General features: G+C 44.5%; 1 long non-coding RNA gene and 1 pseudogene across 2 annotated transcripts; both read right to left on the bottom strand.

Moving 5' to 3' along the window:
- Positions 1-2,526: 2,526 nt before the first annotated feature.
- On the bottom strand, positions 2,527-23,138 carry LOC308611137 (ubiquitin-like modifier-activating enzyme 1; annotated as a pseudogene). The gene is made up of 19 exons: positions 23,087-23,138; positions 22,398-22,495; positions 22,164-22,310; positions 21,855-22,040; positions 21,641-21,744; positions 21,470-21,550; positions 20,984-21,139; positions 18,360-18,526; positions 18,041-18,237; positions 16,335-16,399; positions 15,918-16,113; positions 15,195-15,256; positions 14,886-15,072; positions 13,138-13,224; positions 12,635-12,727; positions 12,330-12,511; positions 11,940-12,041; positions 11,638-11,835; positions 2,527-2,631 (listed from the first exon to the last, which is right to left on the bottom strand). The product of its transcript is annotated as a ubiquitin-like modifier-activating enzyme 1 (transcript).
- Positions 23,139-58,472: 35,334 nt separating this feature from the next.
- Positions 58,473-198,952, bottom strand: LOC308611138. The gene is made up of 3 exons (XR_014014779.1): positions 198,888-198,952; positions 67,226-67,247; positions 58,473-58,534 (listed from the first exon to the last, which is right to left on the bottom strand). It is a non-coding gene; the product is annotated as an uncharacterized lncRNA (long non-coding RNA).
- Between the last annotated feature and the right edge of the window lie 49,493 nt (positions 198,953-248,445).

Here is a 248,445-nt window from a genome sequence, read left to right as displayed (position 1 = left end):
CGCACACACACTGATGTTGAGGTATCACAGACTGAGAATCTGTGTTAGTAACAGTTGACCATTGTTTGAACTAGCGGTTTGTAGTGAATGCTTTGCAGCCCTAGTTAATTTGGGGGAGAAAGCATGCATTCCTGAAGACGAATGTGCACCATTTGAAACTTTTTCAGTCATCTGCTTTTTAAGCAAAAAGGGCTTTGTGTTCATCAGGAATTCTACTGAAGCAGGTTATTAAGAGCTTTCAAAAAAAAAACATTTGGTTGCCAAAGGTTTAAGCATGCTACTTCTTTGTTACCCTTGTCCCTCCCTCTGGTTTCCAGACCTCTGCTGATGGGATTGAACACTCCTGTCACTCGGGGAGCACGTGCTCTGTCCCCACAGTTAGCCCCTGCTCCCTGTTGACAGAGGCGGGCTGAGCCCCACTCTGGGTAGGGGCTTCGTAAGCTTCCTGCCTGGCCTTTGGCAAGAAAGCTCATTGTTTCTTTAAGTTTACTTTCCTGCTATCTTGGTAAAGTGCTTCATTTAGCAGACACTTGTAGTGACAATGTAGAGAATCTAAAACCTTTAAGCTTAGAGAAGAGGCATGCTGGAAAGAGCTGGGGTCAGGAACTTCTCCCACTCCGCTCACACAACACGTGAAGTAAGTGCTCCCCACCGTACGTACTTTGCTGCCCCACCCAAACGATGTTATTTCCAGTTAAGTTTGGTGCCTGTTCTCACACGTTGTGTTCACTTTTGGTCCACCTTCCACCTGGTCTGGCAACGTGAGAATTAGTGCATCATCTCTGGTAATGAGCAAGCCTGTGTCCTGACAGCCTCTCCCAGCAGGAAACAGTCATACCTGACATTGCATTGGAATCGATTGGTGGTTCCTGTTGATGTATGTATTTGCATGAAGCATTTCATATGTACAGTGTGGCCTTTCCTGATGTGGCTGTCAGTGCAGTGTTGTTGATTGGTGGTTAACCTTACTGCAGGTGAAAAATGCAGCTGTTAGTTTCGTCCTTGCCCTGGCGTTAAAGAAAGTGGCCTTCTTTCAGTCTTAGTTCTTTGAACATGCATATATTGTACTTAAAAATTTGTTTTGCTTCTTTGCATATAATTTGCTTTGGATTTACTATGCATAGTTTATTGAGTTTTTGTTTTCATGTATTATCAGGAGGAAATTTGATAAGTACATGTGATTAACCTCCTGTAAATGAGTTTTACAACAAAATTGTACTAAACTATTTTCTAAAGTTAGTTGTACAGATTGATAATTTTTCGGCTGTAGTTTTGATTTGTTCTATGCTCTGAATTCCTAGCTGGGATTTGGCAAGCAATAGCCCTGTTGTCTTTGTTAAAACCTGAACATTAAGGGAAAATGGCAGAATTAAAAGTGGAAACAAGAAAACTGACGTGGTTTAGGAGTTATGTGTTTTTGAATGAAGGTTCAAGGTACTTCCCAGATACTCGATTTAGTCTGCCATTAGATTTATTTTATGCCACAATTATCTGGTGGGGATTTGTTTTATTCAGGTTTCTCATCCAGTCCACAACCCCAGCTCTCCTTGCTTCTCAGCTGTTCTTGGAATCTTACCCGTAAGGTTGCAGGGTGCACTGTGGCTAGTTGTGGTGTCAGTTACACGTTGACGTTTGGTCCAGAAACGCACGCTCACCTCCAGGCTAAGATTGGGGAGCGGGTGAGAGAGGAGGGATGGATGAACAGTGACCCACGAAAGGAGCTCCCGGGGCGCCAATGGGGGCGCAGGGAATAGATGGCCAAGTTGGGGGTCACCACTGCTGGTTACAAAAGTACAACTCGTGTTATAAAAGCAGTGGCTTCAGGGGGTGCAGTCAGATGTGCTGTGCTCCGCCAGGACATGGGCACCATCAGCTTCGCTGTGCCTCCCACTCATTCCAGATGGAGGCACCAACCACCCACGAGCGTAAAGTGACATACGTGTTCTGGGGCGAGATCAGCTTGCCAAGTGACCTGATGGGAGGTGAGCGCTCTGCGATGGCCATTTTATTTGTGGAATTTGTTACTGCAGCAGCTGGAGCAGTGATTTTTAAAGTCCCTCCTGAGCAACACGCACTGTCACCACCATCTCCTGGGGTTCACCATTTATTTTTTGAGGAATAAATAATTCAGGGAGGAAACTAAAATTTAGCTTCAGCTTAAATAGAATTCCCAATGTTCTGCAGCACCGTGAAGGCTGGTTCTGTACACAGGGGGTCCCTCCATAACTCTGAAAGGGCCTGAGTTATCGTCACCCTGTCCTGCTGTACAGAAGGCATTTGCCAAGTCAAATGGCATAAATGGTGTCTGCAGTTGGAAGGTGCTCGGAACCACAGGAGCTGCCTTTGTGCTCTCTTCGTTAGAGCTTGGGCCCAGCCGTGCTGGTGGACACTGTTGCCTTTGGTCTAAGGAGTCTTGCTGCAAATCAAATTGTTAGTAGTTTTCAGCCTGGGAGGTGCACTTTGGAGTCACCTGGGGGAACTTCAGAAAAATTCCCACTCCCGGGCCCTACTGTAGAATTCCTGATTTCATGGGTCTGGGGGCAAGTACTTGTCGCCTTTTCCTTTTTTAAACTTAAGCTTAAACTCACTCTCAGGTGTTTCCGTCGAGTGGCCAGCCTTGCGGCCTGGCTCCTAAGGGTTCAGGAGGGAGGGGGAGCAGCCTTGGGGCCCATCGGGGTCACGTGTGCCTTCCTCAGTAATGGTCCCCCCACGGGCCCTGAGTGGGGCGAGGCCCACCACCAAAAACCATCTGGCCATCTCTGCTTTTGTTCAGAAGGAGATTCCCAAGGGCTGCAGAGTGGGGCTGGGGAAGGAGGTCTGGGAATATATCCAGAGAAAACCATAATTTGAAAAGATACGTGCACCCTGATGTTTATTGCAGCACTATTTACGATAGCCAAGCAACCTAAATGTCCATCCCCAGAGGAATGGATAAAGAAGATGTGGTACATATATACAATGGGATATTACTCGGCCATAAAAAAGAACAAAATAATGCCATTTGCAGCAACATGCGTGGACCTAGAGATGGTCATACTGAGTGAAGTAAGTCAGAGACAAATATCATATGATGTCACTTATATGTGGAATCTAAAAAAATGGTACCAATGAACTTATTTACAAAACAGAAATAGAGTCATAGATGTAGAAAACAAACATGGTTACCGGTGGGAAGGGGAGGGGGAGGGATAAATTGGGAGATTGGGATTGACATGTACACACTACTATGTATAAAATAGGTAACTAGTAAGGACCTACTGTATAGCACAGGGAACGCTTCTTGTTAGTCTGTAACGGCCTCTATGGGAAAAGAATCTAAAAAAGAATGGATATATGTGTATGTATAACTGATTTGTTTTGCTGTACAGCAAAAACTAACACAACATTTAAAATCAACTATACTCCCATAAAAATTATTAAAAAAAACACAAAACAAAAACCACACTGCCACCATTCAGGTCACAGGGACATCTTATTTGGGTTCCTCTGGTCAGAGGGATGGGTTTTCTGTGAGGATTTTCCCACAGTCCCCGCTCACACGGGCCTCTTTTCCTGGTCCTCCAGAAAACTACAAAACATTGCTGCTGCTTCCTTTACCAAATACCCACCCTGGTCATTGCAAGTATCTGAAATAGTTAATTCTGATCTTTTTTTTTATCGTCTACTGCCATAAAAAGGCATAAGGGCATCACTGTTTTTTTTAAGTGCATTTATAAATTAAATCTTTTATTTTTTTAAATTAAACTTTTTTAAAGAAAAAATTGGAAAATTTTATTTGAGCCGAATTTGAGGATTCTAACCCAGGAAGAGCATCTCAGAAAGCTCTGAGAACTGTTCCCTAATTTTCTTTTTAAGCCCTTTAATTGCCACCTCTTCTAGTATTTAACCTGATCTAGTGAATCTAATAAACTCATAAACACGGTGAATCTCTAGTTCTTTTAGAAATACCATTTACATACGGACACTAATATGTATAAAATGGATAACTAATAAGAACCTGCTGTATAAAAAAGTAAAATAAAATTCAAAATATAAAAAAAGAAACCAGAAAACCTGAGGTTTCTTTTCCTCACATCAAAAAATAATAATAAAACAAATAAATATCATTTAATACAATGTTCTTAAATTTTCCATTTAATCCTAAACTGAGTTATTTAGTAGGTTTCTAATTGAAATAACAAAACTAATCTGAGATGAATATGCCAAATTCTCTTCAATGTTAAAAACGAGCCATCAAACACACTTTAACACATACAATTTGATCTAAAAACATCACTATCGTTTTAATTTACTACATCATCTCAGGTTTAATTTTCAGTCTTTACAAAGTTAGAAAGCAGCCACTAAGGGAAGTTTTTATCTTCCTGCGTGAATTAAGGTTGGCATCCCAAGCAAGTTAAAAAACAAATATGTGACCTGGGAATGGTGTATGTCCACAGTGATTCTCAGACCACTGATTGGCACAGACCTGGCTCTTAAAACTTTTGTGAAATAAATCATACACATCAGAGTGTATATAAGTGATGTAAAAGGAAAGACATAATAAAATAGACACTCGTGTACCCCACACCCCATCGTAAGTAACGGCACTGCTGACACCTGGAAAGGTCACTCCATGTTTCTTCCAGACACTCCGCCCAACCACCCCCTTCCACCTAGTTGTAACCCGAATTCTGAATTCTGTAGTTTGTATAAAGTTTCACTGCACACCCCCAAATTATATTTACTTAATTTTGAAGTTTATGTGTTATATACAATGGGTATTCTGGAGCTGACTTTTCTCCCCCTCATCCTTATATTTCTGAGATGACTAGCCGTTATCCACTCTTTTTGGGTGGAGGGTAGTATTCCCTTTTAGGAACACACCCCAGTTAGCCCGTTCTACTCTGATGGACTTTGGGGTTGTTACTGCTTTTCCTGTCACATTCCTCTGGTACCCACGTAGAAGAGTTTTCCCAGGCAGTGCTCAGACCTTTGTCACGTAGGGACACAGGACAGGAAGGCACTCCAGAGCACCCAGACGTGGATGTTTCTGGGCTTGAGGCTGTGACATCAGAGCTCCAGACAGCAGCACGGTCAGATGCTCCCTTCCCCAGGAAGCAAGCCAGGAGGACTGCATGCCAGATGGGGACTGATTGGAGCCCCGCCCTTTGCATCATAATCCCCTTATCCCACCAGTAAACCCCTTGGTCACAGGAGCCAGACTTTGTGGGTTCCATTCTTAGTAATATAAGTGCCTTGATTGGAGTACTCCTTACCTAGCAATCTAAGGTAGTTAGGGGTCTAGAGACACATCCTGTGGTCCTAGCGATGTTGGAGTTACACCCACCTCTCTGGGGCAGAGTTTCAGCGCCAGATGTAAATAGATCCCGGTAGCTGGGAACTGTCCACAATGTTATGGTTAGGTGGGGGTTATAGTTATTTTTTCTGTATACGTGTATATATGTGTGTGTGTGCGTATATTTGAACAGAGTAAAGAGGCAATGGAACAGGAAGCATAGGAATTCTATGGAATGGGAGAAAAGATTTGCCAACTATATGACAGCTAAGGGACTAATGTCCAAACATAAAAGGACACAATTAAAAGCTGAATAATCTAATTAAAAAGTGGGCTGAACACTTTAGCAGATATATTCCTCTCATAGGAGACCTATGAATGACCAACAGACACATGAAAATTTGCTCAAGTTCTGTACTAGTAAGAGAAATGCAACATAAAACCACAAAAAGATATCGACTCACACATTTTATAGTGGTCATTATGAGAAAGACAAGACATAAAAGTGTAGTCAAGCATGTAGAAAAAAAGAGAACACTTACAGACTGTTGGTGGGAATGTAACTTAGTACAACCACTATGGAAAATAATTCGGATGTTCCTCAAAATAGTAAAAACAGTACCACCATATAACCTAGCAATTCCATTTCTGAATATACATATTTGAAGGAAATGAAATTAGTTACTTTACTGAGATATTTGCACTCCCTTGTTCACTGTATTAATATTTACCTAAAATATGCAAGGCATAGTCATTAACTATGTCATTGTTTATCAGTGGTTAAATGAATCCTTTTAATGTGCTGTTGCATTCTCTTTGCTAGTATTTTGTGGAGGATTTTTGCATCTATGTTCATCAGTGACATTGGCCTGTAGTTTTCTTTCTTTGTGACATCCTTGTCTGGTTTTGGTATCACGGTGATGTTGGCCTCCTAAAATGTGTTTGGGAGTGTTCCTCCCTCTGCTATATTTTGGAAGACTTTGAAAAGAATAGGTGTTAGCTCTTCACTAGTTGTTTGATAGAGTTCGCCTGTGAAGCCGTCTCGTCTTGGGCTTTGTTTGTTGGAAGATGTTTAATCACAGTTTCGATTTCAGTGCTTGTGATTGGTCTGTTCATATTTTCTATTTCTTCCTGATTCAGTCTTGGCAGGTTGTGCATTTCTAAGAAGTTTTCCATTTCTTCCAGATTGTCCAATTTATTGGCATAGAGTTGCTTGTAGCAATCTCTCATGATCTTTTGTATTTCTGCAGTGTCAGTTGTTACTTCTCCTTTTTCATTTCTAATTCTATTGATTTGAGTCTTCTCCCTTTTTTTCTTGATGAATCTGGCTAATGGTTTATCAATTTTGTTTATCTTCCCAAAGAACCAGCTTTTGGTTTTCTTGATATTTGCTGTTGTTTCCTTCATTTCTTTTTCATTTATTACTCATCTGATGTTTTTGATTTCTTTCCTTCTGCGAACCTTGGGGGTTTTTTGTTCTTCTTTCTCTTATGGCTTTAGGTGCAAGGTTAGGTTGTTTATTTGAGATGTTTCCTGTTCCTTAAGGTAGGATTGTATTGCTATAAACTTCCCTCTTAGAACTGCTTTTGCTACATCCCATAGGTTTTTGGTCGTCATGTCTCCATTGTCATGTGTTGCTAGGTATTTTTTGATTTCCTCTTTGATTTCTTCAGTGATCACTTCGTTATTAAGTAGTGTATTGTTTAGCCTCCTTGCGTTTGTATTTTTTACAGATCTCTTCCTGAAATTGCTATCTAGTCTCATAGCATTGTGGTCGGAAAAGATACTTGATAGAGTTTCAATTTTCTTAAATTTACCAAGGCTTGATTTGTGACCCAAGATATGATCTATCTTGGAGAACGTTCCATGTGCATTTGAGAAAAATGTGTATTCTGTTGTTTTTGGATGGAATGCCCTATAAATATCAATTAGGTCCACCTTTTTTAATGTATCACATAAAGCTTGTGTTTCCTTATTTATTTTCATTTTGGATGATCTGTCCATTGGTGAAAGTGGGGTGTTAAAGTCCCCTACTATGAATATGTTATTGTCGATTTCCCCTTTTATGGCTGTTAGTATTTGTTTTATGTACTGAGGTGCCCCTATGTTGGGTGCATAAATATTTACAATTGTCATATCTTCCTCTTGGATCGATCCCTTGATCATTATGTAGTATCCTTCTTTGTCTCTTGTAATAGTCTTTATTTTAAATTCTATTTTTTTCTGATATGAGAATTGCTACCCCAGCTTTCTTTTGAATTCCATTTGCATGGAATATCATTTTCCATCCCCTCACTTTCATTCTGTATGTGTCCCTCAGTCTGAAGTGTGTCTCTTGTACACAGCATATATATGGGTCTTGGATTTGTATCCATTCAGCTTGTCTGTGTCTTTTGGTCGGAGCATTTAACCCATTTACCTTTAAAGTAATTATCAATATGTATGTTCCCCTTCCCACTTCTTAATTATTTTGTATTTGTTTTTGTAGATCTTTTTCTTCTCTTGTGTTTCTTGCCTAGAAAAGTTCCTTTAGCATTTGCTGTAAAGTTAGTTTGGTGGTGCTGAAGTCTCTCAGCTTTTGCTTGTCGTTAAAGTTTTTAATTTCCCTATCAAATGTGAATGAGATCCTTGTTGGGTAGTGTAATCTGGGTTCTAGATTTTTCTCCTTCATCACTTTAAATATGTCCTGCCACTCCCTTCTGGCTTGCAGGGTTTCTGCTGAAAGATCCACTGTTAACCTTATGGGGAATCTCTTTTGTGTTGTTTGTTTGTTTGTTTGTTTTCCCCTGCTGCTTTTAATATGTTTTCTTTGTATTTAATTTTTGATAGTTTGATTAATATGTGTCTTGGCGTGTTTCTCCTTGGATTTATCCTGCATGGGACTCTGTGCTTCCTGGATTTGATTAAATTTTTCCTTTCCCATATTACGTATATTTTGAACTATAATCTTTTCAAATATTTTCTCAGTCCCTTTCGTTTTCTCTTCTTCTTCTGGGACACATATGATTCGAATGTGGTGCATTTAATATTGTCCAAGAGGTTTGTGAGACTGTCTGCAGATCTTTTCATTCTTTTCTCCTTATTCTGCTCTGCAGTTTTATTTCCATTATTTTACTTCCAGGTCACTTATCCATTTTGCTGCCTCAGTTATTCTGCTACTGATCCATTCTACAGTATTTTTAGTTTCATTTATTATGCTGTTCATCATTACTTGTTTCTTCTTTACTTGTTCTAGGTCTTGTCAAATGTTTCTTGCATTTTCTCTATTCTATTTCACAGATTTTGGATCATCTTCACTATCATTATTCTGAATTCTTTTTCAGGTAGACTGCCTATTTCCTCTTCATTTATTAGGTCTGGTGGGTTTTTACCTTGCTCCGTCATCTGCTGTGTGTTTTTCTGTCTTCTCATTTTGCTCATCTTTCTGTGTTTGGGGTCTCCTTTTTTCAGGCTGCAGGTCTGTAGTTCCCATTGTTTTTGGTGTCTGTCTCCAGTGGCTAAAGTTCATTCAATGGGTTGTGTAGGCTTCCTGGTGGAGGGGACTCTGGTGCCTGTGTTCTGGTGGATGCAGTTGGATCTTGTCTTTCTGGTGAAAATTTCCAGGTCTAGTGTTGTGTTCTGGGGTGTCTGTGGCCTTATTATGATTTTAGGCAGCCTCTCTGCTAAAGGGTGGTGTTGTGTTCCTGTCTTGCTAGTTGTTTGGCATATGGTGTCCAGCACCATAGCTTGTTGGTTGTTGAGTGAAGCTGGGTCTTGACATTGAGACGGAGATCTCTGTGAGATTTTCACCATTTGATATTATGTGCAGCTGGGAGGTCTCTTGTGGGCCAGTGTCCTGAATTTGGCTTCCCCACCTCAGAGGCACAGCACTGACTCCTGGCTGGAGCACCAAGAGCCTTTCATCCACATGGCTCAGAATAAAAGGGAGAAAAAGTAGAAAGAAGGAAAGTAAGAAGGAAGGAAAGAAAGCAAGAAAAAAGAAAAGATAGATAAAATTTAAAAAGTTATTAAAACAAAAATAAAAAAATAATTATTAAGGAAAGAAATATTTTATAAGTAAAAAAAAAATTGACAGACAGAACCATAGGACAAATTGTGAAAGCAAAGCTATACAAACAAAATCTCACACAGAAGCATACACATACACACTCACAAAAAGAGGAAAAGAGGAATAAATAATATATCTTGCTCACAAAGTCCACCCGTCAATATGGGATGAACCATTGTCTATTCAGGTATTCCACTGATGCAGGGTACTTGAAGTTGATTGTGGAGAATTAGTCCGCTGCTCCTGAGGCTGCTGGGAGAGATCTCCCTTTATCTTTTTTGTTTTTGTTGTCTGTGTTTTGTTGTTTGTTTTAGTTTTTGACCCTGGTGTGAAATATTTTTTAAAAATATATTTTTTAATTAAGTGTACTTTCATTTATTTATTTATTTTTAACTGTATTGAGTTTTCAGTTCTGTGTGAGGCCTTTATCTAGTTTTGGCAAGCAGTGGCCACTCTTAATTACAGTGTGCAGGCCTCTCACTGTCGTGGCCTCTCTTGTTGTGGAGCATAGGCTCCAGACGTGCAGGGTCAGTAGTTGTGGCTCACAGGCCTAGTTGCTCCACGTGGCATGTGGGATCTTCCCAGACCAGGGCTCGAACCCGTGTTACCTGCATTAGCAGGCGGATTCTCAATGATTGTGCCACCAGAGAAGCCCCCCTTTCTCTTCTTTGCTCGCACAGCTCCTGTGTTTCCGCTATGAATTTGGCCCTGCCTCTGCATGTAGCTTGCCTGAGGGTGTCTGTTCTTCGCTCAGACAGGACAGGGTTAAAGGAGCCACTGATTCAGTGGCTCTGCCTCTCTCAGGCCGGGGTGATGGAGGCATATGGATGCAAGTCTGGCCTGTGGTGTCCAAATCTGGCGTGACTTTGCAGCAGCCTGAGGTGCGCAATTAATTCTCCTGGGGAAGTTGTCCCTGGATCTCGGGACCCTGACACTGGCGGGCTGCTCTGCTTCCTGTTCACGGAGGCATGAGGAGGGACCTGTGCTTCTACACAGGATTCTAGGTGGTGGCAGCAGCAGCCTTAGCATCTCATGCCCATCTCTGGGGTCACGCTGATAGCCACAACTCATGCCCTTCTCTGGAGCTCCTTTAAGTAGCGCTCTCCTCGCGCACCAGGAATCAAAGAGGGAAGAAAATGTCTCTTGCCTCTCTGGAAGCTCCAGACTTCTTCCCGGACTCCCTCCCGGCTAGCCGTGCTGCACTACCCATTCAAGCTGTGTTCACACCGCCAACTCCAGTCCTCTCCTTGCGCTCTGACCCAAGTCTGAGTCTCAGCTCCCAGCTCCTGCATGCCCCGGCCATTGAGCAGACCAGCCTCTTGGGCTGGTGAGTGCCAGTCATCACCGATACTCTGTGTGGGAACCTCTCTGCTTTGCCCTCCGCACCCGTTGCTGTGCTCTCCTATGTGGTTGCAAAGCTACACCCCTCAACCACCAGCAGTCTCCGCCCACAAAGGGGCTCCTAGTGTATGGAAGCCTTTCCTCCTTCACAGCTCCCTCCCACTGGTGCAGGTCCCATCCCTATTCTTTTGTCTCTGTTTTTTTTTTTTTCTTTCGCCCTACACAGGTACGTGGGGAGTTTCTGGCCTTTTGAGAGGCCTGAGGCCTTCTGCCAGAGTTCAGTAGGTATTCTGTAGGAGTTGCTCCACGTGTAGATGTATTTCTGATGTATCTGTGGGGAGGAAGGTGATCTCCGTGACTTACTCTTCTGCCATCTTCCTGAACTCCCCCTCTATTTCTTTTTAAACAGAGAGGACAAAGGAAAAAATAGCAAACCAATGGTTTACCAGAACAGGTGGATTTAATCTTTTCTCATAAGCTTGGATGTGAGGCAAATTCCATGCTGGTGGGAGGGGCTGAGCCTTTCATACTATCACCTGAACCTGCAGAGCTAAAGAAAGGCTGGTCTTTCCCACAGACAACAGGGTATGGGCCTTTGACAAAAGAAGGATATGACACACTTCGATTAATAACTCTTTATTAAGAATTCCAACTCCAAACAGTAGAAAGCAGCAGCAACAACAAAAAGTCCTCAGAAGAACTTAAGGCTCAGCATTTGTGACAACTATAAGAGAAATGGAAATAGATTGATTTGACTGAGAATGAGGTAGATGGGTGTAGAGGGAATAGCGAATGGTGTATCGTACATAGGGGACATCCAAATCATTGCCGCTCTAGTTGCAGCACAGCTCAAGAAACAGTGCTTGAATGTGGTGTCCCAGCTTTTGCTTTGATACTCGTTTCACTATTGCTGACATCCTGGGGTGAGGAGAAAGAGAGTCTGTGAAGTAAACAGAGAGGAAAGACTTACAGAGACAAAGTTAGGAGAACAGTGAAGGTGAGTTGCATAGCTAGCTGATGTTTCCCACACCAGGCAGGACCTGTTTCTGTTTGCACACTGACCCAACTCAAGCCTGAGTTGATCTTTGATCTTACTTGCTGTCTTGATAAAGGAGTAGAACATAGATACACCCTGGAACAGCATGATGATCTCTAACTTGTGCTGTGTCTGAAGAGGGTGGAAAGGAGGAGGGGCAACACGGTCACTGGGATGGACATTACCAGTAACCTGGGCAACCACCACCACAGGTGCAGTGAGTGAAAGGGTCTTACCTTAAAATAGTCAAGGAACTGCTTGAGGGGCATCTCTTCACCATTAGGCTGCAGCCACTGTACCTCAAAGCAATCCCACAGTGACCACTGCTGGTTGTAGTATTATGGGACAAAGCACAGAGTAAAGCACAAAGAGTAAAATGGGAGCAAGCCCTAATCATACGCTCCTCTTTATTTCACAAACATGCCAGTTCCATTCCTACTTTGCACAGGTTCAAACAATGAACAAAGGATACACAAAATTAAAAAAGCCTCTCACCAGGTATGATGAAAACTAGAGCCTGTTCTACCGAAATAAGATACACACAACTTCTACGCATGCACACACACACACATAGCATCAATCACTGATGGGCAACACCAAAGGTTTCTATAAAAGCAAGCCCTTACCTGGTGATGGTGTGGGGCAAGAGGCTCAGAGAAACGGAAAAAAAAGGAAGGGCCAAGTTGATGAAGCTGTTCTTATAGGACTCAAGCTGTTGGTGTCCCTGAACTACCTTGTACAGCTCCAGACCTGCAAGGCCAACTATAGCTGCTATGGCTGGAATGATCTTCCCTGCAATCAGCTTGATCTGTAATACAGAAGGTGATGAGAAGACATAGTTGTTAGAGACGTTCAAGGTCTACAGAAGACTTCAAATGTGGCAGAGTTAAACTTGGAAAAGGATGCAAGGTTAGGTATAGAGTATTGTAATCTTATGCCGGTCAGCAGGGGGAATGTTATAGCTCTCTGCCCGGAGACTCAATACAGCCACAATGAAATGCATATGAAAGTTGCTGTCATCATCCTGTTGTGAGTGGAGACAGAGGAAGAACAGGAGAGACAGAGTTAAGGAGAAAAAGTTTTCCTGGATACTGGGAACTGAGGTATATTCACCTCAATTACCTGCCAGACCAGCCAAATACTAGCCAAGACCACAAAAGATACTTGGGTCATCCAATGCAGGAGAAACGGGTCCGTTTACCAGTCGTGGAAGATCCCACATGCCAGGGAGCGGCTGGGCACAGGAGCCATGTTTGCTGAGCCTTCACATCCTGCGCCTGTGCTCAGTAATGGGAGAGCCCACAACAGAGAGAAAGCCACGTACAAAAAAAAAAAAAAAAAATTAACATAATTACTGTCAGGCCTGTAATCCCCAAAAATGCTTAGGGTGGCTCAGCCATTTCTCATACACGGTTGAGGTCCCCATCACAGCACCTTCTCAAAGTTGATGGGGTAGATCTTGAACCCAGGGAGGCTTTCTGGTTGGTCAGCATGGCTTGAGCTCCTGCAGGTGATTATCCACTGCGGAAAGGGAGGAAGTACACGTTAGTCCTTAGATACATGTTAAATCCCTGTTCACGGTCTGAGGTGCCAGCAGGAATCCAGGGTGGGACAGAGATGTTCAGGCAGATAAAGGATTTGAAAAGGAGAGACATCATGGGAAAGAGAAAAGAAGGGGGAAAGATAGGGCAGAAAACATGTCAGAAAAGAAAAAGGTAGACAGGTGTGTGGGACATGGAGATCTGTAGAGACACTGAGGGCAACAGGTAAAGCCACTAAGAAAGGATATAGACAGCAGCGTTAATCATGACAGATAAGAGGTGAAAGCACAGAAGTTGTTCACTGCTGAATGAGTGGACAGAAAAATGTGATCTATCCATCCAATGAAATATTAAGCCTTAAAATCCATTCCATTAAATATTAAGCCTTCCAAACTGGAAGTCTACTATATTTAAAGATGGTAAATCCTTTGTGTTTCTTACCACAATTAAAAAAAAAAAAAAAAGGGAGTCAATGAGAACATACTTCAAGAGAAAGACATAGAGAGAGATGGGGAGACATGAAGGAAGATACGAGGGAAAACAAGAGACAGAGGGATAAGAGATACAGAAAGGAACATAGGGGGAAAGTGTACAGACAGCAAAGAAGAGAGTAATATGAAATGGGAGAGACGTGAAAAAAATCTGAAGAGGGAGACCAAGGAGGATAAATGTGAAGATTATGAGAACGTTCAGAGAATGGGAAAGTTCAAAACACCTGAAAGGGAGACACGTAGGGAGATAAATAAAGAAAATATACAAAGAGGAGCATGAGAGAGTAGTTATTTTGGAAGGGAAATGCGGGGGATACATCAGGAGGGGAGAGATATACAGATGAAGAAATTGAAGGATATATATAAAGAAGATGAAATGTAGAGGAAGACTTACAGAGCATGAGACAGAATACGGTAGAGGGGGGAAAATTTGAGTTGGGGGGTAGTTAGAGATGGAGAGATGAGGAGGGCTATCTAGAGAGGGAGATGAGGAAAGATATATGGAGGTTAAAAATAGGTTAGGCCTTCCCTGGTGGCCCAGTGGTTGAAAATATGCCTGCCAGGGCAGGGGACACGGGTTCGAGCCCTGGTCTGGGAAGATCCCACATGCCACAGAGCAAGTAGGCCCGTGAGCCACAAGAACTGAAAGCCCTCACACAGAAACGAAGACCCAACACAGCCTAAATAAATAAATAAATCAGTAAATAAATAAATAACAATAGGGTAAACAGGCATACCAAAGAAGGGGGTAGGTGGATGAGGAGATCTATAATGAAATGAATCAAGGAAGAAATCAAGGCAGAGAGCCTACTGGTAAAGATCATATCCATTTGTCCCTGCATATGGACACAAAAAGAAACAGAGAAAGAACAAAACAAAGCAAACATACACACAGAAAAGAGCTGGCCAACTGGTGCACCTGAGGGAGAAACAGTGGGAAGAACAAAGTAGTAGGGCATCAGAGAACTTGCCTCAACCAACCAACCTTATTTTAAATTGGAAGAAGCAAGGACCAAAGGACAGTGTGGATTAATCTCAGGCCTGAGATCTCAGAGCAGAGCCAGTGGCAAAACACAAGTACAAGGGACGCTTGCATAGGTAGGTGATAAGTAGGATGCTAGCTCTAGGCCAACTAGATAAACATCCTCACCAACACACGAAGTGGTCTGCAGCTCCTGGTCAGAAACATGGATCTTGACACCAGACTTCGGGGTGAACTCAAGGACCTGCACAGACTGAATGAGTATGATCACAGAAGCTCGGTCCTGAGAGCCCCTCAGCCCATAGGCCTGGGCAAACAGGTTGGAGGCAGCTATCACCTAGTCCAGATGCAAGGGCTAAGAGAAGGCAAGGTATGTTGGGGTAAGCATATCAGTACTCACCTAAGGAGCTGCAGCCTCCTTCCCATCCACGTACCCACATTTGACCCGACTGTAGGAGACCTGAGGGAGGAGACTTCATTGCTGACATCAAAGATGAGCGTCTGTGCACATACCAGAAAGGAGCTCCTGAGCTTGTAAGCTAGGAAAACAGAAAGATGTGGGAGAGTGGGACCTGAGAGGAGAGGTCTTTCTCATAATTGTGACTCCTCATTTTCAAGCCCGGAAGTCCCAAATTAGTATATCGCTGGGCACCCCCTTTGTGCCAGACACAGAGCTATTTATGAAACTTTTATGGATTGCCAGTCGTGTAGTAACATATTTAATTTATTAACTTAGTAAATAGAAATCAACCCTCATAGAACTCTCATGAAATTAGGTCACCATTATTCCAACTTCCTACATGAGGCTACTAAGGCACAGAGAGAAAATACATGATTAGTCCCAATATCAAATGCAGTTGAGATTTGAAGCCACCTAGGTCCCGTGCTCTTAACACCAAAATTTCTCTTCTACAATCTCTATAGCCCTGACAGGGAATCTGGAATGACTCATGTCATATCTAAGGGAAATAGGTACCAAGTATGTTGCTTGAGAGAACAGGGCTGGGCAGGTAGAGGAGAGAGGTTGGGAGGAACAGGTCTTTGACTTCAAAAATCACTCACTTAATCATTTAATGAGATCTCTGGGACTTGGTGGTCTTGCCACAAATGGATGAACTGCAATGAACCATGTCAAAAGCGTGTAACAAACTGCTTCCAGTAAGCCTATTCTGACAAATGGAGCCCAGAAGAGTGTAATACCTGGTTCAGAGGAAAGCTGCGCAGCAGCTGTCTGATGTTGTTGGAGCACTGGTTGTGCCAGTGCTAGTAAGCCCACGTCACACAGTCAGCCCATGTATGTGGCCGCTGAAGCACCAGGCTGAGCTGCACAGCCTGCAGCACCTCTAGGGTTTGGATGCCTGCCAGGTGCAGTGTTTGCTCCACAAACTTTGAATCCCTATCAAGAATTAGAGAGGACACAAACTCAGAGTTACACAGTGATCCCAGAGGGAGCTTAACAGCATGAAAAGTCAGTGCTGACTCCCAAATGTATAAGGCCCAAGGAATCATTAGATTATTTGAAAAGTAGACCATGTCCTAAGTGTTACACTGGTTACAGAATGCTTTGACTGACAGGCAGCAGACACGGTGAGCGAGGATTTGGACAGAATTACTCACATTACGTACTGGTTGACGTTTTCTGCTGGTTGCTTGAACAGACCTTCAAACTCATCCATGGCAGACAGAGCAAATCAACACTATGTGGGTTACGGGAAACAAATAAGTTTCTGTAGGCCTTAGGACCACCATCAGGAAATACAGCAAATAGGAAGAGCATGGCTGTTATGGGAGAACAGAGGAAGAAAACCCTCCCAATCTGTCTCGTCAAACTTGTCAAGCCCTCACCACTTCAATGTAAAAACCTATGATCTTAATCTGGGAAGAGGTTTACACACAAGTGTACATTCATGCAGAATTTATTAAGATGTACACATTACCCTAGGTATGTCATGCATCAATTCAAGAAAAAGTTCACACCAAGAATAAAACATGAACGATCTCTATGCAGGTTCTGGGGACTGGGAAGAAAGTAAGATAGAGGTTTGACCCCTGTGAATTCGGAGGTCGATAAATAGTCACTGGTGAAGTGATCTGGAGCACCTTGATGCTCGAAATCCAGGTTCAAAGGCCAGCTGTGCCACAGTCTTGTGACAATCAAGCATATCTTTACTTGTGTTTCCTCATTTTAAAGACAAACACTGTAACAGTAAAACTACACCTCATGGAGTTAATAAGAAATAAGCAAACATGTACACATTTAAAGCTTAGTTTGAAAGTCACAAGGGCATATTAAGTATACATGTTTTTCAGAATTCCTGTGAGAGTTACTACTGTCATTCCAATTTTACAGATAAGGAATCTGAAGCATGAAGTGGTTAAGTCCAAGGGCACATAGTATATTAGTTTTAAAATCCTTTTTATTGGCCTTTCTGCATACTGGGTAGAGAGAAACACAATAATAGAACCATAACCTAGGAGAGGATTTATATGTATAGAAATGAACACACACACACAAACACATCTCTTTCTCCGTCTCTCTGTATCTACACACACACACACACACACACACACACACACACACACCAACATGGGATTCATGGAAAGGGAGTAAGACACATACTGAACTGACTCCACAAGTATAAACTCTTCCCTTCTGGAAGGAAAAGTGACAGACTGAACTGTTACTGCTCATTTTCTTCCTGTTCCCATACTTCCTAAACATAGCCTCAAAGACTGGGTTAAGAATCATTTTGATAAAAGGATGGTTATTTGTGGTTTGAAAGGGGACTGTAATTAGGGCCAAGTTCTGAGGACCAGTTAATGGGGTGCTTTTACTTTGTCAATGTACATGAGAGTTATGCTCTTTTGTATGTATGTGTACTATATAAACCCAACTATGCTGACAAACTATTAAACATATTTTGGGAAACAATTAGAAAATTATTCCTAAATATGGACTTAATATTAGAGATATCTAAATAACTATCAGAGATGATATTAAGTTAATTTTGTTCAACGACAAAATAGTATCCTGTACACAAAGAAACATATCCTCACCGTTTAGATATACACTTCTCACATAAAGTATTTCACATGGTATAAATAATACTTCCCTGTATGCTTGCAAAATAAAAATTTCAAGTTAAAGAAATCATTATGAAAAGCGTTAGGCTCCTAGGTTTAAAGTGAGTGAAGGAGAGTTAAAGAAAGGGCAGATATTACATACACTGAGGCTTCATCATCGGAATAACAAGAGTTTGGCAACTGAGACACTGTCCCAGTACATATCTGTTCCACCTCTTTCTCCCTGCAAGGTTGATCACCTGCAAAGTGTGCTCGATGACATTCGGGAAGTTCTTCAGTGTGCACCTGGGGATGGACTTGTCAGGAGGGTCCTGGCTGGAGCTGTATGACTCTGTCAGGAAGGGGATAAACCCTTACACATTACCCTTGGTACCCAGTGTGCCTGACTCCAGAAGAGGCTTTCGGTACAACACACAGCAGCAGTCCATATACGTGCCTGTGAGAAAGTTGCAGCAGGTGAGGGTGGGGAAAATAACATCAGGATAGGACACGGTGACACACACTCCCTAAAACACACACATTACTCTCGCCTCGTCCTCACCCATCCCCAAAACTCACGAGCATCCACATTGTCCGAGGCATTGTCCACACCATCCAGGTTTTGGAGGAATTTATCAATCATACACATGCTCTGTGTGAGGGCCCACACAGTTCTGATGGCTCATCACACGGATGTGTGCGTTTATCTGGTTCACAGCTGCAGCATCTGTATCAGACTTCAATTTCTGGGTAGTGATGGAGAAATAGAACTGTCATTCACATAATCACCCAACAAAACTTTACAGAGCTGTTCTGAAAACTGATTTAAGTAATGATGCACAAGACCTAGGCTCTGAGGTCAGGAGGCTCTGTGGTCTATGACAAATGCCACACAGCTTGGGCTGGGACAAATGAGGAATGGCGTGAATAAAAAAGGAAAACAGTGATACAATAGGAGACAATGGGTTGAGTATCTGTTCTTTTGTCTACCGAACATCCACTGTTTTTCGTTACTAGCACCCCGAGTTGGAGTGCATTCACGCAAAGAAAACCAAGGTCCTCTGAACATACAAAAACAAAAAGGATCCTCTGAAACCAAGTCAGATCACATTCCTCTCCTCAAAGTCCTCTATTGATTCCCACTTTCACTAAGGGTGAAATGAGCTGGTCCCTATTCCTTTGACAACCTTCTCTCTTACCATGATCTATCTCTGTCTCAACTCCTTAAACATAGCAGTCATATTCCAAGCTCAGGGTTTTGCTCACACTGTTAACTTCACCTGGCATACTCTTCCCTGAGATTTCTTCCTGTTCTCGTATACCATCTTTAATTCTCTGCGGTTATACCACCTTTCCAATGAGGATTTCCTTTACCACACTGCAAAACACCCTCTCATGGCACTTCCAGTTCTATATCTTCATTTTCATTCTTGTCCCTACACATTATGTTTCACCTTGTTATGTTCTAAACACATACAGTGCTATGGTATTTATTATTTGCTCTAGCAGTTGTTCAAAATGAAGTTAAAACAAAGTTTGTGGTTTCTTTTTTATCTGATGCACTGCTATCAAGACTTCCTACGTTTGATATTTAATCTGAGAACATTTTAAAATATTATTACTCCATTTACAATTGGAGGGGCTTCCCTGGTGGCACAGTGGTTTAGAATCTCCCTGCTAATGCAGAGAAAATGGTTTTGAGCCCTGGTCTCGGAAGATCCCACATGCAACGGAGCAACTAGGCCAGATCCACAACTACTGAGCCTGCGCGTCTGGAGCCTGTGCTCCACAAAAAGAGAGGCTGCACTAGTGAGAGGCCCGCGCACTGCGATGAAGCATGGTCCCCGCTTACCACAACTAGAGAAAGACCTCACACAGAAAGGAAGCCCCAACGCAGCCAAAAATAAATAAATTAATTAATTAATTAATATGGAATAATTCCATTATATAGTACAAACACTATGAAAGAAACTCCAATACAAAGCGTTAATGACAGGAGTCAATCTGTATTTACAGTTTTTCAAATTTTACTTATATAATGTCTTAGAAGATAGCTGAATTTTCATTATTTACTGACTTTAATGTATTACATGTTTTGCTTGAAAGATGTCAGGGATATCCAGCCTCACAGAAAAAAAAAATCAATAACATTTTCAGATGACTCTTGATATTTATATATATATATATATATATATATATATATATAAACTTGACAAGCAATATTTCTTTAACGTTTAGTTGAAAGGTGAAATACTGATCCACATCATTACCCACTGTCTTTCTCTGTATTTTGAATGGCTCTTTAGTTAATGCACAGTTCTGTATCATCATGAATTGGTCTGGTCATTTGGAGAATACTGTGTTTTGGGGTTATGGACAGCCTCCTAGAACAGAGTGGAAAATTACCCTTTCACCTGATAAAATGAGGATAAAAAGGACATAATGTCTTAGTATTCTTAAAAGAGTTGTGATCTTTTGGACTTGAGGAAAGAGTGCTGCCAACCTCCGCTGCATTAGAGAATCTCTCATTTACTATGTCTTCTCACTAGACAAAAGCAGAAAACTTTCATTTGCTATCTTATATATTCTAACTACTTAAGTAGTACCTAGTATTTGCATGATAAAATGAAAGGAAAGATAAACACTGGGCAGGCAAAATAACACTGAACTTTACAGAGACGCCCCGGATAGATCCCTCTATAATCTAGCTTCCAGAGTTCCACATTAGCCGTAACCAAAAACCAAAGAAAAAAAAAAGATGGCTGGGGACAGGTTTAAACTCACAAATGAAAGATGTAATAAGTTTTCAATAAATATCTCCTGGAAGAAAGAGTGAGTGGTAGAGAAAAGAAATAAGGTAAGAACTGAAGGAAAGAGACAAACAAAAAAGTCCTAAGGTGGGCTTCCCTGGTGGCGCAGTGGTTGAGAGTCCACCTGCCGTTTCGTGGACATGGGTTCGTGCCCTTGTCCAGGAAGATCCCACATTCCATGGAGCGTCTGTGCCCATGATCCATGGCCGCTGGGCCTGAAGGTCCAGAGCCTGCGCTCCACAATGGCAGAGGCCACAACAGTGTGAGGCCCGTGTACCAAAAAATAATAATAATAATAAATAAAGTCCAAAGGCAATAAGACAGATAACCAGAAAAAGACAGGAGAAAAGTGAAAAACAAAGCTGAACCACATACCATATCCATTCCACTCACCTTGATATCACAAGGTCGGAACAGAAACTGTCGATTCAGATTGGATTTTACTATGGTGTCCATGTCTGTAATGGTGATTGCCATACCCTCCCCACAGCCTAGCCCAGTCATGGCAAAGGTCTTGAGTAGCTCACAGCCAACGGCCCCTGCACCCACCTGGGTGGTGGCCAAGAAGGGAGACACAAGATGGTTAGGGTCACTGGGTACCAAAACCACTCCGCACTCCTCACTACCCCTGCAGATGGCAAGAGAGGGTAAGAGGATCTATGACTGCATATTTAAGTCACAGTGCCATAAAAATCCATGGTCCTCTAAGGAAAGAGGCACAAGACCAGGATATAAAGGGCCTGGTGTGAAGAAAATGGAAGAGGGATGAGATGAGGGTACAAGCCAACACCATCCCTTGTACACCACGAGGAGGCTCCAGAAGAGGTGGCCAGAGCCTAGGGGACCTAAAGGTAGCTTTTGACCACAAGGTTCTCTCACCAAGAAGTATCTCTGCTTGCCCAGCTTCTCTTGCAGGCCGGAGCCAAATACAGACCCCTGCCCATCATAACGGTTCTGGCACTGAGTCATGTGAAGGGAAGAGAGGGTTAGGGAAAAGCCACCTTAAAAAGATCCACAATGATGTTTTATCTGTGGGCCCAAATCACATACTGGAAGGCATGTGTCCCCTGTAAAGGCCTCTTTTTCCTCAGGGAGACACTCAATGGCATCAAAGTACAGCTACTGTATAAAATGCATAAACTTTCCAGAGCAGACTTGAGGAGGCGGTTAGAAAGCGGATGTGATCACTGGTTAATCAGAGCTGGACAGCAAGCAGCAGGGCCGGAAAGGAACCTGGCCCACGCCCAGCACTCTCCGTCTCCACTCGCGCTGACCTTCATAAACTCCTGGGCAGCCACACAACCAGTGAAGGAATTGATGGGTGCCAGATCCCCTGGTGCCATATAAGCCGGCTTCCGGATGAGGTCTTCATCCAGGCTGTTTTGCTGCACTGTTGGCAGAGCTTGAGAATTCAAGCCTGTGCTAGTGTCACCAGTTCTGTTGCATCCTCCTGGAAGGAGAAAAAGAACAATCACACCACTGTGGGGAGAGGGAGAGGTAGAAAAACTAAATAGATGAAAAGGCATAGAGCAGATTTGGTTCAAGGACCTGGCTGGCTTGCCCACCCATCTACCTCATTGTGGGGCTGATGGGTCTGGTCATGCTGGGCACAGAACTGGTGCAGGGCCTGGAAGCCAATGTGTAGCTGAGGAGAGCGAGAATACTTGGCAAAATCTGTTATCACAAAGTCCTGCTCTGCCTGTGAAGAGGGCAAGGTTTTCTGTGGAGAGCAAGATATCAGAACCAAAAAAGTAAAAACCGTAGAGATGCCTGGAACCGTACAACACACCCTCCTGCTCATACTCACAAAGCTTATCCTCTTAGTTACTTTGACATGACTGACAATGCCTCCACAGATGTAGTCAGAGAAATTGGAGGTATCACAGATACTAAAGGTGTAGAGACCTGGGGGATGAAAAGAATGAAGGGTTATCTGCCAATTCATTCCCTCCCAAGATCAACAGCACTATCAAAACAGGGATATGAAAACCTCCCACCTTCTTCCTCACCTAACACCCTCCCCAATACATTGGGAGTTTGGTGTTAACAAATATAAGCTATTATATATACAATGGGTAAACAACAAGGTCCTACTGTAGAGCACACGGAACTCTATTCAGTTTCCTGAGATAAACCATCATGGAATAGAATATGAAAAAGAATGTATATATAGATAACTGAGTTACTTTGCTGTAAAGCAAAAAGTTACACAACATTAAATATTAAATCAACTATCCTTCAATTAAGAAATAAAAATAATGTATCGTACATCATAAAACAAAATCAAAAACACAATGCTGATTTCTTCAGACAACACAGGTATTCTATGTCTAAATGCCACTCTAGAGAAAAAGAAGTAAGCCCTGAAAGGATCAGATGGCAACTACATAATTTCTCTAGAACAGACTCAAAAATATTAAAGGAACACAAAATGCAACACCAAAACGCTAACATTCACAATTACCTTCCATCCATCAACACTTACCAGAAACTTACCAGCAACATCTGTGGCTTTAGTTTTCATCAAATTTGTAAAATTTTTGGCCATTATTTCTTCATAAACTCTTTTGGCCCACCCCTTTCTTGGGAATTTCTTTGACATGTGAAATATATTTATAATAGATGTTTTAATGTTCTTGACCTGTGATTTTACATAACGTGATTAACAAATTAACACACAAGAAAAAATTAGGAAATTTAACAAAGTAGAAGAAACTATGCAAAATACAACAAGTGGGGGGGGGAAAGTCAAACAAGTCATGTGCCTTAATATACATGTACTTGGAGTTCCGGAAAGAGATAATGGGGTGGCAATGAGCTCCGAAAGTAATATTTTCAAAAAACATGTGGGCAGAAATTTTCCCAATTTGATAAAACTATAAACCCATATTTAATATATATTTAAAAAACTGCAAAAGAGACATGGAGAAAACTATACAAATGTATAAAATGTATAATATATATATATATATATATATATATATATATATATATATATATATATATATATATATATATATATATATATATATGTCTATATTCCTCTGGGTTCTGCTTTTGCAGAATCCCATATTTTGGTATGTTGTGTTTTCATTTTCATTCACTTCAGAGTATTTTCTAATATCCCTTGGACACTGTTTGACTCTTTTTTTTACTTAGGAATGTGTTCTTTAATTTCCACATGTTTACAAGTTTTCACAAGTTCCTCCTATTATTGATGCCCATTATTCTTTCCTTTGTGGTCAGAGAACAATTTGGTGTGATTTAAATTATTGACACTTGTTTTATGGCCTAACGTGAAGTCTATCCTGGAGAACATTCCTAGTTCAAGTGAAAGGAGATTGCATTCTTCTGTTCTTGGGAGGAATGTTGTGTACATGTCTGTTAAGTCCATTCGGTTTATATCATAGTTTTGTTTAGGTCTTCTCTTCCCTTGGTGATCATACGTTTTGTCACTTATTTGGATATGCTGTTGAACCTATTTATCTCTCTCTCAAATTTTGTAAGTTTTTGATTCAGGTATCTGGAACTTTTTTGTTAGGTGAGCATTTGTTTATAATTCTTGTGTATTTCAACAGATTTACCCTTTTATCAATAATATATTATTAATCTAATATAATAATATAGTAATATATACTGTCCTTTGTCTCATAATTTTTTTTATTTAAAATCTGATGTATCCATTGTTAGTATAGTCACTATAGCTTTCTTTCGATTTTTGTTGGCATGAAACTTATCTTTGCAACATTTTACTTAAAATCTATTTGTTTCACACTAAGATTTGTCTCTTTAACAACATATAGGTGGTCATGTTTTTAAAAAATCCGTACTTCCAATCTGCTTTCTAATTGGACATCTTCTAGTGTACCACTTTTATGGTTATTTGTTATTTCTTTTACTATATACATTTTAGAGCCATTTTATTAGTGGTTGCTCTGGAGTTAGGTTGTTATAAAGTAAACTGACAGTTTCTAACAACCTAGTTCACATTAATACCAACTTAATTTCAAAATACGAATTTTTGCTTTTATCTAGTTTATCCTTTTTCTTGTGCTGTTCTTATCATAAATTACATCTTTACACACTTTATACATCAGCACCAATTATTATTTTTTTTCCTATGGAGTAATGTTTTAAATCAGGTAAGAGAAAAAAGTAACTGCATTAGTTTACTATTGTGGCTGTAACACATTTTTAGGAATTCAATTGTTTAAAACTTTACAAATTGTTCTTTTAAAATACTACATGTTACAAGTCCCAAATCCATTTTACTGGGCTAAAGTCAATATGTTGGCAGGATTGGGTCCATCTGGAGGCTCTACTGGGAGAATGTATTTCCTTGCCCTTTTTTTTGCTTAGTGGTTGCCAGTATTCCTAGGCTAGTAACCCCTTCTACTACCTTCAAATACATCAGTTCATTTTCTACTTCTGTCATCACATTAACTTGTCCTCTGTCACTGACATCTCCTTCATTCCTCTTATAAGAAACATTTTGATTAGATCCACCCAAGGTAACCCAAGAAAATTTCCCATCTGAAGACTCTAATATAATCATATATGCAAAGTTTTCTGCATAAATAACATACATGTCCTGGGGATTAAAATGTGGGCATATTGGGGGACTATTATTCAGACTACATTCATACACACAAAAAATTCGTTTAAATTATCCTCTGTATTTACCTATATAATTACTTTTACTGATGTTCTTCCTTTCTCTGCATTTGCGTTATCATCAAAGTGTCTTTCATTTTAGTTTGGACTCTCTCCAGGAATTATCTCATCTTGTAGGGCAGATAGTTAGCAATAAATCCTTTCCGTTTTGTGCTTATCTGGAATTGTCCTAATCTTGTCCTCAGTTTCAAAAGATGGTTTTGCTGCATATAAAATTCTTGGTTGACAGTATTTGTTTTATTTTTTTTTTCTTTTAGCACTATGAATGTATCCAAGTGTCTTCTGCCCTGCATGTTTTCTAATGTGCAATCTTTGTTTTTGGCTTAATTGAGAATCTCTTACATGCCATGGGTTGCTACACAGTGCTTTCACAATTCTCTCTTGGTTTTTGGCTTTCAGTAGTTTAATTATGATATGTGTTGCTATGGATCTCTTTGAGTTTACGCTGCTTTGAGTTTGTTTAGCTGGGCGAATCTGTATAATGATGTTTTGCATCAAATTTGGGGTGTTTCTTGGCATTAATTCTTACAACTTTCTTTCTGCCCCCATAATTATTTTGACAACTCCCCATGTCAAAGTACATTCGAACTGGGTGACGTCCAAATTATGTCAAATATAGCCAGTCTTGCAAACGCAGAATTCCAAGGAACATCTCAGTCACGTCAGATAATGATAAATCTTTGGAGATTAGGTTCTGAAAGAATTCTCACTTTGTTCTTCTCCTTCTGGTGGCTACTCAGATGCAAAAGGAATGCATACTCTTTCAATATGTACTATTATTAAGCTGGAAAAAAGGAGGATGGGATTGTGACCATTTAAAGTCTCTAGAGCTTGCTGATCTTACCAAGATTCAGTCATTTTTCAACACGTAAATACTTCCCTAGTACCTGTGAAATTTTGTCAATTTCCAGAGTTCTGAAAAAGTTGAGTCTGACAACTTTGTAGGTTTGTAATGTAAAGAATTTTTGGAGGGCCTTACTCTATCATCTTCTGACATAACCCATTAGCTGTCCTTTCTGAGGAAGAAACAATGATCCTTTCGTGTTTCAGCTCACAGTTGACACAAGAGTAGTGTTGGACCCTCACAGTAATTCTTTCCATGATTACCAGCTGTGTGACCTGAAGACAGGGACCTCACTTCTCTGGGCCATCTATAAAATGAGGATAATGATTGTAACTTACCCCATTGGTAGAGTTTAAAGGAATAAATATGAATAAAGTGCTTAAAAAAGAGTGTGACACACAGTAAGTACTACCTAATTAATATTAGTAGCTGGAGTACTATTAAATTACCTGGTGTATTATGACACCTGATAAAGACTTACATTCCCCACACTGTAAAGATCATGTAAGTATTTGCTATTCTTCTTATCATCACCTTCATACCATCAATGGATGCTGAAAAAAAATTGCCTGTGATCACACAGCTGGGAAAGAACAATGCTGGATTTTTCATTTAGAAACTTTGCAGGTAACTGACATACTGGACCAGAAGGCTTTCCCTTCCTCATATACAGAAGTATCTACTTCTTCGCTAGATGCAAGGCTCACAAATCTATAACCCGTTAGGGAAAATTATACATGGTTTATGTACATGAATGAGCAAAGGCCATACTCTTCATGATAGATGTACAACTGTCCTAAATAGAGCCTCTCTAAATTGGGACTATACTCTCCCTCATGAATAACCAATTCATGTAATTTTGCATGATAATATCTGTGTCCCAGCAGCACAACTGTTCTTTCTCCATTCCTGACAAGAAGGACACCATATGTTCATGAATGGTAGTAAAACTATAGCAAATGAAGTCCTAATGGTACCGTGTTCCTCCCCAGATCCTAGTTGACTAGGCCCCAGTATCCTTTCTTAGCCTGAGTTGAAGACTATCTTTACGAAAAAAGTGATCCCCTATGAATCGAATCTTATTGACACAGATCTCCAAATGCTTGGAGGAACCTATAATGGAACTTGGGTCACAAAGGCCATTCTGGAAAGATCCCAACATTTGTACTAGGACCCTTACTTAAACAATATTCCTCAAATCCTGCCTTGATTATCAATCTCCAATTTTACCCAAATCCACTTCCCTTTGGAGAACATTGCAAATACCATGTGCTATCGAAACATGGACACCAATGATCATCCGCCAAATATTCCTAAGCCCTGTTGCAAAATGCTACGCCCCCAAAGAGACATCCAAATACCTCCCCTCAGTCCCTAAACAGCACCTCCTATAGGTCCCCTCCAGAATAGACATCCCCTAAATGTCACCATGGGCCATAGATGCAAAGACATACCTCAGGGGATACCTGAAGTTTAGATCCTTTCTACAAATGACGTGTAGGCTTTTAGACAGCTTGGACTCCTCTTGACTCCCTGAACAGAGCAGAAAGTGAACTTTCTGTTGGTGATAAGAGAGAGCAGTTGAGCAGGAGCTAATGGTGTCACGCTGTCAGCAGGAAACACTCTTATTTACCATTGCAAGAAAAAGAATAGTAATAAACCTACCCAGGGAGAGAAAAGAGTTGTATGCAGAACACTATAAGACGCTGATGAAAGAAATGAAAGACGATACAGATGGAGAGATATGACATGTCCTTGGGTTGGAAGAATCAACATTGTAAAAGTGACTATATTACCCAAATAAATCTACAGATTCAATGCAATGCCTATCAAACTACCAGTCACATTTTTCAGTGAATCAGAAGAAAATATTGCACAATGTGTATGGAAATAAAAAGACACCGAATAACGAAAGCAAACGAGAAAGAAAAACGGAGCTGGATGAATCAGGCAACTGCACTTCAGACTATACTACAAAGCTACAGTCCTCAACACAGTATGTTACTGACACAAAAACAGAAATATACATCAATGTAACAGTATAGAAAGCCCAGAGATAAACCCACTCACATATAGTCATCTTATTTTTGACAAAGCAGTTAAGCATATACAATGGAGATAAGACATACTCTTCAACAAGTGGTGCTGGGAAAACTGGACGGATACATGTCCAAGAATGAAATTAAAACACTCACTAACACCATACACAAAAATAAACACAAATGGATTAAAGTCCTAAATGTAAAGTCAGACATGACCAAACAATTAGAGGAAAACTTAGGCAGAACACTCTATGACATAAATCACAGCAAGATTCTTTTTGACCCACCTCCTAGAGAAATGGAAGTAAAAACAAAAATAAACAAATGGGATCTAGTGAAATTTAAAAGCTTTAGCACAGCAAAGGAAACCATAAACAAGACCAAAAGACAACCCTGAGAATAGGAGAACATATTTGCAAATGAAGCAACTGAAAAAGGATTAGTCTCCAAATTTTACCAACAGATCATGCAGCTCCAAACCAAAATCACAAACAACAATCCAAAAATGGGCAGAAGATCTAACTATACAGTTCTCAAGGTTGATATACAGATTGCCACAAAACACATGAAAGGTTGCTCAATATCATGAATCATTAAAGAAATGTAAATCAAATCTACAATGAGATATCACTTCACATTAGTCAGAATGGCCATCAACAAAAACTGTACAAACAATAAATTCTGTAGAGGGTGTGAAGAAAAGGGAAACTTCTGGCACTGTTGTTTGGAATGTAAATTGTTACAGTCACTATGGAGAACAGTATGGAGGTCATAAGAAACTACTACTAGAAATAGCATAGGACCCAGCAATCCCACTACTGTGCTTATATCCTGAGAAAACCATAATTCAAAAGGAGTCATGGAACACAAAGTTCATTACAGGTCTATTTACAATAGCCAGGACATGCAAGCAACTTAACTGTCCATGGACAGATGAATGGATAAAGAATGTGTGGCATATATATACAATGGAATATTACTCAGACATAAATAAAATCGTTAGAACTATTAAACAAATTCAGTAATGTTGTTGGATGTGAAAAAAAATACAAAATTAGTTGCATGTCTATACACTAACAAGAAAATAGCTGCCAGAAAAATAAAGAAAACACTTCCATTTACGGCAGTACCAAAAACAATAAAATGTTAGGACTACATTTAAGCAAGGACACAAAAACATCTCTACACCTAAAAATATGACATTTTCAAAAACTGAAGAAGACACATGTAAATAGAAACCTATCCCATGTTTCTGAATTGAAAGAATGAATACTGTTCAAATGTTCACGCTACCTAAAGCCATCTATAGTCTCAATTGAAACCCAATAAATTTTCAATGGCAATTTTCCTAGAAATAGAATAACAATCCTAAAAGTTGTACAAAACAAGAAAGGACCCTGAAAATAGACAAAGCAATTTTCAGCAAGATAAACAAAACTGGATGCAACTCACTTCCTGGTTTCGAACAATTATACAAAGTTATGGTAATCAAAATAGTGTGAAATTAGCATAAAAACAGACAATAGACCAATAGAATAAGACTGAGAGCACAGAAATAAACTCAGCCATGTCCAGTCAACTAACATTTGACATGGACGACAAGAATAAACAATGGAGTAAAAATAGACTTTACACTGAGTGGTGTTGGAAAAAAGGGATATCCACACGGAAAATAATAAAATTGAACACCCATATTAGACGATTCAAAAATTAACACAACATGAACAGAAATCACAAAATCCCTAGAATTAAACAAAACAATCTCCAAAGCATTTGTCTCAGCAATGGATCTTTTGGATATGATACCAAAAGTAGAAGGAACAAAAAGAAAATTCAACATGTGTGACAAAATCAAATATAAAAGCCTCTGCACAAAAAGAATCTTGAACAGAGTGAAGAGGGAATGGAACAGGAGGCATAGGAATTCTCCTATGGAATGGGAGAAAATATTTGCCAACAACATGCCAGCTACGGGACTAATGTCCAAACATAAAAGGATTCAATTAAAAAAAAGTTGAATAATCTAATTAAAACGTTGGCTGAACACCTTATCAGATATACTACCTTCATAGGAGACCTACAAATGACCAACAGGCTCACGAATATTTGGTCAACATCTGTAATAGTAAGAGAAATACAAAATAAAACCACAAAGAGTTGTCAACTCACACATTTCATAGTGGTTATTATGAAAAAGAAAAGACATAAAAGTGTAGTCAAGCATGTAGAAAACAGGGAAAACTTACAGACTGTTGGTGGGAATATACCTTAGTACAACCACTACATAAAAAAATTAGGATGTTCCTCAAATACTAAAAATAATACCACCATATAACCTAGCAATTCCATTTCTGAATATACATATTTCAAGGAAATGAAATCAGTTACTTTACTGAGATATTTGAACTCCAATGTTCACTGTATTAATAATTACCAAAATATGCAAAGCATAGACACTAACTGTTTATTAATGAATAAACGGATTAAGAACTGTATATATTACCACAATGGATATTATACAGCCATATAAAGAAAATCCTGCAATTTGTGACCACATGAAATCAACTTGTGGGCATTATGCTTAGTGAAACAATCAGAGACATAAAGACAAACTGTGTGGTCCCACTTATTTATTAAATCTAAACGGCAGAGGTCATCAAAACAGAGAGTCGATATGTATTTAATAGGTGTGGGGTTGGGAAAAATAAGGAGATGATAGTCAAAGAGTACAAATGTCCTGGTATAAAATGTGTAGATTCTTGGGATCTAACTTACAGCATAGTGACTTAGTTACCAACACTTTATTGCATATTTCAAGGTTACTAGGAAAGTAGATCTTAAATGTTCTTACAGCACACACAAAAAAATGGTAACTATGTGAGGTGATAGAAGTATTAACTAACATTATTATCACATTATTTGACAACACAGATATAAGTCTAATCATCATGCTGTGTACCTTATAATTACCAAGGTTATATGTCAATTATATCTCAATAATGTTGGGGAAAATGTATTAAAGATAGGACCTAAATGTTTCAAAGCCTTTGAGTAAAGATAAGGAACAAACTTCTCAAGATTGGCCTTGGCAATAATTTCTTGACAATGACAGCAGGAGAGAAGGCAACAAAATCAAAAGTTAAGTGAAGTGAAATTGACCTGAAACATTCCTACATAATAAAGGAAACAATCAACAGAATTAACAGGCAATCTATAGAATAGTATAAAATATTTACAAACACGTACCTTAGAAGTGGCTAATATCCAACATACATAAGGAAAGTGCAAAACCTCAGTAGTGGGATATCACCTCATATCTGTTAGATTGGCTATTATCAAAAAAGAGAAGACAGCAGGCATGACAAAAGGGAACCACCTTACACTCTTGTTGGGAATGCTGTTTGGTGTAGCCACTCTAGAAAAGAGTTTGGAGGTTCCTCATAAAACCAAAAATTAGAACTACCAAATCATCCAGAACAAAATCTTTGGTTATTTATAAAGAGGAAGGAAAAATGCCGACTCTAAAAAACACCTGAATACCATGTACACTGCACCATCATTCTCAAATGCCATACCAGGATAACTACACACTTAGCCTGAATAGATGGATAAAGGAAAGGTGCCCCAGCAAGTTATTTTGTGTGGCAGGAAATAAAAGTGGCACAATAAAAATATATTCAGGCATACTAGAAATAAAATGGTGCCTTTTTGTAACAAAATGGGTGCACCTTAATGGCACTATGTTAAGTCAACATCTCTAATAGTAAGAGATGTTGAGAAGAAGTATGATGAAATAAGAAGTAAGAAGTACTTAAGAAGTAAATCAGACATATAAAAACAAAAATGGTGTAATCTCACTTATAGGAAAAAAAAATAATCTTCGTTGCAGGTTTTTCTCCTTCATCACTTTAAATATATCCTGCCAGTCCCTTCTGGCTTGGAGAGTTTAACAACTCTCCTTCACAATCTCTTCCAAAATATAGCAGGGGGAGGAAGACTCCAAAACTAATTCTATGGCGCCACAATCACCCTGATACCAAAACCAGGCAAAGATATAATAAAAAAAAGAAAACTACAGGCCAATATCACTGATGAATATAGATGCAAAAATCCTCAACAAAATGGTAGCAAACAGAAGCCAACAGCACCTTAAAAGGATAATACACCATGATCAAGTGGAGTTTATTCCAGGAATACAAGGATTCTTCAATATATGCAAATCAATCAACATGATACTTCATATTAACAAATTGAAGGAGAAAAGCAATATGATCATCTCAAGAGCTGCAAGGAAACTTTCGAAAAAATTCAACACCAATATATGATAAAAACCCTCCACATAGTAGGCATACAGGGGAGTTTCCTCAACATAATAAAGGCCATATATGACAAACCCACCGTAAACATCATCCTCAATGGTGAAAAACTGAAAGTATTTTCATCAAGATCAGGAACAAGACAAGGTTATCCAACCTCACAGCTCTTTTTCAACATAGATTTGGGCGTTTCAGGCACAGCAATCAGAGAAGAAAAGGAAATAAAAGGAATCCAAATCAGAAAAGAAGTAAAGCTGTCACTCTTTGCAGATGACTTGATACTACACATAGAGTATCCTAAGGATGCTACCAGAAGATGAATAGAGCTAACCAATGAATTTGGTAAAGTAACACGATACAAAATTAATGCACAGAAATCTCTGGGATTCCAATAGGCTAATGATGGAAAATCTAAAAGAGAAATTAAGGAAACACTCTTATTTACCATTGCAAAAAATAGAATAGGAACAAACATACCCAGGTAGAAAAAAGACCTGTATGTAGAAACCTATAAGATGCTGATGAAAGAAATGAAGGAGGATACAAAGAGGTGGAGATATATACCATGTTCTTGGGTTTGAAGAATCAACATAGTGAAAATGACTGTATGAAATAATGCACTCAACAGAGTCAATGCAATCCCTATCAAATTACCAATGGCATTTGCAAGGGAACTAGAAGAAAAAAATTCACAGTGTGTATGGGAACAAAAAACACGCCAAATAGCCAAAGCAATCTTGAGAAAGAAAAACATAGCTGGATGAATCAGGCTCCTGGACTTCAGATTATACTAAAAGCAACATTAATCAAGACAGTATGGTACTGGCACAAAAACAGAAATATAGAGCAATGGAACACGGTAGAAAGCCCAGAGGTAACCCCACAGATATATGGTCACCTTATTTTTGATAAAGGAGGGAAGAATATACAATGTACATGAGACATCCTCTTCAACAAGTGGTGATGGGAAAACTGAATGGCTACATGTACAAGAATGAAATTAGAACATTCCCTAACCCCATACACAAAAATAAACACAAATCGATTAAAGGACTAAATGTACAGTGAGACACTATCAAACACTTAGAGGAAAATATAGGCAGAACACTGTATGACATAAATAACAGCAAGATTCTTTTTGACCCACTTCCTAGAAAAATGGAAATAAAAACAAAATTAAAGTAATGGGACATAGTGAAACTTAAATTTTTTTCACAGGGAATGAAACCATAAACAACACCAAAAGACAACCCTCAGAATGGGAGAAAATATATGCAAATGAAGGAACTGAAAAAGAATTAATCTCCAAAATTAACCAACAGCTCATGCAACTCTAAAACAAAAAACACAAACCATCCAAAATGGGCAGAAGACCTAAATAGACATTTCTCCAAAGATGATACACAGATTGCAATAAAACACATGAAAGTTTGCTCAACCTTTCATGTTGAGCATGAATCATTATGGAAATATAAATCAAATCAACAATGAGGTATCACCTCACACTAGTCAGAGGAGCCGTCATCAAAAAATCAATATACTATAAATTCTGGAGAGAGTGTAGGGAATACAAAACCCTCCAGCACTGCTAATGGGCATGTAAATTGTTACAGCCACTATAGAGAACAGTATGTTGGTCATTAAGGAACAAAAACTAGAACTAATATATGACCCTGCAATCCCACAACTGTGCATATACCCTCAGAAAAGCACAATTCAAAAAAGTCATGGACCACACAGTTCATTACAAGTGTAATTCCAAAAGCCAGTACAGGGAAAAAGCTAAGTGTCAGTCAACACATGAATGAATAAAGAAGGTGTGGCATATATATATACAATGGAATATTACTCAGAGATAAAGAGAAATTAAATTGAGCTATTTGAAGTTAGGTGGATAGACTTAGAGTCTGTCGTACTGTGTGAAGTCAGAAAGAGAAAAAGAAAAACAATTTGCTAACACATATATATGGAATATAAAAAAAAAGGATTCTGATGAAGGTAGGAGCAGCACAGGAAAAAAGATGTAGATGTAGAGTATCGACTTAAGAACATGGGGAGTGGAAAGGGTAAGCTGGCACAAAGTGAGAGAGTCATATGTACATATATACACACGAAATGTAAAATAGATAGCTAGTGGAAAGCAACTGCATAGCACAGGGAGATACGTTCAGTGCTTTGTGACCACCTAGCTTGGTGGGATAGGGAGGGTGGGAGGGAGATGCAAGAGGGAGTGGATATGGGGATATATGTATACCTATAGCTGATTCATTTTGTTATAGAGCAGAAACTAACACAACATTGTAAGACAATTATATTACCATATAAATGATAAAAAATACAATATGTTGTCTGCAAGAGCAATTTTAACTTTAAGGACACACATAAGCTGAAGGTGAGGATATAGAAACTGATAGTCCAAACAGTTTCCAAACAAGAGCAGGAATGGCTCCCCCAATCACAGGTAATACAGACTTTCAGTCAAAATAGTTCACAATTGATAAAGAAGGTCAGTATACAATGATAATAGATCAATTTATCAAGAGGTTATAATAATTGTAAATATATATGTACTGAACGTTGCAGGATTAAACAAATATATAAATAACCCATTAACAGATCTGATAGGAGAAATCAACAGTAAAACTAATAATGGTAAGGGACTATATTATCCCACTTTATACCTTAGAAAATTGATAAAGACACTGAATGTACCCAATAAAATTATATAGAAGTTCCATCCAACAGAACCAGAATCCACATTATTCTTAACTGCAGATAGAGCATTCCCTAGGATAGAACCTGTCATGGAATATAAAGCAAGCGTTAACAAATTTGAGAAGATCAAAACCACATTAAGCAACCTTTTTGATCATAATGTTATGAAGCTAGAAATCAATAACAATAGAAAAAGTGAAAAAAACCTAATACGTAGAATTATACAGCACACACTGGAGAAATCTAAGGGTCAAGAAAGAACTCAAAAGGAAAATCTGAAACTATCTTCAGATAAATGAAAATGACAATATACCCAAACTTTGGGAATGTACAAAACTCAGTCTAAGGAATGAATTATTTTTAGCAATCATAAATTCTTATATTAAGAGAAAGGAATGATTTAAAATAAAGGACTTACCTTATGCCTGAAAGATTAGGAAAAATGAACAAATTAAGCACCAGGAATAAAAGGAAAAACTAAGAAAGATTCAAATGGAAATGAATAAAACAAATATCAGATAATTAGGAAAAAGTGAATCCAAGTGACGGCATTTGGAAAGGATAACAAAATTGACAAGCTTTAGCTAGACTAACAAAGAGAAAAAAAGAGCTTAATAAATAAAACTTTAACTAAAAGAGGAGAAATTGCAACTGATATCAAAGCACACAAATCACTATAAAGGATGATAAAAAACCGGGTCACAAAAATGGATAAATCTCCAACAACTCCTATATAAAATGAAGCAAGACAATCACGAAGAAGCAAAAAACAAACAAACAAAAATTATCATGATCATAAAAATAATGACTTAGGAAATAGAAGCAGTATTGAAAACTCTCCCAACAAAGAGAAGCCCAGGATCAGTTAGTTTCACTGGTGAATTCTACTGAACATTTAATGAAGATTTATGCCAGTCCTTCCCAAACTCTCCCAAATCACTACAAAAGAGGAAACATTTCCAAACTCATTTTATAAAACCAGCATTTTCCTGATTATCAAAGCCAGATAAGGAAATAACAAGGAAAACACAAAACAAAACAAAACAAAACAAACATACAAACAAAGGAAATTCAGAAAATTTACAGGCTAACATCCTTTTACATATAGATGCAAAAATTCTCAACAAAATTCTAGCAAACCAAATTCAATAGCACACTAAAATGTTCAACATGATAAGGTGGGATAATTCCTGGGGATGCAAGGGCAGTTAACATTTTTAAATCAATAATTTTAATTTATGACACGAATAGCATGCAGAAGAAATGCTTGAAATAATTTTCTAAATTTTCGTGATTAAAGCTTTCAACTACCTGGGAAGAGAAGAAACATTTTAAATGTAATAAAGGTCATATATTATCAAGGCCCCAGCTAACATCATATTCATGGTGAAAAGCTGAAAACCTTTCCTCTAAGAGAGGAACAAATACAAAATGCCCACTATCACCACCCCTATTCAACATAATACTAGAAACAATAGCCAGAACGATTAGGCAAGAAAAAGAAATAAAAGGGATCAAAAGTGGAATGGAAAAATTAGAAATGTCTCTGTTTGAAGATGACATATTCTGTATGCAGGAAATCCTAAAGACTCCACCAAAAACCCCATGAAACTGTTAAAACTAATAAATGAATTCAGTAATGTTGTTGGATATGAAATAAAAATACAAAATTAAAAGCATTTCTATACAATAACTAGAAAATAGCTGCCAGAAAAATAAAGAAAACACTTCCATTTACAGTAACACCAAAAAAAATAAAATCTTAGAGATATATTTAAGCAAGAAGACGAAAACATTTGTTCACCTAAAAATATGACATTTTCAAAAACTGAAGAAGAAACAAGTAAATAGAAAGCTATCCCATATTTCTAAATTGAAAGAATTAATACTGTTAAAATGTTCATGCTACCTCACGCTGTCTATAGTTTCAATGCAATCCCAATCAACTTTTCAATGGCAATTTTCCTACAAATAGAATAACAATCCTAAAAATTGTACAAAACAAGAAAGAACCCTGAAAATAGACAAAGCAATTTACAGCAAGGTAAACAAAGCTGGATGTAACGCACTTCGTGGTTTCAAACCATAATACAAAGTTACGGAAATCAAAACAGTGTGAGACTAGCATAAAAACAGACAATAGACCAATAGAATAGGACTGAGAACCCAGAAATAAACTCAGCCATGTCCAGTCATCTAACATTTGACAAGGACGACAAGAATAAATAATGGAGTAAAAATAGACTTTACACTGAGTGGTGTTGGAAAAACTGGATATCAATATGGAAAACAATAAAATTGAACACATATCTTAGACGATTCAAAAATAAACACAACATGGATTGAAATCATAAAATCCATAGAATTAAACAGAAAAAAATATTTCCAAGGCGTTTGTCTCAGCAATGGATATTTTGGATATGATACCAAAAGTAGAAGGAACAAAAAGAAAATTCAACATGTGTGACAACATCAAATTTAAAAGCCTCTGCACTAAAAGAAACTTGAACAGAGTGAAGAGGCAATGGAATAGGAGGCATTGGAATTCTCCTATGGAATGGGAGAAAATATTTGCCAACAGCATGCAAGCTACAGGAGAATGTTGAAACATAAAAAGTCTCAATTAAAAAAAAGCAAAAAATCTAATTAAAAGGTGGGCTGAAGATCTTAGCAGATATACTCCCCTCATAGGAGACGTACAAATGACTAACTGACACATGATTATTTGCTCAATATCTGTAATAGTAAGAGAAATGCAAAATAAAACCACAATGAGATATCAATTCACACATTTCATAGTGGATTTTATGAAAAAGAAAACAGAGAAAAGTGTAGTCAAGCATGTAGAACACAGGGAACACTTACAGACTTTTGGTGGGAATGTAACTTAGTACAACCACTATGGAAAATAATTTGGATGTTTCTCAAAATACTAAAAATAATACCACCATATATCATAGCAATTCCATTTCTGAATATACATATTTGAAGGAAATGAAATCAGTTAACTTACAGAGATATTTGCACTCCCATGTTTACTGTCTAAATATTTATCTATAATATTCAAGGCATCATCACTAACAGTTTATCAATGATAAAAGGATTTAGAAATGTATATATTACCACAATGGATATTATACAGTCATATAAAGAAATTACCGCGATTTGTGACCACATGAAATCAAGTTGCGGGCATTATGCTTAGTGAAACAATCAGACGTTAAGACAAACTGTGTGGTCCCACTTATTTATGAAATCTAAATGGTGAGTTCATCAAAAAGAGCGTTTATACATATTTAATAGGTGTGAGGTGGGGAGAAATAGGGAGATGATTGTCAAAGAGCAAAAATTTCCTGTTATAAAATGTGTAAATTCTTGGGATCTAAATTAAAGGATAGTGACTTAGTTACCAATACTTTATTGCATGTTTAAAAGTTACTGGGAATGTAGATCTTCAGTGTTCTTAAAGTACACACGCAAAATTGGTAACTATGTGAGGTGATAGAAGTATTAACTAACATTATTATCATATTATTTCTCAACATAGATGTAAATCTAATCATCATGCTATGTACCATAAAACTACCAACATTATACGTCAATTATATCTCAAAAATGTTTTGGAAATTGCTTTAAAGTTAAGACCAAAAAGTTTCAAATCCATTGAGAAAAGACAAGGAATAAACTTCTCGAGATTGGCCTTGGCAATTATTTCTTGGCTATGACAGCAGTAGAGCAGGCAACAAAATCAAAAGTTAAGTGAAGTAAAATTGAACTGAAACATTCCTATATAATAAAGGAAACAATCAATAGAATTAACAGGCAATCTACAGAATAGCATAAAATATTAGAAACAAATACCTCATAAGTGGTTAATGATGAACATATATTAGGAAAGCGCTAAACCTCTATAGTGGAATATCACCTCATATCTATTAGATTGTCTATTGTCAAAAAAGTGAAGATAGCAGTCATGACAAAATGGAACCCTCCTACATTCTTGTTAGGAATGCTGAATGGTATAGCCGCTCTAGAAACCAGTTTGAAGATTCCTCAAAAAGCTAAAAATTAGAACTACAAAATCATCCAGAAAAAACTCTTTGGGTATTTTTACAAAGGAAGGAAACACACAAAAACATAAAGATACCTGCATCCCATGTATACTGCACCATCACTCTCAAATGTCATAACAGGAAACAACACACTTAGGATGAATAAATGGAGAAAGAAAATGTGGCACAGAAAAGTATATTGTGTGGCAGGAAAAAAAAAGGTGTCACAATAAAAATATGTTCAGGCATAGTAGAAGGAAAATGCTGCCTTTTGTAACAAAAATGGGTGAACCTTGAGAGCACTATGTTAAATCAACATTTGTAATAGTAAGACATATTGAGAAGAAGTACAACAAGTTAAGAAGTATTTAAGAAGGAAGTCAGACATAAAAACAAACATGGTGTGATCTTACATATTTCAAAAAAAAATCATCTTCTTTGCAGGTTTTTCTCCTTCATCACTTAAAATGTCCTGCCAGTACTTTCTGGCTTGGAGAGTTTAACACCTGTCCTAAAACTCTTCCAAAATGTAGCAGAGGGAGGAAAAGTCCAAAACTAATTCTATGGAGACAACATCACTAATAACAAAAGCAGACAAAACATCAAAAAAATAAAATAAAAAATAAAACTGCAGGCCAATATTACTGATGAATATAGATACAAAAATCCTCAACAAAATAGTAGCAAACAGAATCCAACAGCACATTAAAAGGATTATACACCATGATCAAGTGGGATTTATTCCAGGAATACAAGGATCCTCCAATATATGCAGAGCAACCAACTCGATACACCATATTAACAAATTGAAGTAGAAAACACATATGATCATCTCAATAGATGCAGAGAAAGCTTTCGAAAAAAATCAACACCAATTTATGATAAAAACCCTCCACATAGTAGACATAGAGGGAAGATTCCAGAACATAATAAAGGCCATATATGACAAACCCACAGCAAACATCGTCCTCAATGTTGAACAACTGAAAGTATTTTCACTAATATCAGGAACAAGACAAGGTTGCCCACCCTCTCAACTCTTATTCAACATAGTTTTGTATATCTCAGCCACAGCAATCGAGAAGAAAAGGAAATAAAAGTAATCCAAATCTGAAAAGAAGTATTAAAGCTGTCACTCTTTGCAGATGACATGATACTACACATAGAGAATCCTAAAGATGCTACCAGAAAATGACTAGAGGTAATCAATGATTTTGGGAAAGTAGCAGGATACAAAAGTAACGCACAGAAATCTCTGGGATTCCTATAGTCTAATGATGAAAAATCTGAAGAGAAATTAAGGAAACACTCTCATTTACAATTGCAACAAATAGAATAGGAACAAACATACCAAGGTAGACAAAAGACCTGTATGCAGAAACCTATAAGATGCTGATGAAAGAAATGAAAGAGGATACAAAGAGATGGAGAGATATACTATGTTCTTGGGTTGTAGGAATCCACATAGTGAAAATGACTATATGACATAATGCAATCTACAGAGTCAATGCAATCCCTATCAAATTACCAATGACATTTTCCAGGGAACTAGGAGAAACAATTGCACAGTGTGTATGTAAACAAAAAAGACACTGAATACCAAAGGCACTCTTAAGAAAGAAAAACACAGCCGGATGAATCAGGCTCCAGGACTTCAGACTATACTACAAAGGTACAATAATCAAAAGAGTATGGTAATGGCACAAAAACCGAAATATAGATCAACAGAACAGGAATGAAAGCCTAGAGGTAAACCCATGCACATATGGTCACCTAATTTTGATAAAGGTGGTAAGAATATACAATGGAGATAAGACATCCTGTTCAACAAGTTGTGTTTGGAAAACTGAACAGCTACATATACAAGAATGAAATCAGAACACTCCCTAACACCATACACAAAAATAAACACCAAAGGATTAAAGGCCTAAATGTAAGGTTCTGCACTATCAAACACTTAGAGGAACACATAGGCAGAACACTCTATGGCATAAATCACGGCAAGATTCTTTGTGGCCCACTTCCTAAAGAAATGGAAATAAAAACAAAATTAAACAAATGGGACCTAATGAAACTTAAAACATTTTTCACAACAAAGGAAACCATAAACAGGACCAAAAGACAACTCTCAGAATCAGAAAATATTTGCAAATGAAGCAACTGACAAACGATTAATCTTCAAAATTTACCAACAGCTCATACAGCTCTAAATGAAAAAACACAAACAACAATCCAAAAGTGGGCAGAAGACCTAAATAGACGTTTCTCCAAAGATGGTACACAGATTGCAATAAAACACATAGAAGTTTGCTCAATATCATGAATCACTAAAAAATATAAATCAAACTACAATGAGGTATCACCTCACACTAGTCAGAATAGCCATTAACTTCTAAATTCTACAAACTCTAAATTCTGGAGTGGTGTATGGAAAATGGTACCCTCTGGCACTGTTAGTGGGAATGTAACTTGTTACAGCCACTATGGAGAACAATATGGAGGTCATTAAGAACCTAAAACTTGAACTAATATATGGCACCGCAAACCCACTCCTTTGTATATACCTTGAGAAAAGAATAATTCCAAAAGGGTCATGGGCCACAAATTTCATTACAGGTGTAATTACAATAGCCAGGACAGGTAAACACCTAAGTGTCAATTGACAGAAGAATGGATAAAGAATGTGTGTCATATATATACAATGGAATATCACTGAGCCATAAATAGAAATAAAATTGAACTATTTGCAGTTAGGTGGATAGATTTAGAGTCTGTCATACTGTGTGAAATGATTCAGAAAGAAAAAAAAGACAAACTTTTTGCTAATACATATATATGGAATCTAAAAAGAACATTCTGATGAATGTAGGGGCTGGAGAGGAATAAAGATGTGGATGTAGAGAATCGACATGAGAACATAGTGAGTGGAAAGAGTAAGCTGGCATGAAGTTAGAGAGTCCTATATACATATATACACTACGAAATGTAAAATAGGTAGCTAGTGGAAAGCTGCTGCATAGCACAGGGAGATACGTTCAGTGTTTTGTGACCACCTAGTTTGGTGGGATAGGGAGGGTGGGAAGGAGATGCAAGAGGGAGTGGATATGGGAATATACCTATAGCTGATTCACTTTATTATACAGCAGAAACTAACACAACAGTGTAAAACAGTTATATTGCCATATAAATGATAAAAAAAATATGCTGTCTAGAAGAACCATTTTATCATTAAGGACACACATAAGCTGAAGGTGAGGGAATAGAAACTGATAGTCCAAACAGTTTCCAAACAAGTGCAGGACTTGATCTCCCAATCTCAGGTAATACAGACTTTCAGTCAAAGTAGTTCTCAAGTGATAAAGAAGGTCAGTAAACAATGATAATGGATCAATTTATCAAGAGGAAATAATAATTGTAAACATATATGTACTGAATGTTTCAGGATTAAACAAATATTTAAATCAACTATTAAGAGATCTGATAAGGGGCTTCCCTGGTGGTGCAGTGCTTGAGGGTCCACCTGCCGTGCAGGGGACACACATTCATGCCCGGGTCCGGGACGATCCCACATGCCGTGGATCGGCTGGGCCCATGAGCCATGGCTGCTAAGCCTGCACATCCGGAGCCTGTGCTCCGCAGCGGGAGAGACCACAACAGTGAGAGACACGCATACCACCACACCCCCACCAAAAATAAACAGATCTGAGAGGATAAATCAACAATAAAACAAATAATAGTAAGTGACTATATTATCCCACTTTCTACCTTAGAAAATTAATAAAGAAACCAAATGTACCTAATAAACTTATAGAAAACTTCCATTCAACAGTAACAAAATCCATATTCTGCTTAAGTGCTGAAGGAACATTTCCCAGAATGGACACTGTCTTGAAACATAAAGCAAGCTTTAACAAATTTAAGAAGATCAGAATCACATTAAGCATCTTTTTTGATCATTATGCTATGAAGCTAGGAATCAATAACAAGAGAAAAAGAAAAATCCCTTATATGTAAAATTGTACAACACACACTGGAAATATATATGGGTCAAGGAAGAAGTCAAAAGGGAAATCTGAAACTACCTTCAGATAAACGAAAATGACAACATACCAAAACGTTTGGAATGTAGAAAAATCAGTCAATGGATGAGTTAATTTTAGCAATCATAGATTCTTCTAATAGAGAAAAGAGTGATCTAAAATATACCACTTGTGCTTATACATGAAGGACCAGGGAAAATGAACAAACTAAGCACCAGGAATAAAAGGAAAAAATAAGAAAGATTCAAATGGAAATGAATAAAACAAATATCAGATAATTAGGAAAAACTGAATCCACATGTTGGTATTTGGAAAGGATAATAAAATTGCCAAGATTTAGCTAGACTAACGATGAGAAAAAAAGAGCTTAATAAATAAAACTTTAACTGAAAGAGGAGAAATTGCAGCTGACACCATAGCATACAAAGAATTATAAAGAATGCTGAAAATCTGGGTCACAATAATGGATAAATCTCCAACAACTCCTATATAAAACGTAGCAAGACGATCAAGAAGAAGCAAAAAAAACAAACAAACAAGAAATATCCTGATCATACAAATAATGACTTAGGAAATTGAAGCAGTATTCAAAACTCTCCCAACAAAGAGAAGCACAGGATCAGTTAGTTTCACTGGTGAATTCTACTGAACCTTTAAAGAAGAATTATTGCCAGTCCTTCCCAAACTCTGCCAAATAACTAAAAAAGAGGAAACATTTCCAAACTCATTTTATAAAACCAAGATTCTCCTGATTAACAAAGCCACTTAAGGAAATAACAAGGGAACACATAACAAAACAAAACAAAACAAAAAAACAAAGAACTTACAAGCTAATATCCTTTTACATATAGATGCAAAAATTCTCAACAAAATTCTAGCAAACCAAATTCAATAACACACTAAAATGTTCAACATGCTAAGGTGAAATGATTCCTGGTGATGCAAGGGCAGTTAACATTTTTAAATAAAAAATAATAATTTACGACACGAATAGCATGCAGAAGAAATGTTTGAAAAAATTTTCTAAATTTTCGTGATTAAAGCTTTCAACTACCTGGGAAGAGAAGAAACATTTTAAATGTAATAAAGATCATATATTATCAAGCCCACAGCTAACATCATATTCATTGTGAAAAGCTGAAAACTTTTCCTCTAAGACAGGAACAAATAAAAAATGCTCACTATCACCACTCCTATTCAACATAATATTAGAATCCCTATCCAGAACCATTAGGCAAGAAAAAGAAATGAAAGGGATCCAAAGTGGAAAGGAAGAATTAAAAATGTCTCTGTTTGAAGATGACATATTCTGTATGCAGGAAATCCTAAAGACTCCACCAAAAACCCCATGAAACTGTTAGAACTAATACATGAATTCAGTAATTTTGTTGGATTTGAAATAAAAATACAAAACTACCTGCATTTCTATACACTAACAAGAAAATAGCTGACAGAAAAATATAAAAACACTTCCATTTACAGCAGCACCTAAAAAAATAAAATGTTAGGAATACATTTAAACAAGGAGAAAAAAACATCTGTACATCTAAAAATATGACATTTACAAAAACTGAAGGAGACACAAGTAAATAGTAAAGTATCCCATATTTCTAAATTGAAAGAATGAATACTATTAAAATGTTCATGCTAACTCAAGCTATCTATAGTTTCAATGGAATCCCAATCAACATTTCAATGGCAATTTTCCTAGAAATAGAATAATAATCCTAAAAATTGTATGAAACAACAAAGGACACTGAAAATAGACAAGGCAATTTTCAGCAAGATAAACAAAGCTGGATGCAACTCACTTCCTGGTTTCATAATATTATAAAAAGTTACGGTAATCAAAATAATGTGAAATTAGAATAAAATCAGACAATATACCAATAGAATAGGACTGAGAGCCCAGAAATAAACTCAACCATGTCCAGTCAACTAACATTTGACAAGGACGACAAGAATAAACAGTGGAGTAAAAATAGACTTTACACTAAGTAGTGTTGGAAAAGCTGGATATCCACATGGAAAATAATAAAATTGATCATCCATCTTAGACGACTCAAAAATTAACACCACGTAAACAGAAATCACAAAATCCTTAGAATTAAACAGAAAAATATCTCCAAGGCATTTGTGTCAGCAATGATTCTTTTGGATATGATACCAAAAGTAGAAGGAACAAAATGAAAAAATCAACATGTGTGAAAACATCAAATATAAAAGCCTCTGCACAAAAAGAATCTTGAACAGAGTGAAGAGGGAATGGAACAGGAGGCATAGGAATTCTCCTATGGAATGGGAGAAAATATTTGCCAACAACATGCCAGCTACAGGACTAATGTCGAAACATAAAAAGACTCAGTTTTTTTTTTAAAAAGTTGAATAATCTAATTAAAACGTGGCCTGAAGATCTTAGCAAATATATTCCCCTCATAGGAGACATACAAATGACCAACCAACACATGAACATTTGCTCAACATCTTTAATAGTAAGAGAAATGCAAAATAAAACTACAATGAGATATCAACTCACACATTTCATAGTGGTTATTACTAAAAAGAAAAGACATAAAAGTGTAGTCATGCATGTAGAAAACAGGGAACACTTACAGACTTTTGGTGGGAATGTAACTTAGTACAACCGCTATGGAAAATAATTTGGATGTTCCTCAAAATACTAAAAATAATACCACCATATAACCTAGAAATTCCATTTCTGAATATACATAATTGAAATCATAACATGCATGATGTTGTAAATAAGATCTATAATCAGAAGATGCATCAGGATTACTCAGTCATGCACATTTTTTTGTGGTATCCTATATGGGAATATATATTCTTGAAGAATATATACAATAATTCCATGTAGGAAATCCGATATTGGTATCTACCGCATCCCAGTTACTATGCAATTGGTCTTCCGGAGATTGTAATATAGATGATTGTACTCCTGTATGAATACCATAAGGAGGATTACAAGGAGGAAATTTTAAAGATGTGAGGAAGGTTGATTATAAGTTGGATCTTCTCCAGGTGCTAGATAAATCAAAGAACAAAAAAGTCTCTTATTAGATTGACTCAAAGGAGAAGCAGTAAGCTGTCCTTTAAGAAAAACCGGTATACATCCATCCTTACGAGAGGCTACAGAATTATTAATTGATGGAAATATAAAACATATAGGATGGAACCCTGATTTTCCATGAAAAGTAAAATTATTATTTGTTTTAAATTTATCATATGGATAGGAGCTTATGGCTCCTCTCATTAACCTGGGCATAGTAGTAGACACTGGTATACCCTCATTATCCCAGGCTAGAGTTTGTAAAATCAGTTGATCAGGGAGATAAGTCCAATAAGATTTACCCAAAGCATTTCCCCTAGTTACCTGGCAGGCCTATATAGCAAGCATAGCAACAAAAAGATTTCCAGGTGTTAAGGTAGCTCCTTGGTCTGTTACCACTTTCTCAGCGTCATCAGCAAGTCATTTAAACTGACCTCAAGTTGGTGGATTCGAAGTTCTCGTAGAGATGGCTTGTCTCTTGTGAGGTCTTGGGTGCAGACGTGGCAGACAAATAATTGGTCTCTCTCCAATAGTGAGGTTTTGTATCTGCTGCAGCAGCGGTTCTTTAGCTGATGGTGATTCATCAGCTGACGTCTCCGGCTGTGGTGGCTTGTGCCTGACTGGAAAGCGGTAAGGCGAGGTCAGAGGGCCCGACATGTCTGATGAGACGGTCAGGCACCCACAACCGTGAGTCAGTGTCCTGTGGAAATACACAAGCATAGCCTCTGCCGCTGGTTAGAATATATCCGGTCCTTTCCATTGACGATTGAGCAGATCCTTCCATTTCACCCTAGGTTTAGGTTTATTAATATCAGGATTCCAATGTCTCATCATGGCAGTATTACCTTGTGAATCAGTATTCAAATTATTTAATACAAATAGTGTGTGCTGAAGAATGTGATGTGGAGAACTGTACTTGAATTCCCCTTGCTGTAATTTTGTAATTTGAACTTTTAAAGTATGATGGGCTCTTTCCACTATTGCATGACCCTGAGGATTATAGGGGATTCCCGTAGAATAGGAAATATTAATTTTTTCACAAAAGTCTTTAAAAGCCTTAGAAACGTAGGCAGGAGCGTTACAGTTTTTAGAGCTTTTGAAATGCCTAGAAAGGCAAAACAGAAAAATAAGTGTTGCATAACATCCTTAAAAGATTCTCCGGTTCTTCCTGATGCAAGAATTACATGAGAATAGGTATCCACAGAACCATGTACATAAGATAGCTTTCCAAAAGTTGGCACAGGAGTTACATCCATTTGCCATAACATATTAGGTAATAATCCTCTAGGGTTGACCCCCATGGGCAAACTGGATGAATAAGTTGGACAAAGTGGACAATTTTTAATTATAAATCTGGCTATCTGCTGGGGCAGTTGAAATTGACATCACAGAGCTGCAGAATTATGATGATGCAAATTATGTGAAACTTGTGCCTCCTCAATACAAGGGAAAGCGTCAATTCATGTCAAAAGGTCAGCTTGGCGATTACCTTCACATATGCTTCCAGGCAAGTTAGAATGTGACATTACATGACCGACATAATAAGGTAAAGAACGTGCCCAAACTTGTTTTTGTAAACAAGCTCACAGTGATAGTGCCAATGGTGGCAGTGCCCACAGTGACACTGCCCACAGTGACAATGCCCATGATGACAGTGCACATGGAGACAGTGCCCACGGTGCCATTGCCTATGGTAACAGTGCTCACAGTGACAGTACCCATGGTAACAGTGACCACGGTGAGAGTGCTCATGGTGATAGTGTCCATGGTGACAGGGCTCATTGTGACAGCCAGCATTGTGCCAGTACCCATAGTGACAGTGCTCATGGTGACAGTGCCCATGGTAACAGTGACCACGGTGAGAGTGCTCACGGTGCTAGTGCTCACAGTAATAGTGCTCATGGTGACAGTGCTGATGGTGACAGTGTTCACGGTGACAGTTCCCATGGTGATAGTGCTCATGGTGAGAGTCCGCCCATTGATAGTGCACATAGTGGCCGTTCCCATTGTGAAAGTGCTCATGATGATATTGCCCATGTTGGTAGTTCCCATGGTGACTGTTCACGGTGATAGTGACCATGGTAACAGTGCACGTGGTGGCCGTGCCCTTAGTGACAGTGCCTATGATGACAGTACTCATGGTAACAATTCTCACAGTGATAGTGCCCATGGTGACATTGCACATGGTGGCAGTGAAAAATTGTGACAGTGCCCATGTTGACAGTGCACATGGTGACAACCCATGCAGACAGTACTCACAGTGATATTTCTCATGGTTGCAGTATCCATGGTGACAGTGCTCACAGTGATAGTGCACATGGTGGCAGTGCCCATGATAACAGAGCCCATGGTGACACTGGCCACGGCACCATCATCTATGGTGACAGTGCTCATGGTAACAGTGCAAATGGTGACAGTGACTACGGTGAGAGTGCTCACAGTGATATTGCCCATGGTGACAGGGCTCATGGTGTCAGTCCTAATTGTGCCAGTACCCAGGGCAACAGTGCTCATGGTGACAGTGACCACAGTGAGAGTGCTCACGGTGATACTGCTCACTGTAATAGTTCTCATGGTGACAGTGCAAATGGTGACAATACCCATGGTGACAGTACTCATGTTTAAAATACCCATGGTGGCAGTTCTCATCGTAACAGTTCTCCTGGTGAAGTGCTCATAATAGCAGTTCCCAAAGAGTCAGTGCTCGTGGTTACAGTGCTAATGGGGACGTTGCACTTGGTGGCAGTTCCCATGGGGACAGTACCGATGGTGACACTGTGCATTGTTACAGTGCTCACGGTAACCCTGCTCACAGTGATAGTGCACATCGTGACAGTGCCCCTGGTGGTAGTTCACCTGGTGACAGTGCTAAATAGTGACAGTGCACATGCTGACAGTGCTCATGGTGATAGTGCCCATGGTGACAGTGCACACGGTGATAATGGACATTGTTACAGTGTTCATGGTGACAGAGCACAAGGTTGCAGTGGCCATGGTGACAGTGCCCACAATGACAGTGCCCATGGTGAAAGTGCCGACAGTGACAGTGCCCATGCTGACTCTTTTCACGGTGACAGTGTCCATGGGGACAGTTACCATGGTGAGATTTGTCACGGTGATAGTGCCCGTTGTGAGAGTGCTCACAGTGACAATGCCTATGGTGCCAGGGCCCATAGAGACATTCCACACGGTCACATTTCTCATGGTGAATGTGCCTATAGTGATATTACCCATCTTGACACTGCACATGCTGGCAGTGCAAAATGGTGACAGTGCCCATGGTGACATTGCTCATGGTGAATTTGCTTACGTTGATAGTCCTTACGGTCACAGTGTGCATGGTGACACTGCACAGAGTGACAGTGTTCATGGTGACAGTGTTCACGGTGATAGCTCCCATTATGAGAGTACCCATGGTGAGAGTGCCCATAGTCACAAATCTCATGGTGTAGTGCTCACAGTGACAGTGTCCAAAGTGAAAATGCTCAGGGGGACAGTACTCATGGTGAGAGTGCCCATGGTGACAGTGCCTATGGTGACATTGCCCATGTTCACAATTCTCACAGTGATAATGCCTATGGTGAGAGTACCTAAGGTGACAATGCCCATGGTGACAGTGCCCATGGGGTCATGCCCATGGTGACAGTGCTCATGGTGACTGTGCTCATGTTGGCAGTGCCATAAATAACAGTGCTCATTGTGGCAGTGCTCATGGTAACCGTGCTCATGGTGACAGTGCCCTTGTATACAGTGTTTATGGTGATAGATGTCACGGTGTCAGTGCACACTGGGACAGTGCCCACGATGACAAAGCCCATGGTGATACTTCCTATTGTGACAGAAACCACCCTAACAGTGCCCATGGTGACAGCACCCAGTGTGACAAGGCCCGTGGTGACAGGGCAAATGGTGACCTTGCCAATGGTGACAGTGCCCATGGTGAGAGTGCCAATAGTGACAGTGCTCATGGTGAAACTGCCCATGGAGACATTGCCCATGGTGATAGTGCTCATTGTGGCAGTGTTCATGGTGACCGTGCTTATGGTGACAGTGCCCCTGGTTACAGTGCTTATGGTGATAGATGTCACAGTGGCCGTGCCTATGGTGACAGTGCCCATGCTGACAAAGCCCATGGTGATACTTCCCATTGTGACAGTGCCCACGGTGACAGAGACCATGGTGACAGTGCCCAAGATCACAGTGCCCATGGTGAGAGTGATAATGGTGACTGTGCCCATGGTGACAGTGCCCATTGTGACCACACCCATTGTGACAGTGCTCACAGTGACCATGCCGATGATGACAGTGCCGATGGTAATAGTGCCAATTCGGAGAGTGCGCACGGTGAAACTGCCCATGGAGACACTGCCAATGGTGATAGTGCTCATCGTGACAACACCTCGGAGAGAGTGCCAATGGTGAGAGTCTCCATGGTGACTGTTCTCATGGTGACAGTGCCTATGGTGATAACGCTCTTAGTGACAGTGCTCACGTGACAGTGTCCATGGTGACAGTGACCACAGTGACTGTTCTCACCGTGATAGTGCCCATGGTGACAGTGTTCATGGTTACAGCCTGCATTGAGGCTGTGCCCGTGGTGACAGTTCTCAGGGTGATAGTGCTCACAGTGATAGTATTCACGATCACATTGCCCAAGGTGACAATACCCACGGTGACAGTAATCATGGTGAAATTGCCCATGGTGGCAGTTCTCATCGTGACAGTTCTTGTGACAGAGCTCATGGTGGCAGTGCTCGTGGTGACAGTGTTCTTGGTCACAGTGCTCATGGTGGCAGTGACCATGGTGAGACTACCAATGGTGACACTGATCATGGTGACAGTGCACATGGTCATGGTGCATCTTTTGGCAGTGCAAAATAGTGACAGTGCCCATGGTGATATTGCTCATGGTGATAGTGCCCATGGTGAGATTGCCCATGGTTATCATGCTTATGGTGACAGTGTACATGGTGACAATGCCCCTGGTGACAGTGCACACCGTGAGAATGCCCATGGTGGCCGTGCCCATGGTGACAGTTCTTATCATGATAGTGCTCACGGTAGCAGTGTTCATGATAATATTGCTCACGGTGGCAGTGCCCACAATGAGAGTGTCAAAGGTGAGAATACTGACTGTGACAGTCCCCATGGTGACTTTTCTCTCCGTGATAGTGCCCTTGGGGAAAGTTAGCATGGTGAGATTTCTCACGGTGATAGTGCCCATTGTTTCAGTGCTCATAGTGACAAGACCCATGGCTCCAGTCCCCATCATGGCATTGCTCACGGTGATAGTTCTCACGGTGACAGTACCCATGGTGACATTATTCAGTGATAAAATGCTCATGGTGAAAGTGCCTAAGGTGATAGTGCACATGGTGGCAGTGCAAATGGTGACAGTGCCCATTGTGACATTGCTTAATGTGATAGTTCTTGCAGGGATAGTGCACATGGTGACACTGCCCACCATGACAGTGCTCTTGTTGACAGTGCTCACAGTGATTGTGCCACTGTTGGAAGTGCCCATCGTGAAAGTGCCCATGGTGACATATCTTATGGTAAGAGTGGTCAGAGTGGCAGTGCTCATGGTGAAAGTGCCCATGGTGACAGAGCTCATGGTGACAGTGCCCATAGTTATAGTGTCCATGGGGACAGTACCAACAGTGAAATTGCCCATGGGGACACTGCCCATGGTGACAGTGCCCATGGTCACAGCCCTCACGGTGAATGTGCTCACGGTTACAGTTCCCATTTTGACAGTGACGACGGTGACGGTTCTAACAGTGATTCTGCCCATGATGACAGTGCTCATGGTGAAAGTCCACATTGTGACACTGCCCAAAGTGACAGTGCTCACGGTGACAGTGCCCAAAGTCACAATACCCATGGTGACAGTGCCCAGGCTGACAGTTCTCATGGTGATAGTGCCCATGGTGACAGTGCTCATGGTGATACTGAGAATGGTGACAGTGCTTGTGGTGACAGTGGTCATGGTTGCAATACCCATGGTGATAGTGCTGAAACTGACAGTGCCCTTGGTGATAGTGCCCATGGTGAGAGTGCTTACGTTAATAGTGCCCATGGTGGCAGTTCCCATTGTGAAAGTGCTCATGATGACAGTGCCCATGTTGGTAGTTCTAATGGTGACAGTGATCACTGTGATAGTGACCATGGTAACTGTGCACATGGTGGTCGTGACCTTGGTGACAGTGCCCATGATGACAGTGCACATGGTGACAGTGTTCACCGTGATAGTGCCCATGTTGACAGTGCCCATGGTGGTAGTGCACATGGTTGCAGTGGCTAATGGTGACAGTGACCATGCTGACAGTTCTCATGGTGCCAGTGTACATGGTGACAGTGTTCATGATGACAGTGTTCATGGTGATTGTTCCCATGATGAGAGTGTCCATGGTGACAGTGCCCATAGTCACAATTCTCATGGTGTAGTGCTCACAGTGACAGTGCCCATGGTGAAAATACCCAGGGTGACAGTACTCATGTTGACAGTGCTCATGGTGATAGTGTCCATGGTGACAGGGCCCATGTTCACAATTCTCACAGTGATAATGCCTATGGTGAGAGTACCTAGGGTGACAATTCCCATGGTGACAGTACCCATGGTGTTATGCCCATAGTGAGAGGGCTCATGGTGACAGTGCTCATGTTGGCAGTGCCATAAATAACAGTGCTCATGGTGAGTGTGCTCATGGTGACAGTGCCCATCTTTATAGTTTTTATGGTGATAGATGTCAGGGTGTCAGTGCAAACGGGGAGAGTGCCCAGGCTGAAAAAGCCCATGGTGATACTTCCCATTGTGACAGTGCCCACAGCGACAGTGCCCATGGTGACAGCACACAGTGTGACAAGGCCTATGGTGACAGTGCTCACGGTGACCGTGCCGATGGTTACAGTGCCAATAGTGACAGGGCTCATGGGGAAACTGTCCATGGAAACATTGTCCATGGTGATAGTGCTCCTGGAGACAACCACACGGTGATAGTGCCAATGGTGATAGTCCCCATGGTGACATTTCTTACGTTGAGTGTGATCATGGTGACAGTTCTCATGGTGACAGTGCCTATGGTGAAAATTCTCATAGTGACAGTGCTCATGGTGACGGTGCCCATGGTGATATTAACCATGGTGAGAGTCCTCATGGTAAAAGTGCCCATGGTGACACTGCACATGGTGACAGTGTCCACGGTGATATTGCTCATGGTGACATTGCTTAAGGCTATAGTCCTTACGGTGATAGTGTGTATGTTGAAACTGGACACAGTGACAGTGTTCATGGTGACAGTGTTCATGGTGATAGTGCCGATGGTGAATGTGCGAATGGTGACAGTGCCCATATTCACAATTCTCACAGTGTAGTGCTCACGGTGACAGTGCCCATGGTGACAATACACTGGTTGACAGTATTCATGGTGACATTGCTCATGGTGATAGTGCCCATGGTGAGAGTGCATATGTACACAAATCTCACGGTGATAGTGCCCATGGTGACAATACCCAGGGTGACAGAGCTCATGGTAAAATAGCTCAAGGTGACAGTGCCCATGTTGACGGTAACTCAGGTGACAATTCCCATGGTGAGAGTGCTCATGGTGACAGTGTCCATGGTGACAACACCCAGGGTGTCCTGTCCATGGTGACAGTGATCATGGTGACAATGCTCATGTGGACAGTGCCATAAGTGACACTGCTCATTGTGGCACTGCTCATGGTGACAGTGTCCATGGTTACAGTGCATATGGTGATAGATGTTACGGTGGCCATACTTATGGTAAGAGTGCCCAAGCTGACAAATCCCATGGTGATACTTCCCATTATGACAGTGCCCACGGTGATAGAGCCCATAGTGACAGTGCCCAAGATCACAGTGCCCATGGTGACAGTGCTAAAGGTGACTGTGCCCATGGTGACAGCACCCAGTTTGACAACGCCCATTGTGAATAGTGTTCATGGTGACCGTGCCGATGCTGACCGTGCTGATGGTGATAGTGCCAATAGTGAGAGTGCTCACGGTTAAACTGCCGATGGAGACACTGCCCATGGTGATAGTGCTCATCGTGACAATCCCATGGAGGCAGTGACAATGGTGAGAGTTCCCATAGTGACAGTTCTCACAGTGAAAGTGACCCTGGTGAAATTGTTCATGGTGACAATGCTCATGGTGACAGTGTTCAAGGTGATAGTCTCCATGTTGACAGTGCCCATGGTGACTGTTCTCACGGTGACAGTGCCCATTGTGATAGTGCCCATTGTGAGTATCCGCACGTTGATAGTGCCCATGGTGGCAGTTCCCATTGTGAAAGTGCTATGATGACAATGCCAATGTTGGTAGTTCCCATGGTGACAGTGCTCACGATGATAGTGACCAAGGTAAGAGTGCACATGATGACCGTGCCCATGATGACAGTACTCATGGTGACAGTTCTCAAGGTGATAGTGCCCATGGTGACACTGCACATGGTGGCAGTGAAAAATGGTGACAGTGCCCATTTTGACAGTTCTCATGTTGACAGTGCACACGGTGACAACTTATGCAGACAGTACTCATGGTGACAGTTCTCATGGTTTCAGAACCCATAGTACAGTCCTCACAGTTATAGTTCCCTTGGTGCCACTGCCCATGATGACAGTGCCCATGGTGACAGTGCCCACGGTGCCATTGCCTTTGGTGACAGTGCTCATGGTAACAGTGCCCATGGTGACAGTGACCACAGTGAGAGTGCTCACAGTGATAGTGCCCATGGTGACAGGGCTCATGGTGCCAGACCGCATTGTGCAAGTACCCATGGTGACAGTGACCACAGTGACAGTGCTCATGGTGATAGTGCTCACGGTAATAGTGCTCATGGTGACAGTGCAAAGGGTGACAATACCCATGGTGACAGTACTCATGTTGAAAATACCCATGGTGGCAGTTCTCATAACGACAGTTCTCATGGTGATTGTTCTCATAATAGCAGATCCCAAGGTGGCAGTGCTCGTGGTGACAGTGCTCTTGGTGACAGTTCCCATGGGGACAGTACCGATGGTGACACTCTGCATTGTAACACTGCCAATGGTAATCTTGCTCACGGTGATAGTGCACATAGTGACAGTGCCCATGGTGGTAGTTCACCTGGTGACAGTGCTAAATAGTGACAGTGCACATGCTGACAGTGCCCATGGTGATAGTGCCCATGGTGACAGTGCACATGGTGATAATGGGCATTGTTACAGTGTTCATGGTAACAGAGCCCAAGGTGGCACTGACCATGGTGACATTCCCCACAATGACAGTGCCTATAGGGACAGTTAACATGGTGAGATTTCTCACGGTGTTAGTGCACAATGTGACAGTGCTCACAGTGACAATACCTATGGTACCAGTGCCTATAGGGACATACCGCACGGTCATATTTCTCACGGTGAAAGTGCCTATGGTGATATTACCCATGGTGACACTGCACATGGTGGCAGTGCAAAATGGTGAAAGTGCCCATGGTGACATTGCTCATGGTGACTTTGATACGGTGATAGTCCTTTTGGTGACAGTGTGCATGGTGACACCACACACAGTGACAGTGTCATGGTGACAGTGTTCACGGTGATAGTTCCCATGGTGAGAGTGTACATGGTGACAGTGTCCATAGTCACAATTACCATGGTGTAGTGCTCATAGAGACAGTGCCCATGGTGAAAATACCCAGGGTGACAGTACTCATGGTGACAGTGCTCATGGTGATAGTGCCCATGGTGACAGTGCCCATGTTCACAATTCTGACAGTGATAATGCCTATGGTGAGAGTGCCCATGGTGACATGCCAATAGTGAGAGTGCCCATGGTGTCATGCCCATGGTGACAGTGCTCATGATGGCAGAGCCATAAATAACAGTGCTCATTATGGCAGTGCTTAAGGTGACCGTGCTCATGGTGACAGCGGCCACTGTGAAAAGGCCCATGGTGACCGTGCTCACGGTGACCATGCTCATGGTGAAAGTGCCCATGTTTACAGTGCTTATGCTGATAGATGTCACGGTGTCAGTGCCAACGGGGAAAGTGCCCACGCTGATAAAGCCCGTGGTGATACTTCCCATTGTGAAAGTGCCCATGGTGAAAGCGCCCAGTGTGACAAGACCCATGGTGACACTGCTCACGGTGACCCTGCCCATGGGGACAGTGCTGAAGGTGAGAGTGCCAATAGTGACAGTGCTCATGGTGAAACTGCCCATGGAGATATTCCTCATGGTGATAGTGCTCATGGTGTCAACTCCACGGTGAGAGTGCCAATGGTGATAGTCCCCGTGGTGACAGTTCTATTGTTGCATGTGCCCATAGTGACAGTTCTCACGGTGACAGTGCCTTTGGTGAAATTTCTCATAGTAACAGTGCTTATGGTGAGAGTGTCAATGGTGATAATACCCATGGTGACAGTACTCATGGTAAAAGTGCCCATGGTGACACTGCACATGGTGGCAGAGCAAAATGGTGACAGTGCCCATGGTGATATTGATCATGGTGACATTGCTTACGGTGATTCTGATTATGGTGAAACTGCACACAGCGACAGTGCTAATGGTGAAAGTGCCCTTGGTAGCAATTCCCATGGGTACAGTACCGATGATGACACTTCACATTGTTACAGTGCCCATGGTAACCATGCTCACGGTGATAGTGCACATCGTGACAGTGACCATGGTGGTGGTTCACCCAGTGACAGTGCTAAATAGTGACAGTGCACTTGCTGAGAGTGCTCATGGTGATAGTACCCATGGTGACAGTGCACACGGTGTTAATCGGCATTGTTAAAGTGTTCATGGTGACAGAGCCCAAGGTGTCAGTGGCCATGGTGACAGTGCCCACAATGACAGTGCCCAACGTGACAGTCCCGACAGTGACAGTGCCCATGGTGACCCTTCTCACGGTGACAGTGCACATGGGGACAGTTAGCATGTAGAGATTTGTCACGGTGATAGTGCCCATTGTGACAGTGCTCTCCGTGAGAAGGCCCATGATGCCGGTGCCCATAGAGACATTCCACACGGTCACATTATTCATGGTGAAAGTGCCTATAGTAATATTACACATGGTGACACTGCACATGGTGGCAGTGCAAGAAGGTGAGAGTGCCCATACTGATATTGCTCATGGTGACTTTGCTTACAGTGATAATCCTTATAGTGACAGTGCACATGGTGACACTGCACACAGTGAGAGTGTTCATTGTGAGAGTGTTCACAGTGATAGTTCCCATGGTGAGAGTGTCCATAGGAACAGTGTCCATAGTCACAATTCTCATGGTATAGGGCTCACAGTGACAATGCCCATGGTGAAAATACCCAGGGTGACAGTACTCATGGTGACAGTGCTCATGGTGATAATGCCCATGGGACAGTGCCCATGTTCAGAATTCTCACAGTGATAATGCCTATGGTGAGAGTACCTACGGTGACAATGCCCATGGTGACAGTGCCCATGGTGTCATGCCCATGGTGACAGTGCTCATGGTGACAGTGCTCATGTTGGCAGTGCCATAAATAACAGTGCTCATTTTGGCAGTGCTCATGGTGACTGTGCCCATGGTGACAGTGCCCATGTTTAAAGTGTTTATGGTGATAGAAGTCACGGTGTCATTGCCCATGGGGACAGTGCCCAGGCTGACAAAGCCCATGCTGATACTTCCCATTGTAACAGAGACCACGGTGACAGTGCCCATGGTGACAGTGCCCAGTGAGACAAGGCCCATGGTGACAGTGCTCATGGTGGCAGTGCTCATGGTGGCAGTGCTCAAGGTGATGGTCTCCATGTTGACGGTGCCCATGGTGACATTTCTCATGGTGACAGTGCCTATGGTGAAAATTCTCATAGTGACAGTGCTCATGGTAACAGTGCCCATGGTGACAGTACTCATGGTGATAGTGCCCATGGTTACACTGCACACTGTGATAATGGGCATTGTTAGAGTGTTCATGGTGACAGAGCCCAAGGTGGCAATGGCCATGGTGACAGTGCCCACAATGACAGGACCCATGGTGACAGTGCCAACAGTGACAGTGTGCATGGTGACACTTCTCACGGTGACAGTGCCCATGGGGACAGTTAGCATGGTGAGATTTGTCACGGTGATAGTGCCTGTTGTGACAGTGCTCACAGTGACAATGCCCATGGTACCAGTGACCATAGAGACATTCTGCATGGTCACCTTTCTCATGGTGAAAGTTCCTCTAGTGATATTACCCATGGTGACACTGCACATGGTGGAAGTGTAAAATGGTGACAGTGCCCATGGTGATATTGCTCATGGTGACATGGCTTACGGTGATAGTTCTTACAGTGATAGTGTGTATGGTGAAACTGCACACAATGACAGTGCTCATGGTGACAGTGTTCACGAAAATAGGGCCAAAGGTGAATGTGCCCATGGTGACAGTGCCCATTCTCACAATTCTCACAGTGTAATGTTCATGGTGACAGTGCCCATGGTGACAATATACAAGGTGACAGTATTCATGGTGACATTGCTCATGGTGATAGTGTCCACAGTGAGAGTGCCCATGTTCACAACTCTCACAATGATAGTGCACATGGTGACAATACCCAGGGTGACAGAACTCATGGTAAAAGTGCTCATGGTGACATTCCCATGCTGACAGAACCTAAAGTGACAATTCCCATGGTGACAGTGCTCATGGTGAAACTGCCCATGGAGACATTGCCCATGGTGATAGTGCTCATGGTGACAACACCATGGTGACAGTGCCAATGGTGATAGTCCCCGAGGTGACAATTATTACGTTGAATGTGACCATGGTGACAGTTCTCATGGTGACAGTGCTTATGGTGAAAATTCTCATAGTGACAGTGCTCACGGTGACAGTGCCCATGGTGATATTACCCATGGTGACAGTACTCATGGTAAAAGTGCCCATGGTGACACTGCACATGGTGGCAGTGCAAAATGGTGACAGTTCCCATGGTGATACTGCTCATGGTGACATTGCTTATGGTGCTAGTCCTGACGGTGATAGTGTGTATGGTGAAACTGGCAGACAGTGACAGTGCTCATGGTGACAGTGTTCACGGTGATAGTGCCGATGGTGAATGTGCTGATGGTGACAGTGCCCAGAGTCGCAATTCTCATGGTGTAGTGCTCACGGTGACAGTGCCTATAGTGACAATACACAAGGTGACAGTATTCATGGTGACATTGCTCATGGTGATAGTGTCCACAGTGAGAGTGCCCATGTTCACAACTCTCACGGTGATAGTGCCCATGGTGACAATACCCAGGGTGACAGAGCTTATGGTAAAAGTGCTCACAGTGACAGTGCCCTTGGTGACAGAACTTAAGGTGAAAATTCCCATGGTGAGAGAGCTCATGGTGATATTGCACATGGTGTCAATACCCAGGGTGTCCTGCCAATGGTGACAGTGGTCATGGTGACACTGCTCATGTGGACAGTGCCATAAGTGACATTGCTCATTGTGGCAGTGCTCATGGTGACCGTGCTCATGGTGAGAGTGCCCATGGATACAGTGCTTATGGTGATAGATGTCATTTTGGCCATGCCCATAGTGAAAGTGCCCATGGTGACAAAGCCCTTGGTGATACTTCCCATTGTGACAGTGCCTATGGTGATAATGCTCTTAGTGACAGTGCTCATGGTGACAGTGCCCATGGTGACAGTGACGACGGTGACTGTTCTCACCATGATAGTGCCCATGGTGACAGTGTTCATGGTGACAGCCCGCATTGAGGCAGTGCCCGTGGTGACAGTGCTCAGAGTGATTGTGCTTACGGTGATAGTACCTACGTTGACAGTGCCCAAGGTGACAATAACCACGGTGAAAGTAATCATGGTGAAAGTGCCCATGGTGGCAGTTCTCATAGTGACAGTTCTTGTGACAGTGCTCATAGTGGCAGTGCTCGTGGTGACAGTGCTCTTGGTGACAGTGCTCATGGGGGCAGTGCCCATGGTGAGATTACCGATGGTGACACTCCCCATGGTGACAGTTCACATGGTCCTGGTTCATCTGGTGGCAGTGCAAAATAGTGACAGTGCCCGTGGTGATATTTTCCATGGTTACAGTGCTCATGGTTACATTGCTTAATGTGATAATCCTTGCAGTGATAGTTCGCATGGTGATAGTGCCCACCGTGACAGTGTTCTTGTTGACAGTGCTCACGGTGATAGAGCCAATGTTGGAAGTGCCGGTCATGAAAGTGCCCATGGTGATAGTTCTTATGGTGAGAGTGGTCACAGTGGCACTGCTTATGGTGAAAGTGCCCATGGTGACAGATCTCAGGGTGACAGTGCCCTTAGTTATAGTGTCCATGGTGACAGTACTAAGAGTGAAATTTTCCATACGGACACTGCCATGGTAACATTGCCCATGGTCACAACCTTCATGGTGATAGTGCTCACGGTGAGAGTGTCCATGGTGACAGTGACCATGGTGACATTTCTAACTGTGATAGTGCCCATGATGACAGTGCTCATGGTGACAGTCCACATTGTGCCAGTGCCCAAGGTGACACTGCTTATGGGACAGTGGCCAAAGTCACAATACTCATGGTGACAGTGCCCAGGCTGACAGTTCTCAGGGTGATAGTGCCCATGATGACAGTGCACATGGTTATACTGAGAATGGTGACAGTGCTTATGGTGACAGTGGTCATGGTTGCAGTACCCATGGTGATAGTGCTGAAACTGACAGTGCCCTTGGTGATACTGCACATGGTGAGTGTGCTCGCGTTAATAGTGCCCATGGTGGCAGTTCCCATTGTGAAAGTGCTCATGGTGACATTGCCCATGTTGGTAGTTCTAATGGTGACAGTGCTCATGCTGATAGTGACCATGGTAATAGTGCACATGGTAGCTGTGCCCTTGGTGACAGTGCCCATGATGACAGTACTCATGATGACAGTGTTCACGGTGATAGTGGCCATGGTGACAGTGCACATGGTGGCAGTGAAAATGGTGAAAGTGCCCATGCTGACAGTTCTCATGGTGACAGTGCACACAGTGACAACCCATGCTGACAGTGCTCATGGTAGCAGTACCCTTGGTGACAGTGCTCACAGTGACAGTGCTCATGGTAGCAGTACCCGTGGTGAAAGAGCTCACAGTGATTGTGCCCATGGAGGCAGTTCCCATGGTGACACTGCACATAGTGATAATGGCCATGATGGCAGTGCCCATGGTGCCATTGCCTATGGTGACAGTGCTCACACTGACAGTACCCATGGTAACAGTGACCACAGTGAGAGTGCTCATAGTGATAGTGTCCATGGTGACAGGCCTCATTGTTACAGTCCTTATTGTGCCAGTACCCATAGTGACAGTGCTCACGGGGACAGTGCCCATGGTGACAGTGACCATGGTGAGAGTGCTCACGGTGGTAGTACTAAAAGTAATAGTGCTCATGGTGACAGTGACGATGGTGAGAGTGCTCACGGTGACAGTGCCCTTGGTGATAGTGCAAATGGTGAGAGTCCGCACGTTGATAGTGCCCATGGTGGCAGTTCCCATTGTGAGAGTGCTCATGATGACATTGCCCATGTTGGTAGTTCCCATGGTGAGAGTGCTCACGGTGATAGTGACCATGGTAACATTGCAAATGGTGGCCGTGCCCTTTTTGACAGTGCCCGTGATGACAGGACTCATGGTGACAGTTCTCATGGTGATAGTGCCCACGTTGACATTTCACATGGTGGAAGTGAACAATGGTGACAGTGCCTATATTGACAGTTCTCATGGTGACAGTGCACACAGTGACAACCCATACAGAGAGTACTCACGGTGACAGTTCTCTTTGTTGCAGTCCCCATGGTGACAGGGCTCACAGTGATATTGCCCATGGTTGCTGTGCCCATGGTTACAGTTACAATGGTGACACTGCACATGATGACAGTGCCCATGGTGACAGTGCCCACGGCACCATTACCTATGGTGACAGTGCTCATGGTAACAGTGCCCATGGTGACAGTGACCATGGTGAGAGTGCTCACAGTGATAGTGCCCATGGTGACAGGGCTCATGGTGCCAGTCGCATTGTGCCAGTACCAATGGCAACAGTGCTCATGGTGACAGTGACCAGAGTGAGAGTGTTCAGAGCTGACGTTAATAGTGCTCATGGTGTCAGTGCAAATGGTGACAATACCCATGGTGACAGTACTCATGTTGAAAATACCCATGGTGACAGTTCTCATAGCTAGAGTTTTCATAGTGACAGTGCTCATAATAGCAGTGCCCAAGGTGGCAGTGCTCGTGGTGACAGTGCTAATGGTGACAGTGCTCTTGGTGGCAGTTCCCATGGGGAGAGTACCCATGGTGAAACTGCACATTGTTACAGTGCCCATTGTAACTGTGCTCATGGTGATAGTGCACATCGTGACAGTGCCCATGGTGGTAGTTCACTTGGTGACAGTGCTAAGTAGTGAAAGTGCACATGCTGACAGTGCTCATGGTGATAGTGCCCATGGTGACAGTGCACACGGTGATAATGGACATTGTTACAGTGCCCATGGTGACAGTGCCCATGGTGGCGGTACCCATCGGAAAATTACCCATAGTGACACTGCACATTGTGACAGTGCCAATTGTAACCTTGCTCTTGGTGATAGTGCACATGGTGATATTGCCCATGGTGGCAGTGGCCACGGTGCCAGTGCCCACAGTGACAGTGCACATGCTGACAATGCTCATGGTGAGAGTGCCCATGAAGACAGTGCACACGGTGATAATGGACATTGTTACAGTGTTCATGGTGACAGAGCCGAAGGTGTCAGTGGCCATGGTGACAGTGCCCACAATTACAGTGCCCATGGTGACAGTGACGACAGTGACAGTGCCATGCTGACACTTCTAATGGTGACAGTGCCCATGGGGGCAGTTAGCATGGTGAGGTTTCTCTTGGTGATAGTGCGTGTTGTGACAGTGCTCACAGTGACAATGTCCATGGTGCCAGTGCCCATAGAGACATTCTGCATGGTCACATTCTAATGGTGAAAGTGCCTATGGTGATAGTACCCATGGTGACACTGCACATGGTGGCAGTGCAAAATCGTGACATTGCTCATGGTGACTTTTCTTATGGTGATAGTCCTTACGGTGACAGTGTGCATGGTGACACTGCACAGAGTGACAGTGTTCCTGGTGACAGTGTTCACGGTGATAGTTCCCATGGTGAGAGTGTCCGTGATGACAGTGCCCATAGTCATAATTCTCATGGTGCAGTGCTCACAGTGACAGTGCCCATGGTGAAAATACCCAGGGTGACAGTACTCATGGTGACAGTGCTCATGGTGACAGTGTCCATGTTCACAATTCTCACAGTTATAATATCTATGGTGAGAGTACCTAGGGTGACAATGCCCAAGGTGTCAGTGCCCATGGTGTCATGCCTATGGAGACAGTGCTCATGGTGACAGTGCTCATGTTGGCAGAGACATAAATAACAGTGCTATTGTGGCAGTGCTTATGGTGACCGTGCTCATGGTGACAGTGCTTATGTTTACAGTGCTTATGGTGATAGATGTCACGGTGTCAGTACGCACAGGGACAGTGCCCATGTTGACAAAGTCCATGGTGATACTTCCCATTGTGACAGTGCACACGTTGACAGTGCCCATGGAGATAGCACCCAATGTGACAAGTCCCATGGTGACATTGCTTACGGTGACCTTCGTCATGGTGACAGTGCCCATGTTTACAGTGTTTATGGTGATAGATGTCAGTGGGTCAGGGCCCACGGGGACAGTGTCCAGGTTGACAAAGCCCATGGTGATACTTAGCATTGTGACAATGCCCACATTGACAGTGCCATGGTGACAGTGCCCAGTGTGACATGGCCCATGGTAACACTGCTCACGGTGAACGTGCCCATGGTGACATTCCCGATGTTGAGAGTGCCAATAGTGAAAGTGCTCATGGTGAAATTGCCCATGGAGATATTGCCCATGGTGATAGTGCTCATGGTGACAATCCAACGGTGACAGTGCCAATGGTGATAGTCCCCGTGTTGACAGTTCTTACGTTGAATGTGACCATAGTGACAGTTCTCATGGTGAGAGTGCCTATGGGGAAAATTCTCACAGTGACAGTGCTCATGGTGACAGTGCCCATGGTGATATTACTCATGGTAACATGGCTTATGGTGATAGTCCTTACGGTGATAGTGTGTATGGTGAAACTGCACACAGTGAGAGTGTTAATGGTGACAGTGCCCTTGCTGGCAGTTCCCATGGTGACAGTTGCGCTGGTGACACTTTGCATTGTTACAGTGCCCATGGTATACGTGCTCACGGTGATAGTGCACATCCTGACTGTGCCTATGGTGATAGTTCTCCTGGTAACAGTGCTAAATAGTGACAGGGCACATGCTGACAGTGCTCATGGTGATAGTGCCCATGGTGACAGTGCACACGGTGATAATGGGCATTGTTACTGTGTTCATGGTGACAGAGCCCAAGATGGCAGTGGCCATGGTGACATTGCCCATAATGACAGTGCACATGGGGACAGTGCCGACAGTGAGAGTGCCCATGGTGACACTTCTCATGGTAACAGTGCCCAAGGGGACAGTTAGCATGGTGAGATATCTCATGGTGATAGTGCCAGTTGTGCCAGTGCTCTCAGTGAGAAGACCCATGGTGCCAGTGCCCATAGAGACATTCTGCACGGGCACATTTCTCACGGTTAATGTGCCTATAGTGATATTAACCATGGTGACACTGCACATGGTGGCAGTGCAAAATGGTGACAGCGCCCACTGTGACCATGCCCATGGTGACAGTGCCAATAGTGACAGTGCTTATGGTGAAACTGCGCATGGAGACATTGCCCATGGTGATAGTGTTCATGGTGAAAACCCCACGGTGACAGTGTCAATGGTGATAATCCCCATGGTTAAAGTTCTTACGTTGAATGTGACCATGTTGACATTGCTTATGGTGACAGTGCTCAAGGTGAAGGTCTCCATGATGATAGTGTCCATGGTGACATTTCTCACGGTGACAGTGCCTATGGTGCAAATTCTAATAGTGACAGTGCTCACGGTGACAGTGCCCATGGTGATATTACCCATGGTGACAGTACTCATGGTAAAAGTTCCCATGGTGACATTGCACATGGCGTCAGTGCAAAATAGTGACAGTGCCCATGGTGATATTGCTCATGGTGACATTACTTATGTTGATAGTCCTTACGGTGATAGTGTGTATGGTGAAACTGCACACAGTGACAGTGCTCATAGTGACAGTGCCCATGTTCACAATTCTCACAGTGATAATGCCTATGGTGAGAGTACCCAGGGTTACAGTGCCCATGGTGACAGTGCTCATGGTCAGAGTGTTCATGTTGGCAGTGCCATAAATAACAGTGCTCATTGTGCCAGTGCTCATGGTGACCATGCTCATGATGACAGTGCCTATGTTTACAGTGTTTATGGTGATAGATGTCATGGTGTCAGTGCCCACAGTGACAGTGCCCATGCTGACAAAGCCCATGCTGATACTTCCCATTGTGATAGTGCCCATGGTGACTGTGCCCATGATGACCACACCCAGTGTGAGAAGGCCCATGGTAAAAGTGCTCACGGTGACTGTGCCCGTGATGATAGTGCCGACGTTGAAAGTGCCAATAGTGACAGTGCTCATGGTGAAACTGCCCATGGAGAAAATGCACATGGTGATAGTGCTTATTGTGACAACACCACAGTGACAGTGCCAATGGTGATAGTCTCCTTGGTGACAGTTCTTACATTGAATGTGACCATGGTGATATTGATCAGGGTGATAGTGCTCATGGTGACAGTGCTCAATGTGATGGTCTCCATGTTGACAGTGCCCATGGTGACATTTCTCACGGTGAGAGTGCCTATGGTGTAAATTTTCAGAGTGAGAGTGCTCACGGTGACAGTGCCCATGGTGATATTACCCATGGTGACAGTACTCATGGTAAAAGTGTCCATAGTGACATTCCACATGGTGGCAGTGCAAAATGGTGACAGTTCCCATGGAGATATTGCTCATGATGACATTGCTTATGGTGATAGTGTGTATGGCGAAACTGAACACAGTGATAGTGCTCATGGTGACTGTGTTCACGGCGATAGTGCCAATAGCGAATGTGCACATGGTGACAGTGCCCAGAGTCACAATTCTCACAGTGTAGTGCTCAGGGTGACAGGGCCCATGGTGACAAAACACAGGGTGACAGTATTCATGGTGACATTGCTCATGGTGACAGTGCCCATGTTCACAACTTTCACGGTTATAGTGACCAGGGTGACAGAGCGCATGGTAAAAGTGCTCATGGTGACAGTGCCCGTGGTGACAGTACCTAAAGTGACAATTCCCATGGTGAGAGTGCTCATGGTGACAGTGCCCATGATGACAATACCCAGGGTGTCCTGCCCATGGTGGCAGTGATCATGGTGACACTGCTCATGTGGACAGTGCAATAAGTTACAGTGCTCATGGTGACCGTGCTCTTGGTGACAGGGCCCAAGGTTACAGTGCTTATGGTGATAGATGTCACGGTGGCCATGCCCATGGTGACAGTGCCCACGTTCACAAAGCCCATGGTTATACTTCTTATTGTGACAGTGCCCATAGTGACAGAGCTCATGGTGACAGTGCCTAAGATCACAGTGCCCATGGTGAGAGTGCTAATGGTGACTATGCCCATGGTGAAAGCGACCAGTGTGACATCGCCCATTGTGACAGTGCTCACGGTGATCGTGCCGATGTTGACAGTATCAATGGTGATAGTGCCAATAGTGAGAGTGCTCATGGTGAACCTGCCCATGGAGACACTGCCCATGGTGATAGTGCTCATCGTGACAACCCCTCGGAGGCAGTGTCAATGGTGAGAGTCCCCGTGGTGACAGTTCTCACGGTGAAAGTGACCCTGTTGAAATTGCTCATGGTGACAGTGCTCATGGTGACAGTGCTCAAGGTGATAGTCTCCATGTTGACAGTGCCCATGGTGACTTTTCTCACAGTGACAGTGCCTATGGTGATAATGCTCTTAATGACAGTGCCCATGGTGACAGTGACCATGGTGACTGTTCTCACTTTGATAGTGCAGATGGTGACAATACCCATGGTGACAGTACTCATGTTGAATATACACATAGTGGCAGTTCTCATAGCGACAGTACTCATGGTGACAGTTCTCATAATAGCAGTGCCCAAGGTGGTGACAGTGCTAATGGTGACAGTGCTCTTGGTAGCAGTTCCCATAGGGTCAGTACCGATGGTGACACTGCACATTGTTACAGTGCCCATGGTAACCGTGCTCACGGTGATAGTGAACATCGTGACAGTGTCCATGGTGGTAGTTCACCTGGTGGGAGTGCTAAATAGTGATAGTGCACATTTTGACAGTGCTCATCGTGATAGTGCCCATGGTGACAGTGCACACGGTGATAATGGGCATTGTTACAGTGTTCATGATGACAGAGCCCAAGGTGGCAGTGGCCATGGTGACAGTGACAACAGTGACAGTGCCCATGCTGACACTTCTAACAGTGACAGTGCCCATGGGGACAGTTAGCATGGTGAGATTTCTCAAGGTGATAGTGCCCATTGTGACAGTGCTCACAGTGATGATGCCCATGGTGCCAGGGCCCATAGAGACATTCCGCATGGTCATATTTCTCATGGTGAATGTGCCTATGGTGATATTACACATGGTGACACTGCACATGGTGGCAGTGCAAAATGGTGACAGTGCGCATGGTGACATTGCTCATGGTGACTTTGCTAAAGGTGATAGTCCTTATGGTAACAGTGTGCATGGTGACACTGCACACAGTGACAGTGTTCATGGTGACAGTGTTCACAGTGATAGTTCCCATGGTGAGAGTGTCCATGGTGACAGTGCCCATTGTCACAATTCTCACGGTGTAGTGCTCACCCTGACAGTGCCCATGGTGAAAATACCCAGGGTGACAGTACTCATGGTGAGAGTGCTCATGGTGATAATGCCCATGGAAACACTGCCCATGTTCACAATTCTTACAGTGGTAATGCCTACGGTGAGAGTACCTAGGGTGACAATGCCCATGGTGTCATGCCCATGGTGACAGTGCTCATGGTGACAGTGCTCATGTTGGCAGTGCCATAAATAACAGTGTTCATTGTGCCAGTGCTCATGGTGACCGTGCTCATGGTAACAGTGCCTATGTTTACATTGTTTATGGTGATAGATATCACGGTGTCAGTGCCCACGGGCACAGTGCCTAGGTTGACAAAGCCCATGGTGATACTTCCCATTGGGACAGTGTCCACGGTGACAGTGCCAATGATGATAATGCCCAGTGTGACAAGGCCCATGGTGAAAGTAATCACGGTGACGGTGCCCATTGTGACAGTGTCAATTGTGAGAGTGTCAATAGTGAAAGTGCTCATGGTGAAAATGCCCATGGATACATTGCCAATGGTGATAGTGCTCATGATGACAACCCCATGGTGACAGTGCCAATGGTGATAGTCCCCGTGCTGACAGTTCTTACATTGAATGTGACCATGGTGACATTGCTCATAGTGACAGTGCTCATGGTGACAGTGCTCAAGGTGATGGTCTCCATTTTGACAGTGCCGATGGTGACAGTTCTCATGGTGACAGGTCCTATGGTGAAAATTCTCATAATGACAGTGCTTATGGTGACAGTGACAATGGTGATATTACCCATGGTGACAGTACACATAGTGAAAGTGCCCATGGTGACACTGCACATGGTGGCAGTGCAAAACAGTGACAGTGCCCATGGGGATATTGATTATGTTGACATTGCTTACGGTGATAGTCCTTACAGTGATAGTGTGTAGGGTGAAACTGCACACAGTGACAGTGCTCATGGTGACAGTGTTCACGGCGATAGTTCCAGTGGTGAATGTGCCCATGGTGACTGTGACCATAGTCACAATTCTGATGGTGTAGTGCTTACGGTCACAGTGCCCCTGGTGACAATACAGAGGGTGAGAGTATTCATGGTGACATTGCTCATGGTGAGAGTGCCCATGGTGAGAGTGCCCATGTTCACAAATCTCACGGTAATAGTGCCCATGGTGACAATACCCAGGGTGTCCTGCCCATGGTGACAGTGGTCATGGTGACACTTCTGATGAGGACAGTGCCATAAGTGACATTTCTCATTGTGGCAGTGCTCATGGTGAACGTACTCATGGTGACAGTGCCCATGGTTACAGTGCCTATGGTGATAGATGTCATGGTGGTTGTGCCCATGGTGACATTGCCCATGCTGACAAAGCCCATGGTGATACTTCCCATTGTGAGAGTGCTAACGGGGGCAGAGCCCATGGTGACAGTGCCCAAGATCACAGTGCCCATGGCGAGAGTGTTAACGGTAACTGTTCCCAAGGTGACAGCACCCAGTGTGACAATGCCCATTATGACAGTGCTCACGGTGACCGTGTCGATGCTGACAGTGCCGATGGTGATAGTGCCAATAGTGAGAGTGCTCACGGTGACACTGCCCATGGAGACAGTGCCCATGGTGATAGTGCTCATCATGACAACCCCTCGGAGGCACTGCCAATTGTGAGAGTCCCCGTGGTGACAGTTCTCACGGTGAAAGTGATCCTGTTGAAATTGCTCATGGTGACAGTCCTCATGGTGACACTTCTCAAGGTGATAGTTTCCATGTTGACGGTTCCCATGGTGACTGTTCTCATGGTGACAGTGCCTATGGTGATTATGCTCTTAGTGACATTGCTCACGGGGACAGTGCTCCTTGTGACAGTGACCATGGTGACTGTTCTCACTGTGATAGTGCCCATGGTGACAGTCCTCATTGAGGCTGTGCCTTTGGTGACAGTGCTCAGGGTGATAGTTCTCACGGTGATTGTATGCACGTTGACATTGCCCAAGGTGACAATAACCACGGTGACAGTAATCATCTGAAAGTGCCCATGGTGGTAGTTCTCATAGTGACAGGTCTTGTGACAATGCTCATGGTGGCAGTGCTCGTGGTGACAGTGCTCTTGGTGACAGTGCTCATGGTGGCAGTGCCCACAGTGAGACTACCGATGGTGACACTACCCATGTTGACAATGTACATGGTCATGGTGCATTTGGTGGCAGTGCAAATAGTGACAGTACGATGGTGATATTGCTCATGCTGATAGTGCCCATGGTGATAGTGCCCATGGTTACAGTGCTCATGGTGACAGTGCCCATGGTGACAGTGCCCCTGGTGACAGTGCACACCCGGAGAGTGCCCATGGTGGCCGAGCCCATGGTGACAGTTCTTATCATGATAGTGCTCATGGTAGCAGTGTTCATGGTAATAGTGCTCACGGAGGCATTGCCCACAATGAGAGTGCCCATGGTGAGAATACTGACTGTGACAGTGCCCATGATGACTTTTCTCTCTGTGACAGTGCCCTTGGGGACAGTTAGCATGGTGAGATTTCTCAAGGTGATAGTGCCCATTGTTTCAGTACTCATAGTGACAAAACCCATGGCGCCAGTGCCCAACATGACATTGCTCACGGTGATAGTTCTCATGGTGACAGTGCCCATGGTGATATTACCCATGGTGAGAGTACTCAGTGATAAAGTGCTCATGGTGACAGTGCCTAAGGTGATAGTGCACATGGTGGCAGTGCAAAATGGTGACAGTGACCATCGTGACATTTCTTAATGTGATAGTCCTTACGGTGATATTGTGCATGGTGACACTGCCCACTGTGACAGTGCTCTTTTTGACAGCGCTCATGGTGATAGTGCCACTGTTGGAAGTGCCCATCGTGAAAGTGCCCATGGTGACAGTTCTTATGGTGAGAGTCGTCAGAGTGACAGTGCTCATGGCGAAAGTGACCATGGTGACAGACCTCATGGTGACAGTGCCCAAAGTCACAATACCCATGGTGACAGGGCTCAGGCTGACAGTTCTCATGGTGATAGTGCCAATGGTGACAGTGCACATGGTGATACTGAGAATGGTGACAGTGCTAATGGTGACATTGGTCATGGTTGCAGTACCCATGGTGATAGTGCTGAAACTGATAGTGCCTTTGGTGATAGTGCCCATGGTGAGTGTGCTCACATGAATAGTGCCGTGGTGGCAGTTCCCATTGTGAAAGTGCTCATGATGACAGTGCCCATGTTGGTAGTTCCCATGTTGACAGTGCTCACGGTGATAGTGTCCATGGTAACAGTGCACATGGTGGCCGTGCCCTTGCTGAGAGTGCCCATGATGACAGTACTCATGGTGACAGTGCTCATGGTGATAGTGCTCATAGTGACAGTGCACATGGTGGTAGTGAAAAATGGTGACAGTGCACATGCTGACATTTCTCATGGTGACAGTGCAAACGGTGACAACCCATGCTGACATTGCTCACAGTGACAGTGCACATGGTAGTAGTACCCGTGGTGACAGTGCTCACAGTGGTAGTGCCCATGGTGGCCTTGCCCATGGTGACACTGCCCACAGTGACAATACCCATGATGACAGTGCCCATGGTGCCATTGCCTATGGTGACCATGCTCACAGTGACAGTACCCATGGTAACAGTGACCACAGTGAGAGTGCTCATGGTGATAGTGTCAATGGTTACAGTGCCCATGTTCACAATTCTCACAGTGAAAATGCCTATGGTGAGAGTGAAAATGCCCATGGTGACAGTGCCCATGGTGTCATGCTCATGGAAACAATGCTCATGGTAACAGTGCTCATGGTGGCAGTGCCATAAATAACAGTGCTCATTGTGGCAGTGCTCATGGTGACCGTGCTCATGGTGACAGTGTCCATGTTTATAGTGTTTATGGTGATAGATGTCACGTTGTCAGTGCCCACGGGGACAGTGCCCACACTGACAAAGCCCATGGTGATACTTCCCATTGTGACAGTGCCCAGGGTGACAGTGCCCATGATGACAGTGCCCCTTGTGAGAATGCCCCTGGTGACAGTGCCCACAGTGACCATGCCCGTGGTGATAGTGCCGACAGTGAGAGTGCCAATAGTGACAGTGCTCATGGTGAAACTGCCCATGGAGGCAATGCCCATGGTGATAGTGCTCATTGTGACAACCCCTCAGTGACAGTGCCAAAGGTGATACTCCCCGTGCTGACAGTTCTTACATTGAATGTGACCATGGTGATATTGCTCATGGTGACAGTGCTCATGGTGACAGTGCTCAAGGTGATGGTCTCAGTGTTGACAGTGCCCATGGTGACAGTTCTCATGGTGAGAGTGCCTATGGTGAAAATTCTCATAGTGACAGTGCTCACGGTGAAAGTGCCCATGGTGACAGTACTCATGGTAAATGTGCCCATGGTGACACTGCACATGGTGGCAGTGCAAAATAGTGGCAGTGCCTATGGAGATATTGCTCATGGTGACATTGCTTACGGTGATAGTGTATATGGTGAAACTGCACACAGTGACAGTGCTCATGGTGGCAGTGTTAACGGCGATAGTGCTGATGGTGAATGAGCCGATGGTGACAGTGCCCAGAGTCACAATTCTCACGGTGTAGTGCTCACGGTACAGTGCCCAGGGTGACAATAAACAGGAAGACCACACTCATGGTGACAGTGTTCATATGACAGTGCCCATGTTCACAATTCTCACAGTGATAATGCCTATGGTGAGAGTACTTAGGGTGACAATGCCCATGGTGACAGTGTCCATGGTGTCATGCCCATGGTGACAGTGCTCAGGGTCACAGTGCTCATGGTGGCAGTGCCATAAATAACAGTGCTCATTGTGCCAGTGCTCATGGTGACATTGTCCATGTTTACAGTGTTTATGGTGATAGATGTCACGGTTTCAGTGCCCACGGGGACAGTGCCAAGGCTGACAAAGACCATGGAGACACTTCCCATTGTGACAGTGCCTACGGTGACAGTGCCCATGGTGACAGCACCCATGTGACAAGGTCCCTGGTGGCAGTGCCCACGGTGACACTGCCCATGATGTCAGTGCCCATGGTGAGAGTGCCCATGGTTACAGTGCTCATGGTGACACTGCACATGGTGGCAGTGCCCCTGGTAACAGTGAACACCATGGGTATGCACATGGTGGTCGTGCCAATTATGACAGAGTCCTTGGTGACAGTATTTATGATGATACTGCTCACAGTAGCAGTGTTCATCGTTATAATGCTCACGGTGGCAGTGTCCACAGTGACAGTGCCCCTGGAGAGTGCCAAATGTGACAGTGCCCATGGTGACAGTTCTACGGGAGACAGTGTCCATGGTGACAGATACCACAGTGAGACTGCTCACGGTGATAGTGCCCATTGTGACAGTGCTCATAGTGACAAGGTCCATGGCGCCAGGGCCAATCATGATATTGCTCACAGTGATAGTTGTCATGGTGACAATGCCCATGGTGATATTACCCATGGTGAGAATACTCAGTGATAAAGTGCCCTTGGTGACAGTGCCTATGGTGATAGTGCACATGATGGCAGTGCAACATGGTGACAGTACCAATGGTGACATTGCTCATGGCCATATTGCTTAACGTGATAGTACTTGCTGTGATAGAGGGCATGGTAACACTTCCCACCATGACAGTGCTCTAGGTGAAAGTGCACATGGTGACAACACAAGTTGACATTGCTCATGGTGACAGTGCTCATGGTTGCATTACCCATGGTAATAGTGCTCACAGTGACAGTGCCTATGGTGGCAGTGCCCATGGAGACATTGACCCTTGTGACACTACCCTACGGTGACACTGCCCGTGATGACAGTGCCTACGGTGAAAGTCCCAATGCTGACGTTGCCTATGGTGACAGTGCTCAGGTTGATAGTGCCCTTGGTGACAGGGCTCTTGGTGAGAGTTCGAATTGTGCCAGTGCCCATGGTGAAATTGCTAACGGTGATAGTGCTCACCATAATAGTGCTCATGCTGAGAGTGCAAATGGTGACAATACCTATGGTGAGAGTACTCATGGTGGAAATACCCATGGTGACAGTTCTCATAGCGAGAGTTCTCATGGTGACAGTGCTCCTAATAGCAGTGCCCAAGGTGGCAGTGCCCGTGGTGCCATTGCTAGTGGTGACAGTACGCCTGGTGGCAGATCCCCTGGGGACATTACCGAAGGTGACTCTGCACATTGTGACATTGTCCATGGTAACCTTGCTCAAAGTGATAGTGCACATGGTGACAGCACCCATGGTGATATTGCACCTGGTGACAGTGCCCATAGTCACAATTCCCATGGTGTAGTGCTCACGGTGACAGAGCGCATGGTGACAATACCCAGGGTGACATTACTCATGGTGACAGTGCTCATGGTGATAGTGCCTATGGTGACAGTGTCCATGATCATAATTCTCACGGTGATAGTGCCCATGGGACAATACCCAGGGTGACAGAGATCATGGTCACAATGCTCACGGTGAATGTTCCCATGGTCCCAGCACTTAGGGTGTAATGCCCATGCTGAGAGTGCTCATGGTGACAGTGCCCATGGTGACAATAACCAGGGTGTCATGCCCATGGTGACACTGCTCATGTAAGCAGTGCCATAAGTGACAGTGCTCATTGTGGCATTGCTCAAGGTGACAGTGCTCACTGTGACAGTGCCCATGGTGGCAGTGCCCTGGGTAACAGTGCACACCTTGAGAGTGCCCATTTTGGCCATGCCAATCGTGACAGTACCCATGGTGGCAGTACTTATGATGATAGTTCTAACGGTTGCAGTGTTCATGGTAATAATGCTCACGGTGGCAGTGCCCACAGCGACAGTGCCCATGGTGACAGTTATCACGGTGACAGTGCCCATGGTGACATTTATCATGGTGAGACTGATCACTGTGATAATACCAATTCTTACAGTGCTCATAGTGACAAGGCCCATGGCGACAGCGCCCATTATGACATTGCTCACGGTGATAGTTCCCACGGTGACAGTTCCAATGATGATATTACCCATGTTCACAGTCCTCAATGATAACGGGCTCATGGTGACACTGCCCATGGTGACAGAGCCCATGGTGACATTGCTCACGGTGATTTTGCTTATGGTGATAGTCCTTATTTGATAGTGTGTATGGGGACACTGCACACAGTGACAGTGCTCATGGTGACACTGCTCATCATTGCAGTACCCATGGTGAAACTGCACACAGTGACAGTGCTCATGGTGCCACTATTAATGGCGATAGTGCCAATGGTGAATGTGCCGATGGTGACAGTGCCCAGAGTCACAATTCTCATGGTGTAGTGCCCCGGGTGACAATAAACAGGGAGCTCGTACTCATGGTGACAGTGCTCATATGGACAGTGCCCATGTTCACAATTCTCACAGTGATAATGCCTATGGTGAGAGTACCTAGGGTGACAATGCCCATGGTGACAGTGCCCATGGTGTCATGCCCATGGTGACAGTGCTCATGGTGACAGGGGTCATGTTGGCAGTGCCATAAATAACAGTGTTCATTGTGGCAGTGCTCATGGTGACGGTGCTCATGGTGACCGTGCCCATGTTTACAGTGTTTATGGTGATAGATGTCATGGTGTCAGTGCCCACGGAAACAGTGCCCAGGCTGACAAAGCCCATGGTGATACTTCCCTTTGTGACAGTGCCTACGGTGACAGTGCCCATGGTGACAGCACCCAGTGTGACAAGGCCCATGGTGACAGTTCTCACAGTGATGGTGCCCATGTTGACAGTGCCGATGGTGAGAGTGCCAATAGTGACAGTGCTCATGGTGAAACTGCCCAAGGAGACATCGCCAATGGTGATAGTGTTCATGGTGACAACCCCACAGTGACAGTGCCAATGTTGATAGTCCCCGTGGTGACAGGTCTTACGTTGAATGTGACCATGGTGACAGTGCTCATGGTGACAGTGCTCAAGGTGATAGTCTCCATGTTGGCAGTGCCCATGGTGACAATTCTCATGGTGACAGGGGCAATGGTGAAAATTCTCATAGTGAGAGTGCTCACCGTGACAGTGACAATGGTGATATTACCCATGGTGACAGTACTCAGAGTGAAAGTGTCCATGGTGACACTGCACATGGTGGCAGTACAAAATGGTGACAGTGATCATGGTGATATTGATCATGGTGACATTCCTTACAGTGATAGTCCTTACGGTGATAGTGTGTATGGTGAAACTGCACACAGTGACAGTGCTCATGGTGACAGTGTTAAAGGTGATAGTTCCGATGGTGAATGTGCCAGTGGTGACTATGCCCATAGTCACAATTTTCACGGTATATCGCTTACAGTGACAGTGCCTATGGTGACAATACAAAGGGTGACAGTATTCATGGTGACATTGCTCATGGTGATAGTGCCCATGGTGAGAGTGCCCATGTTCGCAATTCTCACGGTGACAGTGCCCATAGTGACAGTACCCAGGGTGACAGAGCTCATGGTAAAAGTGTTCACAGTGACCGTGCCCATGATGAAAGTACCTACGGTGACAATTTCCATGGTGAGAGTGCTCAGAGAGACAGTGCCCATGGTGACAATACCCAGGGTGTCTTGCCCATGGTGACAGTGATCATGGTGACACTTCTCATGTGGACAGTGTCATAAGTGACAGTGCTCATTGTGGCAGTGCTCATGGTGACTGTGCTCATGGTGACAGTGTCCATGGTGACAGTGCCCATGGTGAGACTGCTAATGGTGACTGTGCCCATGGTGACAGCACCCAGTGTGACAATGCCCATTGTGACAGTGCTCACGGTGACCATGCCGATGTTGATAGTGCCAATGGTGATAGTGCCAATAGTGAGGGTGCTCATTGTGAAACTGCCCATGGAGACACTGACAATGGTAATAGTGCTCATCGTGACACCCTCTCAGAGGCAGTGCCAAAGGTGTGAGTCCCGGTGATGACAGTTCTCATGGTGAAAGTGACCCTCTTGAAATTGCTCATGGTGACAATGCTCATGGTGACAGTGTTCATGGTGACAGTGCTCAAGATGATAGTCTCCATGTTGACAGTGCCCATGGTGACTGTTCTCATGGTGACAGTGCCTATAGTGATTATGCTCTTAGTGACAGTGTTCACGGTGACAGTGGCTGTGGTGACAGTGACCACAGTGACTGTTCTCACTGTGATAGTGCCCATGGTGACAGTGTTCATGGTGACACTCTGCATTGAGGCTGTGCCCGTGCTGACAGTGCTCAGGGTGATATTTCTCATGGTGATAGTACTCACGTTGACAATGCCCAAGGTGACAATACCCATAGTGACAGTAATCATGGTGAAAGTGCCCATGGTGGCAGTTATCATAGTGACAGTTCTTGTGACAGTGCTCATGGTGGCAGTACCCATGGTGAGACTACCGATGTTGACACTGCCCATGGTGACAATGCACATGGTCATGGTGCATCTGCTGGCAGTGCAAAAGAGTGACAGTGCCCATAGTGATAGTGCCCATGGTGAGAGTGCCCATGGTTACAGTGCTCATGGTGACACTGCCCATAGTGTCAGTGCCCCTGGTGACAGTGCACACCGTGAGAGTGACTATGGTGGCCATGCCCATGGCGACAGATCTTATTGTGAAAAATCTCACCCTGCTAACTCACCCCAAGGGCACTGTCACAGAGAGAAAAGTCACCATGGGCACTGACACAATCAGTATTCTCCCCTTTGGCACTCTCATTGTGAGCACTGCTACCGTGAGCACTATTTCCATAAACACTGCTACCGTGAGCACTATCATGATAATAACTGTCACCATGGGCACAGCCACCATGGGCACTCTTATGGTGTGCACTCTCACAAGGGGCACTGTCACCATGGGCACTGTCACCATGAGAACTGTAACCATGGGCACTATCACCATAGGCACTATCACCATGAGCAATATCACCATGGGCACTGTCACTATTTTGCACTGCCACTAGATGCACCATGACCATGTGCACTGTCACCATGGGCAGTGTCACCATTGGTAGTCTCACCATGGGCACTGCCACCATGAGCACTGTCACAAGAACTGTCACTATGAGAGTTGCCACCATGGGCACTTTCACCATGATTACTGTCACCGTGGGTATTGTCACCTTGGGCACTGTCAACGTGAGTACTATCACTGTGAGCACTATAACCCTGAGCACTGTTACCACGGGCACAGCCTCAATGCAGAGTGTCACCATGAACACTGTCACCATGGGCACTATCACGGTGAGAACAGTCACCGTAGTCACTGTCACCATGGGCACTGTCACCGTGAGCACTGTTACTAAGAGCATTATCATCATAGGCACTGTCACCATGAGAACAGTCAACATGGGCACTGTCAACATGGAGACTACCACCTTGAGCACTGTCACCATGAGCACTGTCACCATGAGCAATTTCAACAAGGTCACTTTCACCGTGAGAACTGTTACCACGGGGACTCTCACCATTGGCACTGCCTCCGAGGGGTTGTCACGATGAGCACTATCACTATGGGCTGTGTCAGCATGGGAAGTGTCACCGTGAGCACTCTCTCTATTGGCACTATCACCATCAGCACTGTCAGTATTGGCACGGTCACTGAGAGCACTTTCACAATGAGCATTGTCACACTGGGTGTTGTCACCATGTGCACAGTCACAGTTATCACTCTCACCATGGGCACTGTTATCTTGGGCACTGTCACCATTGGCTCTGTCACTATGGGCACTGTCACAATGGGAAGTATCACCATGGGCTTTGTCAGCGTGGGTAATGTCACCAAGGGCACAGCCACCGTGACATCGATCACCATAAGCACTGTAACCATGGGCACTGTCAGCATGAGCACGGTCACCATGAGCACTGTCACAATGAGCACAGTCACTTATGGCACTGTCCACATGAACAGTGTCACCATGATCACTGTCACCATGGGCAGGACACCCTGGATATTGTCACCAAGGGCACTGTTACCATGAGCATTCTTAGCATGGGAATTGTCACCTTTAGTACTGTCACCATGGGCACTGTCACCATGAGCACTTTTACCATGAGCTCTGTCACCCTGGGTAATATCACCATGGGCACTGTTACCATGAGCACGGTCAATATTAGAATTTTCACCATAGGCTCTGTCACCATGAGAACTGTCACCATGGTCACATTCAATGTAAGAACTGTCACCACGGGAACTATCACCATTGGCACTGTCACTGTGGGGTTGTTACCAAGAGCACTATCACCATGGGCAATGTCTCCATAGGCACTTTCACCATAAGCACTGTCACTATTGGCACTCTCACCATCGGCACTGTCACAATGGGCGCTGTCACGATGAGCAGTGTCACCATGGGACTTGTCACACTTGGCGCTGTCACTATGGGCACTTTCACAAAGGGAGGTATCATATGGGCTTTGTCAGCATGGGCAATGTCCCCGTGGGCACAGACACCGTGACATCTATCACCATAAACACTCTAAACATGGGCACTGTCACCATGAGCATGGCCACCTTGAGCACTACCACAATGAGCACTGTTATTTATGGCACTGCCAACGTGAGCACCGTCACGATGAGCACTGTCACCATGGGCATGACACCATGGGCACTGTCACCATGGGCCTTGTCACCCTAGGTACTCAAACCATAGGCATTATCACTGTGAGAATTGTGAACATGGGCACTGTCACCATGGGCATTATCACCCTGATCAATGTCAACATGAGTACTGTCACCCAGGGTATTTTCACCATGGGCACTGTCACTATGAGCACTACACCATGAGAATTGTGACTATGGGCACTGTCACCATGGACACTCTCACCATGGGAACTATCACCATAAACACTGTCACCATGAGCACTGACACTGCATGCAGTGTCATCATGTGCACTTTCAGTGTAAGGACTATCACCGTAAGCAAAATCACCATGAGCAATGTCTCCATGGGCATTGTCATCATTTTGCACTGCCACCATGTGCAGTGTCACAATGGGTAATATCACCATAGGCACTATCACTGAGAAAACTATGACCATGTGGAATTTCTCTATGGGCACTGGAACCATGGGCATTGTCACTGTGAACAATGTCACAATGGTCACTATCACCATGAGAAATCTCACCATGCTAACTGTCTCTATGGGCACTGTCACCGTGAGAAGTGTCACCATGCACACTGTTAATGTCGGCACTGTCACCATGGGCACTGTCATTGTGGGCACTGTCACCATGGCCACTGCCACCTTGGACTCTGTCAATATGAACACTGTAACAATGCCCATTATCAACGTGCATTGTCACCCTGGGCACTATCACCACGAGCACTGTCAGCATGTGCACTGTCACCATTTAGAACTGTCACCAGGTGAACTACCACCATGGGCACTGTCACGATGTGCACTATCACCGTGAGCACAGTTACCATGGGTACTGTAACAATTCACAGTGTCACCATCAGTATTGTCCCCATGGGAACTGCCACCAAGAGCACTGTCACCATTAACACTGTCACCACGAGCACTGCCACCTTGGGCACTGCTATTATGAGCCCTGTCACCCTGAGAACTGTCACTATGAGAACTGCCACCAGGGGTATTTTCAACATGAGTACTGTCACCATGGTTATTGTTACCATTTGCACTGTCACCATGAGAACTGTCGCTATGAGAACTGCCACCATGTGTATTTTCAACATGAGTACTGTCATCATGGGTATTGTCACCATTTGCACTGTAACCATGAGCACTATTGCCGTAAGCAGTATCACCGTGAGCACTCTCACTGTGGTCACTGTCACCGTGAGCACTGTCGCCATGGGTACTGGCACAATGTGGATTGGCACCATGAGCCCTGTCACCATGGGCAGTATCACTGTGAGTACTATCACCATGGTCACTTTCACCGTGGGCACTGTCACCATGAGCACTGTCACCATAGGCAATGGCACCATGGGCACTGTCATCATGGGCAGTGTCACAATGGGCAGTGTCACCATGCGCACTATCACTGTGAGCACTGTCACCATGGGTACTGTGACCATGATAACTGTCACCGTTAGTACTGTCACCGTGAGTACTGTCTGCATGGGTTGTCACCATGTGCACTCTCACCATGACAACTGTCAACATGGGCACTGTCACCATTTTCCACTGCCACCATGTGCAATGTCACCATGGGCACTATCACCGTGAGAACTGTCACCATGTGTACTGTCATCATGGAAACTGTCACCATGGGCACGTCCACCATTTGCACTGTTACCATGGTCACTATAACTGTGAGCACTGTCACCATGTGAACTACCAATATAGGCAATGTAATCATGAGCACTTTCACAATAGGAACTGCCACTATGGGCACTATCAATGTGCGGTCTCTCACCATGGGCACTATCACCATGGGCACTGTCACCATCGGCACTGTCACCATAAGCACTATTACTGTGAGCAGTACCACCGTGAGCACTCTCACCGTGGTCACTGTCACCATGGGCACTGTCACCGTGAGCACTGTCACTATGGGTACTGGCACAACACGGACTGTCACAATGAGCCCTGTCACCATGGTCACTATCACCAAGAGCGCTCTCACTGTGGTCACTGTTACCATGGGCACTGTCATCATGAGCACTTTCACAATGGGAACTGTCACCATGGACACTATTAACGTGAGCACACTCAGCATGGGCACTATCACCAAGGGCACTGTCAGTTTTAGCACTATCACCATGGGTACTGCAACCATGACCACTGTCACTATAAGCACTGTCACCATTCTCAGTATCAACATGTGCACTGTCACCATGGGCACTATCACCATGAGAACTGTCAGCCTGGGCACTGTCACCATGAGTATTGTGACTTTGGGCACTGTCACAGTGAGCAATGTCACCTTGGGCAGTGGCACAATGTGGACTTTCACCAAGAGTACTGTCATAATGGGCACTATCACCGTTAGAACTGTCAACGTGGTCACTGTCACCATGGGTACTGTCACCGTGAGCACTATCACTGTGAGGGATGTGACCATGGGCACTGTCACCATGGACAGTGTCCCCGTGGACAATTTCACTGTTAGTACTGTCCCCATGGACACTATAACTATGGGCACTGTCACCATGAGCTCTGTCACCATGGGCCCTTTCACCACGAGCACTGTCACACTGACCACTGTCACCATAAGAACTCTCACCATGGGCACTTTCACGATGGGCACTTCCAACAGTGGCACTATCACTGTGAACACTGTCAGCAAGAGCACTGTCCCGGTGGGCAGTGTCACCATGCACAGTATCACCGCAAGTACTATCACATTAAGCAATATCACCATGGGCTCAGTCACCATTTTGCACTGCCACCTTAGATACTGTCACCATGAGCACTTTATCACTGAGTACTGTCTACCATGGGTAGTATCACCATGGCTGCTGTCACCGTGAGAACTTTCACCATGCACAATGTCATCATGGGCACTGGTGCCATGTTTCTTGTCACTATGAGCACTGAAACAATGGGCACTATCACCATGAGAAATCTCACCATGCTAACTGTCCCAAAGGGCACTGACACAGAGAGAAAAGTCCCCATGGGCACTGTCATAGTCAGTATTCTCGCCATTGGCACTCTCATTTTGAGCACTGCCACGGTGAGCACTATTACCATGAACACTGCTACAATGAGCACTATCATGATAAGAACTGTCACCATCGGCACGGCCACCATGGGCACTCTCACGGTGTGCACAGTCACCAGGGTCACTGTCACCATGTGCATTGTAACCATGGGCACTCTCACCATGGACACTATCACCTTGAGCAATATCACCATGGGCACTGTCACTATTTTGACTGCCACCAGATGCACCTGGACCATGTGCACTGTCACCATAGGCAGTGTCAACATCGGTAGTCTCACCATGGGCGCTGTCACCATGAACACTGTCACCAAGAGCACTGTCACCAAGAGCACTGCAACCATGAGCACTGTCAAAAGATCGGTCACTATGAGAACTGCCACATGGGCACTTTCACCATGATTACTGTCACCGTGGGTATTGTCATCTTGGCCCTGTCAACGTGAGTACTATCACCGTGAGCACTATCACCCTGAGCACTGTCACCATGGGCACAGCCTCAATGCGGACTATCACCATGAACACTGTCACCATGGGCACTATCATGGTGAGAACAGTCACCATGGTCACTGTCACCTTGCGCACTGTCACCGTGAGCACTGTCACTAAGAGCATTATCAACATAGGCACTGTCACCATGAGAATAGTCACCATGGGCACTGTCAACATGGAGACTATCAACTTGAGCACTGTCACCATGAGCACTATCACCATGAGCAATTTCAGCAGTGTCACTTTCACTGTGAGAACTGTCACCACAGGGACTCTCACCATTGGCACTGCCTCAGAGTGGTTGTCACGATGAGCACTATCACCATGGGCAGTGTCTCCTTGGGCAGTTTCACCGTGTGCATTCTCACTATTGGCACTATCACGATCGGCACTGTCAGCATCGGCTCGGTCACCGTGAGCTCTGTCACACTGGGCACTGTCACCATGGGCACAGACACCATTAGCACTCTCAACATGGGCACTGTGATCTTGGGCACTGTCACCATGGGCTATGTCACCGTGGGCACTGTCAAAATGTGAAGTATCACCATGGGCTTTGTCAGCGTGGGCACTTACACTGTGGGCACAGCCACCGTGACATCTATCACCATAAGCACTGTAACCATGGGCACTGTCACCATGAGCACTGCCACAATGAGCACTGTCACTTTTGGCACTCTCCACATGAGCAGTGTCACCATGATCACTGTCACCATGGGCAGGACGCCCTGGGTATTGTCACCATGAGCACACTCACCATTTGTGATATCACCTTAGGTACTGTCACCATGAGCATTTTTACCATGAGCTGTGTCACCCTGGGTATTGTCACCATGGGCACTATCACCGTGAGAGTTGTGAATATGGGCACTCTCCATGAGCAATGTTACCATGAATACTGTCACCCTGTGTACTCTCACTATGGGCACTGTCACCGTGAGCACTACACTGTGAGAATTGTGACTATGGGCATTGTCACCATGGGCACATTCACCATCAGCACTATTGCCATGAACACTGTCACCATGAGCACTGTCACTGTTGCAGTTTCACCATACAAACTATCACCCTAAGGACTATTGCTGTAAGCAATGTCACCATGAGCAATATCACCATGGACACTGTCACCATTTTGCACTGCCACAATGTGCAGTGTCACCATGGGCACTTTTACCAAGAGTACTGTCACCATGGGTAATATCACCATGGACACTGCCACTGTGAGCTCTGTCACTATGAGAATTTTCACCATAGGCACTGTCACCATGAGAACGGTCATTATGGTTGCATTCAACGTAAGAATTGTCACCACGGGCACTATCACCATTGACACTGTCACCATGGGTTTGTCACCATGAGAATCATCACCATGGGCAATGTTTCCATGGGCAGTTTCACCATGAGCACTGTCACTATTGGCACTCTCACCATCAAAACTGTCACCATGGGCATGTTCACCATGAGCACTGTCACCATGGGCCTTGTCACACTGGGTGCTGTCACCATGGGCACTGTCACTGTGGGCACTGTCACAATGGGAAGTATCACCATGGGCTTTGTCAGCCTGGGCACTGTCCCCGTGGGCACTGACACCATGACATCTATCACCATAAACACTGTAAACATGGGCACTGTCACCATGAGCACGTTCACCATGAGCACTGTCACCATGGGCATGACACCATGGGCATTGTCACCCTAGGTAATCTCACCATAGGTATTATCACTGTGAGAATTGTGAACATGGGCACTGTCACCATGGGCACTATCACCGTGAACAGTGTCACCATGAAAAATGTCACCCTGGGTATTTTTACCATGGGCACTGTCACTGTGAGCAATACACCATAAGAAATGTGACTAGGGGCACTGTCACCATGGACACTTTCACCAGGGGAACTATCACCGTGAACACTGTCACCATGAACACTGTTACTGGGTACAGTGTCACCATGTGCACTCTCACCATAAGGAATATCACTGTAAGGAAAGTCACCTTGAGCTATATCACCATGGGCACTGTCACCATTTTGCACTGCCACCATGTGCAGTGTCACCATGGGCAATATCACCATAGGCACATTCACCGTGAGAAATGTGACCGTGAGGAATGTCTCTATGGGCACTGCCACAATGGGAATTGTCACTGTGAGCACTTTCACAAAGGGCACTATCACCGTGAGAAATCTCACCATGCTAACTGTCCCCATGGGCACTGTCACCGTGAGAAGGGTCACCATGGGCACTGTCACTGTTGGCATTGTCACCAAGGGCACTGTCATTGTGGGCACTCTCACCATGGCATCTGCCACCTTGGGCTCTGTTACCATGAACACTGTAACAATGCCCATTATCACCATGTGCACTGTCACCATGGGCATTATCACCATGAGAACTGCCAGCATGTGCACTGTCCCTATTTAGCACTGTCACCAGGTGAACTACCACCATGGGCACTGTCACGATGTGCACTATCACTGTGAGCACGGTTACCATGGACACTGTAATGATGTGCAGTGTCACCATCGGTACTGTCCCCATGGGAACTGCCACCAAGAGCACCGTCACCACGAGCACTGCCACCTTGGTCACAGTTATTATGAGCACTGTCACCATGAGAACTGTCTCTATGAGAACTGCCACCATGGGTATTTTCATCATGAGTATTGTCACCATTTGAACTGTCACCATGGGCGCTATCACCATGAGCACTCTCACTGTGGTCACTGTCACCATGAGCACAGTCTCCATGGGTACTGGCACAATGCGGACTGGCAACATGAACCCTGTCACCATGGGCACTATCACTGTGAGCACTCTCACCATGGTCACTGTCACCATGGGCACTGTTACCATGAGCACTGTCACCATTGGCAATTGCGCCATGGGCAATGTCAACATGGGCACTGCCACCATGGGCACTATCACTTTGATCACTGTCACCATGGGTACTGCAACCATGATTACTGTCACCGTGAGTACTGTCTGCATTGGTTGTCACCGTGTGCACTGTCACCATGTAAACTGTCAACATGGGCACTGTCACCATTTTTCATTACCACCATGTTCAATGTCACCATTGGCACTATCACCGGGGGAACAGTCACCATGAGTACTGTCATCATGGGCACTGTAACCAAGGGAACAGCCACCATGTGCACTTTTTCCATGGTCAGTATCACTGTGAGCACTGTCACCATGGGAAATACCAACATGAGCAATGTCATCATGAGCACTTTCACAATAGGAACTGCCACCATGGGCACTATCAACGTGCGGACTCTCACCATGGGCACTATAACCATGGGCACTGTCACCATGAGCACGATTACTGTGAGCACTACCACCATGAGCACTGTCACCGTGGTCACTGTCACCATGGACACTGTCACTGTGAGCACTCTCACTATGGGTACTGGCACAATGTGGACTGTCACAATGAGCCCTGTCACCATGGACACTATCACCATGAGCACTCTCAACATGGTCACTGTTACTATGGGTACTGTCACTGTGAGCACTGTCACCATAGGCATTGGCACCATGGGCACTGTCACCATGGGCATGTCATCATCGGCATTGTAACCATGGGCAGTGTCACCATGGGAACTGCCACCATGGGCACTATCACTGTGAGCACTGTCACCATGGGTACTGCTACCATGAGCACTGTCAGCATGGGTTGTCACCATGTGCACTGTCACCATTCCTCATATAGAAACCGTTGCTGCAACAGATACAAAACTTCACCATCGGAGAGAGAGCAATTTTTTGTCTGGCGCATCCGTGCCCGAGACCTCACAAGAGAAGAGCCATCTCTAGGAGAACTTCAAACCCACCAATTTGGGGTCAGATTAAACGAATTGCTGATGACACTGAGAAAGTGGTAACAGACCAGGGAGCTACCTTAACACCTGGAAATCTTTTTGTTGCTATGCTTGCTATATTGGCCTGACAGGTAACTAGGGGAAATATTTTGGGAAATTCTTATTGGACTTATCTCCCTGATCCACCGATTTTACAAACTGTAGCCTGGGATAATGAGGGTATACCAATGTCTACTACTATGCCCAGGTTAATGGGAGGAGCCATAAGCTCCTATCCATATAATAAATTAAAAATAATAATAATTTTACTTTTCAAGGAAAATCAGCATTCCATCCTATATGTTTTATATTTCCATCAATTAATAATTCTGTAACCTCTTGTAAGGATGGTTGTATACCGGTTTTTCCTAAATGACAGCTTACTGCTTCTCCTTCGAGTCAATCTAATAAGAGACTTCTTTGGTCTAGCACCCGGAGAAGATCCAACTTAGAATCAACATTCCTCTCATTCTTTAAATTTCCTCCTTGTAATCCTCATTAAGGTATTCATACAGGAATACATTCATATATGTTACAATCTCCGGAAGACCAATTGGATAGTACCTGGGATGCTGTAGATACCAATAAAGGATTTCCTACATGGAATTATTGTATATATTCTTCAACAATTGATATTCCCATAGAGGATACCACAAAAAATGTGCATGATTGGAGTAATCCTGATCCATGTAAGGATTATAGAGATTATTTACAACATCATGCACGTTATGATTGGAATAATTCATTCATTCCTGCTTCTATGCTTGTTAATAGATGGCACACTGGAGGATGGGTGCCTTCTATCCTAACTATGGCTCAAGATAATATGTATTATGCACAGGCCCAGCTTTGGAAAGCTATTGCTTCACCATCGCCAGTTATTCTTCAAAGACTTAAAAATATGGGCATTTATTCTATGCAGGCTTGTGTGTCAGCACCTTATGTATTATTGGTAGCCCCAAAATATGTGGATCTAAATATTTATCATAATGCTTCTGATTCTACATTTTGGACACATTGCTTTGATTGTATTTTGACAAGTTGTATAAATTCCTCTATGAATGTACAAGTTTTAATGATTCTTGAACGACCACCATATATTATGTTGCCTGTAAAATTGTTCTCTGCCTGGTATGATGATTGTGGCTTACAAGTTTTGCATGAAAATGAAGTTTTATTACGTTCAAAAAGATTGATTCAACTTTAATTCTAGGAATATCTCCATTTATAGCTGTAATAACATCATTTTCTCTTTCAATAAGTTCCTTAGCTCAACAACTACATACAGCTCAACATGTAAAGAGCTTTCAAAAATATATATCTTTAACTCTGGCTACTCAGGAAGTTATAGACAGAAAGTTAGAAGCAAAGGTGGATGCCTTAGAAGAAGCAATTTTTCACATAGGGCAAGAATTAACAGCACTCAAAATAAGATTAACTTTGATGTGTCATAAAAAAGGTGTTACTCCTCTAAAAGTGAATGCATCATTATATTCTTGGGAACAATTTCGTACTCATATTATGGGAGTTTGGAACCAAGCAGATGTTAGTTTAGACCTTACTAAATTACATCTAGAGATTCATGACATAGGAAACACAAACTTAGATTTATCTCCGGCACAGTCTGCTCAGAATTTTTTTGAAAGTATTAAGTCATTTGTGTCACATACAACCTTATACTCAATGCTCTTTAATGGCGGAATCATTGAAGGAGTTGTACTAATTCTGATATTTTTACTTCCAGTCATTATCAGAATAATTATTAAAAGCATCAAACAACTTTTCGGGGAGCTACATACTGCACTTTTAAAAAATGAAAAAAGTGGGAGATGTTGGAAGCCATCCTGGAGCCATCGCACCATGACAAAGTCATGGAGCAATAGAAGGCGAAACTGCAAGGCAGCACCGTGCCAGGAAGGTGGACTACAGCTCTGTTGTTATGTTTTATGGAAATAAATTTACATATAGGGGCAATATTGGGGGGATGTTGCTCCACACGAAAGAAAAATTCCTCTAGGACTCCCCCTCCTGAAACTACAACAGAATGGGAAGTACCCACTAAAGCCCTGGAGAAATGGGTAAAGAATTAAGAGCCTGGCACTAAAGGGATGTTTTTATGAAAAACACCCTCTAGTATGGAGTTATGGCCATGGGCCAGAGTTCCTGATGACATAGGAAATTTATGGTTCTATTATAAAGGAACATTAATTATAGAAAAGAAAATGACTAGAGCAGAATTGGTTGTTAGGATAGGGAGAAAACACTGTCTCAGTTGGAGGAAACAACAAGAAAGGGAATGCAGGGTATATTGTAAATATTTTCATGGAACCCTTGTAAAAGGCTGCCCATGCAAGAAAAGAAAGAGGAACAAGTAGCTCCAACTTTTACAATTAAAATAATCATATAACTGCTTGCCTTGGTTACTAAGAAATAACCTGTGATTAATGGGAACTTGGGGAAATATTTTAATAGGACATCTAGAAACTAGGGGATATTTTTTAAAAACAATCTTTATAGAATATTTTGAGGTTTGATTGTACTAAGACTGTTTGGCCATGTACTTGGTAATGGAATTAACAACAATATATAAACCTGTGATTGTAAACAATAGAAGAAGAATAAAGAATCAAGACGTGAGAAAGAGAAACATGCAATGCTGATACTTTAAGAATTGTTATAGAATTATTTCCTTTGCCGATGATATCCATCCCTCGGGTATCCGTGGAATCACTGGAGCTGGACTCCGGCAAGTGCACATGATAATACTGCCAATGGTGACAGTGCTCATGGTGATATTGCCCATGGTTGCAGTACCCATGGTGACATTGCTTAATCCGACAGTGCCCATGGTGACAGTGTCCACAGTGACCATGCCTAGGATGACTGTGCCCAAGGTGACTGTTACCATGGTGACGTTGTCTATGGTGACAATTCTCACGGTGACATTGCCCATGGTGACAGTGACCACGGTAACAATGTTCACGGTGATAATGCCCATGGCAACATGGCTCATGGTGAGATTCCGCATTGTGCCAGAGCCCATGGTGACATTGCTCACAAAGAAAGTGCTCATGGTAATGCTGCTTACGGTGATAGTGTCCATGGTGAAAATACCCATGTGATAGTACTCATCGTGAGAGTGCCCATGGTGGCCATTCCAATGGTGACAGTGTCCATGGTGAAAGTACTTATGATGATAGTTCTAACGGTTACAGTGTTCATGGTAATAATGCTCACAGTGGCAGTGCCCACAGTGACAGTGCCCATGGACAGTGCCGACAGTGAGAGTGTCCATGGTGACAGTTATCACAGTTACAGAGCCCACGGTGACAGTTAACATGGTGAGACTGCTCACTGTGATAATACCAATTCTGACAGTGTTCATAGTGACAAGGCCCATGGCCCCAGTGCCCATTATGACATTGCTCATGGTGATAGAACTCATGGTGACAGTTCCCATGGTGATATTATCCATGTTGAGAGTCCTCAATGATAACGGGCCCATGGTGGCACTGCCCATGGTGATAGTGTCCATGGTGATAGTGCACATGGTGGCAGGGCCAAATGGTGACAATGTCCATGGTGACATTACTCATGGTGACATTGTTTACAGTGATAGTCCTTATGGTGATAGTGCACATGGGGACACTGCACACAGTGACAGTGCTCAGGGTGACAGTGCTCATGGTTGCAGTACCCATGGTGACAGTGCTCACAGTGACATTTCCCATGGTGGCAGTGCCAATGATGACAGGGCCCATGGTGATAATGCCCACGGTGACAGTGCTCACAGTGACAGTGCTCATGGTGACAGGGCTCATGGTGAAAGTCCACATTGTACAAGTGCCCATGGTGACAGTGCTCACAGTGATAGTGCTCGTGGTAATAGTGCTCATGGTGACAGTGCAACTGGTGACAATACCCATGGTGACAGTACTCATGGTGAAAATACCCATGGCGGCAGTTTTCATAGTGACAGTTCTCAGGGTGACAGTGCTCATAATAGCAGGGACCAAAGTGACAGTGCTCATTGTGACAGTGCTCATGGTGACAGTGCACTTGGTGAGAGTTTCCATGGGAACAGAACCGATGGTGACACTGCACTTTGTGACAGGGCCAATGGTAAACTTGCACACAGTGACAGTGCTCATGGTTGCAGTACCCATGGTGACAGTGCTCACAGTGACAGTTCCCATGGTGGCAGTGCCAATGATGACAGGGCCCATGGTGATAATGCCCACGGTGACATTGCTTATGGTGACAGTGCCCATAGTGAAAGTGAACACGGTGAGAGTGCTCACAGTGATAGAGCCCATGGTGACCAGGTTCATGTTGAAAGTCCGCATTGTACTAGTGCCCATGGTGACAGTGCTCATGGTGATACTGCTCACGGTAATAGTGCTAATGGTGAGAGTGCAAATGGTGCCAATACCCATGGGGACAGTACTCATATTGAAACTACCCAAGGTGGCAGTGCTTGTGGTGACAGTGTTCTTGGTGTCAGTTCCCATGGGGACAGTACCAATTGTGACACTGCACATTGTGACAGTGCCCATGGTAACTTTGCTCACGGTGACAGTGCCCATGTGGAAAATGCCCATGGTGAGAGTATTCATCGTAAAAGTTCCCATGGTGGCAATTCTAATAGTGACATTTCTCACAGTGACAAAGCTCATGGTGACACAACAAATGGTGTCAATACCCATGGTGACAGTACCCATAGTGAAAATACCCATGGTGGCAGTTCTCATGGCGACAGTTCTCATGATAACAGTGCTCATAATAGCAGCGCCCAAGGTGGCAGTGCTCGTGGTGACAGTGCTCTTCGTAACATTGTTCACGGTGACAGTTCTCATGGTGACAGTGGCCATGGTGATACTACCCATGGTGATGGTACTCAATTATAAAGTGCCCAAGGTGACAGTGCCCATGGTGATAGTGCACATGCTGGCAGTGCAAAATAGTGACAGTGTCCATGGTGATATTGTGCATGGTGACATTGCTTAAGGCAATAGTCCATGTGGTGATAGTGCACATGGTGACATTGTCCATGGTGATATTGTGCATGGTGACATTGCTTAAGGTGATAGTCCTTGTGGTGATAGTGCACATGGTGACAGTCCAAATGGTTACAATACCCATGGCGACAGTACTCATGGTGAAAATACCCGTGGTGGCAGTTCTCATAGCGACAATTCTCAGGGTGACAGTGCTCATAATAGCAGGTCCCAAGGTGCCAGTGCTCGTGTTGACAGTGCTCATGGTGACAGTGCACTTGGTGACAGTTCCCATGGGAACAGAACCAATGGTGAAAATGCACTTTGTGACAGAGCCAATGGTAACCTTGGTCTTGGGGATATTGCACATGGTGAGCGTGCCCATTGTGACATTGCCCATGGAGACCTGGCTCACTGTGACCGTGCTCATGGTGACAGTGCTCATGGTGGAAGTGCCCATGGTGACACTGTTCATTGTGGCAGTGCTCATGGTGAGAGTGCAGATGATGACAGTACTTGTGGTGATAGAGTTCACAGTGGCTGTGCTCATGGTGATAGTGCTCACGGAGGCAGTGCCCTCAGTGACACTGCTCATGTGGCAATGCCCACGGTGATAGATGCATGGTGACAGTGCCCACCATCGCAGTGCAATGGTGAGAGAGCTTACAGTGACAGTGAAACTTGTGACAGTGCCCACAAAGACAATGGCCATAGTGACAGCACCCATGTGCCAAGGCCCATGGTGACAGTGCCCACGATGACACTGACCAGGATGTCAGTGCCCATGGTGACAGTGCCCATGATGACAGTGCCCATGGTGAAAGTGCTCACCTGGAAAGTTCCCCTGATAACATTACCCATGGTGGTAGTGCCCCTGGTGACAGTACCCATAGTGACAGTGCTAATGGTGAGAATGCCCATGGTGACAGCACCCATATGACAAGGCCCCTGGTGACAGTGCCCAAGGTGAATCTGCCCATGATGTCATTGCCCACGGTGATAGTGCCCATGCTGACAGTTCCCATGGTTACAATGCTCATGGTGACACTGCCCATGGTGGCAGTGCCCCTGGTGACAGTGCACACCATGGGTATGCATATGATGGCCATGCTAATTGTGACAGTGCCCATGGTGACAGTATTTATGATGATACTGCTCACGGTAGCATTGTTCATCGTAATAATGCTCACGGTGGCAGTGCCCACAGTGACAGTGCCCATGGACAGTGCCGAAAGTGACAGTGCCCATGGTGACAGTTCTCACGGTGACAGGGCCCATGGTGACACCTACCTCAGTGAGACTGCTCATGGTGATAGTGCCCATTGTGACAGTGCTCACAGTGACATGGCCCATGGCGCCAGGGCCAATCATGTTATTGCTCACGGTGATAGTTGTCATGGTGACAATGCCCATGGTGATATTACCCATGGTGAGGTTACTCAATGATAAAGTGCCGATGGTGACAGTGCCAACAGTGACAGTGCCCTTTCTGACAGTTCTCATGGTGATACTGCCCATGGTGAGAGTGAGCAGGGTGATACAGCCAATGGTGACAATGTTTATGGTGACAGTGCCCATGGTTGCAGTGTCCATGGTGACAGTGCTCAAACTGACAGTGCCCATGGTGGCAGTGGCCCTGGTGACAGTGTCCACGGTGATAATGCTCATGGTTATACTGCCCTTGGTGACACAGTGCTCATGGTGAAATTGCCCTTGGAGAGAGTACCCATGTTGACAGTGACCTTGGTGACGTGCTCATGTTGACAGAGCTCACAGTGAGAGTGCCCATGGTGACATTGAGCATGGTAGCAGTGCCCAAGATGCAAGTGCCCACAGTGACAGTGCCCATGCTGACAGTTCTCATGGTGATAGTGCCCATGGTGACAGTGTTCATGGTGACATTACAAATGGTGACAATATCCATGGTGACAGTACTCATGGTGAAAATACCCATGGTGGCATTTCTCATAGTGACCATTCTCATGGTGACAGTGCTCATAATAGAAGTGCCCAAGGGGGCAGTGCTCATGGTGACAGTGCTCTTAGTAACATTGCACACGGTGATAGTTCTCATGGAGACAGTGCCCAAGGTGATATTACCCATGGTGACAGTACTCAATGATAAAGTGCCCACGGTGACAGTGCCCAAGATGATAGTCCACATGGTGGCAGTGCAAAACGGTGACAGTGTCTATGGTGATATTGTGCATGGTGACATTGTTTAAGGTGATAATCCTTGTGGTGATACTGCACATGGTGACAGTGCAAATGGTGACAATACCCATGGCGACACTACTCATGGTGAAAAAACACATTGTGGCAGTTCTCATAGTGCCAGTTCTCAGGGTAACTGTGCTGATAATAGTATGGACCAAGGTGGCAGAGCTCATGGTGACAGTGCTCATGGTGACAGTGCCCTTGGTGACAGTTTCCATAGGAAGAGTACCGATGGTGACACGGCACTTTGTGACAGAGCCAACAGTAAACTTGCTCTCAGTGATAGTGCCCATGGTGAAAGTGCCCATGGCGACATTGCCCATGGAGACATGGCTCATGGTGACAGGGTTCATGGTGACAGTGCTCATGGTGAAAGTGCCCATGGTGACACAGCTCATTGTGGCAGTGCTCATGGGGACAGTGCCGATGAAGACAGTGCTTAAGGTGATAGAGTTCACAGTGGCTGTGCTCATGGTGATAGTGCTCACTGAGGCAGTGCCCTTAGTGACACTGCTCATGCTGGCAATGCCCACGGTGATAGACGCATGGTGACAGTGTCCACGATCTCAGTGAAATGGTGAGAGAGCTCACGGTGACAGTGCTCATGGTGACAGTGCCCATGATGACAGTGTCCATGGTGAAAGTGCTCACCTGGAAAATGCCCATGATAATATTATCCACGGTGGTAGTGCCCCTGGTGACAGTGCCCATAGTGAAAGTGCTAATGGTGAGAATGCCCATGGTGACAGCACCCATGTGACAAGGTCCATGGTGAGAGTGCCCACGGTGACACTGCCCATGTTGAGAGTGCCCATGGTTACAGTACTCATGGTGACACTGCACATGGTGGCAGTGGACCTGGTGACAGTGCACACCATGAGTATGCACATGGTGGTTGTGCCAATTGTTACAGTGTCCATGGTGACAGTATTTATGATGATACTGCTCAGAGTAGCAGTGTTCATCGTAATAATGCTCACGGTGGCAGTGCCCAGAGTGACAGTGCACATGGACAGTGCCAAAAGTGACAGTGCCCATGTTGACAGTTCTAAGGGAGAGAGTGTCCATGGTGACAGATACCACAGTGAGACTGCTCACGGTGATAGTGACCATTGTGACAGTGCTCATAGTGACAAGGTCCATGGCGCCAGGGCCAATCATGATATTGCTCACAGTGATAGTTGTCATGGTGACAATGCCCATGGTGATATTACCCATGGTGAGAGTACTCAATGATAAAGTGCCCATGGTGACAGTTCTTATGGTGATAGTGCACATGATGACAGTGCAACATGGTAACAGTACCAATGGTGACATTGCTCATGGTGACATTGCTTAACGTGATAGCACTTGTGGTGATAGAGCGCATGGTAACACTGCTCACCATGACAGTGATCTTGGTGACAGTGCAAATGGTGACAAGTCAATCTGACAGTGCTCATGGTGAGAGTGCTCATGGTTGCATTACCCATGGTGACAGTGCTCACACTGACAGTGCCTATGGTGGCAGTGCCCATGGTGACATTGCCCATTATGACACTTCCCCACGGTGACACTGCCCGTGATGACAGTGCCCACGGTGAAAGTGCCCACGCTGACATTGCCTATGGTGAGAGTGATAGCAGTGATAGTGCCCAGGGTGACAGGGGACTTGGTGAGAGTCCGAATTGTGCTAGTGCCCATGGTGAAAGTGCAAACGGTGATAGTGCTCACCGTAATAGTGCTCATGCTGACAGTGCAAATGGTGACAATACATATGGTGAGAGTACTCATGGTGGAAATACCCATGGTGACAGTTCTCATAGCGAGAGTTCTCATGGTGACAGTGCTCCTAATAGCATTGCCCAAGGTGCCAGTGCACGTGGTGCCATTGCTAGTGGTGCCAGGACACCTAGTGGCAGATCCCCTGGGGACATTACCGAAGGTGACTCTGCACATTGTGACATTGCCCATGGTAACCTTGCTCACAGTGATAGTGCACATGGTGACATTGCCCATGGTGGTATTGCACCTGGTGACAGTACCCATAGTCACAATTCCCATGGTGTAGTGCTCATGGTGACAGAGCCCATGGTGACAATACCCAGGGTGACATTACTCATGGTGACAGTGCTCATGGTGATAGTGCCTATGGTGACAGTGTCCATGATCATAATACTCACGGTGATAGTGCCCATGGTGACAATACACAGGATGACAGAGCTCATGGTCACAATGCTCATGGTGAATGTTCCCATGGTCCCAGTACCTAGGGTGTAATGCCCACGCTGAGAGTGCTCATGGTGACAGTGCCCATGGTGACAATAACCATGGTGTCATGCCCATGGTGACACTGCTCATGTAAGCAGTGCCAGAAGTGACAGTGCTCATTGTGGTATTGTTCACGGTGACAGTGCTCATTGTGACAGGGCCCATGGTGGCAGTGCCCCGGGTAACAGTTCACACCTTGAGAGTGCCCATGTTGGCCATGCCAACCGTGACAGTGCCCATGGTGACAGTACTTATGATGATAGTTCTAACGGTTGCAGTGTTCATGGTAATAATGCTCACGGAGGCAGTGCCCACAGCGACAGTGTCCATGGTGACAGTTACCATGGTGAGACTGCTCACTGTGATAATACCAATTCTGACAGTGCTCATAGTGACAAGGCCCATGGCGAAAGGGCCCATTATGACATTGCTCACGGTGATAGTTCTCACGGTGACAGTTCCCATGGTGATATTACCCATGTTGAGAGTCCTCAATGATAATGGGCCCATGGTGGCACTGCCCATGGTGATAGTGATTATGGTGACAGTGCCCATGGTGACATTGTTCACGGTGATATTGCTTACGGTGATAGTCCTTATTGTGATAGTGTGTATGGGGACACTGCACACAGTGACAGTGCTCATGGTGACAGTGCTCACGGTGACAGTGCTCGTCATTGCAGTACCCATGGTGACTGTGCTCCCAGTGACAGTTCCCACGGTTGCAGTGCCAATGATGACAGTGCCCATGGTGACAATGCCCACAGTGACAGTGCCCATGGTGACAGGGCTCATAGTGCAAGCCCACATTGTACAAGTGCCCATCATGACAGTGTTCACAGTGATAGTGCTCGCGGTAATACTGCTCATGGTAACAGTGCAACTGGTGACAATACCCATGGGGACAGTACTCATGGTGAAAATACCCATGGTGGCAGTTTTCATAGTGACAGTTCTCAGGGTGACAGTGCTCATAATAGCATGGACCAAAGTGACAGTGGTAATTGTGACAGTGCTTATGGTGACAGTGCACTTGGTGACAGTTTCCATGGGAACAGAACCAATGGTGACACTGCACTTTGTGATAGGGCCAATGGTGAACTTGCACTCGGTGATAGTGCACATGGTGAGAGTGCACATGGTAACACTGCTCATTGTGGCAGTGCTCTTTGTGACAGTGCCCATGATGACAGTGCCCATGTTGAATGTGCTCACCAGGAAATTGTCCATGAAAACATTACCCACGGTGATAATGCCCATGGTGACAGTGCCCATGGTAACAGTGCTCATGGTGACACTGCCCATGGTGGCAGTGCCCCTGGTGACAGTGCACACCATGAGTTGGCACATGGTGACCGTGCCAATTGGGACAGTGCCCATGGTGACAGTATTTATGATGATATTGCTCACAGTAGCAATGTACATCATAATAATGCTCACAGTGGCAGTGCCCACAGTGACAGTGCCCATGGACACTGCTGAAAGCGGCAGTGTCCGTGGTGACAGTGCTCACGGTGACAGGGCCCATGTTGACATTGCCCATGATGACAGTGCCCATGGTGAAAGTGCTCACCTGGAAAGTGCCCATGATAACATTACCCATGGTGATAGTGCCCATGGTGACAGTGCCCATGGTTACAGTGCTCATGGTGACACTGCCCATGGTGGCAGTGTCCCTGGTGACACTGCACACCATGAGGATGTGCATGGTGGCCGTGCCAATTGTTACAGTGCGCATGGTGACAGTATTTATGATGATCCTGCTCACCGTAGCAGTGTTCATCGTAATAATGCTCACGGTGGCAGTGCCCACAGTGACAGTGTCAATGGCACAGTGCCGAAAGTGACAGTGCCCATGGTGACAGTGCCCATGGTGACAGATACCACGGTGAGACTGCTCACGGTGATAGTGCCCATTGTGAAGGGGCTCATAGTGACAAGGTCCATGGCGCCAGGGCCAATCATGATATTGCTCACAATGATAGTGGTCATGGTGACAATGCCCATGGTGAAAATACTCAATAATAAAGTGTCCATGGTGACAGTGCCTATGGTGATAGTGCACCTGATGGCAGTGCAACATGGTGACAGTACCAATGGTGACATTGCTCATGGTGACATTGCTTAACGTGATAGTACTTTCGGTGATAAAGCGCCTGGTAACACTGCCCACCATGACAGTGCTCTTGGTGAAAGTGCACACGGTGACAACACAAGCTGACAGTGCTCATGGTGACAGTGCTCATGGTTGCATTACCCATGGTGACAGTGCTCAGAGTGACAGTGACTATAGTGGCAGTTCCCATGGTGACATTCCCCCTTATGACACTTCCACACGGTGACACTGCCCGTGATGACAGGGCCCTCGGTGAAAGTGCCCATGCTGACGTTGCCTATGGTGACAGTGCTCACGGTGATAGTGCCCATGGTGACAGGGCTCTTGGTGAGAGTCCGAATTGTGCCAGAGCCCATGGTGAAATTGCTAATGGTGATAGTGCTCACGATAACAGTGCTCATGCTGAGTGCAAATGGTGACAATACCTATGGTGAGAGTACTCATGGTGAAAATACCCATGGTGACAGTTCTCATAGCGACAGTTCTCATGGTGACAGTGCTCCTAATAGCAGTGCCCAAGGTGCCAGTGCCGGTGGTGCCATTGCTAGTGGTGACATTACACCTAGTGGCAGATCCCCTGGGGACATTACCGAAGGTGACTCTGCACATTGTGACATTGCCATGGTAACCTTGCTCACAGTAATAGTGCACATGGTGACAGTGCCCATGGTGGTATTGCACCTGGGGACAGTGCCCATAGTCACAATTCCCATGGTGTAGTGCTCACGGTAACAGAGCCCATGGTGACAATACCCAGGGTGACATTAATCATGGTGACAGTGCTCATGGTGATAGTGCCTATGGTGACAGTGTCCATGATCATAATTCTCACGGTGATAGTGCCCATGGTGACAATACCCAGGGTGACAGAGCTCATGGTCACAATGCTCACGGTGAATGTTCTCATGGTCCCAGTACCTAGGGTGTAATGCCCATGCTGAGAGTGCTCATGGTGACAGTGCCCATGGTGGCAGTGCCCCGGGTAACAGTGCACACTTTGAGTGTGCCCATGTTGGCCATGCCAGTCATGACAGTGCCCATTTAGACAGTAGTTATGATGATAGTTATAACGGTTGCAGTGTTCATGTTAATAATGCTCATGTTGGCAGCGCCCACAGTGACACTGTCCATGGTGACAGTTATCACGGTGACAGTTACCATGGTGACAGTTAGCATGATGAGACTGCTCACTGTGATAATACCAATTCTGACAGTGCTCATAGTGACAAAGCCCCTGGCGACAGGGCCCATTATGACATTGCTCACGGTGATAGTTCTCACGGTGACAGTTCCCATGGTGATATTACCCATGTTGAGCGTCCTCAATGATAACGGGCCCATGGTGGCACTGCCCATGGTGATAGTGCACATGGTGACAGGGCCCATGGTGACATTGCTCAGGGTGATATTGCTTACGGTGATAGTCTTTATTGTGATAGTGCATATGGGGACACTGAACACAGTGACAGTTCTAATGGTGACAGTGCTCACGGTGCCAGTGCTCATCATTGCAGTACCCATGGTGACAGTGCTCACAGTGACAGTTCCCATGGTGGCAGTGCCAATGATGACAGGGCCCATGGTGACAATGCCCACGGTGACAGTGTTCATGGTGACTGTGCTCACAGTGACAGTGCCCATGTGGACAAATCTCATGGTTAAAGTCCACATTGTACAAGTGCCCATGGTGACAGTGCTCACAATGATAGTGCTCACGGTAAGAGCACTCATGGTGACAGTGCATCTGGTGACAATACCCATGGTGACAGTACTCATGGTGTAAATTCCCATGGTGGCAGTTTTCATAGTGACATTTCTCAGGGTGACAGTGCTCATAATAGCAGGGACCAAAGAGACAGTGCTCATTGTGACAGTGCTCATGGTGACAGTGCTCATGTTCATAGTGCCTATGGTGACAGTGTCCATGATCATAATTCTCACAGTGATAGTGCCCCTGGTGACAATACCCAGGGTGACAGAGCTCATGGTAACAGTGCTCACGATGAATGTTCCCATGGTCCCAGTACCTAGGGTTTAATGCCCATGCTGAGAGTGCTCATGGGGTTAGTGCCCATGGTGACAATAACCAGGGTGTCATGCCCATGGTGACACTGCTCATGTAAGCAGTGCCAGAAGTGACAGTGTTCAGTGTGACATTGCTCACAGTGATAGTGCTCACTGTGACAGTGCCCATGGTGGCAGTGCCCTGGGTAACAGTGCACACCTCGAGAGTGCCGATGTTGGCCATGCCAATCGTGACAGTCCCACGGTGACAGTACTTATGATGATAGTTCTAACGGTTGCAGTGTTCATGGTAATAATGCTCAGGGTGTCAGTGCCCACAGCAACAGTGCCCATGGTGACAGTTATCACGGTGACAGTAGCCATGGTGACAGTTACCATGGTGAGACTGCTCACTGTGATAATACCAATTCTGACAGTGCTCATAGTGACAAGGCCCATGGCGACAGGGCCCATTATGACATTGCTCATGGTGGTAGTTCCCATGGCGATATTACCCATGTTGACAGTCCTCAATGATAACGGGCCCATGGTGGCACTGCCCATGGTGATAGTTCACATGGTGACAGTGCCCATGGTGATATTGCTCACGGTGATATTGCTTACGGTGATAGTCCTTATTGTGATAGTGTGTATGGGGACACTGCACACAGTGACAGTGCTCATGGTGACAGTGCTCACGGTGACGGTGCTCATCATTGTAGTACCCATGGTGACAGAGCTCCCAGTGACAGTTCCCATGGTGGCAGTGCCAATGATGACAGGGCCTATGGTGACAATGCCCACGGTGACAGTGCTCACGGTGACAGTGCTCACAGTGACAGTGCCCATGGTGACAGGGCTCATGGTGAAAGTCCACATTGTACAAGTGCCCATGGTGACAGTGTTCACAGTGATAGTGCTCGTGGTAATAGTGCTCATGGTGACAGTGCAACTGGTGACAATACCCATGGTGACAGTACTCATGGTGAAAATACCCATGGCGGCAGTTTTCATAGTGACAGTTCTCAAGGTGACAGTGCTCATAATAGCACGGACCAAAGTGACAGTGCTCATTTTGACAGTGCTAATTGTAGACAGTGCACTTGGTGAGAGTTTCCATGGGAACAGAACCGATGGTGACACTGCACTTTGTGACACGGCCAATGGTAAACTTGCACTCGGTGATAGTGCACATGCTGAGAGTGCACATGGTGACACTGCTCATTGTGGCAGTGCTCTTAATGACCGTGCTCATGGTGACAGTGCCCATTTTGAAAGTGCTCACCTGGAAATTGCCCATGATAACATTACACATGGTGATAGTGCCCATGGTGACAGTGCCCATGGTTACAGTGTTCATGGTGACACTGTCCATGGTGGCAGTGCCCTTGGTGACAGTGCACACCATGAGTATGCACATGTTCACGTGCCAATTGGGACAGTGCCCATGGTGACAGTATTTATGATGATATTGCTCACGGTAGCAATGTTCATCATAATAATGCTCACGGTGGCAATGCCCACAGTGACAGTTCCCATGGACAGTGCTAAAAGTGACAGTACCCATGGTGACAGTGCCCATGGTGACAGTGCCCATGCTTGCAGTGCTCATGATGACACTGTCCTTCGTGGCAGTGGCCCTGGTGACACTGCACACCATGAGTATGCACATGATGGCCTTGCCAATTGTGGCAGTGCCCATGGTGACAGTATTTATGATGATATTGCTCACGGTAGCAATGTTCATCATAATAATGCTCATGGTGGCAGTGCCCACAGTGACAGTGCCCATGGCACAGTGCCGAAAGTGACAGTGCCCATTATGAGATTTCTCATGGTGACAGATACCACAGTGAGACTGCTCACGGTGATAGTGCCCATTGTGACAGTGCTCGTAGTGACAAGTCCCATGGCGTCAGGGCCAATCATGATACTTCTCATGGTGATAGTTGTCACAGTGAAAATGCCCATGGTGATATTACCCATTGTGAGAGTACTCAATAATAATGTGCCTATGGTGACACTGCCTATGGTGATTGTGCACATGGTGGCGGTGCAAAATGGTGAAAGTGTCCATGGTGATATTGTGCATGGTGATATTACTTAAGGTGATAGTCCTTGCAGTGATAGTGCACATGGTGACAGTACAAATGGGGACAATACCGATGGTGACAGTACTCATGGTGAAAACACCCATTGTGGCAGTTTTTATAGCGACAGTTCTCAGGGTGACAGTGCTCACAACAGCAGGGTACAAGGTGGCAGTGCTCGTGATGACAATGTTCATAGTAACAATGCACTTGGTGATAGTTCCTATGGGAACAGTACCGATGGTGACATTGCACTTTGTGCCAGAGCCAATGGTAACCTTGCTTTCTGTGATAGTGCACTTGGTGAGATTGCACATGGTGACATTGACAATGGAGATACGTCTCACTGTGACAGTGCTCATGGTGACAGTGCTCAGAGTGGAAGTGCCCATGGTGACACTGTTCATTGTGGCAGCGCTCATGGGGACAGTGCCGATGATGACAGTGCTTATGGTGATAGAGTTCACAGTGGCTGTGCTCATGGTGATAGTGCTCATGGAAGCAGTGCCCTCAGTGACACTGCTCATGCTGGCAATGCCCACGGATATAGACGCATGGTGACAATGCCCACCATCACAGTGCAATGGTGAGAGAGCTCACGGTGACAGTGAAACTGTTGACAGTGCCCACGAAGTCAATAGCCATGGTGACAGTGCCCATGTTGACAGTGCCCATGATGACAGTGCCCATGGTGAAAGTGCTCACCTGGAAAGTGCCCCTGATAACATTACCCACAGTGGTAGTGCCCCTGGTGACAGTACCCATAGTGAAAATGCTAATGGTGAGAATGCCCATGGTGACAGCACCCATGTGACAAGGCCCCTGGTGACAGTGCCCACAGTGACACTGCCCATGATGTCAGTGTCCATGGTGAGAGTGCCCATGCTTACAGTGCCCATGGTGACACTGCCTATGGTGTCAGTGCCCCTGGTGAAAGTGCACACCATGAGTATGCACATGGTTGCCGTGCCAATTGTGACAGTGCCCACAGTGACAGTATTTATGATGATACTGCTCACAGTAGCAGTGTTCATTGTAATAATGCTCACGGTGGCAGTGCCCACAGTGACAGTACTAATGGACAGTGCTGAAAGTGACTGTACCCATTGTGAGAGTTCTCATGTTAACAGTGCCCATGTTGACAGATACCACAGTGAGACTGCTCACGGTGTTAGTGCCCATTGTGAAAGTGCTTATAGTGACAAGCCCCATGGCGCCAGGTCCAATCATGATACTGCTCACAGTGATAGTTGGCCTGGTGACAATGCCCATTGTGATATTACCCATGGTGAGAGTACTCAATGATAGTGTGTCAATGGTGACAGTGCGTATGGTGATATTGCACATGATGGCAGTGCAACATGGTGACAGTATCAATGGTTACATTGCTCATGGTGACATTGCTTAACATGATAGTACTTGCAGTGATAGAGTGCATGGTGACACTGGTCACCAAGACAGTGCTCTTGGTGACAGTGCACACAGTGACAACCCAAGCTGACAGTACTCACGGTGACAGTGCTCATCATTTCATTACTCATGGAGACAGTGCTCACAGTGACAGTACCTATGTTGGGAGTGTCCATGGTGACATTTCCCACGGTGACACTGCCCGTGATGACAGTGCCCATGGTGACATTAAGTATGGTGTCAGCACTCACGGTGATAGTGCCCATGGTGACAGTGCACATGGTGTTACTTCTCAAGTTGATAGTGCCCATGGTGCCTGTTCTCATGGTGAAACTGCCTATGGTGACAATGCTCATCGTGACAGTTCCCATGGTTATAGTGCTCATGGTAATAGTGCTCATGGTAATAGTGCTCATGGTGACAGTGCAAATGGTGACAATACCCACGGTGACAGGACTCATGGTTAAATTACTCTTGGTGACATTTCTCATAGCGACACTTCTCATGTTGACAGTGCTCATAATAGCAGTGGCCAAGGTGGTAGTGCTCGTGGTGACAGTGTTAATGGTGAGAGTGCACTTGGTGGCAGTTCTCAAGGGGACAGTACCGATAGTGACACTGCCCATTGTGATAGTGCCCATGATAAAATTGCTCACGATGATAGTGCACATGGCGGCAGTGACCATGGTGACATTGCCCATGGAGACACTGCTCATTGTGACAGTGCTCATGGTGACAGTGCTCATGGAGGAAGAGCCTATGGTGAAAGTGCTTATTGTAGCTGTGCTCATGGTGGTGACACTGCCGATGATGACAGTGCTTATGGTGATAGTGTTCACACGCACTGTATTCATGGTGTCATGGTGATAGTGTTCATGGTGCCAGTGCCCATAGTGACAGTGCCCAGGGACAGTGGTGACAGTGACAGTGCCCATGGTGACAGTTTTTACAGTGACAGTGCCCATGGTGATATTACCCATGGTGACAGTACTCAATGATAAAGTACCCATGGTGAGAGTGGCCATGTTGATAGTGCACATGGTGGCAGTGCCTAATGGTTAGAGTGTCCGTGGTGAGATTGCTCATGGTGACATTGCTTAAGGTGATATTCCTTGCGGTGATATTGCTAATGTTGACAGTGCAAATGGTGACAATACACATGGTGACAGTACTCATGGTGAAAATGCCCATGGTGGCAGTTCTCATAGTGACAGTTCTCATAGTGACAGTGCTCATAATAGCAGGTCCCAAGGTGGCTGTGCTCGTGGTGACAGTGCTCATGGTGACAGTGAGCTTGGTGGTGGTACCCATTGGAAAATTACCCATGGTGACACTGCACATTGTGACAGTGCCAATTGTAACCTTGCTCTCGGTGATAGTGCACATGGTGATATTGCCCATGGTGGCAGTGGCCACGGTGCCAGTGCCCACAGTGACAGTGCCCATGCTGACAGTTCCAATGGTGATAGAGCCCATGGTGACAGTGTACATGGTGATACTTTCAATGGTGAAATTTCTCATGGTTGCAGTACCCATGATGACAGTGCTCAAACTGACTGTACCAATGGTGGCAATGCACATGGTGACAGTACACACGGTGACAGTGCCCATGATGACAGTACCCTAGGTGACCACGGTGACATTGCCTATGGTGACACTGTTCATGGTGACATTGCCCATGTTGACAGGGTTCATGGTGAGAGTCCACATTGTGCCAGTACCCATGGTGACAGTGCTCAGAGTGAAAGTGCTCAAGTAATAATGTTCACATTGACAGTGTCCATAGTGAAAAACCCATGGTGACAGTTCTTATGGTGACAGTGCCTATGTTGAAAATGCTCATAGTGACAGTGCTCATGGTGACAGTGCCTATGGTAATATTACCCATGGTGACAGTACTCATAGTAAAAGTGCCCATGGTGACACTACACATAGTGGCAGTGCAAAATGGTGACAGTGCCCATGGTGATATTGCTCATTGTGACATTGCTTATGGTGATAGTCTTACAGTCATAGTGTGAATGGTGAAACTGCACACAGTGACAATGCTCATGGTGACAGTGTTCACGGCGATAGTGCCAATGGTGAATGTGCCGATGGTGACAGTGCCCATAGTCACAATTCTCACGGAGTAGTGCTCACGGTGAGAGTGACCATTGTAACAATACACAGGGTGACAGTATTCATGGTGACATTGCTCATGGTGATAGTGTCCACATTGAGAGTGTCCATGTTCACAACTCTCAAGGTGATACTGCCCATGGCGACAATACCCAGGGTGACAGAGCTCATGGTAAATTGCTCAAGGTAACAGTGCCCATAGTGACAGTACCTAAGGTAAGAATTCCCATGGTGAGAGTGTTCATGGTGATATTGCCCATGGTGACAATACCCAGGGTGTCCTGCCCAAGGTGACAGTGATCATGGTGACACTGCTCATGTGGACAGTGCCATAAGTGACAGTGCTCATTGTGGCAGTGCTCATTGTGACCATGCTCATGGTGACAGTGCCCATGGTTACAGTGCTTATGGTGATAGATGTCATGGTGGCCATGCCCATGGTGAAAGTGCCCACGCTGACAAAGCCCATGGTGATACTTCCCATTGTGACAGTGCCCACGGTGACAGAGCCAATGGTGACAGTGCCTCAGATCACAGTGCCCATGGTGACAGTGCTAATGGTGACTGTGCCCATGGTGACATCGCTCAGTGTGACAACACCCATTGTGACAGTGCTCACAGTGACCGTGCCGATGCAGACAGTGCCGATGGTGATAGTGCCAATAGTGAGTGCTCACGGTGAAACTGCACATGGAGACACTGCCCATGGTGATAGTGCTCATCGTGACAACCCCTCGGAGGCAGTGCCAATGGTGAGAGTCCCGTGATGACAGTTCTCATGGTGAAAGTGACCCTGTTGAAATTGCTCATGGTGACAGTGCTCATGGTGACTGTGCTCAAGGTGATAGTCTCCATGTTGACAGTGCCCATGGTGACTGTTCTAACGGTGACAGTGCCTATGGTGATAATGCTCTTAGTGACAGTGCTCACGGTGAGATTACCCATGGTGACAGTGACCACAGTGACTGTTGTCACCATGATAGTGCCCACGGTGACACTGTTCATGGTGACAGTCCGCATGGAGGCTATGCCCGTGGTGACAGTGCTCAGTGTGATAGTGCTCACGGTGATAGTACTCACGTTGACAATGCACAAGGTGATAATAACCATGGTGGCATTAATCATGGTGAAAGTGCCCATGGTGACAGTTCTCATAGTGACAGTTCTTATGACAGTGCTCATGGTGGCAGTGCACATGGTGAGACTACCAATGGTGACACTGCCCCTGGTGACACTACACATGGTCATGGTGCATCTGGTGGCAGTGCAAAATAGTGACAATGGCCGTGGTGATATTGCTCATGGTGATAGTGCCCATGGTGAGATTGCCCATGGTTACAGTACTCATGGTGACTGTGCCCATGGTGACATTGCTTAATGTGATAGTCCTTGAGGTGGTAGTGCACATGGTGACACTGCCCACCGTGACAGTGCTCTTGTTGACAGTGCTCACGATGATAGTGCCATTGTTGGAAGTTCCCATCGTGAAAGTGCCCACGGTGACAGTTTGTATGGTGTGAGAGGTCACAGTGGCAGTCCTCATGGTGAAAGTGCCCATTGTGACAGATCTCATGGTGACAGTGCCCATAGTTATAGTGTCCATGGTGACAGTACTAACAGTGAAATTTTCCATGGGGACACTGCCATGGTGACAGTGCCCATGGTCACAACACTCACGGTGACATGGCCCATGGTGACAGTGACCACAGTGACAGTTCTAATGGTAATTGTGTCCGTGATGACAGTGCTCATGGTGACAGTCCACATTGTGCCAGTGCCCAAGGAGACAGTCCTCACAGTGACAGTGCCGTAAGTCACAATACCCATGGTGACAGTGCCCAGGCTGACAGTTCTCATGGTGAATAGTGCCCATGGTGACAGTGCACATGGTGATACTGAGAATGGTGACAGTGCTTATAGTGACAGTGGTCATGGTTGCAGTACCCATGGTGATAGTGCTGAAACTGACAGTGCCCTTGGTGATACTGCCCATGGTGAGTGTGCTCACGTTAATAGTGCCCATGGTGGAAGTTCCCATTGTGAAAATGCTCATGCTGACCGTGCCCATGTTGGTAGTTCCCACGGTGACAGTGCTCATGGTGATAGTGACCATGGTAACAGTGCACATGGTAGCTGTGCCCTGGGTGACAGTGCCCATGATGACAGTATTCATGGTGACAGTACTCACGGTGATAGTGCCCATGGTGAAAGTGCACATTGTGGTAGTGCATATCGTGGCAGGGAAAAATGGTGACAGTGCCCATGCTGACAGTTCTCATGGTGACAGTGCACACGGTGACAACCCATGCTGACAGTGCTCATGGTAGCAGTAAGCGTGGTGACATTGCTCACAGTGACAGTGCTCATGGTAGCCGTACCCGTGATGATACAGCTCACAGTGATAGTGCCCATTGTGACAATGTCCATGATGACAGTGCCCATGGTGACAGTGCCCACAGTGACATTTCCTATGGTGACAGTGCTCACAGTGACATTACCCATGGTAACAGTGACCACAATGAGAGTGCCCATAGTGATAGTGTCCATGGTGACAGGCCTCATTGTGACAGTCCACATTGTGCCAGTACCCATAGTGAAAGTGCTCACGGTGACAGTGCCCATGTTGACAGTGACCATGGTGAGAGTGCTCACGGTGGTAGTACTCACAGTAATAGTGCTCATGGTGACAGAGCTGGAGGTGACAGTGCTCACGGTGACAGTGCCCATGGTGATAGTGACCATGGTGAGAGTGCTCACGGTGGTAGTACTCACAGTAATCATGCTCATGGTGACAGAGCTGGAGGTGACAGTGCCCATGGTGATAGTGCCCATGGTGAGAGTCTGCATGTTGATAGTGCCCTTGGTGGCAGTTCTCATTGTGAAAGTGCTCATGATGACATTGTCCATGTTGGTAGTTCCCATGGTGAGAGTGCTCATGGTGATAGTGACCATGGTAACAGTGCACATGGTGGCAGTGCCTTTGGTGACATTGCCCATGATGACAGGACTCATGGTGACAGTTCTCATGGTGATAGTGCCCACGGTGACATTTCACATGGTGGCAGTGAAAAATGGTGACAGTGCCCATGTTGACAGTTCTCATGGTGACAGTGCACACAGTGACAACCCATGCAGACGTTACTCAAGGTGACGGTTCTCTTTGTTGCAGTACCCATGGTGACAGTGCTCACAGTGATATTGCCCATGGTGGCAGTGCCCATTGTTACAGTGCCCATGGTGACACTGCCCAAGATGACAGTGCCCATGGTGACACTGCCCACGGGGCCATTTCCTATGGTGACAGTGCTCATGGTAACAGTGCCCATGGTGACAATGACCATGGTGAGAGTGCTCACAGTGATAGTGCCCATAGTGACAGGGCTCATGGTGCCAGTCCACATTGTGCCAGTACCCATGTTGACAGTGCTCATGGTGACAGTGACTGCAGTGAGACTGCTCATGGTGATAGTGCTGACGGTAATAGTGCTCATGGTGACAGAGCAAATGGTGACAATACCCATGGAGAGAGTACTCATGTTGAAAATACCCATGGTGACAGTTCTCATAACGACACTTTTCATGGTGATAGTGCTCATGTTACCAGTGCACAAGGTGGCACTGATCATGGTGACAGTGCTAATGCTGACAGTGCTCTTGGTGGAAGGTCCCATCGGGACAAAACTGGTGGTGACACTGCTCATTGTTACATTGTCCAAGGTAACTGTGTTCACGGTGATAGTGCACATCGTGACAGTGCCCATGGTGGTAGTTCACCTGGTGACAGTGCTAAATAGTGACAGTGCACATGCTGACAATGCTCATGGTGAGAGTGCCCATGGTGACAGTGCACACGGTGATAATGGACATTGTTACAGTGTTCATGGTGACAGAGCCCAAGTTGGCAGTGGCCATGGTGACAGTGCCCACAATGACAGTGCCCATGGTGACAGTGATGACAGTTACAGTGCCCATGGTGACACTTCTCACGGTGACAGTGCCCAAGGGGACAGTTAGCATGGTGAGATTTCTCATGGTGATAGTGCCCGTTTTGACAGTGCTCACAGTGACAATGCCCGTGGTGCCAGTGCCCATAGAGACATTCTGCACGGTCACATTTCTAATGATGAAAGTGCCTATGGTGATATTACCCATGGTGACACTGCACATGGTGGCAGTGCAAAATGGTGGCATTGCTCATGGTGACTTTCCTTACGGTGAGAGTCCTTACGGTGAGAGCACGCATGGTGACACTGCACGCAGTGACAGTGTTCATGGTGACAGTGTTCATGGTGATAGTTCCCATGGTGAGAGTGTCCATGGTGACAGTGCCCATAGTCGCAATTCTCAAGGTGTAGTGCTCACAGTGACAGTGTTCATGGTGAAAATACCCAGGGTGACATTACTCATGGTGACAGTGCTCATGGTGATAGTGCCCATAGTGACAGTGCCCATGTTCACAATTGTCACAGTGATAATGCCTATGGTGAGAATACCTAGGGTGACAATGCCCATGGTGACAGTGTCCATTGTGTCATGCCTACGGTGACAGTGCTCATGGTGACGATGCTCATGTTGGCAGTGTCATAAATAACAGTGCTCATTGTGGCAGTGCTTATGGTGACAATGCTCATGGTGACAGTGCCCATGTTTACAGTGTTCATGGTGATAGATGTCACGGTGTCATTGCCAACGGGGACAGTGCCCAGGATGACAAAGCCCATACTGATACTTCCTATTGTGAAAGTGCATACGGTGACAGTGCCCATGGTGACAGCGGCCAGTGTGACAAGGCCCATGGTGACAGTGCTCGCGGTGACCATGCTCATGGTGACAGTGCCCACGTTTACAGTGTTTATGCTAATAGGTGTCATAGTGTCAGTGCCCATGGGAACAGTGCCCATGCTGACAAAGACCATGGTGATAATTCCCATTGTGAAAGTGCCCATGGTGACAGTGCTCAGTGTGACAAGGCCCATGGTGACACTGCTCACGGTGACTGTGCCCATGGTGAAACTGCCCATGGTGACAGTGCCAATAGTGACCATGCTCATTGTGAAACTGCCCATGGAGATATTGCCCATGGTGACAGTGCCAATGGTGATAGTCCCCGTGGTGACAATACTTACGTTGAATGTGACCATAGTGACAGTTCTCATGGTGACAGTGCCTATGGTGAAAATTTTCATAGTGACAGAGCTCATGGTGACAGTGCCCATGGTGATATTACCCATGGTGACAGTACTCATGGCTAAAGTGTCCATGGTGACCCTGCACATGGTGGCAGAGGAAAATGGTGACAGTGGCCCTGGTGATATTGCCCATGGTGACATTTCTTATGGTGATAGTGTGTATGGTGAAACTTCACACAGTGACAGTGCTAATGGTGACAGTGCCCTTGGTGGCAGTTCCCATTGGAAGAGTACCGATGGTGGCACTTTGCCTTGTTACAGTGCCCATGGTAAGTGTGCTCACGGTGATAGTGCACATCATGACATTGCCCATGGTGGTATTTCACCTTGTGACAGTGCTAAATAGTGACAGTGCACATGCTGACAGTGCTCATGGTGATAGTGCCCATGGAGACAGTGCACACGGTGACAATGGGCATTGTTAAAGTGTTCATGGTGACAGAGCCCAATGTGGCAGTGGCCATGGTGACAGTGCCCACAATGACAGTGCCCAAAGTGACAGTGCCAACAGTGACAGTACCTATGGTGACACTTCTCATGGTGACAGTTCCCATGGGGACAGTTAGCATGGTGAGATTTCTCATGGTGATTGTGCCCGTTTCGACACTGCTCTCAGTGAGAAGACCCATAGTGCCAGTGCCCATAGAGACATTCCGCACAGTCACATTTCTCACGGTGAAAGTGCCTATGGTGATATTATCCATGGTGACACTGCACATGGTGGCAGTGCAAGATTGTGATAGTGCCCATGCTGATATTGCTCAAGGTGACTTTGCTTACTGTGATAGTCCTTACGGTGACAGTGCACATGGTGACACTGCACAGAGGGACAGTGTTCATGGTGACAGTGTTCACGATGATAGTTCCCATGGTGAGAGTGTCCATGGTAACAGTGCCCATAGTCACAATTCTCATGGTGTAGTGCTCACAGTGACAGTGCCCATGGTGAAAATACCCAGGGTGACAGTACTCATGGTGAGCGTGCTCATCTTGATAGTGCTTATGGTGACCGTGCTCATGGTGACAGTGCGCATGGTGACCCTGCCCACAATGACAGTGCTCTTGTGGACAGTGCTCACGGTGATAGCACCAATGTTGGAAGTGCTCATCGTGAAATTGCCCATGGTGACAGTTGTATGGTGAGAATGGTCACACTGGCACTGCTCATGGTGAAAGTGCCCATGGTGACAGAGCTCACGGTGACAGTGCCCTTAGTTATAGTGTCCATGGTGAAAGTACTAACAGTTAAATTGACCATGGGGACACTGCCCATGGTGACAGTGCCCATGGTCACAACCCTCATGGTGATAGTGCTCACGGTGACAGTGCCCATGGTGACAGTGACCATGGTGACAGTTCTAATGGTGATATTGCCCATGATGACAGTGCTCATGGTGACAGTCCACATTGTGCCAGTGCCCAATGTGACAGTGCTCATGGTGACCGTGCACCAAGTCACAATACTCATGGTGACATTCCCCAAGCTGACTGTTCTCATGGTGATAGTGCCCATGGTGACAGTGCACATGGTGATACTGAGAATGGTGACAGTGCTAATGGTGACAGTGGTCATGGTTGCAGTACCCATGGTGATAATGCTGAAACTGACAGTGCCCTTGGTGATAGTGCCCATGGTGAGTGTGCTCACATTAATAGTGCCCATGGTGGAAGTTCCCTTTGTGAATGTGCTCATGATGACAATGCCCATATTGCTAGTTCCCATGGTGATAGTGACCATGGTAACAATGCACATGATGGCTGTGCCCTTGGTGACAGTGCCCATGATGACAGTACTCATGGTGACAGTGCTCACAGTGACAGTGCCCATGGTGACAGTGCACATGGTGGTAGTGCACATGGTGGCAGTGAAAAATGGTGACAGTGACCATGCTGGCAGTTCTCATGGTGACAGTGCACATGGTGACAACCCATGCTGACATTGCTCACAGTGACAATGCATATGGTAGCAGTACCCGTGGTGACAGTGCTCACAGTGCTAGTACCCATGGTGGCCATGCCCATGGTGACACTGCCCACAGTGAACAATACCCATGATGAGAGTGCTCATGTTGACAGTAACCACGGTGCCATTGCCTATGGTGACAGTGCTCACAGTGACAGTACCCATGGTAACAGTAACCATGGTGAGAGTGCTCATGGTAAAAGTGTCCATGGTGATAGGGCTCATTGTGACAGCCAGCATTGTGCCAGTACACATAGTGACAGTGCTCACAGTGACAGTGCCCATGGTGACCGTTACCACGGTGAGAGTGCTCACGGTGATAGTGCTCACAGTAATAGTGCTCATGGTGACAGGGCCGATGGTGACAGTGCTCACAGTGATAGTGCCTATGTTGATAGTGCCAATGGTGAGAGTCCGCACGTTGATAGTGCCTATGGTGGCAGTTCCCATTGTGAAAGTGCTCATGATCAAATTTTTCATGTTGGTAGTTCCCATGGTGACAATACCCACGGTGATAGTGACCATGGTAACATTGCACATTGTGGCTGTGCCCTTGGTGACAGTGCCCATGATGACAGTACTCAGGTGACAGTTCTCATAATAGCAGTGTGCAAGGTGGCAGTGCTCTCCATGACACTGCTAATGGTGACAGTGCTCTTGGTGGCAGTTCCCATGGGGACAGTACCGATGGTAACACTGTGCATTGTTACAGTGCCCATGGTAACAGTGCTCATGGTGATAGTGCACATCATGACAGTGCCCATGGTGGTAGTTCACCGGGTGACAGTGCTAAATAGTGACGGTGCACATGCTGACAGTGCTCATGGTGATATTGCCCATGGTGACAGTGCACACAGTGATAATAGGCATTGTTACAGTGTTCATGGTGACAGAGCCCAAGGTGGCAGTAGCCATGGGGACAGTGCCCACAATGACAGTACCCATGGTGACAGTGCCGACAGTGACAGTTCCATGGTGCACTTCTCACGGTGACAGTGCCCATGGGGACACTTAGCATGGTGAAATATGTCACAGTGATAGTGCCCATTGTGACATGCTCACAGTGACAAGGCCTATGTTGCCAGTGCCCATCGAGACATTCCGGACAGTCACATTTCTCACCATGAAAGTGTCTATGGTGATATTACCCATGGTCATACTGCACAGGGTGGCAGTGAAAAATGTTGACAGTGCCTATGGTGACATTTCTAATGGTGACTTTGTTTACGGTGATAGTCCTTAAGGTGAGAGTGTGCATGGTGACACTGCACACAGTGACAGTGTTCATGGTGACAGTGTACACGGTGATAGTTCCCATGGTTAGAGTGTCCATGGTGACAGTGCCCATAGTCACAATTCTCATGGTGTAGTGTTCACATTGATATTGCCCATGTTCACAATTCTCATAGTGATAATGCCTTTGGTGAGAGTACCTAGGGTGACAATGCCCATGGTGACAGTGCCCATGGTGTCATGCCCATGGTGACAGTGCTCATGGTGACAGTGCTCATGTTGGCAGTTCCATAAAAGTGCTCATTTTGGCAGAGCTCATGGTGACCATGCTCATGGTGACAGTGTCCACGTTTACAGTGTTTATGGTGATAGATGTCACGGTGTCATTGCCCACAGCGACAATGCCCACTCTGACAAAGCCCATGCTGATACATCCCATTGTGACAGTGCCCACGGTGACAGTGCCCATGGTGATAGCACCTAGTGTAACAAGGCCCCTGGTACCTGTGCTCACGGTGACAGTGCCCATGGTGACATTGCCGATGGTGAGAGTGCCAATACTGACAGTGCTCATGGTGAAACTGTCCATGGAGACATTGCCCATGGTGATAGTGTTCATGGTGACAACCCCACGGTGACAGTGCCAATGGTGATAATCCCTGTGTTCACACTTCTTATGTTGAATGTGACCATGGTGATATTGATGATGGTGGCAGTGCTCATGGTGACAGTGCTCAAGGTGATGGTCTCCATGTTGACAGTGCCCATGGTGATAGTTCTCATGGTGAGAGTGCCTATGGTGAAAATTCTCATAGTGACAGTGCTCACGGTGACAATGCCCATGGTGATATTACCCATGGTGACAGTACTCATGGTAAAAGTGCCCATGGTGACACTGTACATGGTGGCAGTGCAAAATGCTGACAGTGCCCATGGTGATATTGCTCATGGTGACATTGCTTACAGTGATAATCCTTATGGTGATCGTGTGTATGGTGAAACTGGACACAGTGAGAGTGCTCATGGTGACAGGGTTCATGGCGATAGTGCCGATGGTGAATGTACCCATGGTGACAGTGCCCATAGTCACAATTCTCAGGTGTAGTGCTCACGGTGACAGTGCCCATGGTGACAATACACAGGGTGACAGTATTCATGGTGACATTGCTCATGGTGATAGTGTCCACATTGAGAGTGCCCATGTTCACAACTATCAAGGTGATAGTGCCCATGGTGACACTACCCAGGGTGACAGACCTCAGGGTAAAAGTGCTCTCAGTGACAGTGCCCATGGTGAAAGTATCTAAGGTGACAATACCCATGGTGAGAGTGCTCATGGTGCCAGTGCCCATGGTGACAATACCCAGGGTGTCCTGCCCATGGTGACAGTGATCATGGTGACACTGCTCATGTGGACAGTGCCATAAGTGAAATTGCTCATTGTGGCAGTGCTCATGGTGACCGTGCTCATGGTGACAGTGCCCATGGTTGCATTGCTTATGGTGATAGATATCATGGTGGCCGTACCCACGGCAACAGTGCCCATGCTGACAAAGCCCATGGTGATACTTCCCATTGTGACACTGCCCACAGTGACAGAGCCCATGGTGACAGTGCCGAAGATCACAGCACCCATGATGAGAGTGCTAATGGTGACTGTGCCCATGGTGACAGCCCCCAGTGTGACAAAGCCCATTGTGAGAGTGCTCACGGTGACCATGTCAATGCTGACAGTGCCGATGGTGATAGTGCCAATAGTGAGAGTGCTCACGGTGAAACTGCCAATGGAGACACAGCCCATGGTGTTAGTGTCCATGTTTACAGTGCTTATGGTGATAGATGTCAGGGTGGCATTGCCCACGGTGACAGTGCCCACGCTGACATAGCCCATGGTGATATTTCCCATTGTGACAATGCCCACAATGACAGAGCCCATGGTGACAGTGCCCATGATCACAGTGTCCATGGTGAAACTGCCAATGGTGACTGTGCCCATGGTGACAGTGACGAGTGTGAAAACACCCATTGTGAGAGTGCTCACAGTGACCGTGCCGATGTTGACAGTTCCAATGCTGATAGTGCCAATAGTGAGGTTGCTCATGGTGAAACTGCCCATGGAGACACTGCACAAGGTGATAGTGCTCATCGTGACATCCTCTTGGAGGCAGTGCCAATGGTGAGAGTACCGGTGATGACAGTTCTCACGGTGAAAGTGACCCTGTTGAAATTGCTCATGGTGACATTACTCATGGTGACAGTGTTCAATGTGATAGTCTCCATGTTCACACTGCCCATGGTGACTGTTCTCACAGTGATAGTGCCTATGGTGATAATGCTCTTAGTGACAGTGCTCATGGTGACAGTGTCCATGGTGACAGTGACTGTTCTCACTGTGATAGTGCCCATTGTGACAGTGTTCATGGTGACAGTCCGCATTGAGGCTGTGCCCGTGGTGACAGTGCTCAGGGTGATAGTGTTCACAGTGATAGTACTCAAGTTGGCAGTGCCCAAGGTGACAATATCCACGGTGACAGTAATCATGGTGAAAGTGCCCATGGTGGAAGTTCTCATAGTGACAGTTCTTGTGACAATGCTCATGCTGGCAGTGCTCGTGGTGACAGTGCTCTTGGTGACAGTGCTCATGGTGGCAGTGCACATGGTGAGACTACCGATGGTGACACTGCCCATGGTGACAGTGCACATGGTCATGGTGCATCTGGTGGCAGTGCAAAATAGTGACAGTGCCCATAATGATATTGCTCATAGTGATAATGCCCATGGTGAGAATGCCCACGGTTACAATGCTCATGGTGACAGTGCCCATAGTGACAGTGCCCCTGGTGACAGTGCACACCGTGAGAGTGCCCTTGCTGGACGTGCCCATGGTGACAGATCTTATCGTGAGAAATCTCACCGTGCTAACTGTCCCCAAGGGCATTGTCACAGAGAGAAATATTGCCATGTGGACTGTCACAGTCAGTATTCTCCCGTTTGGCCCTCTCATTGTGGGCTCTGCCACCGTGAGCACTATTACCATGAACAATGCTACCGTGAGCATTATTATGATAAGAACTGTCTCCATGGACACGGCCACCATGGGCATTCTCACGGTGTGCACTGTCACCAGGGGCATTGTCACCATGGGCACTGTCACCATGAGCACTGTAAACATGGGCACTCTCACCATGAGTAATATCACCATGGACACTATCACTATTTTGCACTGCCACCAGATGCAGCATGACCATGTGCACTGTCACCATGGGTAGTGTCACCATCAGTAGTCTCACCATAGACACTGCCAACAAGAGCACTGTCACAAGAACTGTCACTATGAGAGCTGCCACCATGGGCACTTTCACCATGATTACTGTCACTGTGGGTATTGTCACCTTGGGCACTGTCAACGTGAGTATTATCACTGTGAGCACTATCACCCTGAGCACTGTCACCACGTGCACAGCCTCAATGCAGAGTGTCACCATGAACACTGTCACAATGGGCACTATCACGGTGAGAACAGTTACCATGGTCACTGTCTACCATGGGCACTGTCACCATGAGCACTGTCACTAAGAGCATTATCACCATAGGCACTGTCACCGTGAGAACAGTCACTATGGGCACAGTGAAAATGGAGACTATCACCTTGAGCACACTCACCATGAGCACTGTCACCATGAGCACTGTCACCATGAGCGATTTCAACAGGGTCACTTACACAGTGAGAACTGTCACCACGAGGACTCTCACCATTGGCACTGCCTCCGAGGGGTTGTCACGATGAACACTATCACCATGGGCAGTGTCTCCATGGGCAGTTTCACCGTGAGGACTCTCACTATTGGCACTATCACCATCGGCACTGTCAGCATTGGCACGGCCACCGTGAGCACTGTCACAAAGGGTGTTGTCACACTGGGTGCTGTCACCATGGGCACAGTCACTGTTATCACTCTCACCATGGGCACTGTGATCTTGGGCACTGTCACCATTTGCTCTGTCACCATGGGCACTTTCACAATGGGAAGTATCAAAATGGGCTTTGTCATTGTGGGCACTGTCACCATGGGCACAGCCACCGTGACATCAATCACCATAAACACTGTAACCATGGGCACTGTCACCAGGAGAACGGTCACCATGAGCACTGCCACAATGAGCACTGTCACTTATGGCACTGTCCTCATGAGCAATGTCACCATGATTACTGTCACCATGGTCAGGACACCCTGGGTTTTGTCACCATGGGCACTGTTACGATGTGCACTCTCAGCATGTGAATTGTCACCTTAGGTAATGTCACCATGGGCACTGTCACCGTGACCTCTTTTACCATGAGCTCTGTCACACTGGGTATTGTCACTATGGGCACTATCACCGTGAGAGTTGTGAACATGGGCACTCTCACCATGGGCACTATCACCATGAGCAATGTCACGATGAATACTGTCACACTCTGTTTTGTCACCATGGGCACTGTCACCATGAACACTACACCGTGAGAATTGTGAATATGGACACTGTCACCATGGGCACATTCACCATCAGCACTACCGCTGTGAACACTGTCACCTTGAGCACTGTCACTGTGTGCAGTTTCACCATACACACTATCACCGTAAGGACTATCACCGTATGCAATGTCATCATGATCAATATCACCATGGGCACTGTCACCATTTTGCACGGCCACAATGTGCAGTGTCACCATGGGCACTTTTACCATGAGTACTCTCACCATGGGCACTGTTACCGTGAGCACTGTCACTATGAGCATTTTCACCATAGGCACCATCACCATGAGAAATGTCACCATGGTCACATCCAACGTAAGAACTGTCACCACAGGAACAATCACCATTGGCAGTGTCACCGTGTGGTTGTCACCATGAGCACTATCACCATGGACAATGTCTCCATGGGCAATTTCACCATAAGCACTGTCAGTCTTGACACTCTCACCATCGGCACTGTCACCATGGGCACTGTCAACATGAGCAGTGTCACCATGGGACTTGTCACAATGGGCGCTGTCACCATGGGCACTGTCACAGTGGAAACTGTCACAATGGGAAGTATCACCATGGGCTTTGTCATCATGGGCATTGTCCCCGTGGGTACTGACACCGTGACATCTATCACCATAAACACTGAAAACATAGGCAGTGTCACCATGAGCATGGACACCATGAGCACTACCACAATGAGCATGGTTATTAATGGCACTGCCAAAGTGAGCACTGTCACGATGAGCACTGTCACCATGGACATGACCCCTTGGGCACTGTCACCACGGGCATTGTCAACCTAGGTACTCTCACCATAGGCATTTTCACTGTGAGAATTGGGAACATTGGCACTGTCACAATGGGCACTATCACCATGAGCACTGTCACCATGAGTACTGTCATCCTGCCTATTTTCACCATGGGCAGTGTCACTATGAGCACTACAACATGAGATTTGGGACTATGGGCACTGTCACCAGGGACACTCTCACCATTGGAACTATGACCGTGAACACTTTTACCATGAACAATGACACTGTGTGCAGTGTCATCATGTGCACTTTCAGCGTAAGGATTATCACTGTAAGCAAAGTCACCATGAGAAATGTCACCATGGGCACTGTCATCATTTTGCACTGCCACCATGTGCAGTGTCACCATGGGTAATATCACCATAGGCACTATCACCGTGAGAAATATGACCATGCGGAATGTCTCTATGGTCACTGGCACCATGGGAATTGTCACTGTGAGCACTGTCACAACGGGCACTATCACCGTGAGAAATCTCTACATGCTAACTGTCCCCATGGGCACTGTCACCATGAGAAGTGTCACCATGGGCACTGTCACTGTCGGCACTGTCAGCATGAGCACTGTCACCATGGCCACTGCCACCTTGGGCTCTGTCACCATGAACACTGTAACAGTGCCCATTATCACCCTGTGAACTGTCACCATGGACACTATCACCATGAACACTGTCAGCATGTGCACGGTCACTATTTAACACCGACACCGGGTGAACTACCACCATGGGCACTGTCACAATGTGCAGTATCAACATGAGCACGGTTACCATGGGCACTGTAACAATGCAGTGTCACCATCAGTACTGTCCCCATGAGAACTGCCACCAAGAGCACTGTCACCTTTAGCACTGTCACCATCTTGGGCACTGCTATTATGAGCACTGTCACCATGAGAACTGTCGCAATGAGAACTGCCACCATGGGTATTTTCAACATGAGTACTGTCACCATGGGTATTGTCAACATTTGCACTTTCACCATGTGCACTATTACTGTGAGCTCTATCACCATGAACACTCTCACTGTGCTCACTGTCTCCATGAGCACTGTCGCCATGGGTATTAGCAAAATGCGGACTGGCACCATGAGCTCTGTCACCATGGGCACTTTCACTTTGAACACTCTCACTGTGGTCACTGACACCATGGGCACTGTTATCATGAGCATTGTCACCATAGGCAATGGTGCCATGGGCAGTGTCACCATGGGAACTGTCATCATGGGCATTGTCACCGTGGGCAGTGTCATCATGGGCACTATCACTGTGAAAACTGTCACCACGGGTACTGCTACCATGAGCACTGTCAGCACGATTTTTCACCGTGTGCACTGTAACCATGAGAAGTATCAGCATTGACATTGTCACCATTTTTCACTGCCGCAATGTGCACTACCACCATGTGTACTGTCACCATGGGCATTATCACCGTGAGCACTGTCACCATGAGTACTGTCATAATGGGCACTGTCACCAAGGGCACAGCTACCATGTGCACTGTTACCATGGTCACTATCAGCATGAGCACTGTCACCATTAGAACTACCAACATGGGCAATGTCACCATGAGCACTTTCACAATGGGAACTGCCACCATGGGCACTATTAACGCGAGCACACTCACCATGTGCAGTATCACCAAGGGCACTGTCAGTTTCAGCACTATCACCATGGGTACTGCAACCATGACCACTGTCACCATTAGCACTGTCACCATTCTCAGTATCATCATGTGCACTGTCACCATGGGCACTATCACCATGAGAACTGTCACCCTGGGCACTGTCACCATGGGTATTGTGACTTTGGACACTGTCACCATGATCACTGTCACCTTGGGCACTGGCACAATGTGGACTGTCACCATGAGCACTGTCATCATGGGCACTATCACCATTAGAATGTCAACGTGGTCACTGTCACCATGTGTACTGTCACCATGAGCACTTTCATCATGATGGTTGTGACCATGGGCATTGTCACCATGAGCACTGTCACCTTGGGCACTGGCACAATGTAGACTGTCACCATGAGTACTGTCATCATGGGCACTATCCCCGAGAGGGTTGTGACCATGGGCACTGTAAACATAGACAGTGTCCCCATTGACAATTTCACTGTTAGTACTGCCACCATGGACACTACAACTATGGGCCCTGTCACTGTGAGCTCTGTCACCATGGGCACTTTCACCACGAGCACTGTCACTCTGACCACTCTCACCATAAGAACTGTCACCATGGGCAATTTCATGATGGGCACTTCCAACATTGGCAGTATCACCGCGAGCACTGTCAACAAGATCACTGTCACAGTCGGCAGTGTAACCATGCACACTATCACCACAAGGACTATCACATTAAGCTATGTCACCATGGGCACTCTCACCATTTTGCACTGCCACCATGTGCACTATCACCTTAGGAACTGTCACCATGAGCACTTTATAACTGAGTACTGTCACCATGGTTAATATAACCATGGACACTGTCACCGTGAGAAGTATCACCATGAGCCATGCCATGATGGGCACTGGTGCCATCGGTCTTGTCACTATGAACACTGCAACAATGGGCACTATCGTCATGAGAAATCTCACCATGCTAACTGTCCCCAAGGGCACTGTCACAGAGAGAAAAGTCACCATGGGCACTGTCACAGTCAGTATTCTCACCATTGGCACTCTCATTGTGGGCACTGCCACCATGAGCACTATTAACATGAACACTGCTACCGTGAGCACTATCATGATAAGATCTGTCACCATGGGCACAACTTCCATGGGCACTCTCACGGTGTACACTCTCACCAGGGGCACTGTCACCATAGGCACTGTCACCGTGAGAACTGTCACCATGGTCACATTCAACGTAAGAACTGTCATAACGGGGACTATCACCATTTGCACTGTCACCGTTGGGTTGTCACCATGAGCAATATCACCATGGGCAATGTCTCCATGGGTAGTTTCACCATAAGTACTGTCACTATTGGCACTCTCAGCATCGGCACTGTCACCATGGGCACGGTCACCGTGAGGACTGTCACCACGGGACTTATCACACTGGGTGCTGTCACCATGGGCACTGTCACCATGGGCACAGTCACCATTAACACTCTCCCCATGGGCAAAGTGATCTTGGGCACTGTCACCATGGGCTCTGTCACTGTGGGCACTGTCAAAATCGGGAGTATCACCATGGGCTTTGTCAGCTGTGCACTTTCACCATGGGCACTGTCACTGTGTGAATGGCCACCGTGACATCTATCACCATAAGCACTGTAACCATGGGCACTGTCACCCTGAGCACGTTCACCATGAACACTGCCACAATGAGCACTGTCACTTATGGCACTGTCCACATGAGCAGTGTCACCATGATCTCTGTCACCGTGGGCAAGACACCCTGGGTATTGCCACCATGCACACTGTCACCATGAGAACTCTCACCATGGGAATTGTCACCCTAGGTACTGTCACCATGGGCACTGTCACCGTGAGCACATTTACCATGAGTTCTGTCATTCTGGGTATTGTCACCATGGGCACTATCACCGTGAGAATTGTGAACATGGGCACTCTCACCATGGGCACTATCACCATGAGCAATGTCACCATGAATACTGTCATACTGGGCACTGTCACTGTGAGCACTACACCATGAGAATTGTGACTGTGGGCACTGTCACCATCGGCACATTCACCATTGGCACTATCACCATGAACACTGTCACCATGAGCACTGTCACTGTGTGCATTTTCACCATACACACTATCACCGTAAGGATTATCACCATAAGCAATGTCACCATGAGCAATGTCACCAAGGGCACTGTCACATTTTACACTGCCATCATGTGCATTGTCACCATGGGCACTTTTACATGAGTACTGTCACCATGGGTAATATCACCTTGGGCACTGTCACGTGAGCAGTGTCAGTAAGAGAATTTTCACCATAGGCACTGTCACCGTGAGAATTGTGACCATGGTCATATTCAACGTAAGAACTGTCACCACGGGGACTATCACCATTGACACTGTCACCGTGGGGTTGTCACCATGAGCACTATCACCATGGGAAATGTCTCCATGGGCAGTTTCACCATGTGCACTGTCACTATTGGCAATCTCACCATTGACACTATCACCCTGGGCATGGTAACTGTGAGCTCTGTCACCATGGGCCTTGTCACACTGGGCGCTGTCACCATGGGCACTGTCGCAGTGGGAACTGTCGCAATGGGAAGTATCACCATGGGCTTTGTCAGCCTTGGCACTGTCCCAATGGGCACTGACACCGTGACATCTATCACCATAAACACTGTAAACATGGGCAGTCTCACTATGAGCATGGTCACCATGAGCACTGCCACAACAAGCACTGTTATTTGTGGCACTGCCAACATGAGCACTGTCACTATGAGCATGACACCATGGGCACTCTCACCATGGGCATTTTCAACCTAGGTACTCTCAACATAGGCATTATCACTGTGAGAATTGTGAACATGGGCACTGTCACCATAGGCACTATCAGCATGAGCACTGTCACCATGAGTACTGTCACCCTGGGACTTTCACCATGTGCACTGTCACTGTGAGCACTACACCATTACAATTGTGACTATGGGCACTGTCACCATGGACACTCTCACCATGGGAATTATCACCGTGAAGACTGTCACCATGAACAATATCTCTTTGTGCAGTGTCACCATGTGCAATGTCAGCATAAGGTCTATCACAGTAAGCAAAGTCACTATGAGCAATGTCACCATGGACACTGTCACCATTTTGCACTACCACCATGTGCAGTGTCACCATGGGTAATATCACCATTGGCACTTTCACCATGAGAAATGAGACCATGCAGAATGTCTCTATGGGCACTGGCACCATGGTCATTGTCACTGTGAGCACTGCCACAACGGGCACTATTACCGTGAGAAATCTCACCATGCTAACTGTCCCCATGGGCAATGTCACCATGAGAAGTGTCACCATGGGCACTGTCACTTTCGGCACTGTCAGCATGGGCACTGTCATTGTGGGCACTGTCACCATGGCCACTGCCACCTTGGGGTCTGTCACCATGGACACTCTAACAATGTCCATTATCACCGTGTGCACTGTCACCATGGGCACTATCACCATGATTACTGTCAGCATGTGCACTGTCACTACTTAGCACCGTCATCAGGTGAACTTCCACCATGGGCACTGTCACGATGTTCACTATCACCATGAGCACGGTTACCATGGGCACTGTAACAATGCACAGTTTTACCATCTGTATTGTCGCCATGGGAACTGCCACCAACAGCACTGTGACCATTAGCATTTTCACAACCTTGAGCACTGTTTGTAAGCACTGTCACCATGAGAAGTGTCACTATGAGAACTGCCACCATGGGTATTTTCAACATGAGTATGGTCACCATGGGTATTGACACCATTTGCACTGTCACCATGAGCACTATTACTGTGAGCACTATCACAATGACCACTCTCACTGTGGTCACTGTCACTATGAGCACTGTTGCCATGGGTACTGGCACAGTGCGGACTGGCACATTGAGTCCTGTCCCCATGGGCACTGTCACTGTGAGCACTCTCACCATGGTCACTGACACCATGGGCACTGTTACTATGAGCACTGTCACCATAGGCAATGGTGCCGTGGGCACTGTCACCATGGGCACTGTCATCATGGGCAGTGTCACCATGGGCACTATCAACATGGGCACGCCACCATCAGCATTATCACTGTGAGCACTGTCACCATGCCTACTGCAACCATGAGAACTGTCACCGTGAGTACTGTCTGCATGGTTGTCGTATATGCACTGTCACCATGAGAACTGTCAACATGTACACTATCACCATTTTTCACTGCCACCAAGGTCACTCCACCCTGTGCACTCTTACCATGGTCACTATCACCGTGAGCAATGTCACCATGGGAACTACCAACATGGGCAATGTCATCATGAGCAATTTCACAATAGGAACTGCAACCATGGGCACTATCAACGTGCGGACTCTCACCAGGGGCACTGTCACCGTGAGCACTGTCACCGTGAGCACTGTCACCATTGGCACTGTCACCATGAGCACTATTACTGTGAGCACTACCACCGTGAGCACTCTCACCGTGGTCACTTTCACCATGGACACTGTCACTGTGAGCACTGTACCTATGGGTACTGGCACAATGCGGACTGTCACAGTGAGCCCTGTCACAATGGCCACTATCATCATGAGCACTCTCACTGTGGTCACTGTTATCATGGGTACTGTCACTGTGAGCACTGTCACCATAGGCAATGGCACCGGGGGCACTGTCACAATAGGTACAGTCATCATGGGCATTGTCAACGTGCTCAATGTCACCATGGGCACTGCCACCATGGGCACTGTCACTGTGATCACTGTCACCACGGGTACTGCTACCATGAGCACTGTCAGCATGGGTTTTCACCGTGTGCACTGTCACCATGAGAACTGTCAGCATGGGCACTGTCACCATTTTTCACTGCCACCAAGTGCACTACCACCATGTGCGCTGTCACCATGGGCGCTATCCCCGTGAGCACTGTCACCATGGGAACTACCAACATGGACACTGTCATCATGAGTATTTTCACAATGGGTACTGCCACCATGGGTACTGTTAACGTGAGCACACTCACCATGGGCAGTATCACCAAGGGCACTGTCAGCTTCAGCACTATCACCATGGGAACCTCAACCATGGCCACTGTCACCATAAGCACTCTCACCATTCTCAGTATCACCATGTGCACTGTCACCATGAGCACCTTCACCGTGAGGGTTGAGACCATCAGCACTGTCACCGTAAGCACTCTCATCTTGCTCACTGGCACAATGTGGACTGTCACCATGAGCACTTTCATCATGGTCACTATGACCGGTTGAACAGTCACCATGGTCACTGTCACCTTAGGCAATGTCACCATGGGAAATGTCTTCGTGAGAAGTATAATCATGGGCACTGTCACCGTGAGCACTGTCACCTTTGGCACTGGCACAATATGGACTGTCACCATGAGAACTGTCATCATGGGCACTATCACCGTTAGAACTGTCATTGTGGTCACTGTTACAGTGGGCACTGTCACCGTGAGCACTATCACTGTGAGGAATGTGACCATGGGCACTGTCACCCTGGGGAGTGTCCCCATGGACAATTTCACTGTTAGTACTGTCACGATGGACACTATAACTATGGGCAATGTTGACGTGAGCTCTGTCACCATGGGCACTTTCACCATGAGCACTGCCACTCTGAGCACTCTCACCATAAGAACTGTCACCATGGGCACTTTCACGATGTCCACTTCCAACATTGGCACTATCACCGTGAGCACTGTCAAGAAGAGCACTGTCACGGTGGGCAGAGTCACCATGCGCACTATCACCGCAAGGACTATCACATTAAGCAATGTCACCATGGACACTGTCAACATTTTGTACTGCGACCATGTGCACTATCACCATGGGCACTGTCACAATGAGCACTTTATCACTGATTACTATAACCATGGGTAATATCAGCATGCACACTCTCACTGTGATAAATATTACCGTGAGCAATGCCATGATGGGCACTGATGCCATGGATCTTGTCACTATGAAAACTGATACAATGGGCACTAACACGGTGAGAAATCTCATCATGCTAATGGTCCCCAAGGGCACTGTCACAGAGTGAAAAGTCACCATGGGCACTGTCACAGTCAGTATTCGCACCATTGGCACTCTCATTGTGGGCACTGCTACCGTGAGCACTATTACCATGAAACTGGTACCTTGAGCACTATAATGATAAGAAGTATCACCATGGGCCCAGCCACCATGGGCAGTCTCACAGTGTGCACTGTCACCATGGGCAATGTCACCATGGGCACTGTCACCATGAGCACTGTAACCATGGGAACACAACATGGGCACTATCAGCATGAGCAATCTCACCATGAGCAGTGTCACTATATTGCAATAGCACCAGATGCACCATGACCATGTGCACTGTCACCATGGACAGTGTCACCATCGGTAGTCTCAGCAAGGGCACTGTCACCATGAGCACTGTCACCAAAAACACTGTCACCACGAGCACTGCCACCATGAGCACTCTCACAAGAACTGTCATTATGAAAACTGACACCATGGGAACTTTCTCATTGATTACTGTCACTGTGGGTCTTGAAGCATTGTGATGACAAGGGTCATGGAGCATTGTGAACACAAAGGCATGGAACACTGTCATACATGGGTCCTGGAGGATTGTAATGACAAGGGCATGGAGCATTGTGATGAGAAGGACATTGAACATTGTGATGAAAAGTGTCATGGAACATTTTGATAAGAAGGGCATGGAGCAATATGATGATAGGGTTCATGGAGCATTGTGATGACAATGGCATGGAGCATTGTGATGCCAAGGCCCATGGAGATTTGTGATGACAAATGTCATGGAGCATTTTGATGAGAAGGGTGTGGTCCATTGTGATGAGCAGGGCACGGAGCATTGTGGTGACATGTTCATTGAGCAATTAGATGAAAAGTGTCATGGAACATTTTGAAGACAGGGGTTATGGAACCATGTGATGTCAGGGGTCATGGAGCATTGTGATGATAAGGGCATGTAACATTGTGAGGATAGGTTTCATGGAACATAGTGATGACAGGGGTGAGGGGGAATTGTGAAGACTAGTGATGGAACATTTTGATATCATTGGTGAGAGAGCATTTTGATGAGAAGTGCATGGAGCATTGTGATGACAAGGTTTATGGAACATTGTGATGAAAAGGTTGTGGAGCATTGTGGTGATAAGTGCATGGTGCATTGTGATGACATGGGTCATGGAGCACTGTGCTAAAAAGCACATGGAACATTGTGATGACAAGGGTCACGGAGCATTGTGATGAAAACTTCATGGAGCATTGTGGTGACAAAGGTAATGCAGCATTGTGATGACTGGAGTCATGGAGCATTGTGATGACAGGGGTCATGGAACATAGGTCTGACAAGTTTCATGGATTATTGGGATGACAATGGGCATGGAGCATTGTGATGACAAGGGCATGGAGCATTGTGATGACAAGGTCATGGAGTATTGTGAAGACAGGTCTCAGGGAACATTGTGATGACTAGGTCATTGTCCATTTTGATGACAATGACATGGAGCATTGTGATGCAAAATGTCATGGATGATTTTGATGAAAAAGTTAATGGAGCATTGTGATGACAAGTGCTAGGAGCATTGTGATGACAAGGGTCATGGAGCATTGTGATGACAAGGGCATGGTGAATTGTGATGACAAGAGCCACAGAGAATTTTGATGACAAGGTCGTGAAGCATTTTGATGACAAGTGCATGGAGCTTGCTTTGACACTGGTCATGGAGCACTGTGATAACAAGTGCATGAAGAAATGGGATGACAAGAGCATGTAACATTGTGATGAGAATTGTCATGGAGCATTGTGATGACAAGGGACATGGAGCACTGGGATGACCAGGGCATGAAGCATTGTGGTGGCAAGACCGTAGAGCATTGTGATGAGAAGACAATTGATAATTGTGATGATGAGCGTGATGGAACACTGTAATGACAATGGGCATGGAGCATTGTGATGACAGGGGTCACGGAGCATTGTGATGACAAGGGTCATGGAGAATTCTGATGAAAAGCTTGTGGATTATTGTGATGACAATGGCATGGAACATTGTGATGAAAAGTGCATGGAGCATTGTGATGAAAAAGGCATGCAGCCTTCTTATGACAGTGTCCAAGGAGCATTTTCATGACAAGTGTAAGGTTGCATTGTGATGACAAGTGTATTGAGCATTGTGATGACAAAGGTCATGAAGCATTGTGATAACAAGGGCATGGGGTATTGTGGTGACAGGCATCATTGAGCGGTGTGATGACAAGTGTTATGGAACATTGTGATCACAAGGGTTTGGAGCATTGGGATGACAGAGGTCATGGATCATTTTGATTTCAGGGAGCATGGAGCATTTTGATGAAAAGGGCATGAAGCAATGTGATCCCAAGGTTCAAGAAGGAATGTGATGACAATTATAATGGAGTATTGTGAAGACAAGGTCATGTAGCATTTTGCTGACAAAGGCATGGAACATTGTGATGAAAAGGGGCATGGAGCTTTGTGATTACAGGGGTCCTGGAGCATTTTGATGATAAGGAAATGGAGCATTGTGAAGAGTAGGCCATGGAGCATTCTGATGACATGAGTCATGGAGCTTTGTGATGACAAGGGCATGGAGCAATGGGATTACAGGGGTCTTGGAGCATTGTGATGAAAAGGGCATGGAGCATTGTGATTAAAAATTCATGGAGCCTTGTCATGACAGAGCTCAAGGAGCATACTGACGACAAGTGTCAGGAGCATTGTGATGACAAGTGTATTGATCTTTTTGGTGATAAAGGTCATGGAGCATGGTGATGAGAATACCATGGATAATTTTGATGATGAGCATCATGGGGTGTTGTAATGACAAGTGTTATGGAACATTGTGATCACAAGGGTTTGGAGCATTGTGATGAAAGACGTCATGGAGCATTTTGATTTCAAGGAGCATGGAATATTGTGATGACAAGTGCATGAAGCAATGTGATGCCAAGTTTCATGGAGGATTGTGATGACAAGCGCATGGAGCTTTGTGATGATAAGGTCATGTAGCATTTTGCTGACAATGCCATGGAGCATTGTGATGACAAGGGGCATGGAACACTGTTATGGCAAGCGTCGTGGAGCATTGTGAATACAGTGGTCATGGAGCATTGGGATGACAAGGGCATGGATCATTGTGATGACAAGTGTCATGGAGCATTTTGATGAGAAGAGACCCGGATCATTTTGTTGTCAGGGTTCATGGAGCGTTGTGATGACTGTGGTCATGGATAATTGTGATGACAGGGGTCATGAAGCATTGTGATGAGAAGGTCATGGAACATAGGGCTGAACATGTTCATGGAGTATTGTGATGACAGGTGTCATGGAGTATAGTGATGACAAAGGAATGGAGCATTGTGATGACAAGGTCCTGTACCATTTGATGAGAAGACAATGGAGCCTTGTGATGACAAGTATCATGGAGAATTCTGATGAAAAAAGGCATGGGGCATTGTGATTACAGGGGACTTGGAGAATTGCGATGACAAGGGCATGGAGCATTGAGTTGAGAAGGCCATGGAGCATTGTGATGGCATGTGTCATGGACCTTTTTGATGACCAGTTCATGGAGCATTGTGATTTCAGGTTTATGGAGCATTGTGATGAAAAGGGCTTGGAACATTGTGATGAAAAAGGCATGGAGCCTTGTCATGACAGGGTCAAGGAGCATACTGACGACAATTGTCAGGGAGCATTGTAATGACAGGTGTATTGAGCATTGTGATGACAAATGTCATGGAGCATTGTGATGAGAAGGCCATGGATAATTTTGATGACGAGCATCATGGGATGTTGTGATGAAAAGTGATATGGAACATTGTGATCACAAGCGTTTGTAGCATTTTGATGACAGAGATCAAGGAGCATTCTGATTTCACTGTGATGACAATAGCATGAAGCATTATGATGATGGGCATGGTGCATTTTGAGGACAGGGTTCATGAAACATTGAGATGAAAAGGGGCATGGAGCAGTGTGCTTACAGGAGTCTTGGAGTATTGTGATGAAAAGGGCACGGAGCATTGTGAGGAGAAGGCCATGGAGCATTCTGATGACACGCGTCATGGAGCGTTGTGATGAAAAGGCCCTGGAACATTGTGATGTCAGGGGTCATGGAGCATTGTGATGACAGGGGAAACGGAACATTGTGATGATAAGGGCATGGAGAATTGGTCTGAAAAATTTCATGGATTATTGTGATGAGTGTGGGCAAGGAGCATTGTGAACACAAGGGCATGGAACTCCTTGTTACATAGGTCATGGAGGATTGTAATGTCAAGGGCATGGAGCATTGTGATTAGAAGGGCATCGAACATTGTGATGACAAGTGTTATGGAACTTCGAGATGACAAGGGCATGGAAAAATGGGATGACAGAGTTCATGGAGCATTGTGATGACAATGGCAGGGATCATTGTGATGCCAAGGATCATGGAGCTTTGTGATGACAATGTCATGGAGCATTTTGATGACAAGTGTGTGGTGCATTGTGAGGTGTAGGGCAGGAAGCATTGTGATGGCAGGGTCATGGAACAATTTGATGAAAATGGTCATGGAATATTTTGATGAGAGTTGTTATGGAAAATTGTGTTGTCATGGGTCATGGAGCATTGTGATGATAAGGATGTAGCATTGTGATGACAGGTGTCATGGAACATGGTGATGACAGGGGTGAGGGAGTATTGTGATGACTAGTGATGGAATATTGTGATATCAGTGGAGAGAGCATTTTGATGAGAAGTGCATGGAGCATTGGGATGACAAAGTTAATTGAGCATTGTGTTGAAAATGTAGTGGAGCACTGTGATGACAAGCACATGGCACATTGTGATGACAAGGTCATGGAGCATTGTGCTGACCATTGCATGGAGCATTGTAATGACAAGGGTCATGGAGCACTGTGCTGAGAAAGGCACGGAGCATAGTGATGACAAGGGTCACAGAACATTGTGATGAAAAGTTCATGGACCATTGTGATGACAAAGGTCATGAAGCATTGTGATGACTGGAGTCAAGGAGCATTGTGATGAAAGGGGCAATGAGCATTTTGATGACAGAGGCATGGAGCATTGGTCTGACAAGATTCATGGATTATTTTGATGAGAGTGGGCATGGCGCATTGTGATGAAAAGGGCATGGAGCATTGTGATGACATATGTCATGGTCCATTGTGAGGACAATGGCATGGAGCATTGTGATGCAAGTGTCACAGAGGATTGTGATGACAAAGGTAATGGGGTTTGGGATGACAAGTGTCATTGAGAATTTTGATGACAAGGTCATGAAGCATTGTGATGACAAGCGCATGGAGCTTGCTATGACAAGGGTCATGGAGCATTGCGCTGACAAATGCACGGAGAAGTGTGATGGCAAGAGCATGTAACATTTTGATGAGAAGTGTCATGGAGCATTGTGATGACAAGCACGGGGAGAATTGTGATGACAAGGGACATGGATCATTGTGATGACCAGTGCAAGGAGCATTTTGATCACAAGACCGTGGAGTCTTGTGATAAGGAGACAATGGATAATTGTGATGACGAGCGTCATGGAGCACTGTAATGACAAGGTGCATGGAGCATTGTGATGAAAGTTGTCATGGAACATTGTCTTGACATGGGTCATGGAACATTGTGATGACAAGGGTCATGGAGAATTCTGATGACAAGCTTGTGGAGAATTGTGAAGACAATGGCATGGATCTTTGTGATGAAAAGTGCATGGAGCATTGTGAAGAAAAAGGCATGGAGCCTTTTCATGACAGGTTTCAAGGAGCTTTCTGACGACAAGTGTCAGGGAGTATTGTGATGACAAGTGTATTGAATATTGTGGTGACAAAGGTCATGGAGCATTGTGATGACAGAAATCATGGATCATTTAGATTTCAAGGATTATGGAGCATTGTGATGACAAACTTTATGGTGCACTGTGATGACAAGGTAGTGGAACACTGTGTTGACAAGTGCATGGCACACTGTGATGACATGGGTCATGGAGCATTGTGCTCACCATAACATGTAGCATTGTGATGACAAGGGTTATGGAGTATTGTGCTCACAAAGGCACGGAACATTGTGTTGACAAGGGTCACAGAGCATTGTGATGAAAAGTTCATGGAGCATTGTGGTGACAAATGTCACAGAGCCTTGTAAAGAGAAGGTCATGGAGCATTGTGATGACTGGAGTCAAGCAGCATTGTGATGACAGGAGCATGGAGCATTGTGATGACAGGAGAATGGAGCATTGGTCTGACAAGTTTCATGGATTATTTTGATGACAGTTGGCATGGTGCATTGTGATGAAATGTTCAAGGAGCATTTTCATGACATATGTCATGGTCCATTGTGTTGACAATGGCATGGAGCATTGTGATGCAAAGTGTCACGGAGGATTGTGATGACAAAGTTAATGGAGACTTGTGATGATAAGGGCTTGGATCATTGTGATGACAAGGGCATGGATCAATGTGAGGACAAGGGCCATTGAGAATTTTGATTACAAGGTCGTGAAGCATTGTGATGACAAGCTCTTGGAGCTTGCTATGACAGGGGCCATGGAGCATTGTGATACCAATGCATGGAGAATTGTGATGACAAGAGCATGTAACATTGTGATGTGAATTGTCATGGAGCATTGTGAAGACAAGGAAGGGGAGAATTGTGATAGCCAAGGACATGGAGCATTGGGATGACCAGTGCATGGAGCACTATGATGGCAAGACCGTGGAGTATTGTAATGAGAAAATAATGGATAATTGTTATGACGAGCGTCATGGAGCTCTGTAATGACGAGGGGCATGGAGCATTGTGATGACACATGTCATGGAACATTGTGATGACAGGTGTCATGGAGCATTGTGATGACAAGGGTCATGGAACATTCTGATGAAAAGCTTGGTGAGTATTATAATGACAATGGCATGGAGAAATGTGATGAACAGTGCATGGAGCATTGTGATGAAAAAGGCATGGAGACTTTTCATGACAGGGTTCAAGGAGCATTCTGACAACAAGTGTCAGGGAGCGTTGTGATGACAAGTGAATTGAGCATTGTGATGACAAAGTTCATGGAGCATTGTGATGACAGGCATCATGGAGCCTTGTGATGACAAGTGTTATGGAACATTGTGATCGCAAGGTTTTGGAGCATTTTGATGACAGATTTCATGGATCATTTTGATTTCAAGGAGCATGGAGCATTTTGACGACAAGGCCCTGAAGCAATGTGATCCCAAGTGTCACGGAAAATTTTGATGACAATGGTAATGGACTATTTTCATGGAGCATTGGTCTGACAAGCGCATGGAGCATTTTGATGACAAGGTCATGTAGCATTTTTCTGACAAAGGCATGGAGCATTTTGATGACAAGTGTCATGGAGCACTGTGATGACAAGCGTCACGGAGCATTGAGATTACAGGTGTCACGGAGCATTGGGACGTCAAGGGCCTGGAACATTGGGATGACAAGTGTCATGGAGCTTTTTGATGAAAAGAGTGCGGATCATTGTGTTATCAGGGGTCATGGAGCGTTGTGATGAGAAGTTCATGGAGCATTGGGCTGAACATGGTCATGGAGTATTGTGATGACAGGAGTCATGGAGCATTGTGATGACAAGAGAATGGAGCATTGTGATGACCAGTTCCTGGAGCATTTTAATGAGAAGACAATGGAGCCTTGCAATGACAAGTCTCATGGAGCATTCAGATGAAAAGGGACATGGATCATTGTGATTACAGGGGTCTTGGAACATTGTGATGACAAGGTCCTGGAGCATTGTGATGAGAAGACCATGGAGCCTTCTGATGACATGTGTCATGGAGCTTGGTGATGACAAGGGCATGGAGCAATGTGATTACAGGGGTCTTGGAGCATTGTGATGAAAAGGGCATGTATCATTGTGATGAAAAAGGCATGGAGGTTTGTCATGACAGGGTTCAAGGAGCATACTGACAACAAGTGTCAGGGAGCATTGTGATGACAAGTGTATTGAACATTTTGATGACAAAGTTCATGGAGCATTGTGATGACAAGACCATGGATAATTGTGATGACAAGCATCATGGGGCGTTGTGATGATAAGTCTTATGGAACATTTTGATCACAAGGTTTTGGAGCATTTTGATGACAGTGGTTATGGAACATTTTGATGTCAAGGGTCATGGAGCATTGTGACGATAATGCATGTAGCATTGTGATGACAGGGGTCATGGAACATTGTGATTACAGGGGTGAGGGAGTATAGTGATGACTAGTGATGGAACATTGTGATATCAGTGGTGAGAGAGCATTTTGATAAGAAGTGCATGGAGAATTGTGATGAAAAGTCACGGAGCTTTGTAATGACAAATGTCACAGAGCCTTGTGATGACGAGGGCAGGGACCATAGTGATGAAAAATGTCATGAAGCATTGTGATGACTGGGGTCACAGAGCATTGTGATGACAGGGCTCATGGAGCATTGGTCTGACAAGTGCTTGGAGCATTGTGATGACAGGGTCATGGAGCATTGGTCTGAGAAGTTTCATCATTTATTGTGATGACGTTGGGCATGGAACATTGTGATGACAAAGCCATGGAGTATTGTGAAGACATGTGTCCGGGAGCATTGTGATGACATATGTCATGGACCATTGTGCTGACAATGGCATGGAGCATTGTGATGCCAAGTGTCATGGAGAATTGTGATGACAAAGGTAATGGAGCATTGTGATGAAAAGGGCTTGGAGCATTGTGATGACAAGGGCATGGGACATTATGATGACAAGGGCCAGGAGAATTTTGATGACAAGGGCCTTTGAGATTTTTGATGACAAGATCGTGAAGCATTGTGATGAAAAACGCATGGAGCTTGCTATGACAGGGTTCATGGAGCATTGCGATGACAAGGACATGGAGAATAGTGATGACAAGGGATATGTAGAATTGTCATGAGCAGGGCATCAGCATTGTGATGGCAAGACAGTGGAGCATTGTGATGAGAAGACCATGAATAATTTTGAAGACGAGCATCATGGAGCACTGCAATGACAGGTGTAATGGAGCATTGTGATGAGAGGAGTCATGGAGCATTGTGATGAGAAGGGTCATGGAGCATTCTGATGACAAGCATGTGGAGTTTTGTGATGACAATGACATGGAGCATTGTGATGAGAAGGCCATGGAGCATTCTCATGACATGCATCATGGGGCATTGTGATGACAAGTGCATGGATCATTGTGATTACAGGGGTCTTGGAGCATTGTGATGACAAGGGTCATGGAGCCTTGTGATGACAACGCCATGGAATATTGTGATGGGAGGGGTCATGGAGCATTGTTATGAGAGGGGTAATAGAGCATTTTGATGACAAAGGCATGGAACATTGGTGTGAAGAGTTTCATGGATTATTGGGATGAGAGTGGGCATGGAGCATTGCGATGACAAGGGCAGGGAACACTGTGAAACATGGGTCATGGAGGATTGTAATGACAACGGCATGGAACATTGTGATGAGAAGGGCATTGAGCATTGTGATGACAAGCGTCATTGAGCTTTGTGATGACAAGAGAGTGGAGCAATATGATGAACGTTTTCATGGAGCAATGTGATGACAGTGGCATGGAGCATTGTGATGACAAGGGTCATGGAACTTTGTGATGACATATGTCATGGAGCATTGTGATGAATAAAGGCGTGGTGCGTTGTGATGAGAAGGACAGGGAGCATTGTGATGACAGGGTCATGGAGCAATTTGATGAAAAGTTACATGGAATATTTTGGTGACAGTGGTTATGGAACATTGTGATTTCAGGGGTCATGAAGCATTGTTATGAAAAGGGTCATGGAGCATTTTGATGACAGGTGTTAAGGAACATTTTTATGTCAGGTGTCATAGAGCATTGTGATGATAAGGAAATGTAGCATTGTGATGACAGTGGTCATGGAACATTGTGATGACAGGTGTGAGGGTGTATTGTAATGTCTAGTGATGGAACATTGTGATATCAGTGGTGACAGACCATTTTGATGAGAAAGGCATGGAGCATTGTGATGACGTGGCTCATGGGGCATGGTGTTGAAAAAGGCATGGAGCATTGTGATGACAAGGGTCACAGAGCATTGTGATGAAAAATTCATTGAACATTCTGGTGACAAATGTCACAGAGCTTTATGATGATGAGTGCATGGAAAATTGTGATGAAAAAGGTCATGAAGCATTGTGATGACTGGAGTCATGGAGCATTGTGATGGCACGGGTCATGGTGCATTGTGATGACAAGGGCATGGAGCATTGTTCTGACAAGTATCATGGAATATTGTGATGAGAGTGGGCTTGGCGCTTTGTGATGACAAGTGCATGGAGCCTTGTGATGACAAGGTCACGGAGTATTGTGAAGCCAGGTGTCAGGGAGCATGGTGATGACATATATTATGGTCCATTGTGATGACAATGACATGGAGCATTGTGATCCCAAGTGTCATGGAGGATTGTGATGGAAAAGGTAACGGAGCTTTCTGATGACAAGGGCATGGGCCATAGTCATGACAAGGGCATGGAGCATTGTCATGACAAGTGCCATTGAGAAATTTGATGACGAGGTCGTGAAGCATTGTGATGACAAGCACATAGAGCTTTCTATGACAGGGGTCATGGAGCATTTCGATGACAAGTGCAAGGATAATTGTGATGAAAAGAGCATGGAACATTGGGATGAGAAGTGTCATGGTGTATAGTGATGACAACGAACTGGAGAATTGTGATAAGACACGTGGAGAATTGTGATGACCAGGGAATGGAGCATGGTGATGGCAAGACCGAGGAGAACTGTGATGAGAAGACCATGAATAATTGTGATGATGAGCGTCATGGAACACTGTAATGACAAGGGACATGAAACATTGTGATGACAGGTGTCATGGAGCATTGTGATGACAGGGGTTATGGAGCATTGTGATGACAAGGGTAATGGAGCATTCTGATGATAAGCTAATGGAGTATTGTGATGACAATGCCATGGAGCATTGTGATGAAAAGTGTATGGAGCATTGTGATGAAAAAGGCATGGAGGCTTTTCATGACAGAGTTCAAGGAGCATTCTGAGGACAAGTGTCTGGGAAAATTGTGATGCCAAGTGTATAGAGCATTGTGATGACAAAAGTCATGGAGTATTGTGATGAGAAGTTCATGTAGTATTTTGCTGACAAAGAGATGGAGCATTGTGATGACAAGAATCACAGAGAACTGTGATGAAAAGCGTCATGGAGCATTGTGATTAGAAGCGTCATGGAGAAATGGGATGACAAGGCATGGAGCATTGTGATGAGAAGGCCATGGAGCATTCTAATGACATGAGTCATGGAGCTTTGTGATGACAAGTTAATGGAGCATTGTGATGAGAGGGGTCTTCGAGCATTGTGATGAAAAGGGCATGGATAATTGTGATCAAATTGCATGGAGACTTGTCATGACAGCGTTCAAGGAGCATACTGACGACAAGTATCCGGGAGCATTGTGATGACTAGTGTATTGAGCATTGTGATGACAAAGGTCATGGAGCATTGTGCTGAGGAGACCAATGATAATTGTGATGACGAGCGTCATGGGGCGTTGTGATGAAAAGTGTTATGGAACATTGTGATCACAAGCGTCTAGGGCATTGTGATGACAAAGTTCCTGGAGCATTTTGATTTCATTGTGATGACAATAGCATGAAGCATTATGATGATGGGCTTGGTGCATTGTGATGACAGGGTCCATGGAGTATTGAGATGAAAAGGGGCATGGAGCATTGTGATTACATAGTTCTTGGAGCATGGTGATGACAAGGACATGGAGAATTGTAATGAGAAGACCATGGAGGATTTTGACGACATTCGTCATGGAGCTTTGTGATGACAAGCACATGGAGCATTGTGATGAGAAGTCCACGGATAATGGAGATGACGAGCGTAATGGGGCATTGTGATGAGAAGTGTGATGTAACATTGTGATCACAAGGGTTTGGAGCATTGTGATGACAGAGGTCATGGAGCATTTTGATTTCATTGTGAAGACAATAGCATAAAGCATTATGATGATGGTCATGGTGCATTGTGATGACAGGGTTCATGGAGTATTGAGATGAAAAGGTCCATGGGGCATTGTGATTACAGGGGACTTGGAGCATTGTGATGACAAGGGAATGGATCATTGTGATGACAAGGTCATGGATTATTGTGAAGACAGGTGTCAGGGAGCATTGTGATGACATATGTCAGTATGCATTGTGATGACAATGGCATGGAGCATTGGGATGCCAAGTGTCATGGAGGATTGTGATGACCAAAGTAATGGAGCATTGTGATGACAAGGGCATGGAGCATTGTGATGACAAGAGCCATTGTGAATTTTTATGACAAGGTCATGAAGCACTGTGATGACAAGCTCATGGAGCTTGCTAAGACAAGGGTCATGGAGCATTGCGATGACAAGTGCATGGAGAATTGTGATGACAAGAGCATGTAACATTATGATGAGTAGTGTCATGGACCATTGTGATGACAAGGACGTGGATAATTGCGATGACAATGGACATGAAACATGCTGGAGCATTGTGAAGGCAAGACCGAGGAGCATTGTGATGAGAAGACCATGGATAATTGTGATGACGAGTGTCTTGGAGCACTGTAATGACAAGGGGCATGGTGCATTGTGAGGACAGGTGTCATGGAGCATTATGATGACAGGGCTCATGGAGCATTGTGATGACAAGTGTCATGGAGCAATCTGATTACCATCATTTGGAGCATTGTGATGACAATGACATGGAACATTGTGATGACAGAGGTCATGGAGCACTGTTATTTCAAGGAGCATAGAACATTTTTTTGACAAGTTTATGGAGCAATGTGATCCCAAGTTTCCTGGAGGATTGTGATGGCAAGCGCATGTAGCATTGTGACGGAATGGTCATGTAGGATTTTGCTGACAAAGGCATGGAGCATGGTGATTACCGTGGTCATTGAGCATTGGCATGACAAGGGTATGGAGAATTGGGCTTAATATGTTCATGGAGTATTATGATGACAGGTTTCATGCAGCATTGTGACGAAAATTGTCAGGGAGCATTGTGATGACAAAGGTCATGAAGCATTGTGATGACAATGACAGGGAGCATTGTGATGCCAAATGTTATGGAACATTGTGATGAAAAGGGAAAGGAGCATTGTGATGACAAGATCCTGGAGAATTGTGATGAGTAGACCATGGAGCTTTGTGATGACAAGGGCATGAAGCAATGTGATCCCAAGTTTTATGGAGGATTGGGATGAAAATGGTAAGGGAGGATTGTGATGACAAGCATATGGATCATTGTGATGACAATGTCATGTAGCATTTTGCTGACAAAGGCATGGAGCATTGTGGGGAAAATGTTCATGGAGTAATGTGATGACAGGTGTCATGGAGCATTAAGATGATAAGGGAATGGAGCATTGTGATGAGAAGACTATGGAGCCTTGTGATGACAAGTCTCATGGAGCATTCTTATGATAAGTGACATGAAACATTGTGATTACAGGGGTCTTGGAGTATTGTGATGAAAAGGGCATGTAGCATTGTTATGAGAAGGCTATGGAGCATTCTGAATGGCATGCGTCATGGAGCTTTGTGATGACAAGGGCATGGAGCATTGTGATTACAGGGGTCTTGAAGCATTGTGATGAAAAGAGCATGGATCATTGTGATGAAAAAGGCATGGAGTCTGGCATGACAGGCTACAAGGGGCATACTGAGAACAAGTGTCAGGGAAATTGTAATGAGATGAGTATTGAGCATTGTGATGGCAAAGTCCATGCAGCATTGCGATGAGAAGACCATGGATAATTGTGATGATGAGCATCATGGGGAGTTGTGATGACAAGTGTTATGGAACATTGTGATCACAAGGGTTTGGAGCATTGTGATGCCAGAAGGACATGGAGCATTTTGATTTCATTGTGATGACAATAGCATGAAGCATTATGATGTTGAGGATGGTGCACTGTGATGCCAGGGGTCATGGAATATTGTGATTACAGGGGTCTAGGAGCATCGTGATGACAAAGGCATTGAACATTGTGATGAGAAGACCATGGATAATTTTGATGACGTGCGTCATGGGGCGTTGTGATGACAAGTGTTATGGAACATTGTGATCACAAGCGTTTGGAGCATTCTGATGAGAGAGGTCATGGATCATTTTGATTTCATTGTGATGACAATAGCATGAAGCATTATGATGATGGGCATGGTGCATTGTGATGACAGGGTCCATGGAGTATTGAGATGAAAAGGGGCATGGAGCTTTGTGATTACATGGGTCTTGGAGCATGGTGATGACAAGGGCATGGGGCATTGTGATGAGAAGGCCAAGTAGGACTCTGATGACATGCGTCATGGAGCTTTGTGATGACAAGGGCATGGAGCATTGTGATGAGAAGTCCACGGATAATGATGAGGACGAGCGTCATGGGGCATTGTGATGACAAGTGTTATGGAATATTGGGATAACAAGGGTTTGGAGCATTGTGATGACAGAGGTCATGGAGCATTTTGATTTCATTGTGATGACAATAGCATGAAGGATTATGATGATGTTCATAGTGCATTGTGATGACAGGGTTCATGGAGCATTGAGATGAAAAGGGGCATGGAGCATTGTGATTACAGGGGTCTTGGAGCATTGTGATGACAAGGGCATGGATAATTAGGATAAAAAGATCATGGAGTATTGTGAAGACAGGTGTCAGGGAACATTGTGATGACAATGGAATGGAGCATTGTGTTGACGAGGGCATGGAGCATTGTGATGACAAGGGCCATTGAGAATTTTAATGACAAGGTCGTGAATCACTGTGATGACAAGCGCATGGAGCTTGCTATGATAAGGGTCACAGAGCATTACAATGAAAAGTGCATGGAGAATTGTGATGACAAGAGAATGAAACATTATGATGAGAAGTGTCATGTAACATTGTGATGACAAGCACGTGGAAAATTGCGATGACAATGGACATGGAGCATTGGGATGACCAGGGCATGGAGCATTGTGATGGCAAGACCGTGGAGTATTATGATGAGAAGACCATGGATAATTGTGATGACGAGTGTCCTGGAGCACTGTAATGACAAGGGGCATGGAACATTGTGAGGACAGGTGTCATGGAGCATTGTGATGACAGGACTCATGGAGCATTGTGATGACAAGGGTCATGGAGCATTCTGATGACCATCTTGTGGAGTATTGTGATGACAATGGCATGGAAAATTGTGATGAAAATGGCATGGTGCATTGTGATGAAAAAGGAATGGAGCCTTTTCATGACAGGTTTCAAGGAGCATTCTGATGACATGTGTCAGGGAGCACTGTGATGACAAGTGTATTGAGCATTGTGATGACAAAGGTCATGAAGCATTGTGATGACAATGACATGGATCATCGTGATGCCAAGTGTTATGGAACATTGTGATCACAAGGGTTTTGAGCATTGTGATGACAGAGGTCATGGAGCCTTTTGATTTCAAGGAGCATGGAGCATTGTCATGACAAGGGCATGAAGCAATGTGATCCCAAGGTTTATGGAGGATTGGGATGACAATAGTAAGGCAGGATTTTGATGACAAGAGCATGAAGTAATTGTGATGACAAGGTCATGTAGCATTTTGCTGACAAAGGCATGGAGCATTGTGGGGAAAATGTTCATGGAGTAATGTGATGACAGGTGTCATGGAGCATTGTGATGATAAGGGAATGGAGCATTGTGATGACAAGGTCCTGGAGCATTGTGAAGAGAAGACCATGGAGCCTTGTGATGACAAATTTCATGGAGAATTCTGATGATAAGGGACATGGAACATTGTGATTACAGGGGTCTTGGAGTATTGTGATGACAAAGGCATGTAGCATTATTATGAGAAGTCTATGGAGGATTCTGAATGACATGTGTCATGGAGCATTGTGATGACAAGTGCATGGAGCATTGTGATTACAGGGGTCTTGTAGTATTGTGATGAAAAGGGCATGGATAATTGTGATGAAAAAGGCATGGCGCCTTGTCATGAAGTCTTCAAGGAGCATACTGACAAGTGTCAGGGAGCATTGTGATGACGAGTATTGAACATTGTGATGGCAAAGTTCATGGAGCATTGCGATGAGAAGACCATGGATAATTGTGATGACGAGCGTCATGGGGCGTTGTGATGACAAGTGTTATGGAACATTGTGATCACAATGGTTTGGAGCATTGTGAAGCCAGAGGTCATGGAGCATTTTGATTTCATTGTGATGACAATAGCATGAAGCACTATGATGATGGGCATGGTGCATTGTGATGCCAGGGGGCATGGAGGATAGTGACTACAGGGGTCTAGGTGCATCGTGATGACAAGGGAATGGAACATTCTGATACATGGGTAATGGAGGAATGTAATGACAAGGGCATGGAGCATTGTGATGAGAAGGGCATTGAACATTGTGATGACAAGCGTCATGGAGATTTGTGATGACAAGGGCATGGAGCAACTTGATGAGAGGGTCCATGGAGCATTGTGATGACAGTGGCATGGAGCACTGTGAAGCCAAGGGTCATGGAGCGTTGTGATGACAAAGGGCATGAACCATATTTATGTCAAGGGCATGGTTCATTGTGATGAGAAGGACACGGAGCATTGTGATGACAAGGTCATGGAGCAATTTGATGAAAAGGGTCATGAAACATTTCGATGAAATTTGTTATGGAACATTGTGATGTCAGTTGTCATGGAGCATTGTGAAAAAATGGTCATGGAGCATTTTGATGAAAGGGCATATGGAACATTGTGATATCATGGGCCATGGAGGATTGTGATGATAAGGGTCATGGAGCATTCTGATGACAAGCTTGTGGAGTATTGTGATGACAATGTCATGGAGCCTTGTTATGAAAAGGGCATGGAGAATTGTGATGAAAAAGGCATGGAGCCTTGTCATGACAGGGTTCAAGGACCATACTGATGACAAGTGTCTGGGAACATTGTGCTGACAAGTTTATTGAGCATTGTGTTGACAAAGGCCATGGAGCATTGTGATGAGAACACCATGGATAATAGTGATGACGAGTCTCATGGGGAGTTGTAATGACAAGTGTTATGGAACATTGTGATCACCAGGGTTTGGAGCATTGTGATGACAGAGGTCATGGAGCATATTGATTTCATTGTGATGACAATATCACGAAGCATTATGATGTTGTGTATGGTGATTTGTGATGACCGGGTTCATGAAGCATTGAGATGAAAAGTGGCATGGAGCATTGTGATTACAGGGGTCTTGCAGCATTGTTAAGATTAGGGCATGGAGCATTGTGATGATAAGCACATGTAGCATTTTGATTACAGGGGTCATGGAACATTAGAATGACAAAGGCATTGGTCATTGTGATGACCAGTGTCATGGAGAATTTTGATGCCAGGATTCCCGGATGAGTGTGTTGTCAGGGGTCATGGTGCGTTGTTATGACAGTGGTCATAGAGCATTTTGATGACATTGGTCATGGAGCACTGAGATGATAAGGGCATGGGGCATTGTGATGAGAAATGTATGGAGGCTTGTCATGACACGTTTCAAGGAGCATACTGGCGGCAAGTGTTAGGGAGCATTGTGATGACAAGTGTATTGAGCATTGTGATGACAAAGGTCATGGAGCATTGTGATGAGAAGACCATGGATAATTGTGATGACGAGCGTCATGGGGCGTTGTGATGACAAGTATTATGGAACATTGTGATCACAAGAGTTTGGAGCATTTTGATGACTGAGATCATGGAGTATTTTGATTTCATTGTGACGACAATATCATGAAGCATTATGATGATGGGCATGGTGCATTGTAATGACAGTGTTCATGGAGCATTGGGATGAAAAGGGACATGGGGCATTTTGATTACAGGGGTCTTGGAGGATTGTGATGACAAAGGCATCGAGCTTTTTGATGAGAAGGCCATGGAGCATTGGTCTGAAAAATTTATCGATTATTGTGATGAGAGTGGGCATGGAGCATTGTGCTGACAAGGGCACAGAACACAGTGATACATGGGTCATGGAGTATTGTAATGACAAGGGCATGGAGCATTGTGATGAGTAGCAAATCGAGCATTGTGATGACAAGCGTCATGGAGCTTTGTGATGACAATGGCATGGAGCAATGTGATGAGAGTATTCATGGAGCACTGTGATGCCAAAGGCATGGAGCGCTGTGGTGCCAAGGGTCATGGAGCTTTGTGATGAAAAAGTCATGGAGCATTTTGCTGTGAAGGGCATGTTACATTGGGATGAGGAGTTCAGGGAGAATTGTGATGACAGGGCCATGGAGCAATTTGATGAAAAGTGTCATGGAACATTTTGATGACAGTGGTTATGGAACATTGTGATGTCAAGGGTCATGGAGCATTGTGATGATAAGGGCATGTAGCATTTGATGAGAGGGGTCATGGAACATTGTGATGATATGGGTGAGGGAGTATTGTGATTACTAGTGATGGGGCATTGTGATATCAGTGGTGAGAGAGAATTTTGATGAGAAGTGCATGCAGCATTGTGAAGATAAGTTATATGGAGCATTGTGATGACAAGTATGAGGAGCATTGTGATGACAAGCGCATAGCACATTGTGATGACATGGGTCATGGAGCATTGTGCTGACAAGTGCATGGAGCATTGTGATGACAAGGGTCACAGAGTATTGTCATGAAAGGTGTTTGGAGCATTTTGGTGACAAAGGTTAAAGAGCCTTGTGATGAGGAGAGCAGGGACCATTGTGATGACAAAGATCATGAAGCATTGTGTTGACTTGAGTCACAGAGCATTGTGATGGCAGGGGTCATGGAGCATTGTGATTACAAGGGCATGGAGTATTGTGATGACAGGGGCATGGAGCATTGTTCTGATAGGTTTCAGGGATTATTGTGATGACAGTGGGCATGGCGCATTGTGATGACAAGGGCATGGAACATTGTGATGACAAGGTCATGGATTACTGTGAAGAAAGGTGTGAGGGAGCATTGTGATGACATATGTCATGGTCCATTGTGATGACAATAGCATTGAGCATTGTGATGCCAAGTGTCATGGAGGATTGTGATGACAAAGGTAATGGAGCATTGTGATGACAAGGGCTTGGAGCATTGTGATGACAAGGGTCATGGAGTATTGTGATGACAAGTTCATGGGGCATTGTGAGAACAATGGCCATTGAGAATTTTGGTGACAAGGTCGTGAAGCATTGTGATGACAAACACATGGAGCTTGGTATAAGAGGGGTCATGGACCATTGAGATGACAAATGTATGGAGAATTATGATGACAAGAGCATGTAACATTGTGTTGAGAAGTGTCATGGAGCATTGTGATGACAAGGACGTGGAGAATTGTGATGACAAGTGACATGGAACATTGTGATGACCAGGGCCTGGAGCATTGTGATGGCAAGAACGTGGAGCATTGTGATGAGAAGACCATGGATAAATGTGATGACGAGTGTCATGTAGCACTGTAATGACAAGGGACATGAAGCATTGTGATGACAGGTGTCATGGAGGGTTGTGATGACAAGGGTCATGGAGCATTGTGATGACAAGTGTCATGGAGCATTCTGATGACAATGGCATTGAACACTGTCATGAAAAGGGCATGGAGCATTGTGATTACAGGATTCTTGGAGCACTGAGATGACAAGGGCATTGAGCATTGTGATGACAATGGCATGGAACACTGTGATGAAAAGGGCATGGAGCACTGTGATGAAAAATGCATGGAGCCTTTTCATGACAGGTTTCAAGGAGCATTCTGACGAGAAGTGTCAGGGAGCATTGTGATGACAAGTGTATTGAGCATTGTGCTGACAAAGGTCATGGAGCATTCTGAAGACAATGGCATGGAATAATGTCATGACAGGATTAATGGAGTGTTGTGATGACAAGTGTTATGGAACATTGTGATCACAAGGGTATGGAGCATTGTGATGACAGGGGTCATGGATCATATTGATTTCAAGGAGCGTGGGGCATTGTGATGCGAAGGGCATGAAGCAATGTGATCCCAAGGTTTATGGAGGATTGTGATGACAATGTTAATGGAGTATTGTGATGACAAGCGCATGGAGCATTGTGATGACAACGTCATGTAGGCTTTTGCTGACAAAGGCATGAGGCATTGTGATGACAATTGTCATGGAGCACTGTGATGACAAACGTCAAGGAGCAATGTGATTACAGGGGTCATGGAGCCTTGGGATGACAAGGGCATGGATCATTGTTATGAAAAGTGTCATGGAGAATTTTGATGACAAGGTTCTCGGATCATTGTGTTGTCAGGGGTCATGGAGCATTGTGATGACAGTGGTCATGGGGCAAGGTGATGACAAGCATCACAGAGCATCGTGATTACAGGGGTCTTGGAGCATTGGGATGAGAAGGGCATGGAGCATTTTGCTGACAAAATCATGGAGCATTGTGTTGACAAGTGCCGTGGAGCACTGTGATGACAAGCGTCAGGGAGCATTGTGATTAGAGGGGTCATGGAGCATTGAGATGACAAGGGCATATATCATTGTGATGACAAGGGTCATGGAGCATTTTGATGACAAGAGTCCCAGATCATTGTGTTGTCAGTGGTCATGGAGTGTTGTGATGACAGTTGCCATGGAGCATTGTGATGACAGGGGTCATCAAGTATTGTGATGAGAAGGTCATGGAGCATTGTGCTGAAAATATTTATGGAGTAGTGTGATGACAGGGGTCATGGAGCATTGTGATGACAACGGAATGGAGCATTGTGATGACAGGTCCTGGAGCATTTTGATGAGAAGATCATGGAGCCTTGTGATGACAAGTCTCATGGAGCATTGAGATGAAAAGTGGCAGGTTTTATTGTGATTACAGGGGTCTTGGAGCATTGTGATGACAAGGGCATGGATCATTGTGATGACAAGGTCATGGAGTATTGTGAAGACAGGTGTCAGGGAGCATCGTGATGACATATGTCAGGGTCCATTTTGATGACAATGGCATGGAGCATTGTGATGACAAGGGCATGGAGCATTGTGATGACAAGAGCCATTGAGAATTTTGATGACAAGGCCGTGAAGCACTGTGATGACAGGCACATGGAGCTTGCTATGACAAGGGTCATGTAGCATTGCAATTGCAAGTGGATGGAGAATTGTGATGACAAGCGCATGTAACATTATGATGAGAAGTGTCATGGACTATTTTGATGACAATGACGTGGAGAATTGTGATGACAATGGACATGGAGCATTGGGATGACCAGGGCATGGAGCATTGTGATGGCAAGACCGTGGAGCATTGTGATGAGAAGACCATTGATAATTGTGATGACGAGTGTCTTGGAGCTCTGTAATGACAAGGGGAATGGAGCATTATGCTGACAGGTGTCATGGAGTATTGTGATGACAGGGGTCATGGAGCATTGTGATGACAAGTGTCATGGAGCAATCTGATGACCATCTTGTGGAGTATTGTGATGAGAATGGCATGGAACATTGTGATGAAAAGGGCATGGAGCATTGTGATGAAAAAGGCATGGAGCCTTTTCATGACAGGTTTCAAGGAGCATTCTGACGACACGTGTCAGGGAGCATTGTGATAACAAGTGTATTGAGCATAGTGATGACAAATTTCATGAAGCATTGTGATGACAATGACATGGAGCATTGTGATGCCAAGTGTTATGGAGCATTTTGATCACAGGTGTTTGTAGCATTTTGATGACAGAGGTCATGGAGCACTGTGAATTCAAGGAGCATGGAGCATTGTGATGACAAGTGTATGGAACAATGTGATCCCAAGTTTCATGGAGGATTGTGATGACAAGCGCATGGAGCATTGTGATGGCAAGGTCATGTAGGATTTTGCTGACAAAATATGGAGCATTGTGATTACAGTGGTCATTGAGCATTGGGATGACAGGGGTATGGAGCATTTGGATTAAAATGTTCATGGAGTATTTTGCTGACAGGTATCATGGAGCATTGTGATAAAAAGGGAAAGGAGCATTTTGATGACAAGATCCTGGAGCATTGTGATGAGTAGACCATGGAGCCTTGTGATGACAAGTCTCATGGAGCATTCTGATGAAAAGGGGCATGGAGCATTGTGATTACAGGGGTCTTGAAGCATCATAATGAAAATGGCATGGAGCATTGTGATGAGAAGTCCATGGAGCATTCTGATGTCATGCGTCATGGATCTTTGTGATGACAAGGTCGTGGATCATTGCGATTACAGGGTTCTTGGAGCATTGTGATGGAAAGGGCATGGATCATTGTGATGAAAAAGGCATGGAGCCGTGTCATGACAGGGTTCTAGGAGCATAGTGACGACAAGTGTCATGGTGCATTCGGATGACAGCTGTATTGAGCATTGGATGACAAAGGTCATGGAGCATTGTGATGATAAGGCCATGGATAATTGTGATGACGAGCGTCATTGGGCATTGTGATGACAAGTGTTATGGAACGTTGTGATCACAAGGGTTTGGAGCATTGTGATGGCAGAGGTCATGGAGCCTTTTGATTTCAAGGAGCATGGATCATTGTGATGACAAGGGCATGAAGCAATGTGATCCCAAGGTTCATGGAGGATTGGGATGACAACAGTAAGGCAGGATATTGATTCCAAGAGCATGGAGCATTGTGATGACAAGGTCATGTAGCATTTTGCTGACAAAGGCATGGAGCATTGTGGGGAAAATGTACATGGAGTAATGTGATGACAGGTGTCATGGAGCATTGTGATGATAAGGGAATGGAGCATTGTGATGACAAGGTCCTGGAGCATTGTGATGAGAAATCCATGGAGCCTTGTGTTTACAAATCTCATGGAGCATCCTGAAAATAAGGGACATGGAACATTGTGATTACGGAGGTTTTGGAGTAATGTGATGACAAGGGCATATAGCATTATTATGATAAGTCTATGGAGGATTCTGAATGACATGCGTCATGGAGCTTTGTGATGACAAGTGCATGGAGCATTGTGATTACAGGGGTCTTGTAGTATTGTGATGAAAAGGGCATGGATAATTGTGATGAAAAAGGCATGGCGCCTTGTCATGAAGTCTTCAAGGAGCATACTGACGACAAGTGTCAGGGAGCATTGTGATGACGAGTATTGAACATTGTGATGACAAAGTTCATGGAGCATTGCGATGAGAAGACCATGGATAATTGTGATGACGAGCGTCATGGGGCGTTGTGATGACAAGTGTTATGGAACATTGTGATCACAATGGTTTGGAGCATTGTGAAGCCAGAAGTCATGGAGCATTTTGATTTCATTGTGATGACAATAGCATGAAGCACTATGATGATGGGCATGGTGCATTGTGATGCCAGGGGGCATGGAGGATTGTGACTACAGGGGTCTAGGTGCATCATGATGACAAGGGAATGGAACATTCTGATATATGGGTCATGGAGGATTGTGATGAGAAGGACATGGAACATTGTGATGACAAGCGTCATGGAGCTTTGTGATGACAAGGGCATGGAGCAACTTGATGAGAGGGTTCATGGAGCATTGTGATGACAGTGGCATGGAGCACTGTGAAGCCAAGGGTCATGGAGCTGTGTGACGACAGATGTCAGGAAGCATATTGATGTCATGGGTGTGGTTCATTGTGATGAGAAGGGCACGGAGCATTTTGATGACAAGGTCATGGAGCAATTTGATGAAAAGGGTCATGGAACATTTCGATGAAAGTTGTTATGGCACATTGTGATGTCAGTCGTCATGGAGCATTGTGATGAAAATGGTCATGGAGCATTTTGATGAAAGGGGATATGGAACATTGTGATATCATGGGTCATGGAGGATTGTGATGATAAGGGTCATGCAGCATTCTGATGAAAAGCTTGTGGAGTATTGTGATGACAATGTCATGGAACCTTGTTATGAAAAGGGCATGAAGAATTGTGATGAAAAAGGCATGGAGCCTTGTCATGACAGGGTTCAAGGACCATACTGATGACAAGTGTCTGGGAGCATTGTGCTGACAAGTTTATTGAGCATTGTGTTGACAAAGGCCATGGAGCATTGTGATGAGAAGACCATGGATAATAGTGATGACGAGTCTCATGGGGAGTTGTAATGACAAGTGTTATGGAACATTGTGATCACCAGGGTTTGGAGCATTGTGATGACAGAGGTCAAGGAGCATTTTGATTTCATTGTGAGGACAATAGCATGAGGCATTATGATATTGTGTATGGTGATTTGTGATGACAGGGTTCATGGAGCATTGAGATGAAAAGTGGCATGGAGCATTGTGATTACAGGGGTCTTGGATCATTCTGATGACAATGGCATTGAACACTGTGATGATAAGCGCATGTACCATTTTGATTACAGGGGTCATGGAACAATAGGATGACAAGGGCATGGATCAGTGTGATGACAAGGGCCATGGAGCATTTTGATTCCAGGAGTCCCGGATGAGCGTGTTGTCAGGGGTCATGGTGCGTTGTGATGACTGTGGTCATAGAGCATTGTGATGACATTGGTTATGGATCACTGAGATGATAAGTTCATGGGGCATTGTGATGAAAAATGTATGGAGCCTTGTCATGACACGTTTCAAGGAGCATACTGACGGCAAATGTTAGGGAGCATTGTGATGACAAGTGTATTGAGCATTGTGATGACAAAGGTCATGGAGCTTTGTGATGACAATGGCATGGGACAATGTGATGAAAGTATTCATGGAGCACTGTGATTCCAATGGCATGGAGCATCGTGTTGCCAAGAGTCATGGAGCTTTATGATGACAAAGTCATGGAGCATTTTGATGTGAAGGGCGTGTTACTTTGGGATGAGAAGTGCAGGGAGAATTGTGATGACAGGGACATGGAGCAATTTGATGAAAAGTGTCATGGAACATTTTGATGACAGTGGTTATGGAACATTGTGATGTCAGGGGTCATGGAGCACTGTGATGATAAGGGCATGTAGCATTTGATGAGAGGGGTCATGGAACATTGTGATGATATGCGTGAGGGAGTATTGTGATTACTAGTGATGGGGCATTGTGATATCAGTGGTGAGAGAGAATTTTGATGAGAAGTGCATGCAGCATTATGATGATAAGTTATATGGAGCATTATGATGACAAGTATGAGGAGCATTGTGATGACAAGGGCATAGCACATTGTGATGACATGGGTCATGGAGCATTGTGCTGACAAGTGCATGGAGCATTGTGATGACAAGGATCATGGAGCATTGTGATGAAACTTCATGGAGCATTGTGCTGACAACGGTGTGGAGCATAGTGATGACTAGGGTCACAGAGCATTGTCATGAAAAGTTCTTGGAGCATTGTGGTGACAAAAGTTAGGGAGCCCTGTGATGAGGAGAGCAGGGACCATTGTGATGACAAAGGTCATGAATCATTGTGTTGACTGGAGTCACAGAACATTGTGATGGCAGGGGTCATGGAGCATTGTGATTACAAGGGCTTGGAGTATTGTGATGACAGGGGCATGGAGCATTGTTCTGATAGGTTTCAGGGATTATTGTGATGACAAGGGCATGGAACATTGTGATGACAAGGTCATGGATTACTGTGAAGACAGGTGTGAGGGAGCATTGTGATGACATATGTCATGGTCCATTGTGATGACAATAGCATGGAGCATTGTGATGCCACGTGCCATGGAGGATTGTGATGACAAAGGTAATGGAGCATTGTGATGACAAGGGCTTGGAGCATTGTGATGACAAGGGTCATGGAGTATTGTGATGACAAGTTCATGGGGCATTGTGATGACAATGGCCATTGAGAATTTTGATGAAAAGGTCGTGAAGCATTGTGATGACAAGCACATGGAGCTTGGTATAAGAAGTGTCATGGACCATTGAGATGACAAATGTATGGAGAATTATGATGACAAGAGCATGTAACATTGTGTTGAGAAGTGTCATGGAGCATTGTGATGACAAGGACGTGGAGAATTGTGATGACAAGGGACATGGAACATTGTGATGAACGGGGCCTGGAGCATTGTGATGGCAAGAACTTGGAGCATTGTGATGAGAAGACCATGGATAATTGTGATGACGAGTGTCATGGAGCACTGTAATGACAAGGGACATGAAGCATTGTGATGACAGGTGTCATGGAGGGGTGTAATGACAAGGGTCATGGAGCATTGTGATGACAAGAGTCATGGAGCATTCTGATGACAATGGCATTGAACACTGTGATGAAAATGGCATGGAGCATTGTGATTACAGGGTTCTTGGAGCACTGAGATGACAAGGTCATTGAGCATTGTGATGACAATGGCATGGAACACTGTGATGAAAAGGGCATGGAGCACTGTGATGAAAAATGCATGGAGCCTTTTCATGACAGGTTTCAAGGAGCATTCTGACGACAAGTGTCAGGGAGCATTGTGATGACAAGTGTATTGAGCATTGTGCTGACAAAGGTCATGGAGCATTCTGATGACAATGGCATGGAGTATTGTGATGACAGTCATCATGGTGCGTTGTGATGACAAGTGATATGGAACATTGTGATCACAAGGGTTTGGAGCATAGTGATGATAGAGGTCATGGATCATTTTGATTTCAATGGGCATGGAGTATTGTGATGCGAAGGGCATGAAGCAATGTGATCCCAAGGTTTATGGAGGATTGTGATGACAATGTTAATGGAGTATTGTGATGACAAGCGCATGGAGCATTGTGATGACAACGTCATGTAGGCTTTTGCTGACAAAGGCATGAGGCATTGTGATGACAATTGTCATGGAGCACTGTGATGACAAACGTCAAGGAGCAATGTGATTACAGGGGTCATGGAGCCTTGGGATGACAAGGGCATGGATCATTGTTATGAAAAGTGTCATGGAGAATTTTGATGACAAGTGTCTCGGATCATTTTGTTGTCAGGGGTCATGGAGCATTGTGATGACAGTGGTCATGGGGCAAGGTGATGACAAGCGTCACAAAGCATCGTGATTACAGGGGTCATGGAGCATTGGGATGAGAAGGGAATGGAGCATTTTGCTGACAAAATCATGGAGCATTGTGTTGACAAGTGCCGTGGAGCACTGTGATGACAAGCGTCAGGGAGCATTGTGATTAGAGGGGTTATGGAGCATTGGGACGACAAGGGCATGTATCATTGTGATGACAAGGGTCATGGAGCATTTTGATGACAAGAGTCCCAGATCATTGTGTTGTCAGTGGTCATGGAGTGTTGTGATGACAGTGACCATGGAGCATTGTGATGACAGGGGTCATCAAGTATTGTGATGAGAAGGTCATGGAGCATTGTGCTGAAAATATTTATGGAGTAGTGTGATGACAGGGGTCATGGAGCATTGTGATGACAACGGAATGGAGCATTGTGATGACAGGTCCTGGAGCATTTTGATGAGAAGATCATGGAGCCTTGTGATGACAAGTCTCATGGAGCATTGAGATGAAAAGTGGCAGGTTTTATTGTGATTACAGGGGTCTTGGAGCATTGTGATGACAAGGGCATGGATCATTGTGATGACAAGGTCATGGAGTATTGTGAAGACAGGTGTCAGGGAGCATCGTGATGACATATGTCAGGGTCCATTTTGATGACAATGGCATGGAGCATTGTGATGACAAGGGCATGGAGCATTGTGATGACAAGAGCCATTGAGAATTTTGATGACAAGGCCGTGAAGCACTGTGATGACAGGCACATGGAGCTTGCTATGACAAGGGTCATAGAGCAATGCAATGGCAAGTGCATGGAGAATTGTGATGACAAGAGCATGTAACATTATGATGAGAAGTGTCATGGACCTTTGTGATGACAATGACGTGGAGAATTGTGATGACAATGGGCATGGAGCATTGGGATGACCAGGGCATGGAGCATTGTGATGACAAGACCGTGGAGCATTGTGATGAGAAGACCATTGATAATTGTGATGACGAGTGTCTTGGAGCTCAGTAATGATAAGGGGCATGGAACATTATGATGACAGGTGTCATGGAGCATTGTGATGACAGGTGTCATGGAGCATTGTGATGACAAGTGTCATGGAGCATTCTGATGACCATCTTGTGGAGTACTGTGATGAGAATGGCATGGAACATTGTGATGAAAAGGGCATGGAGCATTGTGATGAAAAAGGCATGGAGCCTTTTCATGACAGGTTTCAAGGAGCATTCTGACGACACGTGTCAGGGAGCATTGTGATAACAAGTGTATTGAGCATAGTGATGACAAATTTCATGAAGCATTGTGATGAGAAGGACATGGATCATTGTGATGACAAGCGTCATGGAGCTTTGTGATGACAAGGGCATGGAGCAACTTGATGAGAGGGTTCATGGAGCATTGTGATGGCAGTGGCATGGAGCACTGTGAAGCCAAGGGTCATGGAGCTGTGTGATGACAGATGTCAGGAAGCATATTGATGTCATGGGTGTGGTTCATTGTGATGAGAAGGGCACGGAGCATTTTGATGACAAGGTCATGGAGCAATTTGATGAAAAGGGTCATGGAACATTTGGATGAAAGTTGTTATGGCACATTGTGGTGTCAGTCGTCATGGAGCATTGTGATGAAAATGGTCATGGAGCATTTTGATGAAAGGGGATATGGAACATTGTGATATTATGGATCATGGAGGATTGTGATGATAAGGGTCAAGGAGAATTCTGATGAAAAGCTTGTGGAGTATTGTGATGACAATTTCATGGAGCATTGTTATGAAAAGGGCATGGAAAATTGTGATGAAAAAGGCATGGAGCCTTGTCATGACAGTGTTCAAGGACCATACTGATGACAAGTGTCTGGGAGCATTGTGCTGACAAGTTTATTGAGCATTGTGATGACAAAGGCCATGGAGCATTGTGATGAGAAAACCATGGATAATAGTGATGACGAGTCTCATGGGGAGTTGTAATGACAAGTGTTATGGAACATTGTGATCACAAGGGTTTGGAGCATTGTGATGACAGAGGTCAAGGAGCATTTTGATTTCATTGTGATGACAATAGCATGAAGCATTATGCTGTTGTGTATGGTGATTTGTGATGACAGGGGTCATGGAGCATTGAGATGAAAAGTGGCATGGAGTATTGTGATTACAGGGGTCTTGGAGCATTCTGATGACAATGGCATGGAACACTGTGATGATAAGCACATGTAGCATTTTGATTACATGGGTCATGGAACATTAGGATGACACGGTGAGGGAGTATTGTGATGACTAGTGATGGAACATTGTGATATCAGTGGTGAGAGAGAATTTTGATGAGAAGTGCACGGAACATTTTGATGACAATGCTTATGGAGCATTGTGATGACAAGGTTGTGGAGAATTGCGATGACAAGCACATGGCACATTGTGATGACATGGTTCATGGACCATTGTGCTGACAAAGGCAAGGAGCATTGTGATGACAAATGTCACAGAGCATTGTGATGAAATGTTCATGGAGCATTGTGGTGACAAAAGTCACAGAGCCTTGTGATGACGATGGCATGGACCATTTTGATGACAAACGCACTGAAGCATTGTGATGACTGGTGACACGGAGGATTGATATGAGAATGGTCATGGAGTATTGTGATGAGAAGTTCATGGAACATTTGGCTGAAAATATTCATGGGGTATTGTGATGACAGGGGTCATGGAGCATTGTGATGACAAAGGAATGGAGCATTGTGACTACAAGGTTCTCGAACATTTTGATGAGAAATCCATAGAGCCTAGTGATGACAAATCTCATGGAGCATTCAGATGAAGAGGGGCATGGAGCATTGTGATTAAAGTGTTCTTGGAACATTGTTATGACAAGGGCACGGAGCACTGTGATGAGAAGGCCATGGAGCATTCTGATGACAAGCATCATGGAATTTTTAATGACGAGGGCATGGAGGATTGTGATTAAAGGCGTCTTGGAACATTGTAATGAAAAGGGCATGGATCATTGTAATGAAAATGGCATGGAGCCTTGTCATGAAAGGGTTCAAGGAACATACTGATGACAAGTGTCAGGGGGGATTGTGATGATAAGTCTACTGGACATTGTGATGACAAAGGCCATGGAGCACTGTGATAAGATGACCATGGATAATTGTGATAACGAGCCTCATGTTGAATTGTAATGACAAGTGTTACAGAAAATTGGGTTCACAAGGGTTTGGAGCATTGTAATGAGAGAGGTCATGGAGCATTTTGATTTCATTGTGATGACAATAGCATGAAGCATTATGATCGTGGGTATGGTGCTCTGTGATGACAGGGTTCATGGAGCATTAAGATGAAAAGAGGCATGGAGCATTTTGATTACAGGGGTCTTGGAGCATTTTAATGACAAGGGCATGGAGCATTGTGAAGAGAAGGCCATGGAGCATTATGATGACATTTGTCATGGAGCTTTGTGATGGCAAGGGCATGGTGCATTGTGATTACAGCGGTCATGGAGCATTCTGATGACAAGGGTCATGGAGAATTTTGATAACAGTGGTTATGGAACATAGTGATGTCAGGGGTCATGGAGCATTGTGATGATAAGGGCATGTAGCATTTGATGAGAGGGGTCATGGAACATTGTGATGATATGGGTGAAGGTGTATTGTGATTACTAATGATGGAACATTGTGATACCAGTGTTGAGAGAGCATTTTGATGAGAAGGGCATGGATCATTGTGATGATAAGTTTTATGGAGCATTGTGATGACAAGTATGAGGAACATTGTGATGCCAAGTGCATAGCACATTTTGATGACACGGGTCATGGAGCATTGTGCTGACAAGCGCATGGATCATCGTGATGACAAGGATCATGGAGCATTGTGATGAAAAGTCCATGGAGCATTGTGCTGACAAAGTGTTGAGCATAGTGATGACTAGGATCACAGAGCATTGTCATGAAAAGATGTTGGAGCATTGTGGTGACAAAGGTTAGAGAGCCTTATGATGATGAGGGCATGGACGATTGTGATGACAAAGGTCATGAATCATTTTGTTGACTGGAGTCACAGAGCATTGTGATGACAGGGGTCATGGAGCATTGTGATGACAATGACATGGAGTATTGTGATGACAGGGCAATGGAGCATTTTTCTGACAAGTTTCATGAATTATTGTGATGACAGTGGGCATGGCACATTGTGATGACAAGAGCATGAAGCCTTGTGAAGACAAGGTCATGGAGTATTGTGAAGACAGGTGTCAGGCTGCATTGTGATGACATGTCATGGTCCATTGTGATGACATTAGCATGGAACATAGTGATGCCATGTATCATGGAGGATTTTGATGAAAAAGGTAAAGGAGAATTGTGATGACAAGGACTTGGAACATTGTGATGACAAGGGTCATGGTGTATTGTGAGGTCAAGTTCATGGGGCAGTGGGATGACAATGGCCATTGAGAAATTTGATGACAAGGTCGTGAAGCATTGTGATGACAAGTGAATGGAGCTTGGTATCACAGGGGTCATAGACCATTGCGATGACAAGTGCATGGAGGATTGTGATGATAAGAGCATGAAACATTGTGATGAGAAGGGTCATGGAGCATTGTGATGACAAGGACGTGTAGAATTTTGATGACAATTGACATGGAGCATTCGGATGACAGGCTTGTAGAGTATTATGATAACAATGGCATGGAGCATTGTGATGAAAAGGACATGGAGCATTGTGATGAAAATGGCATGGAACCTTTTCATGAGAGGTTTCAAGAAGCATTCTGAGGACAAGTGTCAGGGAACTAGTGATGACAAGTGTATTGAGCATTGTGAAGACAAAGTTCATGGAGCATTGTGATGAGAAGACATGGATAATTGTGATTATGAGCGTCATGGGTCGTTTTTATGACAAGTGTTATGGAACATTGTGATCACAAGGGTTTGGTGCAATGTGATGACAGAGGTCATGGAGCATTTTGATTTCATTGAGATGACAATAGCATGAAGCATTATGATGATGGGCATGGTGCATTGTGAGGACAGGGTTCATGGAGCATTGAGATGAAAAGCGGCATGGAGCATTTTGATGACAGGGGTTATGGAACATTGTGATGTCGGGGGTCATGGAGCATTTTGATGATAAGGTCATGTAGCATTGCGATGACAGGGGTCATGGAACATTGTGATGACAGGGGTGAGGGAGTATAGTGATGACTAGTGATGGAACACTCTGATATCAGTGGTGAGAGAGCATTTTGATGAAAAGTGCATGGAGCATTGGGATGACAAGCTTGTGAAGCATCATGATGACAAGCACATGGCATATTGTGATTACATGGGTCATGGAGCATTGTGCTGACAAGTGCAAAGACAACTATGATGACAAGGGTTAGGGAGCATTATGATGACAAGTGTATTGAGCATTGTGATGACAAATGCCATGGAGCATTGTTCTGAGAAGACCATGGATAATTTTGATGGCAAGCATCATTGTGCATTGTTATGAAAAGTGTTTTGGGACATTGTGATCTAAAGGGTTTGGAGCATTGTGATGACAGAGGTCATGGAGCATTTTGATTTCATTGTGATGACAATAGCATGAAGCATTATGATGATGGGCATGGTGCATTTGGATGACAGGGTGCATGGAGCATTCAGATTAAGAGGGGCATGGAGGATTGTGATTAAATTGGTCTTGGAGAATTGTGATGACAAGGACATGGAAAATTGTGATGACAAGGCCATGGAGCATTCTGATGACATTCGTCATGTAGATTTGTGATGACAAGGGCATGGAGCATTGTGATTATAGGGGTCTTGGAGCATTGTGATGACAAGGGTCATGGAGCCTTCTGATGACAAGGCCGTGGAACATTGTGATGGCAGGTGTCTTGGCGAAGTGTTATGACAGGGGTAATGGGGCTTTGTGATGACAAGGGCATGGAGCATTGGTCCTAATATTTTCATGGATTATTTTGATGAGAGTGAGTATGGAGCATTTTGATGACAAGGTCATGGAACACTGTGATACATTGGTCAAGGAGGATTGTAATGACAAGGGCATGGAGCATTGTGATGAGAAGGGCATCAATCATTGTGATGACAAACATCCTGAAGCTTTTTGAAGACAAGGGCATGGAGCAATGTGATGAGAGTGTTCATGGAGCATTATGATGAAAATGGCATGGAACATTGTGATGCCAAGGGTAATGGAAATTTGTGGTGACAAATGTCAAGGAGCATATTGATGACAAGGTATTGGTGCATTGTGATGAGAAGGGCAGGGAGAATTGTGATGACAGGGTCATAGATCAATTTGATGAAAATGGTCATGGAACATTTTGATGACAGTTGTTATGGAACATTGTGATGTCAGGGGTCATGGAGCATTGTGATGAAATGGGTCATGGAGCATTTTGATGACAGGTGTTATGGAACTTTGTGATATCAGCGGTCATGGAACATTGTAATGATAAGGGTATGTAGCATTGTGATGGCAGGGCTCATGGAACATTGTGATGACAGGGATGAGAGTGTACTGTGATGAATAGTGATGGAACATTGTGATATCAGTGGTGAGAGAGCATTTGGATGAGAAGTGCATGGAGCATTGTGATGACAAGGTTTATGGAGCATTGTGATGACAAGGTGGTGGAGCATTGTGATGAAAAGCTCATAGGGCATTGTGATGACATGTGTCATGGAGCATTGTGCTGAGAAACGCATGGAGCATTGTGATAACAAGTGTCATGGAGCATTGTGCTGACAAAGGCATGGGGAATTGTGATGACAAGGGTCACAGAGCATTGTGATGAAAAGTTCATGGAGCATTGCTGTGACAAATGTCACAGAGCGTTTTGATGACAAGTTTATGGACCATTGTGATGACAATGGTCATGAATTATTGTGATGAATGGAGTCTTGGAACATTGTGATGACAGGGGATATGGAGCATTGTTATGACAAGGGCATGGAGCATTGTGATTACAGGTTCATGGAGCATTAGTCTGACAAGTTTCTTGGATTATTTTGATGAGAGTGGGCATGGCACATTTTGATGACAAGGGCATGAAGCATTGTGATGACAAGGTCAAGGAGTATTGTGAAGACAGGTGTCAGGGAGCATTGTGATAACATATGTCATGGTCCATTGTGATGACAATGGTATGGAGCATTGTGATGACATATGCCATGGTCCATTGTGATGACAGTGGTATGGAGCATTGTGATGCCAAATGTCATGGAGGATTGTGATGACAAAGTTAATGGAGCATTGTGAATCAAAGGGCTTGGAGCATTGTGATGACAAGGGTCAAGGAGCATTGTGATGACAAGGGTATGTAGAATTGTGATGACAAGAGCAATTGAGAATTTTGATGAAAAGTCATGAAGCATTGTGATGACAAGCACATGGAGAATTGTGATGATAAGAGAATGTAACATTGTGATAAAAACTGTCATGCAGCATTGTGATGACAAGAACGTGGAGAATTGTGATGACAAGGGACATGGAGCATTCTGATGACCAGGGTATGGAGCATTGTTATGGCAAGACCGTGGAGCATTGTGATGAGAAGTCCATGAATACTTTTGATGACAAGCGTCATGGAGCACTGTAATGTGAACAGACATGAAGCATCGTGATGACTCGTTTCATGGAGCATTGTGATGAGAGTGGTCATGGAGAATTGTGATGACAAGGATCATGGAGTATTCTGATGAAAAGCTTGTGGAGTATTGTGATGACATGGCATGGAGCATTGTGATGAGCAGGACATGGAGCATTGTGATGAAAAAGGCATGGAGCCTTTCATGACAGTGTTCAAGGAGCATTTTGATGACAAGTGTCAGGGAGCATTGTGATGACAATTTTATTGAGCATTGTGAAAACAAAGGTAATGGAACATTGTGATGACAAGGGCATGGAGTATTCTGATGACAGGCATCATGGAGAGTTGTGATGAGAAGAGTTATGGAACATTGTGATCGCAAGGGTTTGAGCATTGTGATGAAAGATGTCATGGATCATTTTTATTTCAAGGTGCTTGGAGCATCGTGATGACAAGGGCATGAAGCAATGTGATCCGAAGTTTCAAGGAGGATTGTGATGACATGCACATGGAGCATTGTGATGATAAGTTCATGTAGAATTTTGATGACAAAGACATGGAGCATTGTGATGACATGTGTCTTTGAGCACAGTGATGACAAGTGTCACGGAAAATTGTGATTTCAAGTGTCATGGAGCTTTAGGATGACAAGGGCATGGATCATTGTGATGACAAGTGTCATGGAGCATTTTGATGCCAGGAGTCCAGGATCAATGTGTTGTCAAGGTTCATGGTGCGTTGTGATGACAGTGGTCATGGAGCATTGTGATGACATTGGTCATGGAGCACTGAGATGATAAGGGCATGGGGCATTGTGATGAAAAATGTATGGAGACTTGTCATGACACGGTTCATGGAGCATACTGACAGCAAGTGTTAGGGAGGATTGTGATGACAAGTGTATTGAGCATTGTGATGACAAAAGTCATGGAGCATTGTGATGAGAAGACCATGGATAATTGTGATGACAAGCGTCATGGGGCGTTGTGATGACAAGTGTTATGGAGCATTGTGATCACAAGCGTTTGGAGCATTGTGATGACTGAGATCATGGAGTATTTTGATTTCATTGTGATGACAATATCATGAAGCATTGTGATGATGGACATGGTGCATTTTGATGACAGTGTTCATGGAGCATTGAGATGAAAAGGGGCATGGAGCATAGTGATTACAGGGGTCTTGGAGGACTGTGATGACAAGGGCATCGAGCTTTTTGCTGAGAAGGCCATGGAGAATTGGTCTGAAAACTTTCATGGATTATATTGATGAGAGTGGGCATGGAGCATTATGTTGACAAGGGCACGGAACACAGTGATACATGGGTCATGGAGGATTGTAATGACAAGGGCATGGAACATTGTGATGAGTAGCAAATCGAACATTGTGATGACAAGCGTAATGGAGCTTTTTGATGACAATGGCATGGAGCAATGTGATGAGAGTATTCATGGAGCACTGTGATGCCAATGGCATGGAGCCTTGTGGTGCCAAGGGTCATGGAGCTTTGTGATGACAAAGTCATGGAGCATTTTGCTGTGAAGGGCGTGTTATATTGGGATGAGATGTGCAGGGAGAATTGTGATGAGAGGGCCATGGAGCAATTTGATGAAAAGTGTCATGGATCATTTTGATGACAATGGTTATGGAATATTGTGATGTCTGGGGTCATGAAGCATTGTGATGATAAGGGCATGTAGCAGTTGATGAGGGAGTCATGGAACATTGTGATGATATGTGTGAGGGAGTATAGTGATTACTAGTGATGGAACAATGTAATATCAGTGGTGAGAGAGAATTTTGAAGAGAAGTGCATGCAGCATTGTGATGATAAGTTATATGGGGCATTGTGATGACAAGTATGAGGAGCATTGTGATGACAAGCGCATAGCACATTGTGATGACATGGGTCATGGAGCATTGTGCTATCCAGCGCATGGAACATTGTGATGAAAAGGATCAAGCAGCATTGTGATGAAAATTTCATGGAGCATTGTGCTGACAAAGGCGTGGAGCATTGTGATGACTAGGGTCACAGAGCATTGTCATGAAAAGTTCTTGGAGCATTGTGGTGACAAAGGTTAGAGAGCCTTGTGATGAGTAGAGCATGGACCATTGTGATGACAAAGGTCATGAAGCATTGTGTTGACTGGAGTCACGGAGCACTTTGATGGCAGGGGTCACGGAGCATTGTGATGACAAGGGCATGGAGTATTGTGATGACAGGGGCATGGATCATTGTTCTGATAAGTTTCAGGGATTATTGTGGCAACAGTGAGCATGGCGCATTGTAAGGACCAGGGCATGGAACATTGTGATGACAAGGTCATGGATTACTGTGAAGACAGGTGTGAGGGAGCATTGTGATGACATATGTCATGGTCCATTGTGATGACAATAGCATGGAATATTGTGATGCCAAGTGTCATGGAGGATTGTGATGGCAAAGGTAATGGAGCATTGTGATGACAAGGGCTTGGAGCATTGTGATGACAAGAGTCATGGAGTATTGTGATGACAAGTGCATGGGGCATTGTGATGACAATGGCCATTGAGAATTTATATGATAAGGTTGTGAAGCGTTGTGATGACAAGCACATGGAGCTTGGTATAGGAGGGGTCATGGACCATTGAGATGACAAATGTATGGAGAATTGTGAATGCAAGAGCATGTAACATTGTGTTGAGAAGTGTCATGGAGCATTGTGATGACAAGGGACATGGAACATTGTGATGACCAGGGCCTGGAGCATTGTGATGGCAAGAACGTGGAGCATTGTGATGAGAAGACCATGGATAATTGTGATGACGAGTGTCATAGAGCACTGTAATGACAAGGGACATGAAGCATTGTGATGACAGGTGTCATGGAGCGTTGTAATGACAAGGGTCATGGAGCATTGTGATAACAAGTGTCATGGAGCATTCTGATGACAATGGCATTGAACACTGTGATGAAAAGGGCATGGAGCATTGTGATTACAGGGTTCTTGGAGCACTGAGATGACAAGGGCATTGAGCATTGTGATGACAATGGCATGGAACACTGTGATGAAAAGGGCATGGAGCACTGTGATGAAAAATGCATGGAGTCTTTTCATGACAGGTTTCAAGGAGCATTCTGACGACAAGTGTCAGGGAGCATTGTGATGACAAGTGTATTGAGCATTGTGCTGACAAATGTCATGGAACATTCTGATGACAATGGCATGGAGTATTGTGATGAGAGGCATCATGGAGCGTTGTGATGACAAGTGTTATGGAACTTTGTGATCACAAGGGTTTGGAGCATTGTGATGACAGAGGTCATGGATCATTTTGATTTCAAGGAGCATGGAGCATTGTGCTGTGAAGGGCATGAAGCAATGTGATCCCAAAGTTTATGGAGGATTGTGATGACAATGTTAATGGAGTATTGTGATGACAAGCACATGGAGCATTGTGATGACAAGGTCATGTAGCTTTTTGCTGACAAAGGCATGGGGCATTGTTATGACAATTGTCATGGAGCACTGTGATGACAAACGTCAAGGAGCATTGTGATTACAGGGGTCATGGAGCCTTGGGAAGACAAGGGCTTGGGTCATTGTGAGGAAAAAGGCATGGAGCATTGTGATTACAGGGGCATAGAGCACTGGTCTGTAATCACAATGCTCCATGCCCTTGTTATCACAAAGTTCTATGACGCATGTCATCAGAATTGTACATGGCCTTCTCATCACAATGCTCCATTCACTAGTCATCAAAATGCTCCAAGACCCATGTAATCACAATGTTCCATGTCCCTTTTCATCTCAATGCTCCATGAACCCTGTCATCACAATGCAGCATGCCCATTAACATAAAGCTTCATGCTATTGTCATCACAATGAAATCAAAATGCTCCATGACTTCTGTCATCACAATGCTCCAAACCCTGGTGATCACAATGTTTGATAACATTTGTCATCACAACGCCCCATGACGCTCGTCATCACAATTATCCATGTTGTTCTCCATACAATGCTCCATGACCTTTGTCATCACAATGCTCAATACACTTGTCATCACAATGCTACCTGAGACTTGTCATCAGTATGCTCATTGAACCCTGTCATGACAAGGATCCATGCATTGTGCATCACATAGCTCCATGCACTTTTCATCACAATGCTCCAAGAACCCTGTAATCACAATGCTCCATTCCCTTGTTATCACAATGCTCCATGACCCCTGTCATCACAAAACCACATGAATATTTTTAGTCCAATGCTCCATGACCTTCTCATCACAATGCTCCATGACCCTGTCATGACAATGCTCCATGACCACTGTCATCACAACGCTCCATGAGCCCTGAAAACACAATGATCAGGGACTCTTGTCATCAAAATGCTCCATGTCACTTGTCATCACAATGATCCATGCACTTGTCATCCCAATGCTCCATGACCAATGTAATCACAATGCTCTGTGACACATTTCATCCCAGTGCACCATGATACTTGTAATCACAATGCTCCATGCCTTTGTCAGAAAAATGCTACATGACCTTGTCTTCACAATGCTCCATGCGCTTGTCATGACATTCCTCCATTAACATTGTCATCACAATCCTCCAAGAAATTTGGGATCACATTGCATCATGCCCTTCTCATCACAATGCTCCAAGACCCATGTAATCACAATGCTCCTTGACGCTTCTCATCACAGTGCTCCATGACACTTGTCATCACAATGCTCCATGTGCTTTTCATCACAATCCCCCATTACCATTGTCATCACAATCCTCCATGACGTTTGTCATCACAATGCTCCATGACACCGGTCATCACATTCCACCATGATATCTGTCATCACAATGCTCAATGCCCCTTGTCATTACAGTGCTCCATGACACTCATCATCACAATTACCCACGATCTTCTCATCACAATGTTCCACGGTCTTGTCATCACAAAGCTCCATGCCTGGTCATCACAATGCTCCATGTCCCTTGTCATCACAATTCTCCACGTCCTTGTCATCACAATGCTCCATGACACATCACATCACAATGTTATATGTTATTGTCATTACAATTCTCCATGCACTTCTCATTGCATTGCTCCATGAGCCCTGCCATAGCAAGCTCCATGCGCTTGTCATCACAATGCTTCACGACATTGTCATCAAATTTCTCAATGACCCTTGTCATCAAAATACCCCAAGCCCTGGTCATCACAATGCTCCATTACCTTTGTCATCACAGTCCTCCATGACACTTGGCATCACAATGCTCCATGCAATTGTCATCACAAAGGACCATGATATATGTCATCACAATGCTCCCTGACTACAGTCTTCACAATACTCCATGACTTTGTCATCACAATGCTCCATGCGCTTGTCATCAAAATGAGCCATGCCCACTGTCATCACAATATTCTATGAAACTAGTCAGACAAATGCTCCATGCCCCTGTCATCACCATGCTCCGTGACCCATGTCATCACAATGTTCCGTGACTCCAGTCATCACAATGCTTCATGACCTTTGTCATCACAATGGTCCTTGCTGTCATCAACACAAGGCTCTGTGACCTTTGTCACCACAATGCTCCATAAACGTTTCATCACAATGTTCTGTGACCCTTGTCATCACAATTCTCCATGCCTTTGTCAGCACAATGTTCCATTACCCTTGTCATCACAATGCTCCATGATACTCCTCGTCACAATGTTACATGCTCTTGTAATCAGAATTCCCCATGCACTTGTCATCGTGATGCTCCATGACCCTTGTCATAACAATCTACATGCACTTGTCATCACAACGTTTCACGACGTTGTCATCAAAATTCTCAAACGCCCATGTCATCACCATTCTCCATGCACTTGTCATCACAATGCTTCATTAACATTGTAATCACAATCCTCTTGACACTTGGCATCACAATGCTCCATACCATTGTCATCACAATGGACCATGACATATGTCATCACAATGCTCTGTGACACCTGTCTACACAATAGTCCATGGCCTTGTCATCACATTGATCCATGCCATTGTCATTACAATGCACTATACCCACTGTCATCACAATAATCAATGAAACTTGTCAGACCAATTATACATGCCTCTGTCACCACAATGCTCCATGTCCTTGTCATCACAAGGCTCCATGACCCCTGTCATTACAATGCTCCTTGACTCCAGTCATCACAATGCTTCATGACCTTTGTCAGCACAATGTTCCATGCCGTCGTCATCACAATGCTCTGTGACAAATATCATCACAATACTCCATGCCTTTGTCAGCACAAGCTCCATGACCCTTGTCATCACAATGCTCCATGTGCTTGTCAGCACAATGCTGAATGTCCCATTTCATCACAATATGCCATGCGCCTGTCATCACAATGCTCCACAACCTTGTCATCACAATGCTCCATAAAACTTGTCATCACAATTCTCCATGCACTTCTCATCAAAATGCTCTCTCACTACTGATATCAGAATGTTCCATCACTAGTCATCATAATACTCTCTCACCCATGTCATCACAATGTTCCATGACCCCTGTCATCACAATGCTACTTGTCCTTATCATCACAATGCTCCATGACCACTGTCATCATAATGGTCCATAAACCCTGACATCAAAATGCTCCATGACCTTTTTCATCACAATGCTCCATGACTATTGACATCACAATATTTCACAACCCCTGTCATCAAAATGTTCCATGACACTTTTCATCAACTTCCTCCATGACCCTGTCATCACAATGTTCTCTGCCTTACTCATCACAATACACCACGCCCTTGTCATCAAAATGCTCCATGACATTTGTCATCACAAAACTCCATGACCTTTGGCATCACAATGCTCCATGCCATTGTCATCACAATGCTCCATGAACCCTCTCATCACATTGCTCCATGACCTTGTCATCTCAAAACTCCATGACGTTTGTCATCACAATTCTCGATGCCCTTCTCATCAAAATGCTCCATGCCCTTGTCACTAAATTCAACCATGACCCATGTATCACACTGTTCCGAGCCCTTGTCATCACATTGCTCCATACCCACTCTGATCACAATAATCCATGAAAGTTTATAGACCAATTCCCCATGCCCTTGCAATCACAATGCTCCATTACCACTGTCATAACAATGCTCCAAGACCCCTGCCATCAAAATGTTCCACGGCCTTGTCATCAGAAGGCTCCATGACCCTTATCATCACAATGTTCCAAGGCTCCTGTAATCACAATGCTCCATGCCCTTTGCATCACAAAACTCCATGACACATATCTTCAGAATGATCCATGGCCTTCTCATCACAATGCTCCATGCCATTGTAATCACAATGCTCCAAGACCCATGTAATCACAATGCTCCATACCCCTTTTCATCAGAATGCTCCATGAAAATTGCCATCACAAGGCTCCATGGTTCTCTCATAACAATACTCCATGAACATTTTCAGCCCTATGATCCATGACCTTCTCATCACAATGCTCCATTACCCGTGTCATCACAGTGCTTCATGACATTTGTCATCACAATGTTCAATACAGTTGTCATCACAATGCTCCCTGACACTTGTCTTCAGAATGCTCCTTGAACCCTGTCATGGAAAGGTTCCATGCCTACTTCATCATAGTGCTCCATTCCCCTGTCATCTCAATGCTCCTTTACCATTGTAATCACAATGCTCCATGCAGCTTTTCATCTCTGTGCTCCAAGGCCCCTGTAATCACAATGCTCCATGCACTTGTCATCACAAAGCTCCATGACACATGTCATCAGAATGCTCCATGGCTTTCTCATTACAGTGCTCCATGCCCTTTTCATCACAATGCTCCAAGACCCCTGCATAACAATGCTCCATGACACTTTTCATCTCAGTGCTCCATGAGCCCTATCATCACAATGCACCATGCCCTTCATCATAATGCTTCATGCTTTTGTCATCACAATGAAATCAAAATGCTCCATGACCTCTGTCATCACAATGCTCCAAACGCTTGTGATCACAATGTTCCATAACACTTGTCATCACAACGCCACATGACGCCTCGTCATCCCAATTATGCATGGTCTTCTCATCACAATGCTACATGACCTTTGTCATCACAATGCTCAATACATTTTTCATCACAATGCACCCTGACACTTGTCATCACTGTGCTCCTTGAACCCTGTCATGACAAGGCTCCAAGCACTTTTCATCACAATGCTCCCCGCAATTGTCATCACAATGCTCCTATACCCCTGTAATCACAATGCTCCATGCCCCTATTCATCTCAATGCCCCATGACCCCTGGCATCACAATGGCCCATGCCCATCATCATAATGCTTCATGCTATGGTCATCACAAGGAAATCAAATGATCCATGACCTCTGTCATCACAATGTTCCATGCCGTTGTCATCACAATGTTCCTAGACCCCTGTAATCACAATGCTCCATGTCCCTTTTTCATCTCAATGCTCCATGACCCTTGTCATCAAAAGCTAAATGCCCTTTTCAGCACAGTGCTCCATGACCCATGGCATCACAGTGTGACTTGCTCTTGTCATCACAATGCTCCACAACCTTGTCATCACAATGCTCCATGCACTTCTCATCAAAATGATCTCTCACCACAGATATCACAATGTTCCATCACAAGTCATTACAATACTCCCCCACCCCTGTCATCACAATGTTCCATGACACCTGTCATCACAATGCTAATGCCCTTAACATAACAATGATCCATGACTCGTGATATCAAAATGTTCCATAAACACTGTCACCAAAATCCTCCATGACCCTTTTCATCACAATGCTCCATGAACCCTGGCATCACAATGTTCAATAACCAATGTCATCAAAATGTTCCATGACACATTTCATCACATTGCTCCATGACCCTGTCATCACAATGCTCCCTGCTTTTCTCATTACAATGCCCCACACTATTGTCATCAAAATGCTCCATGTCCCTTGTCATCACAATTCTCTACGTCCTTGTCATCACAATGCTCCATGACACTTCTCATCACAATGTTACATGCTCTTGCCATCACAATTCTCCATGCACTTGTCTTCACAATTCTCCATGAACCCTGTCATAGCACGCTCCATACTTTTGTCATCACAATGCTTCATGACTTTGTCATCAAAATACTTGATGGCACTTGTCATCACAATGCTCCATGCCCTTGTCATCACAATGCTCCATTACATTTGTCATCACAATACTCCATGACACTTGACATCACAATGCTCCATGCCATTTTCATCACAGTGGACGATGATATAAGTCATCACAATGCTGCTTGACACCTCTCTACAGAATACTCCATGAACTTGTCATCAAATTGCACCATGCCCACTGTCATCACAATATTCCCTGAAACTTGTCAGACCAATGTTCCATTCCCCTGTCATCACAGTGCTCCATGCCCTTGGCATCACAATGTTTCATGACCTTTGTCATAACAATGGTCTGGGCACTATTTATCACAAGGCTCTGTGAAATTTCTTACGACAATGCTCGATGAGCTTTTGATCACAATGCTCTTTGATGCTTGTCATCACAATGCTCCATGCCTTTGTCAGCACAAGCCTCCATGACCCATATCATCAGAGTGCACCGTGTGCTTGTCATCACAATTCTGCACAAACTTGTCATCACTATGCTCCATAAAACTTGTCAAAAAAATGCTCCATGCACTTGTCATCAAAAGACTCTTTCACAACTGATTTCACAATGTTCCATCACTACTCATCACAATACTCCTTCACACCTGTCATCACAATGTTCCATGACCCCTGTCATCAAAATGCTACATGCCATTATCATCACAATGCTCCATGACTCCTGACATCACAATGTTACATAACCCCTGTCATCAAAATATTCCATGACATTGTTCATCAAATTGCTCCATGACACTGTCATTACAATGCTCCGTGCCTTTCTCATCACAATGCATCACACTCTTGTCAACAATATGCTCCCTAACGTTTCTCATCAAAAAGCTCCATGACCCTTGGCATCACAATGTCCCATGCCATTGTCATCACAATGTTCCATGAACCCTCTCATCACATTGCTCCATGCCATTGTCATTGCAAAGCTCCATGACGCTTGTCATCACAATGCTCGATGCTCTTCTCATCACAATGCTCCTTGCCCTTGTCATTACAATCCTCCATGACCCATGTATCACAGTGTTCCATTCCCTGGTCATCACAATGCTCCATGCCCACTCTCATCACAATAATCCATGAAAAATTTCAGACAAATGCTCCATGCCATTGGCATCACAATGCTCCTTTACCCCTGTCATAACAATGCTCCATGACCCCTGCCATCACAATGTTCCTCGGCCTTTTCATCATAATGTTCCATGATCCTTGGCCTCACAATACTCCAAGAACCCTGTAATCACAATTCTCCATGCCCTTGTCATCAAAAAGGTCCATGACGCCCGTCATCAGAATGCTTCATGGCCTTCTCATCAAAATGTTCCAGGCCGTTGTCATCACAATGCTCCAAAAACCCTGTAATCACAATGATCCATGCCCCTTTTCATCTCAATTCTCCATGAACCCTATCATCACAAGACACCATGCCCATCATCATAATGCTTCATGCTATTGTCATCTCAATGCAATCAAAATGCTCCATGACTTCTCTCATCAGAATGTTCCAAACGTTTGTGATCACAAAGTTCCATAACACTTGTCATGAAAATGCCCCATGATGCTCGTCATCACAATTATCCATGGTCTTCTCATCACAATGCTCCATGATCTTTGTAATCACAATGCTCAATACACTTGTCATCACAATTCTCTCTGACCCTTGTGGTCAGTATGCTCCTTGAACCCTGTCATGACAAGCCTCCATGCCTTTTTCATCACAATGATCCATGCCCTTTTCATCACAATACTCCAGAAACACTGTAATCACAATGCTCCTTGCCCTTGTCATCACAAAGCTCCATGATGCATGTCATCAGAAAGCTCCATGGCCTTCTCATAACATTGCTCCATGCCCTTGCCATCAGAGTGCTCCAAGACCCCTGTAATTAAAATTCTCCATGCCCCTTTTCATCAGAATGCTCCATGAGACTTGTCATCACAAGGCTCCATGGTCTTCTCATCAACACGATCCAGGAATTTGTCATCACAATGCTCCATTCCCTTGCCATCACAATGCTCCTTGACCACTGTCTTCACAATACTCCATGAACAGATTCAGCTCAATGCTCCATGAGTTTCTCATCATAATGCTCCATGACCCCTGTCATCACAATGCTCCATGACCACTGTCATCACAATGCTCCATGACCCCTGACACCACAATGATCGGGGAATCTTGTCATCAAAATTCTCCATGACTGTTGTCATCCCAATGATCCATGCCCTGGTCATCACAATGCTCCATGAATGCTGTAATTACAATGATCAGTGACGGATTTTATCACAGTGCCTCATGACTTTTGTCATCACAATGCGCCGTGCATTGTCAGCAAAATGCTACATGACCTTTTCATCATGATGCTCCATGCGCTTGTCATCACAATCCTCCATGAACTTTGGGATCACATTGCCTCATGCCCTTGTCATCACAATGCTCTATGCTCCTTGAAATCAAAATCATCCATGACATCTCTCATCACAATGCTCCAAACACATGTGATCACAGTATTCAATAGCATTTGTCATCACAACGCTCCATGATGCCTGTCATCAAAATACTCCATGCCCTTCTCATCACAATGTTCCAAGGCATTGTCATCACAATGCTCAATAAACTTGTCATCACAATGCTCCCTGACACTCGTCTTCAGAATGCTCCTTGAGCACTCTCATGAAAACTCTCAATGCCATTTTCATCACAATGATCCATGCACTTTTAATCACGATGCTCCAAGCCATTGTCATCACAATACACCACAAGCTTGTCACCAGAATGCTCCATGACGCTTGTCATCACAATGCTCCATGACACCTGTCATCACAATGCTCCATGACACATGTCATTACATTTCTCCATGCCCCTTGTCATTACAGTGCTCTATGACGCTCGTCATCACAATTATCCGTGGTCTACTCATCACAATGGGCCACGGTCTTGTCATTACAATGCTCCATGCCCTGGTCATCACAATGTACATGTCCATTGTCATCACAATTCTCCACGTCCTTGTCATCACAATGCTGCATGACACTTCTCATCACAATGTTACATGTTTTTGTCATCACAATTCTCCATGCACTTGTCATCGAAATGCTCCATGAACCCTGTCGTAGCACGCTCCATGCCTTTGTCATCACAATGCTTCATGACTTTGTCATCAAAATACTCAATGGCGCTTGTCATCACAATGTTTCATGCCCTTGTCATCACAATGCTCTATGACGCTTGTCATCAAAATGCTCCAAGCCGTTGTCATCACAGTGCTCCATTAACTTTTCATCACAATACTCTATGACACTTGGTATCACAATGCTCCATGCCATTGTCATCACAGTGGACCATGATATATGTCATTACAATGCTGCTTTACACCCCTCTACACAATATTCCATGACCTTGTCATCACTGTGCTCGATGCTCTTGTCATCACAATGCACCATGCACACTGTCATCACAATAATCCAAGAAACTTGTCACACCTATGCTCCATTCCACTGTCATCACAATGCTCCATGCCCTTGGCATCACAATGCTTCATGACCTTTGTCATCTCAATGGTCCATGCACTCGTCATCACAAGGCTCTGTGAACTTTGTCACGACAATGCTCCATCAACTTTTCATCACAATGCTCTCTGACGCTTGTCACAATGCTCCATGCGTTTGTCCGCACAATGATCCATGACCCTTGTCATCACATTGCTCCATGCGCTTGTCAGCACAAAGCTCCATGACCAATGTCTTCACAATGTGCCGTGTGCTTTTCATCAGAATGCTCCACAACCTTGTCATCACTATGCGCCATAAAATTTGTCATCACAATGCTCCATGAACTTCTCATCAAAAGCCTCTCTCACCACTGATTTCACAATATTCCATCACTAATCATCACATTACTCCCTCACCTCTGTAATCAAAATGTTCCATGACCCCTGTCATCACAGTGCTACATGCCCTTATCATCACAATACTCCATGACCCCTGACATCACCATGTTCCATAACCACTTTCATCAAAATGTTCCATGACACTTTTCATCAAATTGCTCCATGAAACTGTCATTACACTTCTCCATGCACTTCTCATCACAATGCACCACGCTCTTGTCAACAAAATGCTCCCTGACTTTTCTCATCAAACAGCTCCATGACGCTTGGCATCACAATTCCCCATGCCATTGTCATCACAATGCTCAATGAGCCCTCTCATAATATTGCTCCATGCCCTTGTCATCACCAAGCTCCATGACGCTTGTCATCACAATGCTCGATGCCATTCTCATCACAATGCTCCTTGCCCTAGTCATTACAATCCTCCATGACCCATATATCACAGTGTTCCGTGCCCTTGTCATCACAGTGCTCCATGCCCACTCTCATCACAAGAACCCATGAAAGTTTTCAGACCAATGCTCCATGCCCTTGTCATCACAATGTTCCATTACCCCTGTCATAACAATGCTCCATGACCCCTGCCATCACAATGTTCCACGGCCTTGTCATCATAATGCTCCATGATCCTTGGCCTCACAACGCTCCAAGACCCTTGTAATCACAATTCTCCATGCCCTTTTTCATCACAAAGCTCCATGACGCCTGTCATCAAAATGCTCCATGGCCTTCTCATCACAATGCTCAATGCCGTTGTCATCACAATGCTCCAAGAACCCTGTAATCACAATGCTCCATGCCCCTTGTCATCTCAATGCTCCATGAACCCTATCATCACAAGGCACCATGCCCATCATCAAAATGCTTCATGGTTTTGTCATCACAATGAAATCAAAAAGCTCCAAAAACTCTCTCATCACAATCTTCCAAACCCTTGTGATCACAATGTTCTATAACACTTGTCATTACAATGCCCTATGATCCCCATCATCACAATTATCCAAGATATTCTCATCACGATGATTCATGACCTTTGTCATCACAACGCTCAATACACTTTTCATCACAGTGCTCCCTGACAATTGTCATCAGTATGCTCCTTGAACCCTGTCATGACAAGTCTCCATGCATTGTTCATCACAATTATCCTTGCCTTTTTCATCACAATGCCACAAGACCCGTGCAATCACATGCTCCATGCCATTGTCATCACAAAGTTCCTTGACGCATGTCATCATTATCCTCCATGGCCATCTCAATGCAATGATCCCTGCCCTGGTCATCATAATGCTCCATGACCCCTGTAATCATAATGCTCCATGCCCCTTTTCATCAGAATGCTCCATGAGTCTTGTCATCACAAGGTTCCATGGTCTTCTCATCAAAATGCACCAGGAACTTGTCATCACAATGCTCCATTACATTGTCATCATCATGCTCCATGACCCCTGTCATCACAATGCTCCATGACCACTGTCATCACAACGCTCCTTTACCCCCGACAATACAATGATCCCGGGCTCTTGTCATCAAAATGCTCCATGACACTTGTCATCACAATGGGCCATGCCCTTATCATCCCAATGCTCCATGACACCTGTAAGAACAATGTTCCGTGACACCTGTCATCACAGTGCTCCATGACACTTGTCATCACGATGCTCCATTCCTTTGTCAGCTAAATGTTACATGACCTTTTCATCACAATGCTCCATGCGGTTGTCATCAAAATACTCCATTACCATTGTAATCACAATCCTCCATGAACATTGGGATCACATTCCTTCATGCCCTTGTCATCACAATTCTCCATGCTCCTTGAAATCAAAATGATTCATGACCTCTGTCATCACAATGCTCCAAACCCTGTGATCACAATGTTCCATTACACTTGTCATCACAACGCACCACGATGCCTGTCATCACAATACTCCATACCCGTGTCATCATAATGTTCCATGATGCTTGTCATCACAATGCCCAGTACACATGTCATCACAATGCTCCCTGACACTTGTCTTCAGAATGCTCCTTGAGCCCCGTCATGAAAACTCTCAATGCCTTTTTCATCACAAAGATCCGTGCACTTTTCACCAAAATGCTCCATGCCATTGTCATCACAATACTCCACAATCTTGTCATCAGAGTGCTCCATGACTCTTGTCATCACAATGTTCCATGCCATTGTCAGCAAAATGCTACATGACATTTTCATCACAATGCTCCATGCGCTTGTCATCACAATCCTCCATGAAACTTGGGATCACATTGCTTCATGCCCTTGTCATCATAATGCTCTATGCTCCTTGAAATCAAAATGATCCATGACCTCTGTCATCACAATGCTCCAAACAAGTGTGATCACAATGTTCCATAACACTTGTCATCACAACGGCCATGATGCCTGTCATCACAATACTCCATGCCCTTGTCATCACAATGCTCCAAGACGTTGTCATCACAATGTTCAATACACTTGTCATCACAATGCTCCCTGACACTTGTCTTCAGAATGCTCCTTGAGCCCCGTCATGAAAACTCTCAATGCCTTTTTCATCACAAAGATCCATGCACTTTTCACCAAAATGCTCCATGCCATTGTCATCACAATACTCCACAATCTTGTCATCAGAATGCTCCATGACCCTTGTCATCACAATGTTCCATTTCCCCTGTCATCACTCTGCTCCATGACACCTGTCATCACAATGCTACATGCCCCTTGTCATTACAGTGCTCCATGACACTCGTCATCACAATTATCCATGGTCTTCTCATCACAATGCTACACAGTCTTGCCATCACAATGATACATGCCCTGGTCATCACAATGCTCCATGTCCCTTGTCATCACAATTCTCTACGTCCTTGTCATCACAATGCTCCATGACACTTCTCATCACAATGTTACATGCTCTTGTCCTCACAATTCTCCATGAAATTGTCATTGCCATATTCCCTGAACCCTGTCATAGTACACTCCATGCCTTTGTCATCACAATGCTTCACGACTTTGTCATCAAAATACTCAATGGCCCTTGTCATCACAAGGCTCCATGACACTTGTCATCATAATGCTTCAACCGTAGTCATCACAATGCTTCATTACCTTTGTCATCACAATACTCAAAGACACCTGGTCACACAATGCTCCATGCCACTGTCATCACAATGGACCATGACATATGTCATCACAATGCTCCCTGACCCATGTCTTCAAAATAATCCATGACCATGTAATCACAAGGCTCCATGCCCTTGTCCTCACAATGCACCATGCCCACTGTCATCACAATAATCCATGAAACATGTCAGACCAATGCTCCATGCCCCTGTCATCACAATGCTCCATGCACTTGTCATCACAATGCTTCATGACCTTAGTCATCACAATGGTCCATGCACTCGTTATCACAAGGCTCTGTGTACTTTGTCACGACACTGCTCCATGAACTTTTCATCACAATGCTCTCTGACGCTTGTCGTCACAATGGTCAATGCCTTTGTCAGCACAATGCCCTATGACCCATGTCATCACAATGCACCGTGTGTTTGTCATCAAAATGCTTCACAACCTTATCATCACTATGCTCCATAAACCTTGTTATCACAGTGCTCCATGCACTTTTCATCAAAAGGCTCTCACCAATGATTTCACAATGTTCCCTCACTAGTTATCACAATAATCCCTAACTCTTGTCATCACAATGTTCCATGACCCCTGTCACCAAAATACTACATGTCTTTATCATCACAATGCTCCATGACCCCTGAAATCACAATGTTCCATAACCCCTGAAATCAAAATGTTCCATGACACTTTTCATCAAATTGCTCCATGACACTGTCATAACAATGCTCCCTGCCCTTCTCATCACAATGCACCACACCCTTGTCATCAAAATGCCCCAAGACACTTGTCATCAAAATGCTCCATGACCTTGTCATCAAAAAGCTCCATGACCCTTGGCATCACAATGCTAGATGCCATTGTCAACACAATGCTCCATGAACCTTCTCATCACATTGCTCCATGCCCTTGTCATCACAAAGCTCCATGACGCTTGTCATCACAATGTTCGATGCCCGTCTCATCATAAAGCTCCACTCCCTTGTCATCACAAAGCTCCATTACCCATGTCATGACAATGCTCCATGAGCCCTGCCATCACAATGTTCCACGGACTTGTCATCACAAGGCTCCAAGACCCTTGTCCTCACAATGCTCCAAGACCCATGTTATCACAATGCTCAATGACCTTGTCACCAGTAAGCTCTGTGACGCATGTCAACAGAATGCTCCATGGACTTCTCATCACAATGTTCCATGCCGTAGACATCAATTCTCCAAGACCCCTGTAATCACAATGCTCCATGCCACTTTTCATCTCAATCCTCAATGAACCCTCTCATCACTAGGCACCATGCCCATCATCATAATTCTTCATGCTATTGTCATCACAATGAAATCAAAATGCTCTATGACCTCTGTCATCACAATGCTCCAAACCCTTGTTACCACAATGTTCCATAACACTTGTCATTACAACGACCCATGACACTCATCATTACAATTATTCATGGACATCTTCTCACAATGCTCCATGAACTTGGTCATCACAATGCTCAATACACTTTTCATCACAATGCTCCCTGATACTTGTCATCAGTAAGCTCCTTGATCCCTGTCATGACAAGGCTCCATGCCATTTTTATCACAATGATCCATGCCCTTTTCATCACAATGCACCAAATCCCATGTAATCACATGGTCCATGCCATTCTTATTACAAAGCTCCATCATGCATGTCATCAGAATGCTCCACGGCCTTCTCATCCCAATGCTCCATGCCCTTGTCATCACAATGCTCCAATACCCCTGTAATCACAATGCTCCATGCCACTTTTCATCAGAATGCTCCATGAGACTTGTCATCACAAGCCTCCATGGTCTTCTCATCACAATGTTCCAGGAACTTGTCATCACAATGCTCCATGCCCTTGTCATCACCATGCTCCATGAGCCCTGTCATCTCAGTGCTAAATGACCACAGTATTCACAATGCCCCATGACCCCTGACAACACAATGATTCGGGGCTCTGGTCATCAAAATGCTCCATGAGCCTTGTCATCACAATGATCCATGCCCATTCATCCCAATCCTCCATAACACCTGTAATCACAATGTACTAGGAGGCCTGTCATCACATTGCTCCATGATAATTGTCATCATGATGGTCCATGTTTTGTCAGCAAAATGCTACATGACCTTGTCATCACAATGCTCCATCCGGTTGTCATCACAATACTCCATTACCATTGTCATGAAAATACTCCATTACCATTTTCATCACAATACTCCATGAACATTGGGATCACATTGATTCATGCCCTTGTCATCAGAATGCTCCATGCTCCTTGAAATCAAAATGATCCATGTCCTCTGCCATCAAAATGCTCCAAACCCTTGTGATCACAATGTTCCATAACACTTGTCATCACAACGCTCCATGATGCCTGTCATCGCAATACTCCAAGCACTTGTCATCACAATGCTACAGAACCTTTGTCATCACAGTACTCAATATATTTGTCATCACAATGCTCCCTGACCCTTGTCATCACAATGCATCATGAACACTGTCATTAAAAGTCTCCATGCAATTTTCATCACAATGCTCCTTGCCCTTTTCATCACAATGCACCATGCCATTGTCATCACAATACTCCCAAAACTTGTCATCAGAATGCTCCATGACCCTTGTCAACAAAATGTTCCATGACACCTCTCATCAGAAGGCTCCATGACACGGGTCATCACAAAGCTCCATGCCCCTTGCCATTACAGTGCTCCATGAAGGTTGTCATCACAATTTTCCATTGTCTTCTCATCACCATGTTCCACGGTCTTGCAATCACAATGCTCCATTCCCTGGTCATCAAAATGCTCCATGTCTCTTGTCATCACAATTCTCCACGTCTTTCTCATCACAATGCTCCATGACACTTCTCATCACAATCTTACATGCACTTGTCATCACAATTCTCCATGTTCTTTTCATCGCAATGCTCCATGATCCCTGTCATAGCAAGCTCCATGCCTTTGTCATCATAAGGGTTCACGACATTGTCATCAATATTCTCAATGGCCCTTGTCATCACAAAGCTCCATGCCCTTGTCATCACAATGCTCCATGACCCTTGTCATCAAAATGCCCCATTCCCTTGTCATCACAATGCACCATGCTCACTGTCATCATAATAATCGATGAATCTTGTCAGACCAATGCTCAATTCCCCTGTCATCACAATGCTCCATGCCCTTATCATCACAAAGCTCCATGACACCTGTCATCACAATGCTCCGTGACTCCAGGCATCACAATGCTTCATGACATTTGTCTTTACAATGGTCCATGCCCTCGTCATCACAAGGCTCTGTGATTTTGTCTCCACAATGCTCTATGAACTTTTCATCCCAATGCTTTCTAATGCTTGTCGTCACAATGCTCCATGCCTTAGTCAGCACAATGATCCATGACCCTTGACATCACAATGCTCCATGCGATTGTCAGCACAATGCTCCATGACCCATGTCATGACAATGTGCCATGTGCTTTTCATTACAATTCTACACAACCTTGTCATCACAATGCTCCATAAACCTTGTCATCACAATGCTCCATGCACTACTCATCAAAATTTGTTCTCACCACTGATATCACAATGTTCACTCACTACTCATCACAATATTCCCTCACACCTGTCATCACAATCTTCCATGACACCTGTCATCAAAATGCTACATGCTCTTAACATCACAGTGCTCCATGACTCCTGGCATCACAATGTTCCATAACCCCTGTCATCAAAATGTTCCATGACACTTTTCATTAAATTGTTTCATGACACTGTCTTTACAATGCTCCGTGCCCTTCTCATCACAATGCACACATCCTTGTCATCAAAATGCTTCCTGACATTTGCCATCAAAAAGCTCCATGACCCATGGCATCACAATGATCTATGCCATTGTCATCACAGCGCCCCATGAACCCTCTCATCCATTGCTCCTTGCCTTTGTCATCATAAAGCTCCATGACGCTTGTCCTCACAATGCTCAATGCCCTTCTCATCACAATGCTCCATGCCCTTGTCAATGCAATCCTCCATGACCCATGTATCACAGTGTTCCGTGCCCTTGTCATCACAATGCTCCATGCCCACTCTCATCACAATAATCCATGAAAATTTTCAGACCAATGCTCCATGCCCTTGTCATCACAATGCTCCATTACCACTGTCATAACAATGCTCCATGACACCTGCAATCACAATGTTCCACGACCTTGTCATCATAATGCTCCATTATCCTTGGCCTCACAATGCTCCAAGACCCTTGTAATCACAATTATCCATGCCCTTGTCATCACAAAGCTTCATGATGCCTGTCATCAGAACGCTCCATGGCCTTCTCATCACAATGCTCCATGCTCTTGTCATTACAATGCTCCAAGAAACCTGTAATCACAATGCTCCATGCCCCTTTTCATCTCAATGCTCCATGAACCCTATCATCACAAAGCACCATGCCCATCATCAAAATGCTTCATGGTTTTGTCACAAAAATGAAATCAAAATGCACCAAGACCTCTCTCATCACAACATTCCAAATCCTTGTGATCACAATGTTCTATAACACTTGTCCTTACAATGCCCTATGACGCAAGGCATCACAATTATCCATGATATTCTCATCACAATGCTCCTTGACCTTTTTCATCACAATGATCCATGCCCTATTCATCACAATGCCAAAATACCAGTGCAATCACATGCTCCATGCCATTTTCATCACAAAGTTCATTGATGCATGTCATCAGAAACCTGCATGGCGTGCTCATTACAATGATCCAAGCCATGGTCATGACAGTGCTCCATGACCCCTGTAATCACAATGCTCAATGCCTCTTTTCACCAGAATGCTCCATGAGACTTGTGATCACAAGGCTCCATGGTCTTCTCATCACAATGCACCAGGAACATGTTATCACCATGCTCCATGACCAATGTCATTACAATGCTCCATGACACCCGACAACACAATGGTCCCAGACTATTGTCATCAAAATGCTCCATGACCCTTTTCATCACATTGAACCATGCCTTTATCATCCCAATGCTCCATGACACCTGTAACAACAATGTTCCGTGACACCTGTCATCACATTGCTCCATGACACTTGTCATCACGATTCTCCATGCCTTTGTGAGCAAAATGCTACAGGACCTTGTCATCACAATGCTCCATGTGGTTGTTATCAAAATACACAATTACCATTGTCTTTAAAATACTCCATTACCATTGTCATCACAATCCTCCATGAACCTTGGGATCACATTGCTTCATACCCTTGTCATCACAATTCTCCATGCTCCTTGAAATCAAAATCATCCATGACATCTGTCATCACAATGCTCCAAACTCTTGTGATCACAATGTTCCATTACACTTGCCATCACAATGCTCCATGATGCCTGTCATCACAATACTCCATACCCTTGTCATCATAATGCTCCATGACGCTTGTCATCACAATGCTCAATACACTTGTCATCACAATGCTTCCTCACACTTGTCGTCAGAATGCTCCTTGAAACCTGTCATGAAAGGCTCCATGCATTTTTCATCAAAATGCTCCAGGCCTTTTTCATCAAAAGGCTCCATGCCATTGTCATCACAATACTCCACAAGCTTGTCATCAGAATGCTCCACGACCCTTGGCATCACAATGCTCCATGACTCCTGTCATCACAATGATCCATGACACCTGTCATCACAATGCTCCATGCCCCTTGTCATTATAGTGCTACATGACGCTAGTCATCACAGTTATCCATCGTATTCTCATCACAATGCTCCAAGTTCTTGCCATAACAATGCTCCATGCCCTGGTCACCACAACGCTCCGTGTCCCTTTTCATCACAATTCTCCACGACCTTGTCATCAGAATGCCCCATGACACTTCTCTTCACAATTTTAAATTATCTTGTCATCACAATTCTCCATGCAATAGTGACCACAATGCTCCATCACCCCTCTCATAGCAAGGTCCATGTGCTTGTAATCAAAATGCTTCACAGCATTGTCATCAAGATTCTCAATGGCCATTGTTACCACAAAGCTCCATGTCACTTTCATCACAATGGTCCATGACACTTGTCATCACAATGCTCCAAGACCTTGTCATCACAATGTTCCATTAACATTGTCATAGAAATCCTCCATGACATATGTCATCACAATGCTCCACGCCATTGTCTTCACAATAGACCATGACATATGTCATCACAATGCTCCGTGAAAACTGTCTTCACAATATTCCATGACCTCGTCATCACAATATTCCATGCCCTTGTCATCACAATGAGCCATGCCCACTCTCATCACAATAATCCATGAAAATTGTCAGACCAATGCTCCATGCCTCTGTCATCACAATGCTCCATGCCATTGTCATCATAATGCTCCATGACGCCTGTCATCACAATGCACCGTGACTCCAGTCATCACAATGCTTCATGACCTTTGTCATCACAATGGTCCATGCCCTCGTCATCACAATGCTCTGTGAATTTGTCACCACAAAGCTCCCTGAACTTTTCATCACAAAGCTCTGTGACCCTTTCCATCACAATGCTCCATGCCTTTGTCAGCACAATACTCCATGACCCTTGTCATCACAATGCTCTATGCTCTTGTCAGCACAATGCTCCATGACCCACGACATCACATTGTGTCATGCTGTTGTCATCACAATGCTCGAAAATCTTGTCAACAGAATGCTCCATGATCTTGTCATCACAATGCTCCATGACATTTTTCATCACAATGCTCAAAACACTTGCCATCACAATGCTCCCTGACACTTGATGTCAGAATGCTCCATGAAGGCTGTCATGAAAAGGCTCCATGACTTTTTCACCACAATGTTCCATGTGCTTTTCATCACAATGCTCCCTGTCATTGTCATCACAGTTTTCCACAAGCTTGTCATCAGAATTCTCCATGACCCTTCTCATCACAATGCTCCATGACCCTTTTTATTACAGTGCTCCAAGACGCTCGTCATCACAATTATACATGGTCTCCTCATCACCATGCTCCACGGTCTTGCCATCACAATGATCCATGCCCTGGTCCTCACAATGCTCCATGTCCCTTGTCATCACAATTCTCCATGTTCTTGTCATCACAATGCTCCATGACACTTCTCATCACAATGTTACATGCTCTTGTCATCACAATTCTCCATCCACTTGTCATCGCAGTACTCCCTGACCCTTGTCACAGCAAGTTCCATGGGATTGTCTTCACAATGCTTCACGACCTTGTCATCAAAATTCTCAATGACCCTTGTCATCACAGTACTCCATGACACTTGTCATCACAATGCTCCATGCCTTTGTCAGCAAAAGGCTACATTACCTTTTCATCACAATGTTCCTTGCGCTTCTCATCACAATCCTCCATTTCCATTGTCATCACAATCCTCCATGAACCTTGGGATCACATTATTTCATGCCCTTTTCATCACAATGCTCCATGCTCCTAGAAATCAAAATGATCCATGACGTCTTTCATCACACTGCTCCAAACACGTGTGATCACAATATTCCATAACACTTGTCATCACAATGCTCCAGATGCCTTTCATCACAATACTCCAAGCCCTTGTCATCACAATGCTCCAAGACTTTGCCATTACAATTCTCAATACACTTGTCATCACAAAGCTCCCTGACACTTGACTTCAGAATGCTCCTTGAGCCCTGTCATGAAAACTCTCAATGCCTTTTTCATCACAATGATCCATGCATTTTTCATCACAATGCTCCATGCCATTGTCATCACAATACTACACAAGATTGTCATCAGAATGCACCATGACCCTTGGCATCACAATGCTCCATGAGCCCCATCATCACAATGCTCCATGACACATGTCATCACAATGCTCCATGCCCCTTGTCATTACAGTGTTCCAAGACGCTCATCATCACAATTATCCATGGTCTTCTCATCACAATGCTACACGGTCTTGTCATCACAATGATCCATGCCCTGGTCATCACAATGCTCCAAGTCCCTTGTCATCACAATTCTCTACCGCCTTGTCATCACAATGCTCCATGACAATTCTCTTCACAATGTTACAGGCACTTGTCATCACAATTCTCCATGCACTTGTCATCGGAATGCTACTTGAACACTCTCATAGCACGCTCCATGCCTTTGTCATCACAATGCTTCACGACTTTGCCATCAAAATACACTATGGCCCTTGTCATCACAATGCTCCATGCCCTTTTCATCACAATGATCCATTACCTTTGTCATCACAATACTCCATGACACTTGGCATCACAATGCTCCATGCCATTGTCATCACAATGGACCATAACATATGTTATCACAATGCTCCCTGACAAATGTCTTCACAATAATCCATGACCATGTAATCACAATGCTCCATGCCCTTGTCATCAAAATGCACCATGCCCACTGTCATCACAATAATCCATGAAACTTGTCAGACCAATCCTCCATGTCCCTGTCATCACAATGCTCCATGTCCTTGTCATCACAATGCTTCATGACCTTTGTCATCACAATGGTCCATGCACTCGTCATCACAAGGCTCTGTGAACTTTGTCACGACAATGCTCCATGAGCTTTTCATCAGAATGCTCTCTGGCTTGTCGTCACAATGCTAGATGCCTTTGTCAGCACAATGATCTATGATCCTTGTCATCAAAATGCTCCATGCACTTGAAAGTACAATGCCCCATGACCCATGTCATCACAATGCGCTGTGTGCTTGTCATCACAATTCTCCTCAACCTCGTCATCACTATGCTCCATAAAACTTGTCATCACAATGCTCCATTCACTTCTCATCAAAAGGCTCTCTCACCACTGATTTTACAATGTTCCATCACTAGTCTTCACAATACTCCCTCACTCGGGTCATCACAATATTCCATGGCCTCTGTCATCAAAATGCTACATTCCCTTATCATCACTATGCTCCATGACCCCTGACATTACAATGTTCCATAACCCCTGTCATCAAAATATTCCATGACACTTTTCATCAAAATGCTCCATGACACTGTCATCAAAATGCTCCCTGTATTTCTCATCAAAATGCACCACGCCTTTGTGATCAAAATGCTCCATGACATTTGTCATCAAAAAGCTCCATGACCCTTGACATCACAATGCTCCATGCCATTGTCATCAGAATGCTCCATGAACATTCTCATCACACTGCTCCATGTCCTTTTCATCACAAAGCTACATGACGCTTGTCATCACAATGCTCGATGCCTTTCTCATCACAATGCTCCACGCTGTTGTCATCAAAACGCTCCATTATCCCTATCACAACAATGCTCCATGAACCCTGCCATCACAATGTTCCACGGACTTGTCATCACAAGGCTCCATGACCCTTGTCCTCACAATGCTCCAAGACCCCTTTAATCACAATGATCCATGCCCTTGTCATCACAATGCTCAATACACTTGTCATCACAATGCTCCCTGCCACTTTTCGTCAGTATGCTACTTGAACCCTGTCATGACAAGGCTCCATGCCTTTTTCATCACAATGATCCATGCCCTTTTCATCACAATGCTCCAAGACCCCTGTAATCACAATGTTCCATGCCCCTTTTCATCTCAATTCTCCATGAACACTGTCATTACTAGGCACCATGCCCATCATCATAGTGCTTCATGCTATTGTCATCACAATGAAATCAAAATGTCCGTGACCACTCTCTTCACAAGGCTCCAAAACCTTGTGATCCCAAGGTTCCACAACACTTGTCATTACAACGACCCATGATGCTCGTCATCACTATTATACATGGTCTTCTCATCAAAATGATCCATTACCTCTATCATCACAATTCTCCCTGACACTTGTCGTCAGTGTACTCCTTGAACCCTGTCATGACAAGGCTCCATGCCTTTTTCATCACAATGATCCATGCCCTCTTCATCACAAGGCAGCAAGACCCGTATAATCACATGGTCAATGGCATTGTCATGACAAAGTTCCATGATGCATGTCATCAGAATGGTCCACGGCCTTCTCATTACAATGCTCCATTCCCTTGTCATCACCATGCTCCAAGACCCCTGTAATCACAATGCTCCATGCACCTTTTCATCAGAATGCTCCATGAGACTTGACATCACAAGGCTCCATGGTCTTCTCATCACAATGCTCCAGGGTCTTGTGATCTCTATGCTCCATTCTATTGTCATCACAAAGTTCCATGACCCCTGTGTTCACAATACTCCATGAATATTTTCAGCCCAATGCTCCATGACATTCTCATCACAATGCTCCATTACCCCTGTCATCACAATGCTTCATGACTTTTTCATCACAATGCTCAATACAGTTGTCACCACAATGCTCACTGACACTTGTCGTCAGAATGCTCCTTGAAACATGTCATGAAAAGGCTCCATGCCTATTTCATCACAATGCTCCATTCCCTTGTCATCACAATGCTCCAAGACCCCTGTAATCACAATGCATTTTGCCCTTGTCATCACAATTCTCCATGATGCATGTCATCAGAGTGTTCCACTGACTTCTCATCACAATGCTCCATGCTCTTGTCATCACAATGCTCCAAGACAACTCTAATCACAATGCTCTGTGACCCTTTTCATCACAATGCTCCATGCCTTTGTCAGCAAAATGCTCCAAGACCCTTGTCATCACAATGATCCATGCTCTTGTCAGCACAATGTTCCATGACCCACGTCATCACAATGTGCCATGCTGTTGTCATCACAATGCTCCATGAACTTGTCATCACAATTCTCCACGTCCTTGTCAACACAATGCTCCATGACACTTCTCATCACAATATTACATGCACTTGTGATCACAATTCCCAATGCACTTGTCATTGCAATTCTCCATGACCCCTGTCATAGCAAGCTCCATGACCTTGTCGTCACATAGCTTCACGACCTTGTCATCAAAATTCTCAATAACCCTTGTCCTCACAATGCTCCATGCCCTTGTAATCGCAATGCTCCATGACACTTGTCATCACAATGCTCCAATCCCTTGTCATCACAATGCCCCATGCCCAATCTCATCACAATAATCCATGAAACTTGTCAGACCAATGCTCTATGCCCCTGTAATCACAATACTCAATGCCTTAGTCAGCAAAATGCTACATGACATTGTTATCACAATGCTCCATGTGCTTGTCATCACAATCCTCCATGAACATTGGGATCACATATCTTCATGCCCTTGTCATCACAATGCTCAATACACTTGCCATCACAATGCTCCCTGACACTTGTCATCAGAATGTGCCATGAAACCTGACATGAAAAGGCTCCATGCCTTTTTCATCACAATGTTCCATGCTCTTTTCATCACAATTCTCCATGCCATTGTCATCACAATACTCCACAAGCTTGTCATCAGAATGCTCCATGACCCTTGTCATCACAATGCTCCATGACTCCTGTCATCACAATGCTCCATGACACCTGTCATCACAATGTTCCATGCCCCTTTTCAACACAGGGCTCCATGACACTCGTCATTACAATTATCCATGGTCTTCTCATCTCCATGCTCCACGGTCTTGCCATCACAATATTCCATGCCCTTGTCATCATAATGCTCCATGTCTCTTGTCATCACAATTCTCCACGTTCTTGTACTCACAATGCTCCATGACACTTCTCATTACAATGTTACATTCTCTTGTCATCACAATTCTCCATGCACTTGTCATCGCAGTGCTCCATGACCCTTGTTATAGCATGCTCCATGCGCTTGTCATCACAATGCTTCACGACATTGTCATCAAAATTCTCAATGGCCTTTGTCATGACAATGATACATGTCCCTTGTCATCACCATGCTCCATGCGCTTGTCATCAAAATACTCCATTATCATTGTCATTAAAATCCTCCTTTAACATTGTCATCAAAATCTTTCATGAACCTTGGGATCACATTGCTTCATGTCCTTGTCATCAAAATGCTCCATGCCATTTTCATCACAATACTCCACAAGCTTTCATCAGAATGCTCCATGACCCTTGTCATCACAATGCTCCATAACCCCTGCATCACCATGGTCCATGACACCTGTCATCACAATGCTCCATGCACCTTGCCATTACAGTGTTCCATGACGCTCATCATCACAATTATCCATTGTCTTCTCATCACAATGCTCCACTGTCTTGCAATCAAAATGCTCCATGCCCTGGTCATCAAAATGCTCCATGTCCCTTGTCATCACAATTCTCCACGTCCTTGTCATCACAATGTTTCATGACACTTCTCATCACAATGTTACATGCACTTGTGATCACAATTGCCCATGCACTTGTCATTGCAATGCTCCATGACCCCTGTCATAGCAAGCTCCATGACCTTGTCGTCACATAGCTTCACGACCTTGTCATCAAAATTCTCAATGACCCTTGTCATCACAATGCTCCATGCCCTTGTAATTGCAATGCTCCATGACACTTGTCATCACAATGCTCCAAACCCTTGTCATCACAATGTGCCATGCCCAATCTCATCACAATAATCCATGAAACTTGTCAGACCAATGCTCCATGCCCCTGTAATCACAATACTCTATGCCTTTGTCAGCAAAATGTTACATGACATTGTCATCATAATGCTCCATGCGCTTGTCATCACAATCCTCCATGAACATTGGGATCACATATCTTCATGCCCCTGTCTTCACAATGCTCCATGCTCCTTGAAATCAAAATCAACCATGACCCCTGACATGACAATGCTCCATAATCCTTTTCATCAAAATGCTCCATGACCATGTTCATCTCAATGCTCCATAACCCCTGACTTCACTATGTTAGATAACCCCTATCATCAAAATGCTCCACACCCTTGTCATCAACATGCTCCATGACCTTTGTCATCACAAAGCTCCATGAAACTTGTCATCACAATGCTCGATGCACTTATCATCACAATGCTCCATTTCCTTGTTATTACAATCCACCATGACACGTATCACAGTGTTCCCTGCCCTTGGCATCACAATGCTCCATGACCCTTGTCACAACAATGTTCCATGACCCCTGCCATCACAATGTTCCACGGCCTTGTCATCACAAGGCTCCATGACCCTTGTCATCACAATGCTCCAAGACCCCTGTAATCACAATGCTCCATGCCCCTTTTCATCTCAATGTTCCATGAACCCTATCATCACAATGCACCCTGACAATCATCATAATGCTTCATGCTATTCTCATCAAAATGGACCATGACATACGTCATCACAATGCTCCCTGACACCTGTCTTCACAATACTCCATGACCTTGTCATCACAATACTCCATGCCCTTGTCATCACAATACTCCATGCCCTTGTCATCACAATGCACCATGCCCAAAGTCATTGCAATAATCCGTGAAACTTGTCAGACCAATGCTCCATGCCCATGTCATCATAATCCTCCATACCCTTGTCATCACAATGCTCCAGGAACCCTGTCATCACAATGCTCCGTGACTCCAGTCATCACAATGCTTCATAACCTTTGTCATCACAATGGTCCGTGCTTTCTTCATCACAAGGTTCTGTGACCTTTGTCACCACAATGTTCCATGAGCGTGTCATCACAATGCACTGTGACCATTTTCATCACAATACTCCATGCCTTTGTCAGCACAATGCTCCATGACACTTGTCATCACAATGCACCATGCACTTGTCAGCACAATGCTTCATGACCCATGTCATCACAATGTGTCATGCGCTTGTCATCACAATGCTCCACAACCTTCTCATCACAATGCTCCATAAACGGTGTCATCACAATGCTCCCTGCACTTCTCATCAAAATGCTCTCTCACCACTGATATCACAACGTTCCATCACTAGTCATCACAATACTCACTCACCCTTGGCATCACAATGTTCCATGACCACTGTCATCAAACTGTTACATCCCATTATCATCTCAATTGTCTATGAACCCTGACATCACAATGTTCCATAACCCATTTCATCAAAATGCTCCATGACAATTTTAATCACAATGCTCCATGACCCCTGACATCACAATGTTCCATAACCCCTGTCACCGAAATGTTCCATGACACTTTTCATCAAATTGCTCCAGGACCCTGTCATCAAAATGCACCCTGAACTTATCATCACAATGCACAACGCCCTTGTTATCAAAATGCTCCATGACATTTGTCATCAGAAAGCTCCATGACACTTGGCATCACAATGCTCCATGCATGCCTTTGTCATCACAATTCTCCATGAACCCTCTCATCACATTGCTCCTTGCCCATCTTATCACAATGTTCCATGCCCTTGTCATTACAAATCTCCATGACACATGTATCACAGTGTTCCATGCCCTTGTCATCACAATGCTCCATGACCGCTGTCATAACAATGCTGCATTACCCCTGCAATCAAAATATTCCACTGCTATGTCATCACAAGGCTGCATGACCCTTGCAATCACAGTGATCCAAGACCCCTGTAATCACAGTGCTCCATGCCCTTGTCATCAGAAAGCTCCATGACGCATGTCATCAGAATTGTCCATGGCCTTCTCATCACAATGCTCCATGTCCTTGTCATCACAATGCTCCAAGACCCCTGTAGTCACAATGCTCCATGCCCCTTTTCATCTCAATGTTCCATGAACCCTATAATAACATGCACATCATCATAATGCTTCATGCTGATGTCATCACAATGAAATCAAAATTCTCCATGACCTATGTCATTACAATGATCCAAACCCTTGTGTTCACAATGTTCCATAACACTTGTCCTCACAACGATCCATGACACTCCTCATCCCAGTTATCCATGGTTTTCTCATGACAATGCTCCATGACCATTGTCATCATAATGTTCAATACATTTGTCATCACAATGCTCCCGGACATATGTCATCAGTATGCTCCTCGAACCCCGTCATGACAAGACTGCATGCCTTTTTCCTCACAATGATCCATGTCCTTTTCATCAGAAGTCTCCAAGACCCCTGTAATCACAATGCTCCATGCCCTTGTCATCACCAAGCTCCATGACACATGTCATCAGAATGTTCCATGGCTTTCTCATCACAATGTTCCATGCCCTTGTCATCACCATGCTCCAAGACACCTGAAATCACAATGCTCCGTGCCCCTTTTCATCAGAATGCTCCATGGGATTTGTCATCAAAAGGCTCCATGGTCTTTTCATCACAATGTTCCAGGACTTTGTCATCACAATGCTCCATTCCCTTGTCATCACAATGCTCCATGAACCCTGTCACCACAATGCTCCATGACCACTGTTATGACAACGATCCATGACCCCTGACAACACAATAATCCTGGACCCTTGTCATCAAAATGCTCCATGACATTGTCATCACAATGATCCATGCCCTTGTCATCCCAATGATCCATCACCCCTGTAATCACAATGCTCCGTAACACTTGTCATCACAGTGCTGAAGGACACTTGTCATCACAATGCTCCATGCCTTTGTCAGCAAAATGTTACATGACATTGTCATCACAATCCTCCATGAACCTTGGGATCACATTGCTTCATGCCTTTGTCATAACAATGCTCCAAGCTCTTTGAAATCAAAATTATACATTACCAGTGTCATCACAATGCTCCAAAATGTTGTGATCTCAATATTCCATAACACATGTCATCACAATGCTCCATGATGCCTGTCATCACAATACTCCAAACCGTTGTCATCAAAATGCTCCCTGACTCTTGTCATCAGAATGTTCCTTGAACCCTCTCATGAAAAGGCTCCATACCGTTTCATCACAATGCCAATTGCAATTTGCATCAAAATGCTCCATGCAATTTTCATCACAATACTCCACAAGCTTGTGATCAGAATGCTCCATGACCAATGTCATCACAATTTTGCATGACACCTGTCATCACAATGCTCCATGACACCTGTCATCACAATGCTCCATACCCCTTGGCAATACAGTGCTCCATGACACTCGTCATCACAATTATCAATGGTATTCTCATCTCAATGTTCCATGGTCTTGACATCACAATGATGCATGCCCTGGTCATCACAATGCTCCATGTCCCTTGTCATCACAATTCTCCACGTCCTTGTCTTCATAATGCTCCATGACACTTCTCATTACAATGTTACATGCTCTTGTCATCACAATTCTCCATGCATTTGTCATCGCAATGCTCCATGCCCTGGGCATCACAATGCTCCTTGCCCTGGTCATCACAATACTCCATGTCCCATGTCATCACAATTCTCCACGTCCTTGTCATCACAATGCTCCATGACACTTCTCATCACAATGTTACATGTTCTTCTCATTACAATTCTCCTTGCACTTGTCATCACAATGCTCCATGACCCCTGTCATAACAAGCTCCATGCGCTTGTCATCACAATGCTTCATGACTTTATCATCAAAATTCTCATTGGCCATTTTCATCACAATGCTCCATGCACTTGTTATCACAATACTCCATGACACTTCTCATCACAAGGCTCCAAGCCCTTGTCATCACAATACACCATAACCTTTATCATCACAATCCTCCATGACACTAGGCATCACAATGCTCCATGCCATTGTCATCACAATGGTCCATTACATATGTCAGCACAATACTCCCTGACACCTGTCTTTATAATATTCCATGACCTTGTCATCACAAAGCTCCATGCCCTTGTCATCACAATGTGCCATGCCCAATGTCATAACAATAATCCATGAAACTTGTCAGAACCATGCTCCAGGCCCCTGTCATCACAATGCTCCATGCCCTTGTCATCACAATGCTCCATGACTCCTGTCATCACATTGATCTGTGACTCCCGTCAACACAATGCTTCATTACCTTTGTCACCACAATGCTCCATGAACTTTTCATCACAATGCTCTGTGACCCTTGTCATCACAATGCTCCATTCGCTTGCCAGAACATTGCTCCATGACCCATGTCATCACAATGAGCCATGCACTTGTCATCACAATGCTCCACAACCTTGTCTTCACAATGCTTCCTAAACATTATCATCACAATGCTCCATAAACCTTGTCATCACAATGCTCCATGCACTTCTCATCAAAATGCTCTCTCACCACAGATATAACAATATTCTCTCACTAGTCATCACAATAGTCCCTCATCCCTGTCATCAAAATGTTCCATAGCACCTGTAATCACAATGCCACATGCCCTTATCATCACAATGCTCCATGACCCCTGACATCACAATGTTCAATAACCCCTGTCATCAAAATGCACCACACCCTTGTGATCAAAATGCTCCATGACCTTTGTCATCACAAAGCTCCATGACCGTTAGCATAACAGTGCTCCATGCCATTGTCATCGCAATGCTCCATGAACACTCTCATCACATTGCTCCATACCCTTGTCATCACAAAGCTCCATGATGCTTGTCATAATAATGCTCGATGCACTTCTCTTCACAATGCTCCATGCCCTTGTCATTACAATCATCCATGACCAATGTATCACAGTGTTCCGTGCCCTTGTCATCACAATGCTCCATTACCCGTCATAACAATGTTCCATGACCCATGCCATCACAATATTCCACGGCCTTGTCATCACAAGGCTCCATGACTATTGTCATCACAATGTTCCAAGACCCCTGTAGTCACAATGCTCCATGTACCTGTCATCACGAAGCTCCATGACACTAGTCATCAGAATTCTCCATGGCCTTCTCAGCGCAATGCCCCATACCCTTCTCATCACCATGCTCCAAGACCCCTCTAATCACAATGCTCCATGCCCCTTTTCATTTCAATGCTCCATGAACCCTGTCATCACAATTCACCATGCCCTTCATCATAATGCTTCATGCTAATTGTCATCACAATGGACCATGACATATGTCATCACAATGCTCCCTGACACCTGTCTTCATAATACTCCATGAACTTGTCATCACAATGCTCCATACCCTTGTCATCACAATGCTCCACGACTCCTGTCATTACAATGCTCCGTGACTCCAGTCATCACAATGCTTTTTGAAATTTGTCATCACTATGGTCCATGCCCTCGTCATCACAAGGTTCTGTGAGCTTTATTACCACAATGCTCCATGAGCTTTTCATCACAATACTTTGTGACCATTGTCATCACAATGCTCCATGCCTTTGTCAGCACAATGCTCCATGACCATTGTCATCACAATGCCCCATGTACTTGTTAGCACAATGCTACATGACCAATGTCATCACAATTCGCCATGTGTTTGTCATCACAATGCTCCACAACCTTGTTATCACAACGCTCCTTTAAAAGGTGTCATCACAATGCTCCATGCACTTCTCATCAAAATGCTCTCTCACCACTGATATCACAATGTTCCATCACTAGTCATCACAATCCTCCCTCACCCCAGTCATCACAATGTTCCATGACACCTGTCATCACAATGCTACATGTCTTTATCATCACAATGCTCCATGAACCCTGACATCACAATGTTCCATAACCCCTGTCATCAAAATGTACCATGACACTTTTCATCAAATTGCTCCATGACCCTGTCATCAAAATGCACCGTGCCCCTCTAATCACAATGCACCACACCCTTGTCATCAAAATGCTCCATGACATTTGTCATCACAAAGCTCCATGACCCTTAGCATCAAAATGCTCCATGCCGTTGTCATTATAATCCTCCATGAACCATGTTTCACAGTGTACCATGCCCTTGAATCACAATGATCCATGACATCTGTCATATCAATCCTCCATTACCGCTGCCATCACAATATTCCACGGCTATGTCATCACAAGTCTCCACGACCGTTGCAATCACAATGATCCAAGACCCATGTAATCACAATGCTCCATGCCCTTGTCATCATGAAGCTCCATGACGCATGTCTTCAAAATTGTCCATGGCCTTCTCATCACAATGTGCCATGCCCTTGTATCCCAATGCTCCAAATCCCCTGTAGTCACAAAGCTCTATGCCCCTTTTTATCTCAATGCTCCATGAGCCCTGTCATAACAATGCACCATGCCCATCATCATAATGCTTCATGCTATTGTCACCAAAATGAAATCAAAATGCTTCATGACGTCTGTCATCACAATGCTCCAAACCCTTGTGTTCACAATGTTCCATAATAATTGTCCTCACTATGCCCCATGATGTTCATCATCACAATTATCCATGGTCTTCTCATTACAATTCTCCATGAACATTGTCATCATAAATCTCAATATACTTGTCATCACAATGCTCCTGGACACTTGTCATCAGTATGCTCCTTGAACCCTGTCATGATAAGGCTCCATGCCTTTTTCATCACAATGATCCATGCCCTTGTCATCACAATGCTCCAAGAACCCTTTAATCACAATGCTCCATGCCCCTTGTCATAAGAATACTTAATGAGATTTGTCATCACAAAGCTCCATGGCCTTCTCATCACAATGCTCAAGAACCTTGTCATCACAATGCTCCAAGACATTGTCATCCCAATGTTCCATGGCCCCTGTAATCACAATGCTCCATGACATTGTCATCACAGTGCTCCATGCCTTTGTCAGCAAAATGCTACATGACCTTGTCATCACAATGCCCCATGCGATTGTCATCACAATCCTCCATGAACCTTGGGATCACATTGCTTCATGCCTTTTTCATAAGAATGCTCCATTCTCTTTGAAATCAAAATGATCCATGACATGTGTCATCACATTGTTCCAAACCCTTGTGATCTCAATGTTCCATAACACTTGTCATCACAATGCTCCATAATGACTGTCATCACAATACTCCATGCCCTTGTCATCAAAATGCTCCATGACATTTGTCATCAAAATGCTCAATACACTTGTCATCACAATGCTCCCTGACATTTGTCATCAGAATGCTCCTTGAAACCTGTCATGAAAAAGCTCCATGCTTTTTTCATCACAATGCTCCATGCTCTTTGCATCACAATGCTCCATGCAATTTTCATCAAAATACTCCACAAGCTTGTCATCAGAATGCTCCATGACCCTTTTCATCACAATGCTCCATGACACCTTTCATCACAATGCTCCATGTCCATTGTCATTACCGTGTTCCATGACACTCATCATCACAATTATCCATGGCCTTCTCATCTCAATGCTTCACGGTCTTGCCATCACAATGCTCCATGCCCTGGTCATCACAATGCTCCATGACCCTTGTCATAACAATTCTCGATGGCCTTGTCATCACAATGCTCCATGACACTTCTCATCACAATGTTGCATGCTATTGTCATCACAATTCTCCACGCACTTCTCATCGCAATGCTCGATGAACCCTGTCATAGCAAGCTCCATACGCTTGTCATCACAATGATTCACGACCTTACCATCAAAATTATCAATGGCCATTTACATCACAACTTTCCATGCACTTGTCATCACAATACTCCATGACCCTTGTCTTCAAAATGTTCCAAGCCCTGGTCATCACAATGCTGCATTTCCTTTATCATCACAATCCTCCATGACATTAGGCATCACAATGCTCCATGCCATTGTTATCACAATGAACCTTTACATATGTCGTCACAATGCTCACTGACTCCTGTCTTCATAATATTCCATGACTTTGTCATCACAATGTGCCATGCCCAATGTCATCACAATAATCCATGAAACTTATGAGAACAATGTTCAAGGCCCCTGTCATAATAATGCTCCATGCCCTTGTCATCACAATACTCCATGAATCCTGTCATTACAATGCTTCGTTACTCCAGTCAACACAATGCTTCATGACCTTTGTCATCACGATGGTCCATGCCCTCGTCATCACAAGGCTCTGTGACCTTTGTAACCACAATGCTCCATGAACTTTTCATCACAATGCTCTGTGACCCTTGTCATCACAATGTTCCATGCCTTTTTCAACACAATGCTCTTTGAGCCATGTCATCACAATGAGCCATACACTTGTCATCACAATTCTCCACAACCTTGTCTTCGCAATGCTTCATAAACATTGTCATCACAATGCTCCATAAATCTTGTCATCAAAATATTCTCACATTGATATCACAATGTTCTATCACTAGTCATCACAATACTCCCTCATCCCTGTCATCACAATGTTCCATAACATCTGTCATCACAATGCTACATGCCCTTATAATCACAAAGCTTCATGACCCCTGACATCACAATGTTCAATAACCCCTGTCATCAAAATGCACAACACACTTGTCATCAAAATGCTCCATGACTTTTGTCATCAAAAAGCTCCAAGACCCTTCGCATCACAATGCTCCATGCCATTGTCATCACAATGCTCCACGAACCCTCTCATCACATTGCTCCATGCCCTTGTCCTCACAAAGATCCATGACGCTTGTCATCACAATGCTCGATGCCCTTCTCATCACAATGCTCCATGCCCTTGTCATTACAATCCCCCAAGAACCATGTATCACAGTGTTCTGAGCTCTTGTCATCACAATGCTCCATTACCCCTGTCATAACAATCTTCCATAACCCGTGCCATCACAATGTTCCATGGTATTGTCATCACAAGGCTCCATGACTCTTGTCATCACAATGTTCCAAGACCGCTGTAATCACAATGCTCCATGTACTTGTCATCACTTAACTCCATGACACTTGTCATCAGAATTCTCTATGGCCTTCTCATCACAATGCCCCATGTCCTTGTCATCAGAATGCTCCATGACCCCTGTCATTACAAGGCTCCTTGACTCAAGTCAACACAATGCTTCATGACCTTTGTCATCACAGTGGTCCATGCCCTCGTCATCACAAGGCTCTGTGACATTTGTCACCACAATGCTCCATGAACTTTTCATCACAATACTCTGTAACCATTGTCATCACAATGCTCCATGCCTTTGTCAGCACAATGCTCCATGACCCTTGTCATCACAATGCTCAATGCCCTTGTCAGCACATTGCTCCATGACCCATGCACTTGTCATCACAATGCTCCACAACCTTGCCTTCACAATGCTCCACAACATTGTCATCACAGTGATCCATGCACTTCTCATAAAAATGCTCTCTCACCACTGATTTCACAATCTTCTATCAATAGTGATCTCAATACTCCCTCATCCCTGTCATCACAATGTTCCACAACACCTGTCATCACAATGCTACATGCCGTTATCATCACAATGCTCCATGACTCCTGACATCACAATATTCCATAAACCCTGTCATCAAATGCTCCTTGACCCTTTTCATCACAAAGCTCCATGATCACTGACATCACAATGTTCCATAACCACTGTCATCAAAATGTTCCATGACCTTTTTCATCAAGTTGCTTCACGACCCTGTCATCACAATGATCCCTGCCCTTCTCATCAGAATGCACAATGCACTTGTCATCAATATGCTCAATGGCTTTGTCATCACAAAGCTCCATGACCCTTGGCATCACAATGCTCCATGACCTTTTCAATACAATCCTCCATGACCCATGTATCACAGTCTTCTGTGCCCTTCTCATCACAATTCTCCATGCCCACACTCATCACAATAATCCATGAAATGTTTCAGACCAATGCTGCATGCTCTTGTCATCACAATGCTACATTATCCCTGTCATAACTATGCTCCAAGACCCATGCATTCACAATGTTCCACGGCCTTGTCATAACAAGGCTCCATGACACTTGTCATCACAATGCTCCAAGACCACTGTAATCACAATGCACCATGCTATTGTCATCACAAAGCTCCATGACGCATGTCATCAGAATGCTCCATGGACTATTCATCACAATGCACCATCCCCTTGTCATCACATTACACCAAGACCCCTGTAATCACAATGATCCATGCCCCTTATCATCTCAATGCTCCATGAACCCTGTCATCAAAATGCACCATGAGCATCATCATAATGCTTCATGCTATTGTCATCACAATGAAATCAAAATGCTGCAGGACCACTGTCTTCACAATACTCCAAACACTTGTGATCACAATGTTCCATAACACTTGTCATCACAACGCCCAATAATGCTCATCATCACAATTATCCATGGTCTTCTCATCACAATGCTCCATGACCTTTGTCATGATAATGCTCAATACAAGTGTCATCACAATGCTCCCTGATTCTTGTCGTCAGTATGCTCCTTGAACACTGTCATGACAAGACTCCATGCCTATTTCATCACAATGATCCATGCCCTTTTCATCACAATTCTCCAAGACCAATGTAATCACAATGTTCCATGTCCTTGTCATCACCAAGCTCCATGACGCATATCATCGGAATCCTCCATGGCCTTCTCATCACAGTGCTCCATGCCCTTGTCATCACAATGCTCCAAGAGCCCTGTAATCACAATGTTCCATGCCCCTTTTCATCAGAATGCTCCATGAGACTTGTCATCACAAGGCTCCATGGTCTTCTCCTCACAATGCTCCAGGACATTGTCATCACAATGCTCCATTCCCTTGTCATCTCAATGCTTCATGACCCCTGTCATCACAGTACTACATGAACATTTTCAGCCCAATACACTATGACATTTTCATCACAATGCTCCATGACCCATGTCAGCACAATGTTCCATGACCACTGTCATCACAATGCTCCATGACTCCTGAGAACACAATGATACGGGATTATTGTCATCACAATGCTCCATGCCCTTGTCTTCTCAATGCTCCAAAACCCCAGTAATCACAACCCTCCATGCCACTTTTCATCAGAATGCTCAATGAGACTTGTCAACAGAAGGCTCCATGGTCTTCCCTTCAAAAGACTCCAGGACCTTCTCATCACAATGCTCCATTCCCTTGTCATCACAATGCTCCTTGACCCCTGTCATCACAATACTGCATGAACATTTTCAGCCCAATGATCCATGACCTTGTCATCACAATGCTCCGTGACCACTGGAATCACAATGCTCCATGACCACTGACAACACAATGATCCGGGACTCTTTCATCAAAATGCTCCATGACACTTGTCAACACAATGATCCATGCCCTTGTCATTCCAATGCTCCATGACCCCTCTAATCACAATGCTCCGTGATGCTTGTCATCACAGTGTTCCATGACACTTGTCATCACAATGTCCCATGCCTTTGTCATCAAAATGCTACATGACCTTTTCCTCACAATGCTCCATGTGCTTGTCATCACAATCCTCCTTGAACATTGGGATCACATTACTTCATGCCCTTGGCATCAAAATTCTCCATTCACCTTGAAATCAAAATGATCCATGACCCCTGTCATCACAATACACCAAACCCTCGTGATCACAAAGGTCCATAACACATGTCATCACAACGCTCCATGAAGCCTGTCATCACCATACTCCATGCACTTGTCATCACAATGCTCCATGACCTTTGTCATCACAATGCTCAATACACTCGTCATCACAATGCTTCCTGACACTTGTCGTCAGAATGCTTCTTGAACCCTGTCATGAAAAGGCTCCATGTCTTTTTCATCAAAATACTCCATACCATTTTCATCACAGTGCTCCATGCCAATGTCATCACAATATGCCACAACTTTGTCATCAGAATGCTCCCTGACTCTTGTCATCACAATACTCCATGCCCTTGTCATCAGAATGCTCCATGACCACTGTCATCACACTGCTCCGTGACACCAGTCAACACAATGCTTCATGATCTTTGTGATCTCAGTGGTCCATACCCTCGTCATCACAAGGCTCTGTGACACTTTTCAACAAATGCTCCATGAACATTTCATCACAATGCTCTGTGAACCTTGTCATCACAGTGCTCCATGCCTTTGTCAGCACAATGCTCCATGACCCATGTCATCACAATGCGCTATGTGCTTGTAATTAAACGCTCCTCAACCTTGTCCTCACAATGCTCCATAAAACTTGTCATCACAATGCTCCAAGGACTTCTCTTCAAAATGCTCTCTCACCACTGATATCACAATCTTCAATCACGAGTCATCACAATTCACCCTCACCCATGTCATCACAATATTCCATGACATCTGTCATCACAATGCTACATGTCCGTATCATCACAAAATTCCATGACTCCTGACATAACAATGTTCCATAACCCCTTTCATCAAAATGTTCCATGACCCTTTTCATCAAATTACTCCATGACCCTGTCATCACAATGATGCCTGAACTTCTCATCAAATTAAACCCCTCCCTTGTCATCAAAGTGCTCCATGAACTTGTCATCACAGAGCTCCATGACCCTTAGCATCACAATGCTCCATGCCATTGACATCAGAATGCTCCATGGACCATCTCATCACATTGCTCCATGCCCTTGTCATCACAAAGCTCCATGACGCTTGTCATCACAGTGCTCGATGCCCATCTCATCACAATAATGCATGCCCTGGTCATTACAATCCTCCATCACCCATGTATCACAGTGTTCCGTGCCCTTGTCATCACAATGCTCCATTACCTTTGTCAAAACAATGCTCCAATACCCATGCCATAATAATGTTCCACAGCTTTGTCACCACAAGGCACCGTGCCCCTTGTCATCACAATGCTCCAAGACCCCTGCAATCACAATTCACCATGCACTTGTCATCACAAAATTCCGTGACGCATATCATCAGAATGCTCCATGATATTCTCATCACAATGCTCCATGCCCTTGTCATCACAATGCTCCAACACCCCTGTAATCACAATGCTCCATGCCCCTTTTCATCTCAATGCTCCATGAACCCTGTCATCACAATTCACCATGACCATCATCATAATGCTTCATGCTATTGTCATCACAAAGAAATCAAAACGCTCCATGACCTCTGTCATCACAATTGTCTCTGCACTTGTCAGCACAATGCTCCATGACAAATGTCATCACAATATGCCATGCACTTGTCATCATAATGCTCCACAGCCTTGTCATCACAATGTTCCATAAACCATGTCATCACAATGCTCCATGCACTTTTCATCAAAATGCTCTCTCACCACTGATAACAGAGTGTTCCATCACTAGTCATCACTATACTCCCTCATCCCAGTCATCACAATGTTCCATGAGCCCTGTAATCGCAATGCTACATGACCTTATCATCAAAATGCACCAAGATCCCTGACATCACAATGTTCCATAAACCCTGTCATCAAAATGCTCCATGACCCTTTTCATCTCAATGATCCGTGAACCCTGTCATCACAATGCACCATGCCCATCATCATAATGCTTCATGCTATTGTCATCACAATGAAATCAAAATGCTCCAGGACCTCTGTCTTCACAATACTCCAAACCTTTGTGATCACAATATTCCATAACACTTGTCATCACAACGACCCATGATGCTCGTCATCACAATTATCCATGGTCTTCTCATCACAATGCTCCATGAACTTTGTCATCACAATGCTCAATGCACTTCTTATCACAATGCTCCCTGACACTTGTTGTCAGTATGCTCCTTGAACCCTGTCATGACAAGGCTCGACACCTTTTTCATCACAATGCTCCAAGACCCCTGTAATCACAATACCCCTTGCTCTTGTCATCACAATGTTCCATGACGCATGTCATCAGAATGCTCCATGGCCTTCTCATCACAATGCTCTAAGACCTTTGTCATGACAATGCTCAATACAAGTGTTATCACAATGCTACCGGATTCTTGTCGTCAGTATGCTCCTTGCACACTGTCATGACAAGACTCCATGCCTATTTCATCACAATGATCCATGCCCTTTTCATCACAATTCTCCAAGACCACTGTAATCACAATGTTCCATGTCCTTGTCATCACAATGCTCCAAGAGCCCTGTAATCACAATGCTCCATGCCCCTTTTCATCAGAATGCTCCATGAGACTTGTCATCACAGGCTCCATGGTCTTCTCCTCACAATGCTCCAGGACATTGTCATCACAATGCTCCATTCCCTTGCCATCTCAATGCTCCATGACCCCTGTCATCACAATACTCCATGAACATTTTCAGCCCAATACTCTATGACATTTTCTTCACAATGCTCCATGACCCATGTCAGGACAATGTTCCATGACCACTGTCATCACAACGCTCCATGACTCCTGAGAGCACAATGATCCGGGATTATTGTCATCACAATGCTCCATGCCCTTGTCTTCTCAATGCTCCAAAACCCCAGTAATCACAACGCTCCATGCCACTTTTCATCAGAATGCTCCATGAGACTTGTCAACAGAAGGCTCCATGGTCTTCTCCTCACAATGCTCCAGGACATTGTCATCACAATGCTCCATTCCCTTGTCATCTCAATGCTCCATGAACCCTGTCATCACAATGCACCATGCCCATCATCATAATGCTTCATGCTATTGTCATAACAATAAAATCAATATGCTCCATGACCGCTTTCATCACAATGCTCCAAACCCATGTGACCACAATTTTCCAAAATACTTTTCATCATAACGCCCCATGACACTCATCATCAAAATTATCCATGGTCTTCTCATCACAATGTTCCATGATCTTTGTCATCCCAATGCTCAATACATTTGTCATCACAATGCTCCCTGACACTTGCCGTCAGTATGCTCCTTGAACCCTTTCATGACAAGGCTCCATGCCATTTTCATCACAATGATCCATGCCCTTTTCATCACAATGCTCCAAGACACCTGTAATCACAATGCTCCATGACCTTGTCATCACAGAGCTCCATGACAATGGTCTTCAGAATCCTCCATGGCCTACTCATCACATTGCTGCATCCCTTTGTCATCACAATGCTCCTAGACCCCTCTAATCACAATGCTCCATGCCCCTTTTCATCAGAATACTCCATGAGACTTGTCATCACAAGGCTCCATGGTCTTCTCATCACAATCCTCCAGGACCTTGTCATCACAATGCTCCATTCCCTTTTCATCACAATGCTCCATGACCTCTGTCATCACAATATTCCATGAATATTTTGCTAACAAAGGCATGGAGCATTGTGATGACAAGGGTTATGGACCATTTTGATGGTAAGTGCATGGAGCCTTGTGGTGACAATTGTCATGGAGCACTCTGATGACAAGTGTCACAGAGCATTGTGATTACAGGGGACGTAGAGCATTGGGCTGACAAGGGCATGGATTGTTGTGATGACAAGGGTCATGGAGCATTTTGATGACAAGAGTCCTGGAGCATTGGGTTGTCAGGGGTCATGGAGCTTTGTGATGATAAGGGCATGGAGTATTGTGATGACAGGCATCATGGAGCATTGTGATGTCATTTGTTATGCATCATTGTGATCACAAATATTTGGAGCATTGTGATGAGAGTCGTCATGGATCATTGTGATTTCAAGGAGCATGGAACATTGTGATGACAAGTGTATGGAGCAATGTGATCCCAAGTTCATGGAGGTTTGTGATGACAAGTACATGGAGAATTATGATGTCAAGGTCATGTAGGATTTTGCTGAAAAAGGCATGGAGCTTTGTGATGACAATGTTCATGGAGCACTGTGATGACAAAGGCATTGATCATTGTGATGACAAGTGTCAGGGAGCATTTTGATGACAAGAGTCCCGGATCATTGTGTTGTCAGAGGTCATCGAGCATTGTGATTACAGGTGTCTTGGAGCATTGTGATAACAAGGGTCATGGAGCCTTTTGATGACAAAGCCGTGAAACATTGTGATCACAGGGGTCAAGGAGCATTGTTATGACAGGGGTAATGGAGCATTGTGATGACAAGGGCAGGGGAAATTGGTCTGAAAAGTTTCATGTCTTATTGGGATAAGAGTGGGCATGGAGCATTGTGATGTCAAAGGGCATGGAACACTGTGATACATGGGTCATGGAGGATTGTAATGAGAAAGGCATGGAGCATTGTGATGAGAAGTGCATTGACCATTGTGATGACAAGCGTCATGGAGCATTGTGATGAGAAGGGCATGGAGCAATATGAAGAGGTGGTTCATGGAGCACTGTGATTACAATGGCATGGAGCATTGTGATGCCAAGGGTCATGGAACTTTGTAAAGACAAAGGTCATGGAGCATTTTGATGACAAGGGGGAAGTGCATTGTGTTGAGAAGTGTGGGGAGCATTGTGATGACAGGGTCATGGGACAATTTGATGAAAATGGTCTTGGAACACTTTGATGACAGGGGTTATGGGACATTGTGTTGTCAGGGGTCATGGAGCTTTGTGATGACTAGGTCATGGGGCATTGTTATGAGAAGGCTTTGGAGCATTGTTTTGACACGTGTCATGGAGATTTGTGATGACAAAATCATGGAACATTGTGATTATAGGGACCTTGGAGTATTGTGTTGAAAAGGGCATGGATCATTGTGATGAAAAAGGCATGGAGCATTATCATGAAAGGGTTCAAGGAGCATACTGATGAGAAGTGTCAGGGAACAATGTGATGACAAGTGTATTGAGCATTGTGATGACAAATGTCATGGAGCATTGTGATGAGAAAACCATGGATAATTGTGATGATGAGCATCATGGGGTGTTGTGATGACAAGTGTTATGGAACATTGTGATCACAAGGGTTTGGAGCATTGTGATGACAGAGGTCATGGAGCCTTTTGATTTCAAGGAGCATGGAGCATTGTGATGACAAGGGCATGAAGCACTTTGATGACAAGGGCCAATGAGAATTTTGATGACATGGTCATTTAGCATTGTGATGACAAGCACATGGAGCTTGCTATGACAGTGGTCATGGAGCATTGTGATGACAAGTGCATGGAGAATTGTGATGACAGGAGCATGTAACATTGTGATGAGAAGTGTCATGGAGCATTTTGATGACAAGAACGTGGAGAATTGTGAATACAATGGCCATGGAGCTTTGTGATGACCAGGTAATGGAGCATTGTGATGGAAATACCGTGTAGCATTTTGATGAGAAGGCCATGGAAAATTGTGATGACTAGTATCATGGAGATGTGTAATGACAAGAAGCAGGGAGCATTGTGATGACAGGTTTCATGGAGCATTCTGATGACAAGCTTGTGGAGTATTGTGATGACAATGGCATGGAGCATTTTTATGAAAATGGCATGGAACTTTGTGATAAAAAACATCATGGAGCCTTTTCATGACAGTTTTCAAGGAGCATTCTGACGACAATTGTCAGGGAGTATTGTGATGACAAGTGTATTCAGCATTGTGATGGCAAAGGTCATGGAACATTGTGATGACATTGGTATGGAGTAATATAATGAAAAGCATCATCGAGCATTGTGATGACAAGGGCATGAAGCAATGTGAACCCAAGGTTCATGGAGGATTGTGTTGACAATGGTAATGGATTATTGTGATGACAAGCATATGGAGTATTGTGATTACAAGGTCATGTAGCATTTTGCTGACAAAGGCATGGATCATTGTGATGACAAGGGTCATGGAGCACTGTGACGACAAGGGTCACGGAGCATTGTTATTACAGGCGTCATGGATCATTGGGAGGACAAGGGCATGAATCATTTTGATGACAAGGGTCATGGAGCATTTTGATGACAAGATTCTCTGATCATTGTGTTGTCAGGATTCATGGAGCGCTGTGATGAGAGTGGTCATGGAACATTGTGATGAGAAGGGTCATGGAGCCTTGTGATGACAATGCCATGGAAAGTTGTGATGGCAGGGTTCATGGAGCATTGTTATGACAGGGGTGATGGAGCATTGTGCTGACAAGGGCATGGATCATTGGTATTAAAACTTTGAAAGATTATTGTGATGAGTGTGACTATGGAGCATTGTGATGACAAGGGCACGGAACACTGTGATACATGGGTCATGTAAGATTGTATTGGGAAGGGCATGGAGCATTGTGAGGAGAAGGGCATCGAACATTGCAATGACAAGCCTCAAGGAGCTTTGTGATGACAAGGGTATGGAGAAATGTGATGAGAGTCTTCATGGAGCATTGTGATGACAATGGCATGGAGTATTGTGATACCAAGGGACATGGAGCTTTGTGATGACCATGGTCATGGAGCATTTTGATGACAAGGGCGTGGTGCTTTCTGATGAGAAGGGTAGGGAGCATTGTGATGGCAGGTTCATGGAGCAATTTGAAGAAAAGAGTCAGGGAATATTTTGATGACAGTGGTTATGGAACATTGTGATGTCAGGGGTCATGGAGGATTGTGATGAAAAGGGTCATGGAGCAATTTGATGACAAGGTTTATGGAACATTGTGATGTCAGGGGTCATGGAGCATTCTGATGATAAGGGCATTTAGCATTGTGATGGCTGTGTAATGGAACATTGTGATTACAGTTGTGAGGGAGTATTGTGATGACTCATGTTGGAACATTGTGATATCAGTGGTGAGAGAGCATTTTGATGAGAAGTGCATGGAGCATGGTGATGACAAGTTTTATGGAGCATTTTGATGACAAGGTTGTGGGGCATGGTGATTACAAGTGCATGGTGCATTGTGATGACATGGGTCATGAAGCATTCTGATGACAAGTTTGTGGAGTACTGTGATAACAATGGCATGGAGCATTGTTATGAAAAGATCTTGGAGCATTGAGATGAAAAAGACTTGGAGCATTTTCATGACATGATTCAAGGAGCCTTCTGACAACAAGTGTCAAGGTGCCTTGTGATGATAAGTGTATTGAGCATTGTGATGACAAAGGTCATGGAACACTGTGATGACAAGACTATGGAGTATTGTGATGACAGCTATCCTGGAGCGTTGTGATGACAAGTGTTATGGCACATTGTGATCACAAGGGTTTGGAGCATTGTGGTGACAGAGGTCACAGATCATTTTGATTTCAAGGAGAATGGAGCATTATAATGACAAGTGCATTAAGCAATGTGATCCCAAGGTTCATGGAGGATTGTGATGACAAGCACATGGAGCATTGTGATGACAAGGTCATGTAGAATTTTGCTGACAAAGGAATGGAGAATTGTGATGGCAAATGTCATGGAGCACTGGGATGACAATCGTCAAGGAGCATTGAGATTAAATGGATCATGAAACATTGGGATGACAACAGCATGGTTCACTGTGATGCCAAGGGTCATGGAGAATTATGATGAGAAGAGTCGCAGATAATTGTGTTGGCAGGGGTCATGGAGAGTTGTGATGAGAAGACAATGGATAATTGTGATGACGAGCGTCATGGCACTTTGTGATGATAAGTGTTATGGAGCCTTGTGATCATAATCGTTTGGAGCATTGTGATGACAGAGGTCATGGAGCATTTTGATTTTATGGTGATGACAATAGCATGAAACATTATGATGTTGGGTATGGTGCATTGTGATGACAGGGTTCATGGAACATTGTGATGCCAAGGGTCATGGAGCATTCTGATGACAAGCTTGTGGTGTATAGTGATGACAATGACATGGTGCATTGTGATTAACAGGGCAAGGAGCATTGTGATGAAAAGGAATGGAGCCTTTTCATGACAGGGTTCATGGAGCATACTGACGACAAGTGTCATGGAGCATTGTGATGACAAGTGTATTGAGCATTGTGATGAAAAATATCATGGAGCATTGTGATGGCAAGGGCATGGAGTTTGTGATGACAGGCAACATGGAGGGTTTTGATGACAAGTGTTATGGAGAAATGTGATCACATGGGTTTGGAGCATTGTGATGACAGAGGTCATGGAACATTTTGATTTCAAGGAGCATGGAGAATTGTGATGACAGAGGTCATGGAACATTTTGATTTCAAGGAACATGGAGCATGAAACAATATGATCCCAAGATTTATGGAGGATTGTGATGATAATGGTAATGGGGTATTGTGATGACAAGCACATTGAGTATTGTGATGATAATGTCATGTAACATTTTGCTGACAAAGGCATGGAGCATTGTGATGAAAAGTGTCATGGAGAACTGTGATGACATGTGCGACATAGCATTGTGATTACAGGTGTCATGGAACATTGGGATGACAAGGGCATGGATCATTGTGATGTCAAGTGTCATGAAGCATTTTGATGACAATAGTCCCAGATCATTGTGTTGTCAGGGGTCATGGAGCATTGTGAAGACAGTGGCCATGGAGCATTGTGATGACAGGGGTCATGGGTGCATTGTGCTGAGAATTTCATGGATCATTGGGCTTAAAATGTTCATGGCGTATTGTGATGAAAGGGGTCATGGAGCATTGTGATGACAAGGTAATGGAGCATTGTGATGACAAGGTCCTGGAGCATTGTGATGAGAGGACCATGGAGCCTTGTGATGAAAAGTCTCATGGAGCATTCTGATGAATAGGTGCATGGTGCATTGTGATAACAGGTCTCTTGGAGCATTGTGATGACAAGAGCATGGAGCATTGGGATGAGAAGGCCATGGAGCGTTCTGATGACATGCGTCATGGAGCTTTGTGTTGAGAAGAGAATGGAGCATTGTGATTACAGTGGTCTTAGAGCATCGTGATGAAACGGTCAAGGAAGATTCTGGTGAAAAATGCATGGACCCTTGTCATGAGAGTGTTCAAGGAGCATACTGACGACAAGTGTCAGGAAGCATTTTGATGACAAATGTATTGAGTATTGTGTTGACAAAGGTCATGGAGCATAGTGATGAGAAGAACATGGATAATTGTGATGACGGGCATCAAGGGGCGTTGTGATGACAAATGATTTGGAACATTGTGATCACAAGGGGTTGGAGCATTTTGATGACAGAGGTCAGGTAGCATTTTGATTTCATTGTGATGACAATAGCATGAAGCATTATGACGATGGGCATGCTGCATTGTGATGGCAGGGTCCATGGAGCCTTGTGATGACAAGGCCGTGGAACATTGTGATGGCAGGTGTCATGGAGCATTGTTATCACAGGGGTAATGGAGCATTTTGATGAGAAGCACATGGAACATTGGTGTGAAACCTTTAATGGATTACGGTGATGAGAGTGTGCATGGAGCATTGTGATGACAAGGGCACTGAACACTGTGATACATGGGTCTTGGAGGATTGTAATGACAAAGGCATGGAGCATTGTGATGAGAAGTGAATCGAGCATGTGATGACAAGCATCATGGAGCTTTGTGATGACAAGGGCATGGAACAATGTGATGAGAGGATTCATGGAGCATTGTAATGAGAATGGCATGGAGCATTGTGATGCCAAGGGTTATGGAACATTGTGATGACAATGGACATGGAGAATTTTGATGACAAGGGCATGGTGCATTGTGATGAGAAGGGCAGGGAGCAATGTGATTACAGGGTCATGGAACAATTTGATGAAAAGTGTCATGGAACAACTTGATTACCGTGGTTATGGAATATTGTGATGTCATGTGTCATGGAGCATTGTGATGAAAATGGTCATGGAGCATTTTGATGACAGGGGTTATGGAACTTTGTGATGTCAGGGGTCATGGAGCATTGTGATGATAAGGGCATGTAGCATTGTAATGACAGGGTCATGGAACATTGTGATGACAGGGATGAGGGAGTATTGTGATGACTTGTACAGGAAAATTTTGATATCATTTGTGAGAGAGCATTTCGATAGGAAGTCCATGGAGCATTGTGATGACAAGGTTTATGGAGCATTGTGATGACAAGGTTGTGGAGCATTGTGATGAAAAGTGCATGGTGCATTTTGATCACATGTGGCATGGAGCATTGTGCTGACAAGTGTTTGGAGCATTGTGATGACAAGTGTCATGGAGCATTGTGCTGACAAAGGCATGGAGTGTTGTGATGACAATGGTCACAGAGCATGTGATGAAAAGTTCATGGAGCATTTTGGTGACAAAGGTCACAGAACCCTGTGATTTCGAGGGCATGGACCATTGTGGTGACAAAGATCATGAAGCATTGTGATGACTGGAATCAAGGAGCATTGTGATGACAGGGGTCATGGAGCAGTGTGATGACAAGGGCATGAGACATTTTGATGACAAGGTCGTGGAGTATTGTGAAGACAGTTGTCAGGGAGCTTTGTGATGACATATGTCATGGTCCATTGTGATGACAATGGCATGGAGCATTGTGATGCCAAGTGTCATGGAGGATTGTGATGACAATGGTAATGGATCATTATGATGACAAGGGCCTGGAGCATTTTGATGACAAGGGTCATGGAGCATTGTGATGACAAGGGCATGGACCATTGTGATGAAAATGGCCATTGAGATTTTTGATGACATGTTCGTCAAGCATTGTGATGACAAGTGCATGGATCTTGCTCTGACAGGTGTCATGGAGCATTGCGATTACAAGTCCATGGAGAATTGTGATGACAACAGAATATAACGTTGTGATGAGAAGTGTCATGGAGCATTGTGATGACAAGGACGTGGAAAATTGTGGTGACAAGGGGCATGGAACATTGTGGTGACCAGGGCATGGAGCATTGTGATGGCAAGACCGTGGAACATTGTGATGAGAGACCATGGATAATTGTGTTGACGAGCATCATGGACCACTGTAATGGCAAGTGGCATGGAGCATTGTGAGGACAGGTGTCATGGAGTATTGTGATGACATGGGTCATGGAGCATTGTGATGACAAATGTAATGGAGCATTCTGATGACAAGCCTGTGGAGTATTGTTATGAGAATGGAATGGAGCATTGTGATGAAAAGTGCAAGGAACATTGTGATGAAAAATGCATGGAGCCATTTCATGACCGCGTTCAAGGGGCATTCTGATGACAGTGTCACAGAGCATTGTGATGACAACTGTATTTAGCATAGTGATGACATAGGTCTTGAATTATTGTGATGACAAGTGCATGGAGTATGGTGATGACAGGCATCATGGAGCCTTGTGATGACAAGTGTTATGGAACATTGAGATCACAAGCGTTTGGAGCATTGTGGTGACAGAGGTCATGGATCATAATGATTTCAAGGAGCATGGAGCGTTTTGATGGTAAGGGCATGAAGCAATGTGATCCCAAAGTTCATTGAGGATTGTGATGACAATGGTAATGGTGTATTGTGATGACAAGCACATGGAGCATTGTGATGACAATGTCATGTAGCATTTTGCTGACAAAGGCATGGAACATTTGGATTACAATTGTCACGGAGCACTGTGATGACAAGCGACATGGAGCATTGTGATTACAGGGCTCATGTAGCATTGGGCTGAAAAGGGCAAGATCATTGTGATGACAAAGTTCCTCTAGCATTTTGATGAAAAAGTCCCAGATCATTGTGTTGTCAGTGTTCAAGGAGCGATGTTATGACAGTGATTATGGAACATTGTGAAGACAGCAGTCATGGAGCATTATGCTGAGAAGTTCATGGAACATTGGGCTGAAAATTATCATGGAGCATTGTGATGACATTGGTCATGGATCATTGTGATGAGAAGTTCATGGAGCATTTGGCTGAAAGTGTTCATGGATTAATTTCATGTCAGTGGTCATGGAGCATTGTGATGACAAGGGAATGGAGCATTGTGATGGTAAGGTCCTGTAGCATTGTGATGAGAAGGCCATGGAGCCTTGGGAAGACAAGTCTCCTGGAGCATTCTGATTAAAAGGGAAATGGAGAATTGTGATTACAGGGGTCTTGGAGCATTGTGATGACGAAGCCCCGGAGCATTGTGATGAGAAGGCCATCGAGCACTCTGATGACATGCGTGGTGGAGCTTTGTGATGACAAGGGCATGGAGCATTGTGACTACAGGTTTTTTGGAGCATTGTGCTGATAAGAGTCATGAATCCTTGTGATGACAAGGTCGTGGAACATTGTGATGGCTGGGGTCATGGAGCATTGTTATGCCAAGTGTAATGGAGAATTGTGATGACAAGGGCATGGAGCATTGGTCTGAAATATTTCATGAATTACTGTGATAAGAGTGGGCATAGAGCATTGTGAAGACAAGGGCACGGAACACTGTGATATATGGGTCATGGACGATTGTAATGACAAGGGCATGAACATTGTGATGAGAAGGCCATCGAGCATTGTGATGGCAAGCATCATGGAGCTTTGTGATGACAAAGGCATGGAGAAATATGATAAGAGGTTTCATGGAGCATTGGGATGACAATGTCATGGCATATTGTGATGCCAAGGGTCATGGTGCTTTGTGATGAAAACAGTTTGGGAGCATTTTGATGACAAGGGCACGGAACACTGTGATATATGGGTCATGGACGATTGTAATGACAAGGGCATGAGCATTGTGATGGCAAGCAGCATGGAGCCTTGTGATGACAAAGGCATGGAGAAATATGATGAGAGGTTTCATGGAGCATTGGGATGACAATGTCATGAAGTATTGTGATGCCAAGGGTCATGGTGCTTTGTGATGAAAATAGTCTTGGAGCATTTTGATGACAAGGGCCTGGTGCATTGTGATGAGAAGGGCAGGGAGCATTGTGATGATAGGTTCATGAAGCAATTTGACGAAAAGAGTCATGGAACATTTGGAGGACAGGAGTTACAGAACATTGTGCTGTCAAGGGTCATGGAGCATTATGATGAAAAGGGTCGTTGAGCAATCTGATGACAAGTGTTATGGAACATTGTGATGTCAGTGGTCATGGAGCATTCTGATGATAAGCACATTTAGTATTGTGATGACGGTGTCATGGAACATTGTGATGACAGGGGTGAGGGAGTATTGTGATGACTAGTGATGGAATATTGTGATATCAGTGGTGAGAGAGTATTATGATAAGAAATGCATAGAGCATGGTGATGACAAGGTTTATGGAGCATTGTGATGACAAAGTTGTGGAGCATTGTGATTACAAGTGCATGGTGCATTGTGATGACATGGGTCATGGAGCATTCTGATGACAAGCTTGTGGAGTATTGTGATGACAATGGCATGTAGCATTGTTATGAAAATGTCATTGAGCATATTGATGAAAAAGGCTTGGAGGCTTTTCATGCCAGGGTTCAAGGAGCATTCTGACGACAAGTGTCAAGGTGTATTGTGATGACAAGTGTATTGTGTATTTTGATGACAAAGGTCATGGAACACTGTGATGACAAGGGTATGGACTATTGTGATGACAGGCATCCTGGAGCGTTGTGAGGACAAGTGTTATGGAACACTGTGATCACATGGTTTTGGAGCATTGTGGTGACAGAGTTCACGGATCATTTTGATTTCGAGGAGCATGGAGCATTGTGATTAAAAGGGCATGAAGCAATGTGATCACAAGGTTCATGGAGGATTGTGATGACAAGCGCATGGAGCATTGTGATGACAAGTGTCATGGAGCAGTGAGATGACAAGATTCACGGAGCATTGTGATTACAGGGGTCATGGAGCATTGGGATGACAAGGGCATGGATCATTGTGATGACAAGTGTCATGGAGCATTTTGATGACAAGAAACCCAGATCATTGTGTTGTCACAGGTCATGGAGAGCTGTGATGAGAAGACAATGGATAACTGTGATGACGAACATCATGGCGTGTTGTGATGAGAAGTGTTATGAATCATTAAGATCACAAGGGTTTGGAGCATTGTGATGACAGAGGTCATGGAGCATTTTGATTTCATTGTGATGACATATCATGAAGAATTATGATGATGTGCATGGTGCATTTTTATGACAAGGTTCATGGAACATTGTGATGACAAAGGTCATGGAGCATTCTGATGACAAGCTTGTGGTGCATTGTGATGACAACGGCATGGAGCATTGTAATGAAAAGGGCATCGAGCATTGTGATGAAAAATGCATGGAGCCATTTCATAACAGGGTTCATGGAGCATACTGATGACAAGTGTCAGGGAGCATTGTGATGACAAGTGTGTTGAGCATTGTGATGAAAATGTCAGGGAGCATTGTGATGACAAGGGCATGGTGTATAGTGATGACAGGCATCATGGAGCGTTGTGATGACAAGTGTTATGTAACTTTGTGATCACAAGGGTTTGGAGCATTGTGATGACAGAGGTCATGGATCCTTTTGATTTCAAGGAGCATGGAGCATTGTGATGACAAGTGCATGAAGGAATGTGATCCCAAGGATCCTGGATGATTGTGATAATAATTGTAATGGTGTATTGTGATGACAAGCACAAGGATCATTTTGATGACAAGGTCATGTAACAGTTTGCTGACAAAGGCATGGAGCATTGTGATGAGAGGTTTCATGGAGAACTGTGATGACGTGTGTCACGTAGCATTGTGATTACAGGTCATGGATCATTGGGATGACAAAGACATGGATCATTGTGATGACAAGTGTCATGAGGCATTTTGATGACAATAGTCCCGGATCATTTTGTTGTCAGGGGTCATGGAACGTTGTGAAAACAATGGTCATGGAGCATTGTGATGACAGGGTTCACGGAGCATTGTGATGACAAGGGAATGGAGCATTGTGATGACAAGTTCCTGTAGCATAGTTTTGAGAAGTCCAAGGAGCCTTGTGATGATAAGTTTCATGGAGCATTCTGATGAAAAGGTGCAAGGAGCATTACGATTACAGGGGTCTTGGAGCATTGTGAAGACAAGGGCATGGAGCACTGGGATGAGAAGGTCATGGAGCGTTCTGATGACATGCGTCATGGAGCTTTGTGATGACAAGAGCATACAGCATTGTGATTACAGGGGTCTTGGAGCATTGTGAAGAAAAGGTCAAGGATGATTGTGATGAAAAATGTATGGAGCCTTGCATGACAGGGTTCAAGGAGCATACTGACGACAAGTGTCAGGGAGCATTGTGATGACAAGTGTATTGAGCATTGTGTTGACAAAGATCATGGAGCATTGTGATGAGACGACCATGGATAATTGTGATGACGAACATCATGGGGCGTTGTGATGACAAGTGTTATGGAACATTGTGATCACAAGGGTTTGGAGCATTTTGATGACAGAGGTCATGGAGTATTTTGATTTCATTGTGGTGACAATAGCATGAAGCATTATGATGATGGGCATGGTGCATTGTGATGACAGGGTTCATGGAGCATTGAGATGAATAGGGGCATGAAGCATTGTGATGACAAATTTTATGGAGCATTGTGATGACAAGGTTGTGGAGCATTGTGATGACAAGGGAATGGCGCATTGTGATGACATGGGTCATGGAGAATTTTGCTAAAAAGTACATGGAGCTTTGTGATGACAAGGGTCATGGAACATTGTGCTGACAAAGGCATGGAGAATTGTGATGACAAGGGTCACAGAGAATTGTGATGAATATTTGATGGAGCATTGTGGTGACAAGGTCTCAGAGCCTTTTGATGACGAGGGCATGGACCATTGTGATGACAAAGATCATGAAGCATTGTGGTGACTGGAGACACGGAGCCTTTTGATGACAGGGGTCATGGAGCATTGTAATGGCAATGGCATTGAGCATTGTGATGCCATGGGCATGGAGCTTTGGTCTGACAATTTTCTGCGATTATTTTGATAACAGTTGGCATGGCGCATTTTTATGACAAGGGCATGGAACCTTGTGATTACAAGGTCATGGAGTATTGTGAAGACAGGTGTTAGGGAGCATTGTGATACATATGTCATGGTCCATTGTGATGACAATGGCATGGAGCATTGTGATGCCCAGTGTCATGGAGGATTGTGATGACAAAGGTAATGGAGCATTGTGATGACAAGGGCTTTTAGCATTGTGATGAGAAGTGTCATGGAGCATTTTGATGACAAGAGTCCCTGATCATTTTGTTGTCAGGGCTCATGGAGCATTGTGATGAGAAGTTCATGGATCACTCGGCTGAAAATGTTCATGGAGTATTGCTATGACAGGGTTCATGGGGCATTTTTATGACAAGGGAATGGAGCATTGTGGTGACAAGTTCCTGGAGCATTGTGATGAGAAGATGATGGAGCATTGTGTTGACAAGTCTTATGGAGAATTCTGATGAAAAGGAGCTTGGAGATTTGTGATTACAGGGGTCTTGGAGCATTGTGATGAAAAGGTCATGTAACATTGTGATGAAAAAAGTATGGAGCCTTGTCATGACAGGGTTCAAGGAGCATACTAACGACAAGTGTCAGGGAACATTGTGATTACAAGTGTATTGAGCATTGTGATGAAAAAGGTCATGGAGCATTGTGATGTGAATATCATGGATAATTGTGATCACGAGCGTCAAGTGGCGTTGTGATGACAAGTGTTATCAAACATTGTGATCACAAGGGTTTGGAGCATTGTGATGACAGAGGTCATGGATCATTTTGATTTCATTGTGATGACAATAGCATGAAGTATTATGATGATGGGCGTGCTGCCTTTTGATGACAGGGTTCATGGAGCATTGAGATGAAAAAGGGAATACAGCATTGTGATTACAGGGGTCTTGGAGCATTGTGATGAGAAGGACATGGAGCATTGTGATGAGAAGGCCTTGGAACATTCTGAAGGCATGCGTCATGGAGATTTTTGATGACAAGGGCGTGGAGCATTGTGATTACATGGGTACTGGTGAATTGTGATGACAAGAGTCATGGAGACTTGTGATGACAAAGCCGTGGAACATTGTGATGGCAGTGGTCATGGTGAATTGTTATGACAGGGGAAATGGAGCATTGTGATGACAAGGGCATGGAGCATTGGATAGAAATATCATGGATTATTGTGTTGACAGTGGGCATGGAGCATTGTGATGACTAGGGCACGGAACACTGTGATGCATGGGTCATGGAGGATTGTAATGACAAGGGCATGGAGCATTGTGATGAGAAGTGCATTGTGCTTTGTGATGACCAGCGTCATGGAGCTCTGAGATGACAAGGGCATGTAGCAATGTGTTGAGAGGGTTTATGGAACATTGTGATGACAATGGCATGTTACAATGTGACACCATGGGTCTTGGAGATTTGTGATGACAAAGGTCATAGAGCATTTTGATGACAAGGGGGTGGTGCATTGTGATGAGAAGGCAGGGAGCATTGTGATGACAGGGTCATGGATCAAATTTTTGAAAAGTGTCATGGAACGCTGTGATGACAGGGGTTATGGAACATTGTGATATCAGTGGTCACGGAGCATTTTGATTAACTGGGTCATGGAGCATTGTGATGAAATGAGTCATGAAGCATTTTGATGACAGGGCTTTTGGAACATTGTTAAGTCATGGGTCATGGAGCATTGTGATGATAAGGGCATGTAGCTTTGTGATGACAGGTGTGAGGGAGTATTGTTATTACTAGTGATGGAACATTGTGATATTGGTGGTGTGAGAGCATTTTGATGAGAAGTGCATGGGGCATTGTGATGTCAAAATTTATTGAGCACTCTGATGACAAGGTTGTGGAGCATTATGCTGACAAGCGCATGGAAAATTGTGATGCCAAGGTCATTGAGCATTGTGATGACAGGGGCATGGGGCATTGGTCTCACATGTTTAATGGATTATTGTGTTGAAATTGCGCATGGCTCAGTTTGATGATAAGTGCATGGAACATTGTGATGACATGGTCATGGAGTATTGTGAAGAGATGTGTCAGGGAGCATTGTGATGATATATGTCATGGTCCATTGTGATGACAATGGCATGGAGCATTGTGATGCCAAGTGTCATGGAGTATTGTGATGACAAAGGTATTGGAGCATTGTGATGACAAGGGCGTGGAGCATTGTGATGACAAGTGTCATGGAGCATTGTGATTAAAAAGACAAGGAGCTTTGTTGTGACAAGGGCCACTGAGAATTTTGATGAAAATTTCCTGAAGCATTGTGATGACAATCGCATGGAGCTTGCTATGACACGGGTCATGGAGCATTGCAATGACAAGTGCATGGAGAATTGTGATGAGAAGAGCATGGAGCATTGTGATCAGAAGTGTCATGGAGCATTGTGATGACAAGGAGGTGGAGAATTGTGATGACAAGGGACATGGAGCATTGTGATGACCAGGGCATGGAGCATTGTGATGGCAAGACCGTGCAGCTTTGTGATGAGAAGACCATGGATAATTCTGATGACGAGTGTCATGAAGCACTGTAATGACAAGTGGCATGGAACTTGTGATGACAGGCGTCATGAAACATTGTGTTGAGAAGTTCATGGAGAATTTGGCTGAAAATGTTCATGGAGTATTGTGATGTCAGTGGTCATGGAGCATTGTGATTACTAGGGAATGGCACATTGTGATGATAAGGGCATGGAGCATTGTGAGGACAAAATCATGGAGTATTGTGAAGACAATGGCATGAGCATTTTGATTCCAAGTGTAATGGCGGATTGTGATGACAAAGGAATTGAGGCATTTTGATGACAAGGGCTTGGAGCATTGTGATGAAAAGGGTCATGGAGCATTGTGATGATAAGGGAATGGAGCATTGTGATGACAAGGGCCATTGAGAAATTTGATGACAATGTCGTGAAGCATTGTAATGACAAGCACATGGAGCTTGCCATGACAGTCGTCATGGAGGATTGCGATGACAAGTGCATGGATAATTGTGATGACAAGAGCATGTAACATTGTGATGAGAAATGTCATGGAGCATTGTGATGACAAGGACGTGGAGAATTGTGATGACAAGGGACATGGAGCATTTTGATGACCAGGGCATGAAGCATTGTGATGGCAAGACCGTGGAGCATTGTGATGAGAAGCCCATGGATAATTGTGATTACGAGCGTCATGGAGCATTATAATAACAAGGGACATGGATCATTGTGGTGACAGGTGTCATGGAGCATTGTCATGACAGGGGTCATGGAGCATTGTGATGCCAAGTGTCATGGAGCATTCTGATGACAAGCTTGTGGAGTATTGTGATGACAGTGGCATGGAGCATTGTGATGAAAAGGGCAGGGAGCCTTGTGATGAAAATGACATGGGGCCTTTTCTTGAAAGGGTTCAAGGCGCATTGTGACCAGAAGTGTCGGGGAGCATGGTGATTACAAATGTATTGAGCATTGTGATGACAAAGGTCATGCAGTATTGTGATGAGAAGACCATGGATAATTGTGATGACAAGTGTCATGGGGTGCAGAGATGACAAGTGTGACGGAACATTGTGATCACAAGGGTTTGGTGCATTATGATGACAGGGTTCATGGAGTCTTGAGAAGAAAAGTGGCATGGAGCATTGTGATTACAGGGCTCTCGGAGCAATGTGATGAAAAGTGCAGTGTGCATTGTGATGATATGGTCATGAATCATTCTGATTACATGCATCATGGAGATTTGTAATGACAAGGGCATGGAACATTGTGATTATAGGGGTCCTGGAGCATTGTGATGATAAGTGTCTTGGAGCCTTTTGATGGCAAGGCCGTGGAACATTGTGATGCCAGGGGTCATGGAGCATTGATATGACAAGTGTAATGGATCATTGTGATGACTAGGGCATGGAGCATTTGTCTGAAATATTTCATGGATTATTGTGATGAGAGTGGTCAAGGGACATTGTGATGACAAGCACATGGAACATTGTGATACATGGGTCATGGAGGATTATAATGGCAAGGGCATTTACCATTGTGATGAGAAGTGCATCGAGCATTGTGATGACAAGCGTCATGGCGCTTTGTGCTGACAAGGACATGGAGAAATGTGATGAGAGGGTTCATGGAGCATTGAGATGACCATGGCATGCAACATTGTGATGCCAAGGGTCATGTAGTTTTGTGATGACAAAGGTCATGGAGCATTTTGTGACAAGGGCGTTGTTCATTGGGATGAGAAGGGCAGGGAGCATTGTGATGACAGGGTAATGGAGCACTGTGATGAAAAGTTTCATGGAGCAATTTGATGATAGGGATTATGGAACATTGTGATGTCAGGGGTCATGGAGCCTTGTGATGACAAGGCCGTGGGACATTTTAATGACAGGGTTCATGGAGCATTGTTATGAAAGTGGTAATGGAGCATTGTGATGACAAGGGCACGGAACACTGTGATACATGTGTCATGGACGATTGTAATGACAAAGGCATTGAGCATTGTGATGAGAAGGGCATCGAGCATTGTGATGACAAGCGTCATGGAGCTTTGTGATGACAAGGGCATGGAGCAATGTGATGAGAGGGTTCATGGAGCATTGTGGTCACAAAGCTCACAGAGCCTTGTGATGACGAGGGCATGGACCATTGTGATGACAAAGGTCATGAAGTATTGTGATGAATGGAGTCAAGGAGCATTGTGATGACAGTGGTCATGGAGAATTGTGATCAAAAGGGCAAGGAGCATTGCGGTGACTGGGGCATGGAGCATTGGTCTGACAAGTTTCATGTATTATTGTGATGACAGTAGTCATGGATCATTTTGATGACAAGGGCAAGGAGCATTGTGTTGACAAGGTCATGGAGTTTTGGGAAGAGAGCTGTCTGTGACCATGGTGATGACATATGTCATGGTCCATTGTGATGACAATGGCATGGAACATTGTGATGAGAAGACCATGGAGCCTTGTGACGACAACTCTCATGGAGCATTCTGATGAAAAGGGGCATGGAACATTGAAATTACAGTGGTCTTGGAACATTGTGATGACAAGGGCATGGAGGATTGTGATAAGAAGTCCATGGAGCATTCTGATGACATGTGTCATGGAGCTTTCTGATGACAAGGTCATGGAGCATTGTGATTACAGGGGTCTTGCACCATTGTCATGAAACGGCATGGATCATTGTGATGAAAAAGCCATGGAGCCTTGTCATGACAGGTGTCAAGGAGCATACTGATGAGAAGTGTCAGGGATCATTGTGATGACAAGTGTATTGAGCATTGTGATGACAAAGGTCATGGAGCATTGTGATGAGAAGAACATGAATAATTGTGATGAAGGGAATTCTGGGGAATTGTGATGACAAAAGTTTTGGAACATTGTGATCACAAGGGTTTGGAGCATTGTGATGTCAGAGGTCATGGAGCATTTTGATTTCATTGTGATGACAATAGCATGAAACATTATGATGAAGGACATGGTGCATTGTGATGACAGGGATCATGGAGCATTGAGATGAAAAGGGGGATGGAGCATTGTGATTACATGGGCCTTGGAACATTGTGATGACAATTGCATGGAGCATTGTTATGAGAAGGCCATTGAGCATTCTGATGACCTGCAACATGGAGCTTTGTGAAGACAAGGGCACGGACCATGGTGATTACAGGGCTCATGGAGCATTGTGATGACAAGGGTCATGGAGCCTTGTGATGACAAGACCGTGGAACATTGTGATGACAGTGGTCATGGAGCATTGTGATTGCAGGGTTCATGCAGCATTGTAATGAGAAGGTCATGTAGCATTGGGCTGAAAATGTTCATGGAGTATTGTGATGACAGGGGAATGGAGCAATGTGATGACAATGTCCTGGAGCATTGTGATGAGAAGCCCATGAAGCCTTGTGATGACAAGTCTCATGGAGCATTATGATGGAAAGGGGCATGGAGCATTGTGATTACAGGGGTCTTGGAGCACTGTGATGACAAGGGTATGGAGCATTGGCATGAGAAGGCCATGGAGCATTCTGATGACTTGCATCTTCGAACTTTGTGATGACAAGGGCATGGATCATTGTGATTACAGTGGTCTTGGAGCATTGTGATGAAAAGGGGACGGATCATTGTGATGATAAAGGCATGGATCCTTGTCATGAGAGGGTTCAAGTTGCATACTGACGACGAGTGTCAGGGAGCATTGTGATGACAAGTGTATTGAGAATTGCGATGAAAAAAGTCATGGAGCTTTGTAATGAGAAGACCATGGATAATTGTGATGACGAGTATCATGGGGGGTTGTGATGACAAGTGTTTTGGAACATTGTGATCACAAGGGTTAGGAGCATTTTGATGACAGAGGTCATGCAGCATTTTGATTTCATTGTGATGAGAATAGCATGAATCATTATGATGATGGGCATGGTGCATCGTGATGACAGGGTTCATGCATCATTGTCATGAAAAGGGACATGGAGCATTGTGATTACAGGGGACTTGGAACATTGTGATGACAAGAGCATGGAGAATTGTGATGAGAAGTCCATGGAGCATTCTGGTGACATGATTCACGGAACTTTGTGTTGAGAAGGTCTTGGAGCACTGTGATTAAAGGGATCTTCTAGCATTGTGATGACAAGGGTCATGGAGCCTTGTGATGACAAAGCCGTGGATCATTGTGATGGCATGGGTCATGGAGCATTGTTATGACAGGTGTAATGGAGCATTGTGATGACAAGGGCAAAGAGCATTTCTCTGAAAAGTTTCACGGATTATTGTGATGAGAGTGGGCATGGAGAATTTTGATGACAAGGTCATGGAACACTGTGATACATGGGTCATGGAGGATTGTAATGACAAAAGCATGGAGCATTGTGATGAGAAGGACTTCGACCATTGTGATGACAAGCATCATGGAGCTTTATGATGTCAAGGGCATGGAGCAATGTGATGAGAGGTTTCATGGAGCTTTGTGATGACAAGGGAGTGGTGCATTGTGATGAGAAGGGCAGGGATCATTGTGATGACAGGATCATTGACCAATTTGATGAAAAGTGTCATGGGATATATTGATGACAGGGCTAATGGAACATTATGATGTCAGGGGTCATGAAGCATTGTAATGAAAAGTGTCATGGAGCATTTTGATGACAGGGGTCATGGAGCATTGTGATGACAAGGGCCATTGAGAATTTTGATGACAAGGTCGTGAAACATTTTGATGACAAGCGCATGGAGCTTGCTATGACAAGGGTCATGGAGCATTGTGATGACAAGTACAAGGAGAATTATGATGACAAGAGCATGTAAAATTGTGTTGAGATGTATCATGGAGCATTGTGATGACAAGGAGGTGGAGAATTGTGATGACAAGGGACATGAAGCATTCTGATGACCAGGGCATGGAGCATTGTGATGGGAAGACCGTGGAACATTGTGATGAGAAGACCTTGGATAATTGTGATGAGGAGTGTCTTGGAGCACGGTAATGACCAGAGGCATGGAGTATTATGAGGATAGGTGTCATGGAGTATTGTGAGGACAGGGGTCATGGAGAATTGTGATGACAAGTGTCATGGAGCTTTCTGATGACAAGCATGTGGAGTATTGTGATGACAATGTCATGGAGCATTGTGATGAAAAGGGCATAGTTCATTGTGATGAAAAAGGCATGGAGCCTTTTCATGACAGGGTTGTAGGAGCATTCTGACGACAAGTATTAAGGAGCATTGTGATGACAAGTGTATTGAGCATTGTGATGCCAAAGGTCATGGAGTATTGTGATGACAAGGGCATGGAGTATTGTGATGACAGGCATCATGGAGTGTTGCGATGACAAGTGTTATGTAACATTGAGATCACCAGGGTTTGGAGAATTGTGATGACAGAGGTCTTGGATCATATTCATTTCAAGGAGCATGGAGCATTGTGATGACAAGGGCATGAAGCAATGCGATCCCAAGTTTCATGGAGGATTGTGATGACAATGAAAATGGAGGATTGTGATGACAAGCACATGGAGCATTGTGATGAAAAGGTCATGTAGCATTTTTCTGACAAAGACATGGAGCATTGTTATGACAAGTGTCATGGAGCACTCTGATGACAAGCGTCATGGAGCATTGTGATTACACCGGTCATGGGGCATTGGGATGACAAGGGCATGGATCATTGTAATGACAAGTGTCATGAAGCATTTTGATGACAAGAGTCCCGGATCATTGTGATGACAGTGGTCATGGAGCATTTTGATGCCAGTGGTCATGGAGCCTTGTGATGAGAAAGTCATGGAACATTGGGGTGAAAATATTTATGGAGTATTGTGATGACAGTGGTCATGGTGCATTGTGATGACAATGGAATATTGCATGGTGATGACAACGTCCTCGAGCATTGTGATGAGAAGACCATGGAACCTCATGATGACAAGTCTAATGGAGCATTCTGATGAAAAGGGGCATGGAGCATTGTGATTACAGGTGTCTAGGATCATTGTGATGACAAGGGCAAGGATCATTGTGATGAGAAGGCCATGGATCATTCTGATGACATGCATCATGGAGCATTGTGATGACAAGGACATGGAGCATTGTGATTACAGGGCTCTAGGATCATTGTGATGACAAGGGCAAGGATCATTGTGATGAGAAGGCCATGGATCATTCTGATGACATGCATCATGGAGCATTGTGATGACAAGGACATGGAGCATTGTGATTACAGGGCTCTTGGAGCATTGTGATGAAAAGGGCATTGATCATTGTGGTGAAAAAGGCATCGAGCCTTTTCACGACAGCGTTCATAGAGCATACTGATGGCAAGTGTCAGGGAGCATTTTGATGACAAGTGTATTGAGCATTGTGATGAAAAAGATCATGGAGCATTCTGATGAGAAGACCATGGATAATTGTGATGGCGAGCATCATGGGGTGTTTTGATGACAAGTGTTATGGAACACTGTGATCACAAGGGTTTGGAGCATTGTGATGTCAGAGGTCATGGAGAAGTTTTATTTAATTGTGATGAGAATAGGATGAAGCATTATGATGTTGAGCATGGCACATTGTGATGACAGGGTTCATGGAGCATTGAGATGAAATGTGGCATGGAGCATTGTGATTAGTGGGATCTTGGAGCATTGTGATTACAAGGGCATGGAACATTGTGATGAAAAATGCATGGGGCCTTTTCATGACAGGTTTCAAGGAGCATTCTGACCACAAGTGTCAAGGAGCATAGTGATGATAACTGTATTGAGCAATGTGATGATAAATGTCATGGAGCACTGTGATGGCAGAGGTCAAGGAGAATTATGATGAGAAGGTCATAGAGAATTGGGCTGAAAATATTTCTGAGGTATTGTGGTGACAGTGTTCATGGAGCATTTTGATGAAAAGGGAATGGAGCATTGTGATGAGACGGTCCTAGATCATTGAGATGAGAAACCATGGACTCTTGTGATGACAAGTCTCATGGAGCAGTCTGATGAAAAGGGGCATGGAACATTGTGATTATTGGTGTCTTGGAGCATGGTGATGACAAGAGCATGGAACACTATAATGAGAATGACATGGAACATTGTGATGGTATGTGTCATGGAGTTTTGTGATGACAAGGGCATGGAGCATTGTGATTACAGGGGTCTTGGAGCTTTGTGATGCCAAGGGTCATTGAGCCTTGTGATGAGAAGGCTGTGGAATATTGTGATGGCAGCGTTCATGAAGCATTGCTATGACAAGGGTAATGGAGCATTGTCATGACAAGGGCATGGAGCATTGGTCTATAAAATTTCATCGATTATTGTGATGAGACTGGGTATGGAACAATGTGATAACAAGGGCAAGCAACACTGTGATACATGGGTCATGGAAGGTTGTAATGACAAGGGCATGGAACATTGTGATGAGAAGGGCATCGAGCATTGTGATGACAAGTGTCATGGAGCTTTGTGATGACAAGGGCATGGAGCAGTGTGATGCCATGGGTCATAGATCTTTGTGATGACAAAGGTCATGGAGCATTTTGTTGACAAGGGCATAGTGCATTGTGATGAGAAAGGCAGGGAAAATTGCGTTACAGGGTCCTGGATCATTTTGATTAAAAGAGTCATGGAACATTTTGATGACAGGTGTTATGGAACATTGTGATGTCAAGGGTCATGGAGTATTGTGATGAAAAGGGTCATGGAGCATTTTGATGACAGGGTTTATGGGACATTGTGATATCAGGCGTCATGGAGCATTGTGAGGATAAGAGCATGTGGCATTGTGATGACAGAGGTCATGGAACATTGTGATGACAGTGGTGAGGGAGTATTGTGATGACTAGTGATGGAACATTGTGTTATCAGTGGTGAGAGAGCATTTCGATGAGAAGTGCATGGAGCATTGTGATGACAAGATATATGGAGCATTGTGATGACAAAATTGTGGATCATTGTGATGACAAGCGCATGGTGCATTGTGATGACATGGGTCACGGAGCATTGTGCTGACAAGCGCAGGAGCATTGTGATGACAAATGTCATGGATCCTTGTGATGAGAAGGTCATGGATAATTGGGCTAAAAATATTCATGGTGTATTTTGATGACAGGGTTCATGGAGCATTGTGATGACAAGGGAAAGGAGCATTGTGATGAAAAGGTCCTGGAGCATTGTGATGAGAATTCCATGCAGTCTTCTGTTGACCAGTCTCATGGAGAATTCTGATGAAAAGGGACAGTTAGCATTGTGATTACAGGGGTCTTGGAACATTGTGATGAATAGGGGATGGATCATTGTGATGAAAAAGGCATGGAGCCTTGTGAGAGGGTTCAAGGAGAATACTGACGACAAGTGTCAGGGAGCATTGTGATGACAAGTGTATTGAGCATTGTGATGACAAAGGTCATTGAGTATTTTGATGACAAGACCATGTATAATTGAGATGACGAGTGTCATGGGGCGTTGTGATGACAAGTGTTAAGGAACCTTGTATTCACAAGGGCTTGGAGCATTGTGATGACAGATGTCATGGAGCTTATTGATTTCATTGTGATGAGAATAGCATGAAGCATTATGATGATGGGCATGGTGCATTTTGATGAAAGGGTTCATGGATCAGTGAGATGAAAATGGGCATGGAGCATTTTGATTACAGGGGCCATGGAGCTTTGTGATGACAAGGGTGTGGAGCATTGTGATGAGAATGTCATGGAGCATTCTGATGACATGCGTCATGGAGCTTTGTGATGACAAGGACATGGAGCATTGTGATTACACTGGTTTTGGAACATTGTGATGACAAAGGTCATGGAGCCTTGTGATGACAATGATGTGGAACATTGTGAGGGCAGGGGTCATGGAGCATTTTTATGACAGGGGTAATGGATCATTGTGACGACAAGGGCATGGAGCATTGGTCTGAAAACTTTCATGGATTATTGTGATGAGAGTGGGCATGGAGCATTTTCATGACAAGGGCACGGAACACTGTGATACATGGGTCATTGTGGATTGTAATGACAAGTGCATGCAGCATTGTGGTGAGAAGGGCATCGAACAATGTGATGAAAAGTGTCATGGAGCTTTGTGATGACAAGGACATGGATCATTGTGATGACAACGGCATGAAGCATTGTGACATCAAGGGTCATGGTGATTTGTGATGACAAAGCTCATGGAGCATTTTGATGACAAGGGCGTGGTGCATTGTGATGAGAAGGGCAGGGCGCCTTGTGATGACAGGGTCGTGGAGCAATTTGATGATAAGTGTCATGGAATATTTTGATGAGAGTGGTTATGGAACATTGTGATGTCAGGGGTCATGGAGCATTGTGATGAAAAGTTTCATGGAGCATTGTGATGACAGGTGTTATGGAACATTGTGATGTCAGGGGTCATGGAACATTTTGATGATAAGGGCATGTTGCATTGTGATGACAGATGTCATGGAACATTGTGATGACAGGTGTGAGGGAGTATTGTGATTACTAGTTATAGAATATCGTGATATCAGTAGTGAGAGGGCATTTTGATGAGAAGTGCATGGATCATGGTGATGAGAAGGTCATGGAGTATTGGGCTGAAAATAGTCATGGAGTATTGTGATGACAGGGGTCATGGAGCTTTGTGATGACAAGGGAATGGAGCATTGTGTTGACACGGTCCTGGAGCGTTTTGATTAGAAGACCATGGAGCCTTGTGATGACAAATCTCCTGGACCATTCTGATGAAAAAGTGCATGGAACATTGTGATAACAGAGGTCTTGGAGTATTGTGATGACAAGGGCATGGAGCATTGAGATGAAAAGGGGCATGGAGCATTCTCATGACATGCGTCATGGAGCTTTTTGATGAAAAGGGCATGGAGCATAGTGATTAGAGTGGTCTTGGAGCATTGTGATGAAAATGGCATGGATCATTGTGATGAAAAAGGCATGGATCCTTGTCATGATAGTGTTCGAGGAGCATACTAATGAAAAGTGTCAGGGATCATTGAGATGCCAAGTGTATTGTGCAATGTGATGACAAAGGTCATTGAACATTGTGATGACAAGACAATGGATACTTGTGATGACGAGTCTCAATGGCTATTGTGATGACAAGTGTCATGGAACATTGTTATCACAAGGATTTGGAGCATTGTGATGACAGAAGTCATGGAGCATTTTGATTTCATTGTGATGACAATTGCATGAAGCATTATGATGATGGGCATGGTGCATTGTGATGACAGGGTTCATGGAGCATCGAGATGAATAGGGGCATGAAGCATTGTGATGACGGGATCTTGAAACATTGTGATGACAGGGGAGAGGGAGTATTGTGATGACTAGTGATGAAAAATTGTGATATCAGTGGTGAGAGAGCATTTTGATGAGAAGTGCATTGAGCATTGTGATGACAAGATTTATGGAGCATTGTGATGACAAGTTTGTGGAGCATTGTGATGACAAACGAATGGCAGATTGTGATGATATGGGTTCTGGAGCATTGTGCTGACAAGAACATGAAGCTTTGTAATGAAAAGGATCATGGAGCATTGTGCTGAGAAAGGCATGGAGCCTTGTGATGACAAGGGTCACAGGGCATATTGATGAAAATTTCATGGAGCATTGTGGTGACAAAGGTCACATAGCCTCGTGATGATGAAGGCATGGACCATTGTGATGACAAATGTCATGAAGCACTGTGATGACTGGAGTCACAGAGCTTTGTGATGACAGGTGTCATGGAGCATTGTGATGACAAGGGCATGGAGCATTGTGATTACAGGGGTCTTGGATCATTGTGATGACAAAGGCATGGAGCAATGTGATGAGAAGGCCTTGGAACATTCTGATGACATGTGTCATGGAGATTTGTGAATACAAGTGCATGGAGCATTGTGATTACAGGGGTCTTGGAGCATTGTGATGACAAGGGTCATGGAGCCTTGTGATAACTACGCAGTGGAACATTGTGATGGCAAGTGTCAAGGAGCATTGTTACGACAGGGGCATGGAGCGTTCGTCTGACAATGTTCATGGATTATTTTGATGACAGTGGGCATGGCGCATTTTGATGACAAGGCCATGGAGCATTGTGATGACAAGGTCATGGAATATTGTGAAGATAAGTGTCAGGGAGCATTCTGAAGACATATGCCATGGTCCATTGTGATGACAGTGGCATGGAGCATTGTGATGCCAAGTGTCATGGAGGATTGTGATGACAAAGTTAATGGAGCATTGAGATGATAAGGGCTTGGAGCATTGTGATGACAAGGGCCATGGAGAATTTTGATGACAAGGTCGTGAAGCATTGTGATGACAGGCGCATGGAGCTTGCTATGACAGGGTTCATGAAGCATTGCGATGACAATTGCATGGAGAATTGTGATGACAAGTACATGTAACATTGTGAAGACTAGTGTCATGGAGCATTGTGATGACAAGAACGTGGATAATTTTGACCACAAGGGACATGGAGCATTATGATGACAATGTCATGTAACATTTTGCTAACAAACACATGGAGCATTTTGATGAAAAGTGTCATGGAGCACTGTGATGACAAGCGTCACAGAGCATTGTGTTTACAGGGTTCATGGAGCATTGGGATGACAAGGGCATGGAATATTTTGATGAGAAGTGTCATGGAGCATTTTGATGACAAGTGTCCGGGATCATTCTGTTGTCAGGGGTCATGGAGCATTGTGATGACATTGGTTATGGAACATTGTGATGACAGGGGTCATGGAGCATTTTGATGAGAAGGTCATGGAGCATTGTGCTGAAAATGTTCATGGAGTGTTGTGATGACAGGGGTCATGGAGCATTTTGATGAGAAGGGAATGGAGCATTTGATGACAAAGTCCTGGATCATTGTGATGAGAAGACCATGGAACCTTGTAATGACAAGTCTCATGAAGCATTCTGATGAAAAGGGTCATGGAACATTGTGATTACAGTGGTCTTGGAGCATGGTGATGAAAAAGGCATGGAGCATGGTGATGAGAAGTCCATGGAGCATTTTGATGACATGCATCACGGAGCTTTGTGACGACAAGGGCATGGAGCATTGTGAATACACGTGTCTTGGATCATTGTGATGAAAAGGGCTTGGATCATTGTGATGAAAAAGGCATGGAGCCTTTTTAGGACAGGGTTCAAGGAGCATACTGATGACAAGTGTACAGGATCATTGTGATGACAAGTGTATTGAGAATTATGATGTCAAAGGTCATGGAGCATTGTGATGAGAAGACCATGGAAAATTGTGATGACGAGCGTCATGGGACATTGTGAGGACAAGTATTATGGAACATTGTGAACACAAAACTTTGTAGCATTGTGATGAGAGAGGTCATGGAGCATTTTGATTTCATTTTGATGACAATAGCATGAAGCATTATGATGATGGGCATGGTGCATTGTTATGACATGGTTCATGGAGCATTGAGATGAAAAGGGGCATAGAGCATTGTGACTACTGGGATCATGGAGCATTGTCATACAAGGGCATGGAGCATTGTGATGAGAAGTCCACGGACAATTTTGATGACATGCGTCATGGAGCTTTGTGATGACAAGTGCATGGAGCATTGTGATCACAGGGGTCTTGGATCATTGTGATTGCAAGGGTCATTGAGCCTTGTGATGATATAGCCATGGAATATTGTGATGGCAGGGATAATGCAACATAGTTATGACAGGTGTCATGGAGCTTTGTGATGACAAGGGCATGGTACACTGTGGTACATGGGTCATGGAGGATTGTACTGACAAGGGCAGGGAGCATTGTGATGAGACGGGCATGGAACAATGTGATGAGAGGTTTCATGGAGCATTTTGATGACAATGGCATGGAGCATTGTGATGTCAAGGGTCATGGAGCTTTGTGATGATAAATGTCATGGAACATTTTGATGACAAGGGTGTAGTGCATTGTGATAAGAAGGGCAGGGAGCATTGTGATGACAGGGTCATGGAGCAATTTGATGAAAAGTGTCATGTAATAATTTGATGACGGGGTTATGGAACATTGTGATATCAGGGGTCATGGAACATTGTGATGAAAAGGGTCATGGAGCATTTTGATGACAGGGGTTATGGAACATTGTGATGTCAGTGTTCATAGACCATTGTGATGGTAATGGCATGTAGCATTGTTGTGACAGGTGTCATGGGACATTGTGATAACAGGGGTGAGGGAGCATTTTGATGATAAGTGCATGGATCATTGTGATGACACCGTTTATGGAGCGTTGTGATGACAAGGTTTTGGAGCATTGTAATGACAAGCGCATGGCACAATGTGTTAACATGGGTCATGGAGCATTGTGCTGATGAGTACATGGAGCATTGTGATGACAAGGGTCATGGAGCATTGTGATGACGAGGGCATGGACCATTGTGATGACAAAGGTCATGAAGCATTGTGATGACTGCAGTCAAGGAGCATTGTGATGACATGGTTCATGGAGCATTGTGTTGACAATGTTATGGAGCATTATGATGACAGGGAACATTGAGCATTGTGTTGACAATTGTACGGAGCACTATGATGACATGGACATGGATCATTGGTCTGATAAGTTTCATGGATTATTGCATTGACTGTGGGCTTGGTGCATTGTGATGACAAGGGCATGGAGCATTGTGATGACAAGGTCATTGAGTATTGTGAAGACAGGTGTCAGGGAGCATTGTGATGACCTATGTCATGGTCCATTGTGATGACAAAGAATGAAGCATTATGATGATGGTCATGGTGCATTTTGATGACAGGGTTCATGGAACATTGAGATGAAAAGGGGCATGGAGCACTGTGATTACAGGGGTCTTTGATCATTGTGATGACAAGGGCATGTTATTGTGATAACAGGCATCATGGAGCGTTGTGATGACAATTGTTATGGAACATTGTGACTACAAGCGTTTGGATCATTGTGATGACAGAGGTCATGGATCATTTTGATTTCAAGGAACATGGAGCATTGTGATGACAGGGTCATGAAGCAATGTGATCCCAAGTTGCATGGAGGATTTTGATGACAAGCGCATGGAGCACTGTGATGAATAGGTCATGTAGAATTTGGCTGACAAAGGCATGGAGCATTGTGATTGCAGGTGTCTTGGAGCATTGTGACGAAATGGGCATGGTCATTGTGATGAACATGTCATGGAGCCTTGTCATGACAGGGTTCAAGGAGCATAATGATGACAAGTGTCAGGGAGCATTGTGATAACAAGTGTATTGAGCGTTGTGATGACATGGGTCATGGAGCATTGTGATCCGAAGGTCATGGAGCATTGGGCTGAAAATATTCATGGAGTATTGTGATGACAGGGGTCATGGAGAATTGTGATGACAAGGTCCTGGAACATTGTGATGAGAAGACCATGGAGCCTTGTGATGACATGTCTCCTGGAACATTCTGATGAAAAGGGCATGGAACATTGTGATTACAGGGGTCTTGGAACACTGTGATGACAGGGGTGATGGAGTATTTTGATGACTAGTGATGGAACATTGTGGTGTTAGTGGTGAGAGAGCATTTTGATGATAAGTGCATGGAGCATTGTGATGACAAGTTTTATGGAGCATTGTGATGACAAGGTTGTGGAGCGTTTTGCCGACCTGCATATGGCAGATTGTGATGACATGGGTCATGGAACATTGTGCTGACAAAGGCATGGAGCACTGTGATGACAAGGGTCACATAGCATTGTGATCAAAAGTTCAAGGAGCATTGTGGTGACAATGGTCACAGAACCTTGTGATGACGAGGGAATCGACCATTGTGATGACAAAGGTCAAGAAGCATTGTGATGACTGGATTCACGGAGCATTCTGATGACAGGGGTGATGGAGCATTGTGATGACCAGAGCATGGAACATTGTGAAGACAGGGGCATGGAGCATTGCTCTGACAATTTTCTTGGATAATTGTGATGACAGTGGACATGGTGCATTGAGATGAAAAGAGCATGGTGCATTGTGATGAAAAGGTCATGGAGTATTGTGAAGACAGGTGTCAGGGAGCATTGTGATGACATATGTCATAGTCCATTGTGATGAGAATGGCATGGAGTATTGTGATGCCAAGTGCCATGGAGGATTGTGATGCCTCATGTAACGGAGCATTGTTATGAGAAGGGCTTGGAGCATTGTGATGACAAGGGTCATGGAGCATTGTGATGAAAATGGAATGGAACAGGGTGATGACGAGGGCCATTGAGAATTTTGATAAAATGGACGTGAAGCATTGTGATGACAAGCGCATGGAGCTTGCTATGACAGGTGTCATGGAGTATTGCAATGACAAGTGCATGTAGAATTGTGAGGTCAAGAGCATGTAACATTGTGATGAGAAGTGTCATGTAGTATTGTGATGACAAGGACGTGTAGAATTGTGATAACAAGGGACATGGAGCATTGTGATGACCAGGGTATGGAGCATTGTGATGGCAAGACCGTGGAGCATTGTGATGAGACGACCATGGATATTGGTGATTACGAGTGTCTTGGAGTACTGTAATGACAAGGGGCATTGAGCATTGTGAGGACAGGTGTCATGGAGCATTGTGATGACAGGGGTCATGGAGCATTCTGATGACAAGATTGTCAAATATTGTGATGACAATGGCATGGAGCATTGTGATAAAAAGGGCATGGATTATTGTGATGAGAAAGGCATGGAGATTTTCATGACAGTGCTCAAGGAGAATTCTGAAGACAAGTGTCAGGAATCATTGTGATGACGAGTGTATTGAGCATTGTGATGAAAAAGGTCATCGAGCATTGTGATGACAGGGCATGGAGTATTGTGATGACAGGCATCATGGAACGTTGTGATGACAAATGTTATGGAACATTTTGATTACAAGTGTTTGGAGCATTGTGATGACAGAGGTCATGGATCATTTTGATTTCAAGAGGCATGGAGCATTGTCATAACAAGGGCATGAAGTAATGTGATCCCAAGTTTCATGGAGGATTGTGAAGACAAGCGCATGAATCATTGTGATGACATGGTCAAGTAGCATTTTGCTGACAAAGGATTGGAGCATTGTGATGAAAAGTGTCATGGAGCACTGTAATCACAAGCGTCACAGCGCATTGTGATTACCGGTTTCATGGAGCATTCGGATGACAAGGACATGGAATATTGTGATCACAGGGGTCATGGTGCGTTGTGATGACAGAGGTCATGGAGCATTGTGAGGACAAGGGTCATGTAGCATTGTGATGAGAAGGTCATGGAGCATTGGGCTGAAAATGTGCATGGAGTATTGCGATGACAGTGGTCATGGAGCATTGTGATGGCAAGGGATTGGACCATTGTGCTTACAAGGGAATGGTGCATTGTGATGAGAAGACCATGGAGCCTTGTAATGAAAATCTCATGGAGCATTCTGATGAAAAGGGGAATGGAGCATTGTGATTACAGGGGTCTTGGAGCACTGTGATGAAAAGGGCATGGAGCATTTTGATGAGAAGGACATGGAGCTTTCTGATGACATGCATCATGGAGCCTTTTGATGACAAGGTCATGGAGCATTGTGATTACAGTGTTCTTGGAGACTTCTGATGAAAAGGGCATGGATCATTGTGATGAAAAAGGCATGGAGCCTTGTCATGACTGGCTTCAAGAAGCATACTGACGAAAACTGTCAGGGAGCATTTGATGACAAGAGTATTGAGAATTGTGATGACAAAGCCATGGAGAATTGTGATGAGACGACCATGGATAATTGTCATGATGAGTGTCATGGGGCTTTGTGATTACAAGTGTTATGGAACATTGTAATCACAAGTGTTTGGAGCATTGTGATGACAGAGGTCATGGAGCATTTTGATTTCATTGTGATGACAATAGAATGAAGCATTACGATGAAGGGCATAGTGCATGGTGATGACAGGGTTCATGGAGCATTGAGATGAAAACGGGCATGGAACATTGTGATTACAGGGGTCTTGGAGCATTGTGTTGACAAGAGTCATGGAGCATTGTGATGAGAAGACCATGGATAATTGTTATGACGAGCATCATGGGGCGTTGTGATGACAAGTGTTATGGAACATTGTGATCTCAAGGGTTTGGAGTATTGTGAAGACAGGGGTCCTGGAGCATTTTGATTTCATTGTGATGACAATAGCATGAAGCATTATGATGACGGGCATGGTGCATTTTGATGACAGTTTTCATTGGGCATTGAGATGAAAAGGGGCATGCAGCATTGTGATTACAGGGGTCTTGGTGTAATGTGATGATAGGTAGATGGAGCATTGTGATGAGAAGTCCAAGGAGCATTCTGATGACATGCGTCCTGGAGCTTTGTGATGACAATGGCATGAAGCATTGTGATTACAGGGGTCTTGGAGCATTGTGATGACAAGTGTCATGGAGCCTTGTGATGACAAGGGTCATGGAGCATTCTGATGACAAGCTTGTGGCGTATTGTGATGAAAATTGCATGGAGCATTGTGATGCAAAGGGCATGGAGCATTATGATGAAAAAGGCATGGAGGCTTTTCATGACAGGGTTTAAGGAGCATTTTGATGACAAATGTCAGGGAGCATTGTGATGACAAGTGTATTGAGCATTGTGATGACAATGACAATGGTCGGGGAACATTGAGATGGCAGGGGTCATGGAGTATTGTTATTACAAGGGTAATGGATCATTGTGATGACAAGGGCATGGAGCATAGGACTGAAAACTTTCATGGATTATTGAGATGAGTGTGGACATGGAGCATTGTGATGATAAGGGCACGGTACACTGTGATACTTGGGTAATGGAGGATTGTAAATACAAGGACATGGAATATTTGGATGAGAAGGGCATTGAGCATTGTGATGAGAAGCGTCATGGAGCATTGTGATGCCAAGGGAGTTGTGCATTGTGATGAGAAAGGCAGGAAGCATTATGATCAGAGGGTCAAGGAGCAATTTGATGAAAAGTGTCAAGGAACACTTTGATGACAGGGGTTATGGAACATTGTGATGTCAGGGGTCATGGAGCATTGGGATGATAAGGGTATGTATCATTGTGATGACAGGTGTCATGGAATATTGTGAGGATGGAGTGAGGGAGTATTGTGATGACTAGTGATGGAACATTGTGATATCAGCGGTGAGAGAGCATTTTGATGAGAAGTGAATGAATCATTGTGATCACAAATTTTATGGAGCATTGTGATGACAAAGTTGTGAAGGATTGTGATGATAAGTGCATGGCACATTTTAATGAGATGGGTCATGGAGCAAGGTGCTGACAAGTGCATGGAGCATTGTGATGACAAGGGTCAAGGAGCATTGTGCTGACAAAGGCATGGAGCATTGTGATGGCAAGAGTAACGGAGCATTGTGATGAGAAGTTCATGGAGCACTTTGGTGACAAAGTCACAGAGCCTTGCGATGACGAGTGCATGGATCATTGTGATGATAAAGGTCATGAAGCATTGTGATGACTGGAGTCAAGGAGCATTTTCATGACGGGATCATGGAGCATTGTGATGACAGGGCAATGGAGCATGGGTCTGACAAGTTTCATGGATTATTGTGATGACTGTAGGCATGGTGCTATGTGATCACAAGGGCATGGAGCATTGTGATGACAAGGTCATGGATTATTGTGAAGACCAGTGTCAGGGAGCATTGTGATGACATATGTCATGGTCCATTGTGATGACAATGTCATGGAGCAGTGTGATGCCAAGTGTCATGGAAGATTGTGATGGAAAAGGTAAAGGAGAATTGTGATGACAAGGGCTTGGTGAATTGTGATGACAAAGGCCATTGAGACTTTTGATGACAAGCTCATGAAGCATTGTGATGAAAAGGGCATGGAGCTGGATATGACAGGGACATGGAGCATTGCAATGACAAGCGCCTGGAAAATTGTGATGACAAGAGCATGTAACATTGTATTGAGTAATGTCATGGAGCATTGTGATGACAAGGACGTGGAGAATTGTGAGGACAAGGGACATGGAGCATTGTGATGACCAGGGCATGGAACATTGTGATGGCAAGACCTTGTAGCATTGTGATGAGAAGACCATGGATAATTGGGATGATGAGCGTCATGGAGCACTGTAAAGACAAGGGACATGGAGCATTGTGAAGACAGGTGTCATGGAGCATCGTAATGACAGGGGTCATGGAGCATTGTGAGGACAAGGGTCAAGAAGCATTCTGATCACAAGCTTGTGGAGTATTGTGATGACAATGGCATGGAGCATTGTGATGAAAAGTACAGGGAGCATTGTGATAAAAAAAGGCATGGAGCCTTTCCATGACAATGTTCAAGGAGCATTTTGATGACAAGTGTCAGGGAGCATTGTGATGACAAGTGTATTGAGCATTGTGATGACAAAGTTCATGGAGCATTGTGATGACAAGGGCATGGAGTATTGTGATGACAGGCATTATGGAGAGTTGTGATGACAAGTGTTATGGAACATTGTGATCACAAGGGTTTGGAGCATTGTGATTATAAAAGTCATGGATCATTTTGACTTCAAGGAGCGTGGAGCATTGTGATGACAAGGGCATGAATCAATGTGATCCTAAGCTCCTTGGAGGATTGTGATGACAAAGGTAATGGAGTATTGTGAAGACAAGCACATGGAGCATTGTTATGACAAGGTCATGTAGCATTTTGCTGACAAATGCATGGAGCATCGTGATGATAACTGTCATGGAACACTGTGATAACAGGCATCACGGAACATTGTGATTACAGTTGTCCTGTAGCTTTGGGATGAAAACGGCATGGATCATTTTGATGACAAGTGTCATGGAGCATTTTGATGGCAAGAGTCCCGCATCATTGTGTTTTCAGGGGTCATGGAGCGTTGTGAGGTCAGTGGTCATGGCTTATTTTGATGACAGGGGTCATCGAGCACTGTGCTGACATGGGTCATGGAGCATTCTGATGAAAAGCTTGTGGAGAATTGTGAGTATAATGGCATGGAGCATTGTGATGAAAATGAGAAGAAGCATTGTGATGAAAATGGCATGGAGCCTTTTATGACAGTGTTTAAGGAGAATTCTGATGACAAGTATCAGGGAGCATTGTCATGACATGTGTATTGAGCATTATGATGACAAAGGTCTTGGAGCACTGTGATGACAAGGGCATGGAGTATTGTGATGACAGGTATCATGGATTGTTGTGATGACAAGTGTTAAAGAATATTGTGATCACAAGGGTTTGGATCATTGTGATGACAGAGGTCATGGATCATATTGATTTCAAGGGCCATGGAGCATAGTGATGGCAAGGGCATGAAGCAATGTGATCCCAAGGTTTATGGAGGTTTGTGATGAAAATGGTAATGGAGTATTATGATGACAAGTGCATGGAGAATTGTGATGACAAGGGTCACGGAGTACTGTGATGACAAGCGTCACGGAACATTGTGATTACAGGGGTCATGTAGCATTGGGCTGACAAGGGAAAGGATCATTTTGATGACAAAGGTCATGGAGCATTTTGATGAAAAGAGTCCCAGATCATTGTGTTGTCGGGGGTCAGTGAGCATTGTGATGACAATGGTTATGGAGCATTGTGACGACAGGGCTTGTGGAGCGTTATGATGAGAAGGTCATGGAGAATTTGGCTGAAAATATTCAGCTAGTATTGTGATGACAGGTGTCATGGAGCATTGTGATGACAAGGGAATGGGGCATTGTGATGACAACGACCTGGAGCATTGTGATGAGAAGACCATGAAGCCTTCTAATGACATGGACATGGAGCAATGTGATGAGAAGACCATGAAGCCTTCTGATGACAAGGGCATGGAGCAATGTGATAAGAGGTTTCATGGAGCATAGTGATGACAATGGCATGGAACATTGTGATGCCAAAGGTCGTGGAACTTTGTGATGACAAATGTCCTGGAGCATACTGATGAAAAGGGTGTGGTGCATTGCTATGAGAAAGGCAGGGAGCATTGTGATGACAGAGTCATGGAACAATTTGATGAAAAGGGTTATGGAACTTTTTGATGACAGTGGTTATGGAACATTGTGATGTCAGGGGTCATGGAGCATTGTGATGAAAAGTGTCATGGAGCATTTTGATGACACAGGTCATGGAACATTGTGATGTCACGTGTCATGGAGCATTGTGATGATAAGGGCACGTAGCATTGTGAGGACAGGTGTCATAGAACATTGTGATGACACGGGTGAGTGTATATTGTGATGACTATTGATGGAATATTGTGATATCAGTGGTGAGAGAGCTTTTTGATGAGAAGTGCATGAAGAATTGTGATGACAAGTTTATGGAGCATTGTGATGACAAATTTGTGGAGCATTGTGATGACAAGCACATGGCACATTGTGATGACATGCTTCATGGAGCATTGGGCTGACAAGAGCATGGAGCACTGAGATGACTAGGGACATGGAGCATTGTGATGACAAGGGTCACAGAGCATTGTGATGAAAAGTTTATGGAGCATTGTGGTGACAAATGTCACAGAGCCTTGTGATGACGAGGGCATGGACGATTGTAATGACAAAGGTCATGAAACATTGTGATGACTGGAGTCACGGAACATTGTGATGACAGGGGTCATGGAGCATTGTGATGACAGGGGCATGGAGCATTGGTCTGACAATTTTCATGGATTATTGTGATGACAGTGTGCATGGCTCATTGTGATGACAAGGGCATGGAGCATTGTGATGACAAGGTTATGGAGTATTGTGAAGACAGTTGTCAGGGAGCATTGTGATGACATATGTCATTGTTAATTGTGATGACAATTGCACGGAGCATTGTGATGCCAAGTGTCATAGAGGGTTGTGATGACAAAGGTAATGGAGCATTGTGCTTCACTGGTGGCGCAGTGGTTGAGAATCTGCCTGCCGATTCTGGGGACACGGGTTCGTGGCCCAATCCGGAAAGATCCAACATGCCGTGCAGCCACTGGGCCGGTAAGCCATGGCTGCTGAGCCTGAGCATCCGAAGCCTGTGATCCACAACAGGAGAGGCCACAACAGTGAGAGGTCCGTGTAGCACACACACACACACACAAAAGTTTATGGATCATTGTTATGAGAAGGGCTTGGGGCATTTTGATGACAAGGGTCATTGAAAATTTTGATGACAAGATCGTGAAACATTGTGATGAGAAGCACATGGAGCTTGCTATGACAGCGGTCATGGAGCATTGCGATGGCAAGTGCATGGAGAATTGTGATGACAAGAACATACAGCATTGTGATGAGATGTGTCATGGAGAATTGTGATGACAAGAACGTGGAGAATTGTGATGACAAGGGACATGGAGCATTGTGATGAGCAGGGCATGGAACATTATGATGGCAAGACCGTGGAACATTGTGATGAGAAGACCATGGAAAATTGTGATGACGAGTGTCATGGAGCACTGTAATGACAAAGGCCATGGAGCATTGTGATGACAGGTATCATGGAGCATTGTGATGACCGGGGTCATGTAGCATTGTGATGACAAGGGTCATAGAGGTTTCTGATGACAATGGTAATTTAGGATTGTTATGAAAAGCACATGGAGCATTGTGATGACAAGGTCATGTAGCATTTTCTGACAAAGGGTTGGAGCATTGTGATGACAAGGGTCATGGAGCACTGTGATGAAAAGTGTCATGGAGCATTGTGATTACATTGGTCATGGAGCATAGGGATGGCAATTGCATGGATCATTGTGATGACATGTGTCATGGAATATTTTTATGACAAGAGTCCCGGATCATTGTGTAGTCATGGGTCATGGAGCATTGTGATGACAAGGGTCATGGAGCATTGTGATGAGAAGATCATGAAGCATTGGGCTGAAAATATTCATGGAGTTTTGTGATGACAGGGGTCATGTAGCATTGTGATGACAAGGGAATGGAGCATTGTGATTACAGGGTTCTTGGAGCATTCTGATGAAAAGGGCATGGATCATTGTGATGAACAATGCATGGATCCTTGTCATGACAGTGTTCAAGAGCATACTGATGACAAGTGTCAGGAAGCATTGTGATGACAATTGTATTGAGCATTGTGATGACAAAAGTCATGCAGCATTGTGAGAAGAAGACCATGGATAATTGTGATGACGAGCATCATGGGGATTTGTGATGACAAATGTTATCGAACTTTGTGATCAGAAGGTTTGGAACATTGTGATGACAGAGGTCATGGAGCATATTGATTTCATTGTGATGACAATAGCATGAAGCATTATAATGATGGGCATGGTGCATTGTGATGACAGTGTTCATGGAGCATTGCGATGAAAAGTGGCATGGAGCATGGTGATTACAAAGGCATTGGAGCATTGTGATGACAAGGGAATGGAACAATGTGATGAGAAGGCCATGGACAATTCTGATGACATGCGTCATGGAACTTTGTGATGACAAGGGCATGGAGCATTGTGATTACAGACAAATGTTCTATGCCCCTGTCATCACAATGCTCCATACACTTGTCATCACAATGATCCACGACCCCTGTCATCACAATGCTCAGTGACTCCAGTCATCACAATGCTTCATGACCTCTGTCATCACAAGGGTCCACGCCCTCATCATCACAAGGTTCTGTGACCTTTGTCACCACAATGCTCCATTAGCTTTTCATCACAATGTTCTGTGACCATTGTCATAACAATGCTCCATCCTTTTGTCAGCACTATGCTCCATGACCCTTGTCATCACAATGCTCCATGTGCTTGCCAGCACAATGATCCATGATACATGTCATCGCAATGTACCATGCACGTGTCATCACAATGCTCCACAACCTTGTCATCACAATGCTCCATGCACTTCTCATCAAAATGCTCTCTCACCACTGATATCACAATGTTCCATCACTAGTCATCACAATACTCCCTCTCCCCTATCATCACAATGCTCCATGAACCCTGACTTCACAATGTTCCATAACCCCTGTCATCAAAATGATCCATGACCGTTTTCATCAAATTGCTTAATGACCCTGTCATCACAATGCACCCAGCCTTTCTCATCACAATGCATCACACACTTCTCATCAAAATGCTCCATGACTTTTGTCATCACAATGTTCAATGCCCCTTGGTATCACAATGCTCCATGCCATTGTTATGAAAATGCACCTTGAACACTCTCATCACATTTCTCCATGCCTTTCTCTTCACAATGTTCCATGCTCTCGTCATTAGAATTCTCCATGACCCATGTATCACATTGTTCCGTGACCTTGTCATCACAATGCTCCAAGGCCCCTGTCATAAAAATGCTCCATGACACCAGCCATCACTATGTTCCACGGCCTTGTCATCACAAGGCTACATGATCCTTGCAATCACAGTGTTCCATGACAATTCTAATAACAATGGTCCATGCCTTTGTCATCACGAAACTCCATAACATATATCATCAGAATGCTCCATGGCCTTCTCATCACAATGACCCATGCCCTTGTCATTACAATATTCCTAGACTCCTGTAGTCAAAATGTTTCATGCCGCTTTTCATCTCAATGCTCCATCAACCCTGTCATCACAATGCACCATGCCCATCATCATAATGCTTCATGTTATTGTCATCACAATGAAATCAAAATGCTCCATGACCTCTGTAAACACAATGAACCAAACCCATGTGAAAACAATATTCCATAACACTTGTCATCACAATGCCCAATGACCCTCGTCAACACAATTTTCTATGGTCTTCTCATCACAATGCTCCATTAACTTTGTCATCTCAATGCTCCCTGATGCTTCTCTTGAGTATGCTCCTTGAACCCTGTCATGACAAGGCTCCATGCCTTTTTCATCACAATGATCCATGCCCTTTTCATCACAATGCTCCAAGACCCCTGTAATCCCAATGATCCATGACCTTGTCATCACAAAGCTCCATGACATATGTCATCAGAATGCTCCATTGACTTCTCATCACAATGCTCCATGCCATTGTCATCACAATGCTCCAAGAACCCTGTAATAACAATGCTCCATGTCCCTTTTCATCAGAATAATCCATGAGAATTTTCATCACCAGGCTCCATGGTCTTCTCATCACAATGCTCCATGACCTTCTCATCACAATGCTCCATGACCAATGTCATCACGATGCTCCATGACCACTGTCATCACAACGCTTGATGACCCCTGACAGCACAATGATCCGGGACTCTTGTCATTAAATGCGATATGACACTTCTCATCACAATGATCCATGCCCTTGTCATCCCAATGCTCCATGACACCTGTAATAACAATGCTCCGTGACAGTTGTCATCACAGTGCTCCATGAATCATCTCATCAAAATGCTCCATGCCTTTATCATCAAAATGCTACATGACATTGTCATCACAATGATCCATGCACTCGTCATCAAAATCCTCCATGAACCTCGGGATCACATTGCTTCATTGCCATTTCATCAAAATGTTCCATCCTCCTTGAAATCAAAATGATCCGTGACCTCTGTCATCACAATACTCCAAACCCTTGTGTTCACAATTTTCCATAACATTTGTCATCACAACGCTCCATGATGCATGTCATCAACATAATCCATGCCCTTGTCATCACAATGATCCAATACTTTTGTCATCAAAATGCTCAATACGCTTGTCATCACAATGCTCCCTGACACTTGTCATCAAAATGCCCCTTGAAACGTGTCATGAAAAGGCTCTATGTCATGTTCATCACAATGCTCCATGCCCTTTTCATCACAGTGCTCCATGCCGTTGTCATCACAATGCTACACAAGCTTCTCATCAGAATGCTCCCTGACGCTTGCCATCAAAATGCTCCATGACCCCTCTCATCACAATGCTCCATGATACCTGTCAACACCATGCTTCATTTCCCTTGTCATTACAGTGCTCATTGACTCTCATCCTCACAAGTATGCATGACCTTCTCATCACAATGTTCCACGGTCTTGCCATCACAATGCTCAATGCCCTGGTCATCACAATGCTCCATGTCCCTTGTCATCACAATTATCCACGTCTTTTTCATCACAATACTCCATGACACTTCTCATCACAATGTTACATTCTGTTGTCATCACAATTCTCACATGGCACTGGGACCTTGGTCACCACAATGCTCCATGGAATTTTCATCACAATGCTCTGTGACCCTTGACATCACAATGCACCATGCCTTTGTCAGATCAATGTTCCATGACTTTGTCATTAAAATGCTACATGACATTTTCATCACAATGCTCCACTCGCTTGTCATCACAATACTCCATGAAATTGGGATCAAATTGCTTCATGCCCTTATCATCAAAATGCTCCATGCTCCTTGTAATCAAAATGATCCATGGCCTCTGTCATCACAGTGCTCCAAACATTTGTGATCACAATGTTCCATAACACTTGTCATCACAATGCTCCATGATGCCTCTCATCACAATACTCCATGCCCTTGTCATCACAATGCTCCATGACCTTTGTCATCACAATGATCCCTGACACCTGTCAGCAGAACGATCCTTGAACCCTTCATTAAATGGCTCCATTCATTTTACATCACAATGCTCCTTTCCCTTTTCATCAAAATGCTCCATGCCATTGTCATCAAAATGCACCTCAATCTTGTCATCAGAATTCTCCAATACCATTGTCATTACAATGTTCCATGAACCCTATCATCACAATGCTCTTTGACACCTGTCATCACAATGCTACATGTCCCCTGTCATTACAGTGCTCCATAAGGCTCGTCATCACAATTATCCTTGGTCTTCTCATCACAATGCTCCACGGTCTTGCCATCACAATGCTCCATGTCTTGGTCATCTCAATGCTGCATGACACTTCTCATCACAATGTTACATTCCCTTGTCATCACAATTCTCCTTGCACTTTTCATCCCAATGCCCCTTGACCCCTGTCATAGCAAGCTCCATGCGCTTGACATCAAAATGCTTCATGACATTGTCATCAGAATTTTCCATCGCCCTT

This window comes from Mesoplodon bidens (assembly GCF_964165515.1).
Source record: "Mesoplodon bidens genome assembly, contig: HAP1_SCAFFOLD_158, whole genome shotgun sequence".
Lineage (NCBI taxonomy): Eukaryota > Metazoa > Chordata > Mammalia > Artiodactyla > Ziphiidae > Mesoplodon > Mesoplodon bidens.
Note: the sequence above shows the minus strand (reverse complement) of the source record. Positions and strands in the feature narration are given on the sequence as shown.